Genomic DNA, 288,358 nt, shown 5'->3' with positions numbered 1-288,358 from the left:
AGGACACCACCTCAGAGAAAGGTTGCAAGTTTTGAGCAGAAATCTGACTGCTTCCCCTGTGGGTAGGGGAGGACTGTCTTCTAGGGACTGGAGAGAATTGTGCCAGCCAAGCTAAGTACCGGGCAGAGCCAGCTGCTGGCAGCAAACAAAATGTCTCGGTGGGATTTGTGAGACAAAAAGTGTGCATTAGGCAAAGAGGTTCAGAGTATATCCATGTATCAGCGGCTCTGGGAAGAGAGAAGCTCTGTAAATAATCTACTTGCAGACAATTTAATGCTTTGAACTTAGTAACAGCCCACGTGTAGAAACCACCGGAGAGGGCAGACAGCAAATTTCACTCCCAGAGATATGGTTTGCTTTTGCAGCAAATGAAGGTTCTGGCAGCCTAGGGAGGAAGAGGGAAGAGAAGGAGGAGGGCTTTGAAACACAGCCATAGCCTTCCTCCTGCCTCTGAGGCGCCACAGAGAAGGAACTCTGTTACAGAGAGGATCCTAGTATGAACTACAGTCAGTGCCTCTTTTTTTTTTTTTTTCAGATTTAAGACAGTTGCCCAATGGCTGATAGACTTCAGAGTCTATAGTGTTCCCTGGCCTCCTCCTGTACCGGCCACCTGATGCTAGATCTTCTGGGGCTCAGAAGAATTGTTATTGTAATGCTAGCATCTGTAACGTGTTGTATGGTTTCCGAAGTGTTTTTCACTTAACATACAGTGAATTTTTTTTTTTTTTTTTGCTAATAATCATGAGGGGCAAGAAAGGAAGTGGAGTTTATTTCTCTGGAAGAGAAGTAAAAGAATAAGACCTCATAATAATAATTTTGTTGTTGTTCAGTCGCCAAGTCATGTCCAACTCTTCGTGACCCCATGGACTGCAGCATGCCAGTCTTCCCTGTCTCTCACTCTCTCCCAGAGTTTGCCCAAGTTCATGTCCACTGATTCACGTCCATCCGACTCTCTCACCTTCTCCTTCTGCCTTCAGTCTTTCCCAGCACTAGGGTCTTTTCCAATGAGTCAGTTGTTCACATCAGGTGGCCAAAGTACTGAAGCTTCAGCCATAATAATGATAACTTAAGCATATTGAGCATTTACCAGACTTATTTTCTGAATTGTCATATTTAATTCTCACAAGCCCCTTATAAGGGAGGTGCTATTATCACCTCCAATTTGCAGTTTAGAAAACAGTGGCTCAGAGAGATGAAGTGAATTGCCCAGATCCTACCAGTAGGATGTGTCAGACCTGAGCCTCCAAGCTAGCCGGGAAGAGCCTGCCGGCTTCTGAGTCCCCAGGCTCTTCTGAGTCCCCAGACTGCCTGGGTCCCCTCTATTTTGATACTTAGTCCTGTTCCTCCCCCGGGGAAACACATTCAACAAGCACTGAGAGCCCACTGTGTGTCAAGAGCAGCTCTAGACACTGTGGGTGCATGCTTTCATTCAACAAGTATTTCCTGAGTGTTCATTATGGGCCAGGCACTGTTTTGTGCAGGGAGTATATCAGCAAACAAATCTCTCTGTAGCGTAGATTCTACTGGGTGGACCAGACAATCAACAACGTATGTTTAAGAAATAATATACTAGAAAGTGATAAGCTTAATGGAAAAAAGGGATCATAGGGCTCAGTAAAGAGGACCAGCAGTGTTGGAGTGGGAATAAGGGGACAGGGTCCACTTGTACACAGGTAGTCAGGGGAGGTCTTGTTGAGAAGGTTACATTCAAATATGTACATGTATTGAAGGAAGCAAGGGAAGTAACCATGCCTTTACATGGGGAAGAGCATTCCAGGCAGAGGGAATAGGCAACACGTGGTGTGTTAAAGACCAATGAGTGCAGTTGAGGGCATGACAGATATATCGCAGTGTGAAAGGGAGCCTGGTCATGGTGGGCCTCGTAGACCACTGTACAGACTTGTCTTTCATTCAGAGTGAAATGGAGGGCCCTGCCGGGCTCTGAGCAGAGGAGCAGCCTGTTCCGACTTCTGTGTTTAAAGAACCCCCCTGGCTACTGTTTTGAGAATGAGCTCTAGGAGGTCAAGGGTGGAGGAAGAAAGGCCGGTCAGGAGGCCACTTCGGTGATCCAGATAAGAGATGAGGGTTTCATTTTTTTGACTCAAACTTTGATGGTGAGAAGAGATTGGATTCTGCATGAATTTTAAACAGAGCCACACTGCAGGCCTACCCAACCGTTAGACTGATTGAGACCTGGTGAAAAGAAAACTTCTTTATAAAAGAACAGAACATAGGAACATGTGAACAGTGATTACAAAAACTGAGAAATAGTGCCAGCTAGGAATAAACTATACATATAATGACCCAACAGAAAGCACACAACTGGAAAACATAATAAAGTCTTTGTTTTTATTCTTTATATCATTGAATTCAGTGTAGTCATGCAAATAAGTGAGCCTTACTAGAAAAGCCATATCATTTATAACTTTATCCTCGTGATTGCACTGTGAGCACAGTCCATAGAAAAACAGTATTGTTGGAACCATTGCTTCTTTGTTTTCCAAGCTGAACTCTTAACTATTTTAATCCATCAGGAAATGCAAATAGAAGGAGAAAAAGGAAGCAAAAGAATGCATGTATTATTTAACTGTTCCTGATCCCTATGACTTATGGACATCTTGTGATTATAAGAATTGAAAGGAGATTGGGTTTTTCTTTTCCTACAGTTTCCATACGAGGTACTGATTCAGAAAGCAGAGGTGACCAGATGGATTGGATTCACATCCTGTCTCCAGAGGGGACAATGAGTTGTGCACAGTGAGGAAGGCAATCATCATCTGGGCTGGTGTATTTATCTTCTCTAAATACAGCAAAGAAGTGCTTTGCTTTTAAGATGGGTTGGATCATCACTTGATCTTTTTTCACAGATGAGTGTGGGCGGGAGATGGATATCAACAATATTTACCGATTGACTTCTGTGTGCTGACATATCTTATTCACCTTTGTATACACAGCTTACAGTCTGAATTCTACCTGTTATGGTTTATTATTGAGATACACACCATCTTGAATGCTCATAGTTGAATGAAGAGCTCAGTTATATGCTTAATCATTTTATGTTATTTATTTATTAAAAATTTTTATTGCAGAGCAGTTGATTGACAATGTTGTGTTCGTTTTAGGTGTACAAAGTGATTTAGTTATATATTCACATATACCTGTTTTTTTCAGATTCTTTTCCTTTATAGTCTACTGTTTTTGTTGTTGTTGGTTAGTCACTAAGTCTTATCCAATTCTTTTGAGACCCCATTGACTGTACCCCTACCAAGCTGCTTTGTCCATGGGATTTCCCAGGCAAAAATACTGAAGTGGGTTGCCATTTCCTTCTCCAGGGGATCTTCCTGACCCAGGGATCAAACCTATGTCTCCGCCTGGCAAGTGGATTCTTTACCACTTGGGAAAGCCCAAGTGGGAAGCCCATTTATAGGTTATTACAAACCTATAAAGTTTAGTTTCCTGTGCTATAACAGTAGGTTCTTATTTCTCTATTTTACATGCAGTATTGTATATGTTAATTATCCCCCACATCATCTTAGAGACATTAATCTCAATGGAGTTTACTCTTAAAAGTGGACTCTGATGCTGAATTCAATTCTGAGCATCAGAAACTAGGCTGGAAGATCTATACCCTCCTGCTTGTCAAGTGGCAAACTGTGCAACCAATATCAGACTGCAGGTTAAGAAAGCATGATCCAAGCGTCCCATAAGGAAACGATGGATACGTGTCTAAGCTTATTCTCTTCCAAATATGTTTAAAAAACTCAAGACATTCTTTTTAATCAAGATGACTATTTCTGGAATTTCTAGGCCCTGAAAGACAAGACAATGAAACAAGGAAGCAACAGCATCTTTTTTTCTGAGAATTAATTAGAAGTAACAAAGTTTCAATTAGGAGCCACTGTTAGAAATCACCTTATACATCTTTGAGGAAAAGCTCAGAGAAGATCACCCCCATGGTTGAGCAGAGTCTCAAACATCAAGTTTCTCACTTAAGGCAAAAGGGTCATTTATTCTTGCATTGAAATTTGCTGACATGCAAAGCTGAGATAAGAAGAAAGGGATGGCTTCCCTGGTGGCTCAGTGGTCAAGAATCTGCCTGCCAGTGCAGGGGACACAGGTTCGATCCCTGGTCCAGGAGGATCCCACGTCCCACCTGTGTGCCACAACTACTGAGCCCACGAACTACAACTACCGCAGCCTGAATACACCTAGAGCCTGTGCCCCGCAACAAGAGAAACCACGGCAATGAGAAGCCCAAGCACTGCAACTAGAGAGTAGCTCCTGCTCACTGCAACTGGCAAAAGGCCCGCATGCAGCAATGAAGACCCAGTACAGCATAAATAAAATAAACGAATAAATCTTAAAAAAATTTTTTTTAAAGAATAAAGGGAAAAGTTGGCAAACCCCCTGTCCAAGAATAAAAATGTGGGGCTAAAAACTAAGGCTTCCTTATTTTTTAACCGTCTCAAAAAGAAGTCAGACATTCCAGACCAAGGACTACCACTGTAGGAACTTTGGATATATAGTCAAATTTCTCACATTTTTAAAAAACAGTTTGCATTCAGAATCAATGATTATGAGATCTTTGTCCTTTTCTACAGCCATGTTGAGAAACCCCTAGGGATTCAATAGATGGAACCACTGACTAAGGTGAGAGCTAGGCTGGATTTGGGGAAACAAGAGTGCCATGTGTTTAGAAATACACCCCAAATTCACACTGGGGCTAGAAGATAAATCCAGCATGTGAGAAAGACTGAGGGAGGCAGGGATGATAGTTGGACCTCTTAGGGGTCACTTTAAGAATATTAGGATAATTTTTTCTTTTGGTTTCAAAATCTCTCCTTCATAGTGTTCAGATCATGGATCTTTATAAGTGTGTCTGAATCTAAAAAGATTGCTTCGTGGCAAGGAATCCTTCCTCCCGGACCCGGGTTGCCATGGAAACAGCACTTGCTCATGTGTCAGAAGCTCACATGCACACAACACATACACACAGCAGAATAATATATTCTCGGGGAAATGCCTTTTATGTGATCTCCTTCTGGTGTTCTTTATGCTTCTTAAAAAACACATTCAGAGCCAAAATTTTACTAATTCCTACCATCCAATTGTTAACTATCGTGTCCTTTGTTTTGATGTTTAAAAATTCTGATTTTAGGTTTTTCTTCAACACAATCTCTCCTGGAAGTGAAATAATCTATTATTCACTCCTTCACCTACCTCTAACTTTTCTCTCCCCCTGTTTACGAACAGACTATGGATTTCAATACATTTAGTTTAACTAAAAAGAAGCCTATTTCAGATTCTACTCAATTTCTTTGATGAGTATAATGATGCATTTCAAGTATTTCATTTCCCTAAATATTCTTTATTCCAAGTATTAGTTTAAAAAAATATTTATTTACTTATTTTATTTTGGGGCTGTGATGGGTCTTCTCTGCTGTGCTGGGGCTTTCCTTAGTTGCAGTGAGTGAAAGCTGCTCTGCGTTGCAGTCAGTTTCTCTGGTGGCTTCTCTTGCTGCAGAACGCCAACTCTAGCTGTAGGGGTTTCAGTAACTGCTGCATGTGAGTTCAGCAGTTGTGGTTTGAGGGCTCTAGAGCCCTGGCTCAGTAGTTGGTACACAGGGCTTAGTTGCTCTGTGGCATGTGGGATCTTCTGGGACCAGGGATTGAACCAGTATGCCCTGCATTGCAAGGGGGATTCTTAACCACAATGGACATCTAGGAAAGTCCCAAATGCTAGTTTTAGCTGGCAAAACAGCGATGCTTTGGAAGGATATTGATGAATTACAAGTTCATGAGAGTATAGGACTATAGTTATCTGGTTTAGTGTTTCATCTATATGAATTTTAAAAGAAATCAAAGGAAAATCTGATACAGGGAAGTAATTTACTTCAACCTGTATTTCTTGAGCACCTACTATCTGAGTGTATCTGACTCAATTCCCGTGACAACTAATTCTGATTACATAGAGAAGCTCATGATCCACCATATGGAGAGTGGGTACAGCAGGGTGCATGAGAGTCGGAAACTGACCTCAATTTCACCAGTTGGGAGCTTCACTTCAACTGAATTGAGCCCTATAATTATAACCTGTAAAATGAACAACTTGAATTCGACTCTCATCCTGGCCCCTCCAGTCCCACGATGCCATGACTGTAATCAGCTCCAAAGCCAGACCAATGGAGGCATATGGTTGATGAAGCAGCCTTAGACCTCAGTCCAGGCGGTGACTCAGTCATGACATTGGATAAGGTCTGACACCCGCCAGTCTTCCCATCCTGTGTGGTACCCACAGCTACCCAATGTGTCTGCCCGTGGGGTGGGATAGAGCTCCTACTCCAGTGTCCCTTTCAGACCGTTCTTTCTTCTCCTGCATCAACTCTGACTATCCTTTGTCATGCCCCCACCGAGGCTGGCCAACCTGCTACGCCTGTTCTCACCAAGTTATCCAGCGTCTTTGTACTCAAGGCAATGTTCTTTAGTTGTAAAGTTATTTTTTGGAGCTATTAGACCCTGGTAAAGTCTCCAGTTTAGTTCCTACAACTATCCCTCTCACATGCTTTGCTTCAGCCTCAAGGACAATTCCTGAAACTCACCAAGCTCTTGATTACCTTGGACCTTGGCCCGAAGCTGCAGCCAGCGCTGCCTAGAGGAGTTGTCCCTCTCCACTCAGCTGTTAACTCCTTCCCACCCTTCAACCTCAGCCTCCCTAACTGAGCCCTGGCTTTGCTCTTTCCTTCTTACATCTTGCTACCAGATACAACAATTTCATAACCGTCTAATGTCTGTCTGGTCCAGGAGATGACAAATACCATGAGGGCACTGCACCGCTGGGTACCCAGCGCCTGGCCACCCAGGGGTTGAGTTAGTAACTGTCAGGTAAGTGTGTGGATGAGCAAAGGAATGAAAGCACCATCCTGACCCAAAGAAGAGACAAGTGGTGGGAATTTCAGGCCCTGGCACGTGCTGAGTGGGGAGAGACATCTTTTTAAAAAAATTTATTGAAGTATGGTTGATTTGCAATGTTGTGTTAATTTACACTGTACAGCAAAATGATTCAGTTATGCATATATATTCTTTTTCATTATGGTTTCTCATAGGATATTGAATATAGTTCCTTATGCTATGCAATTGGACCTTGTTGTCTATCTATCCTGTAAATAATTGTATATGCTAATCCCAAACTCCTAGTCCTTCCCTCCCTTCCCCTGCCCCTCGACCTCTTGGCAACCACAAGTCTGTGGGAGAGATACTTTTAACCCATAAAACTTGTCTCTCTTTGCGTTATTGTATGGCAGAAACCAACACAATATTGTAAAAAAATTTTTTTTATTAAATAGAAAAAACACACCATTGAATTCTTTCCACAAAAAAAGAAAAAAAATACTTGTCTTTCATCTCTATCTGCAGTGCTCACCTAGCTCTTGAAGGACAGACACCAGCAGCAGAAAACATTATTACTCCCAAATGGTCTATAACTATTTGTTAATAGTAATGCTTTAACTCATGATGAAAGCTTTCTCCATATAAATCCAAAGCATTTTACTTTGTATTTGGGCAAACATGTTGATGATCGCAGCCTTTAGAATATGAAGCACAATATTAGAGGCATTAGACTGAGATAGAAAAGCTGAGAAACTTGCTGCCGTCTCACAGAGCCTTTAGCAGAATGAGGACCAGAATCTGACTTCTGGAGGTCAAGTCACTTTGCCTCTCTGGGCCTGTTTTCTTCCTCTGTAGATGATTTACTCTCATACCCCAACTTCAATACTCAGTGGATCCTGAAACTCCTTAATTTAAATGCAGCATTACTGACATCAATAATGCCCAAATCCCTCAAATTAAAAAAAAAAAAAGTATAGAGGTATGTCAAACATTTAATTGACAATCAAAAATTTTTTTTTAGACTTGTGATATTTGAGATGTATCAGATTTTAAACATTTGCTATATTCTCTAAAGAAATATTCATGTTTATATCTTAAAAAAAAACACTCACATGTAAACTTTTCTTTAAATAACTGGCTTATAGAGTACACATAATCTTGGAAATAAAAAAAGCATTAGCGTCATTTTTGCTTTCCAGACTGGTGCTGGCAGGTTCAGTTGCCCTACTTTTTCTATTTGTGTGCCTGCAGAATAGAGGAGAGGTAACTGCTGGGTTGCTCTCAAATCTTTGTATATCAGTTCCACCTTTAAAATATGATTTTGTATCCTGTTTTCACCACTGATTCAATGTGAATTAGAAAAATTATTTAACCTTTTATTTATAGTTTTGTGTTTGCTTGATTTTTTTCATATGTGAAATGGAAAGAATACCTTTTTCTACTCATGTCCCGAGGAATTTGGCAAAGGCTGTTAGAATTAGTGGCTGTGGCCATGCCCATTCCATGGGGAGGCTTGACCACAGGGCGGGTCATACACTGGAAAGGCTTGCCAGGGATTTGTGGCACCTCTGTTGCTGGGTCCCAAGGACGGTTTCTGGAGTGAGATGCTGATTAATGGAGTTCTGTGGCCTGAGAAGACAGATTTTGTGTTGCTTCTAGAACAGTGGGTTCCCCAAGAACCAATTCCAATTGGGTCTTTCCATCAATGAGAAAAAAAGGATAAATGTGGTGTGTGTGCATTTGATATCAATGTGTGAATGTGCGTATTGTTGCCAATGTTCTTTCCTCTGAGATACTGTTCTTCCTATCCTTTGGAGTTAAACTGGTGTTTTTAACATCCAAAAAATGTAGTTGTCCATAAGATTCCAAAGTCTGCTTAGAAACACTGAGCTGAAGGACAACCTTGTTATTATTTCCTAGATCTTTTGTGACCTGGTTTTGTCAGTCAATAATTAACTTCCTTTGGCTAGCAGAGATAATCTAAGCTTTGGAAATTTACCCAGCTTCTTAAGTGGAAGGATACTAACATTTATTGAGTGTATACTGTGTGCCAGGAACTGCATTTGGTGATTTCATATCTATTACTGAATTAAATCTCCTTAGTAACTCTATGAAGTTGGAAGTATTGTGCCAATTTAAAATGGGAAAAATCTGAAACTCAGAAGACAAGTCACTTGATCAAGGTCCTGAGTTGTTAACCAGCAAAGTCTAAATTTGAAGTCAGTTTTTCTGAGTCCAAAGTCCAGGGTCTTCTAACCTTACTAGCTTATTTCCCCAAATACAACGACAGGACACATATTTTAATCTGGGTTATATTTTTGATGTCAATTGAAGACCATCTAGGGACTGGCATTTTAATTCTGTGTTGTGCTAAGTCACTTCAGTCACGTCAGACTCTGTGCGACCCCTGGTCTGTAACCCACCAGGCTCCTCTGTCCAAAGAATTCTCCAGGCAAGAAGACTGGAGAGGATTGCCATACCCTTCTCCAGGGGATCTACACAACCCAGGGATCAAATCTGGGTCTCTTGAGTTATAGGCAGATTCTTTACTGTCTGAGCCACCAGAGGAGCCCCTGGCATTTTAATCCTGATACCTAAAAAGAAAGCGTTCTGCTTCTAATAGATATAGGGACACATACACTCACTGTTAACAGAGACAATCCAGAGTTGACCAGGACTGGTTAATCCATGACACCAGGGCTTCTTCTTGTCTGTGGAGTGTGTAAAGGACTCTGAAGAGGTTCCAAGGCCAGGGACCAAGTGAGACCAAGTTGCTTAAGACACACTGAGTTTCTGAGAACCTTTCAGAGCTAGATGTAAAATGTTCTGGATTATCTCTTCTTCTGTAGGACAACCTATCCTTGCTTTTCCCTCTGTCCATAAGAATAATCCGTATTGACTAAATTTCATGACACAAAAACAAATGGTTAATTTGCCCTCCAAGGCCATAACCAGCGATTGGCCTTGTGTTCAGTGACACACAAGCTGGAGTTTGTTTCTATGTCTGATACCTTGTCTTATCTGTGATTAACTTCTACTGTGATGGTGACAAAGAAAGGCTAATGTTCTGAATTTTTAAGACTTTATTGTTAAGAAATCAGTTCAAGAGAAGGCTAAGTCTTTGGGCAGAATGATTAAAAGTCTCTAAGCCCCAGGTTTGCAAAGTTTAGTTAATTAGGTAACATGCAGGCCGTCCTGTCTGTAGGTTCCCATTCAGTAGGTCTAGCATAGTGGCCTGCAAGCAGTGTTTTAACAAACAAACCAGGGAACTAAGTGCAGCAAAGGATCCAAGGAATCCTTTGGGAAACAGTTCTAAGACACATTTCATTCAAAGAGGATATAATCATTCACTTGCTCAGTGGAGCTTCTTCTTTTATTGCTGTTTTTTTCAACCGATAAAGGACAGTGTTTTTGTACCCTAGTGCTGAGAGGGAAGGAGAAGGCAATGGCACCCCACTCCAGTATTCTTGCCTGGAAAATCCCATGGATGGAGGAGTCTGGTAGGCTGCGGTCCATGGGTTGCTAAGAGTCGGACACAGCTAAGCGACTTCCCTTTCACTTTTCACTTTCATGCATTGGAGAAGGAAATGGCAACCCACTCCAGTGTTCTTGCCTGGAGAATCCCAGGGACGGGGGAGCCTGGTGGGCTGCCGTCTATAGGTCGCACAGAGTCGGACATGACTGAAGTGACTTAGCAGCAGCAGCAGCTGAGAGGGAAGTGCATAAACTTCCAAATAACAGCTCATTTTCTGGGTATGTTTCAGTATGAAAAACGGGCCAAAGAGAAAAAAACCCTTAGCTGTGGAGAATTCCAGAGGACTGGGGTGTCTGTGTGTGTGTGTGTGTGTGTGTGTGTGTGGTGGGGGGTGATAACCCAGTCATGCTAAAGATCCCAGAAAGGACAACATTACGCATACCCTTCAGAAGGACAAGGAATATACTAGGGCCATCAGCATGAAGACCATAAATCTGGACTGGGCAGTCACAGTAATTCAAGTTGCTTGGAATTTCCAGACAGTTCTGTTTTTATTGAATGTACAAGTCAGCATCTCTTTTAAATGCTGCCTGAAAACACCAGTGCTCTGGCTGCCTGCCATGCTTCTCCAAGGTAACTGGCACCACGGTAGGGCTGTCTTCCTGGTTGTTTATGGGCAGGGAGCCATTCTGGTTGATGAGCACCTGAGCTGAACCAGTTGTTAAATACACTGAATGTCTTCCCTAACTCTGCCAGAGCCTTGTGGGTAAGTTGTGACCGTGGAGAGTCACAAAGAGTGAAGGGCATAAAGGGTGCCTTGAGAAAGGGGAGCTGGAGTCTGAGGCTCCTGGCAGAAAAGCAGGAAATATAGCTAAAAATACTTAGTATGCTGTCCCCAGTGAATTGGGGAAACTAGGCCAGAGATGGCAAAGTACCGTTAGGAGAATTAAAGCTGAAGGGCAGGTAGTGGCTCCCTGCCCTGAAATAGATTCGGAGACCAGTCTTGGCAGTGATTATCTACAATCATTGATTACTGATGTCTGCCAAGGGCTCAGGACGGGTACGTGTGTGAGGCATGCTCGTTAGCTGTGCTCTAGGGGACATGGGGCTGACCTTTTGCTGATCTCTCCTTTCAGAAAAACACACCAGCTTATTCTTTCTCCCCATGAATATACATGGCCATCTCCAAGCTGCTCAAATAAGAGATTTATAGTAGTTTAGGCAGAATCTCTCAGAGATATCTGGGCTAATGAGCAGTGAATGCCAGTCAACATATGTCTCTGAAAACTATGAACAGGGGACTCCCTTCAAGCTGGCTTTCCCTGTGTAGTCACTTATTCTCTTTGCAACAGATGTCCAGTGTGTCAGGTTCCCCCAGGCCTTAGAACCTACTGTCACCCTCAGATCCCCTGGAGTGGATCGTGACTGTGGTAGGATGTACATCTGTCACTAGGTTTCACACAGAAGACACGGTGGGTTACTACGAATTACGCCTGTGAAGTCGCAGGTACTCTCAGTCATGGCTGAGGTCCCTGGAAACACCCGCCCCACCTGATGGTGTTGATGTTCCCAGTTGTGATCTGCTGGATGGATGGGCAATGGTGCAGAGGGGGTTCACCTTCTTCCTTATCGCTCCACTGATTGGCTTTTTGCCATTTTTTAAAATGAAAAATCCAGTTTCCTTAAATATTAAATAATCTTGCCTTCAGGGACACTCTCTTTTCTAGAAGGTGTATTGTCATTCAAAAACACCAGCCTTTGATAATAACATAGGGGATATAACCTATGTAACCAAATTTTCTACCAAGATTTTGCTTTGCAGTTTGACCTGACAGTGTTATGCTTGGGGCCTGTAGGGAGTTGATATCCTGGTGGTACTGGGTTGTACTAGTCAGGGTTCTATGGAGAAACAAAACCAGTAGGATATACAGAGATATACATAAGAGGAGGGGCTTCTTTGGTGCTAGTGGCAAAGAACCCGCCTGCCAATGCAGGAGATGTGGGTTTGATCCCTGGGTCGGGAAGATCCCCTGGAGAAGGAAATGGCAACTCACTCCAGTATTCTAGCCTGGAGAATCCCATGGACAGAGGAGCCTGGCGGGCTATAGTCCATGGGGTCGCAAAGAGTCAGACACAACTGAAGTGACTTAGCATGTACGTATGCACATGTAAGAGGAGACGTATTATAGAAATTTGCTCGTGTGAATAAGGAGGTTGAGAAATTTCACAGTCTGATCTGCTGTCTACAGACTGAGAACCAGGAAAGCTGGTGGGGTAATTTAGTCTGAATCCAAAGGCTACAGAGCCAGGAGCCCTGGATATCTAAGGGAGGGAAGAGATGGATGTCCCAGCCCAAGGAAAGAAAGTGATTTCCCCCTTCCTCCAGCTTTTTGTCTTATTCAGTTCCTTAACGGATTTGGTGACACCCACCTGCCTTGGTGAGGGCAATCTTCTTTACACAGTCTACTGATTCAAATGCTAATCTCTTCTTTATACAGTCTACTGATTCAAATGCTAATTTCTTCCAGAAATAATATTTTACCAGCTATCTGGGCATTCCTTAGCTCAGTCAAGTTGACACATAAAATTAACCATCACATGAGTGGAGAGCACAGAGCCTTAAAAAATCATCAAGATTTAGAGAAATAATGGTATTTTTTCAGGTTTAAAAGAAGTAGTGAGTGATTTGGTTGTTAATGCTAATCATAGAAAAATGCCTTCAAAGAATCCTCTGGGGAAATACAGAGGAACCTGCAATAGGGTGTGGGGAAGACTCTTTTCGACTGTAGCCCACCAGGCTCCTCTGTCCATGGGATTCTCCAAGCAAGAATACTGGAGTGGGTAGCCATTCCCTTTATCTTGAGGATCTTCCTGATCCACAGATCAAACCCAGGTCTCTCATATTGCAGGCAGATTCTTTACAGCGAAACTTCCTCTTATATTCACATTTCTAAGCCACGAAGAACTTCCATGTATATACTGACAAATTACGAAAAAGAAAATAGAAATGGTACAGACACATTTGAAAAAATGTTCAAGGCTTTATCCCAGTTGGGGAGCAAAGAGTCATTGGCAGTCATGATCTCGCAGCCACTTGGGGTATTTAGAGCTTCAACTATAAAAATGGGCAGGATTTTCCTTGATATCAGTGGTACCCGTCTGTTTTCCTTTGCAAACTGATACAATCCTGACCAACTGCTCAGAATTCATCTCCATGCAATTCACAGGCACCACTAGCAGAATAGTTCTTTTCAAAAGAAAAATTTCTTTATTTATTTTACTTGGAGGATAATTACTTCACAGTATTGTGATGCAGAGCATTTCTTTATAACAAGGCAGTCAACCTGTGAATTTCAAGACTGGGTCATGCTGTCTAGTCATCACTTGGTTCAAAATGTGAGCTGCAAAAACTGCAATAGCAAACTGGGATGGATCTATGAGTTTGCCACTGAAGATAGCCAATTTTATAAGGAAGGCCATGTGACCCTGAAAAGTGCTCTAGTTTGAGAAAGTGAGGGCTTTGAGGAGGAGCATGAACCATCTGATAACTCTTGAAGAAAAAGAGATAAATCCATCTTTGCCCAGGTCTCTTTCACTGGAAACAAAACTCTACTTACATACATTGTCACCTTAGCATCAGAGTCAGAGTCATGAACTGTGGAATGAGAGGTTATGAGAATCTATGATGGAACCTTTCTCTCTTTTTAAAAATTTTCTATTTTCCATCCAACAGCAGTGTGTAGAGACAATATTATGCAGCTGCTGTTATTTTTTCCCCCTATGTTTATATCTTGGGGCAGAATAGTCTACCTGCAGCTACATGGTGGGCTATGTGAGGAAAAAAATCTGGGCTATTGGAGTGAAAAAGTGTTTTAAGCACATTTTGAAAGGAAAATGTGTCAAGAGCATGGTTTTTAAATTTTTCTGGGCTTCATTTTAAAACTTTTTTTTAAAAAAAAAATCCAGTTATTTCACTTGATTTGCTGAGTTCAAAGAAGAGATCTGGATTTGTGACCAGTGCTGAAGGTTCAGAGTTAGTCTTTTCTGTGTGACTGAAGCATGAAAGTGAAAGTGAAAGTCTCTCAGTCGTGTCTGACTCTTTTCGACCCCATGGACTGTAGTCCATGGAATTCTCCAGGCCTGAACACTGGAATGGGTAGCCTTTCTTATTCCTAGGGAATCTTCCCAGTCCAGGGATCAAACCCAGGTCTCCTGCTTTGCAGGTGGATTCTTAACCAGCTGAGCCACCAAGGAAGCCCAATATATATATATAAACTATATTGCATCCCATCATTAAGAAGATAAGTGACATGGACTTCCTGGGCATCTTTTAAGAGAGATGAGACACTTCAAGAGACTTGAAACATTTCATCCATTGACAGTGTAATTCCATTTTTAGGGAAACATTTTTCTTAGGGAAACAAAGCTTTATAACAAAAGATGTTTGTTACATCATTACTTAAAATAGCAAAGAAAGAAGGAAGAAAAAAAGGAAGAAAAGAAAGTTTCTACAAATAGCTTAAATGTTCAATGAAGTAATGATTCAGTAGATTATGATGTATCTATGAAGTGATCTGGCTTCCCAGGTGAAGAGGTGGTAAAGAATCTGCCTGCCAACACAGGAGACATGGGTTCAATCCCTGGGTTGGGAAGATCCCCTGGAGAAGAGAATGGCCACCCATCCCAGTATTCTTGCCTGGAGAATCCCATGGATAGAGGAACCTGGCAGGCTAGAGTCTAGGGGTCACAAAAGACTGGACACAACTCACTGACTAAACAACAACAACAAAACTGTCTGTTAGAGGCCTTAAAATGCCAGGCATTCCTACAGTTCCCTTCTAAGGGTCTTTTAGCCAGTGACCTTTCCAGCTGGCCCAGGGGCAGAAACCTGACCAAGGGAAGCCAGTTTATTTACAGGATGATCAGCAGGGGAGACAGTGATTCACTGAAACCATGCAGAGCTTTCCTTGGCACAGGCTGAACCTGAAGCTTGGGGAGAGAAAAGCACTTGGAGGCAGAGGAGAGGTGAAGATGACTAGGATCTCCATCATGGTGGTGACTGAAACAGTGTACCAGTTTTCTCTTGCAGTATTAACAAGCCATCCCCAAATATAGTGCCTTCAGTTCAGTTCAGTTCAGTCACTCAGTCCTGTCCGACTCTTTGAGACCCCATGGACCGCAGCACGCCAGGCCTCCCTGTCCATCACCAACTCCCGGAGTTTACTCAAACTCATGTTCATTGAGTTGGTGATGCCATCCAACCATCTCGTCTATCATTCCCTTCTCCTCCCACCTTCAATATTTCCCAGTATCAGGGCCTTTTCTAATGAGTCGGTATTTGAGTTTCAGCTTCAACATCAGTCTTTCCAATGAACACTCAGGACTAATCTCCTTTAGGATGGACTGGTTGGATCTTCTTGCAGTCCAAGGATCTCTCAATAGTCTTCTTCAACACCACAGTTCAAAAGCATCAATTCTTCAGTGCTCAGCTTTCTTTATAGTCCAACTCTCACATCCATACATGACTACTGGAAAAACCATAGCCTTGACTAGATAGACCTTTGTTGGCAAAGTAATGTCTCTGCTTTTTAATATGCTGTCTGGGTTGGTCATAACTTTCCTTCCAAGGAGTAAGCGTCTTTTAATTTCATGGATGCAGTCACTATCTGCAGTGATTTTGGAGCCCTCCAAATAAAGCCAGCCACCATTTCCACTGTTTCCCCATCTATTTGCCATGAAATGATGGGACCAGATGCCATGATCTTAGTTTTCTGAATTTTGAGCTTTAAGCCAACTTTTTCACTCTCCTCTTTCACTTTCATCAACAGGCTCTTTAGTTCGTCTTCACTTTCTGCCATAAGGGTGGTGCCATCTGCATATCTGAGGTTATTGATATTTCTCCCCGCAATCTTGATTCCAGCTTGTGCTTCTTCCAGCCCAGCATTTCTCATGATGTACTCTGTATATAAGTTAAATAAGCAGGGTGACAATATACAGCCTTGACGTACTCCTTTTCCTATTTGGAACCAGTCTGTTGTTCCATGTCCAGTTCTAACTGTTGCTTCCTGACCTGGAAACAGATTTCTTAAGAGGCAGGTCAGGTGGTCTGGTATTCCCATCTCTTTCAGAATTTTCCACAGTTTATTGTGATCCACACAGTCAAAGGCTTTGGCATAGTCAATAAAGCAGAAATAGATGTTTTCTGGAACTCTCTTGCTTTTTCAATGATGCAGCAGGTGTTGGCAATTTGATGATCTCTGGTTCCTTTGCCTTTTCTAAAACCATCTTGAACATCTGGAAGTTCTCGTTTCATGTATTGCTGAAGCCTGGCTTGGAGAATTTTGAGCATTACTTTACTAGCGTGTGAGATGAATGCAATTGTGTGGTAGTTTGAGCATTCTTTGGCATTGCCTTTCTTTGAGATTGGAATGAAAACTGACCTTTTCCAGTCCTGTGGCCACTGCTGAGTTTTCCAAATTTGCTGGCATATTGAGTACAGCACTTTCACAGCATCAACTTCCAGGATTTGAAATAGCTCAACTGAAATTCCATCACCTCAACTAGCTTTGTTCATAGTGATGCTTCTTAAGGCCCACTGGACTTCACATTCCACGATGTCTGGCTCTAGGCGAATGTAAGTGATCACACCATCGTGATTATCTGGACGTGAAGATCTTTTTTGTATAGTTCTTCTGTGTAGTGCCTTAAAACAACAATAAAAAGTAACGTTGCTCACAAATCTATAATTTGTGGGCAGAGCTTAGTGGGGACAACTGGTGTCTGTTCCATGAGAAGAGCCTGCTAGGGAAGTTAGTGGAGGATTGGATAGAGGATCCCTCTCCAAGATGGCTCACTCACATGGCTGGCATGTGCAGGCCCATCACTAGCTATGAACCTCTCCATGGACTTCCTCACACACAGCATGGTGACTGGGTTTCATCGGGACAGGGTTGAAGAACATGAAAGTGAAAGTCACTCAGTCATGTCCGACTCTTTGTGATACCACGTTCTGTAGTCTGACAGGCTCCTCTGTCCATCGAATTCTCCAGGCCAGAATACTAGAGTGGGTAGGTGTTCCCTTTTCCAGGGGATTTTCCCAACCCAGGGATCAAACCCAGGTCTCCCACATTGCAGGCAAATTCTTTACTATCTGAGCCACCAGGGAAGCCCCTGAAGAACATAGTTTTATTTTTTATAAGCACATGGTATTTTTATGACCTAGACCTGGAAGTCAAGGAGTGTCACTTTTACCAGGCTCAAGGTAAAGGCAGTCATAAAAGTCATCTTACTTTCAAAGGGATGATCATAGACTTCACTTCTTGTTGGAGGAATGGTTAGGCTTTCCTGGTGGCTCAGATGGTAAAGAATCTGCCTGCAATGTGGGAAACCTGGGTTCAATCCCTGGGTTGGGAAGATCAGCTGAGGAAGGGAATGGCTACCCACTCCAGTATTCTGGCCTGGAGAATTCCACAGAGGAGAGAGGAGCCTGGTGGCAGGCTACAGTCCATGGGGTCGCAAAGAGTTGTTCACGATTGAGCAACTTTGACTTCAAGGTTCTAGAGGAGAGCATAGAACAGGAGACACCTTTGCAGGTCTGCCACCAGCATAGAGGGTTAAATAAATGAAAGGGGACCAAGGACCTTAGTTGCTAATTAGGCTATGCTGGGCCCTGAATGACCTGAAGTTTCAAAACTACATTCTAGACACCATGGGACCTGTCTGTTCTTTTTCTCAGATTTCATGATGGCAGACCTCCATTTTTTACAATAAACTTCCATTATTTAATTATTAATACCTCAGGTAACTTTAGCAAATCTTCCATCCTTGCAAACAAAAAAAGAAAAAGAAGTTCCACTAATCTAGACATCCAGATAGCAACTACCTAAAGAAAAATTAATAGAAGGAAGACTGGAAATAAATGTGTTGAAATGATAACAATTGTTGCCTCTGAGTTGTAGATTTTTAGGTGATTTGACTTATTCCTTTAAGATTATTTGAAAAACACTAAGGTGTAAAGGCACTAAAAAACTTTATTTAAAAAAGAAATAAAATTATTCATGGTAGGGAAGTTTGTATTATAAATGAGCCTTCTATCAAGTTATGTCTGGTTGCCCAGAACTGGTTCTCATAAAGATCTTAGCTATACCCAGTTCTTTCCCCAATCTCATTTTTATTTATTAAAAATGTTTTTAGTATTTATTTTTATTTATTTATTTATGTGTCTGCACCGAGACTTAGTTGCAGCATGTGGGCTCTAGTTCTCCCAGCAAGGATTGAACCCGGGCCTCCCACACTGGGAGCACAGAGTCTTAGCCACTGGACCACCAGGGAAGTCCCCTAAATCTCTTTTTTAATAATCCCAGCTTGGTGCCAGTTATTTGCAAGAGATCGTTTTCTAGACATATTCATGTCTAATAACAATCCTAAAATTAGATGTTCAGGGAAATTGGAAGAGACATCTTGTCTGATCTGGCTCTCTTGTTCTTCACCACCCTTAAACAAGCAGTCCCTCAGTAAGGGCTGATGATTAAGGATGCTCTGCAGAGGACCCCTGCATCAGGCTGGCTGCTCAGGCTTGCCAGGTTGCCCCAGCGTTCTGCTGCTGGTCACGGAGAGTGATGACATCCTACTGCAATAAATCCTCATGGGCCAAGGGCTCCGTTTCTATTTAAATCCACTGAAGCTAACTCATCTTGTTATTTCTCATTTCCACCACTGCCAGCTGGTTTAAAGGCAGTGATGAAGCAAGTTCAGGCCAAACAGTCCCCATTCTAGAGATTCCCTCCCACTGTCTCCACTGTCTCTTTCTCTTTCATGTTGTCATGTATGGAGAGAGAAGACATAATGTCAGCCACGGGCACGGTCCCTCGACTCGCTGGGAAGTCAGATTGGCTCCCTAAGATTGCAGGGGTATTCTTTATCATCTCCTTCACCCCAGTTCCCTTTTCTTCATCTGACTCACCTCACCTTACAACTCCCCCACTCACTTCTACCTGAGGCACATGTATAAACACACACACATACACCCTCTACTACCACCTCATACAAATCTGTTCATCAGAGAATCTCTTACCAACTTTCCGTAGAGTCTCTGTTGTACTTTGGTACAATGTGGTTGTCCCCTATTCAAAACTAAACCTGTTTCCTTTATCCTCAGCATCCACCTTCTAGCTATGTTTCAAAGCCTCTGTAGGCTTTATGTTTAGTGGGAAGTTCCAAGCAATCCAGGTACTTTTATGGTCAAATAGCTGGGGGGAAGATGGTGCAGGTCAGGCAGACATAGAGGATCTGTGACATTTGTCTTTACCTGTACAACCTCAGGGGTCCTGCTACTTACCAGCGAGATAGTGCTTTAAGGTTTGCCCCGTTTTCATCTCAACGAGGACTTCTCAGACAAGCAAGATTACATCTTGGATTTAGCACTGTTAGCATGCACTCTTCATTCATTTATTTTGGCAATAATAATTAATCTGACCTATACAAACTGGCGTGGTGTGGATCCACTTCAAATGCTTTTCTCATAGGGTAGTTCAACGATAGCAGAAGTAATGATGTCATCTCTGCAGAGTTGTCTAGTATTTGTTTTTTTCCTGACCATACCTTCTGATAGATCACACAAGAGCACTGTGAAGGCAGCAATTAATTTTTCTTTAGTTACTGCACTTACTGAAGACACTTCACTTGTGAGGTCTATGCCTCCTGGCAGAGCATAGAGACAGCCCTGCCAGAAAGAAGATTCCCTTAGTAAGACAACGTTTTGTGCACAGAGAATGTTGAGATTCCCTGTTGAGGTATTTTAGTCTTTTGGAAATATTTTGGGGGAAGATTAGTTGGAATAGTTTTGTGTTAATAAATCCAAAGATCTCTGATGCAGAACCAGTCTCTTCCTTGCTTTTTGAAAACAACAAAACAAAAAAATAAACTATTATCCAATACAATATGCTGAAAATTTGATGCTTTTGAATCGTGGTTCTGAAGACTCTTGAGGGTACATTGGACAGCAAGGCGATCAAACCAGTCATTCCTAAAGGAAATCAACACTGAATATTCATTTAAAGGACTGATTCTGAATCTCCAATACTTTACCCACTTGGTGCAAAGAGCTGACTCATTCGAAAAAAAAAAAAACAAACAAACCCTGATGCTGGGAAAGATCAAGGGCAGGAGAAGAAGGGGACAACAGAAGATGAGAAGGTTAGGTGGCATCAACAGACATGAGTTTGAGCAAACTCCAGAAGATAGTGAAGGACAGGGAAGCCTGGTGTGCTGCAGTCCACCAGGTGGCAAAGAGTTGGACACGACTGTGTGACTAAGCACAGCACAATATTCCTCTGTATGATAACATTTTGTTAATCAGTTGACAGTTGGATTGTTTCCACCTTTTGACTATTATGAATAATGTTGTTTACCCCCTTTCGTGTGACACATTTTCAAATCTCTTAGGGGTATGTTTAGAAGTAGCATTTCTGGGTCTTATGATAACTCTATGTTTACTGTGTTTTTGAGGAATTATTAAACTGTTTTTTAAAGTGGCTGTGCAATTTTACACTCCATAAGCAATCACTAGGGGGTTCCAGTTTCTTTATATCCTGCCAACACACATTATTGTCTGTCTTCCCCACTACCCTCTCATGAGTCTGTTTTCTTTTAAATTTATTTTTGTCTTTTATATGATAGCTATCTTAGTGGGAATGAAGTGATATTTCATTGTGGTTTTGATTTGCATGATGACTAATGTTGTTAAGCATCTCTTCATGTGCTTATTGGATATTTGTAAATATTCTTTGCTCATTTTTCAGTTGGGTTATTTGTTTTATTATTACTGAGTTGTAACAGTTCTTGATTTTCTCTCTAGTTGCTCTATCCATTATTGAATCACATTGAAGTTTCCAAATATTATTATTAAATTGCCTATTAATTCTGGTTAGGTAATTATTAGATAGAAATTTCCTTAAATGTTGGGAACCAACGGATCTTTCTTTCTTTGCAGAGGGCCCTTGCATACATGTTGAAGCATGCCTTCAACATCCAGTCAGGCAATTGACAACTCTGCCTTAGCTTACATTTCCTGCCTACACACAACTTCAACGTTAGGTTGCATAGCAGCGAGAACTTAGGGCCTTCTCAGGTCTTTCCTGAGCATATGCAACAGTCCCATGTATGACCACAGCTTTCTAGTTTCCCAGGAATGTGTTGGAGTTTTTCGAAGTCCTTATGGGCATTCCCCAGCCTTTCCTTTTAAGCTTTTAGGTTAGCCTACTGTTTGCCAACATATATCCATTGCCTCGAAGTAGTCATGAGGTTAAATAATTGCTTCTAAGTATTTTCAACAAAAGTCCTCAGGGAAAAGGCTTTTCACATTGGGTGAGCTCCAAAAGAAGTCAAAGATTGCCTTGCAATTGGAATATTTCAGGGGAACAGCAGACAGGTCAAATCATGACTGTTCTGTGAGAAAGAGGCTTTGCAGGTGCTCTAGTTTCATTTTACCCTGTGCCGTTGCTGCCGGCATGCTAATTTCACTGTGATTGTTGGCTATTGGTTTTCAAGGCTATAGAGCTGGGGGATGTGGGTAATGAGAACCGGGAAAATTAAACTCACTCTTCTTTGTAAGATTCAACTGTTTTTCTTGAATAAAAACTTCTTGAATTCCTGTAATCTTTGATTAATTTTCAGAGTTTTGAAAAAGCTGATTCTGACAACTTTTTGCCAGTTTCCTCCTTGTTTTTATGGAGGAAAGAATTTTTGGAGGTCCTTACTCTGCCATTTTCACTGACATTGCTCCAGTGAAGTCTTAATGGGGAAAACAAGTATGTGTTTTGCAATAGTGGAGTACAGTGTGTATGCTTAGTCACTCATGTCATGTCCGATTCTTTGCGACCCCATGGACTGTAGCCCACCAGGCTCCTCTGTCCATGGGGATTCTCCAAGCAAGAATACTGGAGTGGGTTGCCATGTCCTTCTCCAGGGGATCTTCCCAACCCAGGGATTGAACCCAGGTCTCCTACATTGCAGGTGGGTTCATGTTTTGAAATAGTGGAATTGTTTCAAGTAATGACAAGATTCAGGGTAGGATCATGGGACTGGAGAGCTGGAGTGGAGGGTAGGTAAATGCCACTGCTGTGGAGGAAGGTGGCAGGTAATGGATTTTTGAGGCCAGGCTGATGAGAGGATACCATGGTCCCTATGTTTGTATCCTCCCAAAATTCATGTGTTTAAATAATAACCCTCAAGGTGACAGTATTCTGAGGTGGGGCCTCTGAAAAGCAATTAGATCATGAAGGTGGTACACTCATGAACGGGATTAGTGTCCTTATAAAAGAGGTCTCAGAGAGCTCCCTGTTCAGTTGCTAAGCTGTGTCTAACTCTTTGCAACCCCATGGACTGCAGCATGCCAGGCTTCTCTGTCTTTCACTATCTCCCAGAGTTTGCTCAACTCATGTCCATTGAATCGGTGATGACATCCAACCATCTCATCCTCTGTTGCCGCCCCCCGCCTTCTCCTCCTGCCCTCAATCTTTCCCAGCCCCTTCCATCATGTGAGGAAAAAGATGACCATCCAGGAAGGAGGCCTTCACCAAACAACAAATCTACTGGCACCTTGATTCAAGATCTTCTCAGGTTCAGCACTGTGAGAAACAAATTTCTGTGGTTTATAAGCCACTCAGTTTATGGTATTGTGTTTTAGCAGTTTAAATGGACTAAGACAGAGGGTGTCAACATGGATTTTGAAATCTTCCTGAATGATGATACTGCTTCAGGGAAAAGGATATTGACCAGGTACCTAAGTTTCCCATGACTAAGAAGTTACCTGAGACTGATGGATGGTATTGTCAATGTTTGAAATTTGAGAAATAAAAGTTATCATATGCATAGCCCGTAGGAAAAAGCAATGGTAGAGAAATTCTCAAGGGGGAATAGGACCAAAGAAATTTTAATGAGAATTTTAATTATATGGATATTATACCAAGATAAAAAATGGAGAGCTGTTATCAATATACCAAGGATGGTCTATCTGTAGGAGCATTTCTTAATGCCAACAAACTATTTTTACTCATCCCTTCATACATCAGGATGTAAAGGCAAGAATTGCAGCCCTCGATAGCTTCATCTTCTCATAGTTACACTCTGATCATTTTTCAAGGCAGTCTCTTTCTCTGAGCTTCCTATTACCTGGGTTTCTTTCTAGCTTTATATTATAGAAGAGTCCATAAGTCTCTCTCACTGGAGATGACCCACTACAAGGACAAGTTTGGTGACCTGCAATATCTTCAGATCAAAGTTAGTCAAGGTCTTTGTCTTTGGAAAGTCATTGCTTTCTGCAGGCTCTGAGGGCACTGAATCATCCATCTTTGGTCTTTACACACAGAAACATGAGTATTCACTATATAAAATTCTTTTCATTAACATTTTCACTATTTATAATAGCTAATCTATAGTGGCTCACAACACATGTGCAAAAGCATTATACACTAAAATGTCCTAATGGGGCCATTACCAAGTTATATCCGAATACAAGCCAAGACAACAAGATTTGGGACTGGAAAATACACTCTTTAACAAAGTGGTTTAAAGCTACCATCACTTTGGACAAGGAAAATCACTTCAAGTTCAGCTCTCCTGACTGAATTTTAGACCCAAGGGACATGGGGTGAATTCAACTGCTTTTCCCCTAATTTTCTAACCACATGTTATACCAGACTTAGAAGTAAACAGCATGAGGAAAATAAAGCAGGGAAATTGTCTCTCCTTCAAGTGGCTGTAACTCCTTTTCCTGCTGGTTGTTGACTTCCTGGAAATAGTGGTTCCTAGTTGCCTTCTAGTACTCATTCCCAAGCGATCTTCAGCAAGCAGTGGCCTGGCTTCCACCTGCACGGCTCTAAAAAGATCAGCTGTGATGGATGCTCTGCTGTCAAGGATCATGTCTGTCTTGTTTGTGAGTGCTGCATGAATAATTTGATCCTTCATCCCCCTATACCTCCCATCTCCACCTGGGAGCCCCATGTCTCCAGCTCAGCCTGCTGGGCACTGACATTGACACCAATACTTAGCAAATATCTCCAGCTCAGCATGCCTCAGATTGTACAATCTGGTTTCCCCAAACCTGCTTCTCTTCTTGTCTTCCCTAGTCTCCATGTTACCCAGCCTAGAAATACTGAGTCATTACATATTCTCTCTTTCTCCATATAATCCAGTCACTCCATTTCTGAATAAAACATTCTTAGATGCCTCTCCTCTCCAACCCCACTGGGTTCCCAGTTATCCCCTCTGCTTTCCTATGTGCATTGCCGTCAGGCTCCTCTCTATAATATAGACACATCTGAACAGTGTCAGGCCTTACAGGTGTGGCAATGCTAGGGTGACTGAATCGCCCCATTAGCTTGGAAAATTTCAGTTTTATGTTGGGTGTTGTGTTATCCCATCTGGTTAGCATGCCCTTCTATTCTCAAAAGTGACCCATTTGGATGATGAATTATGTGGTCATTCTACCATGGCTAACAGGATAAAATTCAAACTCTTTTATCTAACTTACAGTCTGGCTCCAGGCTAACTTTTTGGCTCTGTCTTCTTCCATTCTGGACACCTGCTATTCCTCAAACATACCAAGCTGTTGCCCACCTCCTCGCTACTGTCTATGCCATTTCCTCTTCCTAAGCAACTTTCCCCCTATTTCCCACTTACTGATTCCTCTTTGACCTTCACTGCCCAACCAAAATAGCACCTCTTCGGTAAACACTATGTCCTCTCTGGCCCCACCTCCACCCATCAGAGATTGCTTCCCACTGTCCCCCAGAATCCTGCCTGTGATCTTGTAGCAATTTGTTCAAACGTTTGTTTGAAACTAGTACAACACCTGGCACATTGTAGGCCTTCAAAGTGTTTTGAAAGAGAGGCTTTAAAGGAGCATGAAGCCAGGAGTATTTTCTCTGTCTCTTTTTAGAATTGAGAGCTTTTATCCTCCATGTGGGACTTACTTGAGAAAATCTGACATGTCAGAGCCAAGTCTATTTCTTCTTCATCTGTAAAGAAATAAGGAGAATAATTGCTGCTGCCAAAATCTACCCAAGTAAACTCAATAGGATGGTAAAAACAAGTCCTTCTGTTGAACTGTAACATGTTGAAATAAAGAGATGAGCTTTCCACCTTCTGTCATCTGTCCCCACAGCCTAGGGCCTGTGGAGGGTGTGGGCAGGAAGAGGTTCTGAGTTCTGGCGGATGGCTAAGTAGAGAATGTACCTATGAGAGGTCAGAATGATTTATTCCAATACAAATGAAACTTAGTTTCATTTATAATAAATAAATAAATAAATAACCATTTATTGACCATGTCCATGGGTCAGATACTGTGCTAAGAAGTTTATATACCATTTTTTATGTAAGGCCAATCTTGTAGGATAGATATTATGAGTTCCCATTTTATATTTGAGGAAACTGAAACTCAGAGAGGTTAAGTAACTTACCAAGGGCATAAAGATTGTAAGTGGAGTCGGAATGCATAATCATAACACTAATAAACACATGTATGTTCCAAGGTCTTTATGAAGTTTGCTGCTTGGTCTTCACTACCACTTCACTACCACATATGAGTTTAATACTGTTATGTTTCCATTATCAGATGGGAAAACCTTTAAGTAACTAGCCCAGGGTCACGCAGCTAGTAAGAAATTATACCAGGAAGTTTACATCAGAAGTCACATAGCTGGTCAGTAACTTCACTGTCCTCCAGCTCTGTTTGATTTTGCGATTTTGGTTCATTCTATATTGTCAGCATCCATAATATACTCTAGCTCCTCAAACATATGCAGACCAGCAACACTGATATCACCCGGAAGTATGCTTGAAAATTCCTGGACCCTAGTCCAGACTAGGAAACCAGAATCGGCACTGTAACATGATCCCAGGTCCTGTCTGAACCAGTGGGTATCAACCTTGTCTGCACACTGGACTTCGTCAATTCAGTTCAGTTGCTCAGTCATGTCTGACTTTTGTGACCCCATGGACTGCAGCATGCCAGGCTTCCCTGTCCATCACCAACTCCCGGAGTTTACTCAAATTCATGTCCATTGAGTCAATGGTGCCATCCAACCACCTCATCCTCTGTCGTCCGCTTCTCCTCCTGCCTTCAATCTTTCCCAGCATCAGGGTCTTTTCAAATGAGTCAGCTCTTCACATCAGGTGGCCAAAGGATTGGCATTTCAGCTTCAGTATCAGTCCTCCAATGAATATTCAGGACTGATTTCCTTTAAGATGGACTGGTTGGATCTTCTTGCAGTCCAAGGGACTCTCAAGAGTCTTCTCCAACACCACAGTTTAAAAGCATCAATTCTTCAGCACTCAGCTTTCTTTACAGTCCAACTCTCACATCCATACATGACCACTGGAAAAACCATAGCCTTGAGTAGACGGACATTTGTTGGCAAAGTAATGTCTCTGCTTTTTAATATGCTGTCTAGGTTGTCTTTTCTTCCAAGGAGCAAGGGTCTTTTAATTTCATGGCTGCAGTCACCATCTGCAGTGATTTTGAAGCACCCCAAAATAAAGTCTCTCACTGTTTCCATTGTTTCCCCATCTATTTGCCGTGAAGTAATGGGACCGGATGCCACGATCTTAGTTTTCTGAATGTTGAGTTACAAGCCAACTTTTTCACTCTCCTCTTTCACTTTCATCTAGAGGCTCTTTAGTTCTTCAATTTCTGCCATAAGGGTGGTGTCATCTGCATGTCTGAGGTTATTGATATTTCTCCCAGCAATCTTGATTCCAGCTTGTGTTTCATCCAGCCCAGCGTTTCTCATGATGTACTCTGCATATAAGTTAAATAAGCAGGGTGACAATATACAGCCTTGACATACTCCTTTCCCGATTTGGAACCAGTCTGTTGTTCCATGTCCAGTTCTAACTGTTGCTTCTTGACCTGCATACAGATTTCTCAGGAGGTCAGGTGGTCTGATATTCCCATGTCTTGAAGAATTTTCCACAATTTGCTGTGATCCACACAGTCAAAGGCTTTGGTGTAGTCAACAAAGGAGAAGCAGATGTTTTTCTGGAGCTCTCTTGCTTTTTTGATGATCCAGTTGATGTTGGCAAATTGATCTCTGGTTCCTCTGCCTTTTCTAAATCCAGCTTGAACAAAAAACAAAAAACTCGACAATTATGGTGGAGTAGAAGGACATGTGCTCATCTTCTCCTGCGAGAACTCCAAAATTACAACTCGTTGGTGAACAATCATCAACAAGAGAATGTTGGATCCTACCAAAAAAGATACTCCACGTCCAAGGGCAAAGGAGAAGCCCCAACAAGACACTAGGAGGGGCGAAATCATGTTTAGAATCAAACCCCATAGCTGCAAGGGACGCTTGGAGGGCTCAAACAAACCTTGTGTGCACCAGGACCCAGAGACCCCACAGAGACTGGACTTCCATAGGGAGCTTGAAAGAATCTTGATGCCTGGGTTCCACTGACAGCGATTCTGCTTTGTCTGGCTATGGTTTCAGTATCGAACTTATAAAAAGCTTCCCAGGGGAATTCTGATGTGAGGCCAGGTCTGAGAACCACTCCTTTAAGCAAATATAGCTTGGTTCCTTTCTTCCTTAACTCATTTCTCTTATGTGCAATTGACCTTGCCAAAGTATAGGCACAGCTCTGTGGGAAGATGAACAAACAATTACAATATTGTAGAATAAGCACTATGAAAATCATTACCCCATTGGGCAGGGAGATCCAGAGGAAAGCCTGATGTCCAAGTTCACGTGAAAGAATCAAGGCGGATTGTTTCCAGGACACCACACGGGTTTCAAAGGCAAATAGGAGTTCTTGGATCTGTTGTACCTATGCTCAGTTGCTCAGTTGTGTTTGACTCTTTTTCACTCTATGGAGCCTGCCAGGCTCCTCTGTCTATGGGGTTTTCCAGGCAAATTGAGCCATTGAGCCACCTGGGAAGCCCTGGATTTGTTGAGGGGGATGGGAAGCTGGTATGGGTGAAGGGAGAGTTCTGTGTTTACTATGAAAGTGAGAGTCATAGAATTTGAAGCCATAACAGATTATAAAGATCATTTGATGAATCCAATGAAGTAATATTTACCTTCACTACATGTAATGCACTTTGATGTTTTCTAGTATTTCAATACTCTTTTCCTTCATTAAAAAAATAAATACTGGTCATGCCTAATTGAACTGGCTTCCTGCATCACTAATGGATCACATCTGCAGTTTGGAAGACCAGACTTAAATCCTTCCATCTTCCCTCGCAGAAAAAAATAACCTAGAATATTGAAATAACAGCCTGGAAGAGTAAAGAAAAATGTGTTCAAATTCCAGTGTGAAGGATTTGTATCAGAACTTTTTTTAAAAAGCCTTCTGTATGGTTTCAGTTGTTGGATATTTCAGAAGGACTTGCCTTCCCTAGAAGTTCTACCCATTTTCTGGCAGACTAAGGCATAGACCTGTGCAGAAGGCCAGATGGTGATGAATAAATGAGGTATCCAGGCCCTTTCTTGTCGTTGTTGTTCAGTCGTTAAGACATGTCTGACTCTGTGACTCCAAGGACCGAAGCATGCCAGGCTTCCCTGTCCTTCAGTATCTCCCAGAGTTTGCTCAGATTCATGTCCATTGAGTTGGTGATGCTATCTAACCATCTTATCTTCTGCCACCCTCTTCTGCTTTTACCTTCAACCTTTCCCAGCTTCAGGGTCTTTTCCAATGAGTTGGCTCTTCACATCTGGTGGCCATAGTATTGGAGCTTCAGCTTCAGCATCATTCCTTCCAATGAATATTCAAGGTCCTTTCTAACCCCACTCAAATATCCTGGATATATTAATACTACTGAGCAGGAATTCTCAGTATAGCTGGGTTTGGGAAGTGGTCATTGCCATTTGGGCGTGGGGAGAAGGCCCTATTAGCATCACCCGGGGTCTTAATCTAAGGTACATGACTCCCATCTCTTTTGATATGCAGCCTGCCCTTTTAAGGCCCCAATTCCAGCTGACAGTGCTATTATGACAGCTCAGTATGCCCTATTGAGGCTGTGGGAAAGGTAGGAAAAGCAAAAATGAGAACCACTGATCTCTTCAGCAATGGTTCCCCACCTTTTAGGTTTCACAGGTGAATAAAAATTCAAAACGAATTTGGGAATCAATATCAGGGTGCCAATATTTCATTGTGTCAAATAAGGAAGTAAAAAAAAATCCCAAATAAGCAAAAAAAAAAAAAAAAAAACAACAACCCAAATTCCCCAAACTACTGCTCTCTACATTTATCATAAGATTAGGAAGGACATAATCTTAAAGGAAAGTTTTGTGAAATGAATATGTTTAGCCTTTTAAGAAATTTTAAACATGGTAGCAGAAAATTTCCCATCTTAACCATTTTTAAGTGTACGGTTGGGTAGTGTTAATTATGTTCAATTATTGTGTAACCAGTCTCCAAAATTTTTCATCCTGCCAAACTAAAATTCTGTACCCCTTAACAACTCACAGTATCCTCCTCCCCCTAGCCCCTGACAACCACCATTCTACTTTTGGTCTCTATGAATTTGACTGCTCTAGGTACCTCGTGTAAGTGGAATCACACAGTATTTTTGTCTGTCTGTTTTTGTGACTGACTCCTGTCAAGTCTTTAGGTTTCATCCCTATTGTAGCGTGTGTCACAGTTTCCTTCCTTTCTGCTGTCCCTCTGCTCTCCACTGTGTGTGAATACAATGAGAAGACAGTAATTTACAAATCAGGAGGCTCTCACCCGCCACCAGATCTACTGGCACCTTGATTTTGGACTTCCCAGCTCCAGAGCTGTGAGAAATAAATGTCTATTGATCGAGTAAAAAAAATCTGAATAATATTTTATCATATGTATATACTACATTCTTTTAATCCATTCATCCACAGATGAACACAGGTTGCTCCCACCTTTTGTCTATTTCTAGTAATGCTGCTATGAACAGGGTGAACAAATCTGTTTGAGTCACTGCTTTCAATTCTTTTGGGTATAATCCCAGAGGTGGGATTGTGGGATCATATGGTAATTGAATGCTTAATTTTTGGAGGTACCATCATATTGTTGGAAGACATTTAGCGTTTTCTAGATAAGAAAGCAACTGCTGCATTGAACTAATTTTTCTTAGTTTACTGTGAAGGCTTCCTCACATACCTGCATCAGTCTGTAGATCGATGCCTAGAATTACTGTTTCAACAGATATAAACTTATTTCTGATGCTGTCCACTCTTCAAATGAGGAAATCTGGGTTCTTTATATCTTGCCTGACAAGAAAGATAATTATTTTTCATCATAAAATATCCATTAAGTAGTTTGGAAAAGTATATAAAATCCATTAGCTTGATTGCACTAAATTATGAAAAACAAGACAGTTTCTGTTATTCACTTTATCAAGCCATCACTATTTTAAATTTGACTATAGGTCATTATCATTCTAATATTGAGCATTGAAGACAGCAGACATTTGCTCTTCCCTGCATAGTGACTGAGTTTATAAAACTCCTCGAGGAGATACTCTTGCTTTCCAAAACTCTTTTCTCTAAAGTTCATGTGTATCAAACTAAGTAAAATTTCTGAATGATGGGGCTTAAAAAAAATTTTTTTTCAAGTTGTTCTTTTTCAGTTCTCTGTGAGCTCCACAAGAAACTCTTTTACTACTGAAAGTCATTAGTTATTATCAAATAACTTTAATTCAGTAGGAAAAAATCCTAATAAAAGAAAAGAAAATCCTGCTGTATTAAAATAAAATCTTAATTGTAGCTGCCATATTGGCCTTGATGGTCTTGACAGTATTTTTCACATCACCCAGTCATTGGAGAGGGGCAGGCATGAAGAAACAGAGCAAAATTTATTAGTAGTATGATGTGTCTTAAAAGACCTTACTCCTTGGAAGGAAAGTTATGACCAACCTAGATAGCATATTGAAAAGCAGAGACATTACTTTGTCAACAAAGGTCTGTCTAGTCAAGGCTATGGTTTTTCCAGTGGTCATGTATGGATGTGAGAGTTGGACTATAAAGAAAGCTGAGTGCTGAAGAATTGATGCTTTTGAACTGTGGTGTTGGAGAAGACTCTTGAGAGTCCCTTTGGACTGCAAGGAGATCCAACCAGTCCATCCTAAAGGAGATCAGTTCTCGGTGTTCATTGGAAGGACTGATGTTGAAGCCAAAACTTCAATCCTTTGTCCACCTGATGTGAAGAGCTGGCTCATTTGAAAAGACCCTGATGCTGGGAAAGATTGAAGGCAGGAGGAGAAGGTGACGACAGAGGATGAGATGGTTGGATGGCATCACCAACTCAATGGATATGGGTTTGGGTGAACTCTGAGAGTTGGTGATGGACAGGGAGGCCTGGCGTGCTACGGTTCACAGGGTTGTGAAGAGTCGGTCACGACTCAGCCACTGAACTGAACTGAACTGATGACGTGTGTTAAAAGACATACTAGAGAAACTCCATAGATGTACATCTGAATGTTAATTGAAATGTTGCATTTTACTGAAGAAATTTCAGATCTCTCCTAATTCCTCCCTGGAATGCCAATGAATCATAATTTCAATATGGTACAAATTCTAAAAATTGTCATTTCCAAACCTGTGAATCTGCTCTTTGCACAAGTCATGTCTGAAGTTCCTCCTATTTAAATATCTTTTTTGTTTTTGCTTGCCTTACAAAGAACTCAATTCTGGAAATGTTTTTTTATTTTTTCTTTCTTTCTTACTTCTGACACTCAAAACTGAATCAGAGATCCCTCACGAAGTGTTTGTGGTTGTATGTGTGTGTGTGTTTTCTTTTTGCCCTTTCTCTGCTAAATCTGTGTGCTTTTAGTGTAGCACGTTTTATTTTCCCATCTGTATGATTTGCTTGAAGCTTGGTATTTTTATGCCATACAAGAAAATGTTCTAAATGTATGGGAAAAATACACTTCATTGTAAAATCTGATGAAGTTATTCCACACTGTTTCAGTATGTTTGTTTCAGACAGTTTTAAGAGTGTTTTTTGGCATTAATCTTCTAGAGTTTATTATTTGTTCACAATTTGCCCATGGTATGAAAAGGAATCTCCACCCAATCATTTCATTAGGCTTGTAGACTCTTCTTCCTTTCCCACTGTTTCTGATGCAGGTCAGCCTCTTACTTTTTTTTTTTTCTGGTGGTAAAATATACATAACAAAAAGTTTAATCATTAAAATAATTTTATTTTATTGAAGTATCATTGATTTACAATGTTGAGTTAATTTCTGCTATACAGCAAACAGCAAAGTGATTCAGTTACACAAACGTATATTCTTTTTCATACTTTTTTCAGTACTATTTAAGGATAATGATTATAGTTCTCTGTGCTATACAGTAGGACCTTGTTTATTCAAAGCGTCTTTAAGTGTACAGCTCAGTGGCAGTTAAGTGTATTCACATGATTGTGCAGCCCTCATCATTTTGTACCTGGGTTACTGCAACAGCCTTCAAAACCCAGTCTTGCTTCTAATTTTGCCCGCAGTAAGGAAACATATAAATCGTAACTCTATTGACTTATTTTCACCATGTGCATCCGGAGAAAAAAAGTGAAATGTAAGGGGCATTCTTTGCCATTTCTTCTGTGCTTTAGTCTACATAGCTGATGAAGATCAAAGGCAGATAAAGTTCCAGGGGCAAAAAAAGGCATGTACCTGTTGCACTTGTGCTTCCCTGACGCAAATTATTCCTTGCTCCGGATATCACAGCCGACGCGATTGCTTTGTGAACCTTGAAAACGTAAATGCTCTTAAACTGATTTGGCACTAAAGGGTATGGTCACCAGACGTACCAAAAGGCTTTTAGAAGTAAAATTTGTAGGTTAATAGAGCGCAGAAATGATTATTTCTAAAAACAAAGACGCAAAATTCTTAGACGGCTGAACTTTGTACACACACACACACACACACACACACACCCCCCCCACCCCGTAAAGGAGCCTGACCCGCCTTGGCCCCGCCCACGACCGCTGACGTCACCTGGTCAATCTGGTCCACGCCGAGTCCTGAGCCCTCTAAGAGGGTAAGTGCATCGAAAACGAAAACCAGGGACCGGTTGACGCAAACTGTTTCAGGTTTGGAGCCTTTAGCAGTGCAGTTTTGCATCACTAGATGTCAGTGTGGGCTTTCCCGACCGCCTCTGCAGGAGATGCCCCAGACAGCACCCTGGGTCCTTCCCCAAGTCCTGGCAAATACAGGGCTATTTTCAGAACTGTAATTTCACCAAATATATACTTACATATTTTGACTTTTCAGAGCTCTTGTAAAACACAGAAACCCTGAGCCAAAGGCTGTTCTTTTTAATGCTGTGACCTAATCTCAGTGCTTGCATTTGGAAGACAGCTTACTACGCTGTTTTGAGGCAGGTGATGGGAAGTCCCAGCTGTGTTCCACTTAGGGTCTTTCAAAAGCAGCGTGCGATGTCAGATACTTGTAATACCTAGCTTCAGGAAATCAAGCATCTTATGCTACCATGACTCACGAATAGGGCAGGAAGCCAAGAAAAAAATATGTATGATTAGCTACATAAGAATTTCATTGGCCATGGTTATTAGATTTTTTTTAAAATGTAGTTTGTCATCAGGGAGCTTCTGAAGTCTTAAAGAACAATCAATATATTCGTTTCCTATGGCCGCTGTTGGAGAAGGAAATGGCAACCCACTCCAGTATTCTTGCCTAGAGAATTCCATGGACAGAGGAGCCTGGCAAAAAGTCCAACACAACTGACTAACACACATGGCTGCTGTAACAGATGACCACAAACAGTTGCCTAAAAACAATACACATTTACTATCTTGCAGTATCAGAGGTCAGAAATCCGAAATGGGTCACACTGACTAAAACCAAGATGTTGGTGGGACTGTTTTCCTCTTGAAGGATCTCGAGAGAATCCATTTCCTTGCCTTTTCCAGTTTCTAGAAGCTACCAGTATTCCTTGGCTTGTAGCCCCCTGTCTTTAGCAATGGCCCACTGAGTTCTTCTTGCACTGTATCACTCTTCTTGATGTATCATTTTGAAAAGTCAAAATATGTAAGTATATATTTGGTGAAATTACAGTTCTGAAAATAGCCCTGTGTTTGCCAGGACTTGGGGAAGGACCCAGGGTGCTGTCTGGTATATCTCCTGCAGAGCAGAGAGAGTGGCGGTCGGGAAAATCCACACTGATATCTAGTGCCTCTCCTCTCCTCCTCCCTGTTTCATTTATAAGCAACCTTGAAATTATTATTTTTTAAATTTATTTATTTTAATTGAAGGCTAATTACAATATTGTAGTGTTTTTTGCCATACATTGACATGAATCAGCCATGGGTGTACATGTGTTCCCCACCCTGAAACCCCCTCCCACCTCCCTCCCCATCCCATCCCTCTGGGTCATCCCAGTGCACCAGCCCTGAGCCCCCTGTCTCATGCGTTGAACCTGGACTGGCGATCTATTTCACATATGGTAATATACATGTTTCAGTGCTCTTCTCTTAGATCATCCCACCCTTGCCTTCTCCCACAGAGTCCAAAAGTCTGTTCTTTATATCTGTGTCTCTTTTGCTGTCTCGCATATAGGGTCATTGTTACGATCTTTCTAAATTCCATATATATGTGTCAGTATACTGTATTCATGTTTTTCTTTCTGACTTACTTCACTTTGTACAATAGGCTCCAGTTTCATCCACCTCATTAGAACTGATTCAAATGTATTCTTTTTAATGGCTGAGTAATATTCCATTGTGTATATGTACCACAGCTTTTTTATCCATTTGTCTGCTGATGGACATCTAGATTGCTTTCATGTCCTGGCTATTATAAACAGTGCTGCGATGAACATTGGGGTACATGTGTCTCTTTCAATTCTGGGAACCTTGAAATTAAATTGGGCCCATTCAGATCATACAATCTCCCTATCTCAAGACCCTTCATTTATTTATACCTGCAAAGTCCCTCTTGCCATGTAAGGTAATATATTCACAAGTACCATAGATAAAGGCAAAGACATCTTTAGGTGGGCATTTCCCTGCCTATCACAGTCATTATTTTAAGTACAACAATATAAGATGCAATTTTTAGATACTTATTTTTTATTTACTGATGTATTTGTCTATGCCGGGTCTTACTTGAGGCACAGTGATCTTTGATCTTTGTTGTGGCATGCAGGATCTTTATCAGTTGCAGCCTGTAAGATCTTTAGTTGTGGCATGTGGGATCTAGTTCCTTGACCAGGGCTTGAATTGGCCTATTAAGAAGTTCATCACCTCAAAAATTGTATCTTAGTCACTGAGACTTTCCTGGTGGTCCAGTGGCAAGGATGCAATTTTTGAGGTGATGAAATTTTTAATAGCCTAATTCACTGTGATAGAAAACTGCTGTACATAGTAGACTGTGTGGGAAAATAACAAGGCCTAAATTTCCTTTATTCATGGAATGTTAACAAGGAGGAAAAATAAATTTGCCACACCCAGCATTAATATTTGGTCACCCTCCAACCTGACTGCACACAGCACTACCTCTCCTTGCCCTGTGGTTCCGCATATTCAGAATGTCTATCCTAGGAATAGCACTGAGCTGGAGAGTGGGAGATGTGGTTCTTGCACTGAGAAGCATTGTACTAAATGAAATCCAGGGCTTTGAGAAAGCTGTTTATATCCCTGTGCAAATTCAGTATAGGATTGGATACTTAAAGCCAACAAAACTTAACTCCATGGCTTGTTACAACCAAAAGGCTGGTTTTGTTCTGCCTTGTAGAGCTGAATGTATTTCCCCACTTCTCAAAATTGATCTTTCCTATCTAGTGCTCCCAGGGACCCAAAAGCTTACCTGTTATCCTTGATTGTCCTTTCTCAGTAATGTACAACACCTGATGGGCCTCCAAGACCTGTGGTGGCTACTCTTTTCATAGCTTTTAAATCCACTGTACATCAGTCTCCTGACTTGTCTTCCTCTTCCACTGTGCTTTCCTATCAAGAAACTCTCCAAAATACTGCTTGAGTTATCCTTCTAAAATGTATATCCAATCATGCTACTTCCCTGTTTATGAAAGTGGTTGTCTTTTGTCTTCTGGATTGATTCCAACCACTTAGCCCAGCACACCAAGCCAGTTAAAGTTTGCCTCAACCTACTTTTCCAGCCTAGTCGCTTTTCTCATCACCTCCCACTCTTTGTTTCGGCTCTAATGAACTGCTTGCTGCTCTTCAGATGCTCAGAGCTCTCCCTTGCTTCATGTTCCCTCAGCCTGGAATGCCTGTGGCTGCTTAAGCCAACTCTCAAGATTCAGTTCAGTATCACTTCTGGGAATTCATCTGTCCTTCACCCAACCCCTGTCCCTGCACTCGGCTCCAGCATGCATTTATCACACTGCACTCTAATCATCTCATGATTTATATCTACGTCCCCTGACTCTAGGCTCTAAGTTTTTCAAAGGCAGGGACCCTGTTTAACTTTGCGTCCCCACTGGTAAACACAGAGCCTGGCAATTACAAATGCTCAGTCACCTTTTGCTTAAAGAATGAAGACATCTCCAGCGCAGGTCCCAAGGTATTCTGCAGTTTCCATGAATCAAGGACAACCTAGTTCAGGGCTATGTTCCAAAACCTACCTGGTTTAGACCTGTATCCTGAGAGTGCAGCCAGAGCCCAGCTAGTTTCTGGGAAACAGAGGTGGGGCAAGTTGAACAGTAGCTCTTATTACTCTGTTTTCTCTCTGGTTGCCAAGGATAGATCATCCATCAATTATGAGTTTACTACTTCCAACCTGCCCTAACCTGGTAGCATACGTCAATCGACAGTGACCCAAAGGGAACTGGCCACCCGAGATATGGACTTCCTGGCTGAAAAGCATAGAAGATGGCAAATGGGACACATGCAAACTTAATGCGGTGATGACAGCCTGGTAAATCAGGAGAGATTCAGGACAGGTACTGTCACGGCTGCCCGTCGTGATCCACGGCAGATACTAATGTCTCTTGTGTGCAGAGTGTCTCAGAAGCAGGCACTGTAGGGAGTTAAAAATAAAACAGAAACAGAGTTCTGTATTTGGGAGGCTTATGCAATCTAGGCTTAAAATAAGGGGCTTGCTTTCATTGGGGCTTTTGGCTACTTTTCGGGCTAGGGGAGGAGATGGTTAGGGAAAATGTCTTATAATACTATTTAATCATTGATGTATAACCATAGCGATTTCAGCAAGTGACAGGAAGCAGGGGAGCAAGTGTATATGCACTGGATAAGAGCCCACATGCATTATGTAGCAGAGAGCTATTTTTTCTCCAAGCCAAGCTATTCTTCACTTCTGGAGGCAGGGAAACACCCCTTGGTACTAACCTCATGACACACCTTTCCACTAAATCTTAAATTTTTTCAACAGTATGCCTCTCAGAGCGGGGATTCCTTTTAAATTTAAAACAGTGTGGGGAAGCTGAGGATTTCTTCATAAGGGAGGAAAATCATTATGTGTTGTGGTTGTTTTGTATGATGGGTTTTAAAACAGGGCTTTTAAATATTGGAAAAAATATATTGTTTGCAATCCGAGGTGGATTGAGAAGACAGCATAATATAAACATTTACACTTGTTGATACTCCATATCATTTTGATAAGCAAGAATTAAGTTATTTTATTAGTAGTTGCTGACATTGTATCTCAAGCTGTTTTGGGAAAGGAAAATGATTTCAGAACCTGTGTTGGACATAGCTTAGGGATCTGGTCACTGATCAACATGAAATGCTGTCACAACATGTTTAGTTCTGTTTAGGATGCTGAAGTCTCCTTAGTGAAAGTGTGATTTAATTATCTTGTGGACTCAAGAGATTTTTTGTTTTTAAAGCTTTAGATATATTTCAAATAACTAGTCCCTGGCCTCTTAATGACAGTTTCTTTTCAAATTTTATATATATTCATGCATACATATTCATCCATCTTATGACAGTTAGATTTGCCATTATGTCATATTGTCATCAAAATTAGAGTAGTGATAGACATACTTATTAGTAAATTACTACTAAACAATTATTACCAATAAATTGTGTCAATAATGTATTCAAATTATACAAAGTGGTAAAATCAATCCCAGTCAGTACTAGTATATATTAAACTGAATAATATCATAACTTGCTAGAAGTAATGCAAATTATTACAACCTGCTAGGCACAATCACATTGAGATTAAAATGTGTGCATCTATTAACAAATTTCAAAGTGTTTTCCAATAGAGACTGAGTCTTTTGAGACTCACAACTGCTCTGTGCGATGGGTATTATGATCATTTGCATTTTACAGAGGAAACAGGTTTAGCCAGGTGAAGTGGCTTGTCCTAAATCCCACAGCCAGAGCTAGGCAAAGCCAGGGCCTAATGCTGGCCTGAGCTTATCCACTTCACGGTGTGGCTTAGGATCCTATCATGATGGCTCCATCTTTTGGAAGACAGGCATGATTGATTAAAGAATCAATGAAAGTAAAGGGATGGAAGAATTTGGCTTACTTGTGATCCCCAAAAAAAGTGTGTTAAAGACATTTTCTAAATTACTGATGTCCTATGAAAAATTACCCATCAACATGAGTCCTAAATATGCCTCTCAACTGACTTCAGTTTTATTAAGATATGTTTCTAATTACCACTCAAGTCTTTTGTAGGATGGATTAGGATAAATTTTAATGTTTAGATGCCTCAATTATTTATGTAAAAAATGAAACATAAGAATAGGAAAAAGGCCTATTTAAAGATAGGTAATTATACCTATGGCTTCCCTGGTTAGAGTAAAGAATCCGCATGCAATGCAGGAGATGCAAGAGATGCGGGTTTGATCCCTGGATTGGAAAGCTCCCCTGGAGAAGGAAATGGCAACCCACTCCAGTATTCTTGCCTGGAGAATCCCATGGACAGAGGAGACTGGTGGGCTATAGTCTACAGGGTTGCAAAGAGTCAGACACGACTGAGTGCACACACACAATTATACCTATAGTCCTATAGTTTGGTAAGGAGACCAGATAGTATATAATACCAAAAAAAAAAAGAAAGAAAAGGCAAAATCATGGCCTTTTAAATACTATAGTAAGAGGAAAGTGGGATGGCGGAGACTTTAGCAAACGATGTAGGGCTGGTGCTGGCTGTAGGAAAGCCTGGTGGGGAGGCTGTGGCCTGACTGAGCAGATAAATGGGCGTGACAGTTCCTCTGCCCGGTGCAGATCTACTGTATGTCAAAGGTCTGACCCGTCATAACTTTAAAAGAGTGGGCAAGAGAGGAAAGAGAAGCACACACAAAAAGAGTAAGTGCAAAAGGAAAGAGACGTGCTCTGACTGGAATTCAAACTCGATAACAGCAAACTGCTCAGTCAGGTATTTTTACTAAGTTCACAGCTACTTTATTTGTTCCAGTGTGGGTTTCTGGTCACCAGTTTTGTCAACAGGAAGTACTTTAACAGTACAAACTGATTGTGAACCCCAAAAGTCTTTTGATCAAATATCATCATTTAAACCTGTCAGGAGAAAGAAAAACAGAGCATGAGAAAGCTTCAGACAATTTTAAAGAGCTGGGGCTTTGGTCTCTTGAAGAGTCACTGAGACATTAAAACAACAGCTCTGATTCGGTACAGGAGAGTGTCCTTGAGACGAGTGCTTCTCCAAGGATGTTCTGAGGTCCCGTGGCATCAGCATCACTGGGCTGCTTGTGAGAAAGCACATTCTCAAGGTCCGATCCTGATCTAAGAAAGGAGAATCATTGAAGGTGGGGCCCAGCAGTCTGTTTTAGCGAGGTCTCCAGTTGATTCTCTCATGCACTGAAGTTTGTAAAGCACTGATTTAGACCATCATTTGTCAAACCACAGATTACAACCCATGAGTGGGCTATAAAATCAACTTATCAGGCAGTAACCAGCATTTTACAAAAGTGAAATGGAACAGACCAGAAACTGGAGTGTATCCCATGTAGCATGGGTATGATCGCATAAGGCTTTGTTCAGTTCTATACAAGTGTACCGATTTGGATGAAGCAGCACTTTTAAATGTTGAAGAAAGGGTAGGGTAGAATAAAGAAGCTACAAATTTTAAACGAAGTCAGAACTGTTTGGTTGACAATAAAACACACGGACAGCTTAATGTGCATCCCTGTTTGGAGAGAGACAGAGGAGAGAGGGAAGAGGGCCAAGGGAAAAAAAAAAAACAAAAACAGAGCAGGCCAAAGTTTCATAATTCCAGGATCCTTGAGGGGAAAGAAATAAGTCCCACCCAGAGAGAAAATAGAAGGGGAATCGACCACAAGGGAGCTATCAAGGGGGATTCGTGCATGTGTGCTCAGTTGCTTCAGTCATGTCTGACTCTTTGTGACCATATGAACCGCAGCCCTCCAGGCTCCTCTGTCCATGGGATTCTCCAGGCAAGAATACTGGAGTGGGTTGCCATACCCTCCTCCAGGGGATCTTCCTAATTCTGGGATCGAACGCAAGGCTCTTTTGTCTCTTGCATTGGCAGGCAGGTTCTTTACCACTAGCACCGCCTGGGAAGCCCATCAAGGAGGATAAGTATGAAATAAGGTCATGTGTAACCTTCAGGAAACCATCATTTAAGCTGAAATATTCATTCACTCCTTCATTCATTCATTCATAGATCACTTATTGTACCATCACAGGTCCCAGGTACTGTGTTAGATGCTGGACAGTACTGTTTAATGACAGCAAGAAGATGAGTAATAACTATAACAAGATCTGTTATGTAAAGGGAATATTAACTTGTGTTGAGTGAGAATACTCAAGTTAGCCTGTGATGATGGGGTTAAGAGTAGAGTGACAAGTGACATCCATATGGAGAGGGTGTTTAATCAAAATGACCACATTTCAACATGATAGTTTATTCTGAAGTTAATTAATGGTTATTGAGATAAGTGATTCTTAAATATTAGCATGCCTCAGAATCCCTTCAATAGCTTGTTCACACACTTTTTGATTTAGTAGTTCTGGGGGGTGGGGGGAGGGTGGGGTCTGAAAATTGCCTTTCTGACAAACTTCCAGGTGATGCAGATACTACTGATCTGGGCACCATACTTTGAGGATCACTGACCCAAATGACTAAATGAATGGTATTTCTAGACACACAATGTAAAGCAGAAGGAATTTAGCTGACCCATACAGACACAAAACTTTTTTTTTTACATTTTGATGGCTTAAAAACAATAGCTGCCACTTGAAATTTTTCATGTAACTTAATTTTTATTGTAAAGATTAAAGTGTTACTAAGATTTCATACTTAGCTTAGATGTTTGATGGCCAGATAGTTGTTCTTGTGGGGCAAAGATATGTTTGCTATGTGCTTGCCAAAATTATTTCCTTCCCTTCCTGGGCTCACACACAAATCCACATTTTCTGACCCCTTTGCAGGTAGGTTAGACCATGTGACTGATTTCTGCCAACATGGAGAGTGGGAAGGGGGATGCAAAATCTTCTAGTCTTGGCCAAAACTTCTTCCTATATCTGTCCTTTTTCTTTGGGTGGCACAGGATCTAGTGAGGGGACCAGGGGTCTGCTTAGCCACAAGATAAGAACCTGGGTCCCTGAGTCACCACTTGGAGAAGAGACACTCAGGATTGCCACTTAAGTGGGAAACTATTTGGAGGGAGCTGAGTGGGTTTACCAAGTGAACTTGTAATGTGCTTTCATTGCATCATGAACCTGAGGTCAAGGGGCTTGTTTCCATTTTGTGGCTTAGCCTGCCCTGAATAAGATGCTGTTCCTGGCACTAAGTAACACAAAACACACACTTTTGAAGCAGAATGAATAATCATTACAACTCTAATTTTTACCCTGTATGTTCAGTTTGTAAACGGCCTTCTCACTATTCATTTATTCAACAAATACCTACCTGAAGGTTACTGTGTGCCAAGCATTGCAATGGTGAGACAGAAAATGACACTTTCCATGCCCTCATGGAATTTACAATCTTGTGAGGAATGGACATAAACAATCAAACAAATAAAAAATTCCAGGTGTTGTGAGTGGTGTGAACACTGGAAACCTGGCACTATGAGGAGATGTTTTTTCTAGGTAGGAATAAATGAATAAATATTGAGTACTGTTTAGGTGTAATTAACATCTGAGTAAAAATGATTTAAAAGTATAGGTTTGGATGTGTTGAAGCAAAATATATGTAAATTTGGATATGAGCAAGAATCATAGGGTTAAATCTTTTCATTTAACAGTTTTAACTAATGAATGGGGTTTGCTCCATATTATAGCTATCGAAACTTTTAAAATGCATAATGTATAATGATGCATAAAATTTTATATATGATAAAATGTATAATGATGAGTGTGAAACTCTTTATCAGTTGTTAGCTCCTCAGACACCTGTAAAAGTCTTTTATTCCCTTTGAAAATCATAATTTGCTATTTTTCTCTATTAACAATAAGTTCTTGCCATATTGGTATAAATTCCTGTTGAACTAGAGTTTCCCACCAAAGGCCTCATTCAATAAAACTTAAATCGGATTGAATAACTAGATTGCCTGCTTAAATTAGAGCTTATTATTCTGGTAACGACTTTGACCTTTCAAACTTTATTTTTGCTTACCAAGTAAATATTAAATTCTTAAAGAGATAGGAATACCAGACTAACTTACCTGTCTCCTGAGAAATCTGTATGCAGGTCAAGAAGCAACAGTTAGAACCAGACATGGAACAACAGACTGGTTCCAAATTGGGAAAGGAGTACGTCAAGGCTGTATGTTGTCACCCTGCTTAACCTATATGCTAAGTACATCATGAGAAATGCTGGGCTTGATGAAACAGAAGCTGGAATCAAGATTGCCTGGAGAAATAGTAATAACCTCAGATATGCAGATGATACCACTTTTATGGCAGAAAGCAAAGAGGAACTGAAGAGCCTCTTGATGAAAGTGAAAGAGGAGAGTGAAAAAGTTGGCTTAAAGCTCAACATTCAGAAAACTAAGATCATGGCATCCGGTCCCATCACTTCATGGCAAATAGATGGGGAAACAGTGGAAACAGTGGCTGACTGTATTTTTCTGGGCTCCAAAATCACTGCAGATGGTGACTGAAGCCATGAAATTAAAAGACCCTTGCTCCTTGGAAGAAAAGCTATGACCAACCTAGACAGCAGAGACATTACTTTGCTGACAAAGGTCTAATCAAAGGTATGTTTTTTTCAGTAGTCATGTATGCATGTGAAAGTTGGACCATAAAGAAAGCTGAGTGCTGAAGAATTGATGCTTTTGAACTGTGGTATTGAAGAAGACTCTTGAGACTCTTGGACTACAAGGAGATCACACCAGTCCATTCCAAAGGAAATCAGTCCTGAGTATTCATTGGAAGGACTGATGCTGAAGCTGAAGCTCCAATCCTTTGGCTACCTGATGCAAAGAACTGACTCACTGGAAGACTCTGATGCTGAGAAGGATTGAAGGCAGAAGAAGGGGACGACAGAGGATGATATGGTTGGATGGCATCAATGACTCGATGGACATGAGTTTGAGCAAGCTCCGGGAGTTGGTGATGGAAAGGGAAGCCTGGCGTGTGGCAGTCTATGGTGTTGCAGAGTCGGACACGACTAAGTGACTGAACTGAAGTAAACGTTGGTTTCATTAAGCTCATACCCAAGATGAAAGAATTTTGAGTAGCTCAAGATTGAACTCCGGGAGTTGGTGATGGACAAGGAGGCCTGGCATGCTGCGATTCATGGGGTCACAAAGAGTCGGACATGACTGAGCGACTGAAATGAACTGAACTGAACTTTTATTTATATATATATATATATATATATATATATATATATATATATAATCGGAGAAGGCAATGGCACCCCACTTCAGTACTCTTGCCTGGAAAATCCCATGGATGGAGAAGCCTGGAAGGCTACAGTCCACAGGGTCACTGAGGGTCGGACACAACTGAGCGACTTCACTCTCACTTTTCACTTTCATGCATTGGAGAAGGAAATGGCAACCCACTCCAGTGTTCTTGCCTGGAGAATCCCAGGGACGGGGGAGCCTGGTGGGCTGCCGTCTATGGGGTCACACAGAGTTGGACACGACTGAAGTGACTTAGCAGCATACACATGCACACACACACACACAGTACATCAATATCTATACATATAGTCTTCTGTTTAAAAACTTGATTCTCATACTTCAAAGTGATAATCATTACATAAATTACTCATTACTCATTACAAGTATGAGAAAAAAGACAAAGTATTTCTGCAGTTTGTACAAAAAAATACCAGTTATTATTATTTTCACAAAGAGAACATTTTTAGGCATTTTAAAGATTGAAGGGTCACAGCAGGGTGTCCACTGGGTATCTAGACCATGCTTTGCCACCAAAATACCACATTACAGTTTGGACTGGAGTGAGAATAATTTTATTCAGTTCAGTTCAGTCACTCAGTCATGTCCAACTCTTTGCAACCCCATGAACTACAGCAAGCCAGGCCTCCCTGTCCATCACCAACTCCTGGAGTTCACTCAAACTCATGTCCATCGAGTTGTCCATCCAGCCATCTCATCGTCTGTCGTCCCCTTCTCCTCCTGCTCCCAATCCCTCACAGCATCAGAGTCTTTTCCAATGAGTCAACTCTTCACACGAGGTGGCCAAAGTATTGGAGTTTCAGCTTCAACATCGGTCCTTCCAATGAACACCCAGGGCTGATTTCCTTTAGGATGGACTGGTTGGATCTCCTTGCAGTCCAAGGGACTCTCAAGAGTCTTCTCCAACACCATAGTTCAAAAGCATCAATTCTTCGGCGCTCAGCTTTCTTCACGGTCCAACTCTCACATCCATAGATGACCAATGGAAAAACCATAGCCTTGACTAGATGGACCTTTGTTGGCAAAGTAATGTCTCTGCTTTTGAATATGCTATCTAGGTTGGTCATAACTTTCCTTCCAAGGAGTAAGGGTCTTTTAATTTCATGGCTGCAGTCACCATCTGCAGTGATTTTGGAGCCCAGAAAAATAAAGTCTGACACTGTTTCCACTGTTTCCCCATCTATTTCTCATGAGGTGATGGGACCAGATGCCATGATCTTTGTTTTCTGGATGTTGAGCTTTAAGCCAACTTTTTCACACTCCTCTTTCACTTTCATCAAGAGGCTTTTTAGTTCCTCTTCACTTTCTGCCATAAGGGTGGTGTCATCTGCATATCTGAGGTTATTGATATTTCTCCCCGCAATCTTGATTCCAGCTTGTGCTTCTTCCAGTCCAGCATTTCTCATGATGTACTCTGTGTATAAGTTAAATAAGCAGGGTGACAATATACAGCCTTGACGTACTCCTTTTCCTATTTGGAATCAGTCTGTTGTTCCATGTCCAGTTCTAACTGTTGCTTCCTGACCTGCATATAGGTTTCTCAAGAGGCAGGTCAGGTGGTATGGTATTCCCATCTTTTTCAGAATTTTCCAGTTTATTGTGATCCACACAGTCAAAGCCTTTGGCATAGTCAATAAAGCAGAAATAGATGTTTTTCTGGAAGGTTGATGCAAATACAATTGCGGTTTCACACCGTGAATTTTAAATCATCATAACTGGGGTCAAGCCCATCTTTATTATTTAAAATAGGAACCATTATAATCAACACATTTTTGCCAACAAGAAATAAGTTTGTTTATCCCTGTAGTATCAAAATCAATACTCAGGGATTCGATGAACTCTTGGAAAGCATTTCCTGCCTTCTGCTGGCTCTGGAAGCATTTTCCCTGCAAAAAGTTGTCGAGATGGTTGAGAAGTGGTAGTCGGTTGATGAGAGGTCAGGTGAATATGGTGGATGATGCAAAACTTCATAGCCCATTTGTTCAGCTTTTGAAGCGTTGGTTGTGTGATGTGCAGTCAGGTGTTGTCAAGGAGAACTGGGCCCTTTCTGTTGATCAATGCCAGCTGCAGGTGTTGCAGCTTTTGGTGTATCTCATTGATTTGATGAACATACTTTTCAGATGTGTTAGTTTTGCTGGGATGGACAAAGCTGTAGTGGATCAGACCGACATCAGACCATCAATCAGTGACCATAACCTTTTTTGGGTGCAAGTTTGGCTTTGGGAAGTGCTTTGAAGCTTCTCGGTCCAACCAATGAACTGGTCATCACTGGGTCTCATATAAAATCCACTTTTTGTCACATATCACAATCCGATAAAGAATAAGAGAAGAACCTAATGTAGAAAAAGAGAAGATGACCCTTCAAAACAATGGTTTTTTTCATTATTGGTCAGCTCATGATGCACCCACTTCTCGAGCGTTTCACCTTTCAAATTTGCTTCAAATGCTGAGCAACTATAGAATGGTTGATGTTCAGTTCTTGGGCAACTTCTCATGTAATTTTAAGCCTCTCAGTTGGTTATTGTCAACTTTCCATGGGCAGCCACTATGTTTATCTTCAGGCTTTTATCTAGTCTGCAAAACTTCTTCAACCACCACCGCACCGTACATTTGTAAGCAGCTCCTGGGCCAAATGTGTTGTTGTGAGTTGTCTCTGCAAACCTGAGTAGGAAAATATCTTGAATTTGCTTTTTCTCTAACATCATTTCCATAGTTGAAATAAATATAAACAAATACTAGGTCAGCCAAAAACATAAAGCAAGAAATGTGCATTAAAATGATGTACAGCACAACCATACTTAAGAATGTATTCCAATATAAAATGGAAAATTTAAACAACGCAAAAACCGCAATTGCATTTGCACCAACCTAGTAGTAATTGACATTTTAGCGAAATTACAGGGTTTTAAAGTAGCAGGTGCTGTGGAGATTTGATACAAACATCCCAGGTAAGGAAACTAAAGTCCACAAAGGTAAAATGATTGCTTATTACATTTAGTTTTGGTCCCAGACCTAGACCCCAGGTCTTATGAATCGGTTGCAGTTGTCTCTGTGCCGCAGTTTTTGCTCTACAGCTGAAGATCATGTTGGATTATCTTTAGTTCTATCAACTCTGCTTTCTCTACAGTCGGAGTGTTTAAATGGGATAGATCTAATTCAGATCAAGTTGCCTTCAGCCTCCTAGGTTGTTTCTTTTGTTTTCAGTCTTTTATTATCAGACTGGTGAGCTTCTGCTTTATTTAAAAGACGCACTCGGAGTAACATCAAGGAGGAAGGTCGACACCCACTCAAACGCAATGGCTAGGGACACAGGACCGAGACACACCCAGCCCCAGCGGTAAAAAGGTGAAGACTACCCACCGTCAGGTCCAGCGTCCGAGGGCCACGTGCAGGAGGAGGGGCCGCCTTCTGGTTGGCGCCCGGAGGAGCTCCGTCCCTCCAATCAGCGCAAGCCCCGCGGTGGAGAGGGGGCGCGCCCAGCAGGGGAGGGCGGGGCTAGAGACCTGTCCATCACCGAATCCGCGGGTGGCAGCACCTACCCCACCAAGGCACCTAGGCGAGACAGGGCGGGAGCGGGAAGGCCGCGGCGAGGGGGGAGGCGGGGCCAGACCGGTGGGAGCCAATCCGCCCGGCGGCGCCAGGGGGCGGAGGCGGGGTCACCGCGCGCGACCCAAACACACGGGTTCGGGCGCACCCTGGGGCCGCGCTGCTCCTCCGCCTTCCGGTGCGAGGGCCGCAGTACCTCCTTCCCTTCTGAGCACCCCCACCTCGTGGTCCAGACCCTACCCACCCCCCCGCCCCTCCTTCTCTGGGGGAGCGCGGTGACGGTTGCCGGGAAGCGCGCGCTGCCCCTCCCTCTCCTCCTGCGTCCTCTCCTCCCGCGCCACCCGTTTTTCCTCCTTCTCAGTTAATAACAGCTGGGTGGCTGGGGGAGGAGGGAAGGTGGCCCCAGCGGAGTCTGGGCGGGCACCTCCCACTCACCCGCGAGCCGCCGTGGGAGCAGGAGGATGGCGGCGGTAGCGGCGGCCGCCCGGGAGGAGGCGGTGCCGAGGGCCCGGGCGCAGAGCGCAGCGGCGGCGGCAGAGAGCGGCAGCGGCCCGTCGCGGCGCACCAGAACCGAAAGCAGCGGCAGCCGCGCAGCCACCTGAGCCGCCCCTCCCGCCGGAGCCAGCGATCGGCGCCCGCGGGAGCCGGGACCTCCTTCCTCTCCGTCTCTCCTTGTCCCCCGCGTCCCCAGATAGGCCGTCGATCTCGCTCGTCACCCCTTAGAAGAGCGCGGCGGGCGCCGACCGCCCCCTGGGGCGCCGGGCGGCGGCCCTGGACGTGCGGGCTTCTTTCTGCGCCGGCCTCCGCGCCTCGGCCCTGCCCTCTCGCTCCCGCGCTCGCTCCCGCCCTCCCGGCGCTCCGGGCACTGTGCGCGGGCCCGGCCCGGGGCAGGGCGGACATGGGCGCCAAGCAGAGCGGGCCGGCCGCTGCTAACGGCCGCACCCGCGCGTACTCGGGCTCAGATTTACCTTCCAGCAGCAGCAGCAGCGGAGGGGCCAACGGGACCGCGGGCGGCGGGGCGCGAGCCGCAGCCGCTGGGAGGTTTCCGGCTCAGGTGCCCAGCGCGCACCAGCCCAGCGCCTCCGGCGGCGCCGCGGCGGCCTCGGCGGCCCCGCGCAGCCGCTCCCTCGGCGGGGCCGTGGGGACCGTGGCGTCGGGGGCCCGGGCGGCGCAGTCAACCTTCAGCATCCCCAACAGCAGCAGCGGCCCGTACGGCTCGCAGGACTCGGTTCACAGCAGCCCGGAGGACGGCGGCAGCAGCGGCGGCAGGGACCGGCCGGCGAGCGGGGGTCCCGGAGGGCCGCGCCTGGTGATCGGCTCCTTACCAGCTCACCTCTCGCCGCACATGTTTGGAGGTACGGCCCTTTCCCTCTCTGCCTCCCGCAGGCGGCACGTGGGCCGCGGCTGCGCTTATTTTTACCCTTCTCCTTTTCTCCTTCAGCCCGAGCGCCGGGGGTTCGCCGCGCGGCCGGGCCGGGTCACCCCTCTTTGGGGTGGGAGGGGAAGAGAGAGGGAGAGAGCGCCTCTTAACCCCTGCAGCGCCGCTACCGCGGGACCCCAGTGTTTGGTTTTTGAACACCGCCGTGCACCCTCACCTCTTCGTGGCTTTCTCATACAGAAAGCCCTTGTTTGCTCCCGGAGGTGAAGGGAGCAAATATTGTTTTAAAAACAAACGCAATAGCTGGTGCTTGTGGTTTTTAGTAGCAGGAAGTCAGGACCCGTTGCTAAATGTAGTTGTATCTGGTGACTCGAGTGGTGAGCGGTTTTTAAAGGCCAAAAGTCAGAGTCTCAAATGAACAGATGAGTGTTTGAAAAAGGAGCGAGTTATCGCTTTTGGAGTAACTTATTGTAGAGCTGTAATTCTCATGCCTTGTGTCAGTAGTCCCACCTACTGTGTATGCTTTAATTGAGTGAATGTGTTAATGAAAAGTATATTTTTAACCTCAGTAAACTGCTGCTTTAGATAATGATTAATGTGAGTTATGCTTAATTTGGACAGAGCTTTAAAAAATTGAGAACTGTTTTTTAAGGAAAGAAACCAATAATCATTACAACTCTGCCTACAAGATGCAGTAAAAGCCCAGGTGTTTTTGAAAAGCGGTGCTCTCTAGGGTTCAAGAAAGACCTTGTGAAAAATGGAAATTTTAGTAGCAAAACGGTATGTCTTTTTGGATTGATAGAAACGGAGGAGGGGTACCCCTGATCTGAGGAAAGCAAATTCGACCTCTTCAGTTGTGTTTTATGGTTTCTACTTTCCTTCAGAACAGTTAATGGTAAATGAATTAAGACACTCCCTTCCCAGTTCATGAAGAGTAGCAGTTAAATCCGGTTAGAGATGCAGGCAATAGAAGATAAACATTTCCATATCATTGCTTTCTTTACACATCATGGTATTACCTACAATTACAGTTAAGCACAGGTGAATAGTGAAAACACCATCTTCTCTATTTCTCTGCTTCCTTTACTCATGTTTATAAATGTGAGAAATTTGAGCAGGCAGTTGGTAAAGTGAAATGTTCAATAATGTAATTGCTCTGATGTTCTGTACTATCAGTATTCACATTCACACAAATTAAAAATGGAGGGGACATGTTTAGTTTTCCTTCCATCTTTTTAATACCGCTTTGCATATTCAAAATATAAAACAACTTTTTAATCACCTTTATTTTAATTACTTGTTATAAAATGATTTTTTTTTGTAACTAAAAATACTGATTTTTCTTAAGGGGCCCTTAAAACATTTCTTTTTGAGAAAAAGAACCAGTGCTGACTGTACTGTGATTTGTGATTCATAACTAACACAGCTGAAGGTCCTGTAGTACCACACCGAAGAAGAACAAAAGACAGTTTCTTAAGAATGGGAGATTAGTGGCAAGAATAAAGGCTAAGCTGGTCCTAAAAAAAATATATTTATCTTAAGATTAAAATTTGCATGTAGTTCTGTCTAACAGCTTGCTAAAGAAAGCGAATAGGGAAAGGCTCATCAGATGAGTAACTTCCTTGGTATACTGATGGCTTAACTTTTTTTAAAGGACTGTTTTTTTCTTTTAAAAAAGTTTATCTGTATGGGTTTAAAGTGTTTCATCTGGGGGTGGGGGCAAATATTTGACACCTGTGCTATTAATTCTTAGTGAAATAGCAGGTGGAGAAGATGTAGTTGCTGAAAGTTGGATTAAGTAAAGCATTTATCTTTTTTCTTCTCTGAGTTCTTAGATTTGTACACGTTAGCCGTTTTTAGTATTTTAGGGGTCAGCATGATTGGGGCCTAGTGGAAGCACAGTGACACTGAGAACTGTGGCAGCGTTTCCTAACCAAGTCTCTGTAGAGAATGGAGCCCCAATGACTTAAAAGTATCTGTTGTGTGCAGTTAGTTAACTATTCTCTTGTGCATTTGGAATATTTCTAGCTATGTATCATTCTTAGGAAATTTGAGAAAACAGTCACTGGGATAATTTTGTGTTTGGTAGTTCAGATGAGGGACTCTAGTTGAGAAAACTTGGAAGAGAATCAGAGAAATTACCTGTTCTTTCTAAATGACACGAACAGATCAAAGTGCCAGTACCTTAAATCCTACTTAAGACTGGGAGATGGAATACACTTGAGGGTGAAAAAGCGTCTTTCTAGCAGCGTTTGCTTTAATGAGATTTTTTACCTGTATTTCAGTAGTTGGGCTCATTAGGGAAACGTAATAGAACCCTCTTTGTCATCATCCTGAGATTTAGGGAACCAGATGATAAATCTTATTTTTTTTTTTAATTTTTTAAACTCTTTATTGAGTTTGTTACATATTGCTTCTATTTTACATTTAAAATTTTTGGCCCCAAGGCATGTGGGATCTTAACTTTCTGACCAGGAATCGAACCTGCACCCGCCACATTGGAAGGCAAAGTCGTAACGTCTGGATTGCCAGGGAAGTCCCTGAATCTAAAACTGGACTTCATTATTACTCCATGTTGACTTAATTTTTTAGTAGTTTATTCAGTTAGAAATTGTGCAGATGTTTGGGCAAATAAAAAGGAACTCCATCTGAAAGTTGAGAGAAGGATTATTTCTAAATTAGTGGAAAGTTATTTCTGTAATTTTATAAAACTTTAATTGATGTTTGTATTGTTACTGTTTCCTAATAGGAAAATATGGTACTAATCAGATACAAAATTATCTTTCCCTTATGGAAAAGGAAAATCTAAACAATATCACTTTAAAAAAATTTAGACGTCTGGTGAGTTGAATTGTTAACTAGTTCCATCGTAGTGAATTACCAAATTAAACGAGGTTTTCTGTGTTGGTTTTATGTTTTGCTCTCTTTGGGACATGTATTTTGGCTATATTCGCTCTTCTTTAATTCTGTCTAGAGAAATAGAAGAGAGGTACTTAATTTATATTTCAGTTTACAGAATTTTCCTAGAATTTCTTAGAACTGAGTTGTATATCAGAGTATGATTATAAAACATACAGGAATTTTTAGATCAAGTAGGTTTCTTTTTTTATTTTCAGAGTGCTGAGTTTAACAAAAGTTTTACAGTGAACAAAAGCCTTTTTTTGTTTAATCACCTTTGTTTAAAAACAGGTCTTTAAGAGAATAGTCTAATATTGAAGACTTGATGGTATCTTAGGATTTTCTTGGCTTTAGTGTATATCTGCATTTTTTTCACTACAAGTTGCTAATGTTTGTAACATCAATTATGATGGATGGTAAAATAGTGTTGAATGATCTAGCAAGGATATCGAAGGTAAATTGGACTATAAAATTATGCCAGTCAATGGAGATCATTTCTAGAGAAATCATGTGGGGTCCTCATGTATCTGAGTCTGGAAGTGAGACAGAGAGATGAATTAATCTAGACTATTTATTGATGGTACTGGGTTGCTTTTGGTCACCTCCTAATTGATTGGTTTAAGTTTGGGTGTGTGATTGTAATTCAGGTGCCTCCTGTTACTTAGGAACAATTGCTTCCTTTTATTGAAGAAGTTTGTCATTGCTTAAAACTGAATATGTTAAAATTTGTAGTTCTAGGCCAACTTCTCAATCTTCAGGACGGATGTGGGTTTTAAGGTGTTAGATTATCTGTATTAATTAACTGTTGAATTATGCTCAGTCACTATTACTTACCAGTATTTAGTGCCAGAATGTTTGAATTGGGGATATTGTGATTAATCTCCTTTCTATTCCTGAATGTTCTTTTATTCAGTTGAAAACTTACAGGGTGGTAGAAGAGAAATGTCTGCTTCAGAAAAATGACTAATTAACCACCATCCTGTCACCCATCTCCTCCCACATCCACCCCCCAGAAATCAAGAACTCTTGTGGTTAATTTTTCTCATTTGTAATCTCACATAATCCTTAAACACTCGATACTTTGTTATGCTAAAGTATGTGCTCCCTCATGAAAGTTTCTGCTTTGGGAATATTTTAAGTTTTCTTGCCTGCAGGGTGGAGCGGGTGCCGAAGGGGGGAGTGGTTTGTGTTGCAGTGGGCACCTTCTGATAAGAGAGCAGCTGCCTGACCTAAGTACTTTTGATGCTTTGCTGACTGCAAAGCCAGTACAAGCTCCATTGTTTTACTAACAGGTAGTGTCTCCAGCGGAGAAGGCAATGGCACCCCACTACAGTACTCTTGCCTGGAAAATCCCAGGGGCGGAGGACCCTGATAGGCTGCTGTCCATGGGGTCTCGAAGAGTCGGACACGACTGAGCAACTTCACTCTCACTCTTCACTTTCCTGCATTGGAGAAGGAAATGGCAACCCACTCCAGTGTTCTTGCCTGGAGAATCCCAGGGACAGGGGAGCCTGGTGGGCTGCCGTCTATGGGGTCACACAGAGTCAGACACGACTGAAGCGACTTAGCAGCAGCAGCAGCAGCAGCAGTGTCTCCAGCAAGTCCCCTAGTCCTCTCCAATTGGATTACTTTGCCTGGAAACCACTTATTTATTTTCTTTACCAATACCACTAATTAGTTGTCAGTTTTTATAAGAATTGTGATAAGGTTATACTTACTATGTATTCTGGGTATCTGCACAATTGGGTATATTAGCAAATAGATTAAAAAAAGTATAGGAACTGCTATATGTAGCAAAATACTTCCTAATTAATTTTACATATGTGTATATACTGACTGGTGTTAGTAATGAATTGTTCTCCACTTATTGAAGTGTTTAGAATTGGGAGCAAACATGCCCTTTGTATGAACAGAGTTCAGAAATAGCTTAGGTTATGATTGTATTCAGTTGCAGGTAGTTTTCTATGCTGCTTATTAAATACTACAATTCATTTCTTCATGGTTATTAAGCTGTTGGCAGCTTGCTTCTTCAAAGCCAGCAAAGGAGAGACTCGCAAGATGGGCCGGTACTACACTCTCATGTAAATATGTACACGTAATGACACTCAGCCCATGGCCCTTGCTGTGTTCCATTGGTTATAAACAAGTCACAGGGCCTGCTTATACTCAAGGGGGAGGGAATGACAGAAAGGTGTAAGTATCAGGAGGCAGGAATCACGTGTGCCCACACTGATGATAGACTTAGGTTAATCAGCTAAACATGCAACTGTTCTAACCATATTTTTGAATTTACTGTTTACTTTGAAGAAGTTATAATAGTGTAGATGCCAAGTATGCTTTAATAAATGTGAATCGAGCCCTTTCTAGGGGCTGGCCATTGTAGTTGTCAGGGTTACAACTGGTTATACACTTGAGTTCTCTAAGATAGAACTGATAGAGTTGGGAACTGGGGTGTGTGGTGATGTCATTAACCAATATTAAAAATAAAGAAGAAAATAATAAGTTATAGGAAATGATAATGAGTCCTTTTAGGCTTGTTAAATTTTGAGGATTTCTATCTGGAAGCATCTTTTAAGCATTTGGAAATATGTCTCCAATTTAGGACATTACAAAAAAAAATTGAGAAATTGTCAATTTGCATATTATAAATGAAGCTGAACAGTGGTTAAGATTACTGAGGGATGGATACAAATTGAGGCACAAGCATAGAATTCTGGGGAGCAAGAATTTTAAGAGACAGGCAGTGCAGGAGGCCAGTGATTACAATTAAAGCACAAAGAAAATTTGTTTAAAATGTTTTTATTATTAAAATAATATGTGTTCATTAGAGAAAGCTGTAATGTGGAAAATACAGAAAGGCACATATAAGAAATTGCAAATCACTTGTAATATCACCATGGGAAATAACCAGAATAAAATGTTGATGGCTATTCTTCTCATATATATGTTTTGGATAGAAAATTTGGAGGTCATTCTTGTATATTCTTTTGATTTTTAAATCTTTTGGATGTTCTAATAGAAGATTTTAAGGCTACAGATTTCCCCCCAAGAATTGCTTTAGCTGAATGCCACAATTTTTGAAGTGTTTTGTTAACATTCAGTTAAAAATATTATCTAATTTTCCTTGTGATTTCCTTTTTGATACATTGGTTACATATTCTTTGATAAAATGCTCTTTCTACTTAATCAGTTTCTTCTATCATGTTAAAATTTTTTATAGCATTATTTTTAATGACTGCCCAGTATTCCAGAGCTCATTCAATAAATATTTGATGAAGACCTACTTTGCCTTGCACTGTCCTAAGGATATAGAAGTGGAGAAATCTCCGGGGGAGACAGTAAACAAACAAGTAAAATATCAATATACAGTGTTTCAGAGGATTTTGAATGTGATGCAGAAAAACGGGAGTGGAAAGGTAGAGATCGTGGGGAATAGACTTGTTTTTATTTTAAATAGGGTTTTAGGGATAACTTCTCTGATAAGGTGACATTCAAGCAGAAACTAAAGAAACAAGCCATGAAGAATCTCTAGGTGAGTAGCAAACGCAGGGAGAAAGTGAAGTGAAGTCGCTCAGTCGTGTCCAACTCTGCAACCTCGTAGTCTGTAGCCTACCAGGCTCCTCCGTCCATGGGATTTTCCAGGCAAGAGTACTGTAGTGGGTTGCCATTTCCTTCTCCAGAAGATCTTCCTGACCCAGGGATCGAACCCGGGTCTCCTGCATTGTAGGCAGACTCTTTACCATCTGAGCCACCAGGGAAGCCCTGGTGAAGGAACAGTAACTAGAAAGGTACTTAGGTGTGATTGTAATGAACATACCTGGTGTGTTCTGGGAGTAGTTACGACACCAGTGTAGTTGGAGTGCAAGGGGTTGTAGATAAGGACTGGGATGGGGTATGAACTGCCTTATAACCATTGATGTGGTTTTTAGAGTTTTGTTTTAGAGAGAGATGGGGAGACATTGCAGAGTTATTTTGAGGAGGAGATTGACATAACTCGACTTAGGCTTTTAAAAGATTGCTCTGGGCACCATGCGGGAATAGACCCTAGAGAGCAAGAGTCAAGCAAAGGTGCAAAACCCTTGGCAAGAGATAAATGTCTTGGACAGAGTCGTGGCACTAAAGTTGGTGAAGTTGGTGAAGAGTTGGTAGACTCTGGATATCTAGCTCTTCGAAAGTGGAGTCAACTAGATAAGATGTAGAGGATATATATTCAGCCAACCCTTGAATGTCATGGGGGTTTGGGGTGCAGGTGCTCTGGGCAGTCCAGTTTAATTTGTAGCCCTTCTCTGAAATAGCCATTCCTCTGTATCCATGGTTAGGAATGGAGGACTCAACCAAACTGATGATGGTGTGTTGTTGTTGTTCAGTCGCTAAGTCATGTCCGACTCTTCCACCCAGTAGAATGCAGCATGCAGGGTTCCTTTGTCCTTCTCTAACTCTTGGGAGTTTGCTAGAATTCATGGTGTACTGGAGAATTTACTATTGAAAAAAGTCCATGTATTTGACCTTCACAGTTCTAATTTGTATCAAGGGTCAACTGTAGTTTGTCTGAAGTTTGGTTCTTTCAAATTATTAGGAAAAGTCCTACAATAGCTCACAGACTCAAAGGACCAAATTCAGGAACCAGCATCAGTGGAGCTGAAATTGAGAAATTCTGTATGTGCATGCATACTTCAGTTGCGTCTGACTCTTGTGACCCCATGGACTGCAGCATGCCAGGCCCCTCTGTCCATCACCACCTCCCGGAGTTTACTCAAACTCATGTCCATTTGAGTTTGTGATGCCATCCAACCATCTCATCCTCTGTCGTCCCCTTCTCCTGCCTTCAATCTTTCCCAGCATCAGAGTCTTTTCAAATGAGTCAGCTCTTTGCATCAGGTGACCAAAGTATTGGAGTTTCAGCTTCAGCATCAGTCCTTCCAATGAATATTCAGGACTGATTTCCTTTAGGATGGACTGGTTGGATCTCCTTGCAGTCCAAGGTACTCTCAACAGTCTTCCTACACCAACGCCTCGGAAGAGTCGTCTTCTCCAACACCACAGTTCAAAAGCATCAGTTCTTCAGCGCCCAGCTGTCTTTATAGTCCAACTCTCACATCCATACATGACTACTGGAAAAACCATAGCTTTGACTAGACAGACCTTTGTTGGCAAAGTAATGTCTCTGCTGTTTAATAAGCTGTCTAGGTCGGTCATAACTTTTCCTCCAAGGAGCAAGCGTCTTTTAATTTCATGGCTGCAGTTACCATCTGCAGTGATTTTGGAGCCCCCAAAATAGTTTGTCACTGTTTCCATTGTTTCCCCATCTATTTGCCATGAAGTGATGGGACCAGATGCCATGATGTTAGTTTTAAGCCAACCTTTTCAGTCTCCTCTCTCACTTTCATCAAGAGGCTGTTTAGTTCTTCTTTGCTTTCTGCCATAAGGGTGGTGTCATCTGGATATCTGAGGTTATTGGTAATTCTCCTGGCAGTCGTGATTCCAGCTTGTGCTTCATCCAGCCTAGCGTTTCTCATGATGTACTCTGCATGCACACCCACACCCTAGTTTTCATTTTGCTTGTTACCTAGTTTTATCCTCTTATATTATGTAGAAGCTTTATTTAAGGTGATGGGCTGTTGGCTCATGGTTACTTCCATCTGCATGTCATCTGAGTGGCCTGAAGGGAATGTTTTCCTCCAGCTGTAGCAAGAGGACTCTGATTTAAGTTGTGTGCCTATCCACACATCAGTCACCGAAGCGAAGGAGATGGAATGCACTCTCGGAATGAGAAGGCTGTCTTCTGTTATCATGGGGAGGAGTTTGGGTTTTCCGAGTCAGGCTGCCTGGGTTGAGTCCATCCACACTGTGTGACCTTAAGTAAGTTATTTAACCGCTCCATACCTTAGTTTTTTCACCTCTAAAATCAGGATAAAAATAAATCTTGTTTTGTGGTATTGTGAGGTTTAATCTATCTTTTTATTTTTAACATTTGAACTGCTATCAAAAATTAAAACATTTAAGACTCATATCCCTCTTCTCATTCTCACCCTCTTCAGGAAGACTATGTCCTTTACTTTTCTCAACTTCTCAGATTTTGCAAAAAAAAAAAAAAAAAAATCCAAGTATTTAGTTTTTATGTATGTGTTTTCTGTTCCCATGAATCTCCCTTGAATATCTGGATTAAGCTTTACAGCGCATGTACTGTGTTAATCAGAAGGTAAAATTTTGTAAATTCAGTGTTTTCAAGTACATTTTGTATTTGAGAACACAGCTAATGGTCACTAAAATTATTGTATATTTAAATTGTATATAAAAACTTACTGCTCCAGAGAGATGTTATATTTTTACTTGTGTAAAGTAAATATATGTAAACTGAATTGTTGAGCCAAAGAAAATAGGTATAATGTGGACTATGCAAATGTGGCAGTCATAAAATTGTCTTACAAATAAAAGTATGCTGTACTTAATAGGAAGTGCTGCAAACATTGTTGATCAGTTTGAGTATATTTTGTGGGTGGTGGGAGATGGTTGGTGTGAAGTTAAAGCAGGTCAATTCTTTTAAATATATGCTACTTCTTCAGGAAAGTATCCGAAAACCTTAGCGTTTTTATGCTGTATGATTTACTGCATCTCAGGCAACCTGGATGACATGGCATTTGATAAAGGAGCATGCTGCTTTGCTGGTGTTTTGGCATGCTCTGGTCTGAGACCTCTAAGGTCTTGATTGGGATTTTTTCAGATTTCCTGTCTATTAGGACACATCTTCAGAAGCAGTGCATCTTCAGAAGCAGTGCCTCTGGTAACCTTTAAATCTCAGTTAATTCCCATGTTTCACTCTTTCCACCATCTTGCCATGTAAAGAATTGTCATTAATTTCCTAAGAGAAAACTTAAACGAGGAATACTTAATATTATAGACCACTTTTAGTATCTCTTTAAATATAGAACTAATACTGTTTTATGTGGTAATTTGTGGATTAGAAAAGTGACTTCACAAGCACTGACCCATTTGCATTTCATAAACATAGAGTCATTTCTTTGGTTATTTGGAGATGAACATCAGAAGTTAGATGAACTCCAATTCTGCATTTGTTGTATTTTTACTTATTCCCAGGTGGCGCAGTGCTAAAAAATCCACCTGCCAATGCAGGAAACACAAGAGACACGGGTTCAATTCCTGGGTCAGGAAGATCGCCTGGAGTAGGAAATGGCAACCCACTCCAGAATTTATGCTTGAAAAAGTCTCCTGGACAGAAGAGTCTGGTGGGCTGCAGTCCATGGGGTTTCAAAGAGTCAGACACGACAAGTGACTGGACATGCATTTCATATGTTGCAATGCACAGATCCTAATTTACATTTTATTTATTTATTTATTTATTTTTAAAAATTTTATTTTATTTTTAAACTTTACATAATTGTATTAGTTTTGCCAAATACCAAAATGAATCCGCCACAGGCATACATGTGTTCCCCATCCTGAACCCTCCTCCCTCCTCCCTCCCCATTCCATCCCTCTGGGTCGTCCCAGTGCACCAGCCCCAAGCATCCAGTATCGTGCATCGAACCTGGACTGGCGACTCGTTTCATACATGATATTTTACATGTTTCAATGCCATTCTCCCAAATCATCCCACCCTCTCCCTCTCTCACAGAGTCCATAAGACTGTTCTATACATCAGTGTCTCTTTTGCTGTCTCGTACACAGGGTTATTGTTACCATCAGTGTCTCTTTTGCTGTCTCGTACACAGGGTTATTGTTACCATCTTTCTAAATTCCATATATATGCGTTAGTATACTGTATTGGTGTTTTTCTTTCTGGCTTACTTCACTCTGTATAATAGGCTCCAGTTTCATCCACCTCATTAGAACTGATTCAAATGTATTCTTTTTAATGGCTGAGTAATACTCCATTGTGTATATGTACCACTGCTTTCTTATCCATTCATCTGCTGATGGACATCTAGGTTGCTTCCATGTCCTGGCTATTATAAACAGTGCTGCGATGAACATTGGGGTACACGTGTCTCTTTCCCTTCTGGTTTCCTCAGTGTGTATGCCCGGCAGTGGGATTGCTGGATCATAAGGCAGTTCTATTTCCAGTTTTTTAAGGAATCTCCACACTGTTCTCCATAGTGGCTGTACTAGTTTGCATTCCCACCAACAGTGTAAGAGGGTTCCCTTTTCTCCACACCCTCTCCAGCATTTATTGCTTGTAGACTTTTGGATCGCAGCCATTCTGACTGGTGTGAAATGGTACCTCATAGTGGTTTTGATTTGCATTTCTCTGATAATGAGTGATGTGGAGCATCTTTTCATGTGTTTGTTAGCCATCTGTATGTCTTCTTTGGAGAAATGTCTATTTAGTTCTTTGGCCCATTTTTTGATTGGGTCATTTATTTTTCTGGAGTTGAGCTGTAGGAGTTGCTTGTATATTCTCGAGATTAGTTGTTTGTCAGTTGCTTCATTTGCTATTATCTTCTCCCATTCTGAAGGCTGTCTTTTCACCTTGCTAATAGTTTCCTTTGATGTGCAGAAGCTTTTAAGGTTAATTAGGTCCCATTTGTTTATTTTTGCTTTTATTTCCAATATTCTGGGAGGTGGGTCATAGAGGATCCTGCTGTGATGTATGTCAGAGAGTGTTTTGCCTATGTTCTCTTACATTTTATTTAAAGAGTTTTGACAAATAGATTTGACAATACACTGTGTAACCAACACACTGTCAAAAGTAGGAAACACTCTCTTTATCCCCAAAAGTTCTCTTACACTCCTTCTAAGTCATTCCCATGGTACTTCTTAGAGATGATTACTATTACCTATTTCTATTATCATAGATTATCGTATCATCTATTATATCATCTATTATCATAGATGAAATAGTTGGATGGTATCAGCACTCAATGAACATGAATTTGAGTAAACTCCAGGAAATAATGAAGGACAGGGAAGCCTGGCATGCTGCAGTTCATGGGATTGCAAAGAGTCAGACATGACTTCACAGCTGAACAACGTTATCATACATTAGTTTTGTCTCTTCTTGAATTTAATGGAGTCATAATAACAGGTAGTTCTTCATGTTGAGGGTTTGGGGTAGTTGTAAAGTTAAAAATAGGAGACATTGGAAAGGTTAATAAAATTTTTTATTGCCACTCCCTCCCTGCAGTAACACTGTCCTCTAATGTGTGGACACTAAGCCTGAGAATACCCACGATGTTTAATCAGTGATAGATTTATGGTAGGATACTTGAGTGTGTAAATACTTCAAATAAAGGAGAAATTTAATTTTAAAATTAATGCTTAAATTTATCCTTAAACTTGATCAACTCTTTAATCTTAAATTATCTGATTGAAAAAGGTTTTGAATGATACTAAATGTTTTAGATGTTATTCACTTTATCAAAGTGGGATATAGTGGTTAATTGTGTCTTCAAATTGTCAATTCTAAGGAAAAGGACAGCATTCAGGAAGCTTTGTTATTAGGATCAGTGCTTCTAAACATGGGAGAAGTGTAACTTGTCCAAGGAATGTAGAGAAGTGATTGAACAAAGATGAAAAAGTTGGTTATTTCCTGTGTTTTTGGTTTAGTCTAAATCTTTTAAAAATTAAGTAGACAGTAGCTAGCCATCTAATTTTCTTTCTTCTTATGGTTTCTGTTTTTGTATATAAATCAGGAAGTATAAATGAGTCAAAGATCCTAAGTTTTGTGTACAACCTAACTGTAATCCACAGTAACAGCTGCTGCTGCTAAGTTGCTTCAGTCGTGTCCGACTCTGTGCGACCCCATAGATAGCAGCCTACCAGGTTTCTCCGTCCCTGGGATTCTCCAGGCAAGAAAACTGGAGTGGGTTGCCATTTCCTTCTCCAATGCATGAAAGTGGAAAGTGGAAGCTAGTTAGTAGAAATTCCAGTCTTATGCAAGAAGAACCAGAAAAAGGAGTTCTTAGGCTATTTGTGACCGTGAGACAGACTGTACTGAATCTTGAATATGGATTCTGTATTCACCAAGGATGAGAACAGGAGAAGAATCTACTCATTTTTTATATGATGCATGTATCAAGCTACATGGACTGAGAAAGGTGACTAGGAAGACAGAACCTCAGCCTGGAGATTCCTTTAATATCTATGGAGAAGAGTATTCTTAAAAAGCTAGTATAAAGGGCCTAACTAAAATTCTTAAAAGCAATCAGGGACGTGGTTAGCTGCATTCACTTTTGATATATTAGATATTTTTGGAAGGGTCATTGGTTATGGTGAGAACAAATTCTACCTTGAGGTCAATAAAGCTTGTTTTATGACCTTCATCTTTCATTTTCTTGGGCTTCAGTTTCCAGGATAGACTAAAGAATAATGAAGCTTAAGAAAACAACTCTGTCCGTGCCTTGGAATTGAATATACTAATGCAGACAATTCCCATTTTTACAAATTCCAAAAGGGTAATTAAATTTGCTGTGTAAGAACAAATGATTAGGACAGCAGCCTGGAGGCCTCCTCTTGCAGGTTAATGCGCTGAAGAGTCATAATGAGACTTGTAGAAAGGCACATGCTGTTGCTTGTTCAGAGGAGGTGGTTTCACTTGGTTCAGAGGGGGTGGTAAACTAGCTCTGTCAGCATTATTCCTTGGTGTTCTGAAAGCAGTCTTCCTCTTTCGGAGTCAAGAGCTCTAGAGGAATTTGAGAAATCTGACAAGCTTATGCCACAGAAAATTGAGGTCCTTTGGGGACCAAATTGTCTGTCATTCTATTGACATTATTCTTGCTTTTGCTATGTATCCACATACTTAATGTCTTAAGGCTTTTTGAAGAAAGTAGCTTTATAATGTGGCAAGCACTAGAAAAAGTATTTCCTGTATTATGAAAGTGTGACAATGAACTTTTATAGGCCAATGCACAGGACTTAGAGATATCTTTTGTGTTTAGCTGGCTTTAAAATTGAGCATGGAAGAAACCTAAACTCTTCTCTTATTATCATGCACAGTCTGTATATCTGATTCTTCTTATTCACTCAGTCAAAAAATATTCAATGCTAGCTGCAGTAAGCTAGGTAGGCTTTCTGGTACTGGGAATGTAAAGGTCAAAACCACTTTTGTCCTCAGAAAGTCTGTCTAGTGGACAGACTGGAAACTACAAAATTAAGTATACAGTGGTACGGGTTTTGTTTTGGTGATTTTGTTACCAAATTTGTGTATGTATGTGCCTATAAGGAAAAAAGACCAGAAGGTAATAGCCATACACTAAAAGTTGATTATCTGGCTTGTAGGAATTTATGTTTTGTCATATAATTCGTGTATACCTTTTATAAACAGAAAAGAACTGGTAGCAGTATCATTATCATTGCTGTTCTTACTGTTACTACTCCTGTACTACCGTTACTCGTGCTTTGAGAGCTCAGGTTCACATTTAAGTTTATCTGACTTCCGGTGTGTGCCCTTAGCCCTCAGGCCCCACGGAACAAAAGCTGCTTTGGGACAGGATCCTTGAGAGTTTAATCATATTAAAACACTGGTCCCATAAGATTCTCCTAGAAGAGAGAGTTCTGCAGCCAAGGAAGTTTTGTAAAGAAATTTGGTTAACCCCTTTTAATTCAGTAGCTCCTAAATTAGTTTCACAGTAATTTGACTTCTGTTTCATTAATCCTTTATTGATCTTCTGTGGCTCTTAAACTTTAGTGGGCATCACCCCCACTCCCAAAGTGTTTGACTCAGTGAGTTTGGAATGGGGCCTGAGAATGTGCATTTCTGACAAGTTTTCAGGTTGCTGATGCTGCTGGTTTGAGAATCACAGCTAGTACTCTCTCTGTTAGGTGATTTGCAGTCCCATTTTTGCATTGAGATGTAAACTTGACAACTCTTAGGTTATGATGCTAGTGTTTTCCTGCTGAAAGAAGATATCTAAAAATAGGAAATAATTGTGGTATGGAAAGAGCCGTCAAAGGGGTTTCATTAACTAAATTAACCGGGGGGCATTATTTCCCTTCTACCATCAGTATTTCTCTGTTACCTTATGAGCTTGAGTTTAGGTATCTGTAGATGGAAATGAGTAAACCTACCTCAGAAAGTTTTAATAAGGATTAAATGATGTAATATTTGCAAAAGTGCCCAGTGCTCCCCACTTAGTGCTCACATTCTAAATGGTCACCACCTTGTTAAAGTACACTCTGTGGGCCAATTGCATTACATTTACTTGTGAGCTTATTAGAAATGCAGAATCTTGGGCCCCATCCCAGACTTACTGAAACAGAAAAGAAAGTGAAAGTGAAAGTCGCTCAGTCGTGTCAGACTCTTTGCAACCCCATGGACTATACGGTCCATGGAATTCTCCAGGCCAGAATACTGGAGTGGGTAGCCATTCCCTTCAAACAGAATCTGCATTTTAAAAAGGCCCAGGTGATTGGTATGTACATTACCACACAAGCAGCGCTAGTGGCCGACACCTTGAAAACAGCTTCTCTAGTGTAGCATGTGACTTACTTTATAAACTGACCATCCAGGGCTGTTTCTGTATGGATGTCACCAGGTGGGCTATTATTTATTTTAGACCTTAGAGATACTTTGTCCAAAATGATAGTATCTACTTTAGTGTTTACTGGCCATAAAATAATATATCCTATTTATAAATCTTGAGTGCTATTGTTAAAATCTTGAAATGGCACATAAAAATATAAGAAAATAAAAATTACCTGAAAATCCAGTAAGATAAATTACTTGAAAAGTTGCTTGAAAACCTGCTAAGATAAATACCACTGACACTTTGGTACATCACTTTATACATGTATGTATGTTCACACCAATTTTTTTTGCTTTCTTTTTCTTTTTTATCCCCACACCTTTACCTGCCAGATAAAATGATTTCATGTTTATTTTCTGAACCTTTGTGCTAGGCATGGATATAACATATACACATATATAGGCATTTTGTGGATTGTATTATGAATACTTTTCTGCATCTTGTTTTTTTCACTTAAAACACTTTAAAAATTCCTCAAGTAATGTACTTAAGATTCTTTGTAATGACTGCAAGATATTTCACAGTTGCCATGTTGGATAAATTATTGAGCTTTTTTTTTTTAAACTACTACAAACAAATGAAAATCATTATACATATGTTCTTTGTATATTGATGTTATCCCTAGGATGAATTACCAGATGGAGATTGCTGGATCAAAGGGTAATTTTTAGAAGTCATTTTATTGTGTAATATATTTTACATGCAGAAAAATATGTAAAATTGTATGCATCTTTCAAGACTAATAAAGTGAGTCCTTTAGTACCGCCACCCATGCCAAGAAATGAACGGTTCAGTGTTTGTTAGAATCTCCCTCTTGGTCTTCTGTTGTATTATACTTGCTTCTGAGAAAAATATTTTTCTTTCTTTATGGCTTCATCGCTAAGTTACGCATCTCTAAAACATAAGCATCCTCAAATAATAGACTTCGTCATGAATACCATGTAAATGGAGTCATTCTAAATAGATGACTTTATTTACAGTTCATCCGTGTTATTGTTTGTAGCTGTAGCTTATTCATCTTTATTGATACATTGTATTCCATTGAATGAATATCCCACAATTTATTCATTTTAATTGTTGATGGAATTGGTGTTTCTGATTTTGCATTATTATAAAGATGCTGCTGTGAACGTTTTTATTCTTGACTCCTTTTGCACATGTTCACAAGTACTTTGGGACAGTGGTCATTAAACCTTTTTGCTTTTTTATCTCCTAAATTTAAAAAATTGAAGTATAGTTTATTTCCAGTGTTGTTACCTTCTTATGTACAGCAAAGTGATTTAGTTATACACATGCATACACACACACACCTGTATATACTTTTTTCAGATTCTTTTCCATCATAGTTTATTACTTGATATAGTTCCCTCTGTACAATAGAACCTTGTTTATCTGTTTTATTCAATATATATATATAGTTTGTATATGCTAATCCCAAACTCCTAATTTATCCCTCCTCCCTGCTTTCCCCTTGTAACCATAAATATATTTTCTATGTCTATGAGCCTGTTTGTTTGTAAATAAGTTCATTCATATCATACTTTGGATTCCACATGTAAGTGATACATTTGTCTGATTGCACTTAGTATAATCTGTAGGTCCATGTTGCTGCAAATATTTCATTCTGTTTTATAGCCAAGTACTATTGCCTCGTGTGTATGTGTGTATATACACACCACATCATCCTTATCCATTCGTCTGTCGATGGACATTTACGTTGCTTCCACGTCTTGGCTTTTGTAAGTGGTGCTGCTCTGAATATTGTGGTGCAGGTATCTTTTTCAGTTAGAGTTTTCTCTGGGCGTATATCCAGGAGTAGGAGTGTTGGATCATATGGTTACTTTCTTTTTAGTGTTTTAAGAAACCTCTATGCTGTTTTCCATAGTGCCTCACCAGTTTATAATCCTACCAGCAGTGCAGGAGAGTTCCTGTTTCTTTGCATTCTCTCTAGCATTTATTATTTGTAGACTTCTTAATGAGGGCCGATCTTACTGGTGTGCGGTGATACTTGATTATGGTTTTGATTTACATTTCTTTAATAAGTAGCAGTGTGCATCTTTTTGTGTGCTATTGACCATTTGTATGTCTTCTTTGGAGAAATTCCTATTTAGGTCTTTTACTTGTTTTTTGAACCCCAAATAATTTTTTAAACTATCTACCTCTTTTTACATTTTTAAGTTGACATCTAACTTTTTTTATCATAATGTTTAAATAGTTGTAAGGGATATAATTTCAAGAATATTAAAAATATTGATGTTTTAAAATACTAATATCACTGTTTTAAGTATATCCAATGGAATATAAATATAATATCCTAGTGTCTTGAGATTTGCTTGCATCCTTTATAACATTCATGAAGAGGCTAGTCTTTAGTTGTTGGACATTTTGCATTGTTCCTTTTTTACCTTGAAGTAGTATTTGTATTTTATTTCCACCGCAGAATTTTGCACCAGAGAACCATACTTTTATGTTTGAGTGTTCACTGATCACTTTATTATACTCCTCTTCATGTATTTTTATATATATATATATATACACACACACACACACACACACACACGCACGCACACACGTGCATATTATGTAGTACTGGTACATAATATATTTTAAATATAATTTAAATTTCATTAAACATTTTGTTGCCATCAGACTCTAGATATTAAACATTGCAGCTGATGATAATATCAGTTCAGTTCACTCACTCAATCCTGTCCAACTCTCTGCGACTCCATGGATTGCAGCACACCAGGCCTCCTTGTCCATCGCCAACTCACAGAGCTTGCTCAAACTCATGTCCATCGAGTCAGTGGTGCCATCCAACTATTCATTCTCTGTTGTCCCCTTCTCCTGCCTTTAACCTTTCCCAGCATCAAAGTCTTTTCAGATGAGTCAGTTCTTCACATCAGGTGGCCAAAGTATTGGAATTTCAGCTTCAGCATCAGTCCTTCCAATGAATATTCAGGACTGATCTCCTTTAGGATGGACTGGTTGGATCTCCTTGCAGTCCAAGGGACTCTCAAGAGTCTTCTCCAACACCACAGTTCAGAAGCATCAGTTCTTCGGCGCTCAACTTTCTTTATGGTCCAACTCTCACATCCATACATGACTGCTGGAAAAAAACATAGCTTTGACTAGACAGATTTTTGTTGGCAGTGTCTCTGCTTTTTAATATGCTGTCTAGGTTTGTCATCAGAGAAGGCAATGGCACCCCACTCCAGTACTCTTGCCTGGAAAATCCCATGGATGGAGGAGCCTAGTAGGCTGCAGTCCATGGGATCGCTAAGAGTCGGACACGACTGAGCGACTTCCCTTTCGCTTTTCACTTTCATGCATTGGAGATGGAAATGGCAACCCACTCCAGTGTTCTTGCCTGGAGAATCCCAGGGACGGGGGAGCCTGGTGGGCTGCCATCTATGGGGTCGCACAGAGTCGGACACGACTGAAGTGACTTAGCAGCAGCAGTAGCAGGTTTGTCATAGCTTTTCTTCCAGGGGCAAGCATCTTTTGATTTCACAGCTGCAGTCACCATCTGCAGTGACTTTGGAGCCCCCCAAAATAAAGTCTCTCACAGTCTTCATTGTTTCCCCATCTATTTGCCATGAAGTGATGGGACTGGATGCCATGATCTTCGTTTTTTGAATGTTGAGTTTTAAGGCAGCTTTTTCACTCTCCTGTTTCACTTTCATCAAGAGGCTCTTTAGTTTCTCTTTGCTTTCTGCCATAAGGGTGGTGTCATCTGCATATCTGAGGTTATTTATTTCTCCAGGCAATTTTGATTCCAGCTTGTGCTTCCTCCAGCCCAGCATTTCACATTATGTACTCTGCATAGAAGTTAAATAAGCAGGGTGATAATATACAGCCTTGATGTACTGCTTTCCAAATTTGGAACCAGTCTGTTGTTCCACGTCTAGTTCTTACTGTTGCTTCTTGACCTGTATGCAGATTTCTCAAGAGGCAGGTTAGGTGGTCTGGTATTCTCATCTCTCTAAGAATTTTCCACAGTTTGTTGTGATCCATACAGTCAAAGGCTTTGGCGTAGTCGATAAAGCAGAAGTAGATGTTTTTCTGAAACTCTCTTGCTTTTTTGATGATCCAGTCAATGTAAGTTGGCAATTTGATCTCTGGTTCTTCTGCCTTTTCTAAAACCAGCTTGAACATTTGGGTGTTCTTGGTTCACATACTCTTGAAGTCTCGTTTGGAGAATTTTGAGCATTACTTTGCAAGTGTGTGAGATGTGTGTAATTGTGCAGTAGTTTGAACATTCTTTGGCATTGCCTTTCTTTGGGATTGGAATGAAAACCAATCTTTTCCAGACCTGTGGCCACTGCTGAGTTTTCCAAATTTGCTGGCATATTGAGTGCAGCACTTTCATAGCATCATCTTTTAGGACATGAGATAGCTTAGCTGGAATTCCATTACCTCCGCTAGCTTGTTCATAGTGATGCTTCCTAAGGCCCACTTGACCTCGCACTCCAGGATATCTGGCTCTAGGTGAGTGATCACACTATCGTGGTTATCTGGGTCATTAAGATCTTTTTTTGTATAAATCTTCTGTGTATTCTTGCCACTTCTTCTTAATATCTTGTGCTTCTGTTAGGTCCATACTCTTTCTGTCCTTTATTGTGCCCATCCTTGCATGAAATGTTCCCTTGGTATCTCTAATTTTCTTGAAGAGATCGCTCTTTCCCATACTGTTGTTTCCCTCTATTTCTTTGCATTGATCACTGAAGGAGGCTTTCTTATCTTTCCTTACTAGTCTTTGGAACTCTGCATTCAGATGGGTGTATCTTTCTTTTTTTCTTTTGCCTTTAGCTTCTCTTCTTTTCTCAGCTATGTGTAAGGCCTCCTCAGAGAGCCATTTTGCCTTTTTTGCATTTCTTTTTCTTGGGGATGGTGTTGATCACTGCCTCCTGTACAGTGTCATGAACCTCCATCCATAGTTCTTCAAGCACTCTTGTCTATCAGATCTAATTCCTTGAATCTGTTTGTCACTTCCACTGTATAATCACAAGGGATTTGATTGAGGTCATACCTGAATGGTCTTGAGGTTTTCCCTACTTTCTTCAATTTAAGTCTGAATTTGGCAATAAGGAGCTCATGATCTGAGCCACAGTCAGCTCCTGGTCTTGTTTTTGCTGACTATATAGAGGTTCTCCATCTTCAATTGCAAAAAATATAATCAGTCTGATTTTGGTGTTGACCATCTCGTGATGTCCATGTGTAATTCGTCTTTTGTGTTGTTGGAAGAGGGTGTTTGCTATGACCAGTGCATTCTCTTGGCAAAATTTATGAGCCTTTGCCCTATTAGTTTTGTACTCCAAGGCCAAACTTGCCTGTTACTCCAGGTATCTCTTGACTTTCTACCTTTGCATTCCAATCCCCTATGATGAAAAGGACATCATTTTGGGGTGTTAGTTCTAGAAGGTCTTGTAGGTCTTCATAGAACCATTCAGCTTCTTCAGCATTAGTGGTTGGGGCATAGACTTGGGTTACTCTGAGACTGAATGATTTGCCTTGAAAACAACTGTCATTGTTTAGGGTTAGGGTTAGAGATCATTCTCTCATTTTTGAGATTGCACCCAGGTACTGCATTTCAGACTCTTCTGTTAACTATGATGGCTAATCCATTTTTTCTAAGGTATTCTTGGGCACAGTAGTAGATACAATGGTCATCTGAATTAAATTTGCCCATTCCAGTCCATTTTAGTTCACTGACTCATAAAATGTCGATGTTCACTCTTGCCATCTCCTGTTTGACCATTTCCAATTTACCTTGATTCATGGACCTAACATTCCATGTTTCTATGCAATATTGTTCTTTACAGCATTGGACTTTAGTTCCATCACCAGTTACATCCATAACTGGGCATTATTTTCACTTTGGCTCTGTCTCTTCATTCTTTCTGCAGTTATTTCTCTACTCTTCTCCAGTAGCATATTGGTCACCAACCGACCTGGGGAGTTCATCTTTCAGTATCATTCTTTTTGTCTTTTCATATTGGTCATGGGCTTCTCAAGGCAAAAATACTGAAGTGGTTTGCCATTCCCTTCTCCAGTGGACCACATTCTGTCAGAACTCTCCACCATGACCCTTCCGTCTGGGGTGGCCCCTCACGGCATGGCTCATAGTTTCATCTAGTTACACAAGGCGGTGGTCCGTGTGATTAGTTTGGTTATTTGTCTATGATTGTGGTAATAGTAGGCTATAAAAATGAAAGTTAAAGGAGTAGTAAATAACTAAAATTTTAATAAATTAAAAAGTGATAATATTTATCTAGGAGTTTCTCTGGAGCTGCTCTGGGCAGTGTTGGGTCAGTTCAGTGTCAGATGGTTCCTTATTCCGGCTTGTATTTGTTCTCAAGGTCTATGGTTGCCCCTCAAATGCAGTCTCAGCATTAACTGCAGGGTTTTAATCTGTTGCACCTGTCACTTGCAGAGCGGTACGCCCTTCTTTGTTTGTTTTGGCTTCCTCTGTTTCCAAGTCTCTTCAGTGTCTAATTTCTACCCTGACACGAGGGGGCAAAGGTGGCCCCTTATTTAGACTCACTTGTTCAATTGTAATGTGGAGAGGGAGGGACACCCAAACAAATGCCGCTAGCATGTGTGGGGAGTGCTTGCAGCGGATGGATCACGCTGGGTTCCCTCAGAGGCGGCATGCACTCCCCAGGCCTGCGATGCTCTGGCTCCAGCGTGCTCTGCAAGTGCACTGTCCCCTGTGGGGGGACAGTGTGTCCCCTTTGTTTCATGCACTTCCCCGGTCTAAGCTGCTCAGGTTCTCGGGTGCTCCGCAAGGGCACAGACCCAGATGGGCTGTGTGTTTTGTGCCCTTCTCAGGTCCAAGCCACTCAGACAGCTGGGTACTTGGCGAGTGCCCTGTCCCAGATGGACCGTGTGTCTTAGGCACCTCCTTGGTCCTGGCTGCGCGGTTTCTCATTGATCAAAAATAACATTCAAATTATGCAAATTACACACACACACACACACACACGTATTTATCTATGAGGTAGCAGCATTCTGTTTAAATAGGCCATGTAGGTGATTCTGATGCCTGTTAAAGTGTGAGAATTTCAGGATAGGGATTTTGGACCATGTAGGAATTACAAAGTCAGAGAGCAGATGCAGCAAGAGTTCTATTTGTGTCCCAAATTCACAGTGGTGATTTTTTTCATCTCCTCCCCACTCAGTGTCCAGGTTCAGTGGATTTTCCTTGAAGTTGCCTGGGAGATGGTGGTCAGGAGAGGAAAGTTATTTCTAATTTACCATAATACAGCCATTTGAGGGTATCCTACCTCAAGGCAAAGGGCTTCCCTGGTGGCACTAGTGGTAAAGAACGCCCCTGCCAATGCAGGAGACATGGGTTTGATCCCTGGGTCAGGAAGATCCCAGATCCCCTACAGAAGAATGTGGTAGCCTATTCCAGGATTCTTGCCTGGAGAATCCCATGGACAGAGGAGACTGGTGGGTTATGGTCCCTAGGGTTGCAAAGAGTTGGACATGACTGGAGTGACTTAGTATGTATACCTCAAGACAAAAGCTTGTCGCTGTTCTTGTACTGTTTTGGATTTTCAGTCTTTTTTCATTTTCTGGCCTAGGAATTTGTATCTTCCTTGCTAGCTTGTTAATGTTTTTAAGATTTTTTTAATGCTAGATTTTTATTTATTTATATTTTTTTCTGTTAGGATTGACATAAGTACCTATTCTTCTGTATTCCTGGGACATCTTTCTCTATTACTAAATTCAATAGATTTTGCCAGGTTGCTCTCTAGGGAAATTCAAGCTAAAGTAGTAATGCAGCACTTTGTTCCTGTCAGATTGGCAGAAAGTAAAGTAGTAGCAACATAGCATTGCAGGTGAGAGGGGTGTAAGTGATAGTGGTGTAAATGTAAGTTGTTCTGGTTTTGTAGGCAACTTAAAAATCAGCTTGTGTCAGGCAAAAACCATCATGTCAAAGGAATAGGTTGGGGGAAGTATGTTTACAGCAAAGGAAACTGGCCATTGCTTTTATTTTTCTGTGATGAGGAATAGGAATGAATGATTGTTACTCATTTTTTATGTTTAAGCCCTGGGGAGTGGCTTTTGCTTAACTGAACAAAAAGAATAGGTGGATTTAGGGGATATTTACATAGGCTTGGAATAAATAAGTGAAAGCACTGATGGATTAAACTTGAAACTTCCTTACTAATCCACCAAAATGTATAATAGCAAAGAGGGGAAATAAATGAAGGACTGGGGTGAATTAAAAAGGGAATAGTGGTGTGCTAGAACTGGCTCTTCTTGGAGTTGATTATTAAATTCAGGATTTTGGCAGCCATCATTACATTACATAAACATACAGTTAGATAAATTACATTTTGAACAAAAATAATGAATACTCAAAACTCACCACTTCCTAGTTACTTTACTATATTTTACTGTTAATGTGTTCTTGAGGTTACTGGCATCTATTTGATTGTATCTGTATGGTGGAAATAGTATAAAATGATGTACTAGTGCTCATCTCTTCCCAATTCTGTTCAGTGATGATCCTTTGGTGGCTTAAAATCAGACAGAAATCATGGAAATTAGCAAATACTGAAATTCAGGATTTTTTTTTGCTCTGAAGAGCAGTTGTTACGCATTCACCAGAACACCACTGGGTATGTAACATTTTGCTGTTTGAGATATCGATTGCCTTTCATCTCTTTAAATGCACTTAGCTTTCTGAAGTTTTAGGCCTTCCAATATTATGTGTAAAGCTTTAACTGTTCTTAGGGAAATAGTTATTTTAAACGAATCTTGAAGATACGCCTTTTACTTAGCTGTAACGTGTGTAGACTGTATCTGCAAATTTGTTCTAGTCTTTTAAAACATTGTTATTTAAAGGTATCTTGATAAACTTTTGTTTTTCATGTAAGTCATTAGTTTCATTTATTGAGTTCCTTGTAGCAAGAAGGAATATGCTTTTTTGTTATTTTTAAAATGAGTGTGTGTGAGAGAGAGATTGAGAGATTTGAATCTTGCACTGGTGTTATCGATGAAGTTGACCAGTTAACACTAAGAAACATTGTCTAGTATTTTTATTTATGACTAGAATTTGATTTTTTAAAATAAGATTCAAGTAGTGTTTTAATTATTTCCTACTTGTATATGTGGTATCTTTATATTCAGGTACTTAGAAAATCAATGAATTGGGAAGTTCCTCATAAAACTTTTGATTGATGTTACATTGGTCTGTCATACATATTTTCAGCACTCATAGAAATAAGAAAATGACATTGAAATAATGTGAAAATACTATTTTAAGTTGCTTACTTATTCTGCAGTATAATGGTTTACATTTTTGGATTTATAGTTGGGCCTTTGCGACTTTGGTCAAATCATTTAAACACCAAACCTGTATTTCCTCAAATAAGTGGTTATAATAAATAGTATCTGCCTCATGTGATGGTTTTGAAAATTAGATGAGGTAGTGTAGCATTCAGCAAATCACTTGACTTAATAGTAAAGTGCTCTGCAAGTATGAGCTAACATCCTTATTACCAAAATAATAAATCCTCCTATCTACAGATTGCTTTGAATGGTGGGTATGAAGCTAGTAGTAAGTAAAAGATGGTATGATATACTTTATAAAACAATAAAAGCTAATGTAACAGAGTTGTGAGTAAAATTCCATCTTTTATGGCACATTAGGTACATATAAGTAAGGTAATTGTCACCTTTCATTTGTTCAGGGTGATGGTTCGATATGAACCGTACCAGCAAATATAAAAACCATCTATTTTATTCACTTAAATGTTAAACCACTACTTTAGTTGTATAGATACATTCTGGATAAACTTAGATGATTTTCCTAAAATACTAGGTAGTCCAGTTGCTGTAGAATAAAATGTAAGGGTTCTTAGTCCGTTAGTGATTTCAGTTGCATATTGATTCGTTGACCTTAATGAATATTACAGACTTAACCTTTGCCCTCCCCAGTCTGCTCTTTAGAATAGCTAAGGAACTCTGTCCACATAATAAGCAAAATGGGGATAAGAAGCGGAAGGGGCACCAACAGCCCACCTCTCAATACTTGTAGAAAGTTGGCCGCTTGACCTCGTACTTTCTATTCATTTGTTATTTTATTCAAGGTGCCTAGAGTTGATGTTGTGTTGCCACTTTTTATTCTTAGTATTGATTGGGTTTTCCCTCTTTTTTCTACTCTGCTACCTCTATTCCTTCTGGAACCAGTAGTTTAATGGTAAGTATTTCAATAAGATTTACAAAGTTTTTGACCTTGTGAGGAATTTTTTCCCCTCACCTATGCTGGTGAAAACTTTGTAGACTCCAGATGGTCCCTGTGGTTTCCCAGGTTTCATTGTTGCCTTGTTTGTGTGTGGACTGATGGACCTCAATTTTGAGGTACCGCTGTCCTTGCATGCTGTGTCAAGTGGCATCCATCGTTTGTGTGTTTCATAGTGGTATTTCTCTTGGAGCTTGCACTCTCCTTTTCCCCTTCTTTCTGCTGTTTTTTTTTTTTTTTTGGGGGTCGGGGGGTGGGGGTGGTGGTGGAAGAGGGAGCTTTTGGGGTGGGAAGGAGAAAAATCTTTCTCACACCTGCACTTTATTTTTCCTATGATATTTGGAATCTTTCCAAATCTTGCCAGTTAGATACCTGTAATGTTTGTTCTATACATATTAAAAGCATAATTACTATTATCTTTGGGCAGACTTACAGATTGAGTGATAGTGAAGTTGATTAAGCAATACTGCTTTCATCCATTGACTCTTCAGTGTTAAATTTGCAATTAGGTTTTGTGTTGCTGTTATTTCTCAATTCAGATTTCAAGATATTTGAGCCGTTTCAGTATTTTTAAAAGGTATAAATATTTTTTTTTTAGGATTTATCATAGCAATATCTATTTGTTATGCTGTTCCCTCAAAGCTTTGTACTGTAGTGATAAATTACCATTGCATTTACCACCAAGGCTAATATTTATTTCTTTGAACTTACATTATAAAATTTAATTTAATTGACTGAAAGGATGAGGCTAGATTTAGAACACTGAGATTCAAATAGCAAACTTTGGGAAGTCACTTTCATAAAATCCTATCATCAAAGAAAAATCTTAAAAAATTTGTTATAGGAAAGAAAGATGCATAAGATAGAATAATTCATATTTACAAAATGAATACCAATGCAGCTATCACCAATATGCAGAATAGAACATCGCTAGTACTCTACCCCACTCCAGTGTTCTTGCCTGGAGAATCCCAGGGACAGGGGAGCCTGGTGGGCTGCCATCTGTGGGGTCGCACAGAGTCGGACACGACTGAAGCGACTTAGCAGTAGCAATAGTATTCCAGAAACCTGTCTTTCTGATTATGAAACTTCTTCTTTCACTTAGAATAATAATTTTTTAGATAACCATTTCCTTGATTTTGTTTATTATTTATATATGCAATCTAAAGAATGCCTTTAATTTTTCTGGCTTGATATAAGCAGAATCATATTTTTATTTTTGGATCTTTCTTCTTTTCCTCAGTTTTTTGGTAAAAGATTCATTTAATTTTGTGTGTAGTATACAGAGGGAATAATAATTTCCCTTTACAGTTCTGAGATTTTAGCTGAAACTCTGGTAAATGGCAGCCCACTCCAGTAGCCTTGCCTGGAAAATCCCATGGACAGAGGAACCTGGTGGGCTACAGTCCATGGGGTCGCAAAGAATTGGACACAACTGAGTTGACTCCACTTCCATTTCCACTGGTAATGAAAGACAGATTAACATGAGAAAAACAAGCTTATTAACATGTGTGATTTATGTATACATGGAAGAAACCCAGAGAAAAATGCCAAGATGTCTTAGAATTCAGGCTTAAAGATCATCTTAACAGGGAAAGGGGAGAGGGGATATTGGTCCCTCAGGGGAGAGAAATTACTTTTAGGAAGAGTGAATGGACTTTTATAAGAACAGATGGGAGGTATGATAGTTTGTGACAAAGTTTGTCTGACTGTAGTGTCAACTTCTAGTCTCCTCTCCTGTGATAAGAGTCAGTTTTCCCTGGTTGATGAAATTCCTGGGGCAGGGAGGAAGGAACTCCCCAACTGAGTTCTTTCTTGAGCTTACCTCTTTGGGCAGATGAGAGGAGTTTGGAGGGAGATGCTCTGTGGATTAGCTGTCTTTTCAAGTGTCTACAGCTCAAAATAATCTGTATACCAAAGTGACATGTTTTAGGGTGGTGTATTCTGTCCTTCATTAGCTGGTTAATCTCATCATTCCTTTCTCTAATATACCACAATTTATTTTACCATTCCTTTGCTGGATATTTGTTTCCATTTCAGTGTTAGAAATACTGCTGCTGTGAATATTTTGTTAACATGCATTTTGGTGCACGTGTGCACAAGTTTCTTTAGGACAGTGTTAACTCAAAGTGTGGTCCTTTGATCGGCAGCATTGGTGTTATCATCTGTGCTGCTGCTGCTAAGTCGCTTCAGTAGTGTCTGACTCTGTGTGACCCCACCAGGCTCCCCGTCCCTGGGATTCTCCAGGCAAGAACACTGGAGTGGGGTGCCATTTCCTTCTCCAGTGCATGAAAGTGAAAAGTGGAAGTGAAGTCGCTCAGTCGTGTCCGACTCTTAGCGACCCCATGGACTGCAGCCTAACAGGCTCCTCCGCCCATGGGACTTTCCAGGAAAGAGTACTGGAATGGGGTGCCATTGCCTTCTCTGGTACATACGTATGTATTTATATATATACCTAACAGGCTCCTCTGTCCATGGGATTTTCCAGGCAAGAGTACTGGAGTGGGGTGCCATTGCCTTCTCCATATTATCTGTGAGCTTATCACAAATGCAGATTGATGGGCCACACCCTCACCAGCTGCATGAAAAACTCTGGTGTCCAGCAGACTGAAACAAAATCTCCAGGTGAATCTTAAGCACATTAAAGTTTGAGAATCACTGTTCTGAGATTTATACCTTGGAGTGGATTGAGGAATTATAGGTGTGCATACCTTCAGCTTTATTTCAGTTTTCCAGTGTAGTTGTATCAGTTTATACTTAGGCTGGCGGTGTTTCAAGACTGTTGTTGCTCTGTAAAAATGTTGTCAAGAGTTCTAGGGTTTTGTTTTCTTTTACATGTCAGTGTTTTCTGAGTTCACTTTTAATTGCAGTCGAATTTTGCCTTTTCAGACCTGTTGGAAAAATTGACTTCTTAGATTTACTGAAGACTTTCTAAAAGTATTATTAGAGAAGTTTTCAAACATTCTCAGAAATAGAAATAGTGCAATGAACTAATAAACTGCATCCCCATTTACCGGTTAATTATTTTTTTTCCATATTTGGCTTTATCTCTTTTCTTTGAAATATTTTAAGCCAGATCCCAGATATTCTTGTCATTTCACCCCATATTCTCAAATGTGCATATTTGAAATACATACTATTTCTGTATATGATGAGAAAAACTTTTTTATTTTAAAAAGTTAGACATCGTCATATTAAAAGCATTTACAAATTCTGAAGTAATGACACAAAACAGTTTTTAAACATTTGGGACATTATGAGTGAGGGATTTTGACATTGAACATTCAAACATTCTCTGCACTCTTCTAATATATTGAATTAGATAATTATACTGAATATTGTCTCTCTCACCAATAGAGTCAGAAATTTAACCTTCTTAAAATTATTAACTGGGTTTTACTTTTAGGTATAATTTTTTTTTTGGGTGCTTAGAAATTTATCACTTCTCTAATGACTTACTTAATGACTTACTCCAGGGATCAGCAAACTTTCAGTAAAGGGCCAGATAGTAAATATTTTAGGCTTTGCAGGCCATTGATCTCTGTTCCTTCTTGTGTAGTATGAAGTCAGCCATAGAAAATATATAAGTGCATGTACATGACTCTGTGTTGCAACAGAACTATTAGTGGACACGGAAGAACTTTGAATTTCATATAACTTTCATGTGTCACAAAAAATTCTTCTGGTTTCTTTCCCCAGGCATTAAAAAATGTAAAACTATTTTTGATTCAAGGGCTGTGCAAAGGCAGACTGCATTTAGCTCAAAGATTCAGTTTGCCAGTTAGCCCAGATGCAGGTTCTTCACAAGAAAGTTTTAAGATAAACAGTAAATAGGCTGTAAGGTGTCAATTCCTTTCAGTCCTAAGGATTTATAAATCTTCCAGTATGTAATGCTGTTATCTGATCCCTCCATTTGTAGGTTGAATTCCCCAAGAGACAGGAATATACACAGAAACAAGGAACTCCCAGCAAACTCTGTATAGCTGGGGAAATATTTAATGTAGAGTGAATTCCCTGAAGAACTGAATCTTTAAGGAGGTAAGAAGTAGTTTCCAGAAAGAAAGTCAGGAACTTCGACTAATTGCAGATGTGTTAACAAAGTGGAGTTGGGTTATATTCTAGTGGTGAGGAATCTGATTTGTACATGGAAGTTGGCATTTCTTTTAGGCCTTGCTTTACTCAGTTCAATTCAGTTGCTCAGTCGTGTCTGACTCTTCTTGACCTCATGGACTGCAGCATGCCAGACCTCCTTGTCCATCACCGACTCTGAGTTTACTCAGACTCATATTCATTGAGTCAGTGATGCCATCCGACCATCTCATCCTCTGTAGTCCCCTTTTCCTCCCACCTTCAATCTTTCCCAGCATCAGGGTCTTTTCCAAGGAGTCAGTTCTTGGCATCAGGTGGCCAAAGTAATGGAGTTTCAGCTTCAGCATCAGTCCTTCAGTGAATATTCAGGACTGATTTCCTTTAGGATGGATTGGTTGGATCTCCTTGCAGTCCAAGGGACTCTAAAGAGTCTTCTCCAACACCTCGGTTCAAAAGCATCAATTCTTCTGTGCTCAGCTTTCTTTATAGTCCAGCTCTCACATCCATACATGACTACTGGAAAAACCATAGCTTTGACTAGATGGACCTTTTTTGGCAAAAACATCTCTGCTTTTTAATAAGCTGTCTAGGTCGGTCATAACTTTTCCTCCAAGGAGCAAGCGTCTTTTAATTTCATGGCTGCAGTCACCATCTGTAGTGATTTTGGAGCCCCCCAAAATAAAGTCTCTCACTGTTTCCATTGTTTCCCCATCTATTTGCCATGAAGTGATGGAACCAGATGCCATGATCTTCGTTTTCTGAATGTTGAGTTTTAAAGCCAACTTTTTCACTCTCCTCTTTCACTTTCATCAAGAGGCTGTTTAGTTCTTCTTTGCTTTCTGCCATAAGGGTGGTGTCATCTGCATATCTGAGGTTATTGGTATTTCTCCTGGCAATCTTGATTCCAGCTTGTGCTTCATCCAGCCCGGTGTTTCTCATGATGATCTCTGCATAGAAGTTAAATAAGCAGGGTGACAGTATACAGCCTTGGTGGACTCCTTTCCCAATTTGGAACCAGGTCTACCAGCTCTACTAGGAATACCATATACTAGTGATTTAACATCTCCTGCTAAACTTATATAAACTCTTATAGAACCAGCCTTTTAATTCTAAGTCAAATTTGATACAGTAAACCATGAGAATTAAATTATGTATACATGATATTAGGAAATACTGCCAACATTGAGTCAGATTATTTGTGTACAAATACAGTGGGCGAGTTTTACCCAATTCGTTTTGTGTGTGTGTGTGTGTGTATGTGTCTGTGTGGCTTGTGGAATCTCATAGTTCCCTAACCAGGGATTGAACCAAAGCCATGGCAGTGAAAGCCTGGAATCCTAACAAGTAGGCCACTGGAGAATTCCTGCTACTAAACTGTTAATGTATGTTTAGCTTTCATAATTAACTCTTTGTTGTGGTGGACTTACAAAAATTGACAGTAACTGAAAATACTTTTAGTCAAACATATAAGATTTTAAAACTCCAGTTGCCAAAAGAGCATTTTTTAAAATCCTATCAAATTTTGTTAGGTATATTCTACATTTGATTGTGTATCTAAAAACAGTTATTTGGTAAAGAATTTAGTGTTTGTGATAGACATGTTAAATTTTTACACACTAGTGAATTGAATTATTTTATTTATTGTCTATAAGAAATCTCTAAACATCAAAGCCATATTGTTTTTTACAGAAAACAAAATATTTAAAATAAGATTTTAAAGTATCAGGCTTCTATTTAACTTTTAATTTTTGTTTTAATTATTTTTATCTCCTCACATTTCATGTTAGCACATTAGTACTAATGTACTACATGGGAAAAAGTAAATTTACTCATTCAAGTGTAAGCTATAACTAGAATGGCACAAATATAATTTAAATCTAATTCTAGGAGTTTAATAAATATGAATATTTTGTATACTTTGTCCCTGTATAATGTTTGGCCTAGTATTTTTTCTTTCAATGTATATTTTTTTGCATTTCCAATTAAAAAAATCTTTTTTCATTTTGTATAGGGTATAGTGAGAAGAGAAATAAGAGTATAGAAGAGAGGATATACTTTTATTCTTGGCTGTATCTTCCTGTTTTCTTGGCTGTGTTCTAACAGCTCTGCTTTAGCCATTGCACCAGGTACTTGTACTTTCTCTTGCTCTCTCAGCCTTCCTGGTTGGATATTAACTTTTTTTCTTTCGCTTCTTCAAGTCTCTAATTCCATGAGAGTGAATGGAATCATTAAAGGTTTTAAAATTGAGTTAATCAGAATGATTGATAAAAGATTATCCCCCTTAGAGATAAAGTGCACACTAAACGTTTTAGGATTTTATTAAAAAGTAAGTTCTCTAAGAATGTAATGTGCATATCATTCCCTGATCTTTTTTGAAAAACATATTTTTTTATGGTCGATGAGGGAGAATTTATACTATGATTTTCAGAAGAATAGGTACCTCACTCTGTCTGCTTCTCCTCATGTTTCTGTGGCTGAGTGGAACATTAAACCATTTAAATGTGTTTTTATGTGAAACAACAGACAGGCACCAGCTATTGTTCACCAAATAACTATTGTATAGTTATTCGGTGAACTATTGTTCATTCTGTCTTTTCCTACTTTCTAGAAAATTGTGTCACATATTTTGTGGTCTTTAATTTAGGTTTAATTCTGACAGTTGACAGCATGATAAAACATCCATGGTGTGTAGTGTGAGAGAGAGGGACAGACAGACAGAGGTGGGGGGAGGGGAGAGAAAGAGAAATATAAGTGAGCCATGCTTTAAAAATGTCATCTAGCTAGCTCTTCAGAGCTGCTATTGTGAACTTGAGCACTAAGGAGAGAATTGTGGAGAGAGAAAAAAAACTCATACTTCATCACATTTGGGCATGAGGAGGGATATATTAGAGGGAATACATCACTGTTCATTCATTCAATAAATATTTGAATGTCTACTTTACTTTGCCTTGGTGTGCTGGAAAGTAGATATCCTGATATGAAACACAAAGAAGATATATTTTAATCAGCTGAATATTTTGTATATTTTATATTTGTACTTGAAAGTTCTAAAGACGTTTGACTTGAAGACTCTAATATGATTAGCTGCCTTGTAGTTCCTGAAAAAAATTTTAAAAGTCTGATTACTATACTAGTAGTAATTTTGTTCTCGTTTACATTTTGAAAAGGCTTGAGCTTTAGTAAAATTGAACTGAACCTTTAGCAAATTGTTTTTGGAATAGCTAATAAGACAGCAAATATAAATATGATAGGGACAATATATGTGTCTTACAGAACCTGAAATGAAACAGGTGATAAACATGTATAAGCCTTGTGGGCTATATCCAGGTTGATAGTTTGTTTCTACAGCTTTGGTCATATGATTTCTGCACTTCCAAGGGAATTGAAAACATGTCTGTTTACAAACAAATATTTTGGGACATTGAGCTTATTGAGAATTTTAGTTGTGTAAGTTTTTCATAGTATTTTGCTTTAAGCCAACAAGTGTGAAAAGTTAACTGTTGTGGTTAGAGTTCATTGTAATAATTCTGAAGTCTATTGTTTAAAAATTTCCCCTTGATTTGATTTCTTTGTTAATCTAGAGCCATGACAAAACTAACACTTAGCTTATTATATGTTATTACATATGAACTGGTAGACTAGTGGGCATTATTATATAGCTGTACCATGTGTGTCTTGGATGAGAAACTGTGGCTCAAAGATACTTTTCTCCATCTAGTATGTGAATTCCCAAAGTAAATGCCATTACTCTATCCTCTGCCTCTCCTCCTCCCTCAACTGAGAGAACATCCCAGAGCAGAGGTTACTGTCCTTTATATAAAAATGAATTATCTGTGACTGTTGCTGAAGTTCAGTTTCAAAAATGCCTTGCATATTGTTGTGATTTGAATATTTGTGCCCTGCCCCCAAATTAATATGTTGAAAACCTAATGGCCAAAGTGATGATGGTGTTAGGAGATAGGGCCTTTGAGGTGGGATTTGGTCATGAAGGTAGAGCCCTCATGGAAGAAATTAGTGCCATTGTGAAAGAGGCTCCAGAGAGCTCCCTAGCCCCATCCACTGTGTGAGGATACAGTGAGAAGTCTGCAGCCAGGAGGGAGGGCCCTTGTGCGACTATGCTGGCACCCTGACCTCCAGAACTATGAGAGAAAATTTCTGTTGTTAGCTACCTTGTCTCTGGTATTTTGTTCCGGTAGCCTGAATGGACTAAACATGTCCCCAAAATGCAGAGACTTAATTTACCCTTGGCACTGAGGCATTCTCCTGTTCTAATAGTGATATTTTTTCCATCAGTGAAGGATAAAAACTCATTCCTTCCCTTGGGCCTGTGTCTGTGTTTTGGTCATTCAGTGTCCTGTCTCACTGCCCTCCTCCCCCTGTGGGGATATGTGGCCATTTTGAGGTTCACTGATGAAAGAAGATGTTCAGTATATTAAATTTAACAGGACTCATTTGTACTTGTTAAACTACTGATCCCTAGGTTCTTATACTACTATTGGCATACTTATTCATTATGAATTAAGGACATCTTGTTTGTATTACCATATGAAATTTAATTTTCCATGAGAGCTGACCTGTTGCATACTACTGTAGTTTGTTTACTTTTCTAACCATTCCCCTTTTCCAACCGTTTAATAAGAGCAATCAGTCATAGCCTATGGTTCTTCTCTTCCCCTTTTCCAGTAGTTTAATAAGTGCAGTCAGTCGTATCCTATGGTTCTTCTGTTCCCCTTTTCCAACTGTTTAATAAGAGCAATCTATCATATCCTGTTTGACTTTCTTAGTAAGATGGATTAATTTCTTAATTCAGTCATACAAGTTTAAGAAGGAAGATTTATCTTATTTGTCTTCCAGAGAAAAGATCCATGTTGCTATGGCTGTGCTGGGTCTTTGTAGCTGTGCACAGTCTTTCTCCAGTTGTGGCGAGTAGGGCTTTCTCTTTGTCACGGTGCGTTGGCTTCTCATTGTGGCTTTTCGTTGTAGAGCATGGGCCCTAGGGAGTGGGGCTTTGAGTAGTTGTGGCTCTCAGGTCTAGAGCACAGGCTCAATAGTTATGGCACATGGCATGTAGGATCTTCCCAGTTCAGGGATTGAACCCGTTTCCTGCATTGGCAGGCGATTCTTTACCACTGAACCACCAGGAAAGCCCCAAGATCTTTATTTTTTAATGAACCTGTGATTTTCCATGTTAGAATTATCTTTCTTATATAATATAGGGCTCATACAAATTGCTGTGCCAGAGAAGCCTTCTCTGTCACTTGTGGCCCACTGTTAAGATGGTTCCTTTATCACATTTGTCAGTTATATGTAATATTTAAAATAGTCGAGACAATAAAGAAGCCAAAATGTAGGATGAGAAATAAAGCTAATGGGATATTTAAGAGAGTTGGGTGGAGGAGAGAGAAAAAAGTTGACTTAGAGTTGATTGATAAACTAGAAGACAGTAAAAAGAATAATAAAAGGAAACCAAAGTAAAAAGATGGGCATCTTTGCAGTATTGTTTTCTAAGATTGTGAGTATATCAAAGACATAAACATTTCTACATGTTTTTCTTGCATTTTATGACTGCAGTTGCTTTTTGAATATTGAAGGAAAATTATTGAATCTCCAGTACTTAATCTTTCTGGGTTTCTGAACGGTTTCCCAAGCATGGGAAGTACATGTGTTAAGATGTCCAGGAATGGGTCCTAGTATGGATTTTGATTTGCTTGTGGTTCCTGGTGTATGTTCTTAATTCTGGCCATTGATTTTGTAGAATTTTGCCACTGTACACAAGGAATCGCACCTTTTCTTGAAAACAAACAAGTTCAGAATAGATCTCCTATAATTGTTGTATGGTTGTTACATTAGGTTGGTGCAAAAGTAATTATGGTTTTGGACCCTGAATTTTAAATCATAACTAGGCTCAAACACATCTTTAATCAAAATAGGAACCATTACAGTCAACACAGTTTTGCCAACGAGAAATAAAGTTTGGTTATTCCTGTAGCATAAAAATCCATGTTTCAGGATTCAGCAAACTCTTGGAAAGCATTTTCTGCCTCCTGGTTGTGGAAGCATTTTTCTCTGCAAAAAGTTGTTGAGATACTTGAAGAAGTGGTAGTTGGTTGGCAAGAGATCAGGTGAATATGGTGGATGAGGCAAAACTTCATAGCCCAATTCATTCAACTTTTAAAGCGTTGGTTGTGTGACGTCTGGTTGGATGTTGTTGTGGGGAAGAACTGGGCTCTTAACAAGTTCTGGCTGCAGGTGTTGCGGTTTTCGGAGCATTTCATCAGTGTGCTGAGCATACTTCTCAGATGTACTGATTTTGCTGGGATTCAGAAAGCTGTGGTGGGTCAGAGGAGCAGCAAACCACCAAGCAGTGACCATGACCCTTTTTTGGTGCCAGTATGGCTTTGGGAAGTGCTTTGGACCTTTTTCTTGGTCCAACCACTGAGCTAGTCATTGTATAAAATCCACTTTTCAACACACATCACAATCTGATCAAGAAATGTTTCGTTATTGTTCCATTATTGTTCCAAATGGTTCATTATTGCATAGACTAAGAGATGATGACACTTCAGAACAACAATTTTTTTTTTGGCAATCAGCTCATGTGGCACCTACTTTTCGAGCTTTTTCCCTTTCCAGTTTGCTTCAAATGCCAGATGACTGTAGGATGGTTGACGTTGAGCTCTTGGGCAACTTCTTATGCAATTGTAAGAGGGTAAGCTTTGATGATCCTCTCAGTTGATCATTGACAACTTCTGATGGCTGGCCACTGCGCTCCTCATCTTCAAGATCTTGAACCATCACTGTGCTATATGTTCATTAGTAATTCCTGGGCCAGATGCATTGTTGATGTTGCAAGTTGTCTCTTCTGCTTTATGACCCAGTTGCAACTTGAATAAGAAAACCACTTTTTGTCTAACATCATTTCCATAGTCTAAATTGCATATAAAATATATAATAAGTAATAATTCATTTAGCAAAAAACATAAAGCAAGAAATGCTTATTAAAATGATGTATAACTTAACCACATTTAAGAATGTATTCCAGTATTAAATGCAAAGTTCAGTAATGCAAAACCGCATTCACTTTTGCACCAACCTACTAGCTTTTTTATGTATATCTTATTATAAATTATTAGTTTAATTGGTTACAAATGCTTATGAGAGAGATCTCATGGTAGATGAATGAATTGGGGAATGTAGTGAGAAGAACCCTAGTTCTGGCCCTCAGTTCAGTTCAGTTCAGTTGCTCAATTGTGTCCGACTCTTTGCGACCCCATGAATCACAGCACGCCAGGCCTCCCTGTCCGTCACCAACTCACAGAGTTCACCCAGACTCACGTCCATCTAGTCAGTGATGCCATCCAGCCATCTCATCCTCTGTCGTCCCCTTCTCCTCCTGCCCCCAATCCCTCCCAGCATCAGAGTCTTTTCCAATGAGTCAACTCTTCACATGAGGTGGCCAAAGTACTGGAGTTTCAGCTTTAGCATCATTCCTTCCAAAGAAATCCCAGGGCTGATCTCCTTCCGAATGGACTGGTTGGATCTCCTTGCAGTCCAAGGGACTCTTAAGAGTCTTCTCCAACACCACAGTTCAAAAGCATCAATTCTTTGGCTCTCAGCCTTCTTCACAGTCCAGCTCTCACATCCATACATGACCACTGGAAAAACCATAACCTTGACTAGACGAACCTTTGTTGGCAAAGTAATGTCTCTGCTTTTGAATATGCTCTCTAGGTTGGTCATAACTTTCCTTCCAAGGAGTAAGCGTCTTTTAATTATGGCTTTAATTATGGTTGCAGTCACCATCTGCAGTGATTTTGGAGCCCAAAAAAATTAAGTCTGACACTGTTTCCACTGTTGCCCCATCTGTTTCCCATGAAGTGCTGGGACCAGATGCCATGATCTTCGTTTTCTGAATGTTGAGCTTTAAGCCAACCTTTTCACCCTCCTCTTTCACTTTCATCAAGAGGCTTTTTAGTTCCTCTTTCTGCCATAAGGGTGGTTTCATCTGCATATCTGAGGTTATTGATATTTCTCCCGGCAATCTTGATTCCAGCTTGTGTTTCTTCCAGTCCAGCGTTTCTTATGATGTACTCTGCATAGAAGTTAAATAAGCAGGGTGACAATATACAGCCTTGACGTACTCCTTTTCCTATTTGGAACCAGTCTGTTGTTCCATGTCCAGTTCTAACTGTTGCTTCCTGACCTGCATACTGGTTTCTCAAGAGGCCGGTCAGGTGGTCTGGTATTCCCATCTCTTTCAGAGTTTTCCACAGTTTATTGTGATCCACACAGTCAAAGGCTTTGGCATACTCAATAAAGCAGAAATCAATGTTTTTCTGGAACTCGCTTGCTTTTTCGATGATCCAGCGGATGTTGGCAATTTGATCTCTGGTTCCTCGGCCTTTTCTAAAACCAGCTTGAACATCTGGAAGTTCACGGTTCACGTATTGCTGAAGCCTGGCTTGGAGAATTTTGAGCATTACTTCACTAGCGTGTGAGATGAATGCAATTGTGTGGTAGTTTGAGCATTCTTTGGCATTGCCTTTCTTTGGGATCGGAATGAAAACACCTTTTCCAGTTCTGGCCCTACTGCTGACTTATTTTATGACTTCTGGCAAATTTTTTTACTTCTCTGGATTTTCTTATCTGTTGATGTAGATTAGAATAGATACTCTATTCAGACCCATTCACATTCTTATAAAATTGTTTCTAAACGGCATGGGAATAATTATAGTGAACATAGGAAAGGGGCTTTTTTAAAAACAGTACTGGAGGGCATTGTTTGAACCTTGTTTGTTGTTAGTCGCTCAGTCATGTCTGACTCTTTGAGACCCCTTGAACTTACCTGTCCTTCACTATCTCCCAGAGTTTGCTCAGACTTCGTCTAAGTCCATTGAGTTAGTGATGCCATTCAACCATCTCATCCTCTGTCACCCCCTTCTCCTCTTGCCCTCAATCTTTACCAGCATCAGGGTCTTTTCCAGTGAGTCAGTTCTTTGCATCAGGTGGCCAAAGAATTGGAGCTTCAGCTTCAGTCCTTGCAATGAATATTCAGGACTGATTTCCTTTAGGATTGACTGATTTGATATCATTGCTGTCCAAGGGACTCTCAAGAGACTTCTGCAGCGCCACAGTTCGAAAGCTTAAGGCTTCCCAGGTGGCACTAGTGGTAAAGGACCTGACCGCCAGTACAGGAAATATAAGAGAGTTGGGTTTGACCCTGGGTCAGGAAGGTCCCCTGGAGAAGGAAATGGCAACTGACTCCTGTATTGTTGCCTAGAAAATCCCATGGACAGAGGAGCCTGGTGGGCTATAGTCCGTAGGGTAGCAAAGAGTCAGACACAACTGTAGCGACTTAGCTCATACATAGCCTTGTTTATGGTCCAACTCTCACATCCATTCATGACTACTGGAAAAACCATAGCTTTGACTATATATGGCCCTTTGTTGACAAAGTGATGTCTCTGCTTTTTAATACACTGTTTAGGTTTGTCATAGCTTTATTCCAAGGAGCAAGCATATTTTAATATCATGGCTGCTGTCACCATCTGCAGTGGTTTTGGAGCCCAGCAATATAAAATCTATGATGGTTTCCATTCCCACCCCCCCCATCTCTTTGCCATGAAGTGATGGGACTGGATGCCATAATCTTAAGTTTTTTTTAATGTTGAATTTTAAGTCAGCTTTTTCAATCTCTTTCACCTTCATCAAGAGGCTCTTTAGTTCCCTTTCTCTTTCTGCCATTGGGGTGATGTCAATGAAGCAGAAGTAGATGTTTTTCTGTAATTCTTTTGCTTTTTCTGTGATCCAGCGGATGTTGGCAGTTTGATCTCTGGTTCCTCTGCCTTTTAGATCCAGCTTGTACATCTAGAATTTCTTGGTTCATGTACTGTTGAAGCCTAGCTTGAAGGATTTTGAGTATTATCTTGCTGGCATGTGACATGAAAACCTAGCATAATGCTATGCTAAGTCACTTCAGTCGTGTCCAACTCTGTGTGACCCCATAGATGGCAGCCCACCAGGCTCCCCCGTCCCTGGGGTTCTCCAGGCAGGAACACTGGAGTGGGTAGCCATTTCCTTCTCCAATGCATGAAGGTGAAAAGTGAAAGTGAAGTCACTCAGTCGTGTCCGACTCTTAGCTACCCCATGGACTGCAGCCCACCAGGCTCCTCCGTCCATGGGATTTTCCAGGCAAGAGCACTGGAGTGGGGTGCCATTGCCTTCTCCTAGCACAAAGCCTATAAAAATATTCAAACTAAGTATTTTTGTTTTTTCTAAAACCAGGAGGCAGAAGAGACAAATTATACTCTTCCCCCACGTTTTAAACTACAAAGAAACTTTCAGGACATATTTAAAGTGCTTGTAGAACATTTTATGAATCATTTCAGTGTGCTCATATGTAACTTGAAAAAATAAAACTTCTCTGGATAGGCTTTCATTTATGCCATTATTTGCATGTCTACGGTGTGTCATAATAGGCATACTAATGGCTCTGTGACGAGAAAAATAGACCATTTCACTTAAAATCGTTTCATTTCCTTTTTCCATTCTCATTAGAAATCATCTTTTTAAAAAGATAATATATGAAAAAAGAATAATAGAATTGTCACAAGTGGGTACATGGTAGAAAAAAATGAGTTTTCCTAATGGACTTAAAATGTAATCCTAACATAAACTAACATAAACATTGCATAAATGTTCATTATGCAAATTGATACACACTGATGTTGTTTTGTAGGTTCTCAAGGATTGTTTTTGATGGTTTTTGGGATTCAAGACTTGAACATTTACTCTGGTGGAAACGCTTGCCGAGCGAAAAATGTGTTCTACTGTCTTGCATTGTGGAAGCATTTGCTTTGCTGTCATTTACATTTTGTTAGAGCTGTTTTGTCTTTTAAGTAGCTGTCATTTTTAAACAATACAGGTTTTACCTAAATGTTTCCCTTTGGCTTTTTGAGCATCTTTTTCTTGTAGTAGAAGTTTTGCCAGTTAGAAACCCATGATAGTTAGAAGACAGTCTACAGCTCATCTTGTCTGTTGTTTTTTTTTTTTTTTCTCCCAAGGTGAATTGCCTTGCATTTTCTGAGGAAATTTTTCAAATCAGATAATCCTGTATTTGCCAAGCTCTGAACAAGTCCTATTGGCAAATGAGATGTTGCTCTATACACTCCATACCTTTTCCTGAATGTCATGTATATTATGACAGTTGCTTATGGAAGTTGCTCTGTTTACCTTTCTTTTTATTGCATGTTTTCTTTTTATTGGCATGTTTAGAATTTTATCTTTAAACTGAATTTCTAAGAAGACAAAATGCAGTTTATTCATGCAAACAATGCTTAGGACTTTATTAAATTGCAGTTAAAATTACCAGTAATTAGAATTTTCCTTATCTGCCTTTAATTGTGCCAGTCTTGCCTTTTAGAACTCAGTCACCTATACAATTAATTCACACATGCATTTAGGTATTTACTGAGTCTTGACTCTAGATCTATCTAGATGATGGGGCAGAGTGATTGAATAGAATATTTAGAAGAATATACAGCTTCTGCCCCACAGGTATTATCAAATTTGGGAGATTAAGTCTACATAGAAGAAATGTAGTAGCTGCTTTTATATATATATATATGTGTGTGTGTGTGTGTGTGTGTGTGTGTGTATGTATGTATGTATGTGTGTGTTAAAAATGGAATATAGTAGAACAGAGAAGGACATGGTTTCAGATTCTTTTAAAAGGTCTTCTTGAGATAGAAAGACTTAACCTAGACTTATCCCATCTAGTCCTGAAGGAATGGGAGTAGATCTTTAATAAGAGAAAAGGCATTGGATTCAAGAGCAAAGGCATAGAGGTATGACTGGGTGTATTCTATTGGAAGAAAGGATTAAATTGCCTTCACTAAGTTAGTATTATGTTAATAGTGATTATGCAAAACATCTAGTGTAGGGGAAATGAAGAGTCCTAAAGTAAGGCATGTAAAAGATGATCCCAAGTCAGAGTGCTGTGGTAGAAAGCTTGATAGCTCAGGCATCGGAAGAGCTAAATTCTGTTACTTGACTTCTTTGCACTTAGGCTAGTCTCTTTAAATGAGCAGTTTAAACGAAGACAGTCTGTAGACTCTTTTAGCTTAATAGTCTTCATTTCTGTTATTGAAGATAGGAGATGGCAACTACTGTTTTGTGTTATTGTACTTGAAGAGATTGATGTGGCAAATTGAGGTCACCTGCTGTGAAAATCTCTTGAATACGTTCCTTTGTCATTGATTCATTTCATTTTTGTCACATTCAGTGCACATATACCTTAGAGAGTTTTAAACCTATTGATCATTTCCTTCTGGAAATTTGTATTAGTAAAATTACCTAATGGAGATTAGAAGGAATAGAGCTTTGTTTAAGGCAGTGTGTAGATAAATAGTTTTGACTTTGGGTAACTTGGGAGTGCCATCTTTGGGTAGAGAAATCTATACCCACGGGGTAATATAGAAGGGTGAACACACCTTGGGGGGGCAGACTATTTGGATTTTTATAAAGACTGAAGTAGAAGAGTCCTAAAGTCAGGCATCTATTATATCTTGACAGCAGCCAGCACAGTTTATCTTCCTATTCTTTTTCCCCTGAATTCTGGTAGTGGTTGAGAGGATAGCTTTTCCACTGTGACCCTCTCTGATGTTTTTATTTTGTTCATGACTCAACTAATAAGCAAGTGCGTTAGATGACTTGTTTGTTGTAGAATTGACAATTTGATATGTAAATCTCTTAATAGGACCTGATACTTGATAATCTTCTGTTTTGCCCAGCAAATTCTGATTGTGGAAACAGATTTTTCCTGCTGATTGCTGTATACTGTCTCCCCATGTCTGAAGCAAATTGTTTCTAGGACTCCCAAGGGCACCAAAATCCACCTATGCTCAAGTCTTGTGTATAAAAATTGGCGTATATATATTTGTATATAACCTATGCACACTTTAAATCATCTCTAGATTACCTGTAATACCTAATACAATATAAATGCTGTGTAAATAGTTACCAGGGTATGGCAAATTCAGGTTTTATTTTCTGGAATATTTTCCTCCTCAGTATTTTGATCCCAGTGGTTGGATCTGTGGCTGTGGAGCTTGCTTATACAGAGGGCCGACTATGTTTAGCAAACTTGGGTGTAGGAGCAATCCTTTTTGCTTATAGAAGGAAACAATGTACAAATGCTAAGTAAATGTAGGGTTGGGCCAGAGGGGATACTGAAGACTATAAAGAAGAACCTTTTTGCCTTAGTCATCAAAGTGGAAAAGGACAGGTATTCACAGTTTACTGGTGCTGTTCATGTTTAATATATAAAGTAACTGAGATGTCGCAAGTACATCTCATTGAACTGTTGCAGGACGTTTTCCTTTAGTCTGAAGGATCTGAATTTTACCATTAAAGAATGCCATTTTAGAACTGTACTGTTTTAAGAACTTCACGAAAAATAAGTGAATTGTCTTGAAGTTGAAAAAGAAACAATGTCAATAAGTAATAAACACTGTTTATTGAATGGCTACTATGTTTTTTTGGCACTTTACATACATTTTTGTAATCTTTAATCCTTAATCAGATTGCCAATATGTAAGTGATACTAACATTTTATAGGGAAAAAATCAGACCTGGAGAACTTCAGTATTATATGCCCTCCCTTGGGACACATAGTTTGTAGTAGAAACCACATAGCCAGGTTTGTACCCATGTCTTTGGGGTCCAAAGACTGTTTTCACTGGACCATTAAAGCTAGTAAGGAGGATAGACACACAAGTGAGTGACTAGAGTTCCATGTGCTACATTGCAGGATTGGAAGTATCATCAAAGTACAGAAGAAACAAAAATGGAGAGGATGATTAAGTCAGCTCTGAGGTGGAGCATTCTGTAACCTTTAGAGAAAGACTCTTGGGAAAAGGATGATCCCTGAGTGCGGTTTTGATGACAGCCTCAAAGTTCTATAGGGTAGAAGAGAGAGAATAATAACATTAATGTTTCAGTACCTCTATAGTTAGTGTTAGGTGCTCATTTGTGTCCAACTCTTTGCAACCCTGTGGACTGTAGCTCGTCCATGGAATTCTCCAGGCAAGAGTACTGGAATAGGTTGCCATTTGCTCCTCCAGGGGATCTTCCCTATCCGGGGATCGAACTGGGTTTTTTGCATTGCAGGCAGATTCTTTACTGTCTGAGTCACCATGGAAGCCCCAGTACCTCTATACTTAGTTTTAAAAGAACAGGGTGATCTAGATCATTTCTGCTGTTCATTTGCTTCTTGCATCCCAGTCTTTTTTGTCCCTTTTATACACAGCAGGATCATGCCATTCTCATCTCAGTTTTTGCTAGTTGTGTCGTTTTTGCATTGTTGACATTTCTAATACTGTAGCAATAATTTCTACAATTGTTTTATGATGCTGCTGCTGCTAAGTCACTTGTCATGTCCGACTCTTTGTGACCCCATAGACGGCAGCCCACCAGGCTCCCCTGTCCCTGGGATTCTCCAGGCAAGAACACTGGAGTGGGCTGCCATTTCCTTCTCCAGTGCATGAAAGTGAAAAGTGAAAGCGAAGTCACTCAGTCATGTCTGACTCTTAGCAGCCCCATGGACTGCAGCCCAGCAGGCTCCTCTGTCCATGGGATTTTCCAGGCAAGAGTACTGGAGTGGGGTGCCATTGCCTTCTCGGACGATTGTTTTATACCTATTCAATTAAATGATAACGTGTAGTGTGCTACCTTGTGTGTGTGTAAAACACCACAGCTTTTTTTGGTTAATCTCTTGGTTGAGTCTTGAGTCTTTGAACTTTTGAGGATATGAATTTCTCGAGTCCTACTCCCTGCCCCCCCCACCCCTAAGTTCTGAAGACATCTTTCCCATCCTTCCCCACACGTAAAATGTGTGTATTATTCTGTGGATAATTCTGAGACCAGTGTTATTTCTGCCATCCTCCCCCTTAATTGTAGACATCTTATGCTTTCTGTCTAGATATTCACTAGGATACTTGGTAATTTTGTCCTGTTCTTTTGATTCAAGTCTCTTTGAGAGAACCAGTTAGCCCCTTGTTTTCCATGTGTTTCATCTTTTTTTCAAATTACTGTCATCTGTTTTGTTTTTCATACGTCTGCTTTCCATGTCAGTGATGTCACTGCTAGCTATTTCTGTCCCGTTCTGATTCTTCTGATAGTGGTTATCGTTACAGGTTTATTATTTAGTTCATGAACTATGACAGCTGTTTTTTGAGTTAATTTTCTAAGTTGTCTAATTCATAGGCCTTTTTATTGTTTTTGTTTTCCTTAAATAGATTTCAGTGGTTAGGTCCTGTAATAAATTCTTTATTATTCATCAAACAGTGGAGCCAATTCTAGTTGGCCCTATTGTAAGTGAAGACAGTATGGGAGTTGGGGTAGGGTAGAGTGGGGGACTGGCAGAGGAAGAGATCTGAGGCAGCCTATAGTTTCAGCTAAGTTCCTATGGAAACCTTTTCACTTGGCTTATATGTTCCATGCTCTTCTTCCTTTAGAATAGTTTAAAAAATTAAACTAATGTAAGATATATGTATATTTCAAAAATACAGAATACATCTAGTCTTAAAATAAAAATAATTGTTTTCTTGCCTCAGCCTCCCCCAACTCCCAGTTTTTATTTTTTGGGGGATGGCTGTTTTCAACACCTGTAGATGTTGCTTGTAAAATTTACTTTGGTTGGTTATAAAGACTGCTATTTTTATTACTACATATTACTAAGTAGTAAATATTACTATTGGTAAGAAATATACCTATATTCCTGTTTTTAATTTATTTTAAATGCTAGCTATCAACTGCTTGTTATGGAAGGTGAGGATTTTCACATCACCTGTCTTTATTTTTATGCTTCCACCTTTTGAATGTCTTTTTAAATGACAGTTTGCTTGAATTGATACTCATTGTTTCTGACTGTGGATTGCATTTCCTTTTATGTATTTTGTTTCATAATGAATAATTGCCTCATCTATTTGCTTACTTCATTTTTTAAGGTCCTATCAGTTTTTCCCAAACTTGCCCGAAGAATTATAGAACTGTCTAAGTACAGTACTGTTTCCACATGATTGAACACATCAAGGAGCCTCATCAGTTCACTCCCTGCCCCTCCCTCCTCCCCTACATTTCCCTCTCTCCAGTCCCACCCCTCCCTTCCTTCCCCTTCCCTGTCCTCTGCCTTTTTCCCCCTTCTTTCTCCCACTTCTTGACCAGCTAGAGAACTATGCAAGGAGTTCCCTTCACCTTTCTCCTATGAGAGATCTTGTTGCCTTGATCTTGGTGTCTTTCTCATTTTCCTCTTCTGTTTACTCCCTTATTTTAGTGGAGCATATGTGCTAAAAGTTTCTTAACAATGCATATAGGAAGAAAAGGTTTTGATGGGTTTTTTTTAATCAGGGAAATATGTTTTTGTCAATCAAGTATGAGTATGTGTAGTTTTTGTATATAGTCTAAGTGAAATAATTTTCTTTTAGAATTTTGAAGTTATTGCTTCACATGTCTTTTTTCAAGTGTTGCTGTTGAGAACACTAGCGCCATTCTGATTCTGAAAAGTGGACTAGACTCTCCAAAAGTACTAGTTTCATGAAAGACAGAGTATAGAAGTCTGGGAAGCTGTTTCAGATATTTTATATTGATCGTTTTTCATTTTCAAAACTTGGATTTATTCTCTTTCCCTAGTGCTCTGTTATTTCGTGGTAATATACTTTGGTATGGCTCTTGTTTTTCACTTGTTGTATGGGTCCATTCTTTTGGTCTGTATACTCAAACTTCAGTTTGGGAAATTATGTCTTTGACAGTTTCTTTCTCTTTTTTCAATTGTATTTCTAGCTGATTAGATGTTAGGCCACCTTGGATCAATCTTTTGATTTTATTTACTCTCCTGTTTGACTTTTGGTTTTACTTCCTGGGAGATTAAAAAAATATGTGTAGAGTAATGGTTAAGAATTAGGCTCTGGATCCAGAAGGCCTGTTTGAACTCTTCATTGCCAATTTCTAACTGATCTTATGCAAGTTAATTACCTTTTGTCTTTTTTATTTGTAAAATAGGGTTAATACTAGTGCCTAACTCAAGGTTGTAAGGATAAATAAGTTGCTGAGATGCTTAGATAATTTCTTGTTATATAGTAAATGTTACTGTTATTAACAGTTGGCATCATTATTACCTCGAAGTTAATACTTTAACCATCTATTTGAATTCTTAGTTTCTACCAAAAGTTTCAATTTTCCAGAGCTTTTGTTTGCTTCTCTGTTCCTAGTTTATATATAGCCTCCTGTTCTTGTTTCATGGATGCAGTATCATCTTGAATTACTGGGACAATTGAGGAAATTTGGAAAAAAACTCCAGTATGTAAGATGTACACCAAAACAATATGAAGAAACACAATTAAATAGATAAAGCAAAAATAGAAATCTTTTAATTATAAGGTTTGGGTGGGGGGATCAGCAATGCTGAAGTTTGTTTTCTACATTGATTGTATTATCAGAGTTCCCTTTTCTGTTAGTGTTGGTGTACATCTCGTTAGAGGCTTTTTCTAAATTTCCTTGTTGTTGTTCAGCCACCAAGTCCTATCCAACTCTCTTGACACCCACAGTATGTCATATCAGGGAGCACAGATGTCAGCTTGCCCTTGTGTTGGTGATACTAAGTTTGGACTTTTAAGCTAATGTCAGCCAGTTTCTCCATTTTAAAAATATCTTTTAATCTTTGTTAAGTAAGTGATTTCAGTTGATATTTCAGAATGTGTAATTATCCATCTGTAATTTTGCATTTTTTCAAATTTAAAATATTATAATTTATTATATCATGCATTTTGATGTTTAGATTGTCTGGATTTGACCAGGAGAAGCCCTTTCAAAGTGGCTTCTGTGCCTTTTTGTGCCTGTTTCTGACCTCTTACTTAATCTGGAACAAGATATTTGAGGTTCACTATTTCTTGGTGCCCCAGACTTAAAACCAGCCATTTCCTCAGGGATCTCTGGTTCCTTTTTTGGGACGGGGAGGGGGAAAGATATTTAAAAACCCAAGATCTGGGAGTAGGTCCTTTTTGCTACCGAGCAATGGCACCCCACTCCAGTACTCTTGCCTGGAAAATCCCATGAACGGAGGAGCCTGTTAGGCTGCAATCCATGGGGTCGCTAAGAGTCGGACACGACTGAGCGACTGAGCAACTTCACTTTCATTTTTCACTTTCATGCATTGGAGAAGGAAATGGCAACCCACTCCAGTGTTCTTGCCTGGAGAATCGCAGGGACGGGGGAGCCTGGTGGGCTGCCGTCTATGGGGTCACACAGAGTTAGACACGACTGAAGTGACTTAGCATAGCATAGCATCATTGCTTCTAGGCTCTTTTAGAGAACTGAGCTAAATAAGTTTGTATGTATATTTTTGTTTGTATCTGTTTATATACAGTTGAGTTCATTTGTTTTCATTTATATTTGCTTTTGAGCTTCCCTGATGGCTCAGACATGTTGTAATGTGAAGTCAAGTGGGCCTTAGAAAGCATCACTACAAACAAAGCTAGTGGAGGTGATGGAATTCCAGTTGAGCTATTTCAGATCCTGAAAGATGATGCTGTGAAAGTGCTGCACTCAATATGCCAGCAAATTTGGAAAACTCAGCAGTGGCCACAGGACTGGAAAAGGTCAGTTTTCATTCCAATCCCAAAGAAAGGCAATGCCAAAGAATGCTCAAACTACTGCACAATTGCACTCATCTCACATGCTAGTAAAGTTGTGCTCAAAATTCTCCAAGCCAGGCTTCAGCAATATGTGAACCATGAAATTCCAGATGTTCAAGCTGGATTTAGAAAAGGCAGAGGAACCAGAGATCAAATTGCCAACATCCGCTGGATCATCGAAAAAGCAAGAGAGTTCCAGAAAAATATCTATTTCTGCTTTATTGACTATGCCAAAGCCTTTGACTGTGTGGATCACAATAAACTGTGGAAAACTCTGAAAGAGATGGGAATACCAGACCACCTGACCGGCCTCTTGAGAAACCGGTATGCAGGTCAGGAAGCAACAGTTAGAACTGGACATGGAACAACAGACTGGTTCCAAATAGGAAAAGGAGTACGTCAAGGCTGTATATTGTCACCCTGCTTATTTAACTTATATGCAGAGTACATCATGAGAAAAGCTGGGCTGGAAGAAGCACAAGCTGGAATCAAGATTACCAGGAGAAATATCAATAACCTCAGATATGCAGATGAAACCACCCTTATGGCAGAAAGTGAAGAGGAACTAAAGAGCCTCTTGATGAAAGTGAAAGAGGAGGGTGAAAAGGTTGGCTTAAAGCTCAACATTCAGAAAACGAAGATCATGGCATCTGGTCCCATCACTTCATGGGAAATAGATGGGGCAACAGTGGAAACAGTGTCAGACTTTATTTTTCTGGGCTCCAAAATCACTGCAGATGGTGATTGCATGAAATTAAAAGACGCTTACTCCTTGGAAGGAAAGTTATGACCAACCTAGATAGCATATTCAAAAGCAGAGACATTACTTTGCCAACAAAGGTCCATCTAGTCAAGGCTGTGGTTTTTCCAGTGGTCATGTATGGATGTGAGAGTTGGACTGTGAAGAAAGCTGAGCGCTGAAGAATTGATGCTTTTGAACTGTGGTGTTGGAGAAGACTCTTGAGAGTCCCTTAGACTGCAAGGAGATCCAACCAGTCCATTCTGAAGGAGATCAGTCCTGGGTGTTCATTAGAAGGACTGATGCTAAAGCTGAAACTCCAGTACTTTGGCCACCTCATGCGAAAAGTTGACTCATTGGAAAAGACTCTGATGCTGGGAGGGATTGGGGGCAGGAGGGGAAGAGGACAGAAGAGGATGAGATGGCTGGATGGCATCACAGACTCGATGGACATGAGTCTGAGTGAACTCTGGGAGTTGGTGATGGACAGGGAGGCCTGGCCTGCTGCTGGGGTCGCAAAGAGTCGGACATGACTGAGCGACTGAACTGAACTGATGGCTCAGAACCTAAAGAATCTGCCTGCAGTGCAGGAGACACACCCTGATCCCTGGGTTGGGAAAATCCCCTAGAGAAGGAAATGGCTACCACTTCAGTATTCTTGCTTGGGAAATCCCATGGACAGAGGAACCTGGCAGGCTACAGCCCATGGGATCACGAAAAGTCAGAAGCAGCTGAGTGACTAACACAGAGACATACACACATTTACTTTTACTAGAGACTTTTCCCTAATCCTTGTTTGTTTTTAATCTTTAAATGCTTGTTATTAACATTGTTCAAAAGTCTAAAACTTTATTAAAAGGTGGACCCAGGAGTACCTTCTTCTTTGAGTTTTTCTTTCACTACATTCTCATTTACCACCTGTAGGTAATGTGTGTAAACTTTAATTTGAAATTTATCCTTCCTTGTATTTCTTTTTGCAGATATACACATACATGTGTATTCTTATTCATTCTTTCTTACACAGTAATGAGTATAACATATGCCTGCTTTTCCACATTGTTTTTTCCATTTAATTTAGCTTGGGCATCTCTTCATACCAGTTTATAGAGGTTCTCATTTTTAAAAAATATTTGCATAGCTGTTCCATTGCATAGATGTGTAAATGCGTAATTGTTTATTTACCAAATCTTTTATGTGTTTCCAATATTAGGCTGTTTCAGAGTGTCACAGTAAATTACTGTGTGTGTTTTAATTAAAAGATAAATGTATTATCTCTTTAGGTTCTAGGATGAGTAAGCTAGGATCAGTAGATGGGCTTCCTGTTTGGAGTCTCAAGCAGTTGCAGTTGGAAATTGAGATTGGAGTCATCTGAAAGTCCAAGTGACTCAACATCTAAGGAAACTCACTTAATATGCCTGGCGATTGATATTGGTTGTTAACTCTGAGCCCAGCTTGGGTTGTCAGCTGGAGTACCTACCATGACCCCTCTGTGTGCCTGGTACTTCCAGAGCATGTCAGCTGGGTTCTGAAAAGAAATGTCCCCAAAGTGAACATTCTAAAAGGCTCAAATGGAATCTGCTAGACTTCTTAAGGTTTATCTCAGAAATCCCAGAGCATCAGTTATGTATTCCATTGATCAAGTTATTAAGGCTGACACATACTCATGGGGAGGAGAATTGGACTCCTTAATGTGAGGAACAGGATGCATGAAATTGATAGCAACTATTCTTGGAGACTGTATACCATAGTCCACTTAAAACTCAGCATTCAGAAAACTAAAATCATGACATCCGGTCCCATCACTTCATAGCAGATAGATAGGGAAACAATGGAAACAGTGACAGACTTTGTTTTCTTGGGCTCTAAAATCACTGCAGATGGTGACTGCAGCCGTGAAATTAAAAGATGCTTGCTCCTTAGAAGAAAAGCTATGAGAAACCTAGACAGCATATTAAAAAGCAGAGACGTTACTTTGCTGACAAAGGTCCATCTAGTCAAAGCTATGGTTTTTCCAGTAGTCATGTAGGGATGTGCGAGTTGGACTATAAAGAAAGCTGGGCACTGAAGAATTGATGCTTTTGAACTGTGGTGTTGGAGAAGACTCTTGAGAGTCCCTTGGACTGCAAGGAGATCAAGCCAGTCCATCCTAAAGGAGATCAGTCCTGAATATTCATTGGAAGGACTGATGTTGAAGCTGAAGCTCCAATACTTTGGTTACCTGATGTGAAGAGCTAATTCATTAGAAAAGACCCTGATGCTGGCAAAGATTGAAGGCAGGAGGAGAAGGGGACAACAGAGGATGAGATGGTTGGATGGCATCATCGACTCAGTGGACATGAATTTGAGCAAGCTCTGGGAGTTGGTGGTGGACAGGGAAGCCTAGTGTGCTGCAGTCCATGGGGTTCCAAAGAGTTGGACACGACTGAGCAACTGAACAATGACAAAAGTCTTGTTATCTAAGTCAGGTCCAGTTATAGTTGAAGCTTTTCAGGTGCAGTGCCTCCAGTATAGCAACTTGATAACAGTTTCCTTGATCTAAAGATGTTTACTGAGATCTTGATTTCTCCATATGGCTTTGAGTTACTGTCCAGTATCCTTTCATTTCCGCTTGTAGGACTCCATTGAGCATATCCGGTAGGGCATGTCAGTGATAACAAACTCCTTCAGCTTTTGTTTATTTGGGAATTTCATTTTTCCCTCACTTTTGAAGAAGTTTTGCTGTATATAAGATTTTTTTTGGCTGAGGTGGGTCTTCGTTGCGGCATGTGGGATCCACTTCCCTAACTACAGATCGAATACTCATGGAGGTGTGGAGTCTTAGCCACTGGACCACCTGAGAAGTCTGTGAATATAAGATTCTTAGTTAATGGTTTTTTCCTTTCTCCACCTGCCAGCTGCTTTCTGGAATCCAAGTTTATCATGAGTATTCTGCTTATAATCATATTGAGGATCCCTGTTTTCAATAATTTTTCTTTGTCTTTTGAAAATTTGATTATAATATGACCTAGTTGGCCTCATCCTACATGGAGGCTGTTGAGTGTCTCACATGTTTATATTCGTGACTTTCATCAAATTTGGGAAGATTTCAGCCATTATTCACATATTTTCTCTACTCCCTTCTCTCTCCTTCTGGGACTCCCAAATGTATATTTTGGTCTGCTTGTTGGTGTCTCACAGGTCTCATACTCTGTTCACTTTTTTCCGTCTGTTTTACTGTTCTGCTCCTAAGACATGATAATTTCATTGTCCTATCCTCACACTCACTGTTTTCTTTCATCTTCTTGTTCAAATCTGCCTTTGAATCCCTCTAGCGAGTTTTTCCGGAGAAGGCAGTGGCACCCCCCTCCAGTACTCTTGCCTGGAAAATCCCATGGGCGGAGGGCTGCTGTCTGTGGGGTCGCACAGAGTCGGACACGACTGACCAAAAGACCATGGGAAGATGGCAAAGTAGAATGCACTCAGGGAATCTATCTCCCCACCTAGGCAAAAACTGAATGGGTGGAATTTGTTTGAAGGAACTATTTTGGAAGTCTGCAATCTACTGAAGGCTTGCAACTTCCAGGGGAAGGAAGGCTTGGACAATACACTGTGGTTAATTTCAGCTCTTAGCACAGAGGCAGTTACCCTTCCCCTCCATTCCCAGCCACATGGCAGGCAGTGGTGCACTTGTTCCTGGCAAAATCTGATTTTCAGAGTTACCACATTAGATCTAAATGTTCAGTTTTCAGGAAGAAAAAAAAAAAGTTATACAAATGAACAGGGCCATTCAAAGGGGGGAAAATCAGCAGAAACTGTCCCTGAAAAAGACCTGATGGCAGATATACTAGGAAATAAACTTTTAAAATGCCTGTCTTATATGATATTATACATGAAGGGGGTTCAGGATGGGGAACACGTGTACACCCGTGGCGGATTCATGTTGATGTGTGGCAGAACCAATACAATATTGTAAAGTAATTAGCCTCCAATTAAAATAAATAAATTTAAATTAAAATAATTAAAATGCCTGTCTTAGAGATGCTCAATAAAGAAAGGTGTAGAAAGTTAAGAAAATGACAAATGAGCAAAATATCAATAGAGAACAAATAAAAACCAACAAAAAATTCTGGAGCTGAAAAGTATAATATCTGTCTTATCAGCTCAGTCACGTCCAACTCTTTGAGACCCCACAGACTGTATGCAGCCCACTAGGCTCCTCTGTCCATAGGATTCTCCAGGCAAGAATACTGGAGTGAGTTGCCATTTCCTTCTCCAGCGGACCTTCCCGACTCAGTTCTTCTGCATCGCAGGCAGATTCTTTACCATCTAAGCCACCAGGACTGAAAAGTATAATAACTGAAATGAAAAACTCGCTGCTGCTGCTAAGTGCTGCTAAGTCACTGCAGTCGTGTCCAACTTTGTGCGACCCCATAGACGGCAGCCCACCAGGCTCCCCCATCCCTGGGATTCTCCAGGCAAGAACACTGGAGTGGGTTGCCATTTCCTTCTCCAGTGTATGAAAGTGAAAAGTGAAAGTGAAGTCACTCAGTTATGTCTGACTCTTGGGGACCCCATGGACTGCAGCCCACCAGGCTCCTCCGTCCATGGGGTTTTCCAGGCAAGAGTACTGGAGTGGGGGTGCCATTGCAAGTCTTAAATTTAAAGCTTCCAAACAGCTTTTCAGGTTTTCTTCTCATATACCTAACGCAATACCAAAAAAAAAAAAAAATGCACAGTTAAAACACAGCAGAAACAATTTCAAAAGGCTGATGAAATATTTATAACTGTTATCACAAAAGGACAATATCCTTAATATACAAAGAACTCTTTAAAAATGAGGAAAACCAAACACCTGTTAGAAAAATGGGCAAAAATGTTAAACAGACATCTCAGAAAGAAAGATAAGCAACCAACCCTTAAACAAATGAAAAACTGAACAGTGTCAGAATGTAAGAAGCGCTTTCCTCTCAAGAAGTTCTGTTTATTTCTTTACTCTCATTTTAGTGGACTTAGGAGGGAGGAGAGAAATATGTGTTTAATTCACTGTTTTCTAATTAAAAATCCAGGTGGTTCTTTGTACATACTGTTTTCTCTCCTTGGGCTTTGTATCTCTACACTGATATCATGACTCATCCCAGACAGGCAAGAACACAAAAGACTGGCACTCATTCTTGGAGAGGCTGTGGAGAAACAGGCACTTTCACACATTGCTAGTAGGAGTACTAGACTGTACAACCTCTACAGAGGGTAATTTCAGAATATCTAAGTAGATACATGTGTAATCTCCTGATGACACATATAATCTACTAATCCTGCAGTCCCATTTCTAGGATCTCTCCCTGAGGGTATACCAGCCAAAACAGCAAAAAACACATGCAGCAGCAACCTTAGCAACAGACAAGGATCTTGATGTTTCATCTGTGGAATTTCTGATTTAAGAGGAGAAGCTACCAGATTTTTTGGTAGAGATAGAGAAAAGGAGATTTGTAGAAAGGGCCCTTTTCTGTACATAGATATTTATTTATTCATTCCCTTGTTTTCTTTCCTTCTCCTTGCTGTACCTGGTGTCCTCAAGCCAATCTGTTTTGGGTCTTTTTTTCTCCTGTAGTGAACTCTTATTCTTCTACTCTCATTGCGAAGCTGTATTTGCTTGGCTACACGACATGGGTTGGAGACTTGGGAATTTCTTTTATTCTGTTTATTAGTCCATTATTTTAACGTCATGGTTAACCTCATCACTGGCCTGGAAAGTTATTGGAGGTATAGGTTCTTGAGTTTTTTGAGAATTATGTAGTGAGAATTGGCTTCTGCAGACACTTAGTATGTCTGTTTTCTCAGTCCTGTCAGTTCCGCCCATCTGTTCATCTGCTGTCTCCTTTCAAGTTCCTTACCTTATTTTATTATATGTATTTTTGATTTAGTGGGTTTTAGGTGAAGGAGAAAGAAACACATCAGTTTATTGTATTTAACTAGAAATATGGTAGTCCTCTGTACAGAGTTTTTTTTCCTTAGGCTCTACTTTGTGGGCAGCTGGATGGCTCTCAGACGTTCATGGTTGTGCACTTTTGTTTGATAATTTAGAGTTCATGTGCCAGTATGCGTATGATTTTGATCAGTAGTTAGAAAATCAAGTAGTTAAAAAAAATTTTTTTTAATGTCCTGTTTAATTTCAAGAGAAGGATGTTTTTGCAATTCTTTTTTTTTTTCCAGAATCACATTGCACTTAGCCGTGATGCCTTTTATTTTTTTTATTTTTTTTTATTTATTTTTTTTAATTTTATTTTATTTTTAAACTTTACATAACTGTATTAGTTTTGCCAAATATCAAAATGAATCCGCCACAGGTATACAGAAAAAGATTGCTAATGGTCCTGGAAATAGGAATGCTGCTTGATAGTCTCTTTGTCTTCTCCCTGTTTGATGCATGTTTTGCCACATTGATGCAGTAGCTAGTATTTGTGTCAGAATTGTTTGAGGGTTGTAGCTCTTTTTGTAGTTTAATTTTAGATTGATCCTCTTTTGCTTTTTTGGTGGTTTTTAAGAAGTGGGAATTAAATATACCTTTGTTCCTTTCTCTTGAAATGTATTTAATACAATGTGAAAAACTGCTCAGAAACACATATTTCGTTTAGGAAGTTGAGTGCGTGGATTAAGTATGCAGGCCAAAACCTTTTCCGATTCAACAGAGCTCTGCATGAGGTATGACTCTACTCTGTCTTGAGTTGCAGTGGGTTTCATGTCAAGATGAAAGGAGAAGAGTGTCTATCAGAGTGCACATATACTAGAAGTAGAAAGCTACCACAATCTGGGTCAGCTTTTAGGGACTTTTTTTTTTTTTTTTCCCACCACTCTTGTTGTTTCTCACAGCACTTTGCTCCTCTCTGCACATCTGCTCTAAGATCTCCACGTGAGCTGTTTTCCTGTGCTTGCTGATAGCTTTTCTCCTGTAAGTTCAGCCTACACATGACCCAGAATAGATACCCCACCGCAGTCTCTTAACTTCATGTGCCCTTTTTGCTTCAGCTGTCTACAGCTGACCCATGACCCTCTTGCTGTTTCTTAGTCATATTTTCAAGAAAAACGAATTGGCTCAGGCCATCTTTTTGTGCCACTTCTGATTAGTCGTTCCTCACCAGACTATAAATGGACTTTATCAGTTCACTGCTTATGCAGGTTGGAGATGTTGGAGGAAAGAGCAGTAAGTAGGTCTACAGGGAAACAGCAAGGACCCATGAATGAACAGTTACTCTTGGTAAATGAGGGAGCAGGATAGAGCTGAATTCATAACATATTCCCTCCTTCAGTCTACCAGTTTATTTTTAATAGAGTACTGCTGGAAAGTACTTAGTGCAAATTGAATATTGTAGGAAACTAATATTTGTGTCAAAATTGACTAAGAAATCTGCCATTTGGTGCTATTTTCTGTTTGCCTTGTGACTTGTGGTATGGCAATAAGTGCAATATAGTAGGAGTCAGGAGTCTTAGATTCTAGACCTGGTTTTGCTGTTCCACAAAAGGCTTCACTTTCTTCATCAGATAAATTTTTAAAAGGTCAGTGGAATAGAATAGTTGGTAAGGTACTATCTAGCTATAAAACCTTGCAACTCAAATTGTACTGTACCAAGCTGGGAAAGGTACTGTCAGGAAAGATGGTCAGGATACAAAGCTATTATAACAAAATCGTAAGTTCAGATTAATGAAAAAAGAAATGAAAATGATTGGACCCATACATTAGAAGAGGATATGAGAGTTTTGTAGTGAATCAGATTTTCTTCATTGAAATTGGATGGTGTTCATAAACTGATTTAAGTCAGACACTAATAGTCACAAACTCTTTTCCCAACTTAAGTTGCGCATAGGTAGTATATTAATGTACATGTAATACTGAAGTTTGAAATGCTTTTTCTTCCTTGCTTTTTTAAAGAGCAAGGCTGGATATTTAAAATTGTGAAGTAACATGGATTTCTTTTATTTTTTAGGATTTAAGTGCCCTGTATGCTCAAAATTTGTACCTTCAGATGAAATGGATTTACATCTTGTGATGTGTTTAACAAAGCCAAGAATAACCTATAATGGTAAGTCCAGTGCTTTAAAATGATACTTTAAATTATCATTGTAATTATATTTCATAAAATGTATTATGAATTTCATGTTTCAGGTAGAAGTTAAAAGGCCAGGAGGGACTGGCTCTGAGCCCTGAGCTAACTGATACCCTGATTAGGTCTGGTACTTTGGCCGTGCCATTCTTACCTGACCACAATCTCCAGATATTCAAAATCATAGGAGAAATTTTCAGTGTAGTCTTAGTACATTTTGAAGTAGACTTGGGAAAAAAAAGTAGTTTATTTGTGACTTCAGATGAATAGAGTGAAATAAAGGCAAAATGAGAGCTTTTTTCAAAATTTTATTGATAAAAAGAGAGACTGCAAAATCCGTGGACAAATTTTAGATTTTTCAAATGTAAAATTTGGTTTAAAATAGAATGAGTAAGAAGAGTACCAGTAAACAGTGAAGCCAGTTGAAAGACTGACTCATTGATTAGCAAATGTTTTTTGAGTACCTGTCACCTATAAGGCATATAGTGTTAGAAACTTTGGATATACCAGTAAATAAAACAGATGGATCCTACAGCATAGGATCAACCAAAGGTTAATCAGTGTAGTAACACTTTGTCAGTAATCTGAGATTTGTCCTCAGATTATAGAAACTTGTAGGAGTACAATTTAGTATTGAAATGAACATGTTATTTTGAGTAGCTTTTTTGCAAAGTGATTTAGGAATGTCTCTCTTGATAAGGTAGTGCTTCAGCCCCACTCTTATAGTAGTAATTGAGCACTTTCCCCCATTTTCCAGTGAATAAATAAAAATAGCTTTTAGCATTTTCTTTGAATATTATATGTACCTGTTGATTATATATAAATCTTTTTGCATTAGGAAATTGAGTTGGCTACTTTGCATAATCTAATTGAAATTTAGTTACTTAAGAAACAAAAGACAGGTTCAAAATTTGAGATAAAATTGATTTGGCTTGTTTCTCATACTTTATTATCTTATTCTCCTCCATAATTATTATGTTTATTATAAGTGTTTTTAAAATGAATATCCTTAAATGTTAAGACTCTCGCCTTGAATTTTATTTTTTTTTTTTATTTATTTTTTTTTTTTAATTTTATTTTATTTTTAAACTTTACATAACTGTATTAGATTTGCCAAATATCAAAATGAATCCGCCACAGGTTTACATGTGTTCCCCATCCTGAACCCTCCTCCCTCCTCCCTCCCCATTCCATCCCTCTGGGTCGTCCCAGTGCACCAGCCCCAAGCATCCAGTATCGTGCATCGAACCTGGACTGGCAACTCATTTCATACATGATATTTTACATGTTTCAATGCCATTCTCCCAAATCTTCCCACCCTCTCCCTCTCCCACAGAGTCCATAAGACTGTTTAAAAGACAAGTGTATTTCCTTTTACCATATAATATATTTGCACATAATCTTAGTATTCTGTTTATTTTATGTGCGGTATATTTGGATTTAATCTTCTTACATGTTGATATTTGGCAGTTTTTAATTTCCTGGTTGAGCTGTGCCTGGTCATTAAAGTGTTCTAATAGATCACTTATTTGGTGGCTTAAAGAGCAGTATATAACCTTCTGTTTGGGGATACCTTGATCCAAGAATAGAGGTTTTAAATATTTGACAGTATTCCAGTTTAGACATTAGTAAACTTAATAGAAAAAGTGAAGTTTCAGCCACTTGTAAGAAGAGCTACCTACTATAAGGTAGGTAGGCCTGAAAATTTTTAAATTGTTAATTATATATGGGTATCTATAGACATTCACAACAGGAAACAAAAACGCTTCTTTATAAACATGTATGATTCTTGAATTTTTAAAATGTGGACAGTGGTCAACTATGAGTGAAAAGGAAGAACTGTGATTGACTGGTTTAGGTTAGATAGAGGTAGCAGATGTAATGTACTCTCCCCTCACAGGCTGTGGCAATTATAAGGCAAAGGTCTGTAGGGGAAGGAAAAAATGATCCCCTTACCCTTGAGTTCTTGTCTGAGACCTCTGTAATAAAAGACGGATTAATAAGAGGAAAACAAAAGTTTATTAACATGTATACCTCCTGGGTTCATAGAAGGTATTCCTGGGAAAATGAGATCTCCAGGGTGGCTTATAATGTGGGCTTAATAACATCTTCAGCTGCAGACAAAGAAGAAAGTGAGGATGGGGAGGCCAGTTGTGGAGGATTACCAGGAAAATCATGATAAACGAGGTTTGTTACGCAGGTATAAGTTAGTGCCGTCTCCTTCTCTTGTTGTAAGCTTTTGTGCTTTAGAGCCCTCCTTCTTTTCCTGGAACTGAGGAGACATCCTGGCAAATGAAGAGTTCCTCTGCTCAATCTTATGTAACAGCCTAAATGGGAAAAGAATTTGAAAATGCTTCTTGTTTTGTGTAGTAATTTTAAAATTTAGCATGTATTTACTTTATAAATAAGATGATGGATCAGAAGTGGTTATACAAGAAACAGTCTTATCCAGTTACCAAAATTGTATACCTATTTTATGTGGCACTAAATTCAGTTTTATTGCCCTTCTTTTAGCATATAGCTGCTCAAAAGCAGTACCAGTTTGCAATTAAAGTGTTGTAAAGAACAACGATACTTAGTACAAACTGTAATCTTTAAGTTCAGCTTGCTGAGTTCAGATCTCTGTTTTATTACTTAATTCCAGTGTGAAATCTTGGTTTTGATTTTCTCTCCTGTAAACTTAGGACTGGAAGTAGCGCCTGTCTTCACAGAGTTACTGCGAAAATCATACATACTTCTTTGTAGGTTTTGTAGTGAGTGTTAAGGAAACAAGACCTGTTGTTATAAATATTACCTTTGACTTTAAGAGGTAAAGATATAGTGGATACCATATTTAATGTGCTGACAAGTCTAAATTTCTTTTGATATTTTAAAAGCTCATAGTAACTTAATTCCAAATTAGATGTCTAAAAGTCTTGCATAGCAATAGTAGTTCCTATAATATATGGAGAAGCAAGGGGATAATTAGAGCACTACCTGTTCTCACCTGATGTGATAAATTTACAACTACAATTCAAGGAAAGAAATACTTTTTCTGCTTTCTATAAGGAATATGGTGGCCTGCACAGCTGAAATCTGAGGTCTAAAGCTGATGATAGGCAGTTTGCTTACTCTTTGAAGAAGCAGAAATCCTTTCATATTCAGTACAGAAATAAAATATTGTAAATAACTAATTATAAATGGATGTGTGTTTCTGTTACCTTTTTTTCTTAGGGCCTATTATAAAAGAAGATATGTAGAATAGAAGTTGAAATTAAAATGCATATTTCAGTGAGAAGGAAGTTCTGTAGATCTCTAAAGCATAAAGTAGGTTTCATATTTCTGTTTCTGATTTCTTCAGTAAAATTTGAGAAGAAAAATTACATCTTTTTTTATTTATAGATTTTGTTTTTACTTATAGATCTTATTTTGTTTCATGATTTTATAAATCATTGTCTTGCCTTTTTGTGTGTTCTTATCATATCACTTTTATAACATTGATTTTTAAAAAATTAATCCAGCATTCAAGGTAAGCTTTCCTGAATCATAAGAAATCTGAAGAAACAAAACAGAGACAATGAAAAGACTTTTCTTGGAGTGCAAGAAAACCAAGTAAACCTATAGAGCTGTCCTCAGAGGGCAAGGTTTTTCCTCTGGTCACAGTTCTTTGGTTAGAATGTAGTATTGGCAAACTCATTTTAAACAAATTTCAATGCAAATTTATACAATGCATTTCTAAATTTGTCTCATTTTTATGTTTCTTCTATATTGGAGCAAAGATACGAATCAGCTCATGTCTATCAACAGTTTTGCCATTTCAAAATTATTTTATATGTATATAAATTGGTCTGATATTAATAAGATTTGGAGAGAAATGGAGGATGTACTTGTAAATAACAACTAGGTAGGTATAGTTTGGGGCAACAGAATGATAAGAAAATTGTAGGTGAAAAGATAAATTAGGGCTGAAGAATGAAGTTTTTAAATAAATTACGTGTAATTATTTGTATTCATGTGCAAAAATATTTGTAAGGAAAATAATTTATTTAAAGACCAGTTGGAAGAATGGTATGGTATTTCATGTAGGAAATGGTCAGATGATTGTTACGTAGAGAAAGAGATGAAGAAAGAATTAATTGAGTTCAGTGATTGCTAGAAATGGGGAAAGAGGAGCCATGGGCGACTTGAGGATTGGCACTGGAGGACTCAAATTGGAGTAAAATGGCTGTAAAAGTACCTAGCTGCTGTCAACGTTGTTGATCTTTGCAAAATGTGAAAATTGTGAATTTTTTTTTTTAGGATTTTTCCAAAATGAGTAAGGGGTTAAGGTCATTGAATATTTTAAGGTAACAAAACAATAAAAATATTCTAGTCTCACTCCTTTGGTATCTAAATATTTATGATATTTGTGATTTGCTTGATTTCTTCCATTTTTTGCTAGACAGACTTTGGGATCTCCAGGCTTCTTGACCTCTCAGTACCTCATAGGTTATTGTTACTTAGGATTCTTTTTATCTTAATCCCTTTAAACTGTACTTCTTGGTATTCATTTCTTAGACCTTTCCTTGTAATGCTTTTTGGTGTGAGAGATCTTTTTACAGCTTAAAAATCTTTGACACCCAGTACCCAAATTTTGGTTTCTAAATACCATTCTCATGTAAAAAGAAAACAGGATTCCTTGGAGAAATGGCTGATTCTAGGACTGGAGCAGCAAAAGAAAAACCTGGAGATACTGTATTATTTGAATGCAAGGAAGTGCTCCAAAATCAGGAAAGATGAAGGACACAGGAGGAGCAAACCTGAATGAGCTCCCCGTAAACAATTCGAGCAACAGAATTATTACAGCAAGGAGATGGTGGTTTCGTCATTAAGTCGTGTCTGCCTCTTGTGACCGCTTGGACTGTAGCCCTTCAGGCTCCTGTGTCCATGGATTTTTCCAGGCAATAATCCTGGAGTGGGTTGCCATTTCCTTCTCCAGGGAATCTTCCCCACCCAGGGATCGAAGTTGGGTTTTCTGCATTGCAGGTGGATTCTTCATTGACTGATCCACCAGGGAGGCCCTGTAGCATGGTATTGGATTATAACTCAATGTAAAGAATAATTATATCTGGTTCCACCAATCAATCAGTAAATTAATACAGAAAAGTAGAAGTTTAACCTGAATATTAATTCTAAGAGACAGACCATACATTTCTTTAAAAAAATTTTTTTTAAGATTTTTAACATTCTCATTTGTGGTTATTTAAAATAATATTTTTCCAAAAGTTTTTAATGGTCCATATGTGCTCTCTGATTTTAAGTATTCCCAAGACACACTAAAATGTATAATGGCACATATATAATTTGAAATACCTAATCTTAGTTTATTATTATCATTATAGTAGTGGATGAAAGGGGTTTTTAGGTGGATGAGAGCTACTATTGTAAGCCCCAGCAACAAAAAACTTTGTAATTTTCTCTTCCTTAGGGAAAACATGAGTTAATTTTGTTAGGTTTCATATTGTGACATTTTCATAGTGAAGGACTCCTATTGTGAAGTCTTACTTTCTAGTTTCAGACATTTTATGTTTGTTATATACAGAATACAGATGAGTGACTATAGAACAGCCTCTTATTCATTATTATTCATTATTCATTAACATAAGACTGAACTGGACTCGACATGTTTTATACCTTATTAAATCTTACTAAGGAAAAGTTCACTGTCTTCCTCAGTGCTGTATTTTTTAAGATTGTCAGTTTACCTATTAAGGGACATGCTTTGTCTCTACATTTGATTCACTGAGAACCTATACTTCAGTGTTAAACTTGCTAAATTTTTGCTTAGTATTTTATAGTTTTGCTACTGTTGTGGATCAGATTTGCTTACTATTTGAATATCAAATTGTTTTTGCTGGTTATAAAGAGAAGCTAGGTTTTAGGCAAGTCTTTGGGTTTTCTAGATTTATGACATATCTGCAAATGAAGATACTATTTTCAAGCATTTATGCACATTTGTTGTTTCTTTGTATTCCTGCATTAGTTTGAAGCTTAAAAATGATGCTGATAATAATGGTGCCAGGGGACATGCCTGTCTTATGTGTCTTTAGTGTTTCATAGATGCTGGCTAAGAGTTACGGTTAATCATCTTCATTGTATATATGTCATTCTCATTTCATTCTCTTTTACTTAAGGCAAAAAACAGCCTAATTTTATTAAATGCTTTGTTCCTTTATTTGTTGATAAATTACATTGGTAGATTTTATAATGTTTCAATTGAATTGTGTTGATTTCTAATATTAACTGGATTTAACTGTTTGATCATAGATTATTCTTATAAAGCAATGTTACCAAGTTTGTGCTAACTAAAGATTATGCTAATAAAATGAGTGGGAAAGCTTTCCATCTTTGCTCTGGAATAATTTGAAAAACCCTGAAGGACTATTATTTTCATATCATATATAATTTGACTGCAAAACCATATAGCTTCCCCCTTTTTAAATCTTTGACAGTCCTTATAACTTCCCTAATTATTAGTATATTCATGTTCTTCAATGTCCTTAGTCAATTATGGGAATTTGTATTTTGTTAGAAAATATTTTTCTTCTGAATTTCCTAATTAATTGCCACAGCATTGCATTGCATATAATATTTTCTTACAAATATTATAATTTTTATTTTTTGTTATATTGGCCTTTTCATTCTAATGTTGTAAATTTTTGTACTTTTGAACCTTAGGCTATTTGAAAGAGCTTATATTTAGTTTGTATTTTCAAAAAAGCTTCTTTAGAATTGTAAATAAAGCTAATAATAAGGTCTATGAACTGGATAAAGCTACTTTCTTTTCAGTTTTTTAATTTTAATAAAAGTATTTTATAAACAGAAATATTTTTCTTACAAGAGGCTTCAGTTGTATCTGAGGTTTTAATATGTATCTGAGAAGAAAATGCTTCTTTAGTTTGAAGATAAATTTTTTTATGACAGGAGGAGTATGTGTGATAGGAAGTCATTCTGATCTTGTTATTAGAGAATGCTGCCCATAACTATGTTTTTAATAACTATGTGACCACATACATCATTGATCTCTGTAAATCGTGAATATAAGAGAAGCATATATGTTCTCTGTAGAATAAAAAATTTACTTACATTATTCTTTTTAAAACATATATGCATATACTTCCAGTAAACTGAGTTTGGTTGTATTATTGAAATACTCTGTATTCTTGCCTATGTTTGGTTTACATAGTCTGACAAATTTGGAAAGAGTTTATTAGTGCCCCCTCTGTGGCCATAGTTTCATTAATTTTTTTCTTACAATGTTATAAGTTCCTTTTGGTGATAGTTGCCTGCAGCAATCTTTTTCTGGCTTTATGTATTTCATAATATGTTGTTTACACAAATATTATGGCTTATTTTCCTTTTCCGTTGAATCTTTTTATGTTATAAAGCATACTTCTCTCTGTTCTGCTTTCTCTAATGTTATTTGACTTAGGCTTACCAGAAACCATGCAGGGTCTTAGATTTTTACCTTGTTTTTATTGTTCAGTCAGAGTCATGTCCAACTCTTTGTGACCCCATGAACTACAGCACACCAGGCTTCTCTGTCCTTCAGTGTTTCCAGGAGTTTGCTTAAATTCATGTCCATTGAGTCGGTGATGCCATCCAACCATCTCATCCTCTGTAGCCCCCTTCTCCTCCTGCCCTCAGTCTTTCCAGAATCAGGGTCTTTTCCAGTGAGGTGGCTCTTCGCATCAGGTGGCCATAGTATTACAGGTTCAATATCCGTCCTTCCAGTGAATATTCAGGGTTGATTTCTTTTAGGATTGACTGGTTTGAACTTCTTGCTGTCCAAGGGTCTCTCAAGAGTCTTCTCCAACACCACAGTTTAAAACATCAATTCTTCGGTGCTCTGTCTTCCTTATGGTCCAACTCTCACATCTGTACATGACTACTGGAAAAACCATAGCTTTGACTATATGTACCTTTTGTCAGCAAAGTAATGTCTCTGCTTTGTAATATGCTGTCTAGGTTTATCATAGTTTTTTTTTTTTTTTTCCAAGGAGTAGGCCTCTCTTAATTTCATGGCTGAAGTACACCCTCGACAGTGATTTTGGAGCCCTAGAAAATAAAATCTGTCACTGTTTCCACTTTTCCCCACCTACGTGCCATGAAGTGATGAGGCTGGATGCCATGATCTTCTTTTTTTGAATGTTGCATTTTAAGCTAGCTTTTCCCCTCTCCTCTTTCACCTTCATCAAGAGGCTCTTTAGTTCCTCCTCACTTTCTGCCATTAGAATGGTATCATCTGTATATCTGAGGTTATTGATATTTCTCCTGGTAATCTTGATTCCAGTTTGTACTTCATCCAGCCCAGGATTTCTCATGATGTACTCTGCATATAAGTTAAATATGCAGGGTGATAGTATACAACCTTGACATACTCCTTTCCTAATTTTGAACCATTCTGTTGTTCATGTCTGATTCTAACTGATGCTTCTTGACCTGCATACAGGTTTCTCAGGAGGCAGGTAAAAATGTGGTCCAGTATTCCCATCTCTTGAAGAATTTTCCACAGTTTGTTGTGATCCACACAGTCAAAGGCTTTAACATAGTGAAACAGAGATTGATGTTTTTTTGGCATTCCCTTGCTTTTTCTGTGATACAACAGATGTTGACAATTTGATCTCTGGTTCCTCTGCCTTTTGTAAATCCAACTTGTTCATTAGGAAGTTCTTGGTTCACATAATGCTGAAACCTAGCTTGAAGGATTTTGAACATAACCTTGCTAGCATGTGAAATGAGCTTTATTGTATGGTAGTTGGAACATTCTTTGGCGTTGCCTTTCTTTGGGATTGGAATGAGAACTGACCTTTTCCAGTCCTGTGGCCACTGTTGGGTTTTCCAAATTTGCTGGCATATTGAGTGCAGCACTTTAACAGCATAATCTTTTAGGACTTGAATTAGCTCAGCTGGAATTCCGTCACTTCTACTAGCTTTGTTTGTAGTAATGCTCCCTAAGGCCCACTTGACTTCACACTCCAGGATATCTGACTCAAGGTGAGGGACCACTCCATTGTGATTATCTGGGTGTGGGTAAACTATAAAAATCTTAACTTTTTTGTATGGTTCTTCTGTGTATTCTTTCTACCTCTTCATATCTTCTGCTTCTGTTAGGTCCTTGCCATTTCTGTCCTTTATTGTGCCTGTCTTTGCATGAAATGTTCCCTTGGCATCTCCAGTTTTCTTTAGTCTTTCCAATTCTATTATTTTTCTCTATTTCTTTGCATTGTTCACTTAAGAAGGCTTTCTTATCTCTCTTTACTGTTGTCTGAAACTGCATTCAGTTTGGTATATCTTCCCATTTCTCCATTCCCTTTCTCTCATATTCTTTTCTCAATTATCTGTAAAGCTTCCTCAGACAACCACTTTGCCTTCCTGTGTTTCTTTTTCTTAAGGATAGTTTTGGTCACTGCCTCCTGTACAGTATTATGAACTTTCATCCATAGTTCTTCAGGCACTCAGACCTGATCCCTTGAATCTACTTGTCACCTTCACTGTATAATCATAAGGGATTAGGTTTAGGTCATACCTGAATGGCCTAGTGGTTTTCCTTACTTTCTTCAATTTGAGTCTGAATTTGGCAATAAGGAGCTCATGATCTGAGCCACAGTCAGCTCCTGGTTTTGTTTTTGCTGACTGTATGGAGCTTCTCCATCAGTCTAATTTCCATATTGACCATCTGATGTCCATGTTTAGAGCTGTCTCTTGTGTTGTTAGAAGAGGGTGTTTGCTATGACTAGTGCATTTGCTTGGCAAAACTGCTAGACTTTGCTCGTCTTCATTTTGTACTTCAAGGCCAAACTTGCCTGTTAACTCCAGGTTATCTCTTGACTTCCTACTTTTGCATTCCAATCCACTATGATGAAAAAAGACATCTTCTTTTTTGGTGTTAGTTCTAAAAGTTCTTGTAGGTCTTCATAGAACTGTTCTCCTTCACCTTTTTCGGCATTAGTGGTTGGGGCATAGACTTGGATTACTGTGATGTTGAAAAGTTTGTTTTGGAAATGAGCTGAGATCATTCTGTTTTTGAGATTTCACTCAAGTACTGTATTTTGTACTCTCTCTCTCTTTTTTTTTTTTAACTATCAGAGCTACTCCATTTCTTCCATATGATTTTTGCCCACAATAGTAGATACAATGGTCATCTGAATTAAATTTGCCCATTCCTGTCCATTTTAGTTCACGGATTCCTGAAGTGTTGATGTTAACTCTTTCCATCCCCTGCTTGACCACATCCAATTTACCTTGATTCACGGACGTAACATTCCAGGTTCCTATGCACAGTCACAGAAAGCTCGCCAAAATGATCACATGGATCACAGTCTTGTGTAATTCAGTGAAACTATGAGCCATACCATGCAGGGCCACCCAGGATGGATGGGTCATGGTGGAGAGTTCTGACAAAATGTGGTCCCCTGGAGTAGGGAATGGCAAACCACTTCAGTATTCTTGCCTCAAGAACCCCATAAACAGTATGAAAAGGCAAAAAGATTTGACACTGGAAGATGAGTCCCCCAGGTCAGTAGGTGTCCAATATGTTATTGGGAAAAAGTAGAGAAACACCTCCAGAAAAGAATAAAGAGCCTGGGCCAAAGTGGAAGTGATACTCAGTTGTGGATGTGTCTGGTGATAAAAGTAAAGTCCACTGCTGTAAAGATCAATATTTCTTATACATTAATATTTCTGATAATACTTCTAGTACTTTATTTTAATGCTGGAGTATATTTGCTAGTATATGAGATATTGAAGAAGTTGTTACTTTTAAAAAATTTGTTCAAATATTCTATGTTTTGGGTGAATACCCTCTTGGATCAAAAGTTACTGTTACTTGTTTTCTAGTTTTACTATATTGTGATCAGAGGATATTATCTTTACTGTTTCTTTTAGTTTATTAAGATTTTCTTTTTGTTGTTTAATATGTAGTCATTTGGGGGAAGTGTTTTGTATTTGTATTCGAAAGATCTTTTACATCCATCTTTTTCTTACTCTGTTTGTCATGGACTGAAGTGAGTTGAAGTCCTCTGCTGCTAGTATTTCTATTTCTGTCTGTTTTGTCTGTGCTTTATGCTTTGTGAATGCTAGTGCTATGTCTCTTATTCCTAACTAGAATAACTGTGCCATTTCACCTTTTAGTGCTATAATGGTCCTTTGTCTCTTTTCACGCTTTTCTCCTTACATCCAACCTTGTCTGATGTTAAGATTGTAATTCTTTATTTCTTTTCGTTTGTATTTGCCTGGTAAATGTTTTCTTGTCCTGTTACTTTCAACTTTTGTCTTTTTGTTTTGGATATGCTTCTTGTTTACAGTGCAGGGTTAATTTCAGTCAGGATCTAATCTTTCCTTTTATTGTGTTGGTTTATTTCATTTATATGTATTAATAGGCTAGTTTTAGTTCTGGCATTATAATTTTATATACTTTGTTTTTCTGGCTCTTTAAAAATGTTTCACCAAATGGCCAGTTTTTCTTTGTTTCATATGCTTCTTCTTTTAGGAAGAACCATTTTTCTTTTTTTAGAGAGTACTTTCATAAATATAATTGTATAGTATTTTTTAGATATTTTTAGACACTTAATTTCTTTTTATGAGCAATGATGAAATTAAATATATTTCCTTTCTCCTTTCTTACCTCCATATCCCAATTTTAATTATCTCTTTATCTTAATCTTTAAACTAATAAATATATTTATACTTCTGTTATTTGCCTTGTCAACTTCAAATGATACTTTTTTGTACCCAATTATTAGACAATAATTAACTTTTAATTTTTAGGTATATAATTTGTATATCATAATTCCCACATTTGTTTTAATCTTGTAGTTAAGTAGATTCACTTCTCAGTGCCAGTCCTTTTGCTTAAGCTTTTCCAGGCCTGTCTTGATTAGTTGAGGTTTATCCTCATATAAATCCTTTGAGAAGAGTCATGGGAAACAGTTCTCTAGACTTCTTGTTTAACATTGCTTATCTGTGTTGTTTTTAAGTAACAGTTCAACTAGATATAAAATCTTTGGGTTATGCTTCCTTTACTTGAGGATATTATAAACATTCTTCCAGCCTTATAGTGTAAGTTGCTACTCTGGAGAAATCTAAGACCAACCTGATTTCACCTCTTTTTTAGAGTTGACATTCTTTTTACCAAGGTGCCTAAAGAATTCCACTTTTTATGACAAAAATACAGTAGCGTATATATTAAATAGCATTGATTTTTCATGATTAGTTCTTTCTAGGATTCAGTATGCCCTTAAGTATATAGATCTAGATCTAGTTTTGTTTCTGTGATGTTTTCTTGAATTTTATTTTTTACTATAGGTATGTGATGAAATCTCCTTTTTATGTCTTCCATAGGTAATGATTAAAGCTCTTTTCATTTCCAGTTTATTCTCACTTTTGTCCCCTTGTGGTCCTGTGATATCAGGAATGTCATTTTTTTCTTGTGCTCCATTTTTTTCTAGTTTCAACTTCATTATGTAGTAGGTTGTTCCCTCTTTTTCATCTTCACTCCTCAACTGTTATATCTTGACATGTGTTCTAGGACAGTTGTTTCCCTATCTTTCCCTGTTTTTTTTTTTTAATTCATGGTAAATAAGTTGATTTTTTTGAAGCTAGATAAATATTATATGATTTACCGTTCAGCACACATACGTTTACATTATAGCTGGTGGTTCTTCCTTGTCTTCTCTGGATTGGTCGAGTTCCTTCCCTTTCTTCCAAATTAATTCAGAACTTTCACTATAAATCTTTGATTCTTTGTTGGTTACCTAACTTTAATATATATATTGTTAAACATATACTTCTGTTTTATTCTATCAAAATTAGGAGTTTTCTTTGTGCTCATCTACCTAATACATTATTCTTGCTCACTTTCCTGTCTCCTACTCACCTTCCCCTCTATCTCCAACTCTTGGGTATTATGAAATAATTTTGACTTTACATCCTATATTACATATTAAGTTTGCACTGGCAGGATCTTGCTTCTGTTTCAAAAACCCTTTGTTATGTTGCAGTTTCAATAATTTCCTTAGTCTTTCATGGATGATATACTTAATGAGCTGTTGGGTTTGCAGGTGTTTCTTGTTTGGTTTCACATATGATTACTATCTTAGCTAAATATAGGATATTTTAATTTTTTTCCCCTTTAAGTCTGTAAAATTGTAGTATTCTTTTATTCCCAGTATTACAGATGTGAGGTCTTGCTGGGTCTCATTTTCCTTTCATCTTAATTTGCCTGTTCTTTCCATTTGGAAGCTTACAGATTAATTTCTTTTTTTTTTGAAGGTTGAAACTTCTCTTTTTGTTCTCAGGATGCATCTATCTAAGTGTTTTTTCACTGTGCTCCCATCTCTAATTGAGACTTTAGAAGACTTTTCAGTCTAGAAATGCAGATCTTTAGTCAGCTTGGGGATTATTTTCTTCTAGTATTTCTTTGATTATTATTTCTTTCTCTGTTCCTTTTTCTCTTCCTGTGATTCCTATAATTTCAATACAAGAGCTCCTGGATTTATCCTCTCTTATGTCTTTGTTAATGATTTTTGATTTTTATTTACATGATATTTATTCCAGATTACTGACTTGGTTTTCTGCGTTGACCTTCCTTTTCCCTTCCTCTGAAGTATTAATCCTTCTAGGAATTTCTACTTGTAGAGTCACCATCTCCCTTACTTCCATTCATTCGTTCGTTCTGACTTTATGGTAAGTGTCTATTTCAGTTTTTTAGCTTGGTTCACCTTCATTCACATTGTTGTGTGTGCTTAGTTTATGACTTTTCTCTGTTGTGTAATGTTAGCACACATATAGATCACACTTACTTGTTTCTCAAATAGAAGAGGATAGAAAGCAAGATACTTTCCGCCTGTGAACCTTGTGCTCATAAGCTTGGTGCACACTAGCCCTTTTTGTTTAAAACTGTGAAAACTGTAGAGTTTTGTTTAGAACTGTTTCCTTGTTCTTGGGTGCAGAGAGAGTTCTAGCCTCAGCCCAGCTCAGTAGGTTCTTTCTGTGAGTAGTACTCTCACCACCAGAGCAGCCTTCTCCCCTTGTTCTAATGGGGTTCGCTCAGGTACTGAAGTTGCCTTGGGCAGCTGAAGGATTGGTGAAATTTGAGCAGAAAGAAATAAACCTCTTTCAGAATCAGTGTGTTTCCCCTCTCCTTAAAAACAATTTTTTGAAGAAAGCATTTTACATTTGCCCTTTCTTGATTTTCATGAGGTGTCATTACATGAATTTTCAGATGAATCTAGATTTAGTTTCTCCAGGGTTTTTCTCACAGGGTGTTTTTTTTTCTTAAGTAATTTAGTCGCAATATTTAGTCATTTAGTAGCAAAGTGTAAGGGGATCAGGAAAGAACTCTGAGTTGTTATTGCATGACTGTTGTTGTGAGAAATACTGGTTCTCACCTTCCTTTTTCTCCAGGTACATGTGAGTTTCACACTTTGCTTTATTATCTTGGTGGAATGGACATATAAAATATCTCTCCTGTGTATACATAATACTTATAACTCTTTACCCATAATTTTAATCAACTTATTATTATTTATTGGCAAACTCTGCATTTATTAGTGCTTTCTGGTTGATTGGCGGATAGGAACCACTTGGATAAAGAAGTCAGTACACTTAAAAAAAAGTCTGAGCTCAGCTGAGTCACCAGACTGCAAACTACGTGCCCAAGTCACCGAAACTCCAGCCCTCTGACTGTGGTGTTTTCTGTCTCCATTGGTTCATTTGTTGCTTGGTGCTTTCTTTAGTCTTCTGAGATCTTCTGTTTTCTTAGCTGTTCAGAAAATATTTTTCAAGCAGTAACTGCAAAACACCATGCTACCTGCTGGAGTAAGCAGAATCTACAAGCTTCCCTTCCTCATGGAATGTATTGTTTCTTGAATACAGAGATGGCAAAGTATTGGCCACCTCTGGCTCAAAGACTCTATTTTTGTTTGTTTGTATCAAAAATGTTGGGCCAATGAAAACAAAAAAACCAAGGAACTTCCCTGGCAGTCTAGTGGTTAAGACTCCACCTTCTAATTCCTTCCTCCTCATAGACTCAGGAGGAAGCAGAAGGGAAGGAGCATCACACTCCAGCCTCAGTTAATAAAAGCAGTACATACACATACACACTGTAACACTCATTCTCAAATTCATTCTAACAAAATGATAGATGTATTCCATAATTCATAAATCTGATAATAGTTCTGACATAATATGTTTTGTTATATGCCATTTGAGTTGACATTTTTCAGTTTCAATATGATAGTAAATGGAATTTTAATTTAGCCAACATTTAGAGTTAAGCATTTTTACATTAGCTCTTCGATTTTTAATGATCAATATTAAAGAGTGTGTGAGATATAACTATTAAAACTTTCAATTTATTTGAAGAAAACGAAGCTCAAAGAATTTTGTGTGTTGTCCAAAGTTCAGGTCTTCCATTTGCGTTCTCATTAGATCTCCATAATACTCTTAAGAGACCCGTCTAGCAGCCTTCATCATTTCTTTCAATTGAAGATAACAAGCTCAGAGGAAGAGTCCCTTCTCAGTAGTCCTATAGCTAGTATTCAGAACATACCTGTTCCTTGCTAGGTACAATTCTAGACATTTAACAGGTATTTTTAAATTCTTACCATTGCCCTATGAAGTAGGTACTGTTATCCCCATTATGTACCTAGATCTGTTGCAGAGTTGGAATTTTATTTTATTTAATTCCTATCACTGCCCTGTGAAGTAGGTATTGTTATCCCTATTATTCCTAGATCCATTGCAGAGTTGGGATTTGAATCTAGAACTGTCTATAACATTTTTAAAATTTGCTACATTATATTACCCAGATTGTTTGACTTCTGTTATTGCCATTAAAGACTACTTTATAATTGAATACATTAATATAATTTGAAAGTATACAATCATAAATGAAGTCTGAAAATCAGCTTTTTTGTTTTTTTTTAGGACTGATGGTTTTTTCTTTGCATTGATGCAAAGCAAAAATGAACTTGAAACTTTAGTTCAAAGTGTATTTTATTCTGTTTTTATATATTCAGTTTTTTTCTTTTCTGTGGTTTTTTTTTTTTTTTTTTTCCTTTTTTAATGTGGACAACTCATTTATGTGATCTGAAGAGAAACCAGGGTATTAATGTGGACAACTCATTTAAGTAAACATTTATTTAGAGTGAGCAAATCAGCGATTTGTGATAGGGAGAGAGTAAAGGAAAGTCATCTTAATTTGATATGAAGATTGGGAAGTAATTTGGTAATTGAGAAATTTCTTAGATGACTTGTAAAACTTCTTATAGCTTATTAGGTATGTGGTTTTATAGAATACTTAATCCTGAGCTTTTTCCTAGGCAAGTTAGAAACAAAAATGCCCAAGAAAACTGAATTTATAAGTATTTAGTTACTGTTGTTTTTGTCTATTTCACTTTTTAGAGTATATAGTTAGGGTTCTGTTTTATTTTGCTTATATTTGCTTGGACAAGGATCCAAATGTCAATTTCCAGAAAATCCCAAGAGTATACATTTTTCCAAGTCATCAGAAGAGTTGCAGATTCTGTCTCTTGAAGAATAGTCTTGATTTTAAAGTAAGTTTCTAACAATGCAAATGAAAAGCGACTAGGTGTTTAGTCATTTCTCAGTTATATTTAAAGAAAGCATTGACATTTATGTCAATGGCATGTAGGCAGAGGAAGCCAGCAATTGCTCCTTGAACCAGAAAAATAAATTTCTAAAAAGGATAAAAGTTGACCCTGACCACAAATTTTGAGTTTTAGACAGTTTAGTGAAGGTTACTCCCATGTTTTTATTGATATATTAATTTTACACTGAAAATGACTGTTTCCCTTTGTTAAATATAATTTCTAATTCCCTTTATGGTATTTGAGTACAGTAATAGCTCATGGATCTATAATCTAGAATGTTAATGTTAACGTCTTCAAAATCCATTAGATATAACTTTATATCTGAAAGTACTTATTAATAAACCCTGTGAGCCCCAGTTTTTCATTCTTTGAGTAATTGCTTCTTACTAATGTTGTGAATTTTTTTAATTCTTGATTTTTCTAGGGATTATTTCACATTTCAGCTGCTTTTGTTTTCTACTGCTATCATTGAGGGTTCAAGAACAAAAAATAAGTCTTCAGGTAAAATGCCTGATCCATAATAGTGCTTGGCATTGTATTTTGCTGAAAAGATCATATACTTTTGGATGCTTGATCTGAAAATAAAGTTGTGATGATTATAACTTTTTCGCATGGAGTTTTTTTGGCTGGCTCTAACAAATTTGGTCTTATTTGTTGTTTTTTCTCCCCCTCCCCCAAAGGATTTTGGCTGTGTGCTTTTTTTCATGTTGTCTTGATCTGCAATAACTATATGGATATGTGCTTGTACTTGCTACATATTTTAATTTTGCATATTTGGCTGCTTGAATTTTAAATAATTTCTTTGGGCAATGCAAATTAAGAGCTTGAGGCTATAAGTAAAATAACAATTTACAGAAAATTTTAGTTTATAAATGTATGTTCCTTGTCTACTATATTGAAATATATAGGTTTCATATTTTGCACTGGCCACATTTAAAGTGCTATTTTCAGGCCATATGTGGCTAGTAGCTACTGTTTTGGACAACATAGATAAAAGACTATTTTTGTCATCATAGAAAGTTATATTGGACAGAGCTGGTTTTCTGTTCTGTAAAGAAAGTAAATAGTAAAGTGTAAGCTCATTTCTGATAACAGTTTTTATGGCAGTTTATTAACTCCAGAAGATAAAGCATATGATCAGTCTTGAGCATGCTTCCTCTAATCTAAATAGGTAGCCATAGTACTTCTAACCTAAAGTTGTCTAACATAGTTTGCTTCTGTATTTATACTCTTAAAGTGAAATTGTTTCTTGTACCAAAATTGATGGAAGTTGTAAAAAGGCCAATAGCCTAAATTTGAATCCTGACCCCAGGACTTACTAGTTTAGTAACTTCTGGTAAATTAATTTATTTGAGCCTCATCTGTAAAATGGAGGTAATTTTAATTACCTAATAGGATTAATAAAAGACTTAAATATGTCTAAAAGCATGTAATAAAGTAGACATTTATAGTACTTTCAAATATATAATGAAGCCAAGACATTTAAAAATTAATTAGGCAATATTGTTTGTATGGAGTTGTCCCCAGCATGGAGTTATAAAAGGTCTCTAGAAATGACTAGGTCTAGAGTATCTGTTAGAAGTTTCTGTTGGCCATGGGATTATTTATGACATTTTATAAAATTGAAACAACTAGGATACCAGAATGGGGAGAAAAAGAAAAATGACCAACTTTGTTTTTGGAGAAGTCCATTAAGTTTTTTCTGATAATATTTTATATAGTGTTTTTATAACTTAAAAGTTTTATGTAAGATTCTTTAAAGACTCATCTCTGTAATATTTTGGATACCCAAAAGGAAACTCAAGGTTGACCAACATTTTGGAGGTTATGTACCTAATAGTGAGAATGGAAATTCATATTATTTGCAACTTTAAGTCTTAACGTTCTTTCTACTTCAACATGGTGTTTCCTTGATAGCAGTTGTTTTTCTGAAGCAGTTGTACATTTCAGAACTCTAGGGATGGGGCCCAGGTATATATAATCCTTTTTTTTTTTCTTTCTGTGTTGAGACAGAATACAAACCCAAGTAATTTTGGTGCCCACTTCTTGATAAAATCATTGCTGCCTTCCCAGTTTAATTCTTCTTTTCCAGTATCAGTATCTCTATCTCTGTATCAGTATCTCTAAATTAATGCACAGACCATGTGAATAAATCAAAGAATTTGACTGTAAAGCAGTACACTGCCTCTAGATGTTAGGTTGGACATTGACAACACTTTTGAAAAAGCAACATAAATTTAGTTTCTTGTTCACAATCTTGAGTATCTCTCCCCTGATCAGTGCTGTGGAGAGGGGGATTACACAAGCAAACCATGGTAGTTAAGTCTGTGTTCCCTTCTCTGCTTTTCTCATTTTAATTTTGGTTGGTTAGTCATCTGCCCTTAAGATATTCTAGTCCTAAAACATTGATTCCTTATTTTTTGAGATGGTTTTTTCATGACTGTTTTCAGTTGACTGGTTAAAGACTTTTAATAATCTTTTCCCAGCTTTCTTAAAGGCACTTCAGTCTCCTGGATTTAGTAGTATTTCTAGGCTCTAGTTAACTCTGCATGTGTCTCATTGCTAAGCTGAAAACTTCTCTTGTAATGAAAATTCTCTTTTAATGAAGTGAAGTCGCTGGGTCGTGTCCAACTCTTTGCGACCCTGTGGACTGTAGCCCACCAGGCTTCTCCGTCCATGGGATTCTCCAGGCAAGGAATACTGGAGTGGGTTGCCATATCTTTCTCCAGGGGATCTTCCCAACCCAGGGATCGAACCCAGGTCTCCCGCATTATAGGCAGATGCTTTAACCTCTGAGACACCAGGGGAGCCCTTTAATGAAAATAGAATGTCATAATGGGGTAGGAGAGGGAATACTGTGGAAAACCTCCAGATGTTGCATAGTGAATTTTCAAAAATAAAAAATGCCTTCAAATATATAAAGACAGATTCTATTGGAAATAAGTCTTTCAAATTTGAAAATTAAGTATTTGTTACTTGAGGCAGTAACTGTGAGGTTTTGCAGTGAGAGTGAACTCAGAGTGACTTATCAAAATGCAGTTGAGCAGTGGCTGTAGTATGTTAACAGCTTTTAATTTTCTGAGCAGGTATCATTTCATTAGAAGCCATTTACATTGGATATTGGGCTGCTTCTGCATTGAAATTAATGTGTTTGGAATGTTCTTGTATGTACAGGAGTACCTTTCTTAACATAGAGAATACAGTTCTGCATATTTTTTATTACTTGGGCTTAGAGACCTTGTGATTAAAATGACTGATGTTAATATGTCATTCTAGATTAAAGTAAAAAAGATTTTTTTAACTTAGTAACTGCAAAGCATATCATCATATTCTTAAAATATATATTATTCTGTTAATGATATGAATATTGGATTTGTCTTTGTTGTACTGTAAATAAATTTTCTTGTAAGCAGGATAGCCAAGGCCTTTCAAGACTAAACTTTTCCCAACTCAAAGATTTTTAATACCTATTGCAGTTAATGACAGTTGGTAGTCATAGGTCCGCATAAAAGTATTGTAAGACATTTATATTTGTGTGAACAGTGAATTTGGAAGCTTGCAGCTAGTGGATTTCTACTTACTTTTATTTGGTGCTGAGAATATGTTACAGAGATTTAGATGGAAAAAATGTGGCAATACAGTTTATTTTTCAAAAGCTGGTCTAATTTATGTTAATGGAGTTTTTGGTTCAAATATACGTAAATCTAGATGTGTTGTTAATGTATTCTAGAAGGTAGAAAATTTTACACCCTAGTCCATCAAATCTAAGACATACTTTTAAAAAATAAATTGTAAAGTTCTGAAAAAGGTATATCTTAAAATTGATTTATATCACAGTTTAGTGGGAACATTTTTTACTCAGTGAAATATAAAACCCATGGTGCATTTTATATAGTGTCTTAGGCTTAATAAAAATAAATGGTTAATTTTTTGAAGTTAGTTGTGAGACATAGATTCATTTTATGATGTGGTTATCCCTGTGGTGGAAAAAAAAATCTAAGTGGTGAGAATATACATTCATTTGGAATTATACAATTGTACAGTGATCTTCTAGTATTTCCTTCAGATCTTTTTCTCTTTGTTTTCGTTGCTATCATCTTCATATCAAATGGCAAAACTAAAAAACTTAGTAACAAGTTTGATGTCCTTTTACTCAAGGGAAAACAGTCTGTAGACCGGGGTCTACAATGCCTAGCAAGCACCTCCTCAGGGAATTCAGGGTAAGAGTGACTTTTATGGGGTCTTAAAAGAGGCACTGCAGAAACAGGACATGACTGGCTAGAAAGATTGGAGTTTCCTTATAAAACTAGGAGGTCCTGTTTTCTAGGACAAGGTAGGCTAGCTAAAGCTGAATTGGACAACTGTGGTTGATGTTGGGTTCTTGAGAGTGAGGTAATTTCTGTGGTGCAGGCTGACTTAACGTATAGGTTTGTGATGTTGTCTGAGCCACTGGCATGACTTTTGTGAGTTCTGATATAGCAGTTAACATTAACTGGGTGCTGTATAAACTGGTTCTCTGTTTGTGGGAAGCTATTCAGAACAATAAAGGAAAAATAGAGATCAAGAGGAGGAGCAAAGAATTGGGGTTGCAGTTGAGGACAGGGTAGTGGTTAGGACTTCCAGGCTCAAGAAGGAAACTTGAGAAGACTCTTGTTCAGTCACCACGTTATGGGCAACTCTTAGAAACCCCATGAACTGTAGCATACCAGGCTTCTCTGTCCTCTGCTATCTCCCAGAGTTTGCTCACATTCATGTCCATTGAGTCAGTGATGCCATCCAACCATCTCATCCTCTGCCCCCCCTTTCTCCTTTTGCCTTCAGTCTTTCCCAGCATCAGGGTCTTTTCCAGTGAGTCAACTCTTCATGTCACGTGGCTGAAGTATTGGAGCTTCAGTGTCAGTCCTTCCAGTGAATATTCAGGACTGATTTCCTTTAGGATTGACTGGTTTGATCTCCTTGAAGTCCAAGGGACTCTCAAGAGTCTTCTCCAGCACCACAGTTCAGAAGCCACAATTCTTCAGCGCTCAGCCTTCTTTATGGTGCAGCCGTCACATCTGTGCATGACTACTGGAAAAGCCATAGCTTTGATTATATGGACCTTAGTCAGCAAAGTGATGTCTCTACTCTTTAATACACTGTCTAGTTTTGTCATACCTTTGGGCTTCCCTGATGGCTCAGATGGTAAAGAATCTGCCTGCAATGCAGGAGGCCCGGCTTCAATCCCTGAGTTGGGAAGATTTCCTGGAGAAGGAAATGGCAACCCACTCCAGTATTCTTGCCTGGAGAATCCCATGGACAGAGAAGCCTGGCGGGCTACAGTCCATGGGGTTGCAAAAGAGTCAGACAAGACTGAGCAACTAACGCTTTCACTTTTCTTCCAAAGAGCAAACGTCTTTTATTTTCATGGCTGCAGTCACCATCCGCAGTGATTTTAGAGCCCAAGAAAATAAAATCTGTCACTGCTTCTGCTTTTTCCCCTTTTATTTGCCATGAAGTGATGGGAACAGATGCCATGGTTTTAGTTCTTTTAATGTTGAGTTTTAAGCCCGCTTTTTCACTCTTCTCTTTCACCCTCAAGAGGCTCTTTATTTCCTCTTCACTGTCTGCCATTAGAGTGATATCATCTGCATATCTGAGGTTGTTGATATTTTTCCCACAGTCTTGATCCCAGCTTGTGCTTTATCCAGCCTGGCATCTTGTATGATGTACTCTGCATATGTTAAAATAGACAGGGTGACAGGATACAGCCTTGACATAGTCCTTTTCCAATTTTGAACCAGTGAGTTGTTCCATCACGGTTCTTGACCTACACAGATTTCTCCGGAGACAGGTAAGGTGGACTGGTATTCCCGTCTTTAAGAATTTTGTGCAGTTTTTGTGATCCACACAGTCAAAAGCTTTAGTGTAATCAATGAAGCAGAAGTAAATGTTTTTCTGGAACTGCTGAATATCTGCAAGTTCCCGGTTCACATACTGCTGAAGCCTAGCTTGAAGGATTTTGAGCATAACCTTGCTTGCATATGAAATGAGCTAAATTGCATGATAGTTTGAACATTCTTCGGCCTTGGAATGTAAACTGACACTTTTCCAGCCCTGTAGCCACTGCTGAGTTTTCCAAATTTGCTGACATATTGAATGCAGCACTTTCACAGCATCATCTTTTAGGATTTTAAATAGCTCAACTGGAATTCTGTCACCTCCACTAAATTTGTTTGTAGTAGTGCTTCCTAAAGGCTCACTTGATGTCACACTCCAGTATGTCCAGCTCTACGTGAGTGACCACACCATTGTAGTTATTCAGGTCATTAAGACCTTTTTTGTATAGTTCTTTGTATTCTTGCCACCTCTTCTTAATCTCTTAGGTCCCTGCATCTGTTAGGTCCTTGCCATTTCTGTCCATTGCATGAAATGTTCCCTTGTTATCGCCAGTTTTCTTGAGGTCTCTAGTCTTTCCCATTCTATTATTTTCTTCTATTTCTTTGCATAGTTCATGTAAGAAGGCCTTCTTATCTCTCCTTGCTATTGTTCAAAACTCTGAATTCAGTTGGTTATGTCTTTCCCTTTCTCCCTTACTTTTCACTTTTCTTCTTTCCTCAGCTGTTTGTAAAGTCTCCTCAGACAACCATTTTGCCTTCTTGCATTTCTTTTTCTTTGGGATGGTTTTGGTCACCCCCTTCTGTACAGTGTTAAAATGTCCATAGTTCTTCAGTCACTGTCTGCCGGATCTAATCCCTTGAATCTGTTTGTCACTTCCACTGTATAATCATAAGGGATTTGATGTTTGTCATATTTGAATGACAGTGGTTTTCCCACTTTCTTCAATTTAAGTCTGAATTTTGCAATAAGAAGCTCATGATCTGAGCCACGGTCAGCTCCATCTTGTTTTAGTTGACTGTAAAGTGCTTTTCCGTCTTCGACTGCAAAGAACATAGTCTGATTTCGGTATTGACAATTCAGTCAATGATTCGGTGTAGAATCATCTCTTCTGTTGTTGGAAAAGGGTGTTTGTTGTGACCAGTGTGTTCTCTTGACAAAACTGTTAGCTTTTGCCCTGTTTCGTTTTGTCCTCCAAGGCGAAACATGCCTGTTGTTCTGGATATCTCTTGACTTAATACATCTGCGTTCCAGTCCCTGATGATGAAAAGGACATCTTTTTTTTGGTGTTAGTTCCAGAAGGTGTTGTAGGTCTTTATAGGTGGGTGTTAATCAGCATTTTTCCCAGTTTACCCAGTTCCACTTGCCGAAAACTTTTTCTGGTTAAATCTTTGATGTGATGTATTAGCTTGTGAGCTACCCAATAGTTAGCTAAAATTGCCTCAGTCATATTCCCTAAATTCTGAGAGCGTAGACCTTCTTACCAAGGCCTTTCCTTTTGCTGTGGAAGTTGCCCTGTTGCCCTCTGTAGCCTAATGGGTGAATAATCTACTGACACCTTCCTTTCTACAGACCAAATAGAGGGGTATTTCCTCTTAATGTGCTGTCTCAAAATGAATCACTGAAGGGGAAACTATTTACAGAATGGATTTTTCTAAAAGGAACTATTAGGAAACTTACCTACATTGGTCTATGTTTAAGCATTAGGGAGAGATTAATGCACCTTTTCCCTTTTAGCTTGTTTGAGTTTTATTTCCAAAGCAGTAATTTATCTATTTGTGATACAAATTTATATTGCATGTTCCTGCTTTTGCTTTGTGTTCTCTAAACTTATTAAGTTTCTCCATATTAAAAGTAATGGCATGTTTTAGTTATTCCTTGTTTAAAAAGAGTCACAAAGCATATACTAAGATATTTTTAGGCAGGATCCTTCCAAAAATTAAAATTTAATGTTAAAATATCAGTTAAATTTTCAGTATAAAACATAAATTGAGAAAACGTTGGTGGGTTTTTTTGTTTGTTTGCTTTTCTTTTTCTTTTTTTCAAAGGGAAATTTTGCTTTATAAAGGGTTTCACTACAGTAGTATTTGTGTTTAAAATACCCTGCAGGACCTTTTTCAATTGAGTCTACTTGGTGTCTGGGATAAACTTTTTTTTTTTTTTTAATTTTATTTTATTTTTAAACTTTACATAATTGTATTAGTTTTGCCAAATATCAAAACTTTGGATAGTTGCAGAAAAGGATTAAGAATTGTTGAGCCCAGTGTCTGAAATCCTCATTTCTAAAAGTCCCTTTCAGAATCTACACAGAAGCTTTGATCTCCCTCGTTTTGTATGTTCTTGAATTAAGCATATTTTTTTAAAGTCCTGTATTCGAGATGATTTCTTTAACTTATGCAATTTTGTTACTTTAGAATTTTAAAAGTTATAATAGTATTTTAATGTCTTTTCTGCCATGTTATACTGTCTATACTTTTTTGACCTAGCTTGGTGGTGGTTTAGTCTCTCAGTTGTGTCCAACTCTTTGTGACGCCATAGACTGTAGCCTGTCAGGCTCCTCTCCTTTGTCCATGGGATTTCCTAGGCAAGAATACTGGAGTGGGTTGCCATTTCCTTCTCCAGGGGATCTTCCTGACTCAGGGATCATACCCAGATCTCCTGTGTTGCAGGCAGTCTCCTGCATTGCAGTCAGATTCCTTATTGACTGAACCACCAGGGAAGGACCTTTGCTGCTAAGTCGCTTCAGTCGTGTCCGACTCTGTGCAACCCCATAGACGGCAGCCCACCAGGCTCCCCGGTCCCTGGGATTCTCCAGGCAAGAACACTGGAGTAGGTTGCCATTTCCTTCTCCAATGCATGAAAGTGAAAAGTGAAAGTGAAGTCACTCAGTGGTGTCTGACTCTCAGCGACCCCATGGACTGCAGCCTACCAGGCTCCTCCATCCATGGGATTTGCCAGGCAGGAGTACTGGAGTGGGTTGCCATTGCCTTCTCTGGAAGGATCTTTGAGCACGAGATTAATATTGGTTAGTAGGATGAATTCTAAATTACAAATAACGGACTTACTGATAAAATTTTATAGCAAAGTTGTTTGCGAGTTGGAAGATTGTATACTGTGTTTGTATTAACTGTAATGCCTCAGTGAAATCTAAATGAAATTGAGAGACACTGTAAGTAAAGGTAAATATTGTTTAGTGAATTACAAATAGTATTTCAAATATAGGTGCTGAATTTTATGTGCTTCTGACAAAAATATGCCAGACACCACTCTGTAGAAGTTAGGATTCACATAATTCTTTCAGTTCTATTGTGCTAAATGCATTTTCTTTTTTCTCAGAGGACGTACTGAGTAAAGATGCTGGGGAATGTGCAATATGCCTTGAAGAACTGCAGCAGGGAGATACTATAGCACGGCTGCCTTGTCTATGCATATATCATAAAGGGTGAGTTTATTTTTATGTTAGCCAAATTGATATTAGACTAAAAGACCTTTCTCAAAGTTTCAAATTTTGTAGTTAGGGCTGAAAGATTTCTTCTTCATTGAAACTCCCTTCCCTCATTTCTTTAAAAAAAAAAAAGGCCTTTTTTCCCTTGTTGGTAATAAAAATCTGTTTGCATCTCAAAGTCTACCATTTGTTAAGCATTTACTATGACCCGTATTGTCCATAGCTTCTTGAATAGGTTATCTTACGTAAGCCTTATAACAGTCCCGTTGTACCATTGAGGAAATAAGCTGGGGGGCATGGTCACATGGCTAGTAATAAATGAAAGAACTGAGATTCCAGCCATGTCTGTCTGACTCCAAAGCCCATCTGGTTTCTGATAAAGTGTTTTGGTTTTAGGGCAACAAGGAAAATTTGATTTAAGATGATTTGAAGTAAATTACAAAAAGAACAGAAAACTATAACTTTAAAAGCAATAGTGGAAATAAAAAAGCAGGGTGTGGAGGTTGGAGAAAATAGTAAATAATACCAAAACAAAGAGGCAAAAATAAATAATTATAATAAATTAATTATATCAGTAATTATAATAATTATACTAATATCAGTAATTATAATAAATCCCAATGGTCAAACTAACCAGGTGAAAACAAATCAAAAGGTTGGAACATCCTATTGATGAGCAGCACACTTAAACATAAGGGATACAGAACAATATGGACATAAAGGGATAGAAGACTATATCCAGGCAAATGTTAAATAAATAAAACTGACAAAGCTAAATTAATATTAGACAAAATTAACTTTATTGAAAAAAGTATTACTGGTATTATATGATGATCCATGAATGAAGTTGCTCAGTCATGGCTGACTCTTTGCGACCCCATGGACTGTAGCCCACCAGGCTCCTCCATGCATGGGATTTTCTATGCAAGAATACTGGAATGGGTTGCCATTTCCTTCTCCAGGGGATCTTCCCGACCTGGGGATCAAACCCTGGACCCCCGCATTGTGGGCAGACGCTTTACTGTCTGAGCCACCAGGGCATCCCTCCATTATCATTATCAATCCCTCCATATCATTATATGATGATAATAGTATATAAAACTCCATTCTTTTTTTACCAAAGAACACAGTCTCAAAGTAAAATATTTGTAGAATGGTCAGAAAAAATTGAGAAATCATCATGGTAATTGACATTTGATATACTTCTCATTGAGTCAAACAGGCATACACATAACTAGTTAAGACCTAGAAAAATTGAGCAGTACAGTGAACAGATTTGATCTCATGAGTATGAATGGATGTATCTACACTCAGCAATTTAGAGAATACATTTTCTTTCCAGGGACATACAAAACATTATAGAAATAGGTCATGTACTAGGCCACAAGGCAGATCTTAGTAAACCACAAAAAGCTGGTGCCATACAGAAAGTTGTTCTGTTCTTTGGGCACAGTTAGATGTCAATGACAAAAGATAAATGATCTTCACAAGTACTCTTAAGTAACTTATAGATCAAAGAAGAAATCATAATGGAACTTAGAAAATATTCTGAATAATAATGAAAACCTTTTCAGCATTTTTCTAGAGTGATCCTTGCAAAATTTGTGTTACTGTGGAAAGGAAGACTGGAAATCAATAGTCTAAGTTTTTACCTGAATTAGAAAATTGATAGCAGGATAAACACAAAGGAAACAAAGATCAGAGAAGAAAAAATTGAATGAAAAAATTACACACTAGAATAGAGACTAACAAAGTCAAAAGTTGATTCTTTGAAAAGAATAATAAAATAGGTTAGCCACTGGCAAGATTATGTCTAGAAGGAAAAAATAAACAGTGTTGGAATGAAAAGGAAAACATAACTTTAGATATAACAGGAATTTAAATAGTTGGACAATTCTGTGCAAAGTTTTATATTTTCACCTAAAAATTCTAAACAAAACAGGTAATTTCCTTAGAAATATTATATTGTCCAAAATGACTTGAAAAGAAATAGGAAATCCAAATAAAGTAGTAACTATCCTAAGTGGTTATTAAGACTAACCCCAAAAAGTAACAAATATTTTTTAAAAAGCCAAACCAAAAAACTAAAGACAGGCCTACCATGACAGTTTGACAACAAGTTTACCACATAGCCAAAACATTATATGGGCTTCCGTGATGGCTCAGTGGTAAAGAATCTGACTATAATGCAGGAGACGCAGATTCTATCCCTAGGTTGGGAAGTTCCCCTGCAGAAGGAAATGGCAACCCACTCTAGTATTTCTTGCCTGGAAAACCCCATGGACAGAGGAGTCTGGTGAGCTACAGTCCATGGGGTCACAAAGAGTCGAACATGACTTAGCAACTAAACAGCAACAACAAAACATTGTGTTAATAATCATAAATTCCTCCAAAAAGTAGATAATGATGGAGGGTTCTCCCACTTATTTTATGAGTATAGTATATACTTGATACCCATATCAGACAAGAACAGTATAAGAAAGAAAACTAAAAGACACTCTGATTTATGAACATAAATGCAAAATCTGAAAACATAGTAGCAAACCAAGTTCATATGTAAAATAAAGCCTCTTGACCAAATTGGATTTATGTTATTAATAGTAATGTGAAAACACTATATGATTAGAAAATTTATGTATATAATTTACCGCATTAGCAAAGGAAGAGGACTGTATTAACTTAATAAACTCTATTTATTATTAATTTAAAATCAAAAGCAAAAAATAAGTATTAGATAATATGTTAAAATTAATAAGAATTTAGCTAGGTTGTCTGATTGGAGCTCAACATATGAAATCAGTTGCATTCATATCCCAGTAAAAAAATATATAACTTTTTTTAGGATAATAACATTAATAGCAACAGAAACTGCAACAGGAATAAGATTTATTAAGAATAAATCTTACAAAAAGATATTGAAGATTTTAAAACATTCCTGGAAGATATTATAGAAGATCTAAAATAAATATGTGGCATATGATTTTGTGGATGGGAAAACTCAATATCATAAAGATGTCACTGCACCCCAAATCTATGTAGTTAATACTATTTCAGTCAAATCTCAACTGGTTTTTTTATATAACTTGACAAGTTGTTTCTTACATATATATGGACAAAAGAGCAAAGGGTCAAGAATAGTCAAGACAATCTAAAGAAGTAAGTGATGCTGGGTGGTGGTAATGGGGTACTTATCCTATACAGATTCACTGTAAGAGTCTTAATTAGGGTGGTGTGGAAAGAATATAGACAAGTAAGTGGAAAAGAATAGAGTCCATAAACACTCATACATATAAAATGGAGATTCAGCATTGCATGGAGGTAAAGAACATGGCCAATACTCTAATACTTGGTCACCTGATGTGAAGAACTGACTCATTGGAAAAGACCCTGATGCCGGGAAGATTGAAGGTAGGAGGAGAAGGGGGCGACAGAGGATGAGATGGTTGGATGGCATCACCGACTTGATGGACATGAATTTGAGCAAGCTTCAGGAGTTGGTGATGGACAGGGAATCCTGGCATGCTGCAGTCCATGGGGTCGCAAAGAGTCAGACTCGACTGAGCAACTGAACTGAAAGAACATGGACTGTTAAGAGTCAAGATTCCTAAAATCTGAATCCCAGCCCCTCTGCTAATTCATTGTGTCATCTTGGTCAAGTTACTTTCTCTGCCTTAATCTGTAAAATGAAGCACTATTATTAACTTCGTAGAGTACTTGTGAGGTTTTAAATGAGTTATTTTTAGAAAGTGCTGGCAAATAATAGATGCTACATAAGTGTTTGTTTAACATGAATAAATGGAAAAATTGGTTTACCAAAGGTGGTATTACAGTATAGTAAAGATAATAAGGAATAAACTATTCATTGAATGGCACTGGAATCAATTAGTTACTGTCATGAAAAAATAATTGAATCTCTATTTTACTTTTGAAATAAGAATTAATTCTAGATTAACTGCCTATGGAAACTAAAGTCTAAAGTATTGGAAAGAATATAGAGAGATGTTCTTAACCTCATGGCAAGGAATTATTTTGGGGGCTAAGGTAACCTCTCCATAAAAAGTTAAAAGAAAAGTTGAAGAATTTGACTACATTAAAATTTAAAACTGTTTTTTGCATCATGATACTATAAAAAAGTAAAAAACTAGATGTCAGAGTGTTTTCAGTACATATAACAAAGGTTCGATATGTAAAACATGGAAGCAGTACTGTATGTTATTGTGGAATACATACACACACACAGTTTTAGAGTACAGGAGAGTGATTTCCTGCTGGATCTTGGGAGGAGAATATAATATTTTAAATAACATGGGTTCATAGCAGTTAATCTAAGAAGGGGGGATTTTAAATGCTTTCTTTGTCGAGATGAACTGAAATCACATGGTTATAAAATAGGAGGTACCCATTTTAGATCACAGAACTGTACATTCAGATGTACTGGGAATTGTTAACGCATCTGGTGTATTTTGTTCAGTTCTCAGTATTTTGTTGTTAAGAGGCATTCTGGTAGACCAGAAGTGAGTCAAACAGCAAGTTGAAAACAGTGTCGTAAGTCAAATTGGGCATGTTTATTTAGACAGCAAAAGTCTTAATGGCAACAGAAATTATTTTAAAATATTTGTAAGAATATCGTGTGGATGGGATCTTTTACCTTCTTTCCTTTTAAATTTACCTATTGGTTTTACCTATGAAAACAACCTGTGAGGATAGCTATTAATTTTGCCCTTCAGCATATTAGTCAAGCCATCTGGCTTTGTGGCATATATTAATTTGCACTGTTAACTGTGAGAATGTTTGACTCTTTAAAAGCAAATCTGCTTGGGTCGTTTCCTAGCTGTTGGGCAAGTTACTTAACCTTCTTAAGGCGTTGAGTTTATCATTAGAACTTTCTGTTCTATGTCTGTTTTATCTAGTAGAGTAGCCACTAGCCATGTGGCTGTTGAACACTTGAAATGTGGCTAGTGTGACTAAGCAAGTGGGTTTTTCTTTAATTTTAATGAACTTAAATAGCCATATGTGGCTCGTGGCTTACTGCATTGAACAATGCATATCTATAATGATAGTTATATATGCACCCTGATATTTAACTTCCTATAAACTCGTAAGATAGTTTATAAATGGATGATGGTATATTTATTTGTATCTGTACATGTATTGTCAGAAGAAAGCGATAGAATTAAGTTTTCAATACTCCCATATAGTCTTTTAAAATGTGATATATAGTATTGTCAAGAATTAAAGTTTAAAAGCTTGATCTGTGGTTGACATTTGCATAAACTTGAACAACTATTTTGGAGACAGGTATCTGTCCAGATTTGGCCTTTAACTTTGAATATTGGTCAAGTGGTAGTTCTTCAGGTTCTCTTTTGGGAATGGTGGTTCTGTTTAAACCTTAAAGTACTTTATAGCATAATTTTGCAAAGATTTATTTTCTTCTTAGACTAATCAGAATGTAATAAAAATATCCTTTTATTTATATATGTCAAATATGATCATTAAAAATATCAAATTATTTTTCTGTAGAGATATTAATGTCAAGAAGTAAGCATTTTTATTATAACTATTATATAGATAATTAAACGTGTTTCAATTTTTCTGTTTTTTACTTTTCTAGCTGCATAGATGAATGGTTTGAAGTAAATAGATCTTGCCCTGAGCACCCTTCAGATTAAGCATCAGCTTCCTGTCTTATAGGTAATTTTCCCTTTTTTAAAAAAAATTGCTTTTTGAACTGTTACCTGAGTCATCCATTCTCAACCACTGTTTTATTCATTGATTTAGTCAGTGAGGTGTGTATGTGTTCCAGACATTGTATTAGGCTGCTGTATAGAAAACTCACATGAAAAGTTACAAAGAAACAATTTTCTTGATTTCCTGAAGAGAATCATGTATTAAGTAAACTCTCAAATTTTGGTACTTTAAGGCACTTTAACTTATTTTAGTTTAATGCTTTAAAAAACACCATGAACTACTATGCTGACCCCATTTTACCAATGAGAAACCCGAGGGTCAGAGTAATTAAGTTCCATGACATTAAGAAGCATGTTGTCCCAACAATCCAAGGTTATGTAGTTAGCAACAGAATCAAATTCCACACTCTTCTTCTAACTTCCCAGGTATGTTTTTTAGGTAATGCAATATATTATAGTTCTTCAGTCATAATAATTAGTTAACATTTATACTGCATTATTATATTAAAAATCAGAAACATTACTTTGCCAACAGAGGTCCATCTAGTCAAGGCTATGGTTTTTCCGGTAGTCATGTATGGATGTGAGAGTTGGACCATAAAGAAAGCTGAGTGCCGAAGAATTGATGCTTTTGAATTGTGGTGTTGGAGAAGACTCTTGAGAGTCCCTTGGACTGCAAGGAGATCCAACCAGTCCATCCTAAAGGAGATCAGTCCTGGGTGTTCATTGGAGGGACTGATATTGAAGCTGAAACTCCAATACTTTGGCCACCTGATGCAAAGAGCTGACTCATTAGAAAAAACCCTGATGCTGGGAAAGATTGAGGGCAGGAGGAGAAGGGGACGACAGAGGATGAGATGGTTGGATGGCATCACCAACACAATGGACATGGGTTTGAGTGGACTCCAGGAGTTGGTGATGGACAGGGAGGCCTGGCCTGCTGCAGTTCATGGGGTCGCAAAGACTTGGACATGACTGAGCAACTGAACTGATTATGTACCAGGCATTGGTCTAAGCATTTTACATCTGTTAATAACTCATCTAATTGTTATAACAATTCTTTGATCTCAGTACTCTTTAACTACTCCCATAATGCAGATGAGGAAACTTAAGTTTTAGAGAGGGTAAGAAACTTGACTTGTCAAGGTCACATGGCTAGTTCCTTAGTAGAGCTGGGAATTGAACCCAAAGATTGTATTGTTTGCTGTTTTGCTGTTATTAGTGACATTTTCCACAGAAAGGTGTTTTTATAGTCATTCATTCAATTTTATCTTTCATTTGTGTATCCTATCTACACAGTAGACAGAAAAAAAGAATTTTTAAACCAAATACAGAATTTGTTTTCTGTTGACATAGCTTATTCATGATTCTGCATTTTCTGAAAATGTATAGTAAATTGAATGAAAACCTCAAAACCTCACTTGTGTATTGCTTTTTTTTGAGTTCCATGAAGTGAATTGAATGACATCATTTAGCTTTGAAATAAGTTAATTGGTAACTTCATATGTATGAAAAGCTTTTTATTTGTATCACTTCAGAATGGTATAAAGTATTGTGTTTTACATGAAGGCAGAATATTTTAGCCAGTCTTGAAATTGTTTTGGAAGGAGTTACTGCCTCTGTGTTCAGAGACTCAAGGTAGTCACAGAAGAATCTTTTCTGAATGTCTATGATCGCAGGCAGGAAACTAGAGCAGATAGTATCTAAGTTCTAGTCCTGTGTTGTCCCCCCAACTTCCTTTTATCTCAGTAACTCCTCGTCTTAAATATGAGGTGTTGTGATAATAAACACATTCAAGGAGTTCTGTTGTTCTTAATGAGGATCATTTAATAGCAACAGATTAGAATATTAACAAAGGAGATTTGAGGTGACTTAATAACAGCTCTTGCAGCTGGAATAAGAGCTGCAACTTTGAGACCTCTGTATTAATTAACAACAGTAGGGTTACACTTGTGAACTATGAAGTCCTGGCTGAACTATCAGCTTTTGAACCTTTTTACCATGAGATGATTCAGATCATACCGTGACACATTTGAAGTATGAATTGGAATTCGATTACTGTGTAAGAGAAGGTGATGGGAGTGATATTTTGAGGATGCTGCATGTATACTTTTATCTCACTTTATTAAAGGGATTTTGAAGAGGAAGATGCTTTGGAATGTCTTCAGTGTCACCTTACATCTGGGTCACTAAAGTAAAGCTACTGCTAAAATTTATAGAAGCTTTTTAAGAGAAGTACTAACACCAATGCTAATAGAATGAAATATAGTATTTTATGGACCAAAACAATACGTCTAAGTCTTTCACCCATAAGTAAAATTTGTCTTTTTAGTCAATAAACTTTTTTGTGTGTAAGTGGAGTTTTATGATATAAAATCTGCTATTACCTGGTCTCATCAGCTAAATCTTTGTTTTAGGGTCACAGTAAGCTTATGGGATGTGTGGGAACATGGCATCTCATCTTATGGGCAACATCGTGTGTTGGTTTTAAACAGCATTTCAGTTTCCTTACCCTGTGTATCAGTGTTACCTTCTATCTTCTTCTTTAGTTGTTTTTTTTTTTTTCCCCAATGTAGAACCTGGGTTTGGATGTGAATCGATGGAATCTGTCTCTATGGGTCTTTTCAAATGATGAGTCATTTCTAAGAATGTATAGACATGGGATTTCTCAACTCACATTTTGTCTTTGTTCTGACTGCCTTTGTCAAATGATGAATCCTCCTGTCTCTTTAGCTGTCCTAGATTAAAAGTGTATGGGTTTGAAGAGGATTTGGTGTTGTTAAAACTTTTTTTTTTTTTTTAAGGCAACATGTACCAATACTCTTCAGCATATGAATTTAGTAGTCAGCCTAAAATAGAGATACATGAATATCTAAGGTCTTGATTAGTTAGGAAATCATTTACTACTTTTAATTTGAGATTTTGGGCTACTTGGAAAGGGATTAATGAATTGTGTATATGTGTATGTGTTTGTACTTTCTGTACTCTATTGTAGTCTTGATTGTGGAGGGGGAAGGACTGTTGTGTGTTTTGTTTTGTTTTTTTTTGTAACAATTTTAAGCTTTAATTTGTGCTTTGGTGTCCTTGATTTTTTTCTTTTGCAGAACACAGATTTTATCAGCTTTTTAAAATGCTAAGTGTATGAAAATTTACAGTCTAAAGCAATGTTCATGGGGAAATAGGTGTTTAATTTTGATTTGTGTTACTATCATGAACCGTTGCTTAAGCTTAATGTATCTGCTTTTACACAGGTTTCCTTGACTTCAAGATGCTTGAAAAACCAAGAGGATACGAAGATCTGTCTCTGGAAAAACAAAAACAAAAATGCAGGCACACTCAGCCAGATATCTGAGTTCTTTGAGACTCAGTAATGCAGAGATGGACAATCATATAGGGAAAAAATCCTGCTGAAGAGAGGACAATTGCCACAGAACTCAGTGTACCAAACATGCATATAAAGGACACACAGGGATTTTGAAAATGCTGCACATCCCTTAGTAGTCATCTACATAGGTAATACTGATGAACATTTTGTATTCAGACGCCAAAGTTAACTGATTTAAAAGTTGATTTACTTTTTATTAAGTTCTCTAGGGCTGCACAACTACTTGTGTTTGATTTGTTTTGGTTTTTAGTTTGGGGACCTTTACTTTCCTGACATGATGTTCCTGCATTCATCAGTTCTTAAATTGAAGACCACGTAATTTACTTCTTAAAAATTAAAGTCTTAAATGTGAAACCAAGAAATGTAATCAAGCAGTAAAACATTCTCTGAATGTAGACCATGATCTCAAGTTCTTCGATTTTTTTTTTTTCTCCCCAAGACTAGAAAGTAGGCTTCTACATAGGAAAGCTACAGTATGTTGCTATTTTAAATTAAAGGTTTAACATTATCAGAATGCAATCCAAAGAATAAAAAATCAAGTTACATATTATATTCTAATTAATTAAATCTAGGATTATCTACTGAATTGCAATTTATTAAATATGTTATTTCCTTTTTAAATAAAACTGCTCAACAGGTAATCAGCAATGAATCATCTTGCAGCTATGCAACTTAAAAAAAATAATTACCAATTTTAAGTGCTGCCAGCTATAATAACTTTGTTTTAACGGGTATTTTTATTTGTTCTTTTCATGTAATATGCTTTGCATCTCCAGGCAGTTTTCCTACATTTAGGTAAAATGTTTAGCAGGTTGTAATACTTTAATAACTTATGAAAAGGGTAAAATAAAATTTTCTTGAGTGGAACTTGGAATAATTTGAGGGACATTTTTATATACTTTTAAAAATCAGAATTTAATTGGGATGCCAGATTTATAGCAATTTGCATCTTTAATTTTCCAGATAATCTGGAGTTTAGCATTTGATAAATGATTTTTTAAAGCAGACATGAAGATTTTGTTAATTTATAATTTATTAATGTGTTATTACTATAATTAAATGTTACAGAGAGTTTTAAATTCAGTCTTGTATAGAAAGAAATGTATTAAGCAAAATTCTGTGAATAAATATTCCCACAAAATACATCTGAATGGTTAAAAAGTACTGGAAGAGAGCTATCAGGGCTGCAACAATGAATGTCTTTTTCTTTTTTTTAGTATCAAAAATACCAATTCATAAATTTCATGTTTTCAACATAGGGAAAATGTTATCAGAGGACAATTTAAGCAGTGCACTTTACTTGGGATAATTAAGAGTTACACAGTACTGTTTCCTTATTTTAAGCTTTCTTTAATGTATTTAAGTATTTACTTTTCTTTTTTACTGCTGCTCTTATCCTTCTCGATTTTCTTCCCTTGTTCTGTTGCTTCTGTTTCATATTTTTTTTTAAAGGGCATGTACAGGAGCAACTGCTGCTACCCAGAAAAATTTGTGTATTATAAACAATTTTTTAGAAGAGTTTTTAATTGTTATTTGTGTGATTCTAGAGCAGATAACATTTTCCCTAAAGTTATGCTGTGAAATGCCTTTTGTTACGGTGCAGTTAAGGAATCCTCAACCTCCATTGTGACAGGCTGACAGCAGTTTCACAGGTGCTTTTTTAACCAGTTTTGGAGATTATTCTTTCCTCAAGGAAAATATTCTCTTCTTAAATTTTTTGTGGTCATGAAATCTTAATATGAATGGATTTTAGTTCACATTTTCAGTTTTGTAAGCTCTCTCTCCCTCCCTCTCTTGCTCTCGCGTACGTGCTCTTTCTCTGACACACACACCCACCCACCCACCCACCCACCAAGAAAAACCTCTTAGAATGTGAATAATTTTTTTTTCTACTGGTATGTTGTTATGGTAAGAATTACTTTGTCTTCCATTCTTAAAGGAAAAGATTTACTGTAGCTGTGGTAGTTAGCTATTGATATTTTCTTGGAAGTTGATTTTCCGATATAATTTACTCATTGACTTTTGAAGTTTATTGGCCTGAATTCCCTTGTCCTTCTTTATCCAGCACCATTCTCGCACAGTCTTATTCGCGTGGCCTTTGTTCGTCACAAGGTTCTGTGCTGCAGCTCCTACAGTAGAAGCTCCTGTGGTTGAAAAGAAAGTTCACTGTTTGCCGTGTCAAGTGCTACTTGATTATTTGTTTAGAACAGTATTTACTTATTAATAAATTTGTTCATAGTGTTCCCTTTTTGTTAAAATTTACAAAAGGTAGCATTCTTTTTAACTTTAAATTCAGTCTCCATCAGTGACTTCTTAAAAAGAATTTAGAAACTGAAAAAATTTTAAAGCCCAAATGCTCCAGTTTTTATTTAAAGTCAAAATTGTTAATCTGGAAAATATTATAAGTAATATTGTGCATAATGTCACTTATAATATTTATATTTATATAAAGATACCGAGTAGTGTACGTAGGACATAAAATCACATTAGATGTTTAAATGTGTAGCTGAAACTACTGACAGCTGAATATTATGGAGACAAAATAAAGATTGAAACCCTGGTTATCAAGTTGCTTCTAGTTTTCTAGCAACTTTGTAAATACTTGTTTTTAAGTAAGATCACAGTTAGGTATATAGAAAGCAGTATACTCTGACATTTCACTTTAGTGCCACTCTTCTTTATAATGGGTTTATTGCCAATTTTGACTCATGCTGATCTGATTTTTTTTCCCCCCAGAATGTATAAAAGAGTGTAAGGATGTATATGAGTACAATTATTCTGTCTTCTTTTGGCTCTTTCCCAGAGAAATAAACTAAGAATAATTTTAATCTGTATTTCAGATCTGGTCCTAAATCAGATGTAGATTGTGTTTTAAGAGTGATGTTTGTGATTGAAATATAGATAATGGTTTCTCTAACTCATTTTTTTGTAGTCGCCAAAGCAACTAAAAAGTCATGTTGTTAACTGTTGGATACTGTGTAGGTTTTGATTGTTTCTTAGTGCAAGTTTTCTATGTCTTTTGAATATTATACAGTTATTTCAGTTTTCACCTACTAAATAGTGTACTGGAATGTAGCCCCGAAATGCCTAAGGGAGCATATTTGCAGTATGTATCTTGAGTTAATGAAAATACCAGATTTTTTTCAAAGTTGCTTTCTAAATTTGGATTTAGTGGAGTTTAAAAGCAGTTGTTTAACTTTATAGCAAGACACAAGGATATTCCTTTAGTTGAAAAAGGAATTTAATATAAATATTAATAATAATAATTTAATGTAAATATTACCTAATTTAATTTACTAACATAGAATTGAAGAAGGGAAATTACGTTTGAACAAAACATGAAACTTTTTTAAAATTCAAGAATAATTGACTTAACCATCTGATTGACATCCATGTTGTTATACATTGATATTAATAGTCATCTTACATTTCCACAGAGAAAGTTTCCAGATAAGTCAGATTATTAAGAATTTTATAAAACTGCATAGAGATACATATTGCTCTAAATACAGTACAACTTGTTAGTTGCAGGAAGCATTTTAGATCATTTGGGTTGTTTTCTTGCATTCTGATTTATCTTGAGGTTAACTCAGAACATATTGACAATGGGTGGTTAAATGTGAAGTGTCCCTTGTTCATGTACAGATATTTTCTAAGTTTAAAAAAATAATCTAGCATGCCAGTATTTTGCCTTTGGCCCATTCCCCTTTATTTCTGAAGTACGTAACTTCTGATCTTTTTCTTTGCTATATTATGAGAAATATTATGGTAGTTACATCATCTGTGTTATTGTCCCCTTTTCTTCTCTACCCAGATTTTTTATTCTGAAACTCAATTGTTACTTGATTTATTTATTTATATATATATATATGAAATTGCTACTTAGTGTAGTAGTGATCCTTATTCAGGAACAGCTGGTAAAAAATTTTTTTGTAATAATAGATAATACTCGGCTTCCCTGGTGGCTTAGCTGGTAAAGAATCTGCCTGCAATGTGAGAGACCTGGGTTTGATTCCTGGGTTCGGAAGATCCCCTGGAGAAGGGAATGGCTACCCACTCCAGTATTCTGACCTGGAGAATTGCATGGACTGTATAGTGCATGGGATTGCAAAGAGTCAGACACAACTGAGCAACTTTCAGTAAACAATACTACAAATAAACCATAATTTATGAATGCTGTGCTTAAGCTAGGGATATTCTTTTCAAATCACAGAATTCCTGTATTGAATCAGAAATACCTTGTCTTTTAAGTTGTCTGATTCTCTATGGAAAGTAAAAGACATCAAAGAAAATCAGATTTGATAATGTGTTTTAGTCAAAAATGCAACATTACTATACTTAGGGGAGTTGGCATATTTTCAGATATTAAAGCCACCATTAATTTTAGACCAATAGCTAATAAGACAAATTGTTGGTTGCTTGTTGGTTGCATGGCATAAACTCACATCCCAGAAAGAAACAAAATTTTAAAAGTGATATTATATTATCTGTTAACCAACTTTGTGGTTCTTAACTCTGCTCTGGACTGTGTGGCATCTTCCAGGATTGTAAGTCTTATAATCAGAAGTGACTAATTTCTTCTGTTACTAGATTCCCATGACTTCCTTTTTCATTTAAAATGCTGAGATTGGTAAGTATTGATGATTTCTGTTTATAAACTTAAAAGAGTTCTCTGGGCAACCTGTTACCAGTGAATCTGGTGCCAGCATCTTGAAAAGGTTTCGTTGTTAGTCAGAAGCATTTTGAGCATCTGTGTGCATTTAATACAGTTAGCAGATCCTATAGAGAGATGCAAGAGATTTGGGGATTTGATGATGATATTGATCTCCATTACATTTTATTGCTTTGTAATGACTGTGTGAGTTTCCTTATTTGAAAATCATGATAATAATGAATATTTACCTCTACTGCTCTAGAGGTTCATGGTTTCCTCAGCTCTTCTGTAATACTTTTTTAATTTCCTCTATTAGAAAGTGTTTTCCTGGTATCAAAAGCATCAGTCACAAGAAATAGAGAAAATGTTTTGGGAACAACTTGTATGCTCTAAAGTGGAACAATTCATTATTAATATTTTAATAAATAAGACTTCCAAATGATCTTGCCAAATTATCCCACTATTTAGAAGTAGAAAATAAGAGAAGAATTCTTTCAAGGAACCTTGTCATATCCACCTTATGTCTAGAAGTTGACAGAACATTACACTAAAACAGAATTATCTGAATTCTGAAAGGTTACCATGAATTAACTTATGTGAAAATTTTCTTTATTTTTGTATACTCATTGCCACAAAAATTGAATAAAAATATTAAAACTCTGCAATAGCTTAAGAAACAGCTGTTTGTAGTGGTAGTGGACAAGGAGGCCTCTCTTCACTACTGTAACCATAAGGAAAGAGACGTACTGTGAAATTTCTAATGTAAAACCTATTTTGTAAATTTGTAATTGAAATGTGATTGGAGAGATATTACATTTTAGGGAGGGATGATGGTCTGCCAGTGCACAATCATAACTTAAAGTTCAGATTGTATTTTAGTGACATTCCATTATGTTTTTAAAAGGAGAGTAATTAATCTTCTGAAGCACAGTTTTCATGATGGAAGACGTATTGAGTTTTTTAGCATAGTGGTTAACAACATGGATTTTGGAGCCACAGTGCCTAGTTTTGCCATCTTCTTAATGTTGGCAATACACTTCTCTGTGCCTCGCTTTTGCCTATAAAAACAAGTAATACTACTGCCTACCTCAAGGTTGTTGTGAGGATTAAATGGAAAGTACGTGTATGCACCAGACAGAGTAAGCACTTAATAATGTTAGTAGTTTTTGTAAATAAAAATATTTTTGCCCATCTGTGAATAAATTTTGTTATTATCTTCATTCATGAAGTATAGGAGTAATTCATAGACCTTGATTTAAGAAACGTAAGTGTAATAGAGGACGGGGTGGATTCTGATCTTCCCTCTTGCTGAAATCTGAAGATTATTTCAGCAGTTACATATTAAGCACTACTTGGTTCTGTGGACTGTTAGGGAACTAAGAATATAGAAATCAAGAATAACTGATCTCCAGGAATTTAATCTTTAGTATGTGATGCAAATAAGTAAACATATATAATAAGGAGTAAAGGCTCTTGCGGAGGTAGGGAGAAGGGTCATTAAGCTCAGACTAGGCAAGAGAATGACCTTAAGTCTTTAAGAAGAAATAGATCATAGCTCTAGGGCATATGGATTAAAAGGAAATATGAAGCAGGAGGTCGGGAAGAGTATTCTCAGGCAGAAAACATAGCACATAGAATCATAACCCTCTTGGACAGTTGTGTCTAGAGAGGTAAGCAGGTAACAAATATTGAAGGGATGTATGTACCAAACTAAGATTGAAGGATTTTTAGCAGGAAAAACACAATCAGATTCACCCTTCAGATTAGAGAGGAATGAGACTAGTGGCAGACATGTTAGAAAATTTATAATAATTCAGACAAGATGATGAGCAAGACTAAAGCAATGACAATAGAGCAAAAATGGAAGAACTTAAAAAATGTAAAGAGTAGAATTAACTCATCCTGGTAGTCACTTAGATGTAAAAGATGACAGATAAGACCAAGACAACTCCCAGCTAGTACTTTTCCCACATCTTGAAGAGTGGAATCTTAAGGACAGAATATCTTTCCCTTGGGAAAGCCAATTATGCTGAAGAATCTGCTGGAGAACCAGAGATAAAGAGCACCAGTTCTGACCTGCAGGATCTTAAATCGAAGCAGTGTTGAGAGAACCAGACAGGAACAGCTGGTGTGTGTGTGTGTGTCTGTCTGTTTTTAGTGTTTAGGGGGCATCTAGAAAAAAATGTGGCCAACACTATTAGAGGTATATGGTAAGTGGTCTGCACCGAACTAGGTTATTGACATCTAGGTTGGGTGGTGACCTGGACTCCTCCACCACTAATCTTCCCCTTAACCTCAGATACCTCTTGGAGTAGGGCCATGCTTTCCTAGGTGTGTTTAGTGAAATGCTGAGATGCACACTGAAGCCTTCTTGAAGTTTTCTCTTTGAGTCATTTGTCCGTACCCTTTCTCTGTACCATTCTACCCTTGGAAGAAGAGTATTTTTAGAAATAGACAGCAAGGATGAATCCTGCTGTCCTAATGGCTGCTGCTGTTGGGATGAGTAGGTTAGGCTGTGCAAGAGGACCAGAAGAGGACCAGTTCCTGGAAGACACTGGATTGCTTCTGGCTGCATTTTGATCTTTGTTAGCAATTGTTAAAGTCTGTCACACAGTGCTTTATTTCTATGGTTCTTTCCATATAAACTTATGAATTCAGTGTTCATTATTTTATGAGATTTTAAAAAGTACATGACACAAAAAATATCTTCCCAATGAAGTCAGCTTGAGATTTAAATGCTTTTGGAGTATCTTGATCATTTTGTAGCTGGATAACTGAAAGCAGTTGTAATTGTACAGCATTAGCAATGTAAATTTGTATTTCAGAAAAACATCAAGTTATTGTATGTCATGAACTTTTCAAAGTTAATCATTAATAATTCAAATGTTATTAAATCTGTAAATGTTAAAAGGATTCATGTCCAAGTTTTCAGAGGATAGCTATCAATGAAGTTAAACGGTATATGGTTCAACTGTTGTTAGATTTCAAACACTGCAAAAGCTAAAGGCCTTGCTAGGGTATTTCAGTATCTAAACTATTATCACTTTAGTATATAATCAGTATAAAAACTACCAATGAAGTATTTTGCATTCTTTTTCAGTCTTTGAAATTGGGTATATCTTTTATATTTATAGCACATCTGTATTCAGAACTAGCCTTATTTTAAGTGCTCAAGAGCAACATGTGACCATTGACTACTGTGTTAGACACACAGGTCCAGATGACTAGGAGGTGGTTTTTCTACTCTGTCCTTAACGTGAAAATATTTTTGAAAGCCTTATAATTCTGACTTTAGAGACCTGAGTTTCTCAAAGTTGATTTAGCTACTATGCATGAGCAGAGCTGGTCTTATTTTGTTACCAAATGGAAATAGAATATCCAGCTTTCTTTCTTTCTTTCTTTCTTTTTTTTTTTTTAATGAAAAAGGCTAGAAATGTCTTAAAGGTTGATGGCCTAATGAGCCCTCTTTGTGTGCTCTCATAAATGTCACTTTTTTTTTAACCAATCAATTTTTTTAATTGAAGGATAATGACTTTACAGAATGTGGTGGTTTTCTATCATCATCATCAAGAATCAGCCATAGGTACACCCATGTCCTCTCTCTCCCATCTCCCTCCCCATCCCACCTTCTGGATTGTCACAGGGCCTCTATTTGAGTTCCCTGAGTCATACAGCAAATTCCCATTGGCTATCTGTTTTCCATATGGTATTGTAAGTTTCCATGTTACTCTCTTCATACTCTCACCCTCACCCTCCTCCCCCACACCCACCCCGTGTCCATAAGTCTGTTCTCTGTGTCTGTTTCTCCATTGCTGTCCTGAAAATAAGTTCACCAGTCCCATCTTTCTAGATTCCATATATATGCATCAGTATATGATATTTATATTTCTCTTTCTGACTTACTTCACTCCGTATAATAGGCTCTAGGTCCATCCACCTCATTAGAACTGACTCAAATGCGTTCTTTTTTATGCTTGCGTAGTATTCCATTGTATATATGTACTACAGATTCTTTATCCATTTATCTGTCTATGGACATCTAGGTTACTTCCACGTTCTAGCTGTTGTAAATTGTGCTGCAGTGAATATTGGGGTACGTGAATCTTTTTCAGTTTTGGTTTTCTTGGGGTATATGCACAAACAGGCTCTGAATAACTGGTCCAATTGATAGATAGGAATGAGTGTCTGGTGTTTTAGCCAAATGACCAATAGGAATTGTGAGCAGTGCTGATGAATAGCACTTGTCTGAATTGTCCCCTGTGTCGAGCTCTGCAGGGACAGTTTTGTGAGTTTCTGGCCTTCTTAGCCAGTGGTTGACTTTTTACCACATCCATGCTTAAACCTCTATGCTTGTTCACCTGATTCTCATTCACAAAACTCAGTCTTCAAAATCCAGCTTGAGAGTCACCAATAGTTAATTCTAAGCTCTCTTCTATAAGATATTCTCCAGTTGGTGTGGGGATTCTATGCTCTTAGTGAGCTGTTGTGCTTCCCCAGTGGCTCAGCAGTAAAGATTCTGCCTGCAGTACAGGAGACACGGGTTCAATCCATGGGTCAGGAAGATCCTCTGGAGAAGGGCATGGCAACCCGCTCCAGTATTCTTGCCTGGAAAATCCCATGAACAGAGGGGCCTGGCTGGCTACAGTCCATAGGGTTGCACAGAGTTGGACACGACCAAAGCGACTTAGCACACACAGCACAGCATAGCGAGCTGTTGAAAGGAGTCAGAGGGTGGGGTTGTGAGGGAGCTTGTCTACAAGGATGGACCGCATCCAGGGAAGACACATTACGCTCTTCTGTTTCAAGATCCCCATCAGCCAGTGATTCTCAACACTTGACTAAACATGAGATCAACTCAGAAGGTAGGAAGGTAAGGCGGAGGTGGCTCTTCAAAGATCCCACTGCAAAGATTCTTGAGTTGATTGTTCTGGTGTGATACTGTTGCGTAGCCAGAGTACAGCCCTTATCTAGGGTTTTCTCACACCCGCAAAGTAAGGGGTCAGCCCTTGAGGAGGAGAATGCCTAGCATATTGCAGACCTCTGCAACTAAGCTGTAGCTTCATCCCCTCCAATTCTTTTTCCTGCTTGACTGATCTCTTGACTCTTTAAACTAGAAAGCTGCTCCTTTATCATGCATTCTTCCCAACTCTGTGGTTCATAGAATAAGCTACCTTTTTCAGCAAGGCTCACATCCTTGATTTGCACAGCAGAGTTTCTGGATTCTTGAAAGCCCTTTCTGCCTCCAGGACATGGCTGTGACAGATCAAAACAAGCTCTTGTCTTTTCTTTTGGCTCTTAAGAAGTCCACTTCGACTTTCGAAATTGAGCAACAATGTCTTTGTTTTAATCCTTATTGTCTCTCCCTAAGGAAGCAGCAGCTGCCAGTGAGTCACTGAGTTGCCATAAGCAACCAGGAATGCAAGGAATGAAAAATGTAGCAGTTAATAATTCAAAAATAGCATTTTATTACACTCGCGTCAATCACTGGAAAGCCACTGTGGTAACTGTGTGGGCATATGAGTAGCTAGAGTCTTGTATAGCCTTCGTTCTTAATGTTGGTAATCGTCAGTCTTTTCACCATGAAGAAGAATGTGTGGGAGTAAATGGAATGCAGGGTAAGTTGAAGTGGTTCATTCATTTAGCACATATTTAGTGAATTTGATAGATACAAGATACTATGCATGTATTGAAATATTTCCTGCCCTTAGGCAGCTATATGGTTCTGTATTCCTGTTAGAAGTTGGTAATCAGCTTTGGTGTAGCAGATATACGACTATAACATGGATGCTTAAAACCTAGTTCTTTTTCTTTGCAGTTTTATGAAGCACGTGCAAGTGTAAGGTGTACGGCATGATAATTTGACTTATATGCATCACAGAATGACTACTATAGTAAGCTCATTAAGTATTTATCACTCATATAGATACAAAATTAAAAGGAAAAAAATTGTGATGAGAACTCTTAGGATTTACCCTTTCCTATATAATACATCAATATTAATTATATTTTTCATGTTGTATATAACACCCCTAATACCTATTAGTCTTATGACTGGAAGTTTCTAACTTGGTTCTTGAATAAGCATTTTTGTCAGATCTTTGAAAGCATGAGATTATTAAAGTAATTAGAAACCACTTGTGCACCTGGTAACAGTTTTGTACCTTGTGCCTGACCCGTGTGTGTGTCAGTGCTGCTAAAACAAAAGGGAAAACAGATGAAAGTGCTATGAACTCTGTTTGCAGTAAAGACAACCACATAGATTTGTTAACTCATTTCCATTTTTAGAGATCTGTTTCCTCAATGAGGACGGTGTTATAGTTCTAATCCATTTTTTTCTCCTCACCTTATTAAAGCAGCTAATGTAATGTTACATAGTAACATGTTTTGTACAATCTGATGAGTTTAGACACACACACACCTGTGAAACCATCACTAAACCAACATGAATATATTTCCATCCCCCTCAAGAGTCTCCCTCCTCAAGCCCCTTTACAGTCGGTTTCCCCCATCCACACTCGGGCCTGCACAGCCGTTAATCTACTTGGTGCTCCTATAGATCAGACAGAAACGTCCAGCATGGGCTTCACTGGTGTCAGGCTTGCTTGGCTCAGCATGTTCGTGAGAGGCATCAGTGTTGTTACTTGAATCAGTTCTTTCTTATTGCTGAGTATTCTATTATATGAATATGACTATCTTGGTAGTGTGTTATCCATTCTCCTATTGGTGAGAGCTATTTCTAGTTTGGGGCTATTATGAATAAAGTGGCTATGAACATTTATATATAAATCTTTATGTGACATGTGATTTAATTTCTCTAATAAACACCTAGGAGTGGATTTACTGAGTTGTATGCTAAATATTTAACTTCATAAGATACCACCAAACCATTTCCGGAGTCGGCTGTACCATTTCACATTTCCTCCAGTAACGTGAGGGTTTATCATGTCATTGTCAGCACATGGATTTGTCAGTCTTTTGAATTTAGACCATTCTAGGGGATATGTTGTGGTATCTTGTAGTTTAGTTTGAACTGACCCAACCACTAATCATGTTAAGCATCTTTTTATGTGCTCTTTTACCCCTCTTACATTTTTTTGATGAAAGGTCTGCTCAAATATTTATCCTGTTTCAATAGTTTTGTTGAAGTATAATTTACAGAACCATAAAATTCTAACCGTTTGAAGTGTACGAGTCCATGGCTTTTTAGTATATCTACAAAGTTGTACAATCCTCATCATACCTAATTCTGTAATATTTTCATCACCATAAAGAAAACTTTATACCGATGAGCAATCACTCCTCGTTTCTCCCTCCTCCAGCAGTTAAGCAACCACTAATATATTCTGTCTCCATCATTTCCCTTTCTAGCTTTTTCATATAAAAGGGGAATCATACAAAATAGTATTTTGCACCTAGCTTCTTTCACCTAACATGTTTCTGGGGTTCACCCACATTTAGCAGGTGTAACTGCCTAATTTTGCTGAATAGTGTTCTACTGTATGTATATACCGCATTTGTTCATTTACTAATTGATAAAATTTGGATTGCTCCCACTCCTTTGGCTGTTATGAATAATGCTGTTAGAAACATTCGCCTTCGGGTCTTTGCGTGAACATACATTTTTCGTTTGTCTTAGGTAAGTACTTAGAAGTAAAATTGCGGGATTAGATGCATGCGGCCTTCTATCCCATCCAGCCTGAGATATGTTGGAGGCTTACTGTTATCTCATCCCCATATCACCATGTGAAGTTTCTGCTGTTCTGTTCACCTGTTGCTTGCCACAGCCAGTATCTCATCATCAGGTTAGCTGGAATGTTGGCCTTCTCTGGTTGCCCCCAAGATGATACTGTTTCAGCAGCACTCCTGAGCAGGAGTTTTCTCAGCATGATTTTTCCCCAAATCAGTTCAGTGCCCTCCAGCAGATGCAGCCTGCTCCACTCTGGTAGCACTACAGTGCCAGCAACTTGGGAGATTTCTGGGGGCAGGTGGAGCTCCCACAGGCTGAAGTGCTGGGCTCCCACTGATTTTGCCAAGATTCAGTAGATTTTCTTAAGTAAACGTCACTGTTTGTTGCATGCCTTGGGTCAGTTTCCAATTTTGAAATGACTCTTTTGATAGTTTTGTCAAGTTTTAGTATTTTGTGGAGACCAAGTATGCTGTACTCGTGACACACTTATTCCTGAGGTCTTACAGGGCTGCTTATTTTAAATTGTGAAAGTGTTAAGTTGTTCTGTCGTGTCTGACTCTGCGATCCCCTGGACGATAACCCTCTGGCTCCTCTGTCCATGGGATTTTCCAGGCAAGAATTCTGTAGTGGGTAGCCATTCCCTTCTCCAGGAGATCTTCCCAACCCAGGGATTGAACCTGGGTCTCCTGCATTGCAGGCAGATTCTTTATCATCTGAGCCACGAAGAGATTATTTTTAAATTGGGTCATGCATAATCTTCTTATTGAGTTGTCAAAGTTCTTTATATGTTCTGTATACAAGACTTTAATCAGATATATGATTTGCAAATACTTTCAGTCTATGGCTTGTCTTGTTGTCTTAATAGTATCTTTGAAAGAGCAACAGTTTTCAGTTTTGATTGAAGTTCAATTTATTTTTTTCCTGTTCATGCTTTTTGTGTCCTAAGAAATCTTTGCTTAATACAAAGCCACAGAAGTTTTCCATTTAGATCTATGATACAGTTTGAAATGATTTTTGTATATGTTGTGAAAGTAAGTATTGAGGTTTATATTTATCCAGAGGACTCTCCAGCTTATTTTTGTTGATTCTCCTTTCCCTGTGGAATTAACTTTCCATTTTGTTGAAAATCAAATGGTATGTGTGGATCTATTTCTGGAGTCTCTTCTGTTGCATTGAACTAAGTATATGTCTTTACTTATGCCATTATTACACTGTCTTGATTATTATAGATTTATGTAAGTCTTATATCACTGCCTTCAGCTTTGAAAAACATTTTGCTGGTCATAGAATTGTACATTGTCCTTTTTTGTTTTGTTTTCTGGGACTTCCCTGGTGGCTCAGATGGTAAAGTGTCTACAATGCGGGAGACCCGGGTTTTGTTTTCCTTCAGTACTTAAAGATACTGCTTCATTATCTTCTGTCTTACATAGCTCAGGCAAGAAGTTTGCATCATTCTTTTTAAAAAAAGTTTTTAATTAAGCCATAATTTGTATACCATAAAATTCACCATTTTGAAGTATACTATTACATGTTTTTGGTATATTCACAAGGTTGTGCGACCACCATGACTGTCTAATTTCAGAACGTTTGCATGACTCCAAAAGGAAACCCCATGCCCATTAGTAGTCATACCTCATTGTTCCCTTAGCCCTGCTCTCTGTGGAGCTGCCTGTTCTGGACATTTCATTAAATGGAGTCATAGAATATGTGTTCTTTGGTATTTGGTTTCTTTCACTTAGTATGGTGCTCTCAAAGCTCATTCTGCTGTGACACATGGCAGTACTTTTCTTTTTATGGTTGAATACTATTCTGTTGGGCTTCCCTGGTGGCTCAGAGGTTAAAGCGTCCGCCTGCAATGTTGGAGACCTGGGTTCGATCCCTGGGTCGGGAAGATCCCCCGGAGAAGGAAGTGGCAACCCACTCCAGTATTCTTGCCTGGCGAACCCCATGGACGGAGGAGCCTGGTGGGCCACAGTCCACTGGGTCACAAAGAGTCGGACACAACTGAGCGACTTCACTTCACTTTGGTATTCTGTTCTATGAATATACCACAAGTTTTTTTGGTGGACATTGGATTGTTTGCGTTTCTCACTGTTTTGAATAGTGTCACTGCAAGCATTCATGTACAAGTCTTTTTGTAAAAGCCTGTTTTTAATTATCTTTGGTATGTACCTTGTAGAATTGCTGGGTTGCGTGTCAACATATGGCATCTCTGTGATTAACTCAGTCAGCTACCAAACTTTTTCCAAAATGGCCGTGTCATTTTACATTCCCACCAAAAATGTATAAAGTTTCCAATTTCTTCACGTCCTCACCAGCACCTGTTATTGTTCATCTTTATTAATATAGCCATCCCTAATGACTTCACGAAGTGGTATTTCACTGTGGCTTTGATTTGCATTTCCATATCTGTGTTCATCATCTTTTCATGTGCTTATTGGCCATTTGTATTAATATATCTTCTTTGGAGAAATGTCTTCAGATCCTTTCCCCATCTTTAAATTATTTGTCTTTTTATTGTTGAGTTTCAAGAATTCTTTTTAATATGTTCTGGATTCCTAGACCTTTATCAGATATATGATTTGTAAAGCTTTGAATATTTTCTCCTGTGTTTTGAGTTGTCTTTTCACTTTTTTGATAGTGACTTTTGTAGCACAAAAAATTTTAATTTTGATGAAGTTCTGTTTTGTCTTTTTCTTTGGCTTGTGCGTAGGTGTCATCTGTGAAACTATTACCTAATCTAAAGTTAGAAAGATTTACACCTCTGTTTTCTTCTAAGAATTTTACAGTTTTAGCCCTTATATTCAGGTCTTTGATCCATTTGGAGTTAACTTTTATGTAGACCAGGAGGTGCCAGTGTCCACGTTCATTCTTTTGTGTGTATGTATCCAGTTGTTCCAGCACTATTTATTTGAAAGACTATGCTTTCCTCCATCTTTCTTTTTTTGAAAATCAAGTGACTGTCAATATATGGAGTAATTTCTCTGTTTTATTCCATTGATCTGTGTCTGTTCTTCTGCCAGTATCACACAGTCCTGACAACTATATGTTTGTAATATGTTTTGAAATTGGGAATTGTTCTTGGTTAAGAAATGTTGGAAGTTTTCCCTGGCAATTGACCTAAAGATAAGGTGATACCAGTTTGTAAGTATTGGCATAGCTTTACGTTTTTGCACATAGTAAATGATGCTGTAATCCAAATGATAGGAAGATCCTTAATTGGGCATTCTTCCACAATTGAAATTGACGAATCTTTGCTTGATAGGATTTTCATAAATATTGTACTGTACCTTGTCTAGCAAGGTGAGACCTCAAACCGTGTTGAGAATTGCTAGTGTTTGAATTGTTAGCTGACAGTCAATTCAGAACAGCTTGTAAAAAATCTTCCTTTGGAGCTTTCCTGAGAGTTCCATGTTTGCAGAATCTGTAGCCACTGGAGAAGTGGAGTTTCCCTGAATGTAGCCACCTTCTTCTCTCCTGGGTTCCATCTCTTGTGGGTCGTAGAGGCCCTGGAGGAGTCAAAGGGCCTCACCACTCCAGAGTAAGGTGAGGCCGGGCAGGAGGACCTTTGAAGAGAAGACTTGCCCAGCTCCCTGTCCCGCCCAGACCCTAAAGTAACCCAACATGACCTCCACATGAGGGAGCATGGAACATTGGCTTGCGACACTTCCCGGAGTCCCCAGGGTGTTGTCTCCTAACTTACTGACCCAGAGGTGCTTGGCTGCCATTCTGGGAAATCAGCTCACCGACATTGCTCCCTCCCGGACACTTTGTATGGAGGAGTATTTCTCAGACATCTACAACTTACATTGTAAAAGTCTGGGGAGTAGGCACTTCTTTAAAGTTGCTGGAGTGAAATACCAAGAAGGCCTGGTGGTTGTGAAGGTCTTTGCAGTTCAGGATCCCACGTTGCCTCTAACCAGCTCTAACAAGAGCTTGAGGAACTGAAAATCTGGCTTCGTTCTGCACAGAACTGTCTGTCTTTCTAGAAAGCAGCAGAAAAAGCATCTGAGAAGGCAGCCATGCTCTTCAAGCAGTATGTGCAACACAACCTCTATGATCGCATCAACACTCGTCCGTTCTTAAATAACATTGATAACAGGCAGGTGCTGATATGATCATAGAGGGAGTCTGGATCCTCACAGCTGTGGACGAAGCACACAAATCTGGAGTCGGTCATGGGGACGTCAGGACGGAGAATGTGATGGGTCCTTCTCACTGGTTTTGCCAGTTTTAAATCCACTTACCTTTCAGAGGACAACCCAGCAGATGTCAACAATTTTTTTGATACTTTACAGAGGAGAACTTGTTACATTGCTTAACCCACTATGATGCTACTATTGTTAGACTAGCCTATGATGGTTAGAGCTTGTGTGTGTGCGCTCAGTAGCTTCAGTCGTGTCCAGCTCTTTGCAATCATATGGACTGTAGCCCACCAGACTCCTCTGTCCATGGAATTCTCCAGGTAAGAATACTAGAGTGGGTTGCCATGCCTTCTCCAGAGGATCTTCCCAACCCAGCAATTGAACCCATGTCTCTTGCATTGCAGGCAGATTCTTTACCCACTGAGCTACCTTATTGTCCATATAATAACAATGCATATTTTTGAAGTTAGTGATTATAATATCCCTTATTTTTCTCATATCTTTGAGGATTCCAAGGGTGAACTTTGTCCCTTCAACTATTTGCATTTTAATAATATTTATAGCTGATCTGTTGCTGGGACTCAAGCTTTGTGGGTACCCTCATTCTTGAAGTGACCAGAATTAAAGGAAAAGTATATAATACAGGATCTGTGGTTTTACTGAGTGTATAATTTGGAGTAAGACATAACTACATTTGTGTGAATATCAGTGTATAAGTCTACTGCTGTTGACAAAAATATTGCTGGTAGTTTGATGTTGAAAGAAACTAGCCTCGTACGTTACTGAATTTTAAGGTCCTTTCAGCTACTGTGATGCTTAGGGTATGTGGCTTCTTTGTGATGAGGTAGGTGTGTTATGTGACACACCCACCTGTTTTATTTGTAATTCTCACTCAAAATCAGTTGATACAGTTTCATATTTTTAGCTTCCCAAATTAATTTGAATGCTTAATTCTGCAAGTAAAATTTCATTGAAATATTTACATTATTTCTAAAATGTAATTTGTTGGGAATCAGATTCTGAAGTCTGTAAAATAGTGCATATATGTGGTGATATTGTCACCTTCTTTGAAAGATACTGGCTTATTCATTATGATTTACTTGTCATCATTTTAATGGAGTATGAAAAATGCTCTTGGAACTGTGTCTTTATGCTAGGCACATCCACAGAGTGATTGATGGTTGACTTTCTTAAAAATACATATTTTTTATATTAAAAAAACTTTTTTTGAAGATATAATTGGAAAAGTTATATTGTTAAAATGGTCATACTGCCCAAAGCAATCTCAAATATGTAATCCCTATCAAATCACCCATGTTATTTTTCACAGAACGAGGACAAGTAATCCTTATATGGAACCATAAAAGACCCAGAATTGCCAAAGAAATCCTGAGGAAAAAGAACAAAGCTCAAGACATATCCCTCAGACTTAAGAAAATACTACACAGTTACAGTAATCAAAATAGCATGGTATAAAAACAGACAAATGGATTAATAGAGTAGAATAGAGAACCCAGAAATAAACCCACACACCCAAGGTCAATTAATTTTTGACAAAGGCAAGAATATACAATGGAGAAAAGACAGTCTCATCAGCAAGTGGTGCCGGGAAAGCTGGAGAGCCACATGTAAATCAAGGAAGCTAGAAGACTCCCTCACACCCTCAAAAACAATCTCAAAATGGCTTAAAGACTTAAATGTAATTCACAAAGCTCCTAGAAGAGAACATAGGCAAAACATTCTCTGGAATAAATAGTAGCAATGTTTTCTTAGGTCAGTTTCCCAAGACAATAGAAACAAAAGCAAGCAAGGAAAAAAAAAGGGGGGCTGGCTAATCAAACCTATAGTCTTCCTTTGCACAGCAAATGAAATCATAAACAAAATGAAAAGACAACCTATAGACTGAGACAATTGCCAAAGTAATATGTAAAACCACTGTTAATATCTGGTGAATACATCACTTACTGTCCACTGTTGTTCTGTATCCTCTTTCCTGTTTAATTTTCTTTGTTAAGATGCTGTGTGAAAGTAGTTGACTTATCCACCAGTATCTCTTGAGATTATAAATTGAAAAGAAGGTAACTGAAGAATATAATTTAGTATATAGTGAAACTGTGGTGTCATCTCATTCCTGGGCATAGGTTAGCCACACATGATAATGGTAAAAATAAGACTATTAATTAAGCTATTGACATCAGCCCTTTGATAGTTCTTTTATCCGGCCAGCAGCCCACCAGGCTCCTCCATCCCTGGGATTCTCCAGGCAAGAACACTGGAGTGGGTTGCCATTTCCTTCTCCAATGCGTGAAAGTGAAGTTGCTCAGTCGTGTCCGACTCTTAGCAACCCCATGGACTGCAGCCCACCAGGCTCTGTCCATGGGACTTTCCAGGCAAGAGTACTGGCGTGGGGTGCCATTGCCTTCTCCGTTTGTGTAATGAGCTTATGATAATAAAAGCCATATCTTGTATTTTGTAGCACTCACTGTCTGCCACCCATCATGCTAAGTACAGATATCTCATTTAATCTGTACAACAGCCTTTCAGAAAGGAATTTTCAGCCTCGTCTTCACTGACAGGAAACTTGAGGAAGCTAAGTGATTTGACCAAGGGAAAACCACTGGTAGTTGACTGAACCAAAATTGTGAGTATGAATATCAGAGTTCCTGGCTCCAGAAATTTGATAGTGTACCACCAGAAGTTTATAGAGAGGATATAAAGCAGAGCTTGATAAGATGTTAGTCTAGGATTTCCTAGTATCAGAAATAGCAAACCCTTTTTGTCTCAACACAGCTGATCACTGAAGCTATCTTATGGTAAGTAGGTTGCTTGGTTAGTCATGGAATGCTTCAGTAGAGGTTAAAACAGAGAGGACAGATGTGTAAAAACCTTGGGGATCCTCTGTCTCCAAAGGCAGATTGAGTGGAAACCTCAAAGTCCAGATAAGGGGGAGTAGGACTTAAGTTGTAGGGCTAAATGTTGACACATTTATTTAGGCTCTTAATTTGTAGTTGAGCATAAGTCCCCCTCTTAAACCTCACCTGAGTGTGCCTGGGAGCTTTTAACACCTCATACTTGAAACATAGTACTTTAACTCTGTAACCAAATTCTATCTCTTCAACCATGTACACTGTTTTTTCCATGTACCTTAATTCAGTTCAATCACTCAGTCGTGTCCAACTCTTTGCAACCCCATGGACTGCAGCACACCAGACTTCCCTGTCCATCACCAACTCCCGGAGTCTAACCAAACTCATGACCATTGAGTCGGTGATGCCATCCAACCATCTCATCCTCTGTCATCCCCTTCTCCTCCTGCCCTCAATCTTTCCCAGCATCAGGGTCTTTTCAAATGAGTCAGTTCTTCACATCAGGTGGCCAAAGTATTGGAGTTGCAGCTTCAACATCAGTCCTTCCAATAAACACCCAGGACTAATCTCCTTTAGGATGGACTGGTTCAATCTCCTTGCAGTCCAAGGGACTCTCAAGAGTCTTCTCCAACACCACAATTCAAAAGCATCAATTCTTCGGCACTCAGCTTTCTTTATGGTCCAACTCTCACATCCATACATGACTACCGGAAAAACCATAGCCTTGACTAGACGGACCTTTGTTGACAAAGTAATGTCTGTGCTTTTTAATATACTGTCTAGGTTGGTCCTAACCTTCAAGGAGTAAGTGTCTTTAATTTCATGGCTGCAGTCACCATCTGCAGTGATTTTGGAGCCCCAAAAAATAAAGTCTGACACTGTTTTCGCTGTTTCCCCATCTATTTGCCATGAAGTGATGGGAAAGGATGGCATGATCTTAGTTTTCTAAATGTTCGGCTTTAAGCCAAATTTTTCACTCTCCTCTTGCACTTTCATCAAGAGGCTCTTTAGTTCTTCTTCACTTTCTGCCATAAGGGTGGTGTCATCTGCATATCTGAGGTTATTGATATTTCTCCCAGCAATCTTGATTCCAACTTGTGCTTCGTCCAGCCCAGTGTTTCTCATGATGTACTCTGCATATAAATTAAATAAGCAGGGTGACCATATAGCTTATGTACCATATTGGAGGTACTCTTTTTCCTATTTGGAACCATATATGGGTGACCATATACAGAAAAGGAGGTATTCCTTTTCCTATTTGGAACCGGTCTTGTTCCATGTCCAATAGGTTTCTCAAGAGGCAGGTCAGGTGGTCTGGTATTCCCATCTCTTTCAGAATTTTCCAGTTTATTGTGATACACACAGTCAAAGGCTTTGGCATAGTCAATAAAGCAGAAATCGATGTTTTTTTGGAACTCTCTTGCTTTTTCGATGATCCAGCAGATGTTGGCAATTTGATCTGTGGCTCCTTTACCTTTTCTAAAACCAGCTTGAACATCTGGAAGTTCACTGTTCACATATTCCTTAAGCCTCAGTTAAAATCATTTGTTGCATCTTCAATAGACCTCTGTGGCAATCTAAAGGAATGGATGTCTAGGTTACTTTTCCCTTACATCCTTGCTTATAAATATTCTACCATTCTATAAAACCTTTCAAAATGCCCTTTCTTAGAGAAAGCTGCCTCTGTGCTAACCTACTACAAACCACATCCTGTAATTTGTAAATACTTCATCACACTTCGCCTAATGCCTTTTATCGGTTATTTATTTTCTTATCTGATTCCATCTAGTAGACTTTAGGCCAAAGGGTGGACTTAGTTTTAAATCATATCCACAAATTCTTGGGTGTTTCCCCAATCAAGAGGTAAAAATCAACTTTATTTGTCTTGAGTATGGGCTGGCCCTACTAATTCTAACTAATACAGCAGGAGTGATGTTGAATGCCTTCCGAGTCTTGGTTAAAAAGGGGAATACTATTTCTCTCTGGCTCTCTCAGGAAGTTTCCATTCTCTGAGGAAGCCCAGGCCACATCAGTTGCCAGATAAGTGAGGAAGCCTTCGAGATTACCCCAGCCCCAGCTACTATCAGACTACAACTATAGGAGAGACCCTGGGTGAGAACAACTTAGCTGAGTTCTTTCAACCCTCAGAATTGTAAGAGATGATAATACATGACAGTTTTGTTTTATGCCACTAAATTTGGTTTTTTACCCAGCAGTCACTAACTAGAACAGAAACCTAGGAACTGGAGAGTCAAGGACCATCCCAATAGATGGGATGGCTACTTCTCTCAAGCAGTGCCAGGGCATGTGTTTGCTGTAAGTCTTCTGTTGACCAGGGCTTCTTACCAAAGCTTTTCTTTTCTCAGCACCCCGATGCTTTGGAAATCCTTGTAGTTATGAGAAATGTACAGCTTTCCAAAAATTGGCAAGCGAAGTTAAAGTAACTACTAAATTTAAGCAAGAAGGAAAGTAGTCCGAGTTAAGAGAGATGTTCAAGACAGTTAACTGTGTTCTCTTTAAGCGCTTCCTGAATGCAGCTGATATTTGTTAGCCATATACATGCTGCTTAGTTAATATTCATTTTTGCTTATCATCATAGTTGAAATGGGCTGTGTATGTTTATTTTGAGCTTAACGTAAAACAAAAGGTCACTTTAGTTTATGGTTCTCATAATTCCTCTTTTAGATGTTTTAAAATAAAAAATTTCAAGAAAATAAGGATATTTGTTGCAGAAGTTTTCAAAAATCCAAGTGTAACACAAAGGAGAAAACACCATGTTTTTCCTTTTCCCATTTCCCCATGGATTTTAACCCCCTTAATTTGTTGGTATATGTCATTCCAGACTCTTATTCTATGTCTGTCTATGTATTCATAAGATGCCATAATATATCAGATCATCATATTCCTCTGCTTAAGATCCTCCCTGGATCCCATCTTACTCAGACACAGCTGGAGTCTTTACCATGACCTCAGAGACCCTACAGCATCTGGGGTTTGTGTGTGTGCACACACAGGTGTGTACATTCCAGTGGCTCTTTCTAAGTCATTCCCCCCACCTGTCCTCCTGTTCCCGTGTAGCCACACTGGTCATTTGATGTTCCTGAAATACAGCAGGCAAGCCCCTGCACCAGGGCCTTTGCGCCTGATCTTCCCTCTGCCTGTGACCTTTCAGGTCTCGAGTATCTTCTTTCACTTTTTTGTTGCTTTGGCTCAGCTGTTGCCTTCCCTATCAGAGATACCTTCCTTCACCATGCAATACAAAGTGGGAGTACCTTATGAGCCCACTAATCTCCCCTCACCCTCACATCTGTTTTCCTTACCCCAGCTTGCTCTTCTTCTATATCACATATTTGGCAAACTTGGCCCATGAACCTGAGGTTGCTGAGTCATGTTCTAGAAGATTTGGTGTTATGTTTATTCTGTGATCCTTTTCCAGGTTGTTTTTTTTTTTTTTTTTAACTATGGTACAAAGTATGGATTGAGGCTGCTGGGTTTTTTTGGGTTTTTTTTTGCATATGAATATCCAGTTATTCTAGCACCACTTGTTGAAAAGACTGCTCTTACTTTGATTATATTGTGTCAAAAATCAATTATCTGTTCATGTGTGGGTTTGTTTCTGGATTCTGCCTTTATTTCTACCCTTCCCCAGTACTACACTATCTTGATTGCTGTAGCTTTGTGCTTTGTAGTAAGTCTTAAAATGAAGTAGTGTGAGTCCTCCAACTTCTTTATTTCCCCTCAAATATTTCAGGTTTTATATTTTCTCCCCCTCTTCCTTCCTCCCTCCCTAGCCTCTTATTACACAGGCTTGGATCTCCAGTGTGATATGAATAGAAGTGCTAAAAACTGAGAACTTTGCTTGTTCTTGAACATAAAGGGAAAGCCTTCAGTCTCACTTCTAAGTTTATGTTAGCTGCAGTGTTTAGTAGATGACCTTTATAAAATTGAGGAAATTTCCCTTTGTTGTTATGTCCTGAGACAGTTTATTATGAATGGGTATGGAATTTTGTAAAATGCTTTTTTCTCCTTTTCTTTTGAGATGATTATAAGGTTTTTCTTCTTTGATCTGCTAAGATGAGTTTCACTGATTTTTGAATGTTGAGCCAACCTTTTATATATTTCTGGATTCCATTTGCTAATATTAGTTAAGATTTTTTTTTACACCTATGTCTGTGAGAGATGTTGGTATATAGTTTTCTTATATTGACAGTATCTTTGGTTTTGGTATCAGGGTAATGGGGGGCTCATTAAAAGAGGTACGAAGTGTTCCTTCCTCTCTTGTTTTCTGAGTTTGTATAGAATGTTGTAAATTTTCCTTTTTGTTCTACTTTAGCTGTATCCCATGAAACTGATATATTGGTTGAAAACAAGGATGGGGGGTGGTAGACTATTGGGAGCTGACTCACATTAGACTTGAGTCAATTTTTGTCCCTTGAGGCAGGCAGATTTCCTGAGTTAAGTCAAAGAATTCTTTCAAATCAGGCTGAAGAGTCTCTGAAGAGAATAGACTGACCGTGGCCACAAGTATAGGGCCAGTATTTGTTTCCACTCGTAATGAGCGGGTAATGTTTGTACAATAATGATTTCAGCAGAAGTATTCTGTTGACTTGAGGTTAGGTTCCAGTTTTTATAAGACTGAAGGGTTGGGGTTAATAACTGTGAGGGAAATCAAATATCATAAAAGACCTTTTGTCTGAAGTATATAAAATAACAGTTGTCACTTGAAACTTTTGTCGGTGAGGTCAGGTTGTGGATGAAAAGAATCTAGCAGTCAATTAGATTTAGAGCAGTAACGGGATTGACAAGAACACACAAGAGGTTTTGCCTTTTCTTGTATCACAGAGAGGGTGGGAGAATGCAAGACAAAGGTGAGAATTGTGAAAGTGTTTTGTTAAGCCATTAGGTGATGGCTAGAGGGCACCAAAGTATGGTAACAAATAGGGTTAGCAGTAAAGAAGAAACCCTGAGACATCAGGAAATTCATCTCATTCCGCTGTATTGGGTAGAAGAAGCTGTCTGCTTTGTCATCATCTGTTCTATCTGAGGGCCTTCAGTCTTCAGCTGAAGATCATCTGCTCCGAGAAGATCATTGAGACAGACTCCAGGGCGTCGGTCTCCTGGAAAGGTCTGTTTCATCCAGACTCAAAGGTAATTTTTCTCTGATATTAAAACACTTTTAAAAATTTCTCTTATGACTTGTCAGTTTTTGTTCTCCTAGCCCAAGTTTTGAAAATGAAAATAATCTCTCAAAATAGTTTTTAGTTAAAATACAAATCACCAGACAAATTCAGTTTTTTTCTGTTTTTCTTCCCTTTATATGGTGAAGAAAATCACAAATTACCTAGTAGCTGCTGCTGCTAAGTCGCTTCAGTCGTGTCTGACTCTGTGCAACCCCATAGACGGCAGCCCACCAGGATCCGTTGTCCCTGGGATTCTCCAGGCAAGAACACTGGAGTGGGTTGCCATTTCCTTCTCCAGTGCATGAAAGTGAAAAGTGAAAGTGAAGTCGCTCAGTCATGTCTGACTTGTCGCGACCCTGTGACTGCAGCCCACCAGGCTCCTCCGTCCATGGGATTTTCCAGGCAAGAGTGCTGGACTGGGGTGCCATTGCCTTCTCCTACCTAGTAGGCTTTGCACAATACCCAAAAAACATTGCATTGTAAAAGACACATTGGAAGTTTTAGCATTCTCAAATTGGGAGGGGCAAAAATAAAGAGTTGACAAGGAGACAAGACAGAAACATAAGAAGTATCTAACTGCAAAACATTTTTACAAGTTGATATGTAAAAATAGTAACAGTTGCTATTCAAGTCACTCGGTTGTGTCGGACTCTTTATGACCCCACAGACTGCAGCTTGCCAGGCTCCCCTGTCCTTCACTAACTCCGGGAGCTTGCTCAAACTCATGTCCATTGAGTTGGTGATGCCATCAAACCATCTTGTTCTCTGTCATCTCCTTCTCCTCTTGCCTTCAGTCTTTCCCAGCATTGCAATCTTTTCCAATGAGTCGGCTCTAAGTGACAATTATACGAAATTTAATTTTTTCAAAAGAAACTGTTAAAATAATTTGAGTGTGCCAAAGATATATAGATTTCACAATATTTTTATTTTTTAGGAAGAAACTACTGTCTGGGCACAGAGTAAATTGGGTCATTTTATGGCAAGAAAACCCTAATTTTAATTTGACTTTATTGTACATCACCCAAACGGTGATTCACAGTGATGGCTCTGTCTGCCTTTCGTTAACACAACTTTCTAAAGCCTTCCTAAATATTTGTTAAGACATATGTAAGCATGTAATTTTAAGTTTTAATCCTAAAAAAAAAAAGGTTTTAATCCTGCTTTAAAATAGGATTACCTATTATACTGAATTTCCCATCTTAGTAAAATCATTTCCTTGATAAATAGTTAAACCCTATGCTTTGCTTAGTCACTCAGTCCATCAAGGGTCATTGCTTTGCACTCGGACCACTTTATTAAATAAATGTTCCTCAGTGTGTGTGGTCTGTGCTTAATCTCTCAGTCATGTCTGACTCTTTGCAACCCTATGGACTGTAGCCTGCCAGGCTCCTCTGTCCATGGGGATTCTCCAGACAAGAATACTGGGGTGGGTTGCCATGCCCTCCTCCAGGGGATCTTCCTAACCCAGGGATCAAACCCAGGTCTCCCACATTGCAGGTGGACCCTGTTCATTATCTAATATATATGAGATATGTTATTTTGTAACTATATTATAGTTTCAACCATTTTATTAGTTACTACCTAAACCAAGATAACTCATTTTATTTCCTCCACACAGAGAACTAGAATACATGAAACCAAAAACTTTAAATTTTTTTCTCCATGGTTGGCTGTATATTTTGTATCTTTTATAGACCTAAAGATTACAAAAATAAATATTTTCCAAGGCATTTACCCTTACTCTTTAGTCATTCTGTAATTTTAAAAATAGGAAACAAGAATAAATTAAAACTAGGTAAGTGACCAGCATTTTGTATCTTTTCTGTCAAAGTGTCCAAAGATAGTTTAACTCAATTTAATATTAAGTTCTTAACAAAGTTAACAATGGATTGGGAAACTGCAATTTGTTTACACATGAAGTCCCTATAGTTCGTAGCATAATAAGTATTACACATGACTAAATCAACTTGACTAAAATGCAAAAGATGTAGAAAAGTTCAAATCATAAAAACATTAAATCCAAGTCTGTACAAGCTAGTACTTTGCACTAGTATTATTTTTATGTGATAGTAAATACGTGAGAAGATTGAAGGCTGGTTTCATTTCCATCCATAAGCCAAAAATGCAATGTCAAAAGTGTTAACTTTTCTGCTTTTTTTTTTTAATTTGATAAGCTAACATGCAAGGCCATTATTTAATCTGACAATTAACTTTTCACCTGTATTAGTTTTAGCAAGCAGAATTTGAAGAGGCAATGTGTGTAAAGCTTGAGACTGAAAATTATTTGCATTTTATCTGGGCTGGAAGGATATGTGAATAACAACAGATAACTTTTTGATTAATTTTTACTTTTTAAAATTAACTTCTAGTTGAAGAGGAAGGGAATGGGGGGCAGGGAGCCAGGTCTAGGCAGATGAGATCAGGAAAGTTAACCTATCATCTGGTAATTGTATAATTCTGTAAAGTATAATTTAATGTTTATAGAGAGAGTTGTAGGATTTGTAGTACGACCCATATCAGTTTGAAAGTTTTGTTTCTGTCCTTTCATCAGAGATAATCATCTTGGGCTAAGGGAGATCATTGGTGTTTGGCCGCTACAGTTTCCTTTATATCTCCTTTATGATAGTCTAGAGGCTTCAAGTTCTTCCTGTTTTCAGCTAGAATGAGAAATTATTCCAGTGACCTTTTGGTTTTACAATGTCACGTTTTTGCAACTCCTGGACCCATCAAAGGAAAGAACTGCTTGAGTGCTTGAATGAGGTCAAGAAGGTTTGAGCCAGGACAGAATTGGGAAGTCCTTAACAATGGCACAAAGATCTGAATGTAACCAGGATTAGAAGTTGACATATTAGGGGCCTCTTCATATAGAGATTGCAGGACTACCTGGAGTTATCACGGATCATTCCAAAGATAGAAAAGGAGAGGAGATAAAGGAAAGACAATAAGAAAGTGTGGAACAGGGTTAAGATGAAAATACAAGTGAGGCAGATTTTAAATTTTGTACATTTTTTGGTCTAGGGAGTCTATTAGGGAAGTTTTGGAGTCTGGCCTGTATTTAGAAGTGTCTCCTACTAATTTTTAGCTGTATTTTAAAATAACTTTACACTCACAAGGAATTGCAAAAGAATAGGACTGAGAACTAATACCTTCACCCAGAATTCCGCATGCCCTGGTGATAAGACCTTATATAACCACAGTTCACTATCAAAAATAAGAATTTGACAGTAGTACAATGCTTTTAACTAAACTACAGATCTTTTTCAAATTTTACCAAGTTTTACATGTGTTCATTTTTTAAATGTGTAGTTCTATGACATTTTATCACATATATAAATTCCTACAACTACCACAACAATCAGGATACAAAACTTTCCCATGCTAACCTTTTTATAATCATACCTTCTCCATAGTTGTAACCACTGGCCACTACTGATCTCTTCTCTATCACCATAATTTTGTCATTTCAAGATGGAAATGTATATATAATTTCTATAAGTGGGATCATACAGTATATAACCTTTTGAAATTGGCTGTTTTTACTCAGGTTAATAGCCTTGAGATCCTTTCAACCTATTGCATGTATCAGTAGTTCCTTTTTATTGATGAGTAGGATTCCATTGTATGGACATGCCACGGTTTATCCGGTCACTTTTTATAGGACATTTTGATTGTTTACAGATTTCAGCTATTACAAGTAAATCTGCTGTAAACATTCATGTACATTCATGTACAGATTTTTGTGTGGGCATGTGTTTTCATTTCTCTAGGATAAATACTCAGGAGTATGATTGCTGATTCCTATGGTACGTTTATGTTTGACTTAAACTGCCAAACATTTTTCCAGACTAGATGTATCATTTCATATTCCCACCAGCAAAGTATGAGAGATCCAGTTGCTCATATCCTCACCAGCAGTTGGTACTGTGAACTTTTTCATGCCATTCTTTAAGGTTTCTAGTTGAATTTTTTGCTTTCTCACTCTTGCGTTTAGAGAATATACATGCTGAAAATAGGACTCGTGAGAATTGTGGATTGCAAATGTATCTCCTAGTTCATATATTTTCACCCTTTTAACAGGGTCATTCTCATAGCAAAAAGACTTAGTATTGATAAACTTCAATTTGTTATTATTTTTCTTTTATGATCATGATTTTGGTGTCATAACTAAGAACTGTGCCCAACCCATAAGATTCTCTCCTATGTTGTCTTGTAAAAGATGCATGATTTCACTTTTCACATTGATATTTACGATCCATCTTGAGTTAATTTTGTGTCAGGTGTGATGATGTTTATGTTAAAGCTCGTTTTTATAAAAGTCTAAAAAAGTACAGTTATTATAATACCATTTATTGAAAAGCCATTGTTTCTCCTTTGACTTGTTTTGCCCTTTTGTCAAAATCTGTACTTGGTGTGTTATTTCTGGCACTATTTTCTTCTGTCCTGTCCCTCTACCAATACTACATTGTCTTAATTACATATCTATGTAGTAACTATTAGAAAATTGGGTAGTGTGATTCTACCAACTTCTCTTTCTTCCTGAAATATTTATTTTTCTATTTCTATATAAATTTAGAAAGCTGCTCTATGTCTACCAACAAAAAAGCCTTCTGAGATTTCAAAAAAAAATTGCATTAAGCCTGTAGATCAGTTGGGTGATAATTGACACCTTTAATATGTTGAATCACTTTTCAATCCATAAATACAGTAGGTTTCTCTACTTATTTAAGTCTTTAAAAGTATTTTCATCAGAGTCTTGTCATTTTCTTCATACCAATCCTGTACATATTTTGTTGAATTTAGACTGTAGCATTTCCCTCTTTGTGTGTGTGTGTGTGTGTGTGTGTGTGTGTAGCAATTACAAGTGTATGTGTATTTTTTATGTAGATCGTTTTTTAAAGTGTTCATTGGCTTTGTTGCAGTATTGTTTCTGTTTTATTGATTTTTGACAGCGAGACATGTGGAGTCTTAGTTCCCTGCTACTGCTGCTAAGTCACTTCAGTCATGTCCGACTCTGTGTGACCCCATAGACGGAAGCCCACCAGGCTCCCCCGTCCTTGGGATTCTCCAGGCAAGAACACTGGAGTGGGTTGTCATTTCCTTCTCCAATGCGTGAAAGTGAAAAGTGAAAGGGAAGTCGCTCAGTCGTGTCCAACTCTTAGCGACCCCATGGACTGCAGCCTACCAGGCTCCTCCGTCCATGGGATTTTCCAGGCAAGAGTACTGGAGTGGGGTGCCATTGCCTTCTCCGAGCAGGCATCAAACTCACACGCCCTGCATTGGAAGGTGGAGTCTTAACCACTGGGCTACCAGGGAAGTCCCATGGTTTTGTGTTTTTAATTTCATTTTTTATATGTTTATTGTGAGTACATAGACATCCAGTTGATTTTTGTGTGTGGATCTTGTATCTTGCAACCTTGCAAAACTCACTGTAAGTGGTGCTCTCTGTTCTGTTTCCTGGAAGAAATGGTATAAAATTGCTGTTATTTTTTTCACTGTTACAATTAAGCAATGAAACCATCTCGCCTAGAGGTTTCTTTATCAAAAGGTTTTAAACTGTGGATTCAATTTCTTTAGTATTTACACAACTTCAGGTTACCTATTTTATTTGGGTAAATTTTGACAGTTTGAAACTTTTGCGGAATTGGTTGATTTTATAAGTTGTCAAATTTATGGACATACAGTTGTTTTCCCTTAGTATCTTTTTAATATTTCCTGAGTCTGTAGTACTTTTCCTTCTTTCATTCATGATGTTGGTCATTTCTTGTAAGACAGGAAAATGCATCTTTATTATGTCAAAGTTTTTAAAATCATGTATAGACTATTTACATGTAATTTTGGTCAGTCAGTCAGTTCAGTCGCTCAGTTGTGTCCGACTCTTTGTGACCCCATGATCCGCAGCATGCCAGGCCTCCCTGTCCATCACCAACTCCTGGAGTTCACCCAAACCCATGTCCATCGAGTCGGTGATGCCATCCAGCCATCTCATTCTCTGTCGTCCCCTTCTCTGCCTGCCCTCAATCTTTCCCAGCATCAGGGTCTTTTCAGATGAGTCAACTCTTCACATCAGGTGGCCAAAGTATTGGAGTTTCAGCTTCAACATCAGTCCTTCCAATGAACACCCAGGACTGATCTCCTTTAGGATGGACTAGTTCAATCTCCTTGCAGTCCAAGGGACTCTCAAGAGTTTTCCCCAACACCACAGTTCAAAAGCATCAATTTTTCGGCGCTCAGCTTTCTTCACAGTCCAACTCTCACATCCATACATGACTACTGGAAAAACCATAGCCTTGACTAGATGAACCTTTGTTGACAAAGTAATGTCTCTGCTTTTGAATATACTGTCTAGGTTGGTTTTAACTTTCCTTCTAAGGAGTCAGCGTCTTTTAGTTTCATGGCTGCAGTCACCATCTGCAGTGATTTTGAAGCCCCCAAAAATAAAGTCAGCCACTGTTTTCGCTGTTTCCCATCTATTTGCCCTGAAGTGATGGGACCAGATGCCATGATCTTAGTTTTCTAAATGTTGAGCTTTAAGTCAACCTTTGCACTCTCCTCTTTCATCAAGAGGCTCTTTAGTTCCCCTTCACTTTCTGCCATAAAGGTGGTGTTATCTGCATATCTGAGGTTATTGATATTTCTCCCAGCAATCTTGATTCCAGCTCATGCTTCTTCCAGCCCAGTGTTTCTCATGATGTACTCTGCACATAAGTTAAATAAGCAGGGTGACAATATACAGCCTTGACATACTCCTTTCCCAGTTTGGAACCAGTCTGTTGTTCCATGTCCAGTTCTAACTGTTGCTTCCTGACCTGCATACACATTTCTCAGGAGGCAGGTAAGGTGGTCTGGCATTCCCATCTCTTTCAGAATTTTCCACAGTTTATTGTGATCTAGACAGTCAAAGGCTTTGGCATAGTCAATAAAGCAGAAATAGATGTTTTTCTGGAACTCGCTTGCTTTTTCTATGATCCAGCGGATGTTGACAGTTATGTTAAGATTTAAGTATACTATTTTATTTTCTCTTTGTTCCTTCTTTTTTTTCATTGATCTTTTCTATCTTGTGAGTTATTTGAACATTTTTTGTAGTATTCCATTTAAATTTATTTGCAGCATTGATAAGTTTATCTCTTTGTACAATTTTTAAGTGGTTATCCTGCATTTGCATATATAATGTATATAACAGTTTACCAGTATCAGCATTATGTCACTTCAAATGGAATGTAGAAACTGATCATTGGTTAGTTGAAATCTTGTTCCCTTTTTGTGCTAAAGTGCCTGTCAGATGAACAACATTGCTCATGTCAGATTTCTCCAAAGTGACCACTGCAATACCTAATTGTCTTTGATAAAATTATGCACCTTGAAGAGATGTGTGCATGATTTAGCAATATAAGAGGTATCATGAAGAAAAGGTTTTTGGCCTTATTAGGGAGTGCAAACTTAGACTAAAAAATTCTCATGAGGATTATTGCATTGATAATGTGCTTTTGTAACTATGTCTCCAGTTCTGTCAAAGACCAGATTGCAGGTGAGGACTATTTGAAAAAAAAAAAAAGAAAAAACAGCTCTAAGAAGACACAACTATAGAAAGTAAGTCTTAAAATACCTTGAAAGGTGACTGTTGTGGGTTGAATTGTCTACCAGAAAGCCATGTTGAAGTCTAAACTCCAGGTACCTGTGAATGTGAGTTTATTTGGAAATAGGGCGAAGTTAAAATGAGGTCATACTGAATTAGGGTGGGCCCTGAATCCAGTGACGTGTCATTCGATGGAGAGGGAGGTCTGGAGATGCACGAAGAGGGAAGTAGGCCATGTAATAACAGCGGCAGAGACTGGAGAGCTGGAACTATAAGGTAAGGAAAACCAAAGATTGCAACAACCACCAGAAACTAGAAAGGACTCAAGTAATACAGTGACCCAAGGCAGAGTTTATTCCAAGGATCCAGGGCTGATGAGATGAGACTTTCCGAACTTAGAAGCTATCAGCACCAGCCTCACTGGCAAGCTGTCTGGTCTGTCTCCCTCACTGTAGGCTTTCCTTTTATAAAGGAGTGATTGTCAAGAAAATGGACAACTGGGCAGATAAATAGCAATGCTGAGTTAAATGCTTAGCAGCCAAATTTTACCAAAGAGCAGTGATCAGAATTCAGAAGTCCTAGGAACCAAGTATAAACCTAATGTTGAAGGGCTCAACAAATTATTTGGAGCTCACATTTCAGCAGCAGTCCTCTTGTAAAGGACAACCTAGAGACTATGGAGATTCAAGGAGTTTGAGATTCGTTCCTGATTTACAAGTCAAGCATGGTTTGTGACAGAGAAGGGTCTAAACTAGATTCAGGAAGCGCCACTCTTGCATTAACTGACCAATCACAGACCACTGTGACCACAACTGAGATCAAAGTGAAGTTTCTTTAGCAAGGTGAGGACCTGAGGGGCATCCTTGTAAGAGAGTTGGAGCAAACTTACAGGTCTGGACTGGTGCTGGGTGATTCAAAGAAGGGTTAACAAAATGGAGGCTGGTAGTGATGTGGGTGCTGTCAGGAGCTTGGGGCTACTCAGTAATTGTATACCTTGATAGTTTTATCTAGGAGGCGATTCATGTAAAGCAGAGATAGAGTTGTTGACAAAAAGAAAAGTCATGTCAGAAACAGGAGGTGCATAATTACTTTATGCAGAATGTAGTTGCAGAATGTCTCATCTCTTGTTTGAGACGTGCCTGCTGAGTGGTTCTGCCCTGCTGGGTCCACTGTCTTCACCGAGCTGCCTCGTCTGATCATGGATATATTGTTGTTGATATATTGTGACCATTGTTTATGTTTAGGTGAGGCTGTCGCAGCCTTTCTACTACTTGCCAAGACTTCTTCCTTTTCTAGGAGTCCGACCTGGAGACCGCATTTATCACTTCTGCCTACATGCAGTTGGTTAGGACACAGTCGTGGCTACAGCTAAGAGGATGGGAAGTAGATTTTAGCTGTGCCCAAAGGAAATGTGAAATAAGTTTAGTAATTATGTGACACTCTTTTTTCATTGTTTTTGTTCTTTTTTCTCTTTATCCCCATTTCTACTCCCATAAGACATACAACGTAGTATTTAATATGTGTCCTTCTGAAGTACCTTCTATATATTTAATTAATTAATATGAATCTTTGAAAGATACATAGGATTGCTTTGAGTACATTCATAAAGTGTAAGTAAATGTTCATTGTATATCATTGTGATAATTTTTCCTGTATTTTTGAGATCCATTTATGCTGCTACATACAGATCAAATCCATACCTCCTGATTGCTTCAAAATATTATGTTTTATTCATATTCATTTGACATTTTACTTACCATTTCACCACATACAAGAAGTCAAAAGCCTTACTAATTTGTCGTATTTATTCTTCCAGTTATTTTTGCCGAGTGGAGCACCCCTTAGTGGCTTACGATAATGATTTTATTTTAATCACATGTCTGCAGTTGGCCTGGGACTGGCAGAGACAGCTCATCCGTGCTCCATGCACTGTTAGCTGGTGCTGGCAGGTTCTCAGCTGACTGGGCTGGAGTCCACTGAATGCTCTGTGGCCTCTGGTGGATGATGTTGGCCGTTGGTGGGGGCCTCAGCTGGGGCTGTTTGCCAGAGCACCTACATACAGCGTGTCCATGTAGCTCCCCGGCTTCCTCAGTGTGGCGGCTTGGTTAATCTAGTCCTGCAAGAGGTTTCAGTTTAGCAGATCTGTCTTTGATGTTGAGAGTTACAACCTGTCTTTCTATCCTTCTAAATAAACCCTTCTTTTTGTGATAAGACTGCCTCATTAGACTTTCTTGACTTACGTTTGAAACTGTTGTTGACAATCCTACTGCTGTCTGAATAACTTGATGTTACTCTCTATTTCTCCCCATGCTCTTTGATTTCTTACACCACTCAGTTTAGTTATAATAATAATGCCATCAGCTCCCATTTATTGAATGCCTATCACACACCAGACACTCTACCCTGTACTTGGCATTTAAGCCTCACAACAACCCACTGAAGATGGTAATTTCCCTATTTTTTGGAGGAAGAAATGAAAATTTACATGGATTAGGTCATTTGCTCAGGTTATATATAATTGATAAGTATGGAACCCAAACCCTACTCAGATGTTTCTAATTTTTAGTCTGTTTTCAGTCTGCCATACTGGACCTGACGGGCATGATTTTTATCTCCTAAAAAGCCAACACAGTTATGTAGCATCAAGTTGTGAGTTGTCCATCAAACCACTTCCTCCTGTTGCTAGGCGCATGACTAGATTCCTTCATTGCAGTTAGGCTTAGCCACATGGTTGGGTTCTACCTACAGCATGTGAACAGAAGAGATAGACCCTATTTCATGGCCAGGCCCAATAAAATGTTCCATTTCCTGTCCTTTATGCTCTGCTTCTGCCATCTATTAATAGTTTATGGTGCCTAAAATGACCTTGGAAACCACACATTGATGATGTCAAAAACTGACAGCCCGGGTCCCTGACAGGGGTCCCTGACAGAGCTCCCTGCCACCAACCTCAAACCTCTATAAACTTTATATGAGAAGGAGATAAATTTCTGCTTATTTAAGCCATTATGTTTTTAGGGGTCTATTTATTACAGCAGTTAGCCTTCCTTAATTTTTATGGACTGTTTCAATTATGCTTTTGTGGGTAACAACCCACCTCAAAATTTTAGTGGCTTAAAACCATAGTCTTCACTCATGATTCTGTGAATTAGAAACTTAGTCTCTTGCCTATGCTTGTTCATACAGCCACAGCCAGCAGGTGGGTGAGCTGGGGGCTGACTGGTCTAGCATGGCCTGACTCATGTGTCCTGAGATAAGAGCTAGAGCTGGCTGCTGGCTGGACCACGTGTCTCCAGCAGGTTTGCCTGGGGTAATTCACATGGTGGTAGAAGCGTTCTCAGCAGCGAGAGGGGGCAAGCCCCAATCTGCAAGTACCTTTAAGGCGTCTACTTGCATGTGTTTGCCAATTTAGCAGTATCCAATGCAAGCCACATAGGTGGAGGGAAATGTGATTTCTTGGGGAGTGCTCAGTGCAAGCACTCTGCAGACACGCTACAGTACTCATGTGCAAAGTAGGCAAATTGTTCACATGTGTACAACAGCTCAGCCACACATTTGATAAGAGATTCCAGCTTTAAGCTGTATTCATAACCTCTGAATCAAGTTGTAATAGCAGGGTTGGTTTTAATAAAAATTATGATGATTTTGTTTTAAAATTACATTTCAGGTCTATATGAAAAAATGAAATATTTGCCAACACGTGATACGTTCAGGTTAGTAGCACTGGTACTATAACGATGATGCTGTAGTTTATGGCCTAAATTTACCTGATGTTTTATGAATTCAGTTTATCAAGAGCCTATGGATTTGTAACCAAATCCATACTGTGAAGCAATCTTTAATTGCTAGATTTTTAATTTAGATCTTTTAACTCTTTAATCTTTAGATTCACCCTTATTTAGGGTCACTTGTAAATAAAAAAGCTAGAAGTTCAGTACTTCCTCACTTTCTTTTACCTTTTGCTTTATTAGGCGGCACTGAGCCACCTGCAGTGGCAGAATGCTTTCCTGTCTGCTCAGGGTAAAGTACTCTGCATGCTTTGCCTCCGTGATGGTATCAGTACAGTGGTTAAGGCCCTGAGTTCTGGAGCCAGAATGTCCAGGGTCATATCCTATCATTTCAGCTGGTTGTGTGACCCTGGGCAATTTAACTACACAGTGCCTCAGTTTTTGCATCTATAAAATGGGGATAATTATCACAAAGTAACTCATAGGATTTTTATGAGATTAAATGAGATAAAGTATATAAAAAAAAACAAACAAAAAAACGCTTAGTTCAGTGCCTAGCCGGTTAGAAGAAGTCATAATCATTTTTTTTTTAATTTTAGGTTTCTTGAGGTGTAATTGACAATTTAATATTTTTAATTACTCTTCAGACCTATGAGAATGAAATATTTACCAATACATCAGAAACTCAGGTTTGTAGGAGACTGCCTATTAGGAGATGCAAGCTGAAGCCTCGACATAAACGTTTCAAGATGTATATAAGTTACTTTCAAATGCTATAGCAAATGGAAAAATTATGTTGAAAATATATTAAGGTTAAACAAATATGATAAAATGTTAATACTTGTCAATATATGTAGGATATGAGTGTTCATTTATTATTTCAGGTTTTCTGTAGGTTTGAGACCTTTCCTGGTAAAATATGGAGGATGGACATTCTCTCCCCAGTTCTCTCAGCATCCCATTTTTCTTTTCATTCCTCCTTGCTTTCTCTCATCTTCCCCAGATTCTCTCCCCAGTCTGTCCCATGAGGGCCTCTTGTCTCTGCTCATCTACAGGTCTCTCCTTGTTTGTCCTTACGACTAGCAGCAGCGTTGCCAGTATAAGTGGTTAAACATACAGCTCTGGAGCCAGACTGTCTGTGTTGGAATATCTGCCGTCTCTCTTACTGTGTGACCTTGGGCAAATGACTTTTAAACTCTCTGTGGCTCCTCCAAATGGTTGTGAGGAGTGAAGAAACAATGAGTATCTATAAATAATTAGAAGAGGGCCTAGTATCTTGAGAGCTTTCTGTAGGAATTTGCCATAATGGTACTATCCTCCTGGTGTCCTTCACTTCTTTTCTGTTCAGCAATGATGGGCCCTGCAGCCTTCCTCCTGAGGACAGGTATTTGAGGGAAGATTGCAAATGCTTCTTACTTAATACCTTTTTTTTTTTTAACACAAAGGAATTGAAATGAGCAAAACTCTTCCTGAAAAAGGTTTCCACATTTAGAAGAAATATATTCTACTCTGTTTTTGCTTTCCTATTACCCTCTGAAGAGATGATTGTTTAAGAGTAAAATCTTGCATTAACCCTGGATGTCGACCATGGCATCAACACCTTACCCTAACCTCACAAGCCCACCTCGTCTGCACTGTCTTCTCAACTTACTCTGGAAATGGCACCGCCCTTCTTCCCGTGTGAGGCCAGTCTGTCACCTATGCTGGAGATTCCAGCCTCCTTGCCTTCTCAGGAGCCATGCATTCTCTTTTATTCCTTATTTCTCTAGTACTCACCTTTCCCTCCCATTCCATCTTTTCCATGAGCATTTAGCTCCTTCTCCTCTTAAGTTGGGCTTCCCTGGTGGCTCAGATGGTAAAGAATCTGCCTGCAATATGGGAAACACGGGTTTGATCCCTGGAGAAGGAAGATCCCCTGGAGAAGGAAATAGCAACACACTCCAGTATTCTTGCCTGGAGAGTTCTATGGACAGGGGAGCCTGGCAGGCTACAGTCCGTGGGGTCGCAAGCCCCTAACACTTTCATCTCAAGTCAGACGAGGGAACCCTCCCTAGACCCCATATCCCCTTTGAGCCACCGTCCTGTCTTTCTGCTTCACATATTTCTGGAAAGATATTTTCCTCTTCCAGTTATTTCTCAGTCCACTCCAGTGGCTTCCCTGTTGCCAGTTTAACAAAATGGCTGTTACTAAGGTGACCCATAACCTCTGAGTCACTAAATCCATGGGCATTTACTTTGACTTACAAAAACATTCAGCAGCAGTGTAATCTCCTTATTGAGACCTCTTTATTCATCATTGGCTATCTGTTGTTCTGTCAATAATAAAGTACTGTATCTTTGACCCAGGAGTCTCAGGTCTCATGCTAGCTTCCATGAAACAGTGTCTGACTTCTAACTTGTGAGTAGGCCAAAATCCAGTCCCAGACCTGACACTGACCATTGTATTCCTAGCAGTTCCATAGTGCTTTGCATGAAGTAAGTGTTCAATATTTGTGAGATGGATGGATGGACAGACAGATGGACTTTCTCAGTTCTGCCAAGATACTGCAGGGATCAGACCTGAAGAGCCAACCGTGTTCTGGATTCATTCTGGGATCATGTGGGGAGACGGCTGAGAGAACATGAACGTTAATTTGATCTGAAGTTTCTCTGGGCTTATGTGTCTCATTGGAGAGTATTTTGAACTTCCAGCTTCTCTTCTGAAATGTAAACCATCTGACAGAGGTAATCCTATTGGTTCCATTTTATTCTGAATTACTTGAATCCGTGTAATGTTCTAATATTTAGCTGAGTTTAGCAGTAGTGCGTGGGGAGGGTTGATGTGGGAGGTCTGCAGCCTGGGGTGGGCAGAGGCCTGGGTTCTCTTTCAAAGGGGGAATTCTGGATATTCCTGGGTTTCTTGGAGAGGATATGACGGTGGGGGAACCAGGAAGTGAGAATGAGAAGTGGGTAACAGCAAAGGCACATTTGGTCGGCCTCAAGATCTACCCAGAGCCTGCCAGCAGTCACTGGGGACATTCCATAGAAGTTCATCTCTGAAGCTGCTGGTGCCAGAATGCTTCAGACTGTGATTGTCCCTGTTGGGATGGATTGTTCCCCTTTTACGAAGTAACATAAGCATAGTTTTTGCACATAGAATAAAATTATTTTCAGGACAGATAAAAGAGTGAAAAGAATGAATGAGAAAATTAAATTTATACCTATTAAGATTTCTTGAATTAGACACTGAATAATGTGTAGAAAGGCCAACAGCCTTTACGTTGACAGAGGGGTTCTTGGAATAGACAAAGGTGACAAGAATTATCTAGGGTTTGACTATCAACAGGAGGGATATCACCCCTAAGGGGGTAAAAGTTGGTTCTTGTGGGGGAAAAAGAGTTTAGTAATTCAATGGCCTGCAGGGTCAGGGTACCTAAACAGAAATACAGTATATTTGTGGTATTAAGAGTTTTATGGTGGAAGGGGGGATTAGGTAAAAATGTCTTAAAATTCTCTTTACAGGGGTAATAATGAAAAAAAGTTGAGAAAACTGGACTAGATGATTCAGATGGAAGTATAAGGTTGACCACCAATAGGCCCTTCTCGGGACTATGTGTTGACTCAGCAGAAGGAAAAAGATCTCACGTTGTCTGGTGAGTACCCACTGGGAGATCTAAAAGCAGCGGTGGGCAGCTGGGCCATTCCCTGGAGCTGCTCAGTAGGTGATAAGCTGCTGGCTCCGTACAAATGCAGTGCCCAAGATGCCAGGCTGATGGGTCCTGGCACATATGGCCAGCTCCTGGACAAGACACAGCAGTAGGAGGGTATGAATCAGGATGGGAGTCAGGATTCCAGTGGCTAACCCACCCACCTTCCACGCTCCTTCTGTTCTGACCTCCCTCCATCACTACTCTTCTCTCCTGCTAGCTCTCAAGACTGCCATTATTCATTTCTGCTGGAGGCCAGGGGATCAGTAGCAATGTCAACCAAGTGGATGGAAAGAATGCTAGAAACACAGAATCACATGCTGACATCAAAGACAGAAATGACCTTCAGCCATATGAGTTTAGTGTAGAACGCCAGATAATTCACTCTAATGTCTGTGAAATCAAATTAAAATGCAAATAAACTTGGAGCTTTCTTAATCCCTGCTTCTGAATAGGACCTGGACAGGCAGTTCCTTAACAAAACAAAAATGGAGACAGTGTCAGGTATGTCAAGATGCTTAGTTCTTATGTGCATGCTAAGTCACTTCAGTCATGTCCAGCTCTTTGTGATCCTATGGACCAGAGCCCACCAGGCTCCTCTGTCCATGGGGTTCTCCAGACAAGAAGAGTGGGTTGCTGTGCCCTCCTCCAGGGGATCTTCCCAACCCAGGGATCGAACTGGCATCTCAGGTCTGCCTGCATTGGCAGGAGGGTTCTTTCTCGCTCATACCACCTGGGAAGCTTAGTTCTTATCCCATAGGTATTCGGCCTCTGGCTTCTGGTTTCTGAGCTGCTTACAAGTCTAGACTCTGCTGTCAGTTCAAAAATGGCAATGTTGTTTCAGAGGGGCTCTCAAGGTGGGGAAGGATGGCTTAGCACTGCTCCTTCTTTTGCCCTATCTCAGATGCTCATTAGGCTCATGCTACCCCACTCCAGTACTCTTGCCTGGAAAATCCCATGGACGGAGGAGCCTGGTGGGCTGCAGTCCATAGGGTAGCTAGGAATTGGACACGACTGAGCGACTTCACTTTTCACTTTCATGCATTGGAGAAGGAAATGGCAACCCACTCCACTGTTCTTGCCTGGAGAATCCCAGGGACGGGGGAGCCTGGTGGGCTGCCGTCTCTGGGGTCGCACATAGTCGGACACGACTGAAGCGACTTAGCAGCAGCAGCAGCAGAGGGGAAAGGTCTGATTAGATAACAAATGTTGGTACTTCTAGAGCCCTACTACATGTCAGACACTGTTTTAAGTGCTTTATAAAAATACTTATTAATTTACTCCTCGTAACCAAACAGCCCTGCAAAGGGAGCAGTACTACTATAGATGGAAAGCTCAAGTACAGAAAAGCTAAGTCATTGTCCAAGGTCACACAAGTCCTGGTAGCCCTGGAATTTGAACCCAGACCCTCAGTAGCCACAGAACTGGCTGTAACTCTGCTGTTTCTCTCCCTAACTTAACAGTGTCTTTGAAGTCATGGATGAATGCACTGACAATGAAATTGCTCTTAACACCATGTACTTTGGATTTTTATGTAAGTCAGAACATTGGATCAGTATCAGCACCCCCTACACAGTTGAATCCTTCAGGCCACTTATGTAATGGACTAATCACTGGATACATGCTGCCCTCTTGTGATGGAAATAATCCCAGTACGACCTTCTCCAGCTCTCTGGAATACACCTACCTCCTTTGGTCCAGTCCCATGGTTGTAGCTGGCAGAGGATGTGTGGGCTTTGAAGAGTCAGACGTGGGTCACCTGACATTCTCCAGGGTGTTCCTCGCCTTGAGACTGTCAGTCAGTGAGACTTGAAAACAGGAGTCTGAGTCTTGGAGCTTTTCGCATCATTGGTATATGAAGATAAGACCAGGCTTCCCAGAGCAACACTAAAGACACCCCACCTAAGTCCTTGGGGCGCAGAGTTCATTTTGTTTAACTTGCCCTAGTGAATTGGGATCAGGTTTAATAGGCTTGACAAAAAAAAAAAAAAAAGTCAACTGGAGAATGAACTGGAGGTCACAAACTGTCTAAACAGAGGGAAAATAAAGCCAGCCAGAAGGCCTGTGTTCTAGTCTTGCTCTACAGATAATGTGTGTGACCTTGGGCAAGTCACTTTTGCTCTCTGAGGCCAGTGTCCTCACTGGCATGGTAAGAAGGCTGAACTAAGTGAGCTCAAATCTTAGCTATTACCAAGTCCAACCTTCTACAGGAAAGGAAAATCCCTTTCCTGAAGGGAAATCTGCCCCCAGCCCCCCATTTTTATACACATTCTCATTACTACTTTGATATACATATCCAAACTCACTAGTTCTCATTTTCTTCACTCAGGAAGTAATCCCTGCTTCCTAGGGTTCTTGGGAAGAATTAGTTACCACTTGACCCAGTGCTAATGGAATCAGTCAGACTGGGTTTGTTTAGACAAAGCAGAGACACATGCACATATACACGTTTAAAATCAAGGAAAACTGATTTTGAAGATACACTTACTCAGTTATAAGTGACAGTCTTAGTGCCACTTGAGAACAGATGCCAATATAAGGGCCACTCGTGAGTCCCTGCAGCTGCAGGTATTACCAGGGCCTGTCTGTGGCGGTAACATCCCTGTGCCTGTGGGCAGGGCCTGGGTGCCATCTAGGGTACAGGTCCAAGGCAGGGAGTCTCATTCCTATTCAAAGGAGACAGCACATTGTTCTCTAACTTCCACCCCCTTCCAAACCATTTATTAGACTCCTAAACCTGATGGATTCATGTAGATTGAAAAAAATAATAAAAATTCACAGCAAGAATCTTTGACTTGCTAATCCCACTCCAAAGAAATAATCCTAAAGAAACTTTTTTATTTCCATAGAAATGTCTATAATAATCATCCCTACAGCCAGTCTGGATACCTGAATGTCTAACACTTGGGACATAATTAAATTAATATACCAATAGAATACAAATGATAATTATAAAGATTAATAACTGTGGGAAAATTAAATAAATTATAAATGTTCACTGTGATTCAGTTCCGTTCAGTCGCTCAGTCGTGTCCAACTCTTTGCGACCCCATGAATCGCCGCATGCCAGGCCTCCCTGTCCATTACCAACTCCTGGAGTTCACTCAAACTCACGTCTATCGAGTTGGTGATGCCATCCAGCCATCTCATCCTCTGTCGTCCCCTTTTCCTCCTGCCCCCAATCCCTCCCAGCATCAGAGTCTTTTCCAATGAGTCAGCTCTTCGCATGAGGTGGCCAAAGTACTGGAGTTTCAGCTTTAGCATCATTCCTTCCAAAGAACACCCAGGGCTGATCTCCTTTAGAATGGACTGGTTGCATCTCCTTGCAGTCCAAGGGACTCTGAAGACTCTTATCCAACACCACAGTTCAAAAGCATCAATTCTTTGGCACTCAGCTTGCTTCACAGTCCAACTCTCACATCCATACATGACCACAGGAAAAACCATAGCCTTGACTAGATGGACCTTTGTTGGCAAAGTAATGTCTCTGCTTTTCAATATGCTATCTAGGTTGGTCATAACTTTTCTTCCAAGGAGTAAGCATCTTTTAATTTCATGGCTGCAGTCACCATTTGCAGTGATTTTGGAGCCCCCAAAATTAAAGTCTGACACTGTTTCCACTGTTTCCCCATCTATTTGGCATGAAGTGATGGGACCAGATGCCATGATCTTCATTTTCTGAATGATGAGCTTTAAGCCAACTTTTTCACTCTCCGCTTTCACTTTCATCAAGACACTTTTTAGTTCCTCTTCACTTTCTGCCATAAGGGTGGTGTCATCTGCATATCTGAGGTTATTGATATTTCTCCCTTCAGTCTTGATTCCAGCTTGTGCTTCTTCCAGCCCAGTGTTTCTCATGGTGTACTCTGCATATAAGTTAAATAAGCAGGATGACAATATACAGCCTTGACTGTGATTATAACTATATAAAAAGATGTCAAAATAGTCAACCCTAAAAAAGGAAATTCTGACATGGATGAACTTTGAGGACATCATGCTAAGTGAAATAAAGAGTCACAGAAAGACTGTATGGCTTCACTTACGTGAGGGAACTAGAGTAGTCAAAATCAGAGAGAAAAAAAGTAGGTGGTTGCCAGGAGTGGAGGCAGGGGGAATTATTGTTTAATGAGCATAGAGTTTCAGTTTTACAAGAGTAATTCTGGAGATGGGCATTGGTGATTACACAACATATGAATGTGTCTATACCACTGAAATGTATAAAAATGATTAAGATGATAAATTGTATATTACATGTATTTTACCATAATAAAAGTCTCCATGTAGGCAAAATATGGAAAAATGACATGCAAAAAGTAAGTTGCTATTAGCGTTATTATAAGCATTATTTTTCACAGCTTATTGTGATCCACGCAGTCAAAGGCTTTGGCATAGTCAATAAAGCAAAAATAGATGTTTTTCTGGAACTCTCTTTTTCAGTGATCCAGCAGTTGTTGGCAATTTGATCTCTGGTTCCTCTGCCTTTTCTAAAACCAGCTTGAACATCTGGAAGTTCACGGTTCACATATTGCTGAAGCCTGGCTTGGAGAATTTTGAGCATTACTTTACTAGCGTGTGAGATGAGTGCAATTGTGTGGTAGTTTGAGCATTCTTTGGCATTGCCTTACTTTGGGATTGGAATGAAAACTGACCTTTTCCAGTCCTGTGGCCACTGCTGAGTTTTCCAAATGTGCTGGCATACTGAGTGCAGCACTTTCACAGCATCAACTTCCAGGATGTGAAATAGCTCAACTGGAATTCTATCACCTCCACTAGCTTTGTTCATAGTGATGCTTTCTAAGGCACACTTGACTTCACATTCCAGGATGTCTGGCTCTAGGTGAGTGATCACACCATCATGATCTTGGCCGTGATGATCTTTTTTGTACAGTTCTTCTGTTTATTCTTGTCACCTCTTCTTAATATCTTCTGCTTCTGTTAGGTCCATACTATTTCTGTTCTTTATCGATACCATCTTTGCATGAAATGTTCCCTTGGTATCTCTAATTTTCTTGAAGAGATCTCTAGTCTTTCCCATTCTGTTGTTTTCCTCTATTCCTTAACATTGATCGCTGAGGAAAGCTTGCTTATCTCTCCTTGCTATTCTTTGGAACTCTGCATTCAAATGGGAATATCTTTCCTTTTCTCCTTTGCTTTTCACTTCTTTTCACAGATATTTGTAAGGCCTCCTCAGACAGCCATTTTGCTTTTTGGCATTTCTTTTCCATGGGGATGGTCTTGATCCCTGTCTCCTGTACAATGTCATGAACTTCCGTGCATAGTTCATCAGGTACTCTATCAGATCTAGTCCCTTAAATCTATTTCTCACTTCCACTGTATAATCATAAGGGATTTGATTTAGGTCATACCTGAATGATCTAGTGGTTTACCCTACTTTCTTCAATTTAAGTCTGAATTTGGCAATAAGGAGTTCATGATCTGAGCCACAGTCTGCTTCCGGTCTTGTTTTTGTTGACTGTATAGAGCTTCTCCATCTTTGGCTCAGGAAGCAACAGTTAGAACTGGACATGGAACAACAGACTGGTTCCAAATAGGAAAAGGAGTACGTCAAGGCTGTATATTGTCACCCTGCTTATTTAACTTCTATGCAGAGTACATCATGAGAAACTCTGGGCTGGAAGAAGCACAAGCTAGAATCAAGATTGCTGGTAGAAATATCAATAACCTCAGATATGCAGATGACACCACCCTTATGGCAGAAAGTGAAGAGGAACTAAAAAGCCTCTTGATGAAAGTGAAAGCGGAGAGTGAAAAAGTTGGCTTAAAGCTCATCATTCAGAAAACGAAGATCATGGCACCTGGTCCCATCACTTCATGCCAAATAGATGGGCAAACAGTGGAAACAGTGGCTGACTTTATTTTTTGGGGCTCCAAAATCACTGCAGATGGTGACTGCAGCCATGAAATTAAAAGACGCTTACTCCTTGGAAGGAAAGTTATGACCAACCTAGATAGCATATTAAAAGTCAGAGATATTACTTTGCCAACAAAGGTCTGTCTAGTCAAGGCTATGGTTTTTCCAGTGGTCATGTATGGATGTGAGAGTTGGACTGTGAAGAAAGCTGAGCGCCAAAGAACTGATGCTTTTGAACTGTGGTGTTGGAAAAGACTCTTGAGAGTCCCTTGGACTGCAAGGAGATCCAACCAGTCCATCCTAAAGGAGATCAGTCCTGGGTGTTCATTCAGTTCAGTTCAGCCGCTCAGTCGTGTCTGACTCTTTGCGACCCCATGGATCACAGCATGCCAGGCCTCTCTGTCCATCACCAACTCCCGGAGTTCACTCAGACTCACATCCATCGAGCCAGTGATGCTATCCAGCCATCTCATCCTCTGTCATCCCTTTCTCCTCCTGCCCCCAATCCCTCCCAGCATCAGAGTCTTTTCCAATGAGTCAACTCTTGGCATGAGGTGGCCAAAGTACTGGAGTTTCAGCTTTAGCATCATTCCTTCCAAAGAAATCCCAGGGCATGTTCATTGGAAGGACTGATACTAAAGCTGAAACTCCAATACTTAGGCCACCTCATGCAAAGAGTTGACCCATTGGAAAAGACCCTGATACTGGGATGGATTGGGGGCAGGAGGAAAAGAGGACAACAGAAGATGAGACAGCTGGATGGCATCACTGAGTCGATGCACATGAGTCTGGGTGAACTTCATGAGTTGGTGATGGACAGGGAGGCCTGGCATGCTGCGATTCATGGGGTCACAAAGAGTTGGATAAGACTGAGAGACTGAACTGAAGCATTGTTTCAAAATTTTTAATATTGTGATACTGCTTTTGTAATACAAATGTGACAGAGAGGAAACTGTCAAGGAAAAAAAAAGTTATTTTGATATTTGTTATTTGCCCCAAAGAGCACTTAAGTAGGCGTGGGGAAAATCAGAAGCTTGTTTAGCATCCTTGAACTTATTTTATAATTTACTGTGGTTTAAAATCTTTTTTTTATTATTCATTCATTCATTTCATTACAAATCACTGGGGGCCTACAATCTTTTTAGTGCTTAGTGCTCTGAAAGAGTTTTAAGCTGGTCTGGGTGCAGTTAATTCGGCTTTAAGTCTGTGAGAATCCTGCTGGGATGGCCCCTGGGCGCAGTAGCTCTGCTGCCAGCCCATCTGTGCAGCAACATGAGCTTTGGCCTCCTTACCAGCTAATTCCGCTTTTCATTAAAATTCCTCTCTATGGACCTGAGATAATGGTCATGCTTTTGCCTTTCAGGTCCAGAGCAAGGATTTTTATTCCTGTAAGTGAGCAATTAGTTACTGGAAATAGACATGTGTCACCCCTGGAAGTGGACCAAAACACCAACGAGCCAAATGTGCCTTCCCAGTTGGGGAGCTGAAAGGGACACCTGGCAAAGGCTGGCGGGCCTGGCTTTGTGGGGTGGTGCCAGCTTCGCTCTGTTCATACTGTGCAGTGAAGACATGGATGCGCTTCCCCCTGTTCAGTGAGTGACACGTAAATGGTGAGAATGATGACAACTCACGGCTGTGCTTTTCACTGAAGGAGTCAGGATACTGCAGGAAGCTCAATGTTGAATGCTTCTAGACTTGAATTTGAGAACTTCTAGTGCTATATTTGACCTTGTTGGGATGTTTCCTAAGCCTACGAGTGTCAAGGGGATACTGGGGGATGCCACTGTGAGCAGAAATGAGAAACATTGGTTTTATAATTGTTGTTGTTTAGTCGCTAAGTCATGTCTGACACTTTGGGACCCCATGGACTATAGCCCTCTAGGATCCTCTGTCCGTGGGATTTCCCAGGCAAGAATACTGGAGTGGGTTACCATTTCTTCTCTAGGGGATCTTCCTGATCTAGGGATCGAATCCAAGTTATCATACTGTGTATTGACCACTGGGGGCTTCCCTGATAGCTCAGTTGGTAAAGAATCCACCTGCAGTGCAGGAGACCCTGGCTTGATTCCTGGCTCAGGAAGATCCACTGGAGAAGGGATAGGCTACCCACTCCAATATTCTTGGGCTTCCCTTGTGGCTCAGCTGGTAAAGAATCTGTCTGCAATGCAGGAGACCTGGGTTTGATCCCTGGGTTGGGAAGATGCCCTGGAGAAGGGAAGGGCTACCCACTCCAGTATTCTGGCCTGGAGAATTGGGTCGCAAAGAGTCAGACACAACTGAGCGACTTTCTCTTTCATTGAGCATTGACCCTGTACCAGCATTATACTGATCTCCAGGTGGCAGCTTATTTAATCCTCACAACAACTTTGTAAGTCAGTACTCTGGGATTTCCGTTTTCAAGGTAGAAATTGAAATTCTGACAGTCTTAAGATGTGGCCCAAGGCCCCACAGTGATTTTACATGGCTTATAAGTTCCAAGTCAACATGGACATGTAGGTCTGAAACACGGAAGCTGTGGTTTCTTTCCTGAAATCAACTAACATGTCCTGTAGAAACAGTCGTATCCTAAGTTTGTGGAATTCCTCCCCCACCTCCAATTTCCTATTATCTTTTTCTTGATTTCTCCATTTTTCTGCAGAGAAGTTTACCTATGGGCAGTGGAGAACCTTCCCAACAAATTAGGAGTCTAATTTCACTTTTGTAAGAAAATCCATCATTCGCCATCTGGAAGACCAAAGTATTTCCAGGTTAGAATTTAACCCAATACCACACAAATTCAGTTTCCCTTAGAGGCAACAGTTTTAATTTTCATAGTCTCTAAAAGTAGTAATATTTGGTAGTTTCTGGGTTCTAGAATCTCAAAAGTTTAGTTTTAGCAGTTTATAATAAAATATGATTCTGTCAGCTGGGAAGTGTGGTTCTCTGACTTGGCAAGTCTTGAAGTCTGTTCTGAGCACCCTTGGCCTTCAGCTCAGCAAGCGCTCATTCCTTTATGTGATCTGGGCGTATCTGCTGCTCAGATATTCTGGAAGAGAGGTCCTCCCTTGGGTGGGGGTGGCGGTAGTGACTGTTAGGCAGATACCCAAATCTGGGGTGGCCAGGACCTTAGGGGAATAGCTCCCATGTGACTGTACAGGATTTTTCCCCTAACTTTCAGGACTAACTTGTTGAATTATACCCTTCTTAACTGGGGTTACTGGTATAAAGCCAGGCTGGACTTCTGACAACTCCAAGGTACTGTTGAACGGCCCCCCACTTACCCCTGTCAGCTCAGTGTCTCTTGCCACAGTGGGTACAAGCCCACCCTGGTCCTCTACTTGGCAGTGAACAGCCGAGAAGGGTAGGGGACAGCCCATCAGGAAACAGTGGTGAGGGCCATGAAATCTGGCTATGCCAGCGTACCCTGGCCCCAGCCACCAGGGACTCAATTATTCCCTCTGAGAAGCCACTTGTGTGGACTGGGAGGTCAGATGGAGAGGCCTCAGATGCTTTCTCTGCTTTCTTCCTTCTCTTGGTAGGTGGAGGGACTTGTGAAGGATCACACTGAGGATGCGTCTGACTGTTTCTCATCTGGTTCTCACAGCACGTCACCCCAGGGCCCCACCCAATGCAGTAAATGTCTCTGAAGGGGTCACAGCGTGCTTGCCAGGCCGACTTCCTTTTTAAAACCCCTGACTCAGACAACTGGAAGGACTGATGTTGAAGCTGAAACTCCAATACTTTGGCCACCTGGTGCGAAGAGCTAACTCATTTGAAAAGACTCTGATGCTGGGAAAGATGGAGGGCAAGAGGAGAAGGGGATGACAGAAGATGAGATGGTTGGATGGCATCACTGACTCAATGGACATGAGTTTGGGTAAACTCCAGGAGTTGGTGATGGACAGGGAGGCCTGGCATGCTGCAGTTCATGGGGTTGCAAAGAGTCGGACACGACTGAGCAACTGAACTGAACTCAATTAGAAATAATGAGTGTTTCAGTATTTTACTAACAAATGAATTGGCAAACGAACGAGTTATCTGGTAAAACCTCCTCCTTCCCCCCATTTAGCATCCACCGCATGCCCACCATGGTGGCGGGGGTCTAACATGCTCTCCCAGCTGAGTTCTCAGCGACTCGGAGCCTTGCCTCCAACACAGCCACCCTCGCAACTGCTCAGGGGCAGGAGACTTCCCTTTCTCCACAGGGCGAGAGAGAAGCTCCAGTTTGGATGCCATGGCCACAAGGGCACGCCAGGCCTTTATTCCTTTTGGAGGACGGTACTGATTCTTCTTCCTGGGGCAGAGCCCATCCCACAAAAGCCCTGAGTGGGGCCTCAGTATTATGCAGACATCGCCCTGTCCCTCAGACTGGTGAAGAGGGCATCCTGCCATCTTTGTCAGCAGACAGACTCCAGGACTAAGACAAAAGCCCATGGTGGGTCCTTCCTTTGGCACCAGCTCCCTACAGAGCGAGCCTGGGAGGAGTCAAACCCCCACACTGCACCCCCTCAGTGTCTGCAGTGAGGTGGGAATAGTATCAACACTTGGGGAGGCACTGAGGAGGAAGACAATATTTCAGGCAAAATACTTTCCTTTGTTGAGCACCTCTGCCCCCCAAGAAACATGGTACCAACTGTGCACCACGTCATCATCTCTTCAGTGAACATGGCGGTGACTGACTCGCTCCCCCTGGCCTTGGGGCAGGCATTTGTGCGAGCTCTGAGTCTCATTCCTCTAGGTGCAGATTTTACATAATCATGGCTATGCATTAACATTTCTTTATAGAATGTTTACAGTCACTAAAATGGCTCATGCTTTTCCTGCAGAATTGTAACAGCCACTCAGGGCTTCTGCCAGTCAGAGGGATCTCTGCCAGATCCCACTTGATCTGCATCAGGAAGGCTGGATTCCTAGAAGTCCCACCTCAGCAGACCCTGGATGCCGCCATCCAAGACAGGCGACTGCACTGAGTTGCCCCCAGGTCCAAGACCCACCCAGGAGAAAATATCCCCTCAGAAACAGACAATCCTCTTCTCATCTTCAAAGACCTTGGCCTCCTCTGGCTTTATCAAGTTTCCATTTAAGCTGTTGGAGAAAAAGAACACAAGTAAGTGAGGGACTACTGTATACACCTTCCCAACATGTGTTCCTAACACACACTCATGCTTCACACAGCCCTGAAATTCAAACACTTTTTTCTTTTTTAAAACTGCTGGTGCACTGAGACGACCCAGAGGGATGGAATGGGGAGGGGGGTTCGCGATGGGGAACACATGTATACCTGTGGCGGATTCATTTTGATATTTGGCAAAACTAATACAGTTATGTAAAGTCTAAAAATAAAATAAAAAAAAGAATAATGTTGAAGTAAATACAATAAAGGAAAAGAGTGATTTAGCTACAAAAAAAAAAAAAAAAAACTGAAGTATAGTTGATTTACAGTATTGTGTTAATTTTAGGTGTAGAGCATGGTGATTCAGTATTTCTGTACATTATTTTTCAATGCAGGTTATTACAAGATAATGGGTATAATTTTCCTGTGCTACACAGTATATTCTTATTATTTTATAATATAGTAATTTGTATATATGTTAATCTCATACCCCTGATTTGTTCCTCACCCTTTTGGTAACCACAAGTTCATTTTCTATGTCTGTGAGTCTCTTTCTGTTTTGCATATATACAAGCATGTGTATTATTTTTTTAGATTCCACATCTACCTGATATAATAGTCTTTTTGTGACTTATTTCTTTTAGCATAATATTCTCTAGGTCCATCCACTTTGTAAATAGCAGTATTTCATTCTTTTTATGGCAGAGTAACATTCCATTGTGCATATGTGTGTGTGCATATATTATGTGTACATATATATGTACATATACATGTGTGTTTATCACATATTAACCCAGTCATCTGTTGATGGGCACTTGGGTTGCTTCCATGTCCTGGCTATTGTAAATAGTGCTGCTGTGAACACTGGGGTACATATATCTTTTCAAATGAGTGTTTTATCTTTTTCTGGACATATACCCAGGAGTGCAATTGCTGGATCATAGGGTAGTTCTACTGTTAGTTTAAGAATCCTCCATATTGTTTTCCCTAGTGGCTGCACCAATTTACATTCCCACCAACAATGCATGAGGGTTCCCATTTCTCTATATCCTCTCCAGCATTTAGTATTTGTAGACTTTGATGGTGGCCATTCTGACAGGTGTGAAGTGATACCTCATTGGGTTTAGATTTGCATTTTCTAATAATGTTGAGCACCTTTTCATGTGCCTGTTGGGAATCTGTAAATTGTCTTTGGAAAAACGTCTATTCAGGTCTTCTACCCATTTTTTAATTGGGCTGTTCTTTTGATGTATGAGCTGTTATGTATATTTTGGACATTAATCCCTTGCCAATTTCATCATTTGCAAATACTTTATCCCATTCTGCAGGTTGTCTTTTCATTTTTTCAGGGGTTTCCTTTGCTATGTAAAAGCTTTTAAGTTTAATCAGGTCCCATTTGTTTATTTTTGCTTTTATCCATTTTGCCTTAGAGCTCCATTTTTAATTCCTAATGTCATATTTTATATCTCCCTGCTTATCCCTTTATTGTTTAGTATAGTTATAGTCATTTTTTGCAATTTTTTCATCTTTAATCCATGTACTGGTTTAAGCGATCTTCAATCCTCAATATATATTTGCTTTTTCTATTGGTATTTTCCCTTTGCTATAGCTTCTTTTCCATTTAGAGAAGATTCTTCAACATTTCTCTTAGGGTAGGTTTTGTAATGGTGAATTCTTTGCTTTCTGCTTCTCTGAGAAATTCTTATATTCTAAATGATACTCTTCCTGGGATTAAGTATCGTAGGTTGATACTTTTCCCTTTCAGGACTTTGAACATATCACGCTATTAACACTTCTTCTGGCATGCAAGGTTTCTGCCAAGAAACCAGCTGATAGCCTGCTGGGGATTTCCTTGTAAAGGACTGTTTTTCTCTTGCTGCCTTTAGAATTCTTTAACTTCTGCCATTTTAATTATGATATGTCTTGGTGTGATTCTGTTTGAGTTCATCTTATTTGGGACCTTCTGTTATTTCTGTTCCTGGATATTCCCTTCTTTAGGTTTGGGAAGTTTTCAGCCATAATTTCTTCAAATACATGTTTTATTCCCTTTTCTCCTTCTGGAATCCTTACACAGCAGATATGGGCACATTTTATATTATTCCATGGATCTCTTATGTTGCTTTCATTTTTTTTCTGTCTGCTATGTTGATTGATTTCCATTATTTTATCTTTCAGATCATTTGGATTTGTGTCATTTAGTCTGCTATTGCTTTTACAGTGAGTTTTATCTCAGAAATTGAATTTTTGATTAGATCTTTTTATAGTTCTTGTTAAAATGATCTGTGCTTAGATCAGTTTTCTTTCTTCATTCAGTTAGCATTTTTATTACCAGCTTTTTGGTAATAAAAATTACCAAAAAGACCAATTATCTCTAGTTCATTACTTTTCCCAGGGGGTTTCTCTTGCTCTTTCAATTGGGAGTAGTCCCTCTGCTTTTTCCTTAACTGTTTCACCTAAATTCACTGAAAAAGAGAAAAGTAATCTCTTGTGGTCATGGAGAGCTGTTTTTATGTGAGTGTCCCTATGTAGACCGTGTGTGCCCAGTGTCTTTGGTGTGAGGACTGGATTTGACTGTGGATGCCAGCCATGTCTTCTTCAGAGTGTGCTGGCCACCATCACCTTGATGGAGTGTGGCTAAAACTGAAAGAGCTAGAACCTGCACAGGAAGTGATGTGGGACCTCCTCTCTGCTCAGTGACCATCACACAGGGCAGGTGCTGCTCCGGAGTTGCTAGAGCAAATGCCCTGAGCTTTGGGCTAGAGAGTTGGCTCTGTTCCCTGTAAGTGTATGTTTTCCCTTCTCCCTGCACTGGGGCTTGTGCATTTAGAGAGGTCTGATGCCCCACCTGTGTAGGCATCTCACATGCAGCCCAAGGTCATGTTTCTTCCCACTGTGGTCATGCCAGATCTAGAGCAGGGCTGTGGCATGGAGAGCCTGGAGCATCTGCTTGGCTAGCAGTGGGGGTCATGGCATCATGGCCGAAGCGGCTGTGTTGCCATCAGACATCGGGGCTGCTTTAGCAACCACCCAGCAGGCGCCTGCGGGCCACGTCTGTGTCCCTAGATCAGGTCTTCTGCCAGGACTTGGATTCTCTAGATCTAGTGCCAATCTGTGGTGTGGAGTGAGTGGGCCTGGGGTGTTAGCTCAGCGCGGCTTTGGGAGCACAGTGAGGTGGCAGCCACTCGGGCAGACCTCTTTCTGCCCTGTCTGGTGGCAAGCAAGCACCCACACACTCCTCCCAAGTGGAGTCTAGGCGCTCCAGCCTTTCTCTCTGTCATAATGGCTCTCCAAGCAGCCAAGGGGGCTTGTCTCCTCTGCTCGGGAGCCCAGGACTGGGACACCCAGTCTCTGGTTCAACCCGCTCACTTCCCAGGCTTCCTTTTCCTCTTAGTCCCTTTCCTGGGGTGCCATGGTCACCTGATTCTTTTTTTCTCCCATCCTACCTGATTACATGGGAATCTTTCTTGTAGCCTTGGTTGTATAGGAGTTCTCCTGCCAGTTTCCAGTTTTCCATGAGACTTGGTCTACACTTGGATGTGTTTGTGGAGGGAGGTGAGCTCCACATCCTCTTACTCGGCCATCTTGATGACTTGTTTGATATTAATCCTTTCCAGATGGCCAACAAACACACGAAAAGATGCTCAACATCACTCATTGTTAGAGAAATGCAAATCAAAATTTCAATGAGGTATTACCTCACACAAGTCAGAATGGCCATCATCAAAAGAAATCTACAAATAATAAATGCTGGAGAGGATGTGGAGAAAAGGGAACCCTCTTGCACTGCTGGGGGGAATGTAAACTGCTAACAACTACTATGGAGAACAGTATGGAGGTTCCTTAAAAAACTAAAAGCTATCATAGGACCCAGTAATCCTACACCTAGGCATCTACTCTGAGAAAACAATTCAAAAAGGTACCTGTGCTCCAGTATTCACTGCAGCACTACTGAAAATAGCCTCAAGATCCATGAACAGACCCTCAAGGTCCATGAACAGACAAATGGATAAAGAAGACGTGGCATATAATGAAATATTACTCAAACACAAAAAGGAACAAAACTGGGTCATTTGTAACAATGTGGACGAACCTAGAGTCTGTATACAGAGTTAAGTAAGTCAGAAAAATATATTAATGTATATATATGGAATCGAGAAAAACAGTACTGGTGAACCTATCTGCAGGGCAGGAATAGAGACGCAGGCATAGAGACCTGACTTGTGGACACAGTGAGGGAAGGAGAGGGCGGGACAAACAGCGAGTAGCACTGACATATGCACGCCCATGTAAAACAGACCGCTGTGGGGAGCTGCTCCTCTCAGCGCTGTGTGACGACCTCGAGGGGTGCCCAAGAGGAAGGAGACGTATGTATACACACAGCTGATTCATGCTGTTGTACAGCAGAAACTAACAACGTTGTAAAGCACTTATAATCCAATTTAAAAAAAATCCCTTCATGGAGCTACCGTCACTCCATGGAATGGGTCTGAGGTCACCAACAGCCTCTATAAAACTGAATTTAAATGACATTTTTCAGACCTTATCTTTCTTGATCTTCACAGGCATTTCTTCCTCCTCCTTGAAACACTACCATCCGTTTCTTGGCTTGATATTTACATCTGATCACTCCATCTTCTTTTTTATATTCTCTTCCACATAACCTCTAAATAATGGATTTCCTCCAGGCTTGGGGCCTGGCCCTCTTCCCCAGAAGAACCTCATCTATCCCTGGCCTCATCTGTATGTCAGTGACCTGGGTGAGACCTCTGTACTCCGGAGCCTCTTACCTGGTTGACATTTTCACCTGGGTGCCTCACAGTGGGCACCTCTCCCCAGGGGTCCCTAGCTCCATGAATGGCACCACTCTTCCTCCAGTTGTGCAAGTTAGTAACCTGGAGGTTAACCTTCCCCACCTTCATATTCTGTCACGAAGTTTTGTTTTGTTTCCTAAATATCCCTAGCATGGCTCCCTGGAATCTCTCCACATGTTCCCCACCCCCGTCCTGATCTGAGTACCTATCACCTCTTCTCTGCCCCACTGTGCTGTCCTGCTAACTGTCCCTTGACGTGGCCTCTGGCCTTTACCATCTTTCCTACGGAGCCAGGGTGGTTTTGTTTTGGTTTTTTTTTTAAACAGTGTGGCTCTGAGCACATCCCTCTTTGCTTGAAACCTTTCAATGACTTTCTACTGCTTTTAGGATAAACACCAAAAATATGCAACAGGACCTATAGATATTTCAGGGTCTCGTCTCCACCCTATCACCTCCACCTCCTGTGGCCCTTCTTCCACACTGTTCTTCAAAGGTACCACATTCCTTTGTGCCTCAGGACTTTTGTACATGACGTTCTCCTTCCTAGAACACTTTCTTCCCACCTCAACTGATGATCTCCTATTCGTCCTTCATGGCTTAGTTTAAATGCCACTTCCTTCAGGCGACCTTCCCTGAACTCTCCTTTGTATTAGGTTCCTGTCTCAGCTTTCCCCTCTCCAGCACTCATCATGATTGTCATTAAATAATTACTTGAATAATTTTTTCCTTTACTGTGTCTTCCTCACTAGATGTAAACCCATGAGAGCAGGTCCCTCTTGCTCACCACTGGATTCTCAGAATCGTCACAGCACCTGGCACTCACTTGTTACTCAACAAATTAAGATGCCGTGCTTTCCCTGGGGACTCTGCAGTGACCATGACACAGGCCCTGCCCTCAAGGAGCTCACAGTCTGGAGGAGACAGCCTCACAGAAAGCTCTTACAACAGAGTGTGGTTAAGTGCTGTAATTTATGACACCGGGTCATCGAATACTGCTAATTTTTGTCTTTGAAGGCATAACTCATGGAGAGACTTCATATCTCAAGTTCTTTTTGAACAGGGAGGAGGCAGACATAAATGTCATTACAGATAAGAGAGTCCGAGGAGATGGCCCAAGGTAATCTCTGCCAGTGGTGACCCTGGGCAGAGCCTGACCCCAGCCCTGGCAGCCCATGAAGTGAGACTTCTGGGATGAGCCAGGGACTGGAGGGAAGCCACTCCTGGGCCAGCGCCCGAGACTTCCTCCTTGTCTTCTTTTCTAATCCTTCCTGACACCAATGCCTTGTTCAGGTTCTACACAGCATGCCTTAAAGACTGATACTTACTCCTATACAAATAGTTCTTTGTGTAGGAACACTGGTCTTTGGTAGGCCATTTCAAGCTAGTCAGAATTAAAGCAGCTGCATGTCCTTAAACCATCCTAACCAGTCACTGAGCAGAGTGGAAGCCAGCTGTGGTCCAGACTGTCCTTCAGCCTGGTCTCCTGTCCTCTCCCCACCTCTATCTGCTGTCTTCAAACAACAGAGTCAGCAGCAAATGCAGTGCTTCGAGGAAAGGATTCCTGGCTGAGCAGTAGGCTTGGCTTTGAAGATGACTTGGTACAGCCCCTCCATCAATCTGTTTGGAGCCTGGGATCTCTTCTCAAGCATAATGTTTTCAAATATTTTTTTGGCTTTGCCTCCAAATGAGAACATTTTACATTGTGAACCAGCATCTATGCTGGTACACATTTATACATACACACCCACATCTGAAATTAGATTATGAAATATCTCATAGTGTGCACACAGCATTCTGGTGTTCTACTCCATTTCATTCTTTAAATAATGCTAGTTACAACCTACCTAACCAAGGTCTCTGTCCTCCAGGGGAACCCGGCTCTGGCCCCTGCCAGGCTTTCCATGTTGGTCTGAGCCTCACACTCTGCTGGGATGTCTCAGGCCAGGCCTGGGGCAGAGAGCAAATTCCAGAGCTCTTGGGGGTCTGGGTTCAAGGACACAGGGGCCCTCTGTTCTCAACTCGGTTACATCAGTACTGAGGCAGTCAGGGCCCTTTCTGTTACTAGTGGGACACACATTCCCTCACCCCCTTGAATGTACTCCAGGCCCAGTCCTACCTGTGGCGGAAGAGGGTGGAGGCTGCATGTGTCCCGTGGGAGGCACGAGAAACGCAATGGGGCACAACATTGCAGTAAGGCAAGCCATGGGCTTTCCTTCTGCTGGCATAAGCGAGTCCTCAGAAGAGAAACAGGAAGTTGGAAAAGAGTACATTCAGCTCAAATACAGCCTGGAAGCCCAGAGAGGAAAAGAAGATGCTTCCGACTCCAGGCCATCTCTCAGTGGGAATCAGTTCTCAGTCTGTCTGCCCCTGTACAATCTAGGACAGGGGGGACTGCAGAAGAGTCCTGACTATGAAGTCACAGCCTTGAACTTCAGCTTCTCCTCTTAGGTGTGACCTGGGTCTGGGCCTCAGTTTCTACATCTGTGAAATGGAAACAGTACTACCTACTTTCCAACAATCTGTAAAGATGAGAAATAAATGCACATTGCCTTACATTGTGCATAGCACATAGTCAGTGGTGCTAAGTAAATAATCACTGTTGTTACCACCACAAAAAGTGGTAGATCAGTCTTACCAAATCTCCATTATGCCAGTGTTCTTCTGTAATGCCTCTGCCAGCTGGGCAATCCCCTTGGCTGTGATCTGGTTCTGGATAAGCCTGAAAGAAACACATACCTTTTGTATCAAGTTATACTGGATGAACTCTGTCCACGTCATTAGGGGGTTGGAAGGGTATGATGGAATGAGAGACAGGGTCAGGAAGAACTGAATCCATTTAACTTTCAGTCTAGCAAAGATTGTCTAGATCAGACTCATGAGAATAAACGACATGTTTTAAAATGTTTAACTTTTCTGATGGGCAGAAGACCTAAAGAGGCATTTCTCCAAAGAAGACATACATATGGCCAACAGGCACATGAAAAGTCGCTAATTATTGGAGAGGTGAAAATCAAAGCCACAATGAGGTACCACTTCATACCAGTCAGAATGGCCATCATTAAAAAGTCTAACAACAATGCATACTGGAGGGGATTTGAAGAAAAGGGGATCCTCCTACACTGTTGGTGGGAATGAAAATTTGTGCAGCCACTATTGAAATCGGTATGGAGGTTCCTTAAAAAAACTAAAAAATAGAGTTGCCATAAGACCCAACAATCGCACTCCTGGGCATATATCCAGATAAAACTATAACTTAAAAAGATATATGTGCTCCTATGTTCATACAGCACTATATACACTAGCCAACACAGGGAAACAACCTAAATAGCCATGAGATGATACAGAAGATGTGGTATATACACACACACACACACACACATATATATACATTGAACTATTGCTCAGCCATTAAGAAGAATATCATACTAAGCAGAGAAGGACAAATACCGTATATAGCACTTAGCGGAATCTAAAATATTACACAAATGAACCTATCTACAAAATAAAAAGACTGCACAACAAATATAGAGAACAGACTTCGTGGCTGGCAATGAGGAGGAAGGGTGTGGAGGGAAGGACTGGGGACTTGGGATTCGTAGATGCAAATTATCATGTACAGGATGGTAAACAACAAGGTCCTACTATAACAGGGAAACTACAGTCACAATCCTGTGATAAACCATAATGGAAAAGAATATGAAAAACAACATGCAGGGAGCTTCCCTGGCAGTCCAGTGAGGTAAGACTTTGCCTCCCAGTGAAGGGGATGCAGGTTGGATCCCCGGTTGGGGAGCTACAAATCCAAATGCCAAAAACCCAGAACATAAACAAGAGAAGCAATATTATAACAAATTCAGTAAAGACTTAATTTTTTAAAAATATATAACTGAGTTACTGTGCTGTACAGCAGAAATTAAACATTGTATTAATATATAAATTATACATCAATAAATTTTTTTAATTTCTGTATATTTTTAGCATAATCTGTATATTCACATGTAGGTACTTTTACTACATGAACATATATATGCATGTGTGCTTGACACTTTTCATTGTTTGGAGACTACCAGTCTGAACAACAAATTCTAAGGAACGTATCTGGGAACAGGCAGTCTGATATCTCCTTCCAGGTGGCTGGAGAAAGGCAAAGCAGCTTTTAAAGTTAAGTATTTTTCAAGAGCTAGGCTTTCTCTTCTTTGGGGGGGGAAAAGGCTTCCAAAATGGTGCCATGTCCTATCCAACATCTGAGAGGGAGGGAGGGGAAACTATTCATGAGTCCCAGTGGAAAAGCATCCATATTGGGGCCTCTAGGAGTATACCCCATTATGGTGGGTAACAGTGACTCAATGAAACGAAGGTTTCAGATAGAGCTGAGAAGCCTGAACAATTCCTGAATTGCTCCCCTGGGAGGCTGTGCTTCTAGCCCACCCAGGAAAAAAATGCAGCACAAGTCAGTGATATGTCTACGTTGTTTTTTTTTTTAATCATCACAGGTTCACTCCTCTCCTCTGGCTTTTTGTAGATAAAGGCTGCAAATGCACTTGACCTTTAGAAATTTTGGGCACTGATCCAAGAAGGCAGCTACATGAGGAAGATGAAGGCCTGTATTACCATGACTGATGAGATTTCAGAAATTAAGCCAATCCCTTCCAAGGAAGCAGTATAGCATGGTTAAAAGCTCTCCTCATATACAATTACACCTACTCCCCACCTTCCAGCTATAGATCCTTGAAGAAGCTCTCTGTTCTTCAGCTGCCTGACCTATAACATGAGAATAACTAAGAGAACCCCACAACCCTGAGTGTGTGAGTTTCAATAGGCGGATGGGTATGAAGTAGTTCTCAGTCTCTATCATGGTGCCCAATGCAAGTTCTTGTCACCATTCCTGCCCAAGCACACAGGAACAGGCAGCCATGCTGTAGCCAGGACCCAGTGACTGTTGCCACATCTCCCACAGACTGGGGCCCCGGGTCTTGGTGCAGAGGTGGTAACCTTCTGGTAAGCATGACCACAGTGTGACTTGGACTTTTTGCAAAAGGAGCAAAAATAGAACCTGGAAGTGGGCACCGAGTTCTGCATTTAGTTAAATTCCGCTATTTCCTAATGATCCCTTCCATGGTTGCAACCACTGGCACCACCTACGCCTTGCTGGAGGTAGGCTGAGCTGCCTGCAGCCTAGACCTGGCAAGAGGCTGGGTAGGAGGAGAGGTTAAAAAGCCTGGCAGTGCTCAGGCCCACTGGCTACCTTCACCCTGGGCCAGTGTGGTCTGTGCTCGCACCGAGTGAAGACTCACTCTCTAGCCCTCTCCTAACTGTGTTCTCCCTGGAGAGGCTGGCCTGACACCTAGGGAAGGGCATAAAAGAAAGTCTACAGGTCAGAAAGAAAAGGAAAAAAAAAAAAAAAAAACAGATGTAAAAGTAACACACTGGGCCTATATATATATATATATATATATATATATATATTTAGAAACTGACATGATGATCTAAAATTCATGTGGAAATGCAAGGGACCCGGAATAGTCAAAACAATATTAAGAAGAACAAAGTTGGAAACACACACTTCCTGGTTTCAAAAACTTATTACAAAGTTACAATAAGCAAGACAGTATGGTCCTGGCATAAGGATAAGCATATGGCTCAACCAGAATAGAAAGTCCAGAAATAAACTTACACATTTATGGTCAACTGATTTGACAGAAGTGTTAGGGCCATTCAAAAGGGAAGAGTCTTCAACATGTACTTGCACAACTGATTATCTAGATGCAATAAAATAAAGCTGGACCCCAAATCTCATACCATACACAGAAACAAACTCCAAATGGATCAAGGACCTAAATGTAAGAGCAAAACTGTAACACTTAAAGGAAATCTTTGTGACCTTGGATTAGGCAATGATTCTTAGTAAGACACCTAAAGCACAAGCAACTAAAGAAAAAATAAATTGGACTTCATCAAAATTGAAAACTTTGGTGCTTCAAAGGTCACTGTGAAGAAACTGAAAAGAAATATTTGCAAAATTGAAAAACTCTACAGAGAGGAGGAAATATTTGCAAATCATCTATCTAGTAAATGTCTCGTACCTAGAATATTTAAAGAATCCTAACAACTCAGTGGCAACCCACTCCAGTACTCTTGCCTGGAAAATCCCATGGACGGAGGAGCCTGGTAGGCTGCAGTCCATGGTGTCGCTAAGAGTCAGGCACGACTGAGCGATTTCACTTTCACATATTGGAGAAAGAAATGGCAACCCACTCCAGTATTCTTGCCTGGAGAATCCCAGGGACAGAGGAGCCTAGTGGGCTGCCGTCTATGGGGTCACACAGAGTCGGACACGACTGAATCGACTTAGCAGCAGCAGCAGCAACTCAGCAATTAAAAGGCACATAACCCAACTTAAGGCTTCCCAGGAGGCACTAGTGGTAAAGAACCCACCTGCCAAAGCAGGAGACGTAAAAGACAAGAGTTTGATCCCTGGGTGGGGAAGATCCCCTGGAGGAGGGCTCAGCAATCCATTCCGTATTCTTGCCTGAAGAATCCCCATCAACAGAGGAGCCTGGTGGGCTCAGCAGAGAGTCGGACACGACTGAAGCAATTTACCACAGCACAACCCAATTTACAAATGAACAAAGAATGTGGAGCCAGTTCTCCAAAGAAGATATACAAATGGCCAATATGCACATGAAAAGACACCCAACATTGTTAGTGTCAGGGAAATGCAAATCAAAACCATGATGAGACAGCACTTCATTATCCCCTAGGATAGTATGACCCCAGAAGACCTGTGTTGGTGAGGATGTGAAGAAATGGTGACCCTCGTACATGACTGCTGAGAATGTAAATAGCATAATCACTTTGGAAAACAGTTTATCAGTTAACAAAATAACCATATAACCCTGAAATTCTATTCCTAAGTATATACCCAAAAGAAAACATATGGTTACACAAACATGCACGAATGTTCACAGTAGCATTATTCATAACAGTCATAAAGTAGAAACAATCCAACTGTCCACCAACTGATGAATGAACAAAACTTAGACTATCCATACAGTGGAATATTTAGCCATAAAAAGCAATGGAGTGCCGATACATGCCACAGCATAGATGAAGCTTGAAAACTTATGCTACTGAAATAACACAGAAACAAAAGGCCCCATATCATACGACTGCATCTCTATGAAATGCCCAGAAAAGGCAAATCCACAGAGACTGAAAATAAGATTAGTAGATGCTAAATCCCACAGACAGAGGAGCCTGTTGGGCTATGATGGTCCATTGAGTCACAAAGTCGGATACGACTGAGGTGACTTAGCACACATGCAGGAACCAAGGGAGAAGAAGAATGGGGAGTGGTTGCTTAATGCATACAAGTTTTGGGGCAATAGGGGAGGTGGTTAGATAAAATGTTCTAGAGTTAGAGAGTAGTGTGGCTGCACAACCTATAAATATGCTAAAAATCACTGAATTGTATACTTCAAAAGAGTGACTTTTATGGTATGTTAATTTTATGTCAAAGTTGTTTTTTTTTTTTTTAAAGCACAGTGTTGAAATCTGAATTACCATAAATGTTTCAATGTCTGGTTGACTTTCAACATCTCTGCAAAGCTCTCTGCCACTTCATCATCAAGTTCATTTTTGGTGAGCCTGTAAGAAAAAGGAAGAGTGGACTCAGGGCAGTCAGTCCTACCTGGTATCCTTCCTTCATTGTGTTCCTGGCCCAGGAGTCTCCAGCTTATGCTGCTAATCACTTGCTGAGAACTCAGCAAACAGCCAGGCTCCAAACCCAGCCTCTGAGCCCCAAAGACAATAAATGGAGGTTCATTTCTAGTGCAAATCCTTCACCCAAGCTCCTACTTCTTGGCCCTGCTGTTGTCGGGGAGCCCATACTCCCCTCCATCCTTGCTAAGCTCTTGGATTTCACAGAAGACAGGGGCCCATAGAAAGCAAGGGACCAATGCTTGCTTCTCTGGTCTCCTGCAGCCTTTAAGATCCCTTGAACATCACAGACAGTCTGTTACTAAATTCAGTCTGATGAAGACCTAGAAAAGCCTGCCAAATGCATGTTAAAATGTGATCATCACTTTGCCAGTTATGAAGGACCCAAGTTCTGTGACTGAAAGTTCCAGTAGTCTCTCAGTTGTTCTTAAAAGCAGAAAGTGCCCTGGGTAAAGCACAGAGGGCAAGATGCTTCTGGTGGTAAAGAGGATTAAACCCTGTTGTCCCAATGGATGAAAGGATAAATAAAGGAAGGAGAATAAAATAGAAAAAAATTTAAAAATCATTCCTTGAAGGGCAATTTGGTAGTGTCTATCCAATTTTTTTGCATTCCAGTCCCCTATAATGAAAAGGACATCTTTTTTGGGTGTTAGTTCTAAAAGGTCTTGGATGTTTTCATAGAACAGTTCAACTTCAGCTTCTTCAGCGTTACTGGTTGGGGCATCGACTTGGATTACTGTGATATTGAATGGTTTGCCTTAGAAATGAACAGAGATTCATTCTGTCATTTTTAAGAGTGCATCCAAGGAAAGACTAGAGATCTCTTCAAGAAAATTAGATATATGAAGGGAACATTTCATGCAAAGATGGGCTCGATAAAGGACAGAAATGGTATGGACCTAACAGAAGCAGAAGATATTGAGAAGAGGTGGCAAGAATACACAGAAGTACTATACAAAAAAGACCTTCACGACCCAGATAATCACGATGGTGTGATCACTCACCTAGAGCCAGACATCCTGGAATGTGAAGTCAAGTGTGCCTTAGAAAGCATCAGTACGAACAAAGCTAGTGGAGGTGATGGAATTCCAGTTGAGCTATTTCAAATCCTGGAAGTTGATGCTGTGAAAGTGCTGCACTCAGTATGCCAGGAAATTTGGAAAACTCAGCAGTGGCCACAGGACTGGAAAAGGTCAGTTTTCATTCCAATCCCAAAGTAAGGCAATGCCAAAGAATGCTCAAACTACCGCACCAATTGCACTCATCTCACACGCTAGTAAAGTAATGCTCAAAATTCTCCAAGCCAGGCTTCAGCAATACATGAACCGTGAACTTCCAGATGTTCAAGCTGGTTTTAGAAAAGGCAGAGGAACCAGAGATCAAATTGCCAACATCTGCTGGATCATCAAAAAAGCAAGAGAGTTCCAGAAAAACATCTATTTCTGCTTTATTGACTATGCCAAAGCCTTTGACTGTGTGGATCACAATAAACTGTGGAAAACTCTGAAAGAGATGGGAATACCAGAGCACGTGACCTGCCTCTTGAGAAACCAGTATGCAGGTCAGGAAGCAACAGTTAGAACTGGACGTGGAACAACAGACTGGTTCCAAATAGGAAAAGGAGTATGTCAAGGCTGTATATTGTCACCCTGCTTATTTAACTTCTATGCAGAGTACATCATGAGAAACTCTGGGCTGGAAGAAGCACAAGCTGGAATCAAGATTGCCAGGAGAAATATCAATCACCTCAGATATGCAGAGGACACCACTCTTATGGCAGAAAGTGAAGAGGAACTAAAAAGCCTCTTGATGAAAGTGAAAGAGGAGAGTGAAAAAGTTGGCTTAAAGCTCAACATTCAGAAAACGAAGATCATGGCATCCGGTCCCATCACTTCATGGGAAATAGATGGGAAAACAGTGGAAACAGTGTCAGACTTTATTTTTTTGGGCTCCAAAATCACTGCAGATGGTGATTGCAGCCATGAAATTTTTAAAAGACGCTTACTCCTTGGAAGGAAAGTTATGACCAACCTAGATAGCATATTCAAAAGCAGAGACATTACTTTGCCAACAAAGGTTCATCTAGTCAAGGCTATGGTTTTTCCTGTGGTCATGTATGGATGTGAAAGTTGGGACTGTGAAGAAAGCTGAGCGCTGAAGAATTGATGCTTTTGAACTGTGGTGTTGAGAGTCCCTTGGACTCTTGAGAGTCCCTTGGACTGCAGGGAGATCCAACCAGTACATTCTAAAGGAGATCAGTCCTGGGTGTTCTTTGGAAGGAATGATGCTAAAGCTGAAACTCCAGTACTTTGGCCACCTCATGAGAAGAGTTGACTCATTGGAAAAGACTCTGATGCTGAGAGGGATTGGGGGCAAGAGGAGAAGGGGACGACAGAGGATGAGATGGATGGATGGCATCACTGACTCGATGGACATGAGCTTGGGTGAACTCCGGGAGTTGGTGATGGACAGGGAGGCCTGGCGTGCTGCAGTTCATGGGGTCGCAAACAGTTGGACATGACTGAGCGACTGAACTGAACGGGTCCAAATTTTAAATGTGTTTCACTTTGGACCAATAATTAGACTTCTAGAAATTGACCTTATGGTGTGCAAAGACATTACACACAGGTTTCTATACATGCAGTATTGATTGTAGTCTTTTTTGGTCATAATGTAAGATGTGAACAAATTTCAGTATCAGTAGAGGCAACTGGAAAAATAAGTTGTGAGTGTGCAGCCTTTAGAGAGACTGAGGTAGGAGGAAGAATGAGGCTGAAGAGCATAGCACTTAAGACACTCTGAGTCAGATAAGCCAGCTGGGAATTGCTTACTAGCAGGGTGACCACAGCAGGTGGTTGAACTTCTCTGGGCCTGAGTTTTCCCATCAGTAAATGTTAACAGTAATGGTACAACCCTCCTTGCATGGTTGTGAGAATGAGTTACTGTACGAAAAAGACTGAGAACAATGCATGATGTATTTATGGTCAGTACTCAAGAGATTCTGGGGATTGACATTATCCACCTAGAGCTGTGAGTCTCAACTGGGGTGAGTTTCCATCCAGAGACACTTGCCAATCAATGTCTGGAGACAATTTTGATTGTCACAATTAGGGGTCACTACAGAGTATCTAATGGGCAAAGACCAGGGATTCTGCTGAATATCTTACAATGCACAGGACAGCCTCTCAACAAAAAAGAAATATCTGGACCAAAATGTCAAAACAGTGTTGAGACTGAGAAACCCCAACATAAAAGGACATATAAAATATGTACAATATATGGCTGAGATGTTTTTTAAGCCACTTGCTAAATTCTATTTTGTAAGAAAAGGGATATTTATTTGAATATACATTCAAATGCTAGAAATAGAAGATTATATTTAGGAAACATGAAAGGGGAGGTACTTTCACTTCCTACTTTCCAGACTTCAGTGTCATATTTTTTTTCTCAGAAAGTATGTTTTTTACTTTTCAAAATCTTTTAAGAGATTTTTTGAAGAGAAAAGGGAAATGAGCTTACTGGGCAGCAGGTCTAGTGTCGGAATTCTCACAATGACATTTACGTTAACTAATTTAGTCAATATCTCATGAGGAGGATATGGAGACATGTAATATAACTTCCTCACCTGGAAGGAATTTATGATACAGGCAAGTAAATAAAATACAGTAAAAGAAAAATATGGTAAATGGCCAAAAAAAGAAGAACCAAAAAAAAAAAAAAAAAAAGAGCACTTTCAGAAGGTAACATTAATTAATTAGTGGCCCTGGAATGCAGAGAGGAGTTAGGACAGGTGAGCGGGAGCATGAAGGTCAACTCCGGATGTGACTAGCTGGGGAAGGAGGAGGCTGCATGGGAGAAACACAATGTAAGAGGAAGAAGGGAGAACACTGAAACAAGTATGCGAAAGTTTGACCCTTCAAGGCTTATCTGGGGGTGTTCCAGAGATATCCTGACAGTTAGAATGGCTGGCCTTCTGATTTACCTGAGGCCTGCAGTGGCCAAGAAAGCTAAGGTCTCAAACTCAGGCTCCGAGGGCCCATTCCACCCATTCTGTATTTGTCTGTGCTTCTGGGAATGACTATCATCTTCTCCAGGAGGAAATTAAATTATAAACCTTCCTTTGAGGAAAGGCCTAGAGCCTTTTCAATTTTCAGGCTTCCCTGGTGACTCAGATGGTAAAAAAATCTGCCTGCAATGTGGGAGATGTGGGTTTGATCCTGGATTGGGAAGATGCCCTGGGGGAGGGCATGGCAACCCACTCCAGTATTCTTGCCTGGAAAATCCCATAGTCAGAGGAGCCTGGTGGACTACAGCCCACGGGGTCGCAAAGAGTTGGACATGACTGAGCAATTAAGCACAGCACAGAGCCTTCTCAATTCAAAGGCAGCCTTTCAGTTAAGATTCTAGGCTGTGCACAGTCTTTGGAAAAATCCCCAAGACCTAACCTTCCAAAATAACTGGTTATTACCAGAATATTCTCAGAGATGCATTCTGCTGCAGGGCCCATGCGAGGCTCTTTCCTCCTTCTGTAGAGATGCCGTTGAATGCAAGACTAGGAAGGAAAAACATTTGGAGGAGGTTATTAAAAACATGTCTACATTTGCCTTTGGCCTGGTAGCTCAGATGGTAAAGAACTTGCCTGAAATGTGGGAGAACCAGGTTTGATACCTGGGTGGAGAAGATCCCCTGGAGGAAGGCATGGCAACCCACTCCAATTTTCTTGCCTGGAGAATTCCATAGACAGAGGAGCCTGGCAGACTACAGTCTATGGGGTCACAAAGAGTCGGACGCAACTGAGAGCCTAACACACTCAGTGACTAAAGCATCTGGAAAGACTTGCCAGGAGGTGGCCCCTGCCTGGGCTGACTCAAAGCAAGAAGCAGAAGTGCTCAGCTGTGCCAGCAGCCGCTCGAGTTTGTTGCTTCAGAGCCCAGGTTCAGACCATGAGGACAGGCCAGAAGGGAAATGAAACATGGGCCAGATCTGGTCACAATGCCCACAGCGGGCTGAAGAGGCTTGGCCAGCTCTGCTTTGGATGCTGACACCTACAGGCACACATCAGTGAGGCCTAGGGAACTCTCTGTTCTCATAAGGAAGGAACTCTGCTACTTCCCCTACCATAGGAGACTCTCTGTAATTGACAGCAAGAACACAGGCAACCAAGAGACACCCAGGTCTCAGGGCTTCAGCCAGAGGTTTAAAGGAGGGCCGGGAAGGACCAAGTCTGTTTACGGAGATGAAAGGTCCCCTCTTGTCCCAGCACCATCCTGAGAATGAAGAAGGGGCAGAAATAAGCTGCCCAGTGTCCCTTTCGGTTTTATTTGGACTGAAGAATTCCTCCCCAACCCCCAAGGGGCACATGCAGACTGCCAAGGGGCTGGCAGTGTCCCATGTCTGATATGATGGGTGTGTGCACATGTCACATTACGGAGCTGAAAACTTAACCATGATGTACCTTACTGTATGCCTATCTTCTATGTCAATACAAATGTTCTGGAAAAAGTAGAACCACACACACAAATACCTTCCCTGTTAGGAATGCCAGCCACCCTCTTCCCCTTGGTTCCTCCCCTGGTAAAACAAGAGGTGCACTGAGTGACCAGGTTGGCCCTGAAGACACTGGGTCTCAGAAAGCAGCAGTTACCTCAGGTTGGTCAAGCTGGGGTGGTTCCTCAGAGCCTCTGCGAAGGCCTTTGCTCCTTCATCACCAATTTGATTGCCCCACATCCTGAGGACAGAGGTGAGACAGTAAAAGTTACCTCATGCTCATCCCCTTATTTTCTGCTCGTGGCCACAGGAGATGGCGTGTAATCTCAACAGGCAGATGTCTCTGCTCCATCTCTGGAGCTGTGGCCTGGAGATGAATCCCTCCACCAGCCCCTTAGTGAGCTGCTCTGGAGGAACAAAACCAGTAGAAGCCTTGTGAACATAAGTCAGACACAATTAGAAACCAATTCTGACCCCTGAGTTTTTGGAGAGCTGTCAGTCAGAGCCTAAGCTCACGACCGTCCCTGAAATGTCACAGGATATACAGGTTGACAAGAGCTTGAAAGGAAGGCCTGGGGAGGTGCCAGGTCCCAATATCCATTTGACCCTGAGCAGCAGAGACACATGTTCCTGAAAGCATAGTCAGTCTTGCATAAAGCAAATATCAAGAAACACACTGAGAAACTTAATCAGCAATTTTCCTGGTATATAGAGAGGACATCAAACCATGCTGTTCAGATTGTTGTAGATTGGGTGGGGAGTTGCAATGACAAACTGTATTCCCTTCCCCACAGCAGAAAACCTTAAGAGGATCTGGCTAAATCAAGGGTCTGTATGGCAAGACATTGGGTTCCCAACCTGGCCCTGCCCCCTACCACCTATGCGTGCTTGGGTGGTGTGTAGTCTCTTAGGTCTTAGTCTCCTCGTCTGAAAGCAGGAATAAGAAGAGCATTTCCTCATAGAGTTGTGAGAATGAAGTGAGTTAATATATGCAAAGCCACTCAGAACAGTGCTGAGCCTATATGAGTCAGCAATTTCTAAAAGGCTGAGGGTCACTCTCTACAGAAAGCAAGTCTGCTGGGCCCACCACAACACAACCAAAGCTGCCTCAGCCACATGCTCTCACCAGGCAAGTAGCCTGCTGATGTCTCTGGCAGTATGGCTTGTAAAACCCCAGAATGAGAGTTTTCAGCATTTTGCATAAAAAGTGTGTGAATATAACTGCAAAAGATCAAACTTTTAATAAAGTGGGAAACTATGCATGACATGAGATTGAGTGAAGAAAGAGAGTAAAATTCTATACTGATAGTTTGACGTCTACAATATTAAAACAGTATATATATAGAGAGAGAGATCAAGAAAGCTTAACTGACATCTAGGTTGATAATTATTTTTGAGAAGATGATCTCTATTAAACTTTTCATATTTTCCATATAATATTTTCCATATTTTACAAATAAAACTATTTATGTTTCTTTTAAAATCAGGGGAAAATTGTAACTATGAAAAGCTTTAGTCTCCTGAATCAAAACCATAATGAGGTATCACCTCACACCTATATGAATGGTTACTATCAAAACACCAGGAAATAACAAGTGTTGGTGAGGATGTGGAGAAATTGGAACCCTTATGCACTGTTAGTAGGAATGTAAAATGCTACAGGTGCTATAGAAAGCAATATGGTGGTTCCTCAGAAAGTAAAAACAGAATTGCCATGTGGTCTAGCAATTCCACTTCTGAGTATATACCCAGAAGAATTGAAATCAGAGCTTCAAAGAGATATATGTACACCCATGTCAATAGCAGCATTATTCAAAAGAGCTAAAAGGTAGAAATAACCCAAGTGTCCATTGACAGATTAATGGATAAACAAAATGTGGTATGTGCATAGAATGGAGTATTATACAGCCTTTAAAAAGTAAAGTCTGATACATGCTACAACATGGATAAACCTCGAGAACCTAATGCTAAGTAAAAGAAGCCAGTCACAAAAGGACAAATACTGTATGACGCCACTTACGTGACTACCTACAGTAGCTGAATGCACAGGGACAGACAGTGGAAAGGTGGTTGCCAAGGGCTGTACATACTACACATACTGTAGGTATGACTACCTACAGTAGCTGAATGCACAGGGACAGACAGTAGGAAGGTGGTTGCCAAGGGCTGAGGGGAGGGCAGAATGGGGAATTACTGTTTCATGGGTATAGGGTTTCTGTTTTACAAGATAAAGAGAGTTCTGGAAATGGATAATGATGATGGTTGCATGACTATATGAATATACTTAATTTTAAGTGTATCAAACTGTACACTTAAAATGGTTAAGATGGTAAATTTTATGTTACATGTATTTTCAATAAAAAATTGAATTAAAAAAGCCTCCAGAGAGGGGAGGCAGAGACAAGATGGTGGACTAGAAGGATGTGAACTCACCTCTTCTTACAAAAACACCAAAATCACAACTAAGTGCTGAACAACTATCAGCAAAAAATGGTAGAACCTACCAAAGAAGATATCCTACATCCAAGGAGGCCACAGCAAGGCAGTATGAGGGGCATACTCAGGATAAAATCAAATTCCATACCTCCCGAGTGAGTGACCCACAAACTGGAAACTTGTATCACAGAAGTTCTCCCACAAAAGTGAAAGTTCTGAGCCCCATATCAGGCTCCCCAGGCCGGGGGTCTGGCAACAGGAGGAGGAGGTCCCACAGAATCTGCCTTTGAAAGCCAGTGGGGTTTGATCACAAGAATTCCACAGAACTGGGGGAAACAGAAACTCTACTCTTGGAGGGCACATGCACCAACCCAGGGGAAAAGCAGTCACCTCATAAGAGCCTAGGCCAGACCTACCTGCTCATATTGGAGAGTCTCCTGCAAAGGCAGGGTGTCTGTGGCTTGCTGTGGGGACAAAGACACTGATGATGGTAGTGCTTGGGAGTACTCACTGGCATGAGCCTTCCTGGAGGCCACCATTTTTCCACCAAAATCTGGCCCCACATGATAGCCTGAAGGCTCTAGTGCTGGGTCACCCTGGGTCCACCAACCAACAAGGTGGGAACACAGCCCCACCCTTAGCAGAAAGGCTGCCTAAAGTCTTCCTGACCATACTGCCTGCTGCCAAGTCGCTTCAGTCGTGTCCAACTCTGTGCGACCCCATGGACTGCAGCCTACCAGGCTCCTCCATCCATGGGATTTGCCAGGCAAGAGTACTGGAGTGGGGTGCCATTGCCTTCTCCCCCTGACCATACAGCTGCCCACTAAACACACCCCCCAATACAGCTCTGCCTACCACAGGGACAAGACCCAGCTCTACCCACCAGTGGATGGGAACTAGTCTCACCCTCCAGGAAGCCTGCACAAGCCTCTCAGACAGCTTCATCCATGAGGGGGCAGACAGCAGAAGCAAAAGGGACTATAACTCTGCAGCCTGTGGAATAGAAACTGCAGTCACAGAAAGTTAGACAAAATGAAGACCGCCACAAAACAGAATGAAGAAAAAAGGATGAGAAGAAATGAGGACAGTCCAAGAGACCTCTGGGATAACATAAAATGCAACAACATTTGCATTGTGGGGGTCCCAGAAGGAGGCGAGACAGAGAAAGGACATATTTGAAGAGATAATAGCTGAAAATTTCCCTAATACAGGGAAGGAAATAGTCACCCAGAGATTCTCAGCAGAATCTTTGTAGGCCAGAAGGGATTGGAATGATATATTTAAGGTGATGAGTGGGAAGAACCTACAACCAAGAATGCTCTACCCAGCAAGGCTCTCGTCCACATTTGATGGAGAAATCAAAAGCTTTACAGACAAGCAGAAGCTAAGAGAATTCATCATCACTAAAGCAGCTCTATGACAAATGCTAAAGGAACTTCTCTAGGTGGGGAAAAAAAGGCCACACTAGAAATAAGAAAATCACGAATGGAAAAGCTTACCAGTATAATCAAACATATATAAAGGTAGGATATCATCCACACACAAATATGACCTCAAAACCAGCAACCATGAGGAGAATATAAATGCAGAATACTGGAAATGCATTTGAAATTAAGAGATCAGAAGCTTAAAACAATCTCGTTTATATACAGACTGCTGTATCAAAACCTCATGGTAATGACAGAAAATCTACAATCGATACATACACAGAAAAAGAAAGAGGGATCCAAACACAACACTACACTCAGTCATCAGGTCACAAGAGAACAAAAGAGGAAGTAAAAAGACCTACAAAAACAAATTCCAAAACATAAACAAAATGGCAATAAAAATATATATGCTGATAATTACCTTAAATGTGAATGGATTAAGTGCCCCAACCAAAAGACACAGACTGGCTAAATGGGGTACAAGACACACACACACACACACACACACACATACACACAGTCTACAATGGACTGATTTTAGATCTAGGACACATACAGACTGAAAGTGAGGGGATGGAAAAAGGTATTCCATGCAAATACAAATCGAAAGAAAGCTGGAGTAGCAATACTCCTATCAGACAAAACAGACTTTAAAAACTGTTACAAGAAACAAAGAAGGACACTGCATAACGATCGAGGGATCAATTTAAGAAAATGTAACAACTGTAAATATATATGTACCCAAAATAAAATATAGGAGCACCACAATATATAAGGCAAATACTAACAGCCAGAAAAGGATAAATCAACAGTACCACAATAATGGTGAAAGTGAAAGTGGCTCAGTCGTGTCCAACTCTTTGCGACTCCATGGATTGTCCATGGAATTCTCTAGGCCAGAATACTGGAGTGGGTAGCCTTTCCCTTCTCCAGGGGATCTTCCTGACCCAGGAATCGAACCAGGGTCTCCTGCATTGCAGGCGGATTCTTTACCAATACCCCACTTACATCAATGGACAGATCATCCAGAAAGAAAATAAGGAAACATAGGCCTTAAATGACACTATTAGACCAGATGGACTTAATTTATAGAGCATTCCATCCAAAAGCAGCAGGATACACATTCTTCTCAAGTGCACATGGAACATTCTCCAGGACTGATAACATGCTGGGTCATAAAGCAAGCCTCAGTAAATTTAAGAAAACTGAAATCTTGTCAAGCATCTTTTCCAACCACAACACTATGAGATTAGAAATCACCTGAAGAAAAGAACTGTAAGAAACACAGAATGTGGAGGCTTGTTGGGGGCCGGCGTGAGGCACTCCGCCCATGGCAAAGGTCATGAGGAAGGAGGCTCGACATACGCAAAGGCGGGATCGAGCCTCAGGAGTCCCCCTGGAAATCCTCGAGCATCTACCCCCATAACCAGAGCCTGCCTACTTTACTACTTTGTGCTCTCACCTACACCTCTGACTTTACGGGGGGCTGTCCCCCACCACCTCTTTCGGAGAAGGAGTTAACTTAGAGCTCCAGTTAATAATAATTCCTGGGTGTGATAGGAATGTTTCAACCTACAAACTCCTCTGAAGTTTCTCTAGTCTGCCTGACAGGCTTGTCCGGCCACATGTGATTGCTCACAGCCTCCCAACCGTGAGAGGCACGAGATGCTTTAAACCTTCTAAAAACAGGTTCTTTAGAAAAGTTAGAAAGCTATTAGTATAAGTATAATGGGCTGATTAGAAATTGTATTGGTGAAGGGTTTTTTTCATTTGTTGAGCCAATGTTTGTTGCTAAGTCTCCATATCCCCTGCCTTTACACACATTAATGAATATATAAAAGAAATAAGTATTAACCTTTGATATAAATCACATTAGACCTTAGGCTAAGTAAATTCTTTCCTTAACTAAAACCCACTACACCCTCACCCTATAGGAATGTAACTTTATTTGGGTGGCGTCTGTTTTAAGAATAATCACCCCTGGAGAAATAAGTGTCCTGGTTGACTGACCGCTGTCACAAGGAGAGGGTCGTAAATTGTCAGCAGGCCCCCTGGCCAGAAGATGATGTAACACCCCTAAGACCTCTGTATACATTTGTATGAAGCACCTGACTTTGATAAAAGTCAGGACTGCTGACCCCGCGTGACTTTTGCATAACATCTCAGTGTATAAAAGTAGACCATGGAAAATAAAGAATTGGGATCAGTTCCTCGAAAGACTGGTCTCCCCATGTCTCTCTCTCACTCTGGCTGAGTCTCCATCTGGAGCGCGGAACCCACCATGCTTACTAATTATGCCTGGGCTTCTAAGATCCGACCGGGGAGGCCTCAGTGTCTCCTCTCCTTCGGGAGAACGGAAGGACGCCTGTGGCCTACGTAAGTGGTGCAAGCTTCTTGTCTTGAAGTTTTATTGGTCCCCCGCGTAAACCAAGCTACTCAGCCTCTTTTCTCCACTGAATTTTCCTACTGAGCTATCCTCATTCTATTACTCTTTATATCTTTGATGAATAAATAATTAAATAGGTCGCCGACACCGTCCCCGCTTCGAATACCCTGGATCAGCTGGGGCTGGACCCCGGCAGAGGCTAAACAATATGCTGGGCTTTCCAGGTGGCTCAGTGATAAAGAACCCGCCTGCCAATGCAAGACACATGGGTTTGATCCCTGGGTTGGGAAGATCCCCTGGAGAAGTAAATGGCAACCCACTCCAGTATTCTTGCCTGTGAAATCCCATATATAGAGAAGCCTGGTGGGCTACAGTCCACGGGGAAGCAAAAGAGCTGGACACAACTTAGAGACTAAACAACGACAAACAACAGGCTACTAAGAAAACAATGGATCACTGAAGAAATCAAAGAGGAAATTAAAAAAATACCTAGAGACAAATGAAAACAAAAAGCACAGCAATCGAAAACCTGTGGAAAGCAGCAAAAGTCGTTCTAAGAAGGAAGTTTATAGCAATATAATCTTACCTCAGGAAATTAGAAAAATCTCAAACAAACAACCTAAACTTACACCTAAAGCAATCAGAAAGAACAAACAAAGCCCAAAGTTAGTAGGAAAAAAATCACAAAGATCAGAGCAGAAATAAATTAAACAAAGACAAAATAGGAAAGGTCAATGAAACTAAAAGCTAGTTCTTTGAAAAGATAAACAAAATTGATAAACCTTTAGCCAGAGTCATCAAGAAATAAAGGGAGAGGGCTGAAATCAATAAAATTAGAAATGAAAAAGAAGATACTATGAACACTACAGAAATACAAGGGATTGTAAGAGACTACTACGAGCAACTATATGCCAATAAAATGGACAATCTAGAAGAAATGGACCAATTCTTAGAAAGGTACAAGCTCCCAAGACTAAACCAGGAAGAAATGGAAAATATGAACAGACCAATTGCAAGCGCTGAAAAACTCTCAGCAAACAAAAGGCCAGGACCTGATAGCTTCACAGGCAAATTATACCAAACATTTAGAGAACAGTAAACACCTATCCTTCTGAAACTGTCCCAAAATATTGTAGAGGAAGGAAAACTCCCAAACTCATTCTGTGAAGCCACCATCACCTTGATACCAAAACCAGACAAAAATATTGCAAAAAAGGAAGATTACAGGCCAGCAAGCACTAGTGTTCACGGAGCAGGTCGTATACAAACACCCATGTGCATTCGCCTCTACTCACCCAACTTCAAAGATGGATTTGCTGTTCTTCACAGCCAGAGCGAGACTCTTTCCTCCTTCGCTGGTTATTTTGTTTTTTCCCAATCTGCAGAGAGAGTCATGCACACATCAGCTCCAGCTGTGAGGGAACTCCAGCATCAGCCACCCTCATCCTTGGCACAGAGCCCCCTGGGGCCCTCTTTCTCCTGGGACCCACAGCAGCCTTCCCTGGGCTTCCCCTCAGGAAGGGGCCTGAAGCTCTGAGGAAAGTAAGTCAGCACTCCTCTCCAGGGGACACAATCTCTGCAGAAACTAAGGGATCCGAGTTCTCCCTCAGATTCTTTAAATGACCTCCAAGCATCACTCCTTTCCATCAGCAGACCAGATGGTTCCCACTTCAACTGCAAATGGTCAAGGGGTAGGGTCCCATCACCAGAGCAGCACCAGGGGCTCCTCCAAGCCCGGTGCTCTGACGTCTTTAGCAGGACATTTCCTATGATACAGCCAAGGTTCAAACTGTTGCCTGCAACTAGATGGCTGTGGCCTGAATGTTTGCCTCCCTCACCCCACCAGAATCTATATGTTGAAATCCTAACCCCTAGATATTAGGATACTAGGAGATGGGGCCTTTGGGAAGTGATAAGGTTATGCATAACAGCCCTCACAAATGGGATTAGTGACTTATAAGTGAAGTCCAAGAATGCTCCCTCTCCCTCTTTTTCACCACCATGTGAGGACGCAGCAAGAAGGCACCACGTGGGTCTGAGTGAACTCCGGGAGTTGGTGATGGACAGGGAGGCCTGGCGTGCTGCGATTCATGGGGTCGCAAAGAGTCAGACACGACTGAGCGACTGAACTGAAGAACCAAGAATCTTGCCCTCATCAGGCACCTAATCTTCTGGCACATTAACCTTAGACTCTCCAGTCCCCAGAACCAAAATCCCCAGGGTTTATGCACGCATGCTAAGTTGCCTCAATTGTGTCTGACTCTTTGAGACCCTATGGTCTGTAGCCCACCAGGCTCCCCTGTCCATGAGATTCTCTAGGTAAGAATACTGGAGTGGGCTGCCATGCCCTCCTGCAAGGGATCTTTCCAACCCAGGGATCAAACCTGAGTCTCTTTTGTCTCCTGCATTGGCAGGCGGGTTCTTTACCACTGGTGCCACCTGGGAATGTTCTTTTGTTACAAAAGCAAAAGATGGACTAAGATAATGAGGAACTTCCTCAGGGGAAAAAGACCTCCAGAAAGGGGGACACTTGTGGCCTTTCTCCTGTCAGGAGTTAATGAAATCAAAATGCCAGGCTCTCACTCCCAACACGGTAGGGCTTTCCCTCAGGACCTCCGCATACCCTTCCAAACTCTGAGCCTCACCCACAGTTCACCACACAGGTGTCCTGATTTGAACTATAAGGCCCTGGGGCAAGCAGAAGGCAGCTCTAGGGTGACATTTATTCTTTGCTTGAACAACAATGGGTGACCGAGAGAAGCTGCTGAAGACCCCGTTGCACCCACCCACTTACTTCAGGTGTGTGAGGCCTTTGCACTCATCCAGGATTCTGGCGATGTACCTGGCTCCAACATCGGTGATTTGGTTGTTGTATAAGCTTCGAGAGAAAGCACAGCCATGAGAATTTATGACCCCATTATTTTTTTAAAGTAAGTGCTGTCTGCTGATGTCCAGAGTCTGGGTCAAAAAGAGAAAGGAAGGGCACGTGGAGACCAGAGTTTGGGGCTCAGGGGTCCCACAGGCCGGGGTCAAGGCCAACACTGCCAGTTTCCCCAGTTTTATGACCTGGGATAATGTACCCAGCCTCTGTGTGCCTTAGTTTCTCCACCTGTAACAAGGGGTAAGATTTACAGCTCCTCACAGGATTGTTATGAGGGTCATACGAGATCATTCCAAGCTCTTGCATGTAAGTGCTCAATAAATGGTAGGCAGGGGGGCACTTTGAGATGAAGGGATAATCTCGAGGGGTAACATTTTCGACCATTAGAACCACCTGAGTGTCTACCTTTTAGTCAGTTTACCACTTGACACCAATTCAACAATAAGGTTGAAATTGGCAAGCAGACAGGTTTCCAGTGTTCCACGGTCACCGGAACTCCAGAGCCAAAAAGCAACCTGGGATCGAGTGCTTCAGTGTCCTCATGTGATGGCTGAGAAAACTAAGGCCCCAAGAAGCTGACAGGCCGGCTCCAGCTCATAGAGTCCACAGCCGCCATGGGGCTGGCCAGGCTGGCCCACAGCCCCTCATCTCAAACTCCAAGATCCCAAAGGCTCCCCAAACCCAAACTTCTTTGTAACTATTTTGACAACCAATGTGGTGCTGTTCATGGTCTTTATCTCAACTGGTTTGACTGTTTCTACATTTTGCTGCAGAAATATTAAAGTATGGAAAACGGGGTCATGCCACCGCCAGTAGTAGGAACACTGATTTCTGATTCGTGTCATGCTCCAGGGTTTCTGGACAACAGATCATGGACCCACAGTAGCAAAATCTACCACATAAACAGTATTCTCACGTTCATAAAGCATATCCCCAGGTATGCAGCCATTACATCTCTCAATCACCACCTGTAAAACTATATGCCTATATTAGGATACCAATTATACAAGGGGGATGAGAGGGCTGGGTTCAGTGAGATTTCCTGACTTTCTCAAAGAGTGAGCTGCTGGCTGAGCCAAAAGCAGAACCCAGGATTCCTGGCTCCCAGTCCAATGCTTTTCCTGGTGTTCAGGGACATCAGTCTCAACCATCCAGTGATCCATAGGAAGGGTAATTTCCTGCTACTCTCTATTCTTATTACATAGCTGTCCCAGTGTTCTTGAGAAATACATACCCTAAAAATGTGAGAATCTTGTATTTGGTCAGCTCTTCATATAGCACCTTCACCCCACTGTCAGTGATCTGGTTCACACTGAGTCTGAAAAAAACAGTAAAGAAATTTAAGAATCAGAGCAGATTCTCACTGTGAAAGAACATTAATTCCACAAGGTTCTGAAGCTCATAGGTCCTGGAGTTTTCCCAGCTATAAACGCCCCCAGAGAGACTGGCCATAGTAGCCAGTCAAATGGCCCCTATAGAACCTGGTCTTCATGGGGTCTAAGAAACCCACCAGAATCAGCCCATTGACAAGGCTACAGCACAGCTCTGACTCAACACAAGGGCTACGAGGGACACCTGAAGGACACATGTGGCCAGCCCCCTCTGATATACTGCATTTGCCAGGGGCCTCTGTGTCAATGTGGCTCTCACTGTTCACAAGGGGCTATGGGATTTGGAAGCATGTGGAGCTGCATTTAGTGGTTATGAGGCTGGGGGAGAGGATGTTCCATCATCTCGAAAGTGGGGCCAGAGATGTTAGGGGTCCTGCAAAAGGCAGGACAGTCCCACGTGGACTGTCCCACCCAAAATGCCAAGAGTCTTTCCATCTGGAAATGCACATGCTACACTTGCCTTGCCACCTGAAAAGGCTAGTCAAGGGAGACAGCTCCTGTGGTGTGGTTCTGTGTGGGAAGTTCAATGGCAAGGGAGAAACAGTCAAACAAGGCAGGCCTTGGCAACCACACTCTCCCATTCCTCTTTAATGCCAGTGCTGCTTGGAGCAGGCCAAGCTTTGAGAGGGGGCAAAAAAAAGAGGGCCTTGGGATGATGGATAACTCCTGGACAAGGGCCAGCTGCACACTTAAAATGCTCTTCAAAAGTGCTATACTAGCGGGATATTATCATTTGGCCAAAATGCAGAATTTTTTTGTTTTACTACCAAGGAATCTCTATAACAAACGGCCCTGATCTTCTCAATCCACCACCCCTTCATTTAGATGAGTCCAAGGGATGGAATGGAGAAAGGAGAAAAGGAAAGATATACCCATTTGAATGCAGAGTTCCAAAGAATAGCAAGGAGAGATAAGAAAGCCTTCCTCAGTGATCAATGCAAAGAAATAGAGGAAAACAATAGAATGGGAAAGACTAGCGATCTCGTCAAGAAAATTAGAGATACCAAGGGAACATTTCATGCAAAGATGGGCTCGATAAAGGACAGAAATGGTAGGGACCTAACAGAAGCAGAAGATATTAAGAAAAGGTGGCAAGAATACACAGAAGAACTGTACAAAAAAGAGCTTCACGACCCAGATAATCATGATGGTGTGATCATTCACCTAGAGCCAGACATCCTGGAATGTGAAGTCAAGTGGCCCTTAGGAAGCATCACTACAAACAAAGCTAGTGGAGGTGATGGAATTCCAGTTGAGCTATTTCAAATCCTGGAAGTTGATGCTGTGAAAGTGCTGCACTCAGTATGCCAGGAAATTTGGAAAACTCAGCAGTGGCCACAGGACTGGAAAAGGTCAGTTTTCATTCCAATCCCAAAGAAAGGCAATGCCAAAGAATGCTCAAACTACCACACAATTGCACTCATCTCACACACTAGTAAAGTAATGCTCAAAATTCTCCAAGCCAGGCTTCAGCAATATGTGAACCGTGAACTTCCAGATGTTCAAGCTGGTTTTAGAAAAGGCAGAGGAACCAGAGATCAAATTGCCAACATCTGCTGGATCATCAAAAAAGCAAGAGTTCCAGAAAAACAACTATTTCTGCTTTATTGACTATGCTAAAGCCTTTGTGTGAATCACAATAAACTGTAGAAAATTCTGAAAGAGATGGGAATACCAGACCACCTGACCTGCCTCTTGAGAAACCTATACGCAGGTCAGGAAGCAACAGTTAGAACTGGACATGGAACAACAGACTGGTTCCAAATAGGAAAAGGAGTATGTCAAGGCTGTATATTGTCACCCTGCTTATTTAACTTATATGCAGAGTACATCATGAGAAACGCTGGGCTGGAAGAAGCACAAGCTGGAATCAAGATTTCTGGGAGAAATATCAATAACCTCAGATATGCAGATGACACCACCCTTATGGCAGAAAGCGAAGAAGAACTAAATAGCCTCTTGATGAAAGTGAAAGAGAGTGAAAAAGTTGGCTTAAAGCTCAACATTCAGAAAACTAAGATCAAGGCATCCGGCCCCATCAATTCATGGCAAATAGATGAGGAAACAGTGGCTGACTTTATTTTGGGGGTTCCAAAATCGCTGCAGATGGTGACTGCAGCCATGAAATTAAAAGACGCTTATTCCTTGGAAGGAAAGTTATGACTATCCTATACAGCGTATTCAAAAGCAGAGACATTACTTTGTCAACAAAGGTCTGTCTAGTCAAGGCTATGGTTTTTCCAGTAGTCATGTATGGATGTGAGAGTTGGACTATAAAGAAAGCTGAGCACTGAAGAATTGATGCTTTTGAACTGTGGTGTTGGACAAGACTCTTGAGAGTCCCTTGGACTGCAAGGAGATCCAACCAGTCCATCCTAAGGGAGATCAGTCCTGGGTGTTCATTGGAAGGACTGATGCTGAAGCTGAAACTCCAATCCTTTAGCCACCTGATGTGAAGAGCTGACTCATTTCAAAATACCCTGATGCTGGGAAAGATTGAGGGGAGGAGACGAAGGAGACAACAGAGGATGAGATGGTTGGAGGGCATCACCAACTCAATGGACATAAGTTTGGGTAAACTCCAGGAGTTGGTGTTGGACAGGGAGGCCTGGCATGCTGCGGTTCATGGGGTTGCAAAGAGTTGGACACGACTGAGTGAGTGAACTGAACTGAGGAATGGAATAAAGCTCAGAGATGGAGAAATGTGAGGGATGAGGTGAGGGTCAGGAGTGGGTGAGATAACAGACCAGAGCTCAGCAATTTTTTATAAAGGGTCAGATACAAAACTGTTAGGCTCTGAGAGCCATCTGATCTCTATGGTAACCACTCAGCTCTGCAGAATGAAGCAGTCAATATGTAAATAAATGAGTGTGACTCTGTTCCAGTAAGATTTTATCTAAAACACAAGCCTTGGGCCAAACTGAGCCACAAGCTGTCCTCTGTAATTAACAAGAGGCAAAAGCGGTAAAAACTTGATTTTTAGGCCAATCAGAATGATCATATCAGACACTCTGGATCTTTCCCACTCATGTTACTAGCCTTGGTGATGGGGCCCAGTGTTCACAAGCACTGCAGGACTATCCCAGAGCCCACTAGTCATTCCCAATATTCATGCTTCCTTAGAAACAGAATCCCCCATTTTTCAGCTGGGCACACATGTTTAACTTCTGCCCAGTGAAATCTAAGCAGAATTCTCATTAGCAGTGGCTGATAAGTTTTCTTAAAAGAATGGGATGTGTCCTAAACTATAATTAAAAATATGCCACTATGTTCAGAGCAGCACTAGTCACAATAGTCAAGACATGGAAACAACCTGAATGTCCATCAAGAGATAAATGAATAAAGATGTGGTACACATATACAATGGAATGCTACTCAGCCATAAAAAAGAATGAAATAATGCCATTTGCAGCAACATGATGCAACTAGAGAGTATCACACTAAATCAAATGTCAGAAAGAGACAAATACCATATGGTATCACTTATGTGTGGGATCTAAAATAGGAAACAAATGAACTTATCTGTGAAACAGACTCACAGACATAGAGAAGAGATTTATGGTTGCCAAGGGGAAGGGTGGGATGGGGTAGGGATGGATTGGGAATTTTGGACTAGCAGATATCACATTATCTGTGATACACATTATCTGTAGTACACATTATATAATACATTATGTGTATTATATCAATACACATAATGGATAAACAAGGTTCTATTGTAGAGCACAGGGATCTATATTCAATATCCTGTGATAAACCATAATGGAAAAAAGAACATGAAAAAATTATGTAACTGAATCACTTTGAATCCCTTTGAATCAATGAATCACTTTGCTATACAGCAGAAATGAATACAACATTGTAAATCAAATATAATTCAATAAAATAAATTTACCAAAAGAAGAATGGGGTTTGTCCTTTGCCTTTTGTTCCTCTTGGTGACTAGAACGTCAACTGAATGGCTGGAGCTGACGCAGCCATTTTGGGCCAAGAGTTGGCAGTCAGATAGGGAGGACAACAGAGCAGTAAGGCAAAAGACAGCCAAGGCTGGTGGTCATGGAGACATCACAGCAGTCCTAAACTGCCCTCCTTTAAACTTTTTCATGAGAAACAAATAAGCTTATAACTTATCTAAGCCACCAGTATTTTGGTGGTGCTTGGTGCTCAGTCATGCTCCACTCTCTGCAGGCCCAAGGACTATAGTCCACCAGACTCTTCTGTCCATGGGATTTTCCAGGCATGAATACTGGAGTGGGTTGCCATTTCCTACTCCAAGGGATCTTCCCAACCCAGGGATGGAAACTGCGTCTCTTGTGTCTCCTGCATTGACAGGAGCATTCTTCACCACTAGCACCACCTGGAAAGTCCACCAGTATTGTGAGTTTTCTCTAACTCTCAGCCACAACTAATCCTCACTGACGCCCTTAGGGAGCTCAAAATGCTTCCTTAGGGTGGTCCATTTCTTCCTGTTTTGTCTTTTGCTGTTTGCAAGCAAACTACAGGACCATCATACTGGTCTAGCATTTCCACCTTATGAAAGGGGCATGGGGAGGCAGAGTGTGGCGTTGCCTGAGGCTGCATACAGAGAGTTGCTGGCTGAGAGCGCAGAGAACAGATTCCAGACTTCCCAATTCCCAGGCCAGCACAGGCTTGGGCTCCCTACATCCACCCATCCCTGCACAATGTACACTCTGGTGCTGGTGTAACTGGTACCTGGAATCAGTTCCAAATCCCTTCTGCTCTTCAGGAATGCATGAGCCAAGTAGTAGAGAACTGAACCCCCCCGTAGAGATTTACAAGGCATATTTAACACAAGATGCTAATAGAAGAAAGAAGACTGACTGGCTTTTCTTTCCTCTAAACCATCAAACAGGAAACTAAGAGTCAGCATTCTTTACTGAGATCCTTTGCTGCTCAGGGCTGCCAGCTTTTTTGGTAGAAATTAATGCTAATAAGCACAAAGTCTTCTTTTTTTGCTTTTATACAATTTTTCGTGTGTCAGGAACTTTTCATGGGTTATCTCTGAGCCTCACATAAATCTCAAAAGGTAGGTTCTTTATGATTCTGGCTCCAGCACGGCCCCCATACGTGACCTTGAGCAACTTCTCCGTGCCTCTGCCTCCTCATTTGCCAAAATAGAGATCTGGTATGCTGCAGTCCCGCCTGCAATGGGGGAGACTTGGGTTCAATCCCTGGGTTGGGAAGATCCCCTGGAGAAGGGAAAGGCTATCCACTCTCCAGGGAAAGGCCTGGAGAATACCATGGACTATATAGTCCATGGCGTCCCAAAGAGTTGGACAGGACTGAACGACTTTCATTTTCACCCTGAGACAGAGAAGGTCCGGATGCTCCCAGATCCATGGTCATGAGTCCCAGGATAACCCAGGAAATCCAGCTCCAAGATCCTAGTCCCTGTCGCAAATCCAGGTCACAGAGTTGGACACAACTGAGCAACTGAACAACAACAACTCTTACAGAGGTATTAAGAGGATTAAGCCAGGTAATATTTGTAAAGCCCTTTACTCGTTCGCAATAAATGCTGATTGCTATTACTGTAATTGCTAGGATATAAGAAACTCCTTTTTCTGAATGAGGACACTGAAACCTCCAAGAAGTTAAGCAACTTGCTCAAGGACACCCAGTTAGGGCCAATTGACATCCATCTAACTTGGATGCTTTGCTCATTATCTTCTGCCACCCTGAGACAAAGTGGGCTTCCCTTGTGGCTTAGTTGGTCAAGAATCCACCTGCAATGCGGGAGATGTGGGTTAAATCCCTGGGTTGGGAAGATCCCCTGGAGAAGGGAAAGGCTACCTACTCCAGTATTCTGGCCTGGAGAATACCATGGACTATATATAGTCCATGGCGTCCCAAAGAGTTGGACAGGACTGAATGACTTTCACTTTCACCCTGAGACACAGAAGGTCCAGATGCTCCCAGATCTGTGGTCATGAGTCCCAGGATAACCCAGGAAATCCAGCTCCAGGATCCTAATCCTTGGGTCTGTCACCTGAGCCCCAGCCCTGCCAACCGCTCCCTGAACCTGGTGGCTTCACCTGATGACAGTGAGGCGGCTGAAGCATGGCTGCAGTTCACGCACGCCGAAGTCGTTGAGGTTGTTGTTGTCCAGGTCGAGCGCCAGCCGCTTGCGCAAGTGATGCAGGACGAAGGAGAGGGCACTGCAGTCAGCCGAGCAGGCATTGCAGAAGGTCAGTTTGAGGTAGTTGGCGCAGATGCCCCTGGCCGCCAGCTGCCCCACCTTCTCACTCTGCGTCTCGTAGATGCAGCGCAACATCCAGATGAAGGTGGGCAGGGCCTGCACCTGGTTGAAGCCCCCAGACTGAACCCGGGGCAGGCTCTTCAGGTGGGAGCGCAGGCTGGCGAACAGATGAGTCCACAGGGCCTTGCGTTTTCGCCGCAGGGCAGCGGTGGGCACCAGGTGCTGCAGAAGTTTCTGTTTGCCTTTGGACAACAGCCCACACAGGAAGAGGTTGGTGAAATGAAAGTGATCCTTGTTCTTGAAGGGGTCTTCCCCATGCAGGCCGTGGCCCCCCAGGCACTGGACAGGGAGAAAAGGAGGATAGCAGGTCGATGTGGCCACAGCCTCCTCGGGAGGAGTCCACTCCTGGAAGAACCTGAGCAGCTCCCTAGTGCCTACCTTGTCGTCCACCACTAGAAAGAGGGCAGCAAAGAAGGCCTGGAGGGTTAGGTGGAAGAACTCATAGGACTGCTGTTCCCCTCCGAGGCCCAGCTCTGGCATGGTCCGAAGGAAGCCCAGCTGCAGGTCCCCCTCCCGCACCTCGGACGCCTGCACCTCGTCCTGGTTGAAGACGAAGAGGCTCTTCTCCATGCCCCTGTGAGCCACCCGGCCCAGCGAGCACAGGGTGTCCCGGCCGGCGCGGAGGGTCTCCGTCTGGCTCCGCGTGTTCTGCTGCACCAGGCTGGTGGGCTGCGTCCTGTTCAGGTGGACCTCGGTGACCAACAGGAAGATGTCAGTCAGCGTCACCGTGAGATCAGGCAGCTGCGGGGAGCTCTCAAAGGCGTCGTGGAAGTGCTGGAAGCACCGGAAGATGATCCAGCAGAAGAGGGGCACCGCGCACAGGCTGCAGAGGTTGGGGTTGGCCTCCAGTTGATCCAGCAGGCGCTGGCGCACGGCGTGCTCGGGGAACATCCTCCCGGTGTAGGCGCGCAGGTGGCTGGGGGAGAAGCCGCGCAGGAGCACCTTCTTCCAGAGGAGATGTCGCGGGACCTCGACGCCCGTGCGGGCCGTGAGCAGCTTGCGCGCCCCTTTGAGCAGCTTCCCACTGAGCAGACTGGCCAGCAGGGCCAGCGGGTGGGCGGGCTCCCAAGGGGAGGAGGTGTCGGGCTCGCTGCTCAGGTCGAAGTCTGAGTGCAGCTCGTCCAGGCCGTCGAAGGTGAAGAGGGCCGTGTGGGGAAAGCGCAGCAGGAAGGCGAAAACCTCCCCGGGGTCCTGCTCTGGGTAGCAGTAATGCTTGAAGAGCAGGTCCTGCAGACACAGTGCCGCGCTCTTCTTGAAGCAGCTGAGGGTGCGGCAGCGGAAGTGGAAGAAGAACTTGATTCCTGGGTCCAGCTGGCCTGCTGCCCAGAGGCTCTGCAGCCGCTGCAGCAGCATGGACTTGCCCATGCCTGCATCGCCAAACACGAAGATGATCTCACCCTGCTCGTTGAGGACGCCCGTGGATGTGTCCAGGAGGCAGGCCAGGCTGTCCAGGCTGCCCAGGCTCTCGTTGCTGAAGTTGACCAGCTCCACCACCGTGTCTGTGTACATCTGCTCCAACAGCAGCTCCTCCTTCTGAGCATAGCACAGGATGAACTTGGAGTCCCGGCCCAGTTGCTGCTGCAGCTTCTGGCTGTATCTGCTCACTGCAGGGAGAGCCGGTGGGTGAGAGGTGGGAGAAGGATGAGAAAGAGACACAGGTGGAAAGGGTATCCAATAGGGAGGTCTCAGGTGAATAAACAAGTACACAGACAGACAAACCCACAGCCTGGACACTGAGTCCAGGTGCAAGAACTCCTCAAATACAAAGAGCTAGCATTCCAGAATCCCCTGGTCCTCTGGCCTCCACCCCTCTCTGCCGGACCTCAAATTTAGCCAGCCAGCAGGGACAGAATCCAACTGGGATCAGTGTCTGAATCAGGCTCCCTACTCCTCGGCACAAGTCGTCATTGAACACCAGCTAAAAGCTGAAGCCCCTTCAAAATAGAGGGCTAGGCTACGTGGCTCTGCTGCTCCAGCCCACCCCAAGTGTTCCACTCAAACAGCTCAGGCCAGTCTGCACCGAAACTTGTACTATGAGGAAGAAACTGTCCCAAAACTTCTTGTGCTTATTACACTGCTCTTAAATAGTCTCATAAAACCCAATGCCAAACTTTTTGTGATGATACATTTGATATTAATATGGACTACAAAGGGGCTGTGCCTCACTGTAACTGAGTAAATAAAGGACTTCACAGAGCACAGCAGTCCTGGTTCCAAAGCTGAGGCCTGGGGAATCACTGATGCTTAGCACATGCCCTAGGGGGAGCCCTGGGATTGCCCATAGGCGGATACATGGTTTAACATGAGGACATAGGTGCCACTCTACAGAACCAAGCTACAAAATGGCCTTACTCCAGGCAAAAAAAGGGTATTCCATAAATTCCTTTAAAATATTTTTGGGGTTTTAATGATAACAATAAAAATTGGACACGTGCATTCTTCCAGATTCATTTACAACCCTCTCCTATCAACTTGGTTCTCTGCTTAACATTTGTGAAGTAAATTCTATATTTCTAAGTTTTAGTAAGGAAAAATGTACAGACTATAAATTCACCTATTTGACAACAGGTTTACAATTATTTTTAGTAAATTTTCAGATTTACACAAACATTGCTATAATCCAGGGGTACAATATCCATCATAAGTGCATTTGCCGACTATCTCTGTCTCACCTTGGCCCTGGGAAACTGTTGGTCTGCTTTCTGTCTCCATAAATTTGCCTTTTCTGGACATTTCCTATAAATGGATTCATACAATATGCAGCCTTTTGCATCTGGCTTCTTATAGAGTGAATTATACTTTAAAATATGTCACAGTAGCTAGGTAAAGGGCCCAATGGAGAAAATTCCTTTTAGAAAACTCTTCATCAAAGGAATATTTTCCTTTTTTCATAGGGGAAGATAACAAACCTAGACAGCATATGAAAAAGCAGAGACATCACTTTGCTGACAAAGGTCTGTATAGTCAAAGCTATGTTTTTTCCAGTAGTCATGTACAGATACAACTGGATGTGAGAGTTGGACCATATAGAAGGCTGTGTGCCAAAGAATTAATGCTTTTGAACTGTGGTATTGGAGAAGACTCTTGAGAGTCCCTTGGAGAGCAAGGAAATCAAACCAGTAAATCTAAAGGAAATCAACCCTGAATATTCATTGAAAGGACTGATGCTGAAGCTCCAATATTTTGGCCACCTGATGTGAAGATCTGACTCACTGGAAAAGATCCTGATGCTGGGGAAGATTGAAGGCAGGAGGAGAAGGGGGTGACAGAGGATGAGATGATTGGATGCCATCACTGACACAATGGACATGAATTTGAGCAAACTATGGGAGAGAATGGAGGACAGAGGAGCCTGGTGTGCTGCAGTCCATGGGGTCAGAGAGTTGGACACGACTTAGCAACAACAAAAATAACAAAAGTGAGGTGAGCAGGAGCAGTGAGAGTGAGAGTGAGAAGCTAGCAATGGCTGGTGCTTAAGTGTTGGAACCTCAGAAGCAAAAGCTTGGCCCTGACACTCTGTCTCTGGGTCTAGTTTCTCCCAAATACACAGCTGGAACATGATCCTATGCTTCTGTTTTCAAGGTCAAACTGGATTCTTTGAAACTCAAGAGTTTGGAAGCTCAGTGCTGGTATGCTGCCAACAGCTGTTCTTAAAGTGGAGCAACCACAGGCGTGGAAAGAAGATTCCCTGGTCCTCAGACCAGACTGTGGCTCCAATTATGTGCTCTCTCAGCACCTTGGACTGCTGTGCTCCTTATCACTATTTGCAAATATACATTCGTGTTACTACCAGTTTCCTGCATTAACCTCTGAGCTCCCTGAAGGCAGGAACCATATCTGGGTCTGCTCCCCACTGTACCCCTGGCATCCAGCACCCCCAGACTTAGCACATGGTGAGCACATCATACATACCTACTGAACTAATCATTTAACTAAAGGGCAAGGTGAGGGGGAGGGGCATGATGTTTTAGAAATAAGGACTGGCAGTCAGGAGTGATAGATGAATTCTTCGCCTAGAATCAAATTCGGAAAGATTTTTAAGAAGGAAAAAAATACAACCTTGAATTTGTACAACCACTAAAATGTCTAGATATGTCAGAATAGGAAGCCAGCAAGGGGTTCAAACAGAAGTCATCCTGATACCTCCATAGACCCTTACATAAACCAGACCAGCTACACGTAGGCAGTTCAATCACAGTCCCCTGGGCTGCACAAGGGTGACAGGGACCCAGCTCTTTTTTTCTAAAAGAAACACAGCAGCAGAGCCTGCTGCCTGGGGTGGAGGGCAGAGCTGGCCGAGGCAGACCCCACCTTTGTCCCCTGCTGGGCCTGCACAGAGAACATTTCTAAGCCCCGGGGGCCTTGCCTCCAGGTGGCTACCTCATACCTGGGTCAGTGTTGACAACAGCTTTGCTCTGAATGAGCGGAGAAGGGGAGAAGCCAATCTCGGAGAGCCAAGGCCTGAGATCCACATAAGCGTCTGCGAGTTGCTGGATCACGTGCAGGAAGAACTCGGACACCTCCTCGCCCTTGCTCTGTACCAGGTCCAGAATTCTGCGGACCTAGCGGGGCGCAAGCAGGAGGGTGAGGGCCAGTGCTAGGGTTGTCTACCCCCCAGAGGGGCCCACATGCAGGGCTCTGAGCTCTTACAGCCTCGAGCTTGACTGTCCACCCAGCCAGTGAGAGATGCTACAGCCTGAAGGCCCAGGATTCGTGAAATGGACCTCCTGAGCAAGAAACAAACTGCATGGCTCTAGGAAAACAGAGGCTTCCATGAGCCTAAAAATAAAAAGGTCAGACTCACAACTGGGGTCAGGCCCACCCCTGGAATTTCCTTTTCCCACCTCTTCTTTTCCCTCTTAACCTAACACTACTGCTCTCTGGGAATGAGAGCTGAGGGCAGAAAATCAACCATTAGGCATAGTGAGGTGGGTGCTGGGCCGCAGAGCAAATGGACAGCAGACCCCTGTGTAAGGTGTACCTTAAGGAAGCTTTCTGTTGTATTAAAAATTCAAGGCACAAAATCACCACAGTGTTCTTTTGTGCTTTTCTCAGAAACCTTCCTGGTCTTTTCTGAGCCCAACAGGTCAGAAAAGTGCTGCCGGTGGTTTAGTCACTAAGTCATGTCCGACTCTTGTGACCCCATGGACTACAGCCCACCAGGCTCCTCTGTGCTCTGTCCATGGGATTTCCCAGGCAAGAACACTGGAGTGGGTTGCCATTTCCTTCTCCAGGGGATCTTCTTGATCCAGGGATGGAACTGGGATCTCTTGCATTGCAGGAAGATTCTTTACCAACTGAGCCACCAGGGAAGCCCCAGCAGATCATGTTACAAATGAATTCTGTCACTCCTCTCCCCAAGGAGGATTTGGTCCCTCCATTCTGTTTTTCTGAACATGATGCAAAGTTAAAGTGAAACCAAGGGCTGTGAAGACTCCCCACAGTGAAGTGTAACAAAGTCTTTACTGTGGACCTAGGCTACAATGCAGCCATTCCTCAATCAGAAGTGAGGGCCATTCTCAGAGCCATACCCAGCAGTGAGCAGCTCTCCAGGGTTTAAAAGGCACGGAAGAGGGTAGCATAGCTAGCATTTCATGCTCACTTTCTTTCTAAAGAATTCACTAATTTAAAGTGAATCGGAAAATGAGTTGTTTGAGAACCAGTACACACAGCAAGGAGAATGGAGGGGATCAGAGGAGTTTGCTGTGTCGTGATCACAGAAATGAGATATGTAATTTCTGTTCTGTAAATAATCACCCAATGTACTGAACTCTCAAAGCTCTTCACCCCGTCTGGCCACCAGAGCTGGCCTCCCGTCACCAGCACCTTGTCGGGCTGCGTGGGGCAGGCACACACGATCTCTGCATCTTCAGTGGAGAAGTAGTCATTCTGCAGCAAGTTGTCCAGCAGACACTGAGTGTTTCGGATGTGAGTGACCAGATGCTCCCGGTTGACTTTCAACAACTTAATGAAGGAGTAAGACTCTGATGGGACTATTTCCATCTCACTGCGGCCGTGCTTTTCCATGGTTAAAGAAGCAAGTGGCTGCTTTCCCCAAATTCATCTTTGGCTGCATGTGTCTTTCTGGCAGAAGGGCAATCAGGATCCAGGGTCAGCCTCTCAGTGCAGCCTCTGAAGAGACAAATGAAAATACCAACAAAGCCAAAGCCATGGTAAAGATTTCCTCACCCACCATCCCCCACCTTTCTTTGGTCCTGGAATTTCTCTATTTAGAGCAGGAACAGCATATTAAAAAACAGAGACATTACTTTGCCAACAAAGTTCCGTCTGGTCAAAGCTATGGTTTTTCCAGTAGTCATGTATGGATGTGAGAGTTGGACCATAAAGAAGGCTGAGCACCAAAGAATTGATGCTTTTGAGTTGTGGTATTGGAGAAGACTCTTGAGAGTCCCTTGGACTGCAAGATTAAAGCAGTCAATCCTAAAGGAAATCAATCCTGAATATTCACTGGAAAGACTGATGCTGAAGTTGAAGCTCCAATACTTTGGCCACCTGATTCAAAGAGCCGATTCACTGAGAAAGACCCTGACACTGGGAATTATTGAGGGCAGGAGGAGAAGGGGACGACAGAGGATGAGATGGTTGGATGGCATCATTGACTCAATGGATATGAGTTTGAGCAAACTCTGGGAGATAGTGAAAGACAGGGAAGCCCAGTGTGCTGTAGGCCATGGTGTCACAAAGAGATGGACATGACTGAGCAACTGAACAAAAGCAGGAAGGAGTCGTGCTTAAGATATTGATCTGAGATGTATTACAGTAAAAAAAAAATCATAATTTAGTTGTGTCTGCTTGTGGGTTACATCAGTGGGGTAGATGACCAGAGGTAGACAATGTTTTTGTTTAGCAAAACTTCTTAATTATTATTACTTTTTAAAAAGTGTGCCTCCATGAAATGCTATTCAATGCTGTGTGCTGACCTGGATGGGAGAGGGGTTTGGGGGAGAACAGGTACATATATACATGTATGGCTGAATCCCTTCACTGTTCACCCGAAACTACCACAACATTGTTAATCAGCTATACCCCAATACAAAATAAAAAGTTTAAAGTTTGGGGGGAAAAATGTATGTCTCAATCCTAAACTGGAATAAGGATGCAAATGTATATTTTCCAAATTAGCTGACAGGGATTAGAAGTTTCTACACGCCCTGTGAGGGGACAGGGCCCAGAATTTAGAGCCGAGGAGTTGTGGGAATTGATGGGAGAGAGCAAAATGCCCCGAGGAGAGAGCGATTGAGGTAGTCATGGCTCTCCTGCGGTAGTCAGAGCCCAGGAACCTGGCAACAGCAGCATGTCCGTCATCACTGCCTGATCTAGGTTGTACTGTAGTCCTCTCCATAGCCCCGCCCCAGCTCTCCTTATATCTCCAGCCAAACCGGTTACATATAAGCACCTGAGGGAATGAAGGAGTAGCAATGGCCATACTGGAGTGAGTGGGACAGAATGAGGACGACAGAGAGAGGTAATGTGGAATTCCAAGCAGTGGATGACCAGGAGACACCATCTCCCTGGAAATCCTCAAAAACCTCATATAGGTGCTGAACTTCCTGTCTTGGTAGGGCCCAAGCTCTTTTATTTGGGTATTAAGAAAATACTTTGGGTTTATCTGTGCAACCCCAGAATTGTACTGATTGCTTTTTTTCCCCCCCTCCAGAATAAGATCTCTCAGCCACTTAATTTTCCAATCATCCTGTGGATATAAAATGGATCACACTCTTGAAAGCAGAAAGACCTTGAACTAGTCTTTCATCTAAACCCCACATATCCCAGAGAGATAGCTTTAAATATTTTTTGTTGATCTTAAAGAAAAAAACTCATAAGAGTTCCAAACATGTATGTTTCACAAGCCCACTTATGTTAACATTCAGGTCTCATGGTTCTCACATTTTTCCCCCACAACTAATCTCCTGCTCTTTGACACATTTTTTTCCTTGCATTTTTGCATTTTATTGTCTTTTACCTTCAAGTTGTGAAATGCAAGCCTTCCAGAGATTCTCAATGAGACTCCACACAATACCCTTCCCTTTTATAACCTGACTGAGCAAAACACAGTACATTCTAACATTCTAAACAAGAAAGGCAAGAGATTCTTATCAAAAGAAATTTGAAGGAACAAAAATGAATGATTAGCTACTATTCCACTAAAAGTATGCTGATTGATTAGATTCTAATTCAGCTTTTTCTACTGTTATCAATTCTATGACTCACTTAAGGATCCAAAGTTTTAGAAAATTAGTTCCCTTAAGGATACCAGTTGATGATGTTAAATGTATATTTAAACTAGTGGTTGAAAGTGAAAGTGTAGTAGCTCAGGGTCTGACTCTTTGAGATCCCATGGAATGTAGCCTATCAGGCTCCTCCATCCATGGGATTTTTCCAGGCAAGAGTGCTGGAGTGGATTGCCATTTCCTTCGCCGGGGGATCTTCCTGACCCAGGAATCGAACCCCAGTCTCCCTCATTGCAGGCAGACGCTTTACTGTCTGAGCCACCAGGGAAGCCCAAACTAGTGGTTAGTAATACCTTTTTAAGTTTCTGGCATGTGTTCTTTGAAGTAAGTGAGAATACTGTAAAACAACATTCTATCCTTAAATCTTCAATTTCCAATTTCTTTCTGGAATCTGCAAAGTCAAAAAAAAAAAAGAGAAAGAAAGGTTTCTTTGAAAACCTTCTTGTGCTGCATGGTGCACAAATAAATTAATGAATAAAATTGGAGAAAGTAATTTTTAATACAGGACTGTAGGATCTCAGAGTACTCTTCGTTACCTTCTTCCTTTGGGATACTATTTTCCAAATCTTAGTCATTCAGGCACGACAGTCACATTTTTTGGCCATAACTGAGTCTCAAAAGCAAAGCTATGTACTTAACTTTTTCCTTTAAATTGACTTTATTTTACAACTCTAGCAGACTAATTTTAAAGGAAATTTTATATTACCATTATAACCAAAACACTCACTTGCAATAAATAAAAAAGTAACACAAAAATAAATTCACTAAAGAATAAAACCGTGCTATTGAATTCCAGCTTAACAATGTTGCCCAGAAAGGCTCTTGGTCTGAGGCTTGTTTTCTCTTAGAAGCATTTGAGAGGTGTTCAAGACACAGTCGCACAAGAATGATACTTTCTCCTTGAGATCATGGTAAATCAGAGAGCTGGAAAGGGAGCTGCCTTGTCACTTGGTGAATCAGGGTCTTTTCACACCATGATGCTGGGAAAGATCGAAGGCAGGAGGAGAAGGGGACGTCAGAGGATGAGATGGCTGGATGGCATCAACTGACTCAATGGACATGAGTTTGAGTAAACTCCAGGAGCTGGCGATGGACAGGGAGGCCTAGCATGCTGCAGTCCATGGGGTCGCAAAGAGCCGGACATGACTGAGCAACTGAACTGAGCTCCATTCTTCTTAAGGCTTGGAATGGGTGTTACACAAGGGCCTTCATTCCTTCGCTCCCAGTCCTCATACATCTTCACTGTGGGTCTCATTTCACTCCTGGCTTCTAACTCTTCCAAGCCTGTGATTCCCACAAAACCACTGACGTGCCTTCCCAGCCCTTCCCCAGAGTATCACCCAATAGCCATCACTACCTCTTACTGCCTAAGGCGGAAACTTAAGGAAAACCTGATTTATGGCCACCTAAGCAAAGCAACAAATTACAAGTCAGCCAGCTGGCAAGGAGACTAGCTTGAAATTTAACCAGATTTGCAAAGATCTCTCAACTCAGCAGGAATTTAACAAGGTGTGGATGGTGAAAGGGGAAACAAAGAAATCTGATCCTGCCCTGTTAGAATCCAAGGGTAGACCAAATCTAAACCATGGAACACTCCAGAGAAATGCAGTTCATGGACATTTGGTTACCAGAAATACTGATGCCAGAAAAGATTGTGAACCGGCTTTTCAGATTAGAGTTTCTCAGAAAGTCAGTGAGGTGGGGGTTAAAGAAGTAAGGTCACTATAATCCTATAAACTCAGAAACAAAGTAACTACAGGACCTAGTGGTTTAGCCTGAATTCCTTTCAACAATTAGATTCAATTTTCATGCTTGAAAAGATCAGAAAATAAGACACAAAAATGGTTTTGATAGTATGGTGAGGCAAGAACTCTCAAACCAGGAATGTAAATTGATGGAAACCTTCTGGAAACACATTTGAAATACATATCAAGAGCCTGTGATATGTTTCAGTTTAGTAACTTCTCCTTCTAGCTCTCAGCCTTCTGAAAAGGTTCAGAGGTTCTGACAGTTTTGTGGGTGTTTTTTTAAAACAGGGGGCTTCCACTGCCAGTTCTGATAGCGCAGCTTGCTGTTCCCACAGAGGCCAACTACAGGTGAATGGATGAGCAGATTGGGGTGCTACATACAGTAGTGTATTACTGAAAAATAAATGTGAATGAAATATTAATATGACATGAATGAGTATCAGAGATGTTATGCTGAGAGAAACAAGACTCAAAAGAGTACGGAGTGTATGATTTCATTCATATGATTCTAGAAATCTGAACTAGAAATCAGAGCAGTGGTTTCCTGGGTAGGGGAAATAGAAGTGAGAAATTGAATGCAAAGAGGAATAAGAGAAATTCCTGGGGTGATAGAAGTGTTCTTTATCTTGCAGTGCCACAAATTCATGTATATCTCACTGACAGGTGTCAATCTTTTTGCCTTTTCATACTGCTCATGGGGGGGGGGGCAAGAATACTGAAGTGGTTTGCTATTCCCTTCTCCAGCAGACCATGTTTTGTCGGGCCCTGACTAGGAGGGACATGCCCTTCAGCTGCTCCACGTAGCTGGAGGACATGCCTGGTGCTCTGGTTGTCCCATTGCTGGTCTTTGTTGAGGGTGAAAAACCATCATTGGCCATTGGGTGGCAGTCAATGTGCCAGCTGGGGGCTAGAGAAGTAAAATGGATGAGAATGGGCAAATTTAATTCAGATGACCATTATATCTGCTACTGTGGGCAAGAATCCCTTGGAATGGAGTAGCCCTCACAGTCAACAGAAGAGTCTTAAATACAGTACTTGGATGCAATCTCAAAAATGCCAGAATGATCTCGGTTCATTTCCAAGGCAAACCATTTGGTATCACAGTAATACAATCTATGCCCCAACCACCGATGCCAAGAAGCTAAAGTTGAACGGTTCTATGAAGACCTACAAGACCTTTCAGAATTAACACCAAAAGAATATGTCCTTTCATCATAGGAGACTGGAATGCAAAAGTAGGAAGTCAAGAGATACCTGGAGTAACAGCCAAGTTTGGCTTTGGAGTACAAAATGAACAAGGCAAAGGCTAACAAAGTTGTGCCAAGAGAACACACTGGTCATAGAAAACACTCTCTTCTGACAACACAAGAGATGACTCTACACATGGACAACACCAGATGGTCAATACTGAAATCAGACTGATAACATTCTTTGTAGCTGAAGATGGAGAAACTCTATACAGTCAGCAAAAACAAGTCCAGGAACTGACTGTGGCTCAGATCATCAGCTTCTTACTGTAAAATTCAGGCTCAAATTGAAGAAAGTTGGGCAAACCACCGGACCATTCAGGTATGACCTAAATCAAATCCCTTATGATTATAAAGTGGAGGTGATGAACAGATTCAAGGGACCAGATCTGGTAGACAGAGTGCCTGAAAAACTATGGATGGAGGTTTGTAACACTGTACAGGAGGTGGTGACCAAAACCATCCCAAAGGAAAAGAAATGCAAGAAGGCAAAAGTGGCTGTCTGAGGATCCCATACAAATAGCTGAGAAAAGAAGAGAAGCAAAAGGCAAAGGAGAAAAGGAAAGATATACCCAAATGAATGCAGAGTCCCAAAAAACAGTAAGAAGAGACAGGAAAGCCTTCTTCAGTGAAAAATGCAAAGAAATAGACAAAAACAATAGAATGGGAAAGACTAGAACTCTCTTCAAGAGAATCGGAGATACCAAGGGAACATTTCATGCAAAGATGGGCTCAATAAAGGACAGAAACGGCAATGACATAACAGAAACAGAAGATATTAAGAAGCGGCAAGAATACATAGTTCAGTTCAGTCGCTCAGTCGTGTCTGACTCTGCAACCCCAAGGACCGCAGCATGCCAGGCCTCCCTGTCCATCACCAACTCCCAGAGTCCACCCAAACTCATGTCCATTGAGTTGGTGATGCCATCCAACCATCTCATCCTCTGTCGTCCCCTTCTCCTCCTGCCCTCAGTCTTTCCCAGGATCAGGGTCTTTTCAAATGAGCGGTTCTTCACATCAAGTGGCCAAAGTATTGGAGTTTCAGCTTCAACATCAGTCCTTCCAATGAACATTCAGGACTGATCTCCTTTAGGATGGACTGGTTGGATCTCCTTGCAGTCCAAGGGACTCTCAAGAGTCTTCTCCAATACCGCAGTTCAAAAGCATCAATTCTTTGGTGCTCAGCTTTCTTTATAGTCCAACTCTCACATCCATACATGACCACTGGAAAAACCATAGCCTTGACTAGACGGACCTTTGTTGACAAAGTAATGTCTCTGCTTTTTAATATGCTGTCTAGGTTGGTCCTTGGAGAAGGCAATGGCAACCCATTCCAGTACTCTTGCCTGGAAAATCCCATGGATGGAGGAGTCTGGTAGGCTGCAGTCCACGGGGTCACTAAGAGTTGGACATGACTGAGTGACTTCACTTTCATGCATTGGAGAAGGCAATGGCAACCCACTCCAGTGTTCTTGCCTGGAGAATCCCAGGGACTGGGGAGCCTGGTGGGCTGCTGTTTATGGGGTCGGACATGACTGAAGCGACTTAGCAGCAGCAGCAGCAGGTTGGTCCTAACTTTCCTTCCAAGGAGTACGCATCTTTTAATTTCATGGCTGCAATCACAATCTGCAGTGATTTTGGAGCCCCAAAAAATAAAGTCAACCACTGTTTCCCCATCTATTTGCCATGAAGTGAATACATTCTATTTGCCAGAATACACAGAAGAACTGAAAAAAAAAGTCTTAATGACCCAGATAACCATGATGGTGTGTGGTCAGTCACCTACAGCCAGACATCCTGGAATGTGAAGTTAAGTGGACCTTAGGAAGCATTACTACGAACAAAGCCAGTGGAGGTGATGAAATTCCAGCTGAGCTATTTCAAATCCTAAAAGATGATGCTGTGAAAGTGCTGCACTCAATATGTCAGCAAATTTGGAAAATTCAGCAGTGGCCACAGGATTGGAAAAGGTCGGTTTTCATTCCAATCCCAAAGAAAGGCAATGCCAAAGAATTGTGCAGAAACTACAGCACAGTTGCATTCATTTCACATGCTAGTAAGATTAGACTCAAAATCCTTAAAGCTAGGCTTCTGCAGTACATGAACTGAGAACTTCCAGATGTACAAGCTGGATTTATAAAGGCAGGGGAACTAGAGATCAAATTGCCAACATCCACTGGGTCAAAGAAAAAGCAAAGGAATTCCACCCCCCCCCCCCCCCCCGCCAAAAAAAACCCCATCTACTTCTGCTTCATTGACTATATTAAAGCCTTTGACTGTGTGGGTCACAACAAACTGTGGAAAATTCTTCGATAGATAGGAATACCAGATCACCTTATCTGCCTCCTGAGAAATCTGTATGCAGGTCAAGAAGCAAGTTAGAACTGGACATGAAACAATGGATTGGTTCAAAATTGGGAAAGGTGTACGTCAAGGGTGTATATTGTCACCCGGCTTATTTAATGCATATGCAGAGTACACCATGCAAAATGCTGGGCTGGATGAGGCTCAAGCTACAATCAAGATTGCCAGGAGAAATATCAATAACCTCAGATATAAAGATGACACCACCCTAATAGCAGAAAGTGAAGAGAAACTCAAGAGCCTCTTGATGAAGGTGAAAGAGGAGAGTGAAAAAGCTGCTTTAAAACTCAACATTCAAAAAACTAAGATCATGGCATCTCGTCCCATCACTTCATGGCAAATAGATTGGGGAAAAATATGGAAACAGTGAAAGATTTCATTTTCTTGGGATCCAAAATCACTGTGGACAGTCACTGCAGCCACGAAATTAAAAGACACTTGCTTCTTGGAAGAAAATCTGTGACAAACCTAGACAGAGTATTAAAAAGCCAAGACATTACTTTGCCAACAAAGGTTCATATAGTCAAAGCTATGGTGTTTCCAGTAGTCATATATGGATGTGAGAGTTGGACCATAAAGAAGGCTGAGCACCAAAGAATTGATGCTTTTGAACTGCAGTGTAAGATAAGACTCTTGAGAGTCTCTTGGACTGCAAGATTAAACCAATCAATCCTAAAGGCAATCAGTCCTGAATGTTCATTGGAAGGACTGATGCTGAAGCTGAAACTCCAATACTTTGACCACCTGATGGGAAGAAATGACTCATTGGAGAAGACCCTGATAATGGGAAAGACTGAAGGCAGGAGGAGAAGGGGAGGACAGAGGATGAGATGGTTGGATGGCAACACCGACTCGATGGACTTGAGTTTGAGTAACTCTGGGTGATAGTGAAGGACAAGGGAGCCTGTGGTGCTGCAGTCCATGGGGTTGCAAAAAATCAGACATGACTTGGCAACTGAACAACAGCACATATATATGAATGTATGTATCACTATGCATAGATGTGTATTTATATGCATATATCACATATGTGTTGGAGTAGAAAATGGCAACCCACTCCAGTGGGTAGGTTGGAAAATTTCATGGACAGAAGAGCCTGGCAGGCTACAGTCCATGGGATTGCAGAGTCAGACATGACTGAGCATGCACACACATCACATGTGTATGCATATTCAACATGTGTGTATTATATTATGCATGCACACATATACATATATACCATTAATATCATTAGTATTAGTCACTCAGTTATGTCCAACTCTTTGTGACCCCATGGGCTGTAGCCTGTCAGGCCCCTGTGTCCATGGATTTCTCCAGGCAAGAATACTGGAATGTGTTGCCATTCCCTTCTCCAGGGGATACCCAGGGATTATATATGCACATATGATTTGTCAAAAGTCTACCTGTACACTTAAAATCTGTGAATGTTACTGTATGAAATAATACTTCACTGAAGTGTATTTTCTTTAAAGTCAAAATATATTTCCAGATAAATAAAAACTGAAAGAGCTTGTGTCCAGTGTAGCTGCACTAAAATAAGTACTGAATAGCTTTTTAGGTAAAAGAAAAATGATTTTAAACTCAAACAAAATGAGAGCAACAGAAAATTTTAATACGTGGTTAAATATAAATGTGTATTGACTGAACGAAACAATCCTATCTTCTGGGGTTTAAAATATATGTAGAATTAACATTTAAACAAGGGAAACGCTACAAGATGGCTGAATGGGAAAGACCCTGAACTTACCTCCTCTTACAGGCACACAAAATCACAACCATATGCAGAACCACCATCGTTGAAAATGACTAGAACCTACCAGAAAATTTCTTCTACAACTAGAGATATAAAGATGGAAGCACAGAGAGGTAGGCAGGAGGGGCAGAGTTGCTGTATAGTCAAGTCTCACATCCCCCAGTGGGCAATCCACAAACAGGAGAATAATTAGGACTGCATGATTTTCCCAAAGGGGTGAGAGATCTGGGCCCCATGTCAGGCTCCCCAACCTGGGAGTACTACACAGGAAGATGAGCCCCCAGAACATTTAGCTTTGAAGGCCAGTGGGGCTTATTTTTGAGAGTCAAATAGGGCTACAAGAAATAGAGACCTCACTTTTAAAGGGCACATACAAAATCTCACATGCTCTAGAACCAGGGCAGAAGCAGTGACCTGATAGGCGCCTGGGTCAAACCTACCTGCTATTCCTGAAGAGTCTCCCGGAGTGGCAGAAGGCAATTATAGCTCACCCTGGGAACACAGACACTGGCAACAGCCATTCTGGGGGGTTCTTTTACCCCATGGACATGGGTGCTGGCAAGTGTCATTCTGGAATCCTCCCTTTAGCTTGTCAGCCCCAGGCCCCAGCCCCACATGGGGCTACAGGCACTGAGTGGTCTGCAGGGACCAGTGCCGGGACAGCTCAGGCCAAGCAACTAACTGGGCATGGACACAGCCCCATCTACCAGCAGAGAGGCTGCTCTAACACCCTTAGATCCACAGCTGTCTCTGGACACAGCCCTGCCCAGCAGAGGGCCCAGAATCCAGCTTCATGCACCAGTACACAGGCAGTAGAACCAAGACCATCAGGGGCGTCCAGCCAGAGACCCTGGGACCCAGCTCTACCCAGGGCAGTCTGGAACCAGCCCCAGAATCCCCAAGGCACCAGCCCCACCCACCAGTGAGCCTGCTCTAGCCTTTCATCCAGCCCCACCCACCAATAGGCAGACATGAGTCACAAGAAAACTACAGTCCTGCCATCTCCAGTCCTGGCCCACTCACTAGCTGTCCAGATCCTGCCCTGGGCCAGTTGGGCCCAGGACCTGCCCATTAGCAGGCCAACACAAGATTCAAGACATCCCAGACCTTGCAGTCAATTGTGTCAGGAACTGGCCCCATCCACCAGTGATCCGACACCTGCTCTGGGACTCTTCAACCTTGAAACCAGACTCCAGGGCACAGCTCTGCTCACTAGTGGATGAGCAATGGCCCCTGAGGTCTCCTGGATCCTAACTCCACCCATCAGGACCCCAGCACAAGGATAGACCCCTGGGGGTTCTGCAGCCAGCTGCTTCATGAACCAGTCCAACCAATGAGTCGCTAGCAGCCGCTGCACAAGGCACGAACTGGCAACCAAAGAAACCAGGGTCAACAAAGCTCACTAGACTACCCACATAGCGCACCACAACAGAAAGACCCATACATCCCTCATGGGGGAACCCCTAGAGCATATAACTCTGGTGGTGAAAGGGAAGTATCCTGGGACACAAAGGATGCCTATGAAAAGCATCTTCTTCAAGGTTGGGAAATGTAAACAACCCATCAGACACATAAAAATAAAAAAAGCAACTAAGACAAAATGAGGCAACAGAAGAACATGTTCCAAATTAAGAAACAAGATAAAACCCCAGAAAAAGAATTAAGTAGACATAGACAATCTACCTGAGAAAGAGTTCAACATAGTGATCATAAGATGGTCAAAGAACTTGGAAGAATCAATGCACAGAACAAGAATTTAGGAGTTTTTAACAAACAGAAAATATAAAAAATAACCAAAATGGCATGAAAAATGCAATAACTAAAATGAAATATACACTAGAAGAACCAACAATAGACTAAAGGATACAGAGGACTGGATCAACGAGCCAGAAGATAGTAGCAGAAATCACTGATGCTTAACATAAAGAAGAAAAAAGTATGAAAAGAATGAAGACCTCTGGGAAAACATCAAACACACTAATATTTGCACTGTAGGGGTCCCAGAAGGAGAAGAAAGAGAAAATAAGGCTGAAAACAGAATTGAAGGCATACTGACTGAAAACTTCCCTAACTTGGGAAAGTAAACAGACATCCAGGTCCAGGAAGTGCAAAGAATCCCAAACAGAATCAACCCAAAGGAAAGACACCAACACACCTTATAATTAAAATGGCAAAACGTTGACGATAAAGGGAGAATATTAAGAGCAGCAATGGAAAAAGCAACCCATTATGTATATGGGAACTCCCATAAGGCTATCAGCTGACTTTTTAGCAGAAACTCTGCAGGTCAGAAGGGAATGGCACACCATATTTAAAATGAGAGGGAAAAACCTACAACCAAGAATACTCTACCCAGAAAGTAATCAGGACAAGCCCTGTGCTGCTGGAAGGAAGCTGTGAAAGAGGGAAGTTTCCTGCACCATGGGACGACCCTTCGCTGGTGGGGAGCTCTACAGGGACAGAAAGGGAGCCTCAGAGCCTTGAAGGAGAGTGCAGCAGCCAGCGGGCAGCAGCTGGAGGAGAGGGAGAACTGTATGGATGATCAGGGCCTCTGCCGTGCGTTCCCCAGTTTGAGACATGCGTCTATTGGGGTGGGTGGGAGCTGGGTGCGTTCCCCAGGCTGAGACATGTGTCTTTCAGGGTGGGTGGGAGCTGGGTACTGGAACTTGGGCTTCAGAGATCAGAACCAGGAAGAGGATTGGGGTAGGCTGTGTGTAAACAGCCTGGGCTGGGGCTGGATCTACTGAGCCTATGGCTGGGGGTGTACACAGAGGAAGCCTGGGCCATCCTAAAAGCCAGTTGCCACTGTCTGGAAAGTGCAGTGGGAGGGGAGGGAGCTGAACTGTAGCCTTTTTTCCTGTGCATGAGCTCACAGACGACAGGACGGTGCCTTCCCAGGCTCTAGGAGCAGTCATGAGCTATCACCACTCCAGGAGCAGCCAGAACCACCACTGCCACCTGCCTGCACACCAGGCGTGGTTGCAAGCTGCTACCACCCACCTGCACAGGTTCCAGGAGTGGAGAATCCCAGGGACGGGGGGGCCTGGCGGGCTGCCGTCTATGGGGTCGCACAGAGTCGGACACGACTGCAGTGACTTAGCAACTTAGCAAGAATAGCCGCTGCTCCCATCACATTCTCTGGGGGCACACCTGAGCCACCATTGCTGCCAAGAACCCCCAAACAAAGCACTCGACACCACATCTGCACACCCTCTATCAAGGGGATAATACACACACACTAATGAAATAGATGACAGGCACCCATACTAAAACACAACCCTTGCACCAAATATATTAAACCCACACAAGTTACACAGGGATGTCTCCACATAGAAATAGTCCTCCCAGATCGCAGTCGGTAATTGTTTCTCCTAAACTCACAGAGTAAGAGAAATAAAAGCAAAATGAAGAAGCAAAGGAATCCAGGTAGAAAACCAAGAGCATTCCCCTGAAAGGACAAACAATAAAGCAGGCCACTTCAGTCTAACAGACACTGATTTCAAAAAGGAGACAATGAAAATATGAAGGAATTAAGAAAGGCTATCAACAACAATGCGGAGTACTGTAACAAGGGACTAGTAACCATGAAGAGGAACCAAGAAAAATTACATAAATCAACTGCAGGGAATTCCCCTGGTGGTCCAGTGGTTAGGGTTTGATGGGGCCTAGTTCAGTTCCTGGTTGGGGAACTGAGATCCCACAAGCCACATAGTGTGATCAAAAAAGAATAAGGAAAACTCATTTGCAGAGATGAAAGCTGCATAGAGGCAATGAATAGCACACTGAATAATGCAGAAAGATAAGTGACCTGGAAGACAGGATAATGGAAATCACTCTATCAGGACAGCAGACAGAAAGCCAAAAGAAAAAAAAAAAATCTATATAAGAGACTATGGGATAGTATAAAGCATGCCAATCTATGCATGATAGGGATTCCAGAAGGGAAAGAAAGAGAAAAGGGGGTCAAAAATGTATTTCAAAAATTATGGCTGAAAACTTCCCAGTCCTAAAGAAGGAAACAGATATCCAGGTACAGGAAGCACAAAGGGTCCCCAACAAGATAAACAAACTTACACCAAGACATAATAAAAAGGGACAGAATTAAAGAGAGGATTCTAAAGGCAGCAAAAGAAAAACAAAGTTAATTACAAGAGAACCCCCAATAAGGCTAACAGATGATTTTTCTACAGAAGCACTGCAGGCCAGAAAAGAGTGGCAAAATACATTCAAAGTTCTAAAGGGGAAAAATCTGCAACCTAGGATACTCTACCCAGAAAGATTATCATTTAGAATATAAGAAAAGATAAAGAGTTTCTCAAACAAGCAAAAACTAAAAGAGTACAGCAATACTAAACCTATCCTAAAGGAAATATTGAAAGATATTCTCTAAATAGAAAAGAATCTATAATAGAAAAGAAAAAATCACAAATGGAAAATAAATCACCTAAACCAGATTAATACATTTTCTGTGAAAGTGATGATAACCACAGTGAACAGCAAAAGGATGAACATGAAGATGTAAAAGAGGACCTCAAAATCATAAAATGTGGGGGCAGAAAGTCAGAAAATGTAGATTCCCCCCACCCCCGCACCAAGAATGTGTCTCAGCCTATATGACTACCAATCTAAGGCAAGTAGATATAGGAAGTGGTAAACACATTTAAAAAACAGGTTAATCACATATCAAAAACACATAATAGATTCACAAAAACTAAAAAGAAGAGAACATAAGTATAATACAAGAGAAAATCAAACTACAAAAGGATAAACAAAAACAGAAAAAGATAAAGAAGCAATATAAAATCAATGGGAAAATAAGGTTTAAGATAGAAATAAATACATATCTATCAATAATTACCTTAAATGTCAGTGGACTAAATGTTCTACTCAAAAGACATTTAGAGTGGTAGACTGGAAATAAAAGAAAAACAAGAGTCTACAATATGCTGCCTACAAGAGATCCATTTTAGGGCAAAGGATACATAGAGACTGAAACTGAAGAGGTGGAAAAAGATAATTTGCAAAAAAGAAAATAACAACAAAGTAGGGATTGCAATATTCGTGAGACAAAATAGACCTTAAAACAAAGACTATAAAGAAAGATAAAGGACATTATAAAATGATAAAAAGATAAATACAAGAAGAGAATTTTGTACTCATCAACATATACGCACCTAATATAGGAGCACCCAAATACATAAAACCATGCTAAAACATAAAGGGAGGAATTGATAGGAATACAGTAATAACAAGAGGCTTAGGTCGATGGACAGATCTTCCAGACAGATAATCAATACGTCAACAGAGATCTTAAATGATACAATAGAACAATTAGACCTAATTGATATTTTAAGGACATTACATTCAAAAAATAGAATACATGTTCTTTTCAAGTGCACACAGAACATCTCTAGGACTGACCACATACAAGGGCCTGAAACAAGCCTCAAAATTTTTAAGAGTACAGAAATTATTCCAAACACCTTTTCTAACCACAATGAAACTAAAAATTAACTGCAGAAAAAGAAATGAGAAAAAATTACATGGAGACTAAACAACATGGTACTTAAAAAAAAAAAAATCAACGAGTCAACAATGAAATCTAAATGGTAACTAAAATATACCTTGAGACAAATGACAATGAAAACACAACCATACAAAATCTATGGGATGCAGCATACATAGTTCTTAGAGGGAAGTTCTTAGTGATACAGGCCTTTCTCAAAAAACAAGAAAAATCTCAAATAAACCACCTCAATATGCCAGCAAATTTGGAAAACTCAGCAGTGGCCACAGGATTGGAAAAGGTCAGTTTTCATTCCAATCCCAAAGAAAGGCAATGCCAAAGAATGCTCAAACTACCGCACAATTGCACTCATCTCACACGCTAGTAAAGTAATGCTCAAAATTCTCCAAGCCAGGCTTCAGCAATATGTGAACCGTGAACTTCCAGATGTTCAGGCTGGTTTTAGAAAAGGCAGAGGAACCAGAGATCAAATTGCCAACATCTGCTGGATCATGGAAAAAGCAAGAGAGGTCCAGAAAAACATCTACTTCTGCTGTATTGACTATGCCAAAGCCTCTGACTGTGTGGATCACAATAAACTGTGGAAAATTCTGAAAGAGATGGGAATACCAGACCTCCTGACCTGCCTCTTGAGAAATCTGTATGCAGGTCAGAAAGCAACAGTTAGAACTGGACATGGAACAACTGACTGGTTCCAAATAGGAAAAGGAGTACGTCAAGGCTGTATATTGTCACCCTGTTTATTTAACTTCTATGCAGAGTACATCATGAGAAACTCTGGGCTGGAAGAAACACAAGCTGGAATCAAGATTGCCGGGAGAAATATCAATAACCTCAGATATGCAGATGACACCACCCTTATGGCAGAAAGTGAAGAGGAACTCAAAAGCCTCTTGATGAAAGTGAAAGTGGAGAGTGAAAAAGTTGGCTTAAAGCTCAACATTCAGAAAACGAAGATCATGGCATCCGGTCCCATCACTTCATGGGAAATAGATGGGGAAACAGTGGAAACAGTGTCAGACTTTATTTTGGGGGGCTCCAAAATCACTGCAGATGGTGACTGCAGCCATGAAATTAAAAGACACTTACTCCTTGGAAGGAAAGTTATGACCAACCTAGATAGCATATTCAAAAGCAGAGACATTACTTTGCCAACAAAGGTTCGTCTAGTCAAGGCTATGGTTTTTCCTGTGGTCATGTATGGATGAGAGAGTTGGACTGTGAAGAAAACTGAGCGCTGAAGAATTGATGCTTTTGAACTGTGGTGTTGGAGAAGACTCTTGAGAATCCCTTGGACTGCAAGGAGATCCAACCAGTCCATTCTGAAGGAGATCAGCCCTGGGTGTTCTTTGGAAGGACTGATGCTAAAGCTGAAACTCCAGTACTTTGGCCACCTCATGTGAAGAGTTGACTCACTGGAAAAGACTCTGATGCTGAGAAGGATTGGGGGCAAGAGGAGAAGGGGACGACAGAGGATGAGATGGCTGGATGGCATCAGTGACTCGATGGACGTGAGTCTGAGTGAACTCCGGGAGTTGGTGATGGACAGGGAGGCCTGGCATACTGCGATTCATGGGGTTGCAAAAAGTCGGACACGACTGAGCGACTGAACTGAACTGAAGCTACCACATAAAAGATTTAGGAAAAGAAGAACAAACAAAACCTAAAGTCAGCAGAAAGAAGGAAATAATAAGAACAGATAAGAAATAAAAGAGAGATTAAAAAAACCAAGAGCTGGTTCTTTGAAAAGTGAAAGTGAAAGTGAAGTCACTCAGTCATGTCCGACTCTTTTCGACCCCATAGACTGGGGCCTACCAGGCTCCTCTGTCCATGGGATTTTCCAGGCAATAGTACTGGAGTGGATTGCCATTTCCTTCTCCAGAGGATCTTCCCAACCCAGGGCTCAAACCCGGGTCTCCCACATTGTAAACAGACGCTTTACCGTCTGAGCCATCTGGCAAAGCTTACCAAGAAGAAAATAGAAAGAACTGAAATAAACAAATTAAGAAATAAAAAAACATAATAACTGATACACAGAAATTAAAAAAACCATAAAGGAATACTATGAGCAATATATGCCAACAAATCTGACAACTTAGAAGAAATGGACAAGTTTCTAGAAACATGCAGCTCACCAAAACTGAATCCAGGAGAAATAGATAATTTGAAGAAACCAATTACCAGAAGTGAAATAGAATCTGTAATTTAAAAATTCCCTATGAAGTCCAGGACCAGATGGCTTCACAGATGAATTCTACCAAACATAAGAAGAACTTGTATCAATCTTTCTCAACTCTTCCAAAAAACTGAAGAGGAGGGACACTCCTAAGGACACTCAGTGAAGCCACTACCACTCTGATACCAAAACCAGACAAAGAACCCAGAAAAACAGAAAATTACAGGCCAATATATTTGAAGAATACAGGTGCAAACATTTTCAATAAAATATTGGGAAACAAAATCCAACAACATATAAAAAGGATCATACTCCATGACCAAGTGGGATTCATTCCAGGTTCACAATGATGGTTCAATATATGCAAATCAATAAATATGATACACCACATAAACAAAAGACAAAAAACACATGCTCATCTCAATAGACGCTGAAAAAGCATTTGACGAAATCCACTATCCATTCATGATAAAAACTCAAAGTGAGTATTAGTTCAGTTCAGTCACTCAGTCGTGTCCGACTCTTTGAAACCCCATGGACTGCACCAAGCCAGGCCTCCCTGGCCATCACCAATTCCCGGAGCTTGCTCAAACTCATGTCAATTGAGTTGGTGATGCCATCCAACCATCTCATCCTCTGTCATCCCCAAAGTGGGTATAGAAAGAACTGATCTCAAGCTGGTAAAAGTTATTTACAACAAACCCACAGCCAATATAATACTCAATGGTGAAGAGCTGAAAACTTTCCTGCTAAAATCTGGAACAAGACAGTTCAGTTCAGTCGCTCAGTTGTGTCCAACGCTTCGTGACCCCATGAACTCCAGCACACCAGGCCTCCCTGTCCAACACCAACTCCTAGAGTTTACCCAAACTCATGTCCATTGAGTCGGTGATGCCATCCAACCATCTCATCCTCTGTCATCCCCTTCTCCTCCTCCCCTCAACATTTCCCAGTATCAGGGTCTTTTCAAATGAGTCAGTTCTTCACTTCAGGTGGCCAAAGTATTGGAGTTTCAGCTTCAACATCAGTCCTTCCAATGACATTCAAGACTGATTTCCTTTAGGATGGACTGGTTGGATCTGCTTGCAGTCCAAGGGATTCTCAAGAGTCTTCTCCAACACCACAGTTCAAAAGCATCAATTCTTCAGTGCTCAGCTTTCTTCACAGTCCAACTCTTACATCCATACATGACCACAGGAAAAACCATAGCCTTGACTAGATGGGACCTTTGTTGGCAAAGTAATGTCTCTGCTTTTGAATATGCTGTCTGGGTTGGTCATAAATTTCCTTCCAAGGAGTAAGTGTCTTTTAATTTCAAGGCTGCAGTCATCATCTGCAGTGATTTTAGAGCCCCAAAACAAAGTCAGCTACTGTTTCCACTGTTTGCCCATCTATGTGCCATGAAGTGATGGGACCAGATGCCACGATCTTCGTTTTCTGAATGTTGAGATTTAAGCCAACTTTTTGACTCCCCTCTTTCACTTTTATCAAGAGCCTCTTTAGTTCTTCACTTTCTGCCATAAGGGTGGTGTCATCTGCATATCTGAGGTTATTGATATTTCTCCTGGCAATCTTGAGTCCAGCTTGTGTTTCTTCCAGCCCAGCATTTCTCATGATGTACTCTGCATAGAAGTTAAATAAACAGGGTGACACTATACAGCCTTGACGTACTCCTTTTCCTATTTGGAACCAGTCAGTTGTTCCATGACCAGTTCTAACTGTTGCTTCCTGACCTGCATACAGATTTCTCAAGAGGCAGGTCAGGAGGTCTGGTATTCCCATCTCTTTCAGAATTTTCCACAGTTTATTGTGATCCACACAGTCAGCGGCTTTGGCATAGTCAATACAGCAGAAGTAGATGTTTTTCTGGACCTCTCTTGCTTTTTCCATGATCCAGCAGATGTTGGCAATTTGATCTCTGGTTCCTCTGCCTTTTCTAAAACCAGCCTGAACATCTGGAAGTTCACGGTTCACATATTGCTGAAGCCTGGCTTGGAGAATTTTGAGCATTACTTTACTAGCGTGTGAGATGAGTGCAATTGTGCGGTAGTTTGAGCATTCTTTGGCATTGCCTTTCTTTGGGATTGGAATAAAAACTGACCTTTTCCAGTCCTGTGGCCGCTGCTGAGTTTTCCAAATTTCCTGGCATACTGAGTGCAGCACTTTCACAGCATCATCTTTTAGGATTTGAAATAGCTCAACTGGAATTCCATCACCTCCACTAGCTTTGTTCGTAGTGATGCTTCCTAAGACCCACTTGACTACACATTCCAAGATGTCTGGCTCTAGGTGAGTGATCACACCATTGTGATTATCTGGGTCATGAAGCTCTTTTTTGTACAGTTCTTCTGTGTATTCTTGCTACCTCTTCTTAATATCTTCTGCTTCTGTTAGGTCCATACCATTTCTGTCCTTTATTGAGCCCATCTTTGCATGAAATGTTCCCTTGGTATTTCTAATTTTCTTGAAGAAATCGCTAGTCTTTCCCGTTCTACTGTTTTCCTCTATTTGTTTGCATTGATTGCTGAGGAAGGCTTTCTTATCTCTCCTTACTATTCTCTGGAACTCCACATTCAAATGGGTATATCTTTCCTTTTCTTCTTAGCTTTTCACTTCCCTTCTTTTCACAGATATTTGTAGGGCTCCTCAGACAGCCATTTTGCTTTTTTGCATTTCTTTTTCTTGGGGATGGTCTTGATCCCTGTCTCCTGTACAATGACACTCCAGCATTCTTGCCAAGATAATCCCATGGACAGAGGAGCTTGGCAGGCTACAGTCCACGGGGTTGCAACGAGTCAGACACAATTGAGTGACTGAGCACATACAATCACCATATAGAAACATAAATTTTAAATGAAGTACAGACCTAAATGTAAGACCAAGAACCATACATCTCCTAGGAGAAAACATAGATGGAATACTCTTTGACGTAAATCATAGCAATTTTTTTTCCATCTGTCTCCTAAAGCAAAGGAAATAAAAGCAGAAATAAACAAATGGGACACACTTAAGCTTAAGAGCTTTTGCACAGCAAAGGAAACCATCAACAAAACAAAAAGACAGTCTACTGAATTGGGGGAAAACATTTACAAATAATAATGGGCTGGCCAAAAAGTTCATTTGGGTTCTACAAGATGTTATATAAAAATCTGAACAGAGTTCTTGGCCAACCCAATCTAACTCATGAGGTGTTAATATACAAAATGTACAAACAGCTCATGCAATTCTACATCAAAACCAAACAAGTCAGACTTCCCTGGTGGTCCAGTGGTTAAGACCCTGTGCTTCCACTGCAGGGGATACAGGTTCTACTCCTGGTTGGGGAACTAAGATCTCAAAAGCTGCATGACATGGCCAAAATAACAAACAAAAACCCCACAAACAATCCATATTTAAAACAAGCAGAAGAGTTGAATAGACATTTTTTTTCCAAAGAGGACATGGATGGCCCACAGGCATATGAAAAGATGCTTAACATCATTAATCAGAGAAATATATATTAAAACCACAAAGAGATATCACCTCCTACCTGGCAGAATGGTTATCATCACACAGAACACAAGTAACAAATGCTGGCAAAGATGTGGTAGAAGGGAACCCTTGTACAAGCAACACCTTAAAGAAAATGACAGGATTCAATTCACCCAAGTAAGAAATGATATACTAGATACAAACTAATCAAGAGAGATCTGGTAGAGCTATATTAAAATTAAGGTAGAATTTAAGGGAAGAAATGTTACTAGAGGGAAAGGAACATTTCATAATGGTAAAATAATTAATTCTAAAAATGTCACAGAAACTTAACTTTGTATACACATGGTAACTTATTTTCAAAATATATAAAGCAAAAATTGACAAACATAAAAAGGAAGGACATACAAATCCACAATCAATGAGGATTTTCAAACAGTGAAAGTGAAAGTCACTCAGTCTTGTCTGACTCTATATAGTCCATGGAATTCTCCAGGCGGAATACTGGAATGGGTAGACTTTCCCTTCTCCAGGGATCTTCCCAACCCAGGGATTGAACCCAGGTCTCCTGCATTGCAGGCGGATTCTTTACCAGCTGAGCCACAAGGGAAGCCCTTTCAAACAGTGAAGGACTTTAATACATTTCTCAGAATAACTGAAAGAATAGACCAAGAAAATGAAACAGTAAGAATATGGAGAATATGAACAAAATGATCAACAAGTCTGTCTAGACTGATATCTACAGAACACCACAGCCAACAGCAACAGAATGTCCAGCATTTAGAATGCATGTTGAGTGTTCAAAGTTGACCCATATACAGGACCATAAAGCATGTTCTGAACAAATTTTAAAGAACTGAAATTATTCAGAACATGTTCTCTGACCACAAAATAAAAAATATTTAGAAAATTTCCAAAATCATAAGTCACGGGGGAAATAAAAGCAGAAATTAGAAAATACTTTGAATTACATAATAATGAAAATACAACTTATCAAAATTTGTGGGATTTAAAAAGTCATAGAAATGTATAGCCTTATATGCATATATTAGAAAAGAAAACAAAAAACTTTCATATTATTTATACTGTGCTTTTAATTTATTATTATACCAGGCATATTTACTCTTCTTTATATTCTTAGCAAAGATTTTTTTTTAAATAAATTAAATTTCATCATAAGGATGGTATTCTAATTTGTTCAGGCAGTTTCTTATACACACATATATGTATATATACATTCAGTTCAGTTCAGTCACTCAGTCGTGTCCAACTCTTTGTGACCCAATGAACTGCAGCACACCAGGCCTTCCTGTCCATCACCAACTCCCGGAATCCACCCAAACCCATGTCCATTGAGTAAGTAATGTCATCCAACCATCTCATCCTCTGTTGTTCCCTTCTCCTCCTCCCTTCAATCTTTCCCAGCATCAGGGTCTTTTCAAATCAGTCAACTCTTCGCATCAGGTGGCCAAAGTATTGGAGTTTCAGCTTCAACATCAGTCCTTCAAATGAACACCCAGGACTGATCTCCCTTAGGATGGACTGGTTGGATCTGCTTGCAGTCCAAGGGACTCTCAAGAGTCTTCTCCAACACCACAGTTCAAAAGCATCAATTCTTCAGTGCTCAGCTTTCTTTACAGTGCAACTCTCACATCCACACATGACCACTGGAAAAACCATAGCCTTGACTATATGGACCTTTGTTGGCAAAGTAATGTCCCTGCTTTTTAATATGCTGTCTAGGTTGGTCATAACTTTCCTTCCAAGGAGTCAGCCTCTTTTAATTTCATGACTGCAATCACCATCTGCAGTGATTTTGGAGCCCAGAAAAACAAAGTCAGCCCCTGTTTCCACTGTTTCCCCATCTATTTCCCATGAAGTGATGAGACCAGATGCCATGATCTTAGTTTTCTGAATGTTGAGCTTTAAGCCAACTTTTCATTCTCCTCTTTCACTTTCATCAAGAGGTTCTTTAGTTCTTCTTCACTTTCTGCCATAAGGGTGGTGTCATCTGCATATCTGAGATTATCGATATTTCTCCTGGCAATCTTGAGTCCAGCTTGTGCTTCATCCAGCCCAGTGTTTCTCATGATGTACTCTGCATAGAAGTTAAATAAGCAGGGTGACAATATACAGCCTTGATGTACTCCTTTTCCTATTTGGAACCAGTCAGTTGTTCCATGTCCAGTTCTAACTGTTGCTTCCTGACCTGCATATAGGTTTCTCAAGAGGCAGGTCAGGAGGTCTGGTATTCCCATCTCTTTCAGAATTTTCCACAGTTTACTGTGGTCCACACAGTCAAAGGCTTTGGCATAGTCAGTAAAGCAGAAGTAGAGGTTTTTCTGGAACTCTCTTGCTTTTTTGATGATCCAGCGGATGTTGGCAATTTGATCTCTGGTTCCTCTGCCTTTTCTAAATCCAGCTTGAACATCTGGAAGTTCACAGTTCAGGTATTGCTGAAGCCTGGCTTGGAGAATTTTAAGCATTACTTTGCTAGCGTGTGAGATGACTGCAATTGTGCGGTAGTTTGAGCATTCTCTGCCATTGCCTTTCTTTGGGATTGCCTTTTTGGGGGATTGGAATGAAAACTGACCTTTTCCTGTCCTGTGGCCACTGCCATTTACACATATTATAAATAGCCATATACACTAAGAAGAAAACTCAGAAATCTATCGAAACATTGTCATTATTTTTGGGTGACAAGATTATAGGTGATTTTTATTAGATTTTGGGAGGCATATTCCAAATTATGTTTGATAGGGAGCATCTCATTTCTTAAATGAGAAAAAAATAAATATTTAGCCCATCCCAAGTACTTAGGTTTAACCCTCAGGAACATTGCTGCAGACTTTTGACAGGTTTTTGACCTTGCTGTCAACCAGTACTCTCCACCAGTTCTGTGTCCTAGTAACTTTGTCTATTTAGAACAGCAAGCAGGTAAGGACAAGCCCACATCAATGCAGGTACCTGTGTTCTCTGGCTGCCCCCATGGTCTCCTTTGCTGGCCAGTCACCAGGAGAAACTGGAGGGGAAGGGGTCTGAAGGGGTAGAAAGAAAGCCACACCTCCCAGGAGACAGTGATCCCAAGTTAGTCTTATCACAGAAGGGTTGGTTGTGATGCCTTCCCAACTGAAGAAGTAGACTGTTAAGGTGAGCAGGCCTCCCAGAGAGGGAGCACCTCGGGTTCATTCCTTTCTCACTCATCATGTATTTATGGAACATATAGGACACATATGTCAATAAAATCAACTACCCTTGCCCTCAGGGGTCTTACAGAGAAGACAGTGTAACCAACACAAACCAACCAGACCACCAAATGCAAAGAAAACAGATTAACAGCTGAAACAGCTGATAAGAGGCTGAAAATGGTGGAAACAAAGCAGAGACTTTGGAATGTGGTGAACATGGATTCCCCAGAATGGAAGGAGGGCTGTGTCAGCCAAAAGTCTGGGAAGGCAGGTGAGGCCCGGGATTTAGAGGGCACGTGGGCTGACGTGCCATCAGGCCACCAGGACGCTTCACAGAAAGAACTCACTTAAAAAGGGGTCCCACATTTGGAGAACAACCAGGACTCGTGGGTAGAGACTGACTTCTATTCCAGTTTGTCCTGGCATCATAGGGAGTCCCCAGAGAAACCGCAAACATAGGTATATGCATACACACACACACACACACATATGCACACACATTGAGTTTCGCTTTCCAAAGAGGGATTTATCATAAGCCTGCTCCTTTCTGCCCTTTCTACTACCCAGGGGATCCAGAAAGGAAATGCGCATTCTCTGATAACTGAGATGCTAAGATAAAAAACATTTCATAAAAAAGTTCATCCATTTCTGATGTTTCATTCTATGTTTTAATAATTTTCCTCAAATATAAAAGCAATACCTGCTCACTGTGGAAAATTTGGAAATAAAGTTTAGAGAAACAAAGTTGCCCATCACCCACTGTTAACATTTTGGAGTATTTTCCCTTTCTGCTTTTCTCTATATTCACTTATACTGATCTTTCTGCATATTTGGCATCACACTATATGTAGTTGTACCTCTGCCAAGGCCCCCTTTTGAGCTGCAGAAGCTGACAGTTTCTGACAGTTGCTTTGCTTTCCCTGGTTTTTATTTTATAAAAAGAACCACCTGCCACTCTTGGCTGTTTTCAAGCCTCACACCTGAGAAATTCCATGTGCCAAACCGAGGATCAAAACTGATGACAAATGGTAGCCCTGCCTGCCTGAACTGCCAGGGCAAATCTGGACGCTGTACCTGGCAGCCTCCACCAGCTGCCAGTCACACGACGACAAGCTATCCATCACAGACAGGCCTGCGGAAGGGCTGCAGTGGGCAGGCGGTGGCGGGGGACGGTGGATGCTTGGCAGACTCTGGGAGGCTGCATCCTCAGGCATCCTTCTCAGGAAACCCAATGTCAAACCTGTGCTGCTCAGAGGTCTCAACAGGGCACTGACAGTCATCACTAACTCTGCAGAAGCACTTCGCTCTGGGTCCAGTGTTGACTGAACACTTCCACTCGCTGCAGGAAGCCAGATAATGTAAGGGTTCAAAGTGGTCTCTGGAGCCAGAGGGCTGAGTTCAGATATGTGTCCACTGCTCATGAGCAAGTCAGCCATCCTCTTGTGTCTCGGCTTCCTCCGAGTCTCTGACGGTTCTACTTCCGAGTGTTGCTGTAGGATTGAGTTCATGGTCACTAAGTGCCTAGACCTCATTTAACCCTCTCTGTTGTCTCACTCAATCCTTAGACCAGCCAGAGGCGGCAGAAGTCAGTGTTACCCCTGATTTACAGTGAGGACACTGAGGCATGCGGAGGGTATGCAGCGCCCCCCTTCACAGAGGTTGCGACACGGCTGGGCAGATGGACACAGAACAAGGGACTGCAGGAGTGACTGAGAAATGACCAGAGAGTCAAGTCTGTCTGTAGCTCTCCTGAAGGCTTCCTTGGCCCCACTGGAGCCCTCTGTAGTGGAAGGTGACAAAGAGAAGTGGCAAGAGCCTCTGTCTAGTAGGCAGTTTGGATCTAAGACACTAGAGAGATGCTGAGCCCTGAAAACTCACAGCACACAAGCAGCAGGGGAAGAACTGCCCAGTTGCTGAGGATCACCCAGGTGTGCCACCCCATCCCATTCATCCTTAGAATAAGGCCCAGAGATCAGTTCAGCATTCCCTGGAGATACTGACAAACACGTCCACTCAGCAGCAGTTTTGTTCTGTGCACAATCATCTGGCAGAGCCCGAGTGCAGAGGTCGTCCTGCCCACAGCGTGGTATGAATACTGACTCCCAGGAGGAGCAGACACTTTGGCCCCCATCCCAGCTGAAGAGGGTGTGGGGGCTAGAGTGAGCACAGAAACCTTGAGGAAATCATTTCCCAATATCCACATGATTTCATTCTTTTCTTACATACCCAAGTGTTGGGAGTCATCATTCACATATCTATGTATTTCAAAATAAATGGCGCAGCTTTCTGAAAATTGGTATATTTTTGTAACACCAGCAGATAAGATTCCCAACAGCAGATAAGATCCCTAGGCCTTAAAACATTCTTTAACAGTGTGGAAGATGCCAACATAGAGTCAGGCCACCCTACAACCATTTCTGCTGCTCACTTTTTCTACTTTTTCTGCATTCAGGCTGGAAACAAATACAAACATAAGCAAAATCAAGGCCAGCCTTGCTGGCATCCAGGTGCTGTGGCATTTGGCTCAGGGCCATCCGCCTCTGTTCCTATTCCGACTGCCACCTTCCTAAGCTCTAGTCATTTCCAGAAATGTGAGTCCTCACACAGACTGCTGTTTGCTATGCTCTGGAACCTTGGAGGCCACAGTGAAACGTCATGATTAACTTTCAGGATATAACTTTATTGATCACAGGACAGTTTCACAGACTCTCCTACCCACTCCTTGACAAAGAACACTATGAGAGAAGAGTGTTGCTCATCAGGTAGTTTGGATTCTCCTCCCAGGTACCAGGTAGGATTACACATTACTGAAGTTACCTGCTCTGACTCACAATACATGAGCAGAAGTGGAACAAGTTACTCAGCATGATTGCAAAATTTGTCAGCATACAACTCTCCTTTTCCTCTGGCACTAGAACCAGCGACATTCCAGCCGGTGGTTGCTCCATCCACCTGGCCCAGAGGTAATCACAGTAAGGAGAGCCTCTGCTAACGTGTGATGGGCATCGAGTGTGAACAAGAAACAAACCTTTGTTTTTTTGAGCTGCTGAGATTTTGCAATTACCCGTTACTGCAGCACAACCTAACCCACCCTGAAGATACCATTATTTGGGGTAAGAAAAGCACTTAGCACATTAAGAAGCTGAGGCCCAGAGGGGTGAAGTGAGTTTTTAAGGGCCAGAGAGTTGGCTGGAGGCAGAACAGAAGGCTTGGAATACTCTCTGCAACCCTCTCCCTGCCTTCGCATGACACCAGTTTCTACAGGACAGACAGCCAGGACATTAAAGAACCACTCGCAATAAAGATAAAGCCACGGGTTTCCCTGGTGGTCCAGCGGTTAAGGATCTGCCTGCCAATGCTGGGGACACAGGTTTGATCCCTGGTTGGGGAAGATCCCACATGCCGCGGGGTGGCTGGGCCTGTGCTCCACAACTACTGAGCCTAAGTGCCACAACGACGGAAGCCCACTCGTCTGGAGCCCGTGCTCTGCGACAGAGGCCACTGCAATGAGAAGCCTGCACACCACGACTAGAGAATATCCCCTGCTTGCCACAACTAGAGAAAGCCTGTGTGCAGCCACAAAAATCCAGCACAGCCAGAAATAAATATTGTTTAAAAAAAGAGATAAAATCATTACAACTTTTTTCTTCAGATGCCATAAAACCGACTTTAGAATTAAATCAAATCAAAATTCAGCATCATTTCCCACCTCTCAGACTTAAAAGTAATCTATACAAGAAAATACTAATTTATTTAAAGTGGGGGGAGGCATACAGTAAGCCACACATTCTCTTCTTTTGTACTGGACTGGCTGTGTCTGCTTGTTGGGGTCCTGCATCCAACTCCAAACAGCTATTTGCCCCACATCAGAAAAACCTCAGCCACTCAACCCAGTCTACCACCACCACTTCTATCAGAGTCATTGGCTAGGAATCATAAAAGATAAAAAGACATGATTAATGATAAAACAAAAAAAAAGAATGTGGTGGAGCGCCATGTATTGAAAGAAAGATCTTCAAGATATCCTGTCATTTGAAAAATGCAAGTTGCTGAAAGAGTACAATAACATAATTTTCCCATATCGTCTGCCCTATAGACATGCAAAACATTATATATTTTCTACAAGTATACATCTGTGAACATAAATGCAAAGAAAAACACCTGGAAAAAGACATACTTTATGAGAAGAGACAGTACTTCCAAACAGGCAAGGGCATAAAGGCAATGCCAAAGAATGCTCAAACTACCACACAATTGCACTCATCTCACACGCGAGTAAAGTAATGCTTAAAATTCTCCAAGCCAGGCTTCAGCAATATGTGAACCGTGAACTTCCAGATGTTCAAGCTGGTTTTAGAAAAGGCAAAGAAACCAGAGATCAAATTGCCAACATCTGCTGGATCATGGAAAAAGCAAGAGAGTTCCAGAAAAACATCTACTTCTGCTTTATTGACTATGCCAAAGCCTTTGACTGTGTGTATCACAATAAACTGTGGAAAATTCTGAAAGAGATGGGAATACCAGACCACCTGATCTGCCTCTTGAGAAATTTGTATGCAGGTCAGAAAGCAACAGTTAGAACTGGACATGGAACAACAGACTGGTTCCAAATAGGAAAAGGAGTACGTCAAGGCTGTATATTGTCACCCTGTTTATTTAACTTCTATGCAGAGTACATCATGAGAAATGCTGGACTGGAAGAAACACAAGCTGCAATCAAGATTGCCAGGAGAAATATCAATCACCTCAGATATGCAGATGACACCACCCTTATGGCAGAAAGTGAAGAGGAACTCAAAAGCCTCTTGATGAAAGTGAAAGAGGAGAGTGAAAAAGTTGGCTTAAAGCTCAACATTCAGAAAACTAAGATCATGGCATCCGGTCCCATCACTTCATGGGAAATAGATGGGGAAACAGTGGAAACAGCGTCAAACTTTATTTTTGGGGGCTCCAAAATCACTGCAGATGGTGACTGCAGCCATGAAATTAAAAGACGCTTACTCCGTGGGAGGAAAGTTATAACCAACCTAGATAGCATATTCAAAAGCAGAGACATTACTTTGCCAACAAAGGTTCGTCTAGTCAAGGCTATGGTTTTTCCTGTGGTCATGTATGGATGTGAGAGTTGGACTGTGAAGAAAGCTGAGCGCTGAAGAATTGATGCTTTTGAACTGTGGTGTTGGAGGAGACTCTCGAGAGTCCCATGGACTGCAAAGAGATCCAACCAGTCCATTCTGAAGGAGATCAGCCCTGGGCTTTCTTTGGAAGGAATGATGCTAAAGCTGAAACTCCAGTACTTTGGCCACCTCCTGCGAAGAGTTGACTCATTGGAAAAGACTCTGATGCTGGGAGGGATTGGGGGCAAGAGGAGAAGGGGACAACAGAGGATGAGATGGCTGGATGGCATCACTGACTCGATGGACATGAGTCTGAGTGAACTCCGGGAGTTAGTGATGGACAGGGAGGCCTGGCGTGCTGCGATTCATGGGGTCGCAAAGAGTCGGACATGACTGAGTGACTGATCTGATCTGATCTGAGTAGTTTTATTCATAACGTTTTACTTTTTTATAAGAATATATACTTGCATAATTTAAAGTCATTTAAACTTTAAATAAACCTTTTTCATCATCGGGGCATCTTAGGAAAACTTGAGGCAGGTTAATGCAACACTCCCAGCAACACCATCTTTTAATGAACCTTGAGTTTCAGCTCACCCTCTTAGGGAAAAATGCTCAGTCTCCATTAAACTAAATGACAATCCACTAAAATCAAACACACTCAGATGGAACGGTATGACTCCTTCTGTGCACCTGTCAATAACCAGAGTGCTCCTCTTGGTTTGGTGAAATATCATAGTCAGACTTAATGGGTTTGTGGATGGGAACATTTTTGTTTTCAATTTAGTAGGAGCCTGTCAACTTACATTATTACTACTGAACCTGGTTTGAGATACAGCATGTAAGATGAAAAATCAAGCCCTACAAAATGGAACGAAAGAGTCAACAGAACTGACTTTCAAGTAGATAGTTTTAAACCTTAAAACTGTTTAACCTTAAGCAACACATTGAAAAAAATGATCCATAATTACCACAAGTCTCTTCATTTCCTTTGTCTTATTTTTCCTTTCATGTAATCCAAACCACTGAACACTTTAAAATAACATGGACTCAGCTTCCTTCTGTGTAACATTCTGACCCTGAGTGATGTTTTCATTTTGATGGATGATGTCAAAGGTACCTTATACTTTCCATCAATATCTCCTCCCCACTTAAACGGCTATCATTACTAACAAAACCTCTTTAGATTTTTCCCTTTCTTTCTGCTAAAAAAAAAATCCTATTGCTAGGATCTATCCAGAAAATGCCATCACAGGCAGAGCCACATTAGCCATACATGATGTGGATATATAAAACATTCTGTCTACACATTCCTGGACAATAGGAATTGATCATTGCTGTTTACTTACTGAACTCAGATTTAAGATAATGTAAAATAAAGCCATCCTTCTCTGCTTACCTCAAATAGATACCTGCCTACTTCAGAGATGACATTCCCCAGATTACAAAAAGACAACAAAAACAGGTTCTGCTGGGGCTTCCCTGGTGGCTCAGTGGTAAAGAATCCAGTGGCCAACACAGGAGATACAGGTTCAATCCCTGATCTTGCAAGATCCCACATGCCGCGGAGCAACTAGGCCTATGCACCACAACTACTGAGACTGCTTTCGAGTCTGGGAGCCACAACTACTGAAGCCCAAGGGCCACAGAGCCTGTGCTCCACAGCAGGAGAAGCCACTGCAATGAGGAGAGAGCCCACACTCTCTGCAACTAGAGAAAAGCCCGTACTGCAACAAAGACCCAGCACAGCCAAGAATAAAATCAAGTAATTTTTTAAAAAAGGTTCTGCCAGGAGGCCACACCTGAGGCAAAGGATGGGGTTGGTGTTCTCAAGGTCTGCCCAGAGGAGGACTTCTTGTGAGGGGTCTGCCTTGTTCAATCAGTAATGTGCCACTGAGTGCCACTGAGTGCAAGCTCCTGAAGAGATCAAGCCCTGAGCCTTGGGAGTGGGAGCACTGACTCCAAGACCCTAGACTACCAGAGAACTAACCCTAGGGAGTATCAGATAGTGAGAACTCATACAAAGGAGACCACTTGAATACAAGACCCTGCATCACCCACCCACCAGTTGCACACTGTGCAGGACGCCTCATCTAAACAACAAATAAAACAAAAATACAAACCAAATCATCAGCATACAGGATAACCCTCACCCAGCCTTGTCCATCAAATCTCACCCTATATGAAGCTCACATGAACCACTGGACCAACCTGAGGAGGGCAGAAACCAAAAGGAAGAAAGAATTCAACCTTCTTCAAGGAAAGAAATCAACTTTCCTTGAAGCCTGGGAAAAGGAGACCTCAAACACAATAAGTTAAAAAAAAATAATGAAAAGGCAGAGACATACAGCACAAAAGGAGGAACAAACTAGAAACACAGAAGTCCAAATAAATTAAGAGGAAATAGGCAAACTACCTGAAAAAGAATTCAGAATAATGATAATAAAGATGATCAAAAACCTTGAAAACAAAATGGAGAAAATACAAGAATCAATTAACAAAGACCTAGAAGAATTAAAGAATAAACATACAAACACAAACAACAGAATTACTGAAATTAAAAATACTGTAGAAGGAATCAATAGCAGAATATCTGAAGCAGAACAAATCAGTGAGCTGGAAGATAAAATGGTGGAAATAACTTCTCAAGAGCAGAATAAAGTAAAAAGAATGAAAAGAACTGAAGACAGTCTCAGGGACCTCTGGGGCCATATCAAACGCACCAACATTCAAATTATAGGGGTCCCAGAAGAAGGAGAGAAAAAGAAAGGGTATGAGAAAATTTTTGAAGAGATTATAGTTGCAAAATTCCCCAACATGGAAAAGGAAACACTCAAGTCCAAGAGGCACAAAGAGTCCCATACACAATAAACCCAAACAGAAACATGCCAAGACACATATTAATCAAACGAACAATGACTAAACACAAAGAAAGAATATTAAAAGCAGCAAGGGAAAAGAAACAAGCAACATACAAGGTAAACCCCATATGCTTAACAGCTGATCTTTCAGCAGAAACTCTGCAGGCCAGAAGGGAATGGCAGGATATATTTAAAGTACCGAAAGGAAAAAATCTACAACCAAGATTACTGTATGCAACAAGGATATCATTCAAAATTGATGGAGAAATAATTAGCTTTCAGACAAGCAAAAGTTAAGAGAATTCAGTACCACCAAACCAGCTTTACAAAAAATGTTAAAGGGACTTATATAGCCAAGAAATACAAGAGAAGAAAAAAGATCTACAAAATCAATGGAAAACAATTAAGAAAATGGCAATAGGAACACATATATCAATAATTAAATGTAAATGGATTAAATGCTCCAACCAAAAGACACAGACTGGCTGAATGGATACAAAAACAAGACCCATATATATGTTGTCTACAAGAAACCCACTTCAGATCTCAAGACACATGTAGACTGAAAGTGAGAGGATGGAAAAATATATTCCATGAAAATGGGGAGCAAAAGAAAGCTGAGGTAGCAATCCTCATATCAGACAAAATAGATGTTAAAATGAAGATTACAAGAGATAAGGAAGGACACTACATAATGATCAAGGGATAATCCAAGAGGAAGACATAACAATTGTAAATATCTATGTACCCAACATAGGAGCACCTCAATATATAAGACAAACACTAACAGACATAAAAGGAGAAACTGACAGTAACACAATAATAGTAAGAGATTTTAACACCCTACTCACACCAATGGACAGATCATCAAATCAGAAAATTAATAAGGAAACACAAGTCTTAAATGATACATTAGATGAGATGGATCTTATTGATATTTTCAGGACATTACATCCAAATGCAGAAGAATACACCTTCTTCTCAAGTGCACATGGACCATTCTCCAGGATAGACCACATCTTGGGTCCCCAATCAAGCCTCACTAAATTTAAGAAAATTGAAATTGGACCAAACATCTTCTCCGACCACAATGCTATCAGACTAGATATCAATTACAAGAAAAAACTATAAGAAACACAAACATATGGAGATTAAACAACACATTTCTAGGTAACCAAGAGGTTACTGCATAAATCAAAAGGGAGATAAAAAGATTTCTAGAAACAAATGACAATGAAAACACGACAACTCAAAACCTATGGGATGCAGCAAAAGCAGTTCTAAGAGGGAAGTTTATAGCAATACAATCCTACCTAAAGAAACAAGAAAAACATCGAATAGACAACCTAACTTTACACCTAAAAAACTGGGAAAAGAACGAAAAAAAAAAAACCCCAAAGTTAGTAGAAGGAAAGAAATCTTAAAGATCCAAGCAGAAATAAATGAAAAAGAAATGAAAGAATGATAGTAAAGATTAATAAAACTAAAAGCTGGTTCTTTGAGAAAACAAACAAAATTGACACACCTTTAGCCAGACTCATCAAAAAAAAAAAAAAAGAAAAAGAAGAAGAATCAAATCAACAAAACTAGAAATGAAAAAGGAGAAGTTACAACAAACAGTGCAGAAATACAAAGGATTATAAGAGACTATTATGAACAACTATATGGCAATAAAATAGACAACCTGGAAGAGATGGACAGATTCCTAGAAAAGTTCTATCTTCCAAGAATGAACCAGGAAGAAATAGAAATTATCAACAACCCAATTACAAGCATTGAAATTGAAGCTATGATCAAATATCTCCCAAAAAACAAAAGCCCAGGACCAGAAGGCTTCACAGAGAATTCTGTCAAACATTTAGAGAAGAGCTAATCCTATCCTTCTAAAACTCTTTCAAAAAATTGCAGAGGAAGGAACACTTTCAAACCCATTCTACAAGGCCACCATCACCCTGATACCAAAACCAAAGACAACACACACACCAAAAAACTATAGGCCAATATCACTGATAAACATAGACGCAAAAATCCTCAACAAAATTTTAGCAAACAGAATTCAGAAACACATCAAAAAGCTCATACACTATGATCAAGTTTATTGGGTTTATTCCAGGGATGCAACAATTCAATATACACAAATCAATCAATGTGACACACCATATTAACAAAGTGAAACATAAAACCCATATGATAATCTCAATAGATGCAGAAAAAGGCTTTGACAAAATTCAGCACCCACTTATGATTAAAACTTTTCAAAAAATGGGCATAGAAGGAACCTACCTCAACATAGTAAAGGCTATATATAATAAGTCTACAGCAAACGTTATTCTCAATGGTGAAAAACTAAAAGCATTCCCCCTAAGATCAGGAACAAGACAAGGGGTGTCCACTTTCACCACTAGTATTCAACATAGTTCTGGAAGTTCTAGCTACAGCAATCAGAGAAGAAAAAGAAATAAAAGGAATCCAGATTAGAAAAGAAGAAAGCTCTCACTGTTTGCAGATGACATGATACTGCACATAGAAAACCCTAAAGACAATATTAGAATATTACTAAACAGTGAATTTGGCAAAGTTGCAGGATACAAAATCAATACACAGAAATCATTTGTTTCTATATACTACCAATGAAAAATCAGAAATAGAAATTAAGGAATCAATACCATTCACCATTGCAACAAAAAGAATTAAATATCTAGGGATAAACTTACCTAAGGAGAAAAAAGAACTGTGCACAAAAAATTATAAGACACTAATGAAAGAAATCAAAGACGACATAAACAGATGGAGAGATATTCCATGTTCCTGGGTAGGAAGAATATTGTGAAAATGACAATACTACCAAATGCACTGTACAGATTCAATGCAATCCCTATCAAATTACCAATGGCATTTTTCACAGAACTAGAACAAAAACTTTCACAATTCATATGGAAATACAAAAGACCCTGAATAGCCAAAGCAGTCTTGAGAAAGAAGAATGGAGCTGGAGGAATCAACCTTCCTGACTTCAGATTATACTACAAAGCTACAGTCATCAAGACAGTATGATATTGGCACAAAAACAGAAATACAGACCAATGAAACAAGATAGAAAGCCCAGAAATAAACCCGTGCACCCATGGGTACCTTATTTTTGACAAAGGAGGCAAGAATATACAATGGGGCAAAGACAGTCTCTTCAATAAATGGTACTGGGAAAACTGGACAGCTACATGTAAATTGCCAACATCCGCTGGATCATCGAAAAAGCAAGAGAGTTCCAGAAAAACATCTACTTCTGCTTTATTGACTATGCCAAAGCCTTTGACTGTGTGAATCACAACAAACTGTGGAAAATTCTGAAAGAGATGGGAATACCAGACCACCTGACCTGCCTCTTGAGAAACCTATGTGCAGGTCAGGAAGCAACAGTTAGAACTGGACATGGAACAACAGACTGGTTCCAAATAGCAAAAGGAGTACGTCAAGGCTATATATCATCACCCTGCTTATTTAACTTATATGCAGAGTACATCATGAGAAACGCTGGGCTGGATGAAGCACAAGCTGGATCAAGACTGCCGGGAGAAATATCAATAACCTCAGATATGCAGATGACACCACCCTTATGGCAGAAAGTGAAGAGGAACTAAAAAGCCTCTTGATGAAAGTGAAAGAGAAGAGTGAAAAAATTGGCTTAAAGCTCAACATTCAGAAAACTAAGATCATGGCATCTGGTCCCATCACTTCATGGGAAATAGATGGGGAAACAGTGGAAACAGTGTCAGACTATTTTTTGGGGTTCCAAAATCACTGCAGATGGTGATTGCAGCCATGAAATTAAAAGACGCTTACTTCTTGGAAGGAAAGTTATGACCAACCTAGATAGCATATTCAAAAGCAGAGACATTACTTTGCCAACAAAGGTCCATCTAATCAAGGCTATGGTTTTTCCAGTGGTCATGTATGGATGTGAGAGTTGGACTGTGAAGAAAGCTGAGCGCTGAAGAATTGATGCTTTTGAACTGTAGTATTGGAGAAGACTCTTGCGAGTCCCTTGGACTGCAAGGAGATCCAAACAGTCCATTCTAAAGGAGATCAGCCCTGGGTGTTCTTTGGAAGGAATGATGCTAAAGCTGAAACTCCAGTACTTTGGCCACCTCATACGAAGAGTTGACTCATTGGAAAAGACCCTGATGCTGGGGGGGATTGGGGGCAGGAGGAGAAGGGGACAACAGAGGATGAGGTGGCTGGATGGCATCACCGACTCAATGGACAAGAGTTTGAGTGAACTCCGGGAGTAGTGATGGACAGGGAGGCCTGGCATGCTGTGGTTCATGGGGTTGCAAGGAGTCGGACACGACTGAGCGACTGAACTGAACATGTAAAAGAATGAAATTAGAACACCTCCTAACAGCATACACAAAGATTAACTCAAAATTGATTAAAGACCTAAATGTAAGACCAGAAACTATAAAACTCTTAGAGGAAAACAGGCAGAACACTCATGACATAAACCAAAGATCCTCTATGACCCACCTCCTAGAGTAATGGAAATAAAGACAAAAGTAAACAAGTGGGATCTGATTAAATTTAAAAGTTTTTGCATATCAAAGGAAACTATAAGCAAGGTGAAAAGACAACCCTCAGAATGGGAGAAAATAATAGCAAATGAAACAACTGACAAAGGATTAGTTTCCAAAATATACAAGCAGCCCATACAACAATACCAGAAAAAAACAAACAACCCAATCAAAAAGTGGAGAAAAGACCTACACAGACATTTTTTCAAAGAAGACATACAGATGGCTAACAAATACATGAATATATGTTCAACATCGCTCATTAATAGAGAAATGCAAATCAAAACTACAATGAAATATCACCTCACACCAGTCATAATGGGCCATCATCAAAAAGTCTACAAACAATAAATTTTGGAGAGGGTTTGGAGAAAAGGGAACGCTCTTGCACTGTTGGTACGACTGTAAATTGATACAGCCACTATGGAAGACAGTATGGAGATTCCTTGAAAAACTAGGAATAAAACCAGGAATAAAACTAGGAATATGACCCAGCAATCCTACTCCTAGGCATATACCCTGGGGAAACCAAAATTGAGACACATGTATCCCATTGTTCATTGCAGCCACTACTTACAATAGCTAGAACATGGAAGCAATCTAGATGTCCACCGACAGATGGATGGATAAAGAAGGTGTGGTACATATACACAATGGAATATTACTCAGCCATAAAAAGGAACGCATTTGAGTCAGTTCTAATGAGGTGGATGAACCCAGAACCTATTATACAGAGTGAAGGGAGTCAGAAAGAGAAAGATAAATATTGTATTCTAATGCATATATACAGGATCTAGAAAAATGGTACTGAAGAATTTATTTACAGGGCAACAATGGAGAAACAGACATAGAGAACAGACTTATGGACAAGGGGAGAGGGGAGGAGGGGTGAGATGCATGGAAAGAGTAACATGGAAACTTACACTACCATGTGTAAAATAGATAGCAAATGGGAATTTGCTGTAGGGAATTTGCTGTATGTCTCAGGAAACTCAAACAGGGGCTCTGTATCAACCTAGAGGGATGGGATGGGGAGGGAGATGGGAGGGAGGTTCAAAAGGGAGGGGATATATGTATACCTATGGCTTATTCATGTTGAGGTTTGACCGAAAACAGCAAAATTCTGTAAAGCAATTACTTTCAATAAAAAATAAATTAAAAAAAAAAAAAGGTTCTGCCAACCTGATCGTAAACCCCTGTACAACCTGAAGACACACAACCATAAACACTGAGGATCACAGCTGGATTCTCCTCAAGGAAACGGCTTCTCTCTGGAGTGTGGTTCATTTGAACAGGACCCAGGGCCTCCTCAGCCCAGTCTCACAGTGCAGAAGACAATTACACCCTGTGTGCTGACAAAGATGCTGTGGACGTAAGGCTCCACCATACTTCAAGCTGCCCAACAATGAGGTGGGTGGACCAACACCTCCCATCAGCAATTGAACAGCAAGCTAAGACCAAGCACAACTTTATACAACACTGATACAACTGCACAGAGAACACACAATATGGGTCAACTCAAACCGAGTCCTACTTTCTCTGCTGCGTAAGCCACAGAAACATCAGCTCAATTATGCTTCCAGAAACTAGACAAACTCAAGCTGCCATTCTTCACTGGATCTACACGGAACTCTATCTCTCATGAGCATGGGGTTCTGGGGAGGTTATTCCTTTTTCTTGTTTTGTTTCCAATTTATTAACCTGGAAAACCAGCCTAGTACTTTATGCCTCTGCCATACCTGAAAACTACTAACAGCCCCCTCCAGAGAAAATTTAGCAGACAGGTGAGGCTACAGTCATTATTTGAAGCTTTTAAGTTCCATTAACATTCATTTACTTTAAGTATCTGAAAGCACAATCTCTCAGAACTTCACAGATAGAAAAAGTCAGTCTCTCTCAGTCTCCTGTCTCGTTCTCCGTCTCTCCATCCATCTCTGAGTCTCCCTCTCTCTCTCCTTGTGAAAGCACCACTTAGACTGAACTCTAGGCACAGACACTGCCACCCTGCCACCACAAAGGCAGGAATGCAGACACAGTGCTCGTGAGTACTTGGGGGTGGATGCTCATGGGATACTGATCACCTTTCACAGCTATCTGGGCCTCCAGGGAACTCGAATGTCTGACTCCACATTTCTGAGCCAAGCATCTCCTTCTGGTCAAGAAACCGTGCTCAGAGTGCAGGGCCGGCCCCTCCTTTCCTGCTGGAACTGTAGACTTCTGGAGTGGGACAGAATACTGTCCAACACCCCTATTATAGAGATGAGGAAACTGAAGCTCTAGGCAAGGCCAAGACTTGTCTAGACCAACCAGAACTGGAACCCTGGCACTGAGGTCTCCAGGCACTGAGGCTAATGCTCTTTATTTCTGGTTACAGTAACCCCCTCAGCAGCCACGCGTTTCACCCCACCCAACCCCCAGCAGGGACTGGTACCCGTCAGATGTGGAAAGCAGAGGCCCCCCCCTCACTGTGTCCTCCCCTAAGCTCCTCTCTCCCCTCACTGGGAAGTCCCATGGTACTTTATCCCCACCTGTGTCACAGGATGGGGTACATTACTTTTTTCTTCTCCTGAATTCTTTCTCCATATCAATTGATGGTGGCAGTGAAGGGGCAAGACTCTAAAACCAGGCTGAAAGTGAAAGTGGTTCAGTCGTGTCCGACTCTTTGTGACCCCATGGACTATACAGTCCATGGAATTCTCCAGGCCAGAATACTGGAGTGGGTAGCCTTTCCCTTCTCCAGGGGATCTTCCCAACCCAAGGACTGAACCCAGGTCTCCCACATTGCAGGCGGATTCTTTACCAGCTGAGCCACAAGGGAAGCCCAGAACCAGGCTACCTTATTCCAATCACTAGCTGTGTGATTGGGACAAATACATAGCCTTTTGTGTTTCAATGTTCTAATGTTCTTGTCTACAAAGTGCAGACTATAATACATACTTCCTAGGACTGGCATGAGGATTCAGTGAGTGAATACTTAGACGGCATTTAGCACAACACTGGTCACACTGCAAGCTTGTGTCATGACCAAGGAGAAGGTGGTATAAGTTGGAGCTTTGGACTGGTTCATCTTTGAGGCCCAGCATTTGACTATGAGGGATGAGGATGCTGGGTTAAAAAATATGTTGAATGAATGAACCTAGCACAGTCTACTGCTGATAACAGGTGCTCTGTTAACGATCACTGAACAAATATGTAGATTTCCAGAATTCACAGGCTCACTTGGAAGTGTCACCGGGAAAGTTCACTAGTAGATAAATTCAGATCTGCAGGCACCAAAATTTTCTATTGCTCGACTTTTCCATTAGCAGCTGCCTTAAAAAGTTTAACCAAAGTACAGCTCTCAATTTCTAAGCATTCTCTTGGTACACAATCACCCATTGTTTTGTGACAATGTTCTCCATCGTGCCTTATGGTTGTGCTGTGCTAAGTCACTTCAGTCATATCTGACTCTTTGAGACCCCATGGACTGTAGCCCGCCAGGCCCCTCTGTCCATGGGATTCTCCAGGCAAGAATACTGGAGTGGGTTGCCATGCCCTCCTCCAGGGGATCTTGTCAATCAAGGAACTGAACCCATTTCTCTTTTGTCTCTTGCATTGGCAGGTGGGTTCTTTACCACTAGCGCCACCTGGGAAGCCCATGCCTTATGGGGCTGATATACAATTGTTAGTGGACATTTTCCTGTTTTTATCTAGGCTTTGAAAAACAAAGTTCCCAAAACCCCCTGCTGGTACTCATCTCTGAGGGCCCAGTGAATTAAAATATCTTAATAAAGGAAGCCAACAAAAGATAACAGAGTCTTGAATCAGAAACCCAGATCTGGAACCCTATAAGTGGGTTTAGGTGCTTATACCAAAGAAAGTTCTACAGAAGGGGCGGGTCTGGAAGCCAGAGAACATTAGCAGACGGCATTGAGGATGACACAGAACGTATCTGGAGCTTCTCAAATAAAAGGCACTTTATAAGAACAAAACATGTTAGTCACCTAGGAGGCTTGAAGTGAAACCTGGGCTTCAACAAACACTCAGTTGACTGTTGGCCAAAATGCTTAGCTGGAGACTTTTACTGTCTGGGACACAAATCTACCTGGAGCTTAGCCAGACAGGACCTCGGGTGTGTGGGAGGGGACCCCAAGGCCCATTGAGAGGTCGAGGAGATGCCAGGTTCTTCTGAGAGGTGGCACGTCCTGGGCCCCCACCCAGCGAGAGCCTATCTCAGGAAGCAGGTCCTCCTTGCCCGCCCAGATACACCTGACCTGCTGTGACCTCTCACTCCATGACCTCACAACAGCTACACAGGGGTGAGAAGAAAGAGGGTAATGCAGATGCCCCAAAACAAGAGGCTTTTCCTGTACCTGAAAGCTCCATGTAAAGAATGTTTTTTTAAACACTCCAGTTTTTTCAGTTCAGTTCAGTCACTTAGTTGTGTCTGACTCTTTGCAATCCCATGAATCACAGCACGCCAGGCCTCCCTGTCCATCACCAACTCCCGCATTTTACTCCAACTCATGTCCATCGAGTCAGTGATGCCATCCAGCCATCTCATCCTCTGTAGTCCCCTTCTCCTCCTGCCCCCAATCCCTCCCAGCATCAGAGTCTTTTCCAATGAGTCAACTCTTCTCATGAGGTGGCCAAAGTACTGGAGTTTCAGCTTTAGCATCAGTCCTTCCAATGAACGCCCAGGACCGATCTCCTTTAGAATGGACTGGTTGGATCTCCTTGCAGTCCCAGGGACTCTCAAGAGTCTTCTCCAATACCACAGTTCAAAAGCATCAGTTCTTCGGTGTTCAGCTTTCTTCACAGTCCAACTCTCACATCCATACATGACTACTGGAAAAACCATAGCCTTGACTAGACGGACCTTTGTTGGCAAAGTAATCTCTCTGCTTTTTAATATGCTGTCTAGGTTGGTCATAACTTTCCTTCCAAGGAATAAGCATCTTTTAATTTCATGGCCGCAATCACCATCTGCAGTGATTTTGGAGCCCAAAAAATAAAGTCTGACACTGTTTCCACTGTTTCCCCATTTATTTCCCATAAAGTGATGGGACCAGATGCCATGATCTTAGTTTTCTGAATGTTGAATTTTAAGTCAACATTTTCACTCTACTCTTTCACTTTCATCAAGAGGCTTTTTAGTTCCTCTTCACTTTCTGCCATAAGGGTGGTGTCATCTGCATATCTGAGGTTATTGATTTCTCCTGGCAATCTTGATTCCAGCCCAGCATTTCTCATGATATACTCTGCGTATAAGTTAAATAAGCAGGGTGACAATATACAGCCTTGACGTACTCCTTTTCCTATTTGGAACCAGTCTCCAGTTTTTTAAGTATATGCAAATTCCCTGGTAGATGAACAGAGTGAAGAAAGTACCTCTCTCAGGGCTTTGGGGCTAAAGCCAGGGAGAAACAGACTAGCATGAACTACCATTCAAACTTCTCCCCTGAGCCAGGGGGTTCCCAGAATTTTTACCCACAGACTCTGACAGTCTGGCACCCATGGCTGCCATCCTGCCTCCCCTTTTGGGAACCTTTTATTCCTATTCCTAAGGAGCTAGGGGGTACTGGACCCCATCCATGTGCATGCACAGAGGCTCCCACTGAAGGATGCTGGCACATGTCTGGCCATCATGCATTTATACACATCTGCTCCCGAAAACCACAGAGCAGGTGCTGTGGGCCAGGCAGACCAGTCTCTGAGTCCTGGTTCTGCCATCTTTTCTCTGTTCTGAAATTCAGTTCCTTCATTAGAAACTGAAAACCATAGGGACTTCCCTGTGGTCCAGTGGTTAAGAATCTGCCTTGCAATGCAAGGGACAAGGGTTCAATTCCTGGTCAGGGAACTATTATCCACACGCCAATGAGCAGCTAAGCCCGCACACCACAACGAGAGAGTCTGGCACCGCAACAAAGAGATCCTGCATGATGCAATGAAGATTCCATGTGCTGCAGCTAAGACTCGATGCACCCAAATAAAGATTAAAAAAAAAAAGTAATTGAAAACCATAATTTGTCTCGCACATTAAGACAAGGTTTGTTGTCTGCTGTGGTTTAGTTGCTAAGTCGTGTCTGATTCTTTGTGACCCTATGGACTGCAGCCTGCCAGGTGCTCTGTCCGTGGGATTTCCCAGGCAAAAATACTGGAGCGGGTTGCCCTTTCCTTCTCCAGATCATCTTCCTGACCGAGGGGTTGAACTCACATCTCCTGCATTGGCAGGTGGATTCTTTACCACTGAGCCACCAGGGAAGCCCAAGACAAAGTTTATAAAGCTTAACAAGTAAAGGTCATTAATCATTTTTTTCTTATAGATTACTAACATTGAGAAAAGGTATGGGTGGGAACTCCTCAAAGCCTCCTACTGCCCTCTACAATAAATTTCCAAATCCTTCCCAGCCCAGGAGGCTCTGCTTGGCCTTCCTCATTGAGCTCGCCTCAATACACTCCATTCTTTCCACCTCTGAGCCTTCAAACATGCTCTTGCTTGCATCTGGTGTGGCCTTACCTCTCTTCATCCCCAAGAACTAGTTGAAAAGGCTCATTCTTGGAGGGGCAGATCCCAGACTCCCTTAATCCCAGGACATGTGTCATGACGTACTGTTGTCTTCGCTTACAGCACTTAGCCCATTTATACCTATGTACTTGTGTTCACCACCCCTTCCTCTTCCAACAGCTGGCAAATTCCCTTTGGCCAGGTGCTGGGCCCTGGGATTCATTCACTGCTGTATCCCCAAAACTGGGTAGATTCCTGGCACCAGCAAGGTCTTCCGATAATATCTTTTGAATCAATGTGTTGCAGAATTGAAACCCCAAATAGCCAGGAGGAGCCAGGAGCTATAAGCAATTCTCTGACAGCCCTCAACACCAGGCTGGGAAGCCAACAAAAAACTTCATACCCATGAAGTTTCTTTTTTATTCATAAAGCCAGAAAAACAAGTGCCAGCTCATTATCAGAAATGTTAAATCATCCCCAAGTCACTCAATGGAGAATTCCCTTTTCTAGGCTCCAAGTTCCACTGGCCCAGGCCTCTTAGAAGGCTGCCAGAGCTCCAAACAATGCAAATGCTAGGAGGGTGTAGAAGGGCGATGAGTAAGGAATCTCTTTAAAGGTAGTGGGCCTGGCACAGGCCACTGTATTTTTGATGCAATGCCCTTTAAACACTGTCATGTCCACCTGGGTCCCCATCCTGGGAAATTCCAGGCCTGGTTTCCGTTTTTCTCAAATACCCAGCACACCTGTCTGGGTGAATGTTTTAGAATATATTTAGAAACACAGAATGTCTGTGTTTTATTACAGCTAGGTTAACAATCTCAGTACTCTGAGATGATCGACATTTATCCCAAAATAAACATAATTCATTCTAATAACGTCAGTCAATAACAGTATCACCACCCCCAGTGTGTAATAGATCATCCAGTGAAAGCAATGTTGAGGTTTAAAGGTTATAAATGGAGGTGGAGGGGGGCGCCCATGTTCACTCCATCAGTAGGCCGAGGCAGGCAGTTCTTTGCAAGGGCCTTGTATCCAGGAGCACCACTCTACAAAGAGCACAAGCACATTTGTGGATCAATTCCAGGAGGCAGGCATGGGGGTGGGGACGTGGGCAGAGAGGGAGGGGCACTCACTGAGTCCTGAGTGGTTATAACCTGGATTTCTGCTTTAAATCCTGAGTACAGCACTAACAATCTGTTGACTTTGGGCTGGTTATTTAATCTCATTGAGCCTTAGCTGTCTCCTTTGTAAAATAGGAGAAACAATAACTACAATATGAGGTTGTTGGGGAGATTAAATGAGCTAAAAAACAAAACAGAAACCTAAAGTCCTTCAACCAGTGCTGCAGAGAGTAAACCTACGTAAGCGTTTGCTATCATTATTTAGGGTTTACGAGATCAGACACATCTTTATTTCACTTCATTTCATTAAAGTCTCAAGCCAATCCTTCCAGATTGTTAGTTATCCCCTTTTCACAGATGTAAAAACTGAGGCTCCTGAGGATTAAGTAGCTAATTCAAAGCCAGATAACTAGGAGATGGCAAGACCAGCACTTGAACCCAATCATCATACTCATTATCATCTTAACCACCATTTCCTGGAAGTCAGGTGGTACACCGAGCACTTCACAGCATCTTATCAAATACTCAAAACCACTCTCCAAGGAAAGAACTGTAACTATTTCATACAAACAAGGACACAAGGTTGGAAGAATTAAATCTTGGGCGAGGTCACACTGTTAGTTAAGGAATGAAGTGGGAGCTTGATCCTAGTTCTGACACCAAAGCTCACAGTCTCTTCCATTCAAGTCCTGACTGTCTAGTATTTGTCATAGATCGTGTAACTTCACTTGAAATCATCAACGTGCCTGAATTCATATTAAATGTAAACAACACTAGCCTTGTTAAGTGAAGTCCAGGAATGGCCCACTCCATGAAGGGGCCTGCTGTCCTGAATAACAAGGAGTTAGGATATCCCCAAAGAAAAGCCTAGGTTTCCACCTGGTTCCTTCTAGAAGGCTTGGTTGGGGGTCACTGATAGCAATTGGGAAATGTGTTAAAAAGAAGCATGAGGAGTTCTTGGTCATTAAACTTTTATCTTTTGGGAATTAGAAGACCACAAATATTTTCTCATGTAAATCATCATCTGCTCCCAGCTTTTCTACCATGGAAAGGCTTTCCTTTCCTTAGCAGTATTTGACTGCCCTACTCAGCTAAGTGTGACTCTGAAAATACCTACGAAGTTGCTCCATCCCCCAACTATTTTCTGTCCCTAAACTATATGATGGAGATGACATACAGAAGGGCCAATAGCAACAGAGATATAGTGAGGTATACAAAGATGTAGTGATGGTGACTTTTCATGTTTCATGAAAACAGTAACCAGCCAACACCTGGTGCTAACCTGATGCTCACTTTGCAAATTACCTAGACCCTCATGTTGACCCATTCAACAGTTCTATAGGAAACTATGTTGTTGTTTGCTTTATTGACTATGCCAAAGCCTTTGACTGTGTAGATCACAACAAACTGTGGGAAATTCTTCAAGAGATGGGAATACCAGACCACCTGACCTACCTCCTGAGAAATCTGTATGCAGGTCAGGAAGCAACAGTTAGAACTGGATATGGAACAACAGACTGGTTCCAAATAGGAAAAGGAGTACGTCAAGGCTGTATATTGTCACCCTGCTTATTTAACTTATATGCAGAGTACATCATGGGAAATGCCCAGCTAGATGAAGCACAAGCTGGAATGAAGATTGCTGGGAGAAATATCAATAACCTCAGATATGCAGATGACACCACCCTTATGGCAGAAAGTGATGAAAAACTAAAGAGCCTCTTGATGAAAGTGCAAGAGGAGAGTGAAAAAGCTGGCTTAAAACTCAACATTCAGAAAACTAAGATCATGGCATCTGGTCCCATCAGTTCAGTTCAGTTGTCACTCAGTCGTGTCCAACTCTTTGCGACCCCATGAATCGCAGCATGCCAGGCCTCCCTGTCCATCACCAACTCCCGGAGTTCACTCAGACTCATGTCCATCGAGTCAGTGATGCCATCTGACCACCTCATCCTCTGTCATCCCCTCTCCTCCTGCCCCTAATCCCTCCCAGCTTCAGAGTCTTTTCCAATGAGTCAACTCTTGGCATGAGGTAGCCCAAGTATTGGAGTTTCAGCTTTAGCATCAGTCCTTCAAATGAACACCCAGGACCAATCTCCTTTAGAATGGACTGGTTGGATCTCCTTGCAGTCCAAGGGACTCTCAAGAGTCTTCTCCAACACCACAGTTCAAAAGCATCAATTCTTCCGTGCTGAGCTTTCTTTCTAGTCCAACTCTCACATCCATACATGACCACTGGAAAAACCATAGCCTTGACTAGACGGACCTTTGTGGCAAAGTAATATCTCTGCTTTTTAATATGCTATCTAGGTTGGTCATAACTTTTCTTCCAAGGAGTAAGCGTCTTTTAATTTCATGGCTGCAATCACCATCTGCAGTGATTTTGGAGCCCAAAAAATCAAGTCCGACACTGTTTCCACTGTTTCCCCATCTATTTCCCATGAAGTGATGGGACCATGATTTTAAGACCATGATCTAAGATGCCATGATCTTAGTTTTCTGAATGTTGAGTTTTAAGCCAGCTTTTTCACTTGCCTCTTTCATTTTCACCAAGAGGCTCTTTAGTTCCTCTTCACTTTCTGCCATAAGGGTGGTGTCATCTGCATATCTGAGGTTATTGATACTTCTCCTGGCAATCTGGTCCCATCACTTCATGGCAAATAGATGGAGAAACAATGGAAACAGTTAGAGACTTTATCTTGGGGGGCTCCAAAATCACTGCAGATGGTGACTGCAGCCATGAAATTAAAAGATGCTTGCTCCTTGGAAGAAAAACTATGAACAACCTAGACAGCATTTTAAAAAGCAGAGACATTACTTGGCCAACAAAGGTCTGTCTAGTCAAGGCTGTGGTTTTTCCAGTGGTCGTGTATGGATGTGAGAGTTGGACTGTGAAGAAAGCTGAACGCCAAAGAATTGATGCTTTTGAACTGTGGTGTTGGAGAAGACTCTTGAGAGTCCCTTGGACTGCAAGGGGATCAAATCAGTCCATCCTAAAGGAAATCACTCTTGAATATTCATTGGAAGGACTGATGCTGAAGCTCCAACACTTTGGCCATCTGATGTGAAGAACTGACTCATTGGAAAAGACCCTGATGCTGGGAAAGATTGAAGGTGGGAAGAGAAGGGGACAACAGAGAATGAGATGGTTGGATGGCATCACCAAGTCGATGGACATGAGTTTGAGCAAGCTCCGGGAGTTGGTGATGGACAGGGAAGCCTGGTGTGCTGCAGTCCCTGGGGTCACAAAGAGTCGGATACGACTTAGCAACTGAACAACAACATCAGTTCAGTTGCTCAGTCATGACCGACTCTTTGTGACCCCATGGACTGCAGCACACCAGGCTTTCCTGTCCTCCACTATCTCCTGGAGTTTGCTCAAACTCATGTCCATTGAGTTGGTGATTCTAACCATCTCATCCTCTGCCACCCTCTTCTTCCTTTGCCTTCGATCTTTCCCAACATCAGGGTCTTTCTCAACGAAGTTGGCTGGGCCAGTTGATCTCAGAGCCACTGAAATTGAATTGAAACCCCAAACTATAGTTTAATTCAAAGGAAAATGACTACTCAGCAGAACAAATAACAAAGCAACAGATTACAAGAGAGCACTCTAAGTGAAGTATAACACAAAATTGCCTTGCTGGTTCTATAGAAGCAGATCCCTTGTTAGGGCATCGTGCCCCTTCAGAGGGCCAAGGAAAGATTGCCACAGAGTAACAGCATCCCAGACCCAACAGCTCCAGAGGCAGGGAGGATGACTAAGGGGAGGGAGGGTGGCAAGCTTGTCCTGGCCAACTTTGCATTAAAATCTCTGCCCACAGTTTGGTCTGTGGTGGGATTTAGATAAAACACAACAAGAAGAATTCAACCCATAAAGTCTTGCTTTGACAAACTTTCCAGCACTGGGTAAAAGACATTAATTAATTGAAATGGCAGTGATTACTCACCTCTTACTACAAGAGTCAAGTTTGGGGGGTGGCGGGGGAGGGGGGGACACGTCACTGAGTAATGACACACCAAAGAGTTTTCCTTGAAACAACCTTCCTTCCTTCCAACTTTGGACTCTATAGATGGATGAAAGGAAGCCCTTTATATAAGATTCAGCTGACTCTGCCCAAAAGATAAAAGAAAACAGGACTTGCAGAAACCTGCAAGATACCTAAAAGCATCTACATGACAAAAATTCAGCAAAAGTTTAAATCTTATCTTTTTAAATTTCATCTTGCCTCAAACCCCCAAAAAAGAAGAATCATAGAAGGAACTGGTAATTTAAACTTCAAATCCTAAATTTAAGTCTTAGATACTGAATAAATATTGAACTTTTTTTTATAAAAGGAGACAAGAATTTAAGATTCTCATTAGGCAAGTATCAGGGATAGTGCTGTAAAAGCACTTGATTTTTATATCAACATTAAATCACTATTTATAGTATTTCTACTGTTTAATCTAAAATAAACAGTGCTGCTATTACTGTCCGAGAATCACCAGTGACACACACAATGGAACTAAGGTGAAAGATTCAGGGTGCCCCCACTGACAACTGCAGGATGTACGTTTTTCCCTTCCCCAAATTCCTGACTTCTTGGTCATCTAAGAAGGATTCATTGTCCCTAGGGCCAGAGTCAGTGGCAAAACAGGTACAACTGGGGCACAGCCCAAGGATCTGACAGCACGAAAGTCACGTGTGTGTGCCCGTGTCAATTCTGAAACCCTGTAAACAGCCCAGCTACAGGGGAGCTCATACGTGTATATGTGTATGCTGCTGCTGCTGCTGTGTCGCTTTAGTCGTGTCTGACTCTGTGCGACCCCATAGACGGCAGCCCACCAGGCTTCCCATCCCTGGGATTCTCCAGGCAAGAACACTGGAGTGGGTTGCCATTTCCTTCTCCAATGCATGCAAGTGAAAAGTGAAAGTGAAGTCGCTCAGTCGTGCTCGACTCTAGCGACCCCATGGACTGCAGCCTACCAGGCTCCTCCATCCATAGGATTTTCTAGGCAAAAGTACTGGAGTGGGGTGCCATTGCCTTCTCCAATATATGTGTATACATATATGCATATGTATTATTTATATATATATAGAGATAGATTACAGTAGAATAGAGGAAGTCTCAAACTTAAGGACCACTTCATTTTGTCATTCCTATCACATGGAGTAAAACTGTATTCCAGAGCCATTAATAAGCCCTACTGAGCAACAGGCTGGTGGCCTGAAATTGCAGACCTTAAACTACACAGTGACCGAGAAGAAGAAGTACAAACCCCTCTCCTGAGCAAGGCAGGAAAAGAAAAAGGGAATGGAGTTTCAAGGGAGACAATTGCTGGACACTCTCTTCACTGTGGCTGTACTAAACTGTTGAACACAAATCACCACTGAAGTGGCTAATAACTGCTACTGATGGAGAAGCAACCGGGCCTGCCAGGCATCTGATACACATTGTCTCCTTCAGGACAGAGCTACTATTTTTCCCATTTCACAAGAAAGAAAACAGGGGTTCAGGGAGATCATGCAAGTATCACAGAAGTGACAGAATCTGAATTTGGGCCCAGGTTTGATGGGCTCCAAAGCTTGAACTTAAATTTGTTCATTATGCAAAACCACAATCCACTTTTCCTGGAACCTCTAGAAGCCCTCTCTTTTCCCAGGTTGTTGTTTGTTTCAAATCCACCTTTCTTATCTGCGCCACACATGCAGTAGAAATCTGTGTCTTGTCCAGTGGCCCTGGTTGCTGAGATTAGCGATCAACCCTTGGGTGAGAAGAGGGTAAATTCTGTGCACTCCTAATATCCAAGTTCCTTGGATATGGTAAATCTCAAATAGGGGGCTTTCAGCAGGTACAAACCCGACCCTGCGGCAAGCACACCTGCTGCTCCTGCTAAGCCGCTTCAGTCCTGGCCAACTCTGTGCGACCCCCATAGACGGCAGCCCACCAGGCTCCCCTGTCCCTGGGATTCTCCAGGCAAGAACACTGGAGTGGGTTGCCAGTTCCTTCTCGGATTTATGAAAGTGAAAAGTGAAAATGAAGTCGCTCAGACGTGTCCGACTCTCAGCGACCCCATGGACTGCAGCCTACCAGGCTCTTCTGTCCATGGGATTCTCCAGGCACGAGTATTGGAGTGGGGTGCCATTGCCTTCTCCGAAGCACACCTAACTTCACCCTTAAAGCAGAAATCCCAGAAGCTGTCAACGGGTTTACTGGCTTCCTTTAACTTTAAATGACAGTAATAGAGGCATTTCCCAGAAAGCAGAACCAACGAGGCATCATGACCTGGCAAAGCTTCTGTGTTTCACAATATGCCAAAAGACTGTGTGCATAGCTGAGGCAGTATTCAGGCGACGCTGCCAAGTCTTGTCTCATTTCCCTTCTCTGAGTCTCGGGAAACCAGATGGAGGGCCATTGCCCTTTTCCCAGGGCCACGCGGGACACTGGGTACAGCCGGATCTGTCTGCAGGCTGGACTCTTATCAAAGCCCCTGCCCGCCTTTCCACCCTCTCTTGGCAACCACTCTTTGGTTGTTGGTGCTCAACCCTGCCCACACAGTGGAATCAGTTGAGAAGTATAAACGATACAGACCCCCGCCCCCTCCATTCCCCCAAGGGGTTCTGATGGATCCAGCCTGGGCATCTGAATTTTACAAGCACCCCAGGTGATTCTACGGTGCAGGCAGGACTGAGACGCTTTGTCTGGACCACCGTGGGATAAACGATTCCCCTAACGCTGAAGCTCACCCCCCTTAACTTTCGTGGTTCCACACACACCGGATTTCTCCTCCTTGCTCCACCCGGAGCTCTTCCAGCGCAGCTTTGAATTCTGTCCGCTCGCAGGACGCCGCCTCTCTGCGCCTCCTCCGCCGCGGCGCCCAGGACCCCCAGAAGACGTGTGCTCCGCGCGACCCACCCCTGCCGCTGGAACTTACTTGGTCGCCAGATGTGGAGACCTCGCGGTACTGGGGAGCCAGAGCCGGAATCCGGTGCGCCGGGAGCGCGTGGGCGGGAACTCAGAGGTTGGGGAGTGCCGCCCGCGTAGCACGGCACCCGCAACTTCACCCGCTGCAGGAAAGGTACAGCCGCTGCGCGGGCCGGGAACGCGAACTGTCACGACCGTAGCGACTGCCGCTCCCCGAACCACCGCAGCCTGCGCTAAAAGGCCGAGGCGCGGCCCGGGCGAGCGAGGCGAACGCGGGCGGCCGGGAGAGGCTGCGCGCAGAAAGCGGCCCTGGGCAACCTGAAGGGGCAGTCCCTGCCCCAACAGAGTGGCCAGGCCACCGCGCGGGTAGGCCTGAGAGCTCGCCAGAGGTGACCCACGCCTACTGGTGGTGCCAGCTCCGTCCCGGCTGCTGCGAGCTCAGGCCCGTCCCGTTAGAAGTGCTAGCCCAGCGTCCGCAACCCGAAGCAGCTGCTTCAAAACACGACGGTGGAAACGCCTGTTAGAACACGTGCTCCCCCGTGAAACTCCTGTTAACACGTGACACATGCTCCCGGATGAAAAGCAGCTCAAAACAATCAAACCTTTTACGACAGAGCATACACTTCGATATGGACTTTTTAAAAATCTAAGATTTTCTTCCTGCCCTTAAATCTCTTCTTGGCGGTGTACATTGTGCACTGTTAAACGCTGTGATGACCTGTCAGGGAGTTTGTAACATGCTAGCTAATACATTTCCTAGTAAGCTGTTTTTTTAACGTTTTAAATGGAGAAGGTCTACATAAGGCATAACGATGCTATAAATAAGTTTCACACTGAATAAAATACATTCAATCATGTGACCCCATATGCTCATGAATATTTAGATTCCCAAAAAAGGCTGCCTTCTGAAAAGTTTGTTCATGACTCAAAAGTGAAACTTTGCAAAGGTAACACTGGTGGGAGACATGCAAACTTGTCAAACCTAATATAGAGACGCTAAAGATAGCAATTCTTCATGTATGTTTATCCTTACATGAGCTTCTGGTGGAAAAATTGCAAAATTTGTCCTTTCTTCTAGGATTCTGGATTTTATCTTCCATATCTTTTAAATACTCACATTTTCTATATCCTGCTTCTCTGTCTGCACTTTCAGTTAACTTCTTCAATTCTTTCCATTAATCAATTATTTTTGTGGTTATTTGAATCTGCTGTGTTACTGGTCTTTGCTAGGTGGAATAGTCCCTCCAGGCCCCCTATAATGTTTAAGTCCTACACCTGGAACCTGTGAATATGGCAAAGGAGAATTAAAGTAGCAGATGGAATTAAGGGTGCAAATCAGCTGACCTTGAGATGGAAAGATTAAGCATGGTCTATTGGTATGGGCTGGATGCAGTCACAAGGGTCCTTATAAATGGAAGAGGGAGGCAGAAGAAGGAGCGCTAAAAGAGATAGCAACTTGGGAAGGATTGGGCCTGGTGTTGCTGGTTTTGAAGAGGAAGAATGGAGCTATGAGCCAAGAAATTGAGCTTCTGTGGCTTCTAGAAGCTGCAGAAAACAAGGAAATGGGTTCTCTAGCAGGGCTCCAGAAGGAATACAGTTCTGCTGACACTTTGATTTCAGCCTTGTGAGACCCATTTTAGACTATTGAACTCCAGAACCATAATAAAAATTGTGTTGCTCTAGGCCACGAAATTTGTGGTAACTCATTACAACAGCAACAGGCAACCAATTCACCATCCACTTAAGTTCTTAATTTCAACAATAATATATTTATTTTCTAAGAGTATTTTGGTCTTATTTCTAATTTTATTGGGCAGGTTTAATAAGTCTCCTGTTCTCTGCTGATTCCACTGATTCAAAAATTCATATATAGTTATTTTTACTTTTAATTAAACTTTTTATTTGAGGATAGTTGTAAATTTGCTAGAGTGAAAAAGTTGGCTTAAAACTCAACATTCAGAAAACTAAGATCATGGCATACGGTCCCATCTCTTCATGGCAAATAGATGAGGAAACAGTGAGAAACTTTATTTTAGGGGGCTCCAAAATCACTGCAGATGGTGACTGCAGCCATGAAATTAAAAGGCACTTGCTCCTTGGAAGAAAAGCTATGCCCAATCTGCTGTTGCTGCTAAGTCACATCAGTCATGTCCGACTCTGTGCGACCCCATAGACGGCAGCCCACCAGGCTCCCCCATCCCTGGGATTCTCCAGGCAAGAACACTGGAGTGGGTTGCCATTTCCTTCTCCAATGCATGAAAGTGAAAAGTGAAAGTGAAGTTGCTCAGTCGTGTCCGACTCTTAGCGACCCCATGGACTGCAGCCTACCAGGCTCCTCCGTCCATGGGATTTTCCAGGCAAGAGTACTAGAGTGGGGTGCCATTGCCTTCTCTGACCAATCTAGACAGCATATTAAAAAGCAGAGACGTTACTTTGCCAACAAAGGTCCATCTAGTCAAGTGAAAATGAAGTCACTCAGTCCTGTCCGACTCTTTGCAACCCCATGGACTGCAGCCTGCCAGGTTCCTCCGTCCATGGGATATTCCAGGCAAGAATACTGGAGTGGGTTGCCATTTACTTCTCCAGGAGATCTTCCTGACCCAGGGATTGAGTCCGGGTCTCCCACATGGTAGGCAGACACTTTGCCATCTGAGCCACCAGGGAAGTCCTAGTCAAAGCTATGGTTTTTCCAGTGGTCATATATGGATGTGAGGGTTGGACCATAAAGAAAGCTGAGTGCTGAAGAATTGATGCTTTTGAACTGTGGTGTTGGAGAAGACTCTTGAGAGTCCCTTGGACTGCAAGGAGATCAAACCAGTCAATCATAAAGGAAATCAGTCCTGAATATTCATTGGAATATTCAGACTGATGCTGAAGCTCCAATACTTTGACCACCTGATGCGAAGAACTGACTCACTGGAAAAGACGCTGATGCTGATGGGAAAGATTGAAGGCAAGAAAAGGGGATGACAGAGGATGAGATGATTGGATGGCATCACCGAGTCAATGGACATGAGTTTGAGCAAGCTCCGGGAGTTGGATCTTTATGTTGAGCCTTCCAAACTATGAATATAGTATACCTCTCTATTTATTTATTTAGATCTTTGATATCTTTCATCAGTGTTTTGTTGTTTTCAGTACAAGTCTTAACACATTTGGTTAAATTTGCACTTAAGTATTTCCTTTAAAAAATTATATACATTGTTGGTAAGAATGTAAAATTGACAGGGAGGCCTGGCATGCTGCAGTCCACAGGGTTGCAGAGTCAGACACGACTGAGCAACTGAACTGAACTGTAAATCCACATGCAGCTGTAAGAGATAATGCAGAGACCCTTACACCTTTAACCCAATTTCCCTTCATGGTCATCTTGCAGACCCTGAATGATACAGTCAAAATACAGAACATTTCCACCACTGCAATGAGCCCCCACATTGCCATTACACCACACCACCTCCTCTTTAAAACCCTGACAACATCTAACCTGTTCCCCATTTCTGTACTATGTCATTTCAAGAATGTTACATAAATGGAAGCACACAGTATGTATTGAGATTTTGTTTGAGGACTGGTTTTGTTCACTCAGCCTAAGTCTCTGGAGCTTCACCTAGGGCATCACATGTATCAGTGGTTCTCTTTATTACTGAGTAGTATTTCATGGTATTACCACAAAGATACCACAGCTTAATCATTCACATGTAGAAAGACATTTGGATTATTTCCAGTTTTTAGCTGTTATGAATAAAATCGCTATAGACATTAATCTACAGGTTTATATGTGAATGTAAGTTTCCATTTCCCTGGGATAAATACCCAGGCGTGCAACTGTTGGGTCATATGATAGTTGCATGTTTAGTTTATTAAGAAACTGCACACTGTCTTCCACAGTGGCTGGACCGTTTTGCAGTCCCATCAGCAGTGTGCAAGTCATCTAGGTGCATCACATCCTCACAGCATTGGGTACTGTCATGTTTTCTCTTAGCCGTTCTATACATGTGGAGTTTAATGGTCTATCATTATGGTTTTAATTTGCTAGTGATGATCTACATCTTTTCATGTGCATATTTGCCATCTATGTCTCCGCTTGCGTGAAATGTCTCTTCATGTCTCATTTATTAGTTGAACTATTTGCTTTTTTATTGTTGAATTTCAAAAGTTCTTTATATATTGTAGATACTAACCCTTTGTTAGATATGTGGTTTGTCAATATTTTCTCACTTCAAGCTTGTATTTTCATTCTCTTAATAGGATCTTTCACAGAGCAAACATTTTAAATTTTGATGTACACTAGTTTTATCCATTTTTCCTTGTATGGATCATGCTTTTGGTATTCAGTCTAAGAACTCTGTTTGCAAATTCCTAGATGTCAAAGAAAATTTCCCCCCAAAAGGTTATAGTTTTATGTCAGGCATTTGAGTTAATTTTTGAATGAGACTTCAGTTAACTTTATTGTAATTATTATTTTTGCCTATTATTTTTGCTCCAGCATCATTGTTGATGGTGGTGGTGGATTAGTCAGTAAGTTGTGTCTGACTCTTGCGACCCCATGGAGCCTCCTCTGTCCATGGAGTTCTCCAGGCAGGAATACTGGAGTGGGTTGCCATTTCCTTCTCCAAGGGAGAAGGGCTATCTTTCTTTGTTGAAGGGCTTAATTGTTGAAGGGCTGTCTTTCCTCCGTTAAATTACTTGTGTACCTTGTACGTGTGTATTTCTGGATTGTCCATTCTGTTTCATTGATCTGTATGTTTATCCCTCTGCCAGTACCACACAATCTTGAAATTGGGCCAATTGAGTCCTCCCATTTTATTCTGCTTTTTTGAAGTTGCTTTACCTATTCTGATTCCTTTGCCTTTCCATAGACATTTTAGAAAAAAAATCTTGAAGGGATTTTGATAGAAATTGTGGTAAACCTATGTTGGAGAGAACTGAGATCTTTATTATGTT

At 40.7% G+C, this 288,358-nt stretch overlaps 2 protein-coding genes and 2 long non-coding RNA genes across 14 annotated transcripts; 2 read left to right on the top strand and 2 right to left on the bottom strand.

Annotated features, from left to right (window-relative positions):
- Nucleotides 1–45,841: 45,841 nt before the first annotated feature.
- Nucleotides 45,842–48,259, bottom strand: LOC123334740. 2 transcript variants are annotated; one of them, XR_006552822.1, is made up of 3 exons: nucleotides 48,124–48,259; nucleotides 47,503–47,694; nucleotides 45,842–46,803 (listed from the first exon to the last, which is right to left on the bottom strand). It is a non-coding gene; the product is annotated as an uncharacterized LOC123334740 (long non-coding RNA). The 2 variants fall into 2 exon arrangements; XR_006552821.1 differs by lacking the exon at nucleotides 48,124–48,259 and having other exon boundaries at nucleotides 47,503–47,900.
- A 128-nt stretch (nucleotides 48,260–48,387) lies between these two features.
- ZNRF2 (zinc and ring finger 2) lies at nucleotides 48,388–142,469 on the top strand. Of its 2 annotated transcripts, XM_006055696.3 has the most exons (5): nucleotides 48,388–49,043; nucleotides 106,183–106,278; nucleotides 132,144–132,249; nucleotides 137,864–137,943; nucleotides 141,191–142,469. In XM_006055696.3, the coding sequence occupies exons 1-4, from the start codon at nucleotides 48,587–48,589 to the stop codon at nucleotides 137,919–137,921; spliced, it is 717 nt and encodes a 238-aa protein (XP_006055758.2). In that variant the 5' UTR covers nucleotides 48,388–48,586; the 3' UTR covers nucleotides 137,922–137,943; nucleotides 141,191–142,469. The 2 variants fall into 2 exon arrangements, with proteins under 2 accessions (XP_006055758.2, XP_044802632.1); XM_044946697.1 differs by lacking the exons at nucleotides 132,144–132,249; nucleotides 137,864–137,943; nucleotides 141,191–142,469 and adding an exon at nucleotides 110,944–112,660.
- A 30,406-nt stretch (nucleotides 142,470–172,875) lies between these two features.
- Nucleotides 172,876–190,469, top strand: LOC102414107. 4 transcript variants are annotated; one of them, XR_003110970.2, is made up of 7 exons: nucleotides 172,876–177,143; nucleotides 179,613–179,882; nucleotides 180,660–180,790; nucleotides 182,308–182,378; nucleotides 188,080–188,326; nucleotides 189,355–189,463; nucleotides 190,235–190,469. It is a non-coding gene; the product is annotated as an uncharacterized LOC102414107 (long non-coding RNA). The 4 variants fall into 4 exon arrangements; XR_003110969.2 differs by having other exon boundaries at nucleotides 179,610–179,882; XR_003110967.3 differs by having other exon boundaries at nucleotides 172,877–179,882.
- Nucleotides 190,470–190,682: 213 nt separating this feature from the next.
- On the bottom strand, nucleotides 190,683–284,362 carry NOD1 (nucleotide binding oligomerization domain containing 1). Of its 6 annotated transcripts, none has more exons than XM_025291241.2 (13): nucleotides 283,425–284,350; nucleotides 235,175–235,272; nucleotides 232,387–232,761; nucleotides 231,017–231,191; nucleotides 226,406–228,233; nucleotides 220,193–220,276; nucleotides 218,872–218,955; nucleotides 217,373–217,456; nucleotides 209,983–210,066; nucleotides 208,807–208,890; nucleotides 204,183–204,266; nucleotides 199,255–199,338; nucleotides 190,683–191,780 (listed from the first exon to the last, which is right to left on the bottom strand). In XM_025291241.2, the coding sequence occupies exons 3-13, from the start codon at nucleotides 232,654–232,656 to the stop codon at nucleotides 191,708–191,710; spliced, it is 2,934 nt and encodes a 977-aa protein (XP_025147026.2). In that variant the 5' UTR covers nucleotides 232,657–232,761; nucleotides 235,175–235,272; nucleotides 283,425–284,350; the 3' UTR covers nucleotides 190,683–191,707. The 6 variants fall into 6 exon arrangements, with proteins under 6 accessions (XP_025147026.2, XP_006055719.2, XP_025147027.2 ...); XM_006055657.3 differs by having other exon boundaries at nucleotides 232,456–232,761; nucleotides 283,425–284,339; XM_025291242.2 differs by lacking the exon at nucleotides 283,425–284,350 and adding an exon at nucleotides 283,267–283,412.
- Nucleotides 284,363–288,358: the final 3,996 nt, after the last annotated feature.

The sequence above is a fragment of the Bubalus bubalis genome, chromosome 8, assembly GCF_019923935.1.
Source record: "Bubalus bubalis isolate 160015118507 breed Murrah chromosome 8, NDDB_SH_1, whole genome shotgun sequence".
In the NCBI taxonomy this organism is placed as follows: Eukaryota; Metazoa; Chordata; class Mammalia; order Artiodactyla; family Bovidae; genus Bubalus; species Bubalus bubalis.
The sequence above is the reverse complement of the archived record's forward strand: the minus strand, read 5'-3'. Positions and strand labels throughout refer to the sequence as shown.

Excerpts from the sequence above, each read along its gene's own strand:
- ZNRF2 (XM_006055696.3), top strand. The coding sequence starts at position 48,587 with ATGGGCGCCAAGCAGAGCGGGCCGGCCGCTGCTAACGGCCGCACCCGC. Across the intron at positions 49,044-106,182 it reads CTCGCCGCACATGTTTGGAG|GATTTAAGTGCCCTGTATGC; the intron begins GTACGGCCCTTT and ends TTTATTTTTTAG. Across the intron at positions 106,279-132,143 it reads GCCAAGAATAACCTATAATG|AGGACGTACTGAGTAAAGAT; the intron begins GTAAGTCCAGTG and ends CTTTTTTCTCAG.
- NOD1 (XM_025291241.2), bottom strand. The coding sequence starts at position 232,656 with ATGGAAAAGCACGGCCGCAGTGAGATGGAAATAGTCCCATCAGAGTCT. Across the intron at positions 228,234-231,016 it reads TGTTGTCAACACTGACCCAG|TGAGCAGATACAGCCAGAAG; the intron begins GTATGAGGTAGC and ends CTCTCCCTGCAG. Across the intron at positions 208,891-209,982 it reads CCCAGCTTGACCAACCTGAG|TCTTGCATTCAACGGCATCT; the intron begins GTAACTGCTGCT and ends TTTCCTTCCTAG.